The sequence below is a fragment of the Cygnus atratus genome, chromosome 17 (assembly GCF_013377495.2).
Source record: "Cygnus atratus isolate AKBS03 ecotype Queensland, Australia chromosome 17, CAtr_DNAZoo_HiC_assembly, whole genome shotgun sequence".
NCBI lineage: Eukaryota > Metazoa > Chordata > Aves > Anseriformes > Anatidae > Cygnus > Cygnus atratus.
Window position 1 is genome coordinate 13,672,711 of NC_066378.1, and position 276,604 is coordinate 13,949,314.

Consider the following 276,604-nt stretch of genomic DNA (forward strand, 5'->3'; position numbering starts at 1 on the left):
AAAAAAAAAAAAAGAAAAAAGAAAAACGAAAGTCTTCGAGAGCTATTTTTTTGCGAGTGCTATTTTAAACCGCGGCCTCTGAGCTTTCCCACACGCCCACCGACCCGGCTGCGCTCGGCTCGCCCGCCGGGCCTGACCAAATTCTCGTTTGGCCGCCCTGCGCATGCTGCAGAACCCCACAGGGTTGCGCTTCTCCAGCCACTTCCCTCACCGCAGCCCCACGCAGGACCGAGCCATGCAGGGCACGCACCGTGCATCCCAGCGGGAGAGCTGGAATTGAAGACAGGAGCTGTGGGATGGCGCCCCGGGCTTTACACCACGCCAGAGCGGGGTGCTGGCCCCACGGGACGGGGGGCGCGGCTCCCCCCTGAGCCCCCAGCCTTGGCTGCAGGGAGGGAGGCAGCGCCGGCGGGGTGTTTGCAAGGGCAGAGCTCGCAGCCCGGGTGCTGGGGAGATAAAAATAGCGAGCGCAGCTCCGCAGCCCGCTGCGTGGAGCCGAGGCAGCGCTCGCCAGGCTGGTTTCCTATGGAAACGCCGCCGCCGTCCCTGCCTGCGCCTGCCTGGGGCAGCTTCGGATGCTCCCTCGCACATGGATGCTCCCGCAGGCAGCAAGGAGGGAGCTGAGGCCGCAGTTTCCCTCTGCGGGGACGTCGCCAGGATCCGGCCCTCTCCCCGCTGCCGCTCGCCTGGAGCTCGAGGCCTCCTCGCCGCCGGCTCGGAGACCTCGTGGGGTGCCCTGCGCGCCCCGAGCCCCTCGCGTGGGGTCCACCAGCGGGACGAATCCCCTCCTCGGCCCCCGTACCCCTGCGCGAGACAAAGGCACTTCGCAGAAGAAGGGGCCGTGTCGCCGAGGGTCCCTGCCCGAGCGGCGCTGAGGCACAGGTACGTGCTCCGGATCCTTCTTTCGTCGCGTCCTGGCTCCGAGGGGTGCCCGGGGAGGGTTGGAGCAGCGGGGGCCGGAGGCAGTCCCCGGGGCTTCCAGCTGCCTGCACCCCAAAAACTCCCCTGCACCCCAAAAACTCCCCTGCACCGGCAGGGCTGGAAGTTGCTGAGAGAAGCGGGGGCAAAAATCCCCTCTTGTATCTGATGCCCGGAATTCTTCCTGCTCAAGGGAACTTTCCCATTTTATCATTTCATCCTTTTGTTTTTATTTCTGTTTTTTTTTTTTTTTTTAATTTTTAATTTTTTGTTGCTCTGGCCCCCAGTAAAAGAGTAAATACCTCCCCCCCCCCCTCCCCCCACCCCCCCCCCACCCCCAGAGCTGTGGCTGACCCCGGCGGGGCGGGGGGGGGGGGAACCTGGGGGGCGCAGCGCTGCGCTCGGAGCCTCGGCACCACCCGGGGGGGGGGGGGGGGGGGGGGGGGGGGGCGCCCCCGGCCGGGGCCTCCCGTAGCCACGGGGACCCCCCCCTCTCGCCACCCCCCCCCGCTGCTCCGGGAGCCGCGGGGGGGGGTGGGGGGGGGACCGGGCGCGGAGGGGAAGGAGTTAAGCGGCAGGGCCCCGGCGGAACCGGGCAGCGCCGTTAAAATCCCGGCGGCGGGGAGCGGCTGCGGGCAGAGCGCGGCGGCTGCCGCCGGGCCGCATCCCGCATCCCTCCCGCATCCCTCCCGCATCCCTCCCGCATCCTCCATCCCGGCCCCGAGCGCTGCCCGGCGCTGGGCATGGCGTGGCCCCGGGGGGCCGAGCCGCAGCCGGTGCCCGGCGTCCCCCCCCCCTCCCCTCCCGGCCCCGCGGGCGGCGAGCGCATGGAGCGGGGGCGGCAGCGGGCGGGGAGGCTGCTGCGAGCAGGTAGGGGCGGGCTGCGGCTGGGGGGGGTGGGGGGCGAGGAGGAAAAGGTGTGGGGGGGGGAGGTTTGGGGGGTCCGGGGTTTGGGGTCGGGGGTTTGGGGGGGGTCGGGGGTTTGGGGTCGGGATTTTGCGCTGCGGGGCTGGGAGGAAGGGGTTAACCCCCCCCCCCCCCCAATTTAAAAAAAAAAAAATCGTCAAAAAAGCATAAAGCGCAACAAATGAACTCGGGGAGGGGGGGGCGCTGTGCTCTCCCCCCCCCCCGGTGCTGGTGGGAACATCCCCCCCGCAGCGACCTCCTGGGGTCCCCGGGGAGATGCGCTCTGCGGGTGCGTGGAAGTTGTGGGGGGCTCGGGGGGGGTCCCCGCGGGCCCCAGGCGCTCTGCAGGAGCTGGGGGCGCTTCTCGCCTGGGCAGGGGGCGTCCTGCTGCTGGGGCGAGGGGCTCCTGGCCCCCCAAGACGCGGGGGGCGGGCGGGGAGATGCTCTCCTCCTCCCCAGACTTTGTGCAGAAGCGTCCTCGGCAGGGGAAGCTGGCAGATGGTGATCCTTTCCAACCAGCCTCCCCTGTTCGTTTTCTTCCTCCGGCATCCGCGCTGGCAACTTATTGGAATATTTTAATATAAAGTTAGAAAAAAAAATAACAACAACAACAAAAAAAAAAGAAACCAAAAACGTGCGTGCATGGAAAAGCAGGAGGCAATTGGAAAGCGCGTGAAGGTTACCTTGAGCTGAGAGTTACAGGCGCCCGTCCCTGCCTCCCAGAAAAGCAGAATTAAATAAAGTTTCTCAGCAATTTGGAGCTGGGGAGCACGCTCCGGTAATGGGGTCCGGCCCTGGGGTGCCCCCCTGGACCCCCCCATTCGCACCCTGCCATGCCGTGACCTCCTGGGGCAGGGCGTGCTGGGTTACCCCTGCTGCTGGAGAGGTGGTGGGCACGGGGCTGGCCCTTTTGTGTCCAGCACCAAAAAGCATTTTTCTTGTCCCAGAAACAAAAACCTCGTCCTTAGCAGAGCCCCCCCTTGGCAGAGACTCTAACCCCAGCCCAGGCAGGATGGGGAGCAGGGGGGAGCAGGGGCTGACCCTCTCCATCATGGTCCCGGGCATTTTGGGGGGACCTAGGGGGCTAGGAATTGAAGCCACGGAGTAACTCGGTGTAGCGGGAGCTGCTGGATATATGCACAGGAGCAGAGAGCGCGGCGTAATTTGGCCAAGTGCAGCCGAACGAAGGCAGCCCCAGATGCAGTGCAACGTTTTGGCACCGCACGCTGGTGTTCGCTTAATTTTTAAATATATTCCCTCCTGCCTTGCTGCTTTGCCGTTCTGGGCTGTGCTGCTGGTGCGTTGCAGAGCAGCAGGAGGGATTTTTCTTCCCGTTTCTGTCCTTGATGTTCTCCCCAGCGCTGTGGGCTGCAGAGATGGTGGCTCTGCCGTGAGGGGGTTTCTAAGGCGAGCTGAAATATGTGGGGTCTGCAGCGGCGGTGGGAGCTGGGGGGAGCCAGCAGCCGTGCAACGCCTCCACCCCGCGGGGACAAGTCACTGTCCCCTGACCTGCCACCCGCTCCCAGCCCCGTCCCCTCTGCCGGGCTCCCGGAGCCTGCAGCGTTCAGGGAAAATGCAGATTTCTTCCCAAACTGTGCCTCCAGCCCCCACGCAGCGGGATGTGAGAGTGATGGGTGTGCAGAAAAAGAAATAACTCAGCCCCTCGGGAGTGGAGGCTTTTGAAACGAGGGCTGCAAGAGCTAATCTTTCTCGCTGTATTAATTCGAGCAGGCTGCAGAAGGCATTGTCTGCTGCCTGAGGAGCTGGTTTTCTTAATTGCCCCAGTGATGTGAATAATCCCAGATTACCGAGGGCTGAGCAAAGGCCCCGCAGCAGAGACCTGGAGGAGCAAAGCGTGGGCTTCACGGGCAAATTGGGTCTGTCTCCCCTCCGCAGGGGATGCTGGCGGGGATTAACCAGGGACCAGCCACGCGGGGCCCTCCGGCAGCACCCACGGGCGGTGTTTTGGGGCTGAGGCACCTCTGGGTGGGACGCACACCTGCCAGCCCTGCACGGTGACCCCATGGACCTGGCCGTGAGCTTGGTGGGATTTAGGCTGGTCTATGCACCACGAGGGGTGGTCCTGGTGGTGCTGCTAGCAGGGGGCACCTGGGTCACCGTCTGAGGTTTTTCCTGGGGGGTCTGGCTTTGTCACCTGGTGTCGTCATCTCATCATCGCCCCTAAACCTCAGCACAAAGGTCTGGCTGCAGGACCCCTTCCTGATCACCAAGCACAAGCGAGAAAACCCCCAGTGCTGCAGCTCCCTGGGGGGTGATGAGCCCGGGGTCTGTGGGCATCGGTGGCGATGGCTCGGGGCCGCTCTGCTGCTGCAGCACTGCACCGAGGCCGGCCCCTGTACCCCAAATCCCATCCCCCGGGGCGAGCAGCGTGGCTAGGGGTGGAGGTGGCCCTGGGGATGCTTCGCTGCCCGGGATGCAGCCGGTCTCACGAGGGCAGAGGCACCAGCAAAGGCGGCCACTGCCGAGCGCTCGTCCCCTCCGGTGCGTGTCTTGGCTCACCAAGGCTCGTTGAAAACCGTAACTGGATTTTGCAGGCTGGGCATAAAAGACCTAGCACATAATGCGTATTAAAACTCATTAGGTTAAGCCAATTTCCAAATGCAGTGCCATTTGAATGAAGTTAAATCACCTTTTTTTCACAGGGCTTAAGTGTCGAAAGGGTGCCAGGGGCGAGGATGGCTTTTTTTTTTTTTCTTTTTTTTTTTTTTTTTTGTGGTTTTGGGGACTGAAAGAAGGGGGAGGGAGGGAGCACAGACCGAGAGCAGCGATTCACGTGGCCGAGATGGAGGCGACCTCTCCAAAACGCTGGTGGGTGCTGTGGGCAGCACCAGCCCGGCCCTGTCTGCATCCAGGAAAACTGTAAGAAAAATGTGCAGATCAGCGAGGTGGTTGCAGGCCACTGAGGCACGGAGATCCCGTTCTGGCCTCGCAAGGGAAAAACATGGCAATAATGGCAAAACTGAGGTTTGGCAGCTTTGCACGGGGGTGATGCTGATGCTGGGCCCAGGGTGCTCAGGGAGGGATGCTCCTTCCCCGAACCCACTCGGGTGCTGTGAAAGGAAACCCAAGAGCTCATTTGGAGCATCCCACCCCACAGTCCCACATCCCAGTCCCCACATCCTCACCCTGCCCGGAGCTCTGGCACGCACGGCTGTTCTCCCACTCCGCCTTCGGCATCGTGGCGTGTGCTTTTTAAATGATTCACGGCTTAAAACATTTGTCTTTACGAGGCGCTTTCCCACTTGCAAGGGGAATTCATCGTACAGGAGGACGCAACGGGCTTTGATGTAATTGCGTGCGGAGGAGCGGAGCCAGGCAAAAACCCAACCTTGGCTGCTCCGCTCGGGCCATGGCAAAGCAAACGAGCAGGGAAGCAAAGGAACCTCCGAGCCGCTCGGTGTGGGGCTGTTTTGAGTCCCTGCCTGTGCCCTGCCCCACAGAAAACCCTGCCAGCCCCTGGGGACCGGCATCCCCTGCATGGGGCTCGGGGCGTTCGGGGGAATTTGCAACCCCAGCTGGAAACGAGGCTGGCGCACGGCGGGGTTTCAGCGCAGGGAGCCGGTAGGAGGCTGTGCAATTAGCACGGCACTGTTTCGGGGATCTCGAGGCCTTTTGCAAATGTTAATCAAGCCGTTCTGGGCACGGTGTGCCTGCGGAGGAGAGGAGCTGCAATATGGGTTGCCTCCCAAGCTTGGGGCTTCGTGCCCAGCCGGGCTTGTGGCACAATTTCCCCTCGCCTCAGTCAAGTGCTGAGGTGGTCAGTAAATCTCCTCCGGAGCAGTTAGAAACCGGTTCCTGCCCGTGAGCAATACAGTCAGCTGCCCAATTTCAGCTCTAAACCTCCATCGATTCCCAGCCAGGAGGAAGATTTGCAAACCTTCAAATGTGTTTGGAAATCCTGCAAAAAAAAATAATAAAATAAGTCTATCAGCAGACGGCCAAATCCTGCTCTGGATTTACAAATCAGGGCGATACATCCCAGATAGCTTTTCCCTTTGCATATTTCGGGGTCTTGGCCCACAGAAGGGGCTGCAGAGCCCACTCGGGCTGACCCCAAGCCCCATGTTGTGCTCATGGGGCAGAGCCACCGACCACGGCAGCGCTCCGTGGCTGCACCGTGCACACACAGAAACCTTCCCTGCGCCCCGCTCCTGGCAGGGGCCTGTGCAGGCACATTTCTCAGCAGGATTAAGGCAGGGAGCAGCTGAATTCATCAGGTTTGCTTCGGTCTGAAGGCAGCCGCCTGCTCGGTGCGCCCAGCTTGCCCCCAGCAGAGGCAGTTTTGGGTGCTGGGTGCCGCAGGAAGAAGCACCCACGGGTGCTGCGACCCATCGGTGTGGCCGCAGCAGGGCTGCAGGAACCTTGGCTGTTACCAGCCCCGTTCCGCTCAGCTTCCTTCCCAGCAGCAACGTTATTTAAATTCAGCCGAACACATCTCATTTTCTGCTCCTGGTTTGCAGAGCAGGACGAGCGTACGCCGCACGGGGAGCGCGGGCGGTGGCGGATTCCCCGGGGAGCTCGCGTTGCCCCACTCCTGCCGGGGCACCGAGGGGCACGACGTCCCCCCACCCAGCTGGGGGCTTCTGAGGGACACCAGCTCCAGGGACCTGCTCTGGGTCCTGCTCCCCATGTGGGACCGTGCCGCGTGGGTGTGTTGGTGCCTGCGCCACCGGGCACGTCGCCCTGTCCTGCCTGCCAGCCTCATCCCTCGCTATTTTAAAGCCCTATTCTTTCCCCGTCCCGCTGATAAGAAATGCTAATGACGTGATGAAATTGGATAGTTCAATCGCCTGCTCCTCCTAATGGAACTCTTGTGTTCGTTAATTTGCTGTTTTTAATGGGCTGATTGTTCTCCGGTGCTGGGGGAGCCACGTGAGCACTCGAGCGCGTTTTGCAGTGGTCAGATGTGAGGTGGTGCTTGAAGGCAACTGAACCTTGGTGCTCAATAATTGCAGAGCAATTTGGAGATAAGGCCCAGATGTATAATTTATCGGCGCTCCGTCCACCCCGGTCACGAGCAGCCACGGAGCACTGCGGGGCCCCGTGCCTCCCCTCCAGGCACCGGCTGCGCGTGGGGAAGGAGCTGTGGGACCGGGGGGATCCCTGCAGCGGGACGGGAGCAGGGCACGGGGTGCTGCCAAGCCAGGATCCATGCTCCCAAGACTTCCCGAAGGTTTCAGCTCTGGCAGGAGCACAAGGGTGGAGGTAGGTGAGGATCCAGCCCCCCCCCCCCCGCTGCTGCTCCCCAGGCTGGATCCGTCCCCTGGCACCCCGGAGCAGCAGGGGCTGGGGGCTGCTGGGCGCTGCGGAAAACAAATTGGTGAGGGCTGGGGGATAAATAGCCCGTGGTGGTGCTGCTGCCTGTCCCCAGCCCAGGGTGGGCGTAAGAACGGGCTTGTTACGGGCTGCTGGCCCCCAGCCGTGTCCCAAGCCCCCGCCGAGGCAGGATGCGGCCCCGTTGCTGGCTCCGTTGGCCGCGCTCGCTGTTTGTAAAGCCCGGCCAGCAAGGGAGCAGTGAGAGGAGCGCATTATCTCCTCCAGACAATTAGTGGAGGCATTAATGGAATATATGCAAATGTGCAGTAATTGACCTGCGACTCCGCAGTTCATGATGGAGAAGGATGAGCTCCAGATGGCTTAATGAGAGCGACTGAAGCCCCTTCTCTCTGCGTGGTGCTGCCTCGCCATCGCCCAGCACAGCCGAGACAGGGCTGGGGGAGGCAGGCGGCAACGGGGACAGGGATGGGGACATAGGGACCAGGACAGGGACAGGGACGGAGGTGCCTGCTGATGCAGAAGCCTGATAGCAAGTAGTCTCCTTGCTCAGCTGCTACTCCGAGTTTACTCAGCCTTTACTTACTGGGGCTGGGGAGGGGTTGGTCTGTGGGGGCACCTCCAGGGGGCACCCCCCAGAAAGCGGGTTGTTTGGGGGCTGCACAAAATTCACCCAAGAGGTGATTGAATAACTGCTCCGGGAGCCCAAATTAAAATATTTATGTATAATTCATGCCATATGTTCCGCCAATATTTTTTATTTAATCAACTGAAGACAGATGGCAGGAACATAGAGGCCATTAAACTAATGGCACTTTGTCTTCCCATTTATTTTTGTCTCCTTTCCGAAAATAAGACGAGCAAGTGACAGGCAGCAGGGCTGTGGGATGGCGGCCACAGGTCGCAGGAACGCTGGCGGTGACATTTCCCGTGGTGACATTCCCCATGGTGACACCAGGCTTGGCTCTCCCCTGGCCTCTCCATGGCACGGTGGCTTGGGGTGGGCACAGCAGGAGGATGCTACGGGTGCCCCTGTCCCCAGGGAAGCTGCAGCATCGCTGGTGTAGCCATGGGAAGGGGGCAAAATCACAACCCCACGTGCCCTGAGCCTTCCTGCAGCTCTCCCCTAGCACCCACTCTGTGACTAACCCCAGCACTGCTGTCCCCAGCCCTGGATGCTGGTGGCTGTCACCAATGTCACCGCGCTGCCAGCTCCCTCATGCCCCCGGCGTCCCTGCAGGAGAGGGTGGCTGGAGCTGCGCCTCTCCGCTGGGCAACTCCGGTATCAGGATCCGGCCCCGGCGATGGGGAGGTGGGTTTCCACAGGGTCCTCTAACAAGTGCCTTTCTCTTTGGCTTGCAGGTGGAGCTTTCTTGCCCTGGGACCGAAATGAACGGGGCTGAGCTAGGCAAAGGGCCCCAGCTGGCATCGTGGGGCCGGAGACGCGCCCGGGGGCTTCTCACTCCTCGCCCGGAGAGCCGACAGCGCCGCTGCCCCTAGAGATGCTGCCCCCAGCCGCCGAGCAGGGCTGCACCCACTGATCGCTCCCAAACCAGCCCCGACACCCCATGATCCCCCCCGCTGCCACGGCCTGGGGGGCTCGGCCGGGAGGGGAATAAAGCGGAGCCCCCCCCCAGCACGCCCCTTTGGGATCCCGCAGCGGAGGAGAGCAGCTCCCTGGCTCCCGCCCCGGGGAGGGATGAAGACGCCATGGCCAAATTCCTGGTGAAATTCCAGCGGTATTTTCGGCGGAGACCCGTGCGCTTCTTCACGCTGCTGGCCCTCTACCTGGCGGCCGGCAGCCTGGTTTTCCTGCACGCCGGCTTCACGGGGGAGCCCCGGGTGGCGGGCAGCCCGCGCGGCCCCGCGGCGGGCGAGGGGCAGGAGCTGCCCTACCTGGGGGTGATGCAACTGAGCCGCGGCTTCCCGGGGGCAGCGGGGGGCCGGCGGCGAGGGCCCTGGTTCAAAAGCACCGCCAAGGAGCTGGCCGAGAGGAGCAAAGCGGGCGACTACGGCGCGGCGCGGAGCCGCGTGCTCAAGGGCAGGAGCGGCCGCGAGAAGGACGAGGACAGAGGTAAGGGCTGGCGGCGGGCGTGAGGCAAGCCTCGAGCTCCAGCGCCTTGGTCCCCGAGGTGTTTCGGGCGTGCATCCCCTTGGTGAGATGATTCTGAGTGCACGCTGCCAATAGACGTGTCGGTACGTGCTTATAAGCTGTGTGCATGGCATGATGAAATGTTTTCTGCCCACATCCTGGGGTCTTGCGCACCCCAGGGTGCGCGCACACTGTTTTGGAGACCCCCGGTGCAGAGGATGATGCTCTCCCTCTCTCCCCACCCCCCAAATACCAGTTGTCCGCCTCCATTTTTCCATTTCCTCCCACCTGCACACCGTCACCCTCCGGGGCCGTGCCTCGCTGTGACGGTGACACGCACTTTCGGGGCTGCCAGATGGGGAGATGCTGCTGGCAAGGACGGCTCTGGCCGCTCAGCCCCCAGCAGCCGGCTTCCTTTGGAAGCTCAGCAGCAGTCCCCTCGGCCCCAGGGGACATCCGAGCCCGGAGGTGTGCGGGCTGCGTGCGCCCTGCTCTGCATGCGGGCAGGGCTCGGCCTCTTGGGCCAGGAGCTCCCTGCCCGCGGTGGGAGTGGGAGCGTTATTAATGAACACGGATAAGCGAATGCAGTAGTTCGCATTGATTTTTAAAATATCATCTATTTATCCTGAAGGCAGCTCTGTGCAGAGCTCACCGAGAATCTGCATGGCCCTAAGCTGTCTGCGGGGGCTTTTCCAAGGCAGCCCGGCTCGTGCACCAGGCACCCGGTGCTGTCCCAGCCGCTGTCCCAATGCTCCTGCAGCTGGCACCCACGGGTGGCAGAGCGAGCACCCTGCAAACCCCACCAAAATGCAGGGTAAAGCCTTCACCATGCCTCTGTGCTAGGGGTTTGGCAGGCAGCAGCCCCCAGGGTGCTCACAGCCCCCGAGCCCCCTCTCCGGCAGCTCCGTGCCCCCACGGCGAAGCAGTAACTCGCCTCCTCAGCCGAGCGCGAGAGCTGCTGCGATGTGCTGTCGGTAATAATGTGGGCTGGGGAGAAGCAGCAACACAGCCTGCTCCAGCACGGTGCACCCGTGACAGCGGCGTAATGGATTGCCTCAGTATTTAGGGCGATTATCCATGGCAGGGAGCACCGAGCGAAGGCAGGAACGGAGCGGTGACTACCGGAGAGGTGCCCACGTGCCACCGGGCTCTCCTCTGCCCTGCTGGTGCTGGCATCCTGCCCTGAGCCCCACGGGAGGTGCTGTGGGTGCTGCAGAGCATGAGAGTGCTGGTGGCTGTGATGCACGTGCCCGGGATGCCCTGGTGCTCCACGTGTTCCTGCTGCCCATGGTGTCCCCATGTCCCTGCCATCCTGCTTGTCCTGTTTGCTCGAGCACTTTCATGTTTCTGGCTGCCCACATGGGAGCCAGGCAAGGCTGCCGTGAGTGTCCGGGTCTTGGGGCTTTTAACGGGGAGGAATATTCACTTCAGGCACTTTCTGGTGCTAAAATGAGACAAGGAGGGGTTCCCCGTGGATGACATTTCCACCCTGGTGCTCCCATCCCATTGTGCACGGAGGGGCCGTGGGAGCCCATCTCCGTGACATGTGTGGCCGCTCTGCCCCATTGATGTGAAGTGACACTTGGCGAGGCTTCACCAGCTGGTGAAAGGAGCAGAAAGGAGCCGTCAGAGACCCTAAAAAAAAAAAAAAAAAGGCAGTGCTCCTGTCCCTGGCCATACGCACCCTGTCCTCCACCACCAGCCTCTGTCCAAGCAATCCCATGCTGGCCACGGGGGTCGGGGCAGCTGCGGAGCAGGAAGGAGCAGAGGAATTGGGCAGCTCCAGATGTCCCCAAACCCCCACCTCACCTCCTTGTCCTGCCCCGAGGCACCCTTCCTGCAACCACTGCCATCGCTGCCCGCCTTCTGCCATGTTCACATCTGCCAGGCTGCAGGACGAGGAGCTCTGGGCTCGTCTCGGTGTACCTGGGTGGGTCCTCACCCGTCGCCTGAGCTTTCCCGACGGCAGGCACCACCTGTACTGGTGCCGTGCGAGTGGTTTGGGGGAAAACATCTGCAAACGAGCTTCGCGGCGCTGGGGAACGGCTCAGCGCTTTGATCAGCCAGCTGGAAAATCAAGGGCAGGTATTTGTTTCGAGCGTTCCCCTGCAGCACGGCCCCGAGAAAACGCCTCGGTTCTGCCTTTAACGGGCTAAATGGCACGGGGGGCTAAACGGGCAGGGGAGGAGAGAAGACAGACAGACAGACAGAGGTGCTGCCTCCAGACAGACACACGGCGCCTGCCAAACTGTGTCCCTGGCTGTGTGCTCCGTGTGCTGCAGGCTGGATTTGGCCTCGTGCATCCCCTGGGAACGTGTCCGGGACCGCCGGGGTCTGCGCGCACCCAGCGGGCTCCAAGGCTCCGCGGGGTCCCAGGGGAGCTGCGTGCTGGAGCAGGTCGGCCTCACAGCTGGCTCCTCGTCCCCGTAGTGTCCTCGCCTCTCCCTAATTATTCCAGTTGCCTTCCTAATAAGTTGCAGCACGCATATGTCAAGAGCGATGGCTTGGACGTAATGCACATCAGTCGGCGGCTCGGCGGAAATTGCTGGAGTAATCCCGCACCGGTTAGATCTGTCACGGGCAAAAGTAGCTGACCTGCCGAAACCTGCTCAGCGCCGCGGAAATGCCAAGTTACGCCGAGGGTAATGGGGAGCAGTGAGGGATGGCTGCCTGGTGGCGGCAGTTATCGGGCACGGCGCTCTCCGTCCTCCTCCACCTGAAGGGCAGGCTGGTGGGGAGCCGCAGGGGGGGTACGGGGCAGGGGGGGGGTTGGTGCAGAGCCCCCCAGCAGGTGCAGAATGCGAGCAGGAGGTGGGAAGTGTTATCCCACGGGGTGTTTCGGTAGTGAGGTGCCCGGTGTGGAGGTGCAGAGGTGGAAGAAGTGGTGCTTGGTGGGGCGGCACAGCTGGATGGGTGCTCTGCGTTGGGATCTGGTGGCTTCTCCTTTCAACACCCACACAACCATCGCCTCGTTGCGATGCATCTGCCCCACGGAAAATCAGAGCAGGGTGCTAACGGGGGCACCTGATGAAGAAGCCTCATGGGGATGGGGACGCACTGGCGGTGCCGTCCCGTCCCTAATATGAGCCCACCAAGGCAAAGAGGAGCGGCAGGGGGAAGGACTGCAGCCGAGGACGTGGCTGTGCGCTCTCAGGTTATTGGCAAAGGGTGCATTTGTCAAATACAGGATTTCCTTGGAACTATTTGTTCAGCTCTGTTCCCTGTCCACCGGCATCTCCGTTTGCTCCCAGCGCAGGCATCCATCAGCCTTTGCTTTGCCGAGCGTTGGCACTGGGCAAACACCGTCTGCAGCGGGGTCTGGGGCAGGGAATGAGCTCCTGGCCGGAGAAAATTTGGTTTATTTTTCCATCCCAGCTCCCGCTGTGTGCCTGGTGGGGCAGAGTTAAGGGCATCTTTTATTTTACCACTTCTCACCCTGTGATTCTTGTCTCATTTTGGAGCCGCTTTGCTGAGTTTGAAGCAGGAGGGCAGGAGGAGGACCACAGAGGAGAGGACCGAGGCCAGGGCTGCTGGTGGTGGAAAGGCTTCGGTTTTGGGGTTTCTGCAGGGAAAAGAGAGAAAATCCTCGGTGCACAGCCACAGCACCTTTTCTACCCATATCAGTTGTGTCTCGGCTTTCAGCACCTGTACTGGACGGCTCGCGGTGTTTGCAGGGGGCACTGTGCCCACCACAAGGGAGGGTCTCATGCAAAAAAGCAGTGGGCTCAGCTCAGCAGCCCAATTTAGGACAAAATTAGGCAGGTGCAGGGTGGGAGGGCGGCCTGCTCCCAGTGCTCGGTGCCTCTCTGTCATCCTGTTGGCCTGTCCATGTCCACACCATCCTGGGGACTCCCCTGGTTCCTCCCTGTCCCCCTCCTGCCCCGAGATGCTGGGGCGCTGCAGCCCGTCCTCATCAGAGGCATGGATAATAATAATAACGATAATGATAATGGTAATGATAATGATAATAATAATAATAAATAATAGATAAACATAAAAAATAAAATTAAAAAATAAAAATAAAAAATAAAGATAAAAATAATTAGCCACAGGCTCTGGGCTGGGCCCCGGTGGGCTCTGACCCCCATTTCTCACCCCCCAGCGAAATACATCGGCTGCTACGTGGACAGCACGCGGCGGCGGACGCTGCGCGGCGTGTCCTTCTTGGACTACAAGAAGATGACAGTCTTCCGTTGCCAGGACAACTGCGCCGAGCGGTAGGGTGGTGGGCGAGCACCGCGCCTCCTCCAGCAGCCCCACACATCGGGGTTGTTCTGCTCCCATGGCTCCCTGCCCCTCTCCTCTTCCTCCCCCCTTTCTTTTCTGCTGATGTGTGTAATTTTGCTTTATTTTTATTTTTATTTTTATTTTATTTTTATTTTATTTTTATTTTATTTTATTTTATTATTTTTATTTTTATTTCTATTTTTATTTTTATTTATTTTTATTTTATTTTATTTCATTTCATTCTAATTTATTCTATTTTATTTTTTTATTTATTCTACTCTACTCTACTCTATTCTATTCTATTTTTATTTGAGAAACCCCACCTATCTCCCCAGGAAAAAGGGGCAGGGGGCTCCCCTCCGTGCCATTCTCCCACGGGGCAGGGGGTGCAGGGCACGGATTTGGCACCTGTGGCCGTGCGGGGGGGGTGGCCCAAACTCCATCCTCACCAAACACCAGCCCCAGAGCTCTCCAAGCACATCCGTGGGCAGCAGACCCACGCTGATTTCCCCCCCCCCTACCCCCCCAAGGGAATTTCCTGCAGCTTCCCCCATTCCCCAGCGTCACAGAGGGGATGTCCCGGTGGGATCTGCCTCCCGTGAGGACCCCCCCACCCAGGCTACAAAGGGCCACCACCGGTGGCCGTGTCCCCATCCCCGGGCTCACCCCCCCGGTGCCATCTCCTGCCCCGTGTCCCCGCGTGGTGCTGAGCCCCTCTCTTCCCCCCACCCCCCCCCCCCCACCCCCCCCACCCACCCAGGGGCTACCTCTACGCGGGGCTGGAGTTCGGCGCCGAGTGCTACTGCGGCCACAAGGTGCAGGCGCCCAACGCCAGCGAGCCCGAGTGCAACATGCCGTGCAAGGGCGAGCGCAGCAGCACCTGCGGCGGGGCCAACCGCCTCTCCATCTACCGCCTGGAGCTGGCCCAGGAGTCCGCCCGCCGCTGTGAGTCCGCGGTCCCCGAAAATGGGGACACGGCCCCTCGGGACCTCGCTGACCCCACCAGCAGGGTCGTGGCACCGCTGGAGCAGTGATGCCGTTGGGGGTCGTAAGGATTTGGGAGCACAGTTAGATATTAATAGATGAGGGTTTGATCTCTGGCGTTTGTGGATCTCCCCCCCCCCCCCAAATCTACATTCCTCTTCCCTTCGCCTCTCAGCCTGCTGTTGGGTGGATGGGGGGGGCTCATTAGCAGGTGTTTAATTGTCAAAGGGCTGCAGCGGCTGCCCACTAGGCGACCTCAGGGAAGATCCATCTAGGGCCAGGCCGTTCTGGTTGTTTTTCCTCTCCAAACATCGCCCAGAGGCAAGCTAGCAAAAAAAACAATTAGAAAAACGCTAACGAACTGTACCCAAACCATCTCACACACCACCACCACCCCCCCCCCCCCCCCCCCGGCAGATGGCAGCGCGGTGTTTCGGGGCTGCTTCCGCCGGCCGGACAACGTCTCCATCGCCCTGCCCGCCAGCCAGCCCATGCCCAACATGTCCGTGGACAAGTGCGTGGACTTCTGCACCGAGAAGGTACCGGGTTTGGGGGGGGGGGGGGGGGGGGGGCTGCGCCCGCATCCAGCACATTTGGGGCTGATTTAGTATAATTGGGATGCGTACGGATTGGATTTACTGCCCCGCTCCCGGGGCTCACCAAAGGCAGCGGGAAGGAGGTTTCCCTCCCACCCTAATGCTTCGCCTGAGACCAGCAGGGATGCGGGAGGGGAAGGCTGGTCCCCGTTTCGCACCAAATCTGCCCAAAGTGACAGTCTCAGCGCGGAGCAGCTCATCCAGCGTGGGCACCGCACTGCCGAGGCACGCAGTGGGATGTCCGGCCCTGCCAGGCTGGGAGTGGGCATGGCTGAATTTAATTTATCCATTAAAAATTAGGTGAATTATCCAGGCAGAGGATGAGAAAGCCCCACAGGGGAGGACCTCCCTTTGCAGCAGGGAAATAAACTGTCCCTGCTTAAATCGCCGCGAGCGGCACCGTGGAATGGGGACAAATCCGGATACTTTTGGTGCATGCAACCAGCTGTGGGTGCCAACACCCAGGGAGCACCCAAAGCACCCCGGTGCTGTGCACGGGGCGGGGGGGGGGAGGAAGGCGGCAGGGGCGGCTCTGCCCGTGTGTCCATCCCCGCAGGAGTACCCGCTGTCGGCGCTGGCCGGCACCGCCTGCCTCTGCGGCTTCCCCACCACGCTCTTCACCCTGCACGAGCGCGAGGACGAGCAGCTCTGCGCCCAGAGGTGCCCTGGCGAGGAGTTTGAGAGCTGCGGCACCGCCGAGTTCCTGCTGGTCTACCAGACCCAGGTGCAAGGTGAGGGTTCGGGCGGTTTCGGGGGGCTCGGGGCAGCCCCTGCTTCCCGGCCCCTCCGCGCGGGCACCCGGCTCCTGCCGCCCCGCGGGCAGCCTGCGTCGCTCTTCTTCCATTAAAAACCACCGTTTATTTTGATTTCCCGGGAAATAAATCCTCCCCTGAACAAACAGCTTTAATTACTGCTTAACTCCGACGCAGGAGACAGCAGTTTGCCATCTGCCTCCAGCAGGATCCCTCCTTGCTCGTGCTTTTTTCTCCTTGGCACCGGCGGCAGCCCGCGAGCTGCGGCGTGCGGCCGGCAGGTGAACCCGCCGGGGCTTCACAGCCACAAGGGGTGGGGAAAAAAAGGGGAAAAAAGCCACAAGCAGGCAGAGAGCCCCCCGGGAGGGCTCCTGTCCCGTGCATCTCACAGCTGGTGGGGCACGGGATGGAAATGGAAGCGTGATGTTGGCTGGCACGGGGAGGGAGATGCTTGGGGAGGGCTCTCGTGGGGCTTTTTTCTGGCTGCCCAGAGGGCTTCTTTATCAGAGATAAAATTAACAAGGTCCAAAACTCGGCTCGTTTTGTCTCAGGATGGCTTGTTCTCATTCCTGACATGGTTACTGTTTTTGTGGCCATGCTGGAAACACTTTTGCGGTCACTGACATCAAAAGCAGCAGCGCTGCGTGGATAACACGCCCTCATTACCCACTCTCCTAATTAATAGGCATGCAGCTGGTGATGGCACGGCACCCCCTTCCCTCGTCTGAGGTCTCTTTGGGCTGCTCCTGTGTGCCCTGGGCAGGGTACAAGGGTACTTTTCCCCGTCATCACCACCTCACACCCTGCCCTAGCATTTCCTGGGGATACCTGCAATGATCCGAGACATCCCCATGGCACAAGCAAGCAGCCCCTGCCCGAAATCCTCAAGCGGCCCGGTGCTGTGACCCATTAGGCCTGCCAAAACAAGCCCTGCCCCCCAGCATCACTCTCCCCCGCCCCGTTTTCTCCTTGCAGACAACCGCTGCATGGACAGGAGGTTCCTGCCCACCCGCTCCAAGCAGCTCGTGGCCCTGGCCAGCTTCCCCGGGGCCGGCAACACGTGGGCACGGCACCTGATCGAGCTCGCCACCGGCTTCTACACTGGCAGCTACTACTTCGACGGGTCGCTCTACAACAAGGGTGAGCTGAGCGAGGGGCCGGGTACCTCTGGTGCTGCCCCGTGCCTGTCCTGGGGAGCGGTGGTTTGGGCAGACATAGCCTCCTGTGCTGTGTTTTAGCCTTTGCAAAGAGAGCAGTCTGGGGCAGAACTGATATTTCTGCCTTGTGTCAGGGGTTTTCAACCCGTGGTGGGTGCTGAAATTTTTTAGAGGAGGAATCAAAGTGGCTCTGACCGTGGCAAAAGAGGCAAGGCATTTTTTACCACGAAAAAGGCTGGGTTCTGAGCAGTTTTTCCTGGGAAATGCTAGGGAAAACTGTTCTGGTCTTAGCTACAAAGTCCCCTTCTTCCAAACCCCCTGCCCCATTCCCACCTTAGAGAAAACCCAGGAATAAACCAGCACGCAGAGGCAGCCTGAGGAGGAAGGAGCCGTGGCATCCGTCCGTCCCTGCTGGGCCCCGGGCAGGGAGGAAAGCCCCGGGAGCTGCCCTGCTGCCGCTGCCCAGCGGAGCCACCCCGAAGCGCCTGGGAGCACGAGCTGGGAACCAAAGCAATGCCACGGCTGTCCCCAAGCACTTCCCTGTAGCTGCCTGGGGGTGGCTCTGCGTGGCTCCGGCCATCCCGGCTGGCAGCTAAAAATAGTGATGTGCCAGGGTGCTCAGGAACACCGACATCCATATTCACGGGTGTCAGCGGTGCAGAAAGTGCTGAGGAGCTCAGGGGTGGACGGAGGAGGGAGCTGGTCTCAGCTGCAGCATTGTTCACACGTGGCGGGTTGATGCACGTACCCCTTAGATCTGCATCTGGCCCGGGAAAAGGCCAGGAAAGGAGTCGGTCTGAAAACAAATGGTCTTGGTTCCCCTAATCCCACGCGAGTGCTGCGGCTCGGGGTGGGCGCAGCGAGCAGGAGGTGCTCGGTCGGGCACCAGCACCCTGAGCTCCCTCCTTGGGCACGAGGGTTGGGTGGGATTCATCCTCTGCCCCCGTGGCATCTCCTAGGGACGCTTCTGCTCCCATCGCTGCACCCACGATGGGGCCCAGCCCCGAGGATAAATTTCAAAAGAAAAAAAATCCCAAGGTAGGCACGAAGCTGTTTCAGGCAGAGGCCAGCTCCTCCTGATAACCCACACTGTTACAATGGGGGGGAGGAGGGAGAAACACCAGTTCCCTCATTTTATAGTTTTATCCATATATTTGCCAGCGTGAGCGCACACATGAAGAGCCTCTGTTGCCTTGTGGGGTGGCTTCTTAATTCCCTTAATTCCCTTCTTAATTTACTGGGAGAGCTCAAAGGCTGTGGCCAGGGCGAGGATATAACACCACGCTATTCCTTCTTGCGTGTCTCCTCCATCCCGGCAGGGTTCAAGGGCGAGCGGGACCACTGGCGCAGCGGGAGGACCATCTGCATCAAAACCCACGAGAGCGGCCAGAAGGAGATCGAGTCCTTCGACTCGGCCATCCTGCTCATCCGCAACCCCTACAAGGCGCTGATGGCCGAGTTCAACCGCAAGTACGGGGGGCACATCGGCTTCGCCGCTCACGCCCACTGGAAGGGCAAAGGTAGGGGATGAGCACCAGCAGGACCACAGCGGGTCCTGGCATGGAAAACCCGAGCGGTGCCACCGCCTGGGGTCCAGGTCTGGGCATCTGCAGGGCGAAATTAAACCCGTAACTCGTTAAGGCAAAATTATGGGGGCACCGGGTGCTGCGCGGCGCTCACCTGCCGCCGTCCCCCGGCGCCTTCCCTTCGGCCGAGCCCGGCTGCTCGGGGGAAGGCACCTTCCCCATGCACAGACAGCTTGTGGAGGCTTGTTAATTATAGCAATTTACAAATTGCTGTTGTGGAATTGACTTCATTGGAAAGAGTTAAAATATTTAGCTTGATTGAACATCTGCTACCCTTAATTCAGAGTTTATTTAAGGGGATCTTTTTTTCCGTTGTTGCGGTTATGTGCTTGGATTTCGTTATTGCCATGTGCTCGCTGCTGGCAAAGGCGTTTTCGGCTGCGGGCTGAGCCCCCTCAGCAGCTCAGCACCCAAAGACCCTGCACCCATCCCCACCCAGGAGCTGCCACCCGCTCCTGCCTCCCGCTGTCACTTCTCCCGTCGGGGCCGGCTTTGCCCCTGCCGCAGTGGGGTTCAGGGACTGCTGCTGGCTCTTACCCAAACCAAAGGGGATGCACGTTTTAATGTGCAATTAGCCACCGGGTTAATTGCCAGGTTAATTAACCATCGGAACGATTTGCCTGGAAAGATGGAGATTTGCCATCAGTTGGGGTCCTTTATGGGGTTGGGGTTCGCTGGGAAATGTGCGTGCCACCAGCGTGGGGCCGGAGACCTCACTGCCCCCAGCACGGAAAAAAAGCCTGCATGTGGACATTCCACTTGAGCCAGGCTTGAAGTTAGTGCTTGGTTATTTTGTTAAATAAATCATCCCAAGGACGAAAGAACAACAAAAAAAGCCTGGGTGATTAAAGGTGGGGTCTGTCACAACATGCAGGGTGCCAGCTCCATGGCCACGATTGCTCCCATCACCGGTCCACGAGCCTAAAGCCCCTGCAGGAGCATCCAGCCTCAGCCCCGCGGGATCCCAGCTCGTTTCCCTCCCTAATTTTGGAGCGATTCAATGATGGAAAATGCTGCGCCTCCCTCCTGCCTCGCCGGGTGCAGGACGCGGGCAGGTTTTGCCTCCCCCCGGCTGCGGCTGTGCCGCGAGCAGGCAGAGGCTGGAGGCTCGGCGAACCCCGCGTTTTGTTCCGTGCCATTAATTTTACGGTGTCCCTGGAGCCGTTCCAAAGCAAAGTTTTATGTGATATGATTACACAAGGTGAATTGTCCTGTATCTGTTTAATGAAACAGATACCGGGTTTAATGATTCTCCAGGGAGTTAAATACAGTTAAGCTATTAATCAGGCATCGGTTTCTTGGGGAGGACAAGACGGAGAGGCAGGTACCCGGAGCTTTTACGCATCGTAAGCACGCTGCCAGGAGAGTCGCTGCCTCTTGTCGATGTTTCATTTTCCTTTTTATCCCCCTATTTTTGCGCGAGGATCAATTAGCCAGGGACCCGGGGGTAACGGTGATTTCGCAGCCGTCGATGCCCACACCTGCCTCCCCCGTCCCCGGGGATGACAACAGCTTGTGATGTCCCCAGAGGCTGAGCCATCGGAGAGGGGCTCTGCAAAGCCCCTCCAGCGGCCATGCAAGGAGGTGGCTGCTGTGACAGGGGGCACGGGGGACACCCCCTGACTGTCCCCGTGCTCCTTTTGCAGAGTGGCCGGAGTTCGTGGCCAACTACGCGCCGTGGTGGGCCACCCACACCCTGGACTGGCTGCGCTACGGCAGGAAGGTGCTGGTGGTGCACTTTGAGGACCTCAAGCGCGACCTCTTCGCCCAGCTGAAGCGCATGGTGGGGCTGCTGGGCATCGCCGCCTGCGAGGACCGGCTGCTCTGCGTCGAGGGCCAGAAGGACGGCAACTTCAAGCGCTCGGGCCTGAGGAAGCTGGAGTACGACCCCTACACGCCCGAGATGAGGAAGATGATCAGCGGCTACATCAAAACGGTGGACGCGGCTCTGAAGCTCCGGAACCTGTCGGGGGTCCCGGAGGACTACTACCCGAGGTGATGGCGCCGACCGGGGGGGGACCTGTCCCTGCCTGGAGAGGAAAGGCTCCTTTTCCTCTGCCTGCTTCCACCCAGTGGGTGGCTTTCTTTTAATTCTCCATCTGCTACTATTAGCTGTTAATCAACCCCCTGCATGAGAAACGAACGCTCCCCAGCCATCGCTGAGCTTGCTTGGCCGACGCCTCCACGGAGCTGGGCACCAAGGGGCTGCACGGTGCCCTCCCCACCACAACTTGTCCCCGTCCCCGCCATGCAGGTGTCCTGCACTTGTCCCCTGCCATGCCAGACATTGGTCAGGACACTGAGGAGTGGGAAACGTGGCCAGCGTGGGGCTGAGCAGATCCGTCCTGCTCCCACGTCAGCTGCTGCAGCACCCTTAGCAATGCAACCGGTTCTTTGCGCATGTCCCGGGGGAAGGGGGTCGCCGCGTGGATCCTGCACTGCTTGCGCCGTGCCCAAAGTGTCCCTGCGGTTTGTGCTGGCTCTGGGGGCTGTCCCCATGTTCCCTGGCCACCCCTGCAAGGCTCCTGCTGGTGGGGATGGAGCCGATCCCAAATGAGGAGGAACGTCCTGATGGCAGGGGACTTGGCACCGTGGGGTGCAGCAGGGCGAGGTGCCCGTGTCCCCTGCTGGGCACCATCCCTGGGCTTGCAGGGACCCTCCTGGTGCCCCCTGACTGCGGGCACACGTCTGTGGTGCTGGAGATGGGGACGCTGACCCAGGACAGAGGAGCTTGTGAGGCCCTACACATGCACCTTTTCCTCATTCCAGAAGCTCCCAAGGCAGAAGAGCCCCCAGGAAGGTGTCTGGGGGATGGTGAGCGGATGGGTGCGGGGGGGGAACATGTTGTGCTGGGGGGTCTGGGTGCGACCTGGAGCAGGTCCAAGCTGTGACCATGGGCACAATGGAGACCAAGGTGAGCGGGTGGCACAGAGCTGGGCGCGGGGCAAGCGCAGCCTCTGCTCCTGCCCCAGCTGGGCACGGTGTGAGCCCTCCTGTCCTTGGGAAGGGAGGAAACCAAAGGAGCTCCGTGCACACCCGGAAGATGCCATTTGCAAGTCTGGCTCCATGCAGGGCTGCATGCGGCCCCGGACCCTGCCCCTGCCCAGGCTTCGCCCCACACAGGCGCCCTCATCCCAGCCCCGAGTCCCTCCGGGCGTAGGTGCAAAAGCCATATCTTGTGCGCAGCCTTTTGTACAGTTAGGTCCTTAAGGATTGGCTTGGAACTCTTGATCTTGATAGAAACACATGCACAGGCCGAAATCTATAGACACCTATCAATCTATATTCAAAGAGAGAGAAGAAAACTCCGCTGGCAAAAGGAGAATTTCAATAAATTATATTTTTCTAACGCGCGTCCGGAGCTGACGCCGCCTAAGGGGGCAGGACGGGGTGCCAGGGCTGCGGGGACCCCCCCCGCCGGCTCCACATTTTTGGGTCTCTGGGCAAAGGGAGCCGCTCGCCCACGAATGTATTTTGTAAGGAGCGTGCTGGTTTTACCTCGTCCTTTGCTGGAGGTCTCCAGGAGCCCGGGCGCGCCCGTCCCGGCAGCGGGCACCATCCGGACCTCGCGCTCCTTGGTCCGCGGTGGCCGCGGGGCTGCCTACCTCTGTCCAAACAAATCCTCAGGTCAACCCGGCTATTAAAGGAGTTTTGTTGCTATCCCGCCTCCCCGTGTCTTTGTGGGGCCCCCCGGGGGTGATGCCTGGTCCCAGCCCCACTCTCGTCAGCATTAATTGCGTTAATGAAGTTCCCTCATCCGAACCACTGACAGGCGCCCGGGGCGGCCCCTTCCTGGCAGTTTTATTGCCCCTACAGCATCCTTAAAGGAAGGTTTATTCAGGAGTGTAGTGAGAGCTGATAGATTTACTGCAAACTTTATTTCCATCGCTTCTTATCCTTCCTGGGGCTCTATAACAAGAACGGGCTTGGTGGGATTTATTCCTTTTCTCTTGGCCAGCCGCCCTTGTGGCTGGAGTTTCTGAAATACCTTTAGTTTTAGTAGCAGCGACGAAAGCGTGTGTGGGACCTCGCTTGCTCTGATGGGCATCGTGTGCAAAGAGGACAACTCTCCCATAACCCCACGGAAATAATTAACCCCCCCCCCCCAAGCAATTAATCTATGAGGCAGAACCATTCAGAGGCTCCGTCTCATGCAGCAAGCGCTCACTGCTCCTGCTCCCTGGGACTGGCATGCGATAGCAAAGTTTGCATTGCTGCTGGAAAGAGGAGCCAGCTCCTTCCTGCAGCATCTGCACACACAAAGCTCTCGACATTTTCTAACCACCCTGCTCAGCCATGCCTGTGTTCCCAGGATGGTTTTTAAAAGCAGCAAATAAATCATCCCAGCCTCGGCGAGCATCCTGCTGCAGGACTGGAGGCTGCCGAGGGGTGTCCCTGGCCCCCTTGCATCCATCCTGCATTAAAAGCCCCTTTTTTAATGGTATCTTCAGGCTCCATCACCCCCGATGCTCTGCATCCCCTGCGCCGCGCCAGCTGGGCTGGATGGGTTACTCAGCAGTTGCCCTGGCAACGGCGTCTGCACCAAAACCTCCCGCATTTCCCCCAATTCTGCGTGGGTTTGGCACTCAGCAGGCTGCTCGTGGGCGGTGGGAGGGGATGGGGATGTGATGAGATAGGGATGAGGATGGGGATGAGGATGGGGATGTGATGAGATAGGGATGAGATGGGGATGAGGATGAGGATGTGATGAGGATGTGATGAGGATGAGGATGAGGATGAGGATGGGGATGGGGATGGGGAGCAGCTCAATTCCCAGCCACACCAGTGACATCTTCTGGTGATGAACTGGGGGCCCCAAGCCAGGCTCCTCTTCCTCCCAAGCGAAATTGCACATGAAGCTCATGCTGGTGTTTAAATGAAAGGGGGCGGAAAAAAGAACAACCACACACCTTAGCAGCACAATACAGAAGCTGCGACAGCACTTTTACAAAAGCTATAAAATGTATGGGAGATGAGCGTTATAAATCTGAGCAGCAGTAATATTCATCCGCTACAAAAGAAGCATGTTTATTTATCGTTTTTACTATTTTCTGTAAAATTTACAGTTGACAATCTGCCTGAATGCAGCAGAGATAATTTAAACATGGCTCCAGCCCGCCTGGCACTGAGGGGAGGGAAATGATAGCATGTTTATTCTTTTTTTTCCTTAAATCCAATCCCAAATAAAGGGTGTGATTTATCGGAGGAGTAAAGCACAGCTTTATTTCAGGGCTGTGACAGCTAATTGAAAAAGAACAGTCATTAAGGACGGTAATGTGTTCCGCAGAAATGATTTCAGTGTATTCTGGAGTAATTTCCCAAACACTTGTGCAAAATGAGCCCCAGCCCCGCAGTTACGGGGCACTGGCAAAAGGCAGGAATTTGGGGGGGGGGGTGGGGGGGGGTGGCAGGTTTGGCACGCCGGGAGGGTGCTCGGTGCAGCGGCACCGGGCTGGGGGTGCTGAGCCCCACAGAGCATGGGACACCCATGGGTGGGGAGAGCTGGGATGGCTGCGGGTGGAAAACGGGGTCCTGGGGTGGGGATGGGGGTCCTGGGGAGGGGTGAGGGGGTCTGGGAATGGAGCTGGGGGTCCCAGCTCCTAGACCTGCCGCTCTTCTCTCCCAGCCAGCCCTGCATTACCCTAAAACCTTGACCCCAAACACAACCTAAACTGCAGGACAGTGTGGGGTTGTTGGTGGCTCTGGGTCCCAATCCCACCACCATTCCCAGGTGCTATACCCAGGGCACCCCAGTCCCATGTCACCAATTCCACCAGGTCCTACCCAAAAAGGGGTTGCAGCCCCCGGCTGGCTTTTGCACATTGACCCAGCTGCATTTCAACAGAGGCTCCTGCAATATTCAGAAAATATCGGGGCACTATTCAACTGCAATATTTAGGCAATATCAGGGCAATATTTAGCTGCATTTCTTTGTAACTCTGACAAAAGGGGAGAAAAAAATGGGGTTTGGAAGTGCCTGCACAGAGTGGTTCTGCTGCTGAACTGGTTCTGAAGCCAGGCAGGAATACATGCTAGGAAGCACCTGAAAAGCTCTGGGATCCGTCTCCTTCATGCTCCAAGCTTCAGCGTGTGTTGGGGGTATTTGTATGTAAAACAGGCTTTGTATTAAGTAGGCAAACAACCAGGAAGGCGAGCTCAAATATTAGGTTTCCAAAGCTGTCATTATAACGGTGGTTTAACCCAAGGTTATGTACCGAGTCACCACTTTTTGGGAAGCTATTTGCTGTAATAACAGATGGGATGGGCTCACAAAATCCAGCCGCAAAGATCTGCAAGGAGCATCCCTGTTTGGGGCAGGAGCTGTGCCCGTGGGGACGGGGACGGGGACGGGGACGGGGACGGGGACGGGGATGGGGAGGGGCTGCGTCCCTCTGTCCTGCACGCACTGACCACGCTGTCTGTCCTGTCTGGCTGCCGTGTGCTGTGCTAGCTGAAGGACAAATCCTCTGCTACAAACACCTCCTGCCCTCGATACGTGAAGTTTTCACCCCATCCCATAACCCAAAACCTGGCTGCCTCTGTGAGCGCACAGAGCATCCCCACAGCTCCGTGCTGCGGCTCCGTGCTTGGGCTTCACGAATTGTTTTTTGTCTGCTCCTGGTTTGGTCTTTTTCCTTTAGATTTTTAAAGAAAAAAAAAATTAATCCCCCAGCCTTTGTGTGCCCCTGTGAGCAGACTTGCAATGGCCACAGTGGGTGATGCGTGGGGAAGCTCCTGGGGGCACCGCGAGGGTTGGGACCCCCAGGGGCACCCAAAATGTCCCCGGTGCCACGGGGGAGTGCCCAAAGCTGGCTCCCCCCACCCCCCCCCGTCACCTACACAGTGGGGACGTGGTCCTTCCTCATCCTCCCAGGAGTTACAGGCAATGGGGGTGACATGGAGAAATCAACCCATAAATAAGAGTGACACTGGTGTCACCCGTTTGTCACCGTCAAGAAGCCCAGACCATGAATTATCTCCCAAATTAACTGTGCATGAAATTGGATTGAGGTGCTGCTCGGCCATCCTTTACCGGGGCACTCTGCAAGGACCCACCAGGACTCACAGACCCAGCATCCAAGTGTGCAAAAGGCACAGGGCTCTGAGGCAAAGGGTCTTTTTTTCAAAGAAAACTTCAAATGATTTTTTTTCCCCTTATTTTCTCCCATTTGGTGACCCTGTGCACGAGCCAATCCCCCACCCTGGTAGGTGGCCCCTGGCCAAAAAGCCATGCTGGTTGCCTGGCTCCTCTGGTTAGGGAGAGCCAAACCCTCTTAGGGAGGCACATCCCAGGGCCCTGTGGGATGTACGCCCTCCCGGACCCTGCACCACTTCCAGCCCCATCCCATTAACCCAGTGGCACTGCTGTGCTGGGCAGACTGGGGCATGGACAGACCTTCCTCACCAGGGCTGTGCGGGTGTCCCACAACACTCAGTGGGCACTGTGTTTATTCTGGTGCCTCTGCCGGGTACAGAGTGCTCACATCACAGTTAAAAACAAGTTGTGCTAGTACCAATACACCGTAAAACATTAAAATAAGGAGCTATATGCATACACGGGGCATGGGAAGAGTGCCACCGGTTGTCTGCAGTGTGCCCACCCAGCCACCCCTCCGGGCAGCCGGGCAGTCCTCAGACACGTCCCCCGCCAAGGAATCCAGCTATTTTCCCCTTTTTGCTTTTTTTTTCCCCTTTGTCACGAGCCTGACCAGCACGTGGGCTCCTCAAAGAGCACCCATAACTCAGCCCTCAGCATCTCGGGCCCAAGCGTCACGCGTGGCCTCCGGTCTGGGCACCAGCACAGCCCAGTGCTGACGTCTCCTCTGAGTTGAAAATGTCTCTGAAAATGGAGCGGTGCCCTGTTCCGGGGGTCACAGGCCACACGGTGACACGATAGATAAAAATGTCCTGCAGTGTTTTTTTAAATAGCTGGTACAGTTCGGGGCAATCGGGCAGCACAAAGCAGGGGTCCCCAGTGCCTGGCATCCGCCCGGCAGCAGGACCAGTCAACGAATGTGTTGTAGGACAACACCAGACCGTGCTCATCCCACACCAGTGGCTGCTGCAAGGGTGGTCACCATCCTCGTGGTGGGCATGGGCAAGGCTGGAGGACTGCGGCCCTCCCCCAAGCACCCTAGAGGACTGTCGTCTCCTTCTCCGTCATCGAAGACATCTTGGAGAAGCTCCTGTGGACGATGCTGGAGTGGCCCGTCTCCTCGCTGAGGGCGTTCACCAGTCTGGAAAGGATGGTCACCTTAAACTTCTTGAAGTCCTGGCCCATGAAGACGTAGAGGACGGGGTTCATGCAGCTGTTGGAGGCCGCCAGCGCCGTGGTTATGGGGATGCCGATCTCGAACACGGAGCGCGAGACCATGTCAGGCTCTGTCTCCAGGAGGTTCAGCAGGTGGTAGGGACTCCAGCAGAGGAAGAAGGTGACTATAATGGTGACGATGATCTTGAAGGGCTTTTTGGACTTGGCAAGGCGGTTTCGCCGCAGGTTGAAGACGATGGCGACGTAGCAGAAGGTGATGATGGTGATGGGAAGGATGTACCCTGCAAGGAACCTGGTGATGTTCACCGTCCGGTGCCTCATTAGTGCCAGGGCTTGGTAAGACTTGTTCCTGGACAGGGAAAAGTTGCTAAAACAAATCACAGAGTTGCGGGCTTGTGCCGTGTCTCGGAAGACAAGAGACGGGCAGCTCATAATGATGCCGACGGTCCAGATGATGAGGCAGACCAAATAGGCCAGGTTGGTTGATCGATGGTTTTGGGACCAGACGGGAAAAACCACCGACACGTAGCGATCGAAGCTGATGGTGGTGAGCAGGAGGACGCTGGTGTACATGTTGAGGATGAGGAGGAAAGAGTTCAGCTTGCACATGACTGTCCCAAAGATCCAGTTGTACCGCATGGCCGTGTAGGCGATGTTTATGGGCAGGAAGATGTTGAAGAGGAAGTCGGCGACGGCCAGGTTGAGGAACCAGATGGCGTTGACCGACCTCTTCATCTTCAGGGTTATGATGGCAATGACGAGGCCGTTCCCCAGGATGCCCAGCACGCAGGACACGCTGTAGATGACAACGGAGAGGATCCTGGCGATGTCCTTTGGGTCGTGGGATGGGCTGGTCCACACGCTGCTCGACTCATCGTAGGTGTAATCCAGGTAGTCGTTGTAGTTATCAAGGTCGTCGGAGTAATCGGACAGATTGGAGAGCGCCATTATCGGTGCACAGATCGCTGCCAGGTCAGTGCCAGCCTCTTGGGGTGGTTCCTGCTGAGCAAACACATGGGGTTAGATCAAATGGCATGGCCAGGGGAGCCCCGAGGTGGCCCTGCTGCTGTCCCTGTGCAGACCTCTCCTGCCGGGAACAGCGGGGTGCTCGGGGAGCCAGGACCAGCAGCTCCCTCCTCACCTGCACCTGGTTCTGTTCGGAGCTGCAATATCACGGCTTGGATCAGACAAAATCTGTTCGCCCTTGGGCGGATGAGGCTGGGGAGGAAGCAGAATTAAAGAATTAAATCCATGAACATGCATGAGGTGGCTGGACTCAAATAGAGTTATTTCTCTCATTAAACCAGTGCCCTGGGTGTTTTAAAACACTGATTGTGAGCACACAGAGCACCTTTTGCCATAATCAAAAGCTGGGCTCCTGCAGTGGGTTAAAGCCAAGCTGGCGAGGGGGGCGAGCGCAGGGCAAGTCCCAGCCCCAGACATCATACCTGAGCTCGTCCTTTTGGGCAGAAGAGAGCTCTGTGTCGAAACTGGCTGCATGCTGCTGCTTTCAGGGAGTTTCAGCTCAAAGTCCCCCCCGCACTGAGCATCATCCTCCCTGACGGCACGGCTCTGAAGCCCACGGTGTGTTTGTACGATAAGCTATTGTTTCTCCCTGGGCTTTTCCTGAGGTTCCTTCCCGTGCGGCCCCGCTGCTCTCTGCCCCTTCCTTCCCTCGCTGCCACTCCCATCGGGGACACGGTGGTTTGGGGAGCAGGGCCTCGAGCCCAGGAGCCCTGGGTGAGCCGAGGGCAGGAGCAGTTTTCGGAGGTCCCATCCACCCCGCCCCCCCCCATGGATTTTGAGGCCAGGAGGATGCTAAAACCCTTCCAGGAGTGATGCAGCTCAACCCCTTTGCTTCGCCCTGTGCCCAGCTCACCGGAGAGGTGGCCAGGGGACAATTCCCTGAGTGGTGCAGAGCCCATGGGTGCACACCCTGAAGGGCATCACTTGTCCTGCATCCAACGCGGGTTCAGTGACCAGGGAAGTGGCTCTGGGGCCGTGCCTGGGCTGGAACTGCTGCTGGGGCTGCTCCCAGCAACAATTAATGCGGTTCTAGTGCAAAACTCGCCCTTGAGCTTGAGCTGGAAAAGCCTTGCCCCAGCAAACCCTTGATGGTCAAAAGGAGGAATTAAAGCTGATGACCCAGGGGAAGTAACAGGATCAGCAGAACCGGCGGCCGTGCCGCTGACTGGTAGTGCTCCCGGGTAATGAGCCGTGCCAGCCGCCACCTTCACGGCCCAGCGGCTCCCACAGCAGCGCTGTCCCAAAGGCGGGTGGCACGTGTCCCCGACTGGTGGCACAGCTCTGCCCTCAGCAGCAGGGATCCGCTGGACCCCAATTCCCCTGCTGCTCCCAGCCATGACCCCGCTCCTCCCCCTGGGGGGACCCGGGCAGTGCAGGCCCCCCGGTTGTGCCCACACATCCATTTTTAATGTAAAAGCTGCTCTTCGCTGTTATTTTATAGTCCCTGAGCCCAGCGAGTGCAATGACATTCAGCTTGACATTTCAGAGCTGTGTTTAATGGATTATTTATTTGAATTGTCTGTTTATTTTGACCCTCCCCACCCTCTTTCCCTTTTACTGGGTTTTAACATTTCTAAGGCAGAGGTACGAGGCCGATGATGGGAAGGAAGCCCCCCAGCCCCCCCCAGGTGCAGCAGTGAGAGCCCTGGCATGGAAACGTGCCCTGAATACAGTCCCCGTGGCAGCGGGTGCATGGCAAGCATCCTGCCCGTGCCAGGTCAGCGAGGGTCACCCAGTCCCACTCCTGCCAGCCTGGCCTCCGAGGCATCAAAGCTCCATTTTGCACAAATCCTGCTTCCTCCCACACTCGTCATCCCCTGCCCTCTCGACGTCAGCGTTACCCGGTGCCCCAGTGCGCCGGGGGTGGGAGCTGGAGACCAACACAGCCGGAAAAGTCAGCCAGCAAATTCCTACCTGCCCTCCCGCCCCGAAAAGGCAGAGCCCGAGGGGTGGCCGTGTGAACTGTCCTCGTGCCTCACTGCAAGAAAACCCGCAGACTCTGTCTGAGCAAAAACCCCCACGCAACCATGAGAGTGTTTCAATGTTCCTTCTGGGCTGCAAATACCTCGCTTGAGCCAAAACCATGTAACTCCCTGTTCCCTATTCATCTCTGTCCTCCTACCTCACCAGAAACCAGCACAGGATCTACCCGAAATAGCCCGCCAGCACGCAGCCGCCCTCCCCGTGATCCACACAGCTGCGCTGCTCCGGGGACCCCGGGGGCTGAGCTCAGCACCGGGCTGGGATCCCCAGGGGCCGCCGGCGTCCCCGGGCGCACGGCGAGGATGAGGTCAGGGCTGTTGTTCTTGGGACGGCAACAGGAAGCGGAGGGAACAGCAGAAATGTTCAAATCCAGCTTTTCTGGGCGAAAGCGTTTCCGCGGCCGGCTCGGGCGCGCGGAGGACGGATGTGACTGGGGAAGGGGGAGCGCGGCCGGATCCCGCCGCGGGGCTGCCTCTCGCCGCGGGATGCTCACAAATGATTTTCAGCTGCTGGATGCAGGCTGAAAACCAGCCTGGAATCAGCCTTTCCCCCCGCTGCCCTCGCTCCCCATCCCAAGGCAGCCGCGCGGTGACCGGTGCTGAGCTGCAAGGGACGTCCCCGCGTCCCCTGGGAGCCGGACCCAACGTGGGTCGGTGGTGAAGAAGCAGCTCCAACATCGCCCTGCACCTGCCCCACAGCGGTCCCCCCGAGCCCTGCATTTCCTCCCGGCAGCTCCCAGACCCGTGCAGGGCACTGCCAGTGCCCAGGGGAGCGAGGAATGAGGGAAGGAACGGGAAAGCATCTCTGGGTGCCCAGCTCCAATTCACGCTTCTTTTAGCTGGCAATTGCCATGGCAACAGCTCTGGCACAGAGAGGGATTGTATGACATCCCAGTGCAATACTCCCAGAGGATGCCCCGGGAAGGATTCCTCATCCTGGGTGCAAGTTGGACGCCGACAAAATGCTCAGAAATAGAGAGCTCAGACCATGCCACTGCTAAACCCCCAGAGGGAGGTGACACAGGAGCCGGCCAGGAACCACAAGCTCAAACCCTATTTTTAGATTAGGTGCATGCAGAAAAGCTTCCTGGCGTCTCAGCGGGGTACCCTCAGCCCCACAAAATCCCCGCAGCATCATCTCCCGTCCCCATAGCATCACCATGGGTCCTTGGGGGAGACCCCTGTGCTGCAGCGCCCCCCGAGCACCCCAGCCCCAGCACGGCACAGCCATCCCCGGCTGCTGGGCATCAGCAGGAGCAGCAGCCCCTGAGGCCAAGGAAGGGGACACAGGGAGTTCCCAGAGGGGAAGCTGAGGCACCGAGCCCTGCCCGAGCCCTACCTGCATCCACGGTGCTCGGGTGCATCCCTGCTTCGAGCACCCTTGCCCCGCTCCACCGGGACCCCCGGCCCCTGCCTGCACAGGGCCCCGTGCCGAGGCTCCCTCCCCGGCCGTACGAGCAGGGGAAAAAAAAAAAAAAGGAATAACTGGAAAAGGCAGCCTTAAAAAGCCGGCTGTGCCCAGGGTGGGACAGAATAACAGCATGAGTCAGTGTTTATCTGGGCAGAGCTGCGCAGGCTGGGTCGGGACAGGACGGGTCAGGTCTCTGTGAGCTGCCCCCGGCTGTGGCACGGGCACCCGGGCAGCGTGCGGGGTCACCCTGACAGCAAGGGCACCCCGCTCCGGCCAGAAATGGGTGCCTGGCCGCCCAACACGATGCTCACCCCGGGGTGAAGGTGCTGCAGGAGCCGGGCGAGGAGAGGCAGCCTGCCCTGCACAAAGCGCTGCGGACGCTGCGAGGTGCCCCGGGGGGGCACGGCCCTGGCCCATCGCTCCCCCCTCCCGCTGTTCTCATGAAGGGCTCAGTGTTACAGAGAGAAACCAGAAAGCTTGCAATGGCACTGGCAAAGATTTGCTTTAAAAAGGGCAGTTTATGCTCCTGCCTCCGAGATAATAAAAGCTCTCTCCTCTCCCATTCATTCTTTTATCTATATATTTTTATATATGCAGGCTGCTATTAATTCTAGGCCCTCCTGGCATTTAGCAGGCAGTAAAAAGGCCAATAAAAATCCCTTTTTCTGCAGGCAGAGCACCAGCACCACGGGGACCCCGGCTCCCTCCAGCCCCGCGGGACGCAGCAGCACCCGGCCTTGGGTGTGGGACAGAGGGCGAGGGCTGCAAGCTGGGCGATGTGAGAGGCACCCATCCCTCGGGGCACGTCTCCCCATTCCCTGCAGCTCCCATCCCTCGGGGCACATCTCCCCATTCCCCGCACGTCGCAGCTCCCCGGCTCCCCGGCACGGTGCCAGCAGCCCAGCTGCACGGCACAGCCGTGGCGGTGGCCGCGGTTCCGCGTCCCCAGGGTCCCAGCATCAGCCCACGCGGGGGCAATAGGGCGTGAAATGGTGTAAAGGCGGGGGATTTGCATCCCACATGAGGGCTGCAGGGCTTGCCCAGGGTGCCCCGTGCATCACCAGGGCTGTTTGGGGACAAAGCCAGCATGAACTTGGGGACACCCTGCCGAGGCTCGCACGGCACCTGCGGAGCTGCCCCAGCTGCTCGCGCCCCTGCTTCCAGCCGCTCGGGATTTCAAGGGCGCACAGAGGAAGGAAACCAAGAAAAGGAAACGGTCTGTCCCTCCTGCTGCCAGACAGACAGACGTGGCCATGCTGGGCTGGGGGGGCTTTCAGGGTCAGGCAGAGCGCAGCTCCCTTACCCTGCTTGCTCCCCGGAGCAGGAGGGGGGCACCCCGAAAGCCCCCGACGCACAGGAGCACCTCCCCAATGCACAGCAGCAAAGCGAAGCACCCCGTTCTCCTTGTCCCCCCCAAGGGGACGCTTTAAGATCCCCCCTCCCCCAAATTACATCCATCAGCCCCTTGCTTGAGCCCCTCCACGCAGCTTTCCCACATGCTACGCTCCTTGCTGACGCGCAGGGTGCAGATTTCTTTTCTAAAAAACTTTTTTTTTTTTTAATGTTTTTGTTTTTAATGGAAAAGCACAAAAAATGAGGGTGGCAGTGACCTCCAGGACCCCAACACACGGCACGCATTGGGACCCCGGAGGTCACCGCCACCCTCTGCCAAGCCAAACCCCAAACCCACTTGATAATAACAGGGAGGAGAAAAGCCTCGGCTGGCTGTGTTGCCCTTGAGAAAGGAAAGATTTTCTGCTGGCTCCAGCAAAACCCTCCCCACACCCCGAATATTGCTCCGCTCCCAGCATGGGCACCACCTGATGAATATAAAAACCCGGAGGTATTTACCTGAAGCTCCCAGCTCGCTAAGTCCCCGGGGTTTTGCACACGCAGAGGCTGGATTACATCTCCCTGCTACAGCCCCGTTAGGATCCTGCCAGCAGCCCTGGGCTTTTGTCACTTCACCGCGAGCGGCCGGGGCCGTGGATATTGCTGAGCTTTCTCATCCCGAGGAGGACACGCACGTCTTGCCGACGGGAGAATGAGCAAAACCTCAGCCTGTGGCACAACAGAACAGACGTTGCCTTGGCACGGAGCTGGCCCGTGCCTGGGAAGGAGGAAGCGATGCTCCGCGGCAGGATGTGGGGACGCAGACCCTTATTTAGAGGCTCTCGTGCGCAGCCCAGCTCCCCCCGTGCCGTGCCCACCCCCGGGTGCTGCTGCCCCTCGTGGGACCCCTCGGGCAGGATTTGGGCATCCCTTGGTGGCTCACAGCCGCGGGCTTGGTGCTCGTGGCAAGCAGCACCAAAGGGTCCCCCTGGGCTGGGCTGGGGCATCCGCACCCAGGCTGTCTGCTGAGCCGCTCCCCTTCGCCGCCAGAGCAGTGGGCAGGGAGGAGAGGGACAGCCCAAAAATGTTACTCAGGGTGGACGGGGGACACGCCGCCAGCAAGGAAGCCGAAGGGCTCCCGCTGCAGCCAGCAGAACCCCCTGGGCTCCGCGCAGAGCAACATCCGAGGCCAGCACTGCCCCGAGGACACGCAGCAGAGCCGCGGCGCGGCACGTGAGCGCGCGCACCCCAGGGCGCTGCAGCCACGGGGCCAGCCCGAGCCAGGCACGTGTTGGCCCCCGACGCCCCCGGGGTGCGTGGCGGAAGGGGAACTCGTCCCCCCCGCTGCTCCGCGCCGCCCCCAGCGCCGCGCTGGCCAGGTCCTGGCTGTCCCCAGCTGCTCGTCCAGCTGTGACCCACGCACCGGGGGGGGGGGGGGGGGGGGGGCCGGATCCGGCGGCGCGCTCCCGGGAGCGGATCAGCCCGTCCCGAATTGCTCCGGGATGAGCGGAGGTGCGAGGAGGCGGAGGGGGGGGGGGGGTGCCGTGCCTGGGAAAAATGGGGCTTCCCCATTGCCGGCCCCCCCGGCAGCTCCACGGCTTTGGGGGGGGTCACTGGGGCTCGTGAAACCATCCCGAAACGGGTGCAGAACTGCAAAGCCATCGCAAGTGTGTGATCTGGGACAGCAGGCGGTGCCCAACGAGAAGTGACACCTCTGGGGGCAGTCAGGGCCCCGCGATGTCCCACGCAGGTGGCGATTTACTCCCCCCCCCCAGACCCCAAGTGGCCCGGGACGGGGTCGCACGGCAGGGGCTAAAAAGAGGAATTGGGGCCCTGCTGCGATCCCGGCTTTGCACAACGCCGGGTTACAAAACCGCCCCGCAGCTGAATCAGGAGGAAAATTGCTGATGCGCCCGGATCGGCGGCGCCCGGCCGGAGAAAGGAGAAGAGAGGCGAGGCCCCTGCAAAGTGCCTGGGCAGGGGGGGATCCGGCAACGTGGGCGGCTTGTGGCCATCATGCTGGTGCTGCACTGGAACCGTCCCCGGCCGGGGGCTGGCAGGACCCTTGGGGTGACAGTGGCGAGGCAGAGCCCAGTGGAGCACAGCCCCTTGGCCACCCCAAGGTGCTTGGGCAGCACAGTGCCCAGAGCAGCAGCAAGCAAAATTCGCACCCAGAAGTAGTGAAAATAAATAACTAAAGTGAAACTTGGTCCTGGTGCGGGGGGGGGGACGCACGGGCTGGTGCTGTCCCGGTCCCCACCGCAGCCCCATTTCCATGCCAGCAGGACCTGTCCTAACCTCTCCCATGGCCAAAGACCCCAATTCCCCACCGCAGCCCTCCTCCAGCGACCCCTCCACCACCCCACGGTGCCGGCACTCGCGCCGCAGGGGGACACCAGCTCGGCCACCGCCTGCCCGTGGGGACAGCACCAGGAGGCTTGGTTGGGAAGGAGCCCCCCGGCCCCGAGGGGTCCGCAGGAGACGGGGCAGGGGGGGCTCAGCGTGGGCTGCTCCTCTCTTCCCCCTCTTCCCAATACCTGGAGCGGCGCCGCGCTCTCCCTCTGCTGCGGGCCGGGGAGGACGAAGGCAGCGGGTGGGAGCGAGGAAGAGGAGGTCAGAGGATGCTGGCGGTGCCGGGCCACGGGTGTCGCGGGGCACGGTACCGCTCCCAGCCCGGTTTTAAGGGGAAGGGGAGGGGGAAGCAGCCGCAGCAGCATCCTCGGGGTGTTTCTGGCAGCACTTTGCTCCGCGAGCAACAGCTGGGAGAGGGTGGGAAAGCTGGCGGGGATCCTGCGGTAAGCCAGCGCTCGGAAGCAACGCGCTGCTTCCCGTGGGGACCCCTTTCCTGGCCCGCCCCCCCCGGCCGAGCCCTCGTGGTCCTAACGAAGCTCGGGGGCTGCGGGGAGATGCTGGGCGGGACCGGGGGGGCCCCGGCGGGGCCAGGAGGCTGCCAGCTGCCCCCTCCCCACCCCAGGTCCCCCCACCCTCCCCGCCGCCCCCAACTCCTTCCAAGACGTTGAGTCACTTCCCCTGGCGAAATCTGGCTCCCAAACGCCGCCGCTGCTGCTGGGGCTGGTTCATCCCAGGGCTTTTATTACCCCCGGGGCTCAGCAGCTGCTTCCAAGCAGCCCCTCGGTGGCGGCCTTTGGGTGCCTTTCCTGGGGGGGGGCACACTGCATAGCGAGGCGAAGGGGGTGTGGGGGGTTCACCTGCGAGCCTGGCCCCGCTGCCAGCCGGGCGGAGGCTGCGCGGTTTTCCGGGGCTGTCCCTGCCTCGGCGAGGCTGAGCCTCGCAGCACGCCCCCGCGGCACAGGAGGTTCCAATAACCCCGCTCTTGATGTGGCACCGAGCAGATCCCCCCTTCCTCCCCGCGGCCCCCGCACCGCTCCGGAGGGCTCGGCGCCCCGCGCTTCGCGTGCCAGGGATGGCCCCATGCTTACAAAAATGGCCACTCTGGGACAAATCAGTGGTGTCACCTCCTGCCCTGAGCCCTCCGGGCAGGGACACGCCTGCGGATGCTCTCCTCGTGCCCCCCGGCAGCTCTCGCGTCTCCGAATTAGCCACTGGTGGGTTCCTTCATCAAGCAGCCATACCCCCCCCCCCCCCCCCAAAAAAAAAAATGGGATTTATCATCAGATTGAACTTGAGGGGTGTCCTGGGAGCAGGCAGGATGAAGGCTGCCTCTGTGGGTGCACAGAAGGTGATGGGCAGCACCCCGGGGTGCACACCTTCCCCCTGGGATAGGACCCCAGCGATGCGCCCCCCCCCCCCGCCAGGACCAGCACATCCCCCTGCCTCCGGGTCCTTTCCCAGGCATCTGCAATTCCCACGGGCAGGGCGGAGGCAGGATGGGATCCCGCTCACACGCAGTTGTCCCTGTGCTTAGCAGGACCGCGAAGGTAAAAACCACGCTGACACGGGGCAAAGTCACGCTGACACGGGGTAAAGTAGAGGCCCCCGGTGCTTGCTCTGCGGTTTGGGGCTTCCCTGCGGGCAGCACCCGCAGCGCTGCTGAGCGCCGCTTGCTCAGCGAAACGCAGCCGGCGAGGGGCTGGGGAAGGACAGGCAACCCTGCGGAAACGCCGCGGTGTTACGGGAGCTGCCACGACTTACAGCCTCGCGGAACCCTCCCGGCTGCCCGGACGGTGGGGAACCGGCCTGAGTCACCTCCGAGCTGCTGTCACCGACGTGGGAGAGCAGCAGGAGGCTTCCCCTGCCCCCGGGGGCTTTCTGCATGATCCAGCAGCACTGTCCCTCGCCCTGGGCAGAAAAGCAGCACAGAGCCCCCCACACCAGGGCTGGTTTTAGGTGGGGGGGGGGCACCACGCAGAGCTCCCCCTCTGATTTCCCATTTTTTTCCCATTTGGCCCTGACGATGCTCTCAGCTCCAAGCCGGGGCCAAACTTTGCCCTCAGCCCCCTCATCCCTGCTTGTGGTGGGTGCCTGGACCAGGAGAGGTGGGAAACAGCCACAGCACGCACCCAGGGCTGAGCTGCTCCAAGCGCCGTGAGCAATCAGCCTCTTATCCCTCCTGCAGCCTTCTTCGGAGCCAGCAAGGCTCAGCCGGTGCCTCTGCAACTGCACGCCGACCCCCAGCAGCTCGGCAGCCCCCCGACATCCCTGCGGGGATCCCCAAAACCTCTCCCCACACTTCCCACGCGTAACTGCGAGGAGCTCGCCCCGGGACCTGCGGCGGTGACGCGCCACGCTTCCCATCCCCGCCGCGTCCACGTGGAAGCGAAAACTCATTGCAAAAATAAAAAAGCCCGCATACAGGATGCCGGAGAGACTGCTCGCTTTCCCCGTTTCGCTGATTTGCTACAACCATGGAAAAAAAAACCAGTCCCAGGCTTGTGCAACGCGCGGCTTATAAATAGCAAGGCAGCAGGGAAGCCCAGCAGGGCTCCAGGCGGACCCTGCCCGGCGCTGGAGTCGTGCTCAGGGCGAGGAGGATCACAGGCACAAGCAGAGCCCCTGGGAGGCCAAATCCCCGTGGATTTACCCACGGCTCAATTATCTGGGGGTGCCGTGGGATGGCAGCTCCCCTGGATGGCATGGTGGTGATGGATGTGCCCGTGCTGGGTGATTTATCGGCGGTCCTGCTTTGTGCGGGGGCTGTCAGGTGCCATTTACAGCTCCTGGCACGGGGATGAGGGATTGCCGGGCACGGGGACTTTGTTCTGGCTTCAAGCCCCAGCACAGGACATCCATTTCTGCATTATCCTCGTTCCTCACCCCGGAGCCCCTCTGGCAGGTGACGGACAGGACATCACCCACTGGGGATTTATGGACAGAGGCAGCTCTCTGCATCAGCCCCTCGTTAGAGGCTCGGGGTGCTCATTAAGCCCCCGTGGGAATTACGGGGTGGTTCAACCAAGACACGAAGCAGATAGAGCACCCCGAGCCCCGGTGCTCAGCTCCGTGCCTCTGTTCCAGATGTACACTGCCCCAGCCCTCCGTTAGCTGACATTTAATGAAGTCTTCTACCCACCCTGCTCTGCTTTTGCCCCTTCCCCGCTCTGTTTCAGCTTCCCAGGGGAACGTTCAGGGGGTCTCTCCTCCAGGTTGGGGTTTCAGCACGCCCGGGCTGCCTCCAGCACAGCCGCTGCGAGCCCGCATTCTTCAAAGTCCCCATTTATCTTACAGCCTGAGCAAAATTAAAAGAATGCATGATTAAAACTGCTTGCAGCAGAAAGCGAGCGCCTGTGCCAGGGGCCGAGGTCAGTTCTGGTTGGATTTTTGTTAATTAAAGGGAAAATAGGCTTGGTTCTTTTTGCACCAAGGGGTTGGAGGGGGACGGGCAGACGCTGGCAGCTCCCTGCGAGCTGGGGCGGCCGTCGCAGCGGGACGTTTCGGGAAGCACCAGCCATGGACACGGGCACTGGGGGAGGACTGGGAAGCACTGGGAAAGCAAGGCTTGGGAAATGGTTTGAATGGTTTTTTGGGGACTGAATTCCACCTTTAGCCCCCGTTGCTGATGCCACATCCAGGCCGCTGCCGACTGCGGCGTCCCTCCGAGGGTTACTGGTGAGCTCCCAATGCCTCAACCAATTCACCCGAATTTCCCCTGGGACCCTCCCCACATGTTTCTTTGTACAAGATTAATGGGGACGATAAAATTACTTTTTCTCCTCGGAACATCACTACAAATCTGGGATAAAACCCACCTGGCAGTTTCCCATACACGGGGACCGAAGGTGTTACCAGGCCCCTCACTGAGGGGCTGTACGGTCCCAAAACAGTTTTCCCCAGGCAGTTTTCCCATGTGCATCCCAGAAAACAAACAAACAAACAAATAAATAACAAAAAACATGCAAGACCTGGGTTTATAGAATGAGGGGATTCAGGCAGGTATAGATGTGTTTTGGTCATCTCACAGCAAAGCGAGGAGCAGTGATGTGACGCAGCTGATACCCTAAGACCCTCGGGAAGAACCCAATTATTAAGCCGCCAGCTGGATTTATCTGAATAACACCAAAGGGCTCTGAACTTTACAAATAATGTTAATAATACCTTCTCCTTTAGGAATTTTATTTTTTTAAATCCAGTTTTCCTTGCAATAATTTCTGGGCAACCGCTTTCTGTTGTGGGCTCGCTGCAAGGCGAAGGGGGGAGCGCCACCGAGGGCTCCCCCAAGCAGGGCTCTGCAGACAGGGGCATTTCGGAGCTCGTCCAGCACCAGCAGGTCCCCATCACATTCCCCATCTCCAGCTGCCGGGAAGAGACACGGATGCTGTTTGGTTTCGGGAAGCCTCGGCCCCACTGCCAGCTCCCAGCGGCGGTGCCATTTTCGGGCTCATTTCTTCCCGAGCCCTGGGCACGGGTTGGCCCCAGGCTGGGTGATAAAAATAAAAATAAAAAAATAATAAAAATGTTCCTGCTGGGGCTGTGCCAGCCACGGGGCTATTTCTGGAGTGCCGTGCCCGGGGTGCCCGCACCCGTCGCCGGGCTTCCCACCGCTCTGCTCCCCGGTGCCCGTGGGGCTCCCTGCTCCTGCTGTGTCCTGCAGGGCCCCAGGGGATCCCGCAGCACCTCCCAGCCCTGCTGAGCCACCATGGGCAGCTTTTCCTGGTCTCCTGTGGGCATTTCACCAGCTCCATCCGTCATCCTGTCCACCAGGATCACAGCAAGGGACAAGAGGGCCGACAGCCTGAATTCCACCCATACAGTGCAGGCGCCGGGAATTATTCCTCTGCTAGGTCCAAGCGCGGTCCTGGCCACCCAAATCCACTCCTTGGCCATGGTGGGAACACGGGGTGCAATCCTGCCCTGGACAGCTGCCCCGGCTTCCTAGATCCATGCATTATCTGAAAATTATTTAAAAAACAATAATAAATGTTGGAGTATCTAGAAGGGGATTAATTAGTGCTGTTGATGGAAGCCAGATCTAGAATTTGCCTTGGAAAGAAAACAAATCAGAGCCCAAAAGGGAGCACAGGGAGCAAAAGCTGCGCCGGAGAGCCGCATGCAAATGTTCCGTGTCACATTATACAGAATTAATGCCTCGGTTTGTCTGCGCAGATGAAAAGGCTTTAACCTAAAGAATCAATTAAGTTTTCTCGCAGACAGCCTAATCTAACCCATGGGGGACTTTGGAGGGAGCGCAGCCCCTCGCCTTCCTTGATGGCAGCCGTAAATCTCCGCCTGATTGCGGCACCGAGCCGCGGAGCGGGGCGAGATGTTTGCTGCGGGGCGAGCAGGGTGTAGGACAGGCAGCACCCAGGTGCACAGTGCGGCTCCGGCACAAAGCACAACGCCTGTGCCGCCGAGGAGAGGAGATGTGCGCCCACCTTGGCTTTTTGCATGGGTACCAGTGGCAAATGGAGGTGGCTGGAGTGGAGCATCCCGGTGCCAGCTTGGCCTGAGGCTCTAGGATCACCTGTCTGGACTGCTCTGAGCCTGCTCTAACATCCAACAGCTTTTTGCTCCTATTTTCTGTTCTTGTTTCCCCGCTACGAGCCTTGCAGCTCAGGTGCCCTCTGCCAGGTGGGAAACCACGGCGTCCACTCGATGGCGACGAATTCCTGGGAAATGCACTCCCAGCAGCACAGAAAACCTCCCTGCCTCTTCTTGTGATGGCAGCTGGGACCTGCCGGCAGTGCCACCCCGTTAATCGGGGGCAAGAGGGACCACGCTGATGGAGCACGGTGTTAATCAGGCCCTGAGCTCCTCCTGCTAGGGAACAAACGAGGTTTGTGCATCGCAGCCCCTGTTGCAAAATGCAGCTCAGGAGAGAGAGCAGCGCGGGTCCCAGCTGCAGGAGGAATCAAGGTCTGCTCTCGTGGCCTGCAGGACAGAAACATCTCGGCGCACGGCCCGGCTGTCAGGCCCTTTGGAGGTCTCCAGGGACCAGAGGGCGAAAAAGCATCAGGGGAGCGCGGGAGGGAAATGGGGGGGGAAGATGGAGGAGGGGGGAGAGAAGTGGAGACGCTCGGCCCATCGCCCGGGGAGGGGTGGGACGAGGCAGGATGAGGGTGCTGGGCACCCAGATGAGGCCTGCCGGCCTTGGCAGCGTGCCGGGGGGGGGGCCAATCAAGTGGTGCGGATTTGCATATTAATGGGATCTCATAAATAACGCATACCCCGCCAAACTGAGCTGGTGATAGCTGCCAGAGCACAAACTGCCTATTTACATTACTTCCATTTGCTCTTTTTCTTTTTTTTTTTAACCTTGGAAGAAAGGGCCCTAACCTCAGCCCTCGGGATAATAGGTGTCAAATCCTGCTGGTGAATAATAAATACATGAGCCACAGCCACTGTTCCCATCGTCGGCTGGGGCAGAAAAGGGAAGCCCCCTGTATAAATTTACGGCTGGGGCTCACGGCTGCCTGGAAGCGTGGCGGAAAGGCCCCCCCCCCGCCAGCCGACAGTGCTCAGCACCTCCACGTCCCCCTGTGGGGCTTTCCCCATGCACAGCAGCCACCGAGCACCCAGGACCAGCTAACGGGCAGCGGTTTTGGGGCTGTAGCCAGCAGTGAGCAGCTCCGTGCCACGGCCACGCTGCGGCTCTTCATCTCCTTCTGCCGTCGGTGCTCTTCTTGCCGCTGGAGTTTCCATGCTCGTGGGTGACGACGGCTCAGCACAGGGAAGTTTTCCCTCCCAGCCTCTCCAAATCCTGCAGGAAACTCACGGCAAATTGCATTTTAGAAACGGATCGCATCAAAGGTGTCTCGAAATAAGCGGCCCCGTGCAGGGACGCAGGCAGCAGCGGTGCCGCAGGGCAGGAGCCGGAGCGGGGACAGCGCTGGGGCCACCGCTGCCTGGACCGTCCCTCGTGCTCCCAGGGGACTGGGGAGACCAGCTCTGCTGGGCCTGCATGAACAGAAATATCTGCAGCCGGGTGCCTTTGGGGACCTCGCTTTAAATAGCACCGAAACCCTCCCGGCCTCATGGAGGCACCGCTTGCCTCCACGCTGACGTCTTCCCTATTAATTATGGACCTTAAAAACAACTGGCGTGAGTGAATTCATTCCCATTCTTCTGTCCAGGCAATTTCATAGCAAAACAACAAGCACGCCACCCCATTGCTGTATCACCGGCTTTTAGTGCCCAACCCCAGCTCCCCCGGCACCCAGCACCACCCGCTTTGCCAAAATCCTGCTGTCGTACCCCTGCGTCGAGCCCATTTCAAACATTTCCTCTGGGCGAGTGGATCTCAGGTGAGCTGCGCCTGAGCTGTGTTTCTGATGGAAGGAGGTCAGAGCTGAGCAATTCAGATCATCCCCATCCCCACCAGGCTGTGCTGGAGGGGCCGGCAGTTTAATTGGTGCTAATTTAATTAGGCTCGCCTCTGCTTTATGTCCCGTGACACGGAGACATAATGAAATTATAAATTGTGATAATTTTACACCAAAAGATTATTAATATTCCGGCACTCGCTAGCAACAGAAAACAAAATGATCAGGCGGGAGCTGCCTCTCATTTGGGTGGATTTCAGAGACTTATGGGCTCCTGGAGCTGCTGGCATGGAAGAGGTTTCCACCCTGTGAGCTGCAGGAGTGGGACGAGGGGGACGGGGGGACAGGGGCAGCCCCCGGGGGCTGGGATCCAGCGGTGGGGGCAGCCCTGGCCTCAGCCTTTCTCACGTCGTTCCTTAATCTCCAGCTCCCTCGGAAACCGCCCGACCACGCTCGCGCAATAAAAGAAGAGAAGGAAATTTGATAAGATTTCAAATTGCCTGCTCCCGAATTCAAATTGCTCCATATATTACGCTCCTGAGAACCCCCGCGCTTCCTATTCTCCTCCAGTGCTTTGAGAAAAAAATTATAATAATAAAAAAAACCTGGTGAAGCTGGAGAGAGTGGGGCTGCCAGCTGCTGGCCCCAGCTGCGCAGGGAGACCTCGTCCTGCCGCAGCCCTGCACTGAATTTGCCCCAACCCTTTTAATTCTCGCTAATTATCAGCGAGCTCTGGCCTACAAAGAGGTGCATTTAGAGCTGGATTTTTCTCCTTTTGGCCCTTTGAGGGTTTCACGTTGGGCTTTCTGATTGTTTGCTGACTTAAAAAAATGTATGCACAGCTTTTGGGGGTGTATGGAAATAGCTGGGGCGGGCAGGTAACGCTCAGAGCCAGGGCTGGTGCCACCCAGACCTGTCCCGGTGGAGGCTTTGCCACAACACCTCGCCCCAGCTACCATCAGGCTGGCAACTCTCAGCTCACTGCGGTCTCCCAACCTTAATTAATCCAGCCCCGAGCTCCCCGGGCGCAGATGCAGGGGGAAATTGAAGGCTTGCCCCCCCAGCAGGAGTGGTGCTGAGGGGCCGGGGCAGAGCAGGGCACCCCGGGAATCCCCCCCCTCGGGGACGTGGAGGGCTGGCGCCCAGCGCGCTCGTTTGGGAAAGTTTCGGAAGCAGCCCTTTAAATGAGTCGCTTATCAATTAAACGTCCGATTTTGCCGGGCAAATTAAAACCCGTGCTCTTGTTTAATTAATAGGGCAGCTTTGTATTTGACAAATTAGGGACACTCTTGATGAGCTAATTTGTTAATTAATGGCAGCCTTGAGGCTCTTGTTTCATTAGACGTTGGCGCAGCCTTTAATGTGCGGAGCTGCTCAGGACCCCCCTCTCCTGCATGCCCAGGGGGTGCCTCCTGCCTGTCCCTGGCTGTGTCTGAACCCCACTGGGCTCAAACTGTGCCCAAAACAGCCCCAGCACCACCGCTCGCCTTCCTCACACCCCGATTTACCACCAGCTGCTCAGCACCAGTTTATTTCTCCTTCCCCCTCTTCCAGGAGGATTTAAGGCTGCTGTCAGGGCAGAGCGTGACATGTCCGAGGTGCTGCCCACCATGGGAAGAGGTGACCCTGGGGGCGTCCCTGTGGTGCCAGTGCCCGTGTCCTGCTCCCAGTTTGGACCAGTAAGACGGTGTGCTGCTGGGTGAACATCACTGGCCTGGAAAGGGTGCTCCAAGCACAGCCATGGCAAGGGAGGCACCGAGCCGGGACCCAAACCAACGTGGTGGGACCAAAACCTCACCGCCAGCAGGACCAGCAACACCAGTAAGAGCCCCGGCAGGACACGTGGGGAAACCCACGGTGTGCCGCCAGCTAGGTACCTCGCTACGGCTGCTCTTTATACAGCACGGCCCTGCAAATTGCACTTTACATTAACAAAAAAGGAGCCTGATTTAGCGAGACTGCAGGATGTACCATTTTCCCCCAAACCTGATTAACAGAGAGCCCGAAGGAGCAGCTCCCTTTTTTATTTTTAGATGTCGGTGCCTGCTGCACCAGCCATCACGTTATCAAGTAAGTATGGGAAGCCAGGCGGCTGCCAGCAGAGAGGCACCCAGAGCCGCTGTTATCTTTGGTTTTAATGGGCTGTCAGTTCTGGGATGTATTTGCTTTCAGCCTTTCAGAGGAACACTAGTTTCTCTTTATGCTGCGCAAGTTTGCCAAGTTTCCAGCTTTCACAAACTTCTTTTGCTGTATCAGGCCCGCGGTAACCAGAGAGCACCTCGAGGGAGGGCACAGCCTGTTCGGGCGGAGAAAGCAAGGATAAAAAAATCACAAAATCACATTAAATGGCAACCGCCTGTTACAGTTTCCACTAATATTTGGCAAAAAAAAATAACGTCCAAGTTCAAGCCAACCCTGCTCGCATGCCTTTTGGTGGTTTGCTCTCTGTTGCTCAGCCAACACTTGCTTCTGCGTGCTGGCTAGCTCCTGTGGTCAACAAGGAAGGGAAAGCTGGAGCTCGAGCTGGGCAGAAGCACGTTCCCAGAGCTCTTCTCAGCCACACGCTAATTGTGGCTGGAAGGGACCTTGGGGACCTACTCGCCCCAGCTCAACGCAGGGCCAAAGCGTGCCGGATCTGCCCTGCGAGCCCCCCCCAGAAGCTCAACCCCAGGGAACGTTGGCTCCTGGTGGGGCCAGGGCAGGGAAGCCCCCTGGGGGCTCTCTGGACTCCGTGAAGCCCCCGTGGTGCTGATCCCCCCCCCGTGCCATCCCACGCAGCACGGTGAGCACCTCGAATCCACGCAAGTCACCGCTCGACCGCCTCTAATAGGGTCGCGTGTTTGGGCACGGAGCGCCGCCGGTTGTTTTTCCCCTCTATTTTCTAACACTCCAGCCTCAGATCAATAAATTAATTCAAAATCATCTAACGAGCACTCAGCCTGTAATTTATTTTTCATAAGTGTTAATCCAATTCCTTCCGAACGTTGTGCCTTTGGGACCCTCACAAATTAGGAAGCCATTCAAGACGCTTCCCCGGCATTACTTAGGCAGAAAACAACATCAGGCTGAAAATAATAATAATGCTGAGCTCTTGCTAAAGATGGTTTTCAGAGCCCCCAAACATGCTTCATTTTATTTGATCCTCTGCCTTCTCCATTTACTGATGCGCCCGGGGGCCCGTCCCCAAGCAGCTCACTTCAGCCTTTAATAACCGCTATAAAACGAGTCCTGCCAAAAGCCCCGATCTGATGCGGCTTTTATTGTGAGCCAGGATAATACTTATCGGGGGAACAACTCCTGCATTAGCTGTCGCAGGACCATAAAGCACACGCCGGCTTCAATCTAGGGCTTGCGAAGGCTTCTAATTCCTGCTCGCATTGTTGTGGCTCTCGCTTAGGTTTGGAAAGCCAAGCAGACTGCAGGAAACACGAAGGGCCGATTCCAGGCTATTTTAAGCTGAAAAACAAGAAATAGCACAGCTTCTCCGAGGTCTCCAGGAGCCAAGAGCTGCCCAACCTCAGGGCCTCGTTGGGAAAATCAAAACTGGAATGGGAAGGGAGCTTCTGCTGGGTGAGGAGCTAAATCCCCCCCGGCCAGCCAGCCCCACGGCCACGGGAGGACTCCTGAGCCCTCCTCGAGCCGCCTGCACCGTGCTGGTGGCCGTGTGAGCTCAGCACCTCTGCCCTGCGCCAGCTCTGGCCATGCAAACACCAGGAGGGCGCTCAGCTAAGAGCTGAGGGAGCTGAAGCAGAATCGGTGCCATCCTGCCTCCTCGCTGGAGCTGATGCCCGCGATGCGCCTCGCCTTCTGCTTGCTAACGCGGCGTGCTCGGTCTACAAAAGGAAAAAAAAAAACAAACCTGCAGTAATATTTACAAGGTGATTAGGCACAGGACTGACTTGAACTTTGCTGGAATAGCGGAAAAAAGCCAGTTGGGCTGGGAGGGCTTTTCCTGATTTTCCATGGAAATTACAATCGCAACAGGCTGCTGCTGGGCATGCGGGGGGGCTGGGGCCGTCCCTGGGGCTCTCAGAGCCCTGCTTGTGCCCACCCTGAGCCCCCACCCGATCTCCCACCCCGATCTATCTCCCACCATGAGCCCCCACCCCAACCTCTCGCATCCAAGCTGCCAGTGCTGGTTCTATGCCCATTAACGATGCCAGCGAGCGCCCTCCGGGCTTGGGGAGGTTGGCACCGCTGTGCCAGGAGGGACTGCAAATAAAGGCAGCTGCTGCAGAGGGAATTTAGGGAGCACAATCTAATTCCCCAGGCCCCGAGCCCGAGTCCCTGCCCGCCATTAGCAAGCTCACTGGAACCGCTCAGCTTATCTCTAATTCTATAAAATGACTGCTGGGAGAGGCAGGGCAAGCAGCATCTTCTTTCCCCACAAAAGAAAGGGATTTGAATTTCTGTGCCAAGGGATTAGGGAAAAATTAAAGCTATGCTTGAAAGAAAGGAAGCACAATTGCCTTTTATTTATATTTAGCAGCGCTCCTTGTACAAACCCCAGCCAAAATGCAATTTACAACAACACAACCAATTTTACAGTACATAACACCGTGCGCCACGGCGGGTGGAAACGCGGCAAGGAACCTGCTCCTTGCCCGCGCTGCTCCAAGCACCACGCCTTGGGTCCCACAAGGGGTGCTGGGGCTCGGCAGGATGTGTCCCTCCGTCCACAGCGTGGGGAGGTCTTTCCCTCCCCGCTGGGCTGATTTATGGTGTGCCGGGCGGAGGGAGCGCTCCATGCCAGCAGATCGCTGGCCCCGCCATCACCCTGGTTATCCATCAGCCAGCAGCTCGCTGCTCCCCTGTCACTCCGGAGTTATAGAGCTACCCAGCCAAGTCGCGGGAAAATAATTGTTTGTTTGCTGCTCGGCCCTCAGAAATCCAAGGAGAAAATGAGATTTTGCTTGCTTGCTTTAGAACATGGGGTTTTTCTTCCTTGCTGTGCTGATTTCCACGTCCCCACGCCTCCCGTTTGGCAGCTGCGAGCAGTGTTGCAGCGGGCAGCCCTCGGCCAGGGGCTCCACACCAGGAGGGCTTTGATGAGCCCAAGGGGGAAATTTCAGCCCCACTGCGGACCAAAAGCGAGCGATGCTGCCCACGGAGATGCAGATTTGCAAAGCCTCACGGCTTCAAACCTGGATTTAAATAGCGCCTGGACGAGAAGCACACTCCAGACAAATGGAGATGTTCCGCTGGATACGTTTAATCTCATTAACCCAGGAGCTGTTTGTGTGCTGCTGTTCAATCATCGCAGAGCGGGGAACCCACACCCAGCAGCAGTCAGAGGCAGGAGCCAGCGGGGAAGCTGCATTCAGGCACAGCTGAGATCAACCTGTCTGCTTTTACCTCCCCCCGAGCAGCAAAAATGCTGCAAAATAAATTACCCTTAGCAAATTAGTGTTTCTTTGTAACGACGCGAGGAGCTCTCAGGAGTGCCAGGTCCTGGGGCAGGCGATGCTCGGTGCTGTCCCAAAAAGGGATCTGCACAGCCTGGGCTAGGGGGGTGGCTGGGGCTTGTGGTGCCGGGCTGGAGCTCACAGTGGCCCCACGCAGAACAAAATGAGATCCGAGGGGCTCTCCCGCAGAAGACGGCTGCTCTGACATCCTCCTCCCCTCCTGGAGGAGACCAGATGCGAGGACAGCAGAAGGGGCTGGGAAAGGGGTTTGATTTCGGAGAAGGGGAAGGCAGCAAGTGCAGGGCTGGCTCCAAGAAAGCAGGATTTACAGCCTGCTGCTGAAGCCTTCCGCACCCGTACCGCGTCTCTGCCCAAGCCTTTTTAATTGAATTGATTTCTTGAGACGAGCAGCTGCCCAAGCCAGGAGACGTATTTATGGCTGGGTCTTGCAGGTGGCAGCTCTAGTAAAGGCCAGTGAGGAGGAGGAGTGTGGGATCCCACCGGAGCCTTGCAGGGATGAAGGCACAGCCCACCGCTGCTACAACTCGCTCTTCTTCCCCAGACATGACTTAGCACCCTCTGTGCCCCCCCAGGCCCTTGCCAACAGCACCTTCCAGCACCCCAGGTCCAAGGATGAGCCTGCCCAGCACTACGGGGCCTTCAGATCCTCTCTTGGCCACGGTCGGTGGCAGGAGAGCCTCTGGGAGCCGCAGCAGCGCTGTGTGAGCTGCAGGCCCGCTGCTCTTCATGCCCCCGCCTGATTCCTTATCCAGTCTCTGCATGGCTTGCCACTTTAAAGAAAAAAAAAATTTAAAAAGCCAACCCCAATCTCTGTTCCAGATGGTCTGGAGGAAAACTCACATCATCTGCCAGCAGCCAGAAAGCTAGGATTTTGCTTTCTCAGTCCTGAATTTCAAGCTCGGAAAGGTCAGACCTCCCATGGAGGCAACTGCAGCGCGCCCTACGCTTTTCTCATCGCTAGGCTCACAAGGTCTGCGATTCCAGCGCGTTGCACGGAGCCAAGGCTGCCACGCTTGTCGGATCCACTCCTGGCTGCTGGCTCCTGCCGCTCTCCAAGCGGAGGCCACGCACGTGGAGGGACGGGGCCATGGCAGCCGGGCATGCAGGGCCAGCAGTTCTCTGCCCTGTCAGACGCCTTCCTTGCTTCTCGAGATGTGAAGCATTTCTCATGTCTCTCCCTGCTGCAGACATCGGAGCACTTCCTTTCCAGTGCTACGTCTGCGTCGGGGATTATCCAAACCACCTGTGTGTTCCCCTGCTACCACCCGCTCTGGGCACGGGCGGCTTCCATCTCAACGCCTTGCACGGGAGGTGAAGAGAGGACCGAAATAAAAAAATGAGTATGAACAATGCAGCACAGTTCTGGAGCTGGCTTTGTGGCCTGAGGACAGAAGGCCCAGAAGCAACCCATGCCGCTGGTGCCATGCTGCTGCTCAGGGCCTGGCACCATGGTGCGCTGCAGGGCCCTGCGGGCCCCAGGGATCCTGGGCTCTGGTGTCAAAGAGCTTGCAAAAGATTGCAAAGATCTGCTCTAATTGCTCATCGTGGTGAAATACGGGGAAAATAAACTTTTAGGAATCAAAGGCTAACGCATGGAGCAGATGTGCCAGCGACGATAAGGCGAAGCAGTGCCTTTAGAAACCAAATTTGTGCTTTGCACAGATTAGACATTAAAATGAACTCGCTTAATTTCATGCCATATGCAAATCTTTGCCAGCTGTCAGCTCTGTAATCACTGGAGACTAGATGTAATAACTAAGCAAGAACAAAAATGCAAAGACTGGGTCCTGCAGAAGCCCCTTTATTAGCAGCTCGTGCTCTGGGAAGCCAGGAGCTTGCCTGGCCTGCGGCTGGCGGTCACGTAACCCAAATGTCAGCAGGAGCCTCAATAAATGTCTGCAAGGAAAGTAACTGAAAAAGATGAGGCTACTACTTACTCCTGACATTCACGGGTTCCCAGACGAGCTACAATTACAGCTTTCTGCGTGATCCGACTCTTACTAATCCGGTGGCTGGGCTGAACGAGTGACCCAGACCTCCGGAGGAGAGGCCAGGCTGTCAGCAGGCACCTCCCTGGCCCACATCCGTCGCTTGGATGTAGGACACGGACATGCCATCAGCCAAGAGCCCACGAAGGCAGAACAAGGAGAAATGTTCCTGTTTCCCTCTGGATAGAAAAGCCCGGAGCGCTGATCCCCACCCAAGCAGAGAGCATCATCCTGCCTTCCTCCCGGCGCCGAGCCCGGAGGAGCCGCACTGAGTCATGGCCCAGCCCCGGACGTTTACTGCGACACTCGGCCAGCATCAGCTCGACTGGAGCGCTCCCACAGAGCTCCTAGCTCTTGCCTGAAACCATTTGTTGTACCCAGGAGAAATGGCAACCTTAGAAGTGCTTCCAGAATGGGCAGACCTCTGAGCAAAGCTCCTAGCTGCAAGGAGCTCGGGTGAGAGCTACGGAGCCTGGAGGAGGCAAAAGGCAGGCAGTGGAGATTTAACATCCCATCTCCCGAGTAATTAAATCCAGCCACATAAAGCGAAATGTTTAACAACTCCCGACTTTTGTAGAGTGCTGGAGGAACCTGATAAAGACGGAGTTATGCTGCTGGTAATAAACCGGAGCTGCTCTCTGCACCATCACTGGCAGGGGGAGAGGAAAGCTGGGGTTTTAATTTGGAAGAATTTCAGAGGACACATTTTACGAAAGCCGCCAAAGGCCATGAACTACACGTGCTCTGAGCTGTGCCCCACATGCCGGTGGCACAAAGGAGGCTCCAGCCCTTATCCAGCCTCCGCCAGGGGAGGCAGGAGCCTCCTCGAACACACAGGAGGCTGTGTAATAGTCAAGGATCCCTCCCCGGCATCCCTGCGCCCGCTGCAGTTGCCACGGAGACCGAGCATCTCTGCAGGCATCTCTAAGGAAAAACGTCCCCTGCTTGCAGCCACCACCTCGTAGCACACAGCCACCCCCAGGCCTGCTGCTCGTGGCTTCTGCCTCTCCCCCGGCCAAGGCTTCCCAGGGTGGGCCTCATCCTGGCCCCAGGGCTCTGGCAGGCAGCAGGAGGTCCTGATCCCCCAGGCTGAAGGATGGGGACAGCTACCTCCGAGGGAGAGCCTCCAGCCAGACGATGCTGCTGGCCTCCTCCTCCAGCTGCCAAAAGCCTCCTCCAACTGAAATAAATAAATAAATAAATAAATGCAAAACAAATGAGAGACCTTATTTCATTTTATTTATTTATTTTGAAGTCAAGTCCAGGAGCCGGGGGGCATCCAAACCTGGAGGAGCACCCCCGAGAAGAGGCTGCTGGTGGCTTCCGCTGCCTCCAGCTACGGCCGATGGTGAAAGCCTCTCCCTGGGCACACGCGGGGCTGCCACCCACCTTGTCCTCCCTGCTGTCACGATAGCAAGGAGAAGTGCCACCTCTGAGCCTAGCAAGCCGCTGCCTTGCCCTCCCAGCCTCTGCGGGGCCTCCTGCTGAGCTCTGACAGCTGTCAGCACCTTCGCAGGGGGGCGAGCTGAGAGCCTCGCACGGGAAAACAGTTCCTTTTGTGATCAGCTCCCACGAAACACCTACCTCTTGCCTGTTTTAGACCTCCTTGTCCTAGATTGCGAGCCTGGGAGGCAGTGAGCATGCCGGAGCCGTGGCTGCTGACTGAGGCGAGTCCCCCAGGAGCAGAGGGCTCCATAGCACGGCTCTCCCCCCTGCTCCACCACGGCGCCTGGAGAGGAGCAGGAGGCTGGTTTCACCCCGTCTGGCTGTCGGGCAGCCACATGTCAGTGCGCCATGTCCTATGTGGGTTCCCTCACCCCCGGCACTTTGAGGCTGATGGAGGGAGTGGGAGCAGAAGCCTGCAAGGGTTTTGAAGCTAAATCCTTCTCAAGAAGCAGCACCTCTGCGCGTTTTTAGCCAAACACCCCCATCGCTCAGAGAAGTGGGGAAGTAAAGGCGAGATTAGCTGAGATCTCACCCCAGAAGGCCTCGTTATCCCAGGAGGGCTCGGCTGGCTCCTGGGACAACTAAACGGATGGAGCTGGGGATACCTGGCACTTGGCAGGATAAAAGCCCAGAGGGGAGACTGTGGGAGGCAATTTCCCCTCTGTTATTGACATGCAAATCATCCCCGCAGTAGCTCACGGGTTTAATATATTTCCAGATTGCCTGGCGTGGAGTCACATTAGTCAAGTATATGTGGCAGTCAGTCCAAAGTGACTCTTATTATGGAGTCAGCACTTCCACATCAGCTTCAAGGACAGGCTGGAGACGAGCGTGCAGCCACTAGCCTGTGCCTCTGCTCAGCCCCCCCGGGGCAGGGCTCCCACGGATTTTGGGGGCTGCAGGAGCCCCTGGTGAGGGGTGGTGGCAGAAATGGACTGGGGGGCCCAAGGGACGTCCTCAGCCTTGGGAACACGTACGACTGCGGCTTTCCACGCCCGCTGACTCCTGCAAACCTGATGTTTCTCACTCAAAGGTGGGGTGGCTACTGTGATCAGGCACCGCCGTGAGAAACAGCACTCTTCTCTCCCACAAAACATGTAGGGTTTTTTTCCGAGATTGCTCAGCTCTGCTCCCAGTGCTCCATGGCTCCCAGGACCAGAGGATCTCCGTGGGTAGGACACTGAGGGAGGTGTGCCAGGCGCTCGGCCCAGCAGTGCTCAGCTGCTCGGAGAACTGTGCTGACCACAAGTGCAATAACATAAAGCTCTTCCTCCACGCAGCTGGGACTCCTTATTCCCCTCCTCCCCCTAAAATTTCGTTTCTCATTAGAACCAGACGTTCTGCGTGGGCTTGCTTGGGACCGGCCGGTGGAACCAAGCACGCTGCTCTGATGGTAACACAGCTCCACAAGGCTCCGGCCCGGCCTAGCCGAAATAACCCAGCTCAGCTGCAGTATCGCTTTGAAAGTTTCCCTTTTGTCCATTTATTCCCAGTGCTGCAAACCAATCTGTCTGAGAACCTCGTTCCTCATTATTTGTCAAGAGAGCCAACAAAGCCCTCTGTTTCTGCACCCTCTCGGAGCTTTGTTTGCGGCTGCCTATTCAGTGCTGCGTTTGTGTTCCCTCAGTGCTCACGCTAAGAGCTTTAAACTGTTCACTTAGCTTTGAACCCCCTCGCTCAGTGTCTTTAGTTGCAGCTAGAAGTAATCAGACAATGCAATCTTGCTCTTGCTTTTTGCTTACCCTTCCATCTTCTCTTTAATTAAAAATCCCTTTGGTCTTTGCACTGCTCGCTAGCACTTGGGTCCGGGATATGGTTTCCATTTGCCTTGCAAGCGCTGCAGCTGAGAATGTCAAAACCGTTTTTCACAAACAACCTTGCTTTGACCCGGGTGACAGCTTTACCACCAGGCATTTGATCTCTTACTTGCCCATCTGTTCATTGATTAAAATCCCACACTCCGATATGCAGCTCTGCCTCCGCAGCCAGCGGCTTCTCCCCACAGCACAGCCCTCAAGCAGACAACGCGCCTGTCCCAGGGATGCTCTCGGAGCAGATCATGATGTCCTCAGTGCCTTGGTTTAACCCCACAACCTGGGGGAACCGGCTGCTGGCCAGGCTCTGCCACACTGCCCAGGAGCAGGGGAACCAAGGAGGGAGAAGGGCAGGCCGAGGGGGAACGAGACCCCGCCAGCCATGGCCCTTGAGCATGCCACAGCCGCATGCTCCCGGCTGGAAAAGAAGGCCTCCATCACACAAGCTTTCTCCTTTTAATGTGTTGCCCACACCAGTACTGCTGCCTGTAACGTGAAGGCACTGGGGAGGCGCAGGGACAGCAGGGATCAGCAGCATGGTCCCCACAGACACAGTGCTGAGCGCTTCAGGGACATGAGATCCGTGCCGTCAGCAGCAGTGCCACCAGCGACAGATCCCCCAAACCTCCCCAAACCACAGCACGGCAATTTTACCCCAGGGCGAGCAGTGCCAAAAGGAAGCTAGAGCCTTACTCAGCCTTAAAAATATCTTTTGTGTGATCACTGCCTCTAAAAGCTGAAGGTATCGCAGTCCAGGAGAGAGGCTGCAATGCTGGGAGGCTTCTGCTGAGCAGCGAAATGAGTCGCTGCCACCTACCGGCTCCAGGGATCCCTCTCCTTCCACGTTCACCCAATTCGGCCTCAAAGTTTTAGTAACAACCGGCCACTTATGTGGCTTCTCCTGTGACACAAGGACATCCCAGCGCCCCTCTGCAATGCATAACCCATGGCACCTTCGGAAGAGGCCCAGGGTGCCAGCCAAACCCACCTGGCAGCTGCCAGCCTGCCCCAGGGCCCCAGCTGCATCCTTTCAAAGCCCTTACTCTTTCCTACAATCTACTTTGGGATCTCCCTTTGCTCTCCCTGACAAAATCATACATAATTGCAATGCACGATGTGCTGGAACAGCAGCCCTCAAGCTGGCCCAGATTGGTGCGGCGGAGATGCCCAGCAGCCGCAAAGAAGGAGCGCTCCCAGCTGCCGAAAGCCGGGACGAGGTGCCAGGCATTTTTTGTCTATCAGGGTCGTTCTCCCCTGATATATCAGGTTTAATTGGTTGTCAGATTCTAAACGGGCTTTGCACCATTTTGAGAAGGAAAGTACCTCATCACTCTGTAATTCTGAAGTTAGGCTTCATTGGCACTGAAGAAAACACACACTTCTGTTGCAGCTTCCTCTCGGAGGGCAGGTGTATTTGCTCATCCTTCAAATGCTAATTATCCCCCAAACTTATCCTCCAGCGTTAATGGGCTTTGTCAGGCTCCAAATGGCTGGAGGACATGGTAACTGTGCTGCAGGAATCGCCTTGGGCTCCATTTGCTGCTGAGTGGTCTCAGAGCCGAGGTGCTGTCAGTGTCTTTTTAGGGATGCTGGTTGAACCAAGTTCATCAAGCTGCTTTTGTCAATCCTGGTAACATCAATAAATGTCTGAAAGAGCTCTGGCACTGAGAGAGTGGTTTCTACCTTCCCCACCGCTGAAAACAAGCAAGAAAAGGAAGACTCTCTGGCCACCTTCGTGTAACACAGCAGCAGCTTCTGTTCCGAGTTGTTTGCTCGGCACAGGAGCAGCACGAAGCTAACGTGGACCAGGCTGCTGTGCCCCATCCTGTGCTCTTACTTCAGCACCAGCAGCATGTTCCTTGGCTGCTGGGAACTAAGGCGGCATGCCTTCACCCCTGGAAGTCACCGAGCAAACAGAAGCCACAGACAGAGGCATCAGGGACAGCGTAGTTGTACTGTCCCCAGTAGGGTTTGTTAATTAGTGTTGTGAAAAATGTCCAGTTCCTACTGTTCCAGTGTTTAATATCCCTTAGCCACTCTTACAATTATTCTCCCTTTGTACAAGTTACAGCCACCCCATCTCTCTTCTTTTCCATAAAAAGACAGTACTTGCTTCAAGCTTTCCTCCCAAACTGTGTTTTGTGGCTCTCCTGGCCCTGTGGCTATTTCCTACACTTCCTCCTGCCCAGCTCCGTGCCCACGGCTGGACCCAGCTCTCCTGCAGCACCAAGCACCACACCGACCTTACGCCGCACTCACCCACAGCCCCGAGCAAGGTTTGCTCCTGGCACTGCAGCATTAACACATGCTCAGTTCCCGAGTGCTTATAGCCCCAGATACCACCCTGCACGATTTGTCACCCTCCCGCAATTCCTTTATATTTATTTTAGGCCCAGTATCATCTTCTTCTGTGCAAGTCACGCAGGGGAGCGCCAAAACCTCCCGACTCCTGAAAGCTGCATTTACTGTAACCTTTTTTTTTTTTTTTTTTTTTTTGCTAAAATCAACCACACAGAGAAAAAACAGCTTAAATTGCCACAGTTTATTTATGAGGAAATGTCGTGTGAGTATCTGGGGAAAAAGACACCATCTATTGTCCTGCTAGGGACTGAAATCAGGGTGAGTTCCCTGCAGCCCCCTGGGATGTCCCCTTTTCCTTCAGCTTTTGGCCAACCTCCCTCCGCTCCTGCCCATTTGTGCAGAGGAGCCGTGCAGCCCTGTGTTCCTTACAGGACCCCCAAGACCCCCCCCAGGACCCCCCCCAGGACCCCCAGGACCCCCCAGGACTCCCCCAGGAGATCTCCCCAGGAGCCCCCCAGGACCCCCAGGACTCCTCCAGGATCTCCCCAAGACCCCCCCAGGATCCCTCCAGGATCTTCTCAGGATCTTCCCAGGACCCCCCAGGACACCCCCGGGACCCCCCCCCCAGGGCCGAAGGCGCGGCGCGGCCTCCACAGGCCCAGGCCTAGGCCCAGGCCGCAGCCGTCGCCTAGCAACAGAGAGCGGCCTCCTCACGCCCGCCCCCTCCCAAACCTCCCTTCTCATTGGGTACTCCTCCCAAGATTGACGTTCCCCCTGACCAATTGCCGCCCTCCACGAGCCTCTCCCGTGCCGGCGGGCGCGGCGCTACCCGGAACCCACCGCAGGAAGCGGAGCGCGGAGAAGGGGCGGGACACACCCCAGCGAGCACCAATAGGGAGGGAGAACCGGCGCTGCTCAACCAATGACAGAGCTGAAACCGAGGGGGGGGCGGGGCTTGGGGGGGGGCGGGCTGCCGCCGGGTACGCGCGGACGCCGCGCAGGGTCCTAGCGCCCGCCTCCTTCCCCCCCCCCCCCCCCCACTCCCCCGGGATGTGCCGGGCCGCGGCCCGGCGGCGGGCGGCCCCGTTGGGCCCGGCGGGGCGGGCGGCGCTGCTGGCGGCGCTGCTGGGCGGCCTGGCCGTGCTGGCCGCGCTGCCCTTCGTGCGGCGGGGCTGCTCCGGCCTCAGCGTGGCCCCCCGGGGGCTGAGGCTGCTGCCGCTCAGGGCCGAGGCGTCCCCCGGTAAGCGCGGCCCGCTGGGGACCGGTACGGGCGGGGTGCAGCCGCGGGGAGCGGGGGGGGGGGGTGGGCTGGGGTACACTGAGGTACCTGGGCTGTCAGCAGCTGGGGATTTGGGGGAAAGCGTTGGGTATTTCAGTGAGACACCTCCGCTGTCAGCAGGTTGGGATTTGGGGGAAGATGTTGGGTATTGCACTGAGACACCTCCGCTATCAGCAGGTTGGGATTTGGGGGAAGATGTTGGGTATTGCACTGAAACACCTCTGATATCAGCAGCTCGGGATTTGGGGGAAGATGTTGGGTATTGCACTGAAACACCTCCGCTATCAGCAGCTCGGGATTTGGGGGAAGATGTTGGGTATTGCACTGAAACACCTCCGCTATCAGCAGGTTGGGATTTGGGGGAAGATGTTGGGTATTGCACTGAGACACCTCCGCTATCAGCAGGTTGGGATTTGGGGGAAGATGTTGGGTATTGCACTGAAACACCTCCGCTATCAGCAGCTTGGGATTTGGGGGAAGATGTTGGGTATTGCACTGAAACACCTCCACTATCAGCAGGTTGGGATTTGGGGGAAGATGTTGGGTATTGCACTGAAACACCTCCGCTATCAGCAGCTTGGGATTTGGGGGAAGATGTTGGGTATTGCACTGAGACACCTCCGCTATCAGCAGCTTGGGATTTGGGGGAAGATGTTGGGTATTGCACTGAAACACCTCCGATATCAGCAGCTCGGGATTTGGGGGAAGATGTTGGGTTTGCACTGAAACACCTCCGCTATCAGCAGCTCGGGATTTGGGGGAAGATGTTGGGTATTGCACTGAAACACCTCCGCTGTCAGCAGCTTGGGATTTGGGGGAAGATGTTGGGTATTGCACTGAGACACCTCCGCTATCAGCAGGTTGGGATTTGGGGGAAGATGTTGGGTATTGCACTGAGACACCTCCGCTATCAGCAGGTTGGGATTTGGGGGAAGATGTTGGGTATTGCACTGAGACACCTCTGATATCAGCAGGTTGGGATTTGGGGGAAGATGTTGGGTATTTTACTGAAACACCTCCGCTATCAGCAGCTTGGGATTTGGGGGAAGATGTTGGGTATTGCACTGAAACACCTCCACTATCAGCAGGTTGGGATTTGGGGGAAGATGTTGGGTATTGCACTGAGACACCCGTGCTATCAGCAGCTCGGGATTTGGGGGAAGATGCTGGGTGTTCCGCGGAAACACTGGTACTATCAACAGCTTGGGATTGTGGGGAAGAGGCTGCGTGTTCCACTGAAACACCTCTGCCGCTGGGAGCTTGGGATTTGGGGGAGAGGTTGGGTATTTCACTGAGACACCGGTGCTATCAGCAGCTCAGGGATTTTTGGGGAACGCGTTTGGTATTTCACTGAAACGCCTGTGCTGTCAGCGCCTTGGGATCTGGGGGGAAGAGGTTGGGTATTTCACTGAGACACCGGTGCTATTAGCAGCTCGGGATTTGGGGGAAAATATTGGGTGTTCCACTGAAACACCGGTGCTATCAGCAGCTTGGGAATTCGGGGAAGACGTTGGGTGTTGCACTGAAACGCCTGTGCCGTTAGCAGCTGTAACGTGGGCGCTGCTTACAGCGAGGGAAGTGGCACGGTCACCAGCAGAACGTATCCGCAGCTCTGTGCCCTCCCACACGGCACAGCCCGGTCACCACAGCGAGCCCTGCCAGGACGACGGCCCGGTCTGTGTGGGCAGCCTGGTCACAGGCCCTGCCTCGCCACCGTCCTGCCAGGAACGGCTCCGTGGCCACGCTCGGACTCTAAACGTGGCCTAAAGCTCTCGTGTCTGTGGCCGGAACGCACGTTCTCTGCTGCGCTTCCTGCAGACCGGCTTTATTTAATTTTTGTATCAGCAAACACTGGTAGTCTCCAGGCTTTCGGCTTAACTCCCTGCCCTGTTATCTAACCACTCCCCCTGTTGTGTTTCAGAAGTGAAGTTCGAAGCCAAAGCGGCTTTGAAGCAAGCCCTGGAAATGAAGCGCCAAGGAAAGCGAGAGAAAGCTCACAAACTCTTTGTATACGCCCTCAAAATGGACCCCGATTACGTGGACGCCCTGAATGAATTTGGTATCTTTTCTGAAGAGGAAAAAGACATTCTTCGAGCCGACTACCTGTACTCCAAGGCACTCACCATTTCCCCCTGCGACGAGAAGGCTTTGATCAACAGGGACCGGACGCTGCCTTTAGTAGAAGAAATAGACCAGAGGTATTTCAGCATTATTGACAGCAAGGTTAAAAAAGTGATGGCGATCCCGAAAGGCAACTCCGCCCTGCGCCGGGTGATGGAGGAGTCCTACTACCACCACATCTACCACACCGTTGCTATCGAAGGGAACACTCTGACGCTGTCGGAGATACGACACATCATCGAGACCAGGTACGCCGTTCCTGGGAAAAGCTTGGTGGAGCAGAACGAGGTGATCGGCATGCACGCGGCTTTGAAATACGTGAACACCACGCTGGTGTCGCGGATAGGCTCCGTGACCATCAGCGACATCCTGGAGATCCACCGCAGGGTGCTGGGCTACGCCGACCCCGTGGAGGCAGGGCGGTTCAGGACTACGCAGGTGTTCGTCGGGCACCACATACCGCCCCATCCCCAGGACGTGGGGAAGCAGATGCAGGAGTTCGTGCAGTGGATGAACTCCGAGGACGCCATGGGTCTGCACCCCGTGGAATTTGCTGCCTTAGCCCACTACAAGCTGGTTTACATCCATCCCTTTGTGGATGGCAACGGGAGGACCTCCCGGCTGCTGATGAACCTCATCCTGATGCAGGCGGGCTACCCCCCCATCACCATCCGCAAGGAGCAGCGGGCGGAGTATTACCACGTCCTGGAAGTCGCCAACGAGGGCGACGTGAGGCCTTTCATACGCTTCATCGCTCAGTGTACCGAGACCACGCTGGACATGCTGATCATCGCCACCACGGAATACTCCGTGGGCTTACCCGAAGCGGACGGCAGCACTGCGGGATGCAAACAAACCATCCCTGTCAAGACTTGAGTGCTGTGGGCACACAGGAGCCAGGGAACGTGGGGGAGAACAGAAAGCCGTGCCGCACAGTATTCTTGCTGGGAAGGAACTTGACAGGAGGTGTCGCTCTTTAGCATTTCATTTATTTAAAGTCTCTTCTGTTTGATTAAATTAATATAATTTATTTATGTACGTTATGCCAAGCTGAAATGTGAACTGTTGATGTTGACCGTATGCTATAACCTGTGTGCTACAGTAAGAAGGTGGGGAGAGGTATCACGGGCTCAACAAACTGAAGTAGAAATAATTTATTTCTCCTTAAAATTAAGCTTTGAGGAGCTGCTTCCATCACAGCCCTTCACCTAATCACTCAACAGCCCTGCCTTACCTGGGCGAGGAGCTGCTAGGCCAGCCAAAGCCTTAACTGAGTTGCTGCTCTCACATTACCCCTTCCCCGTTGTTCAAAAAACCACCGCCAAACCCTTGCAGTAACAGCACACTCCCAGCAATGCCAGTCAGATTCTCCCCTTCACTCCTACAGTTTTGCCCTCCTCTTGCTTCAGCCAGAACAGATGAGGAAGGAGGCTTGCTGCAGTTCAGCGACGGCGTTTCTGCCCTCCTATTTCTGTTCCCAGCAGCACTTGGCATATTAATTCCAGTTGCCTTTCCTAGGGTGAGCTGCGTGCGACAAGCGGCAAGTGTTTCGTCTGTGATTACAGAGCAGGTGAGCGGAAAGAGACAAGAAACGCCGACTTACTTCGCTGAGCTGCGAGGTGCTTTTGCTGGGCTTTCAACAGAAGTACTAGTTCGTGCCCGGAGGCCCTGCCTCAGATCCCCCGTCACCAAGCAGGTTCCCTGGGAAACTGCAGCTGTCTTCGTGTGTTTCCGTTCAGGGTTGGGGAAGAGCTTGCTCCTGCAAAGCTGCGGGCAGAAAAGGTTGTTACGCAGAACCAGAAGGCTGCCTTTATCAGTTGTGCCATTTTGGTAAGAATTCATTTAGCACCTTTGCCAAGAGCTTGAGTTTCCTTAATCTACCCAGAGGGCTTCTCACTATAGCTTTATTAATTACCAGGTCGTGTTATTGCTGTGATACATGTGTAAAGAATCACAAAGCCTCTTCATACTGCAGTGGCAGTATTTTGTACCCGGAATTGCCATCCAGTTCAAAGTGTACCTTATCTTCTGCAGCTTAACAGATGGGAGGAGCTGCCTACACCCTGCTGCCAGTTGCACAGCAGCCAAATTCCCTGTGTCTTAGATCCCAACACCTCCAAGTTCAGAAAACGTGGATCAGAAAACGTGGAAGCAATCCCGATGAGTACTGTAAAGCCTAATCCCTTTGCAAAACAGTATGGGTTGTTGTACTGTCCCAGGCCCATTTATATTTCATCCCTCTAACTCTCTCTTACCTGCAACGTAGTTACGATGTTTTATACAAAAAACAGACAATAGAACAAGATTGGGAGGTACCTATGTGGTGTAGCACCTGCCTGTGCTTATGTACTGATTACTGCTGCCAGGAAAAGCAAACAGTAAGGGAGGAAGGTTGTTCTGTTTTTACAAAACACGCTTATTTTTGTAGCGCAAAGTGAGTATAAAGATATTCTGCACTTTAGAGCTCTGGAAAAAAAAATGTTATTTTAGTAACAGATTAATAAAGTATTTTAATATTAAAGTCTGGTTGGACTAGGCTGTTGTCACAACGCTCCGCTGCTGGCAGCAAAATAAGCAGCGCTCACAGCTCAGTTCCTGGAGTGGCAAGTTACAGGAGCTGTTAGGCAGCGCCCATCCTGGCTCCCCCAGCAGCATGCAGATGCACTGCGGGACTGGAGGACTCCGAAGCAGCAAGTCCAGCCCTAACAGCCAAAAAAAAACTTCATTCATCACTCATACATTGTGCCTGCCTGATGTCAGGGCGAGGTAAGCATCCCTCCCCACCCCCTAATTAAAGCTTCTTCGTCTTAAAATGGCATTAGAGTGACTAAGCAGACGGAGCTACGCTGTTGTTGCATCATTACAGTGCTGAAGGGTTAGCCCACACTTGTTGCAGAGCGGATGCGTGCTGTATTGTGCACAGGCTCCACAACGGGAATTTGGGCCCTTGCTGTATTACCCCCAAAGCCGCTGATTTCAGAGCTATGAAGCAGACAAAGTAAAGCTAAAGTAGAGCCAAGTCAAAGGAGCACAGAAGGTAAGCACTGAAAATAGTGTTTATTTGCAGCAGTGCTTGTGTTGTACAAGTGAACTCAGTCCTGCTGCCCCCCCCCCCCATCCCAACCCCAGGTGCTGACTTCCAGGTAGGAGCAGTTTTAGGTAAGCAGTAATATTTCTATCCACAATCGTTACCAGATTATTCTCGAGTCCGAGGCGATTACTGAAGTGGTTCAAGATACTGACCCTAAATGGAATGAACTACTTACAGGTACATGATGATGACGACACGATCTCAGTGCACCTGAGAGCTGAGGTACATCAGTATTACCTAGCTGCCATAGGGTAAGTGCAATTCCAACACCCACGTTTCAACAAAAGCAACAGTATTTATAGAAAACCTTTGAGAACTTGAGTTTAATAAACCAGGGAACTTCAGCTTGCACTTCACATTTGTACAAAACCATACAGAAACCACCTGCCAAAGACGTATGAGCTAGCTAGCAAAAAAACAAACAAAAATGGTCCTCAGCAAGAGCATGTACAGCTTTCATGGGGAAAAACCAAACAGAGCTAGTATTATCCATGACACTTAAAAATAATTCCAATGTCTTTTACAAATACACAATATAAAAAACAGGTCAACTCGAACAGAACATCAACTGAATACATATATATGTATATTTGTGTATATACATATACACACAAATGTATAGAAACTCTCCCAATACTAAAATAGGCCATTGTGGTGAAGTTACTAGCATTTGCCATTTAACTCTTAATGGAAGGAGATGGATGTCCGTGCGTGTGAGAGTGTTTTGGTGGAACATGGGTTTGTCGTCAGAGAGAATGACTGCAATCACAATCTGAACTTCTGACCAGTGGAGCTCGACCAGGTTATCGCTAGGCTTTCACATTGCATCTCGTTCGTTAATGAAAGAGAAATATTTGTAAAGTGTTCGGGAAAAAATGACGTGGCATCCAACCTGTACAGGAATTATTTCCCCCCTCATTACCCTCAATATGAGGAATCACATAATGCCATTTTACCAGAACATAGTATAACTCTTTGCTCTTAAAAAGAGAGGAAAACGGATTTGTACCATCCTACACTGATCTTAATGAATGCAGTAGTCCAGAACAGTATTTACATGTGATTGTGACTGGCGTTCTCTCCTTGCTAGCATAAGGACACAACATGGCTTCCATAAAGGCATTTCACATTTTACCAGACCAGCTGATTGCAGACTTCTCGCTCACTTGTTCAGTAGCATCTTGGCAAAATCAGCATTGGACATCTTTTTCGGCTCCTCAGCAGGTTCAGATGAAGTTGCTGGTGAATTCTGGACCATCCCGTTCTCAGCCTTAGCCACAGGATTACTCTGGCGCTGCAACGCACGAGGCATCATTGACAGCTGCGTCCTTCCCTTCCCTCGCCTGGAGAGGGCAGAGTGACATTTATGAGTATCCCAATGCTCTTTGAACATACTGTTCTAGCTTAGGAAAAGAAAAAGGGCTTTGTTCACTAAAAGGAACACCCCTTTAAATATTATTCTTGTCATTTGTTTCAGTAGTAAGTAGTGCGAAGCTTTCAACAGACGACCTTTGAAACAGCATACCTAGGTCCCGACAGAAAACAACCGCCCAGCAGTCCCCAGAAACTGAAGCTCTGTGTTTTTATCTACAGAGCACGTACAATGCAACGCCAACTGTAAGCAGCAGGAGCACTTGGAAGGAAAAAAGAACAGCTTCAGTCCAACACCACTGTATATACTCAGTCACTACCAACCTGTTCCTATCGGTAATGTACAGAGAAATCTGCTTTTCCTCAGCAATCCATCAAATTTTTTTTGATTCAGTACCTTTCAGATCTTCCCTCATCTTCTGGATGATGCTCCCTACATCGTAGCCTACAAACAATCCCAGTGTTTGCTTTTTAAGCAGCGGGAAGCTCTTGCTAATACTTACGCTCCATAAACCTGTCGTGGTGCTGCAAACTGTGAGGCTCTGCCTGCCTCAGGCTTGTCTGGCAGCTTTCGGAGGGGTGGGTTACTGATCGCCACCTTGATGACGTGATCCTTAATTGTCAGGCCATCCATTTTCAGCACAGCCTGCGAGGCCTGAGCTTCGTTTTCATATTCCACATAGGCCAGGCCCTAAATAAGGGAAGAGGTAACCTAGTTTTAGTCATTCTTTCTTTGCGTGACAGTCTCTTATTTAAGAAGCACCCATTTATTGCAAAATGGAAGTAACAAACCCTGTCAGAGAGGTGTCTCATTTCTCACTGGCAAATCCATTACTGCAGCACAATAGCATGAAGAAACTGAAGATAAAGGAGGATGGGGATCAGTTATACCAGGTGAACCCCAGCCAGTCAGCTATTTTAGAAACAAGCGTTCTTTGCAGACTTACTGATGCCTCTCTTTACTATACTGAAAATGCTGCAGATATCTTTTCCTCCATCCTTTTTATATCACGTTTTTCTTATGTAATTTAATAAGTATTTCAGAAAAAAATTCTTTCCCCTCCTATTTCTTATTTGTTGGCACAAAGACACACCAGGTTACATAAATCCATGCATTTCTACAAGTTTTAATGCAAAGCCAGTTTGGACACAATAATCAAGTCATTTGCTTTAAGTTACAAAACCTACTTTTTATATCCAAATCTCACGAAGAGTTTCCTTCTGAAGGATTTCATTGAAATTAACAGTGCATTAAGGACGCCTACCTTGGGTTTTCCTGCTCGGTTGGTGACCAGCCGTATGTCTTTCACGTTCCCATGTGCTTTACACACATCTTCCAGCTCTTCCTTAGTGCAGGAAAACGGCAAGCCGGATATAAACAGTTTGTGTTTCTCCAGTGTGGTGCTATACCTGAACACCTGAACAAATAAAAAAGGCTGTTAGTTCTCAAGCCAGTCAGAAACAAAGAGGATTTCAACCTATTATAAAGTACTCAACCTTCTGAGTGAAAAGGTGAGATTAACAAAAAAAACAGCCACACCATAAAAAAGCCATCAGTAGTTATCTTGAAAGATATTTGCATATAAACAGTCATCCACCAAGGATGTGCGAGGAATTCTTAGAACTGAAGTTTTTAAACATTATCTCTGTTTTACAATGAAAAGAACCATTGATATATCCGTCTTCTTGCTCAAGCGTCACTATTTGAATACGGAGTTTTTCTGCATATAACCCAATACAGTAGAAAAGCACAGATTACAGAACTTGTGTCAGGTACAGACCATTAACTATGCCAAACTAATACAACATGAATTTGTTAGATGCAGGAACTCAGGAAGCAACACGTCCTGCTAGCTTTCCAATGCAGTCCCACTGTTCAACCCGCTTCGTGAGTGAATAAGAGTTTACCTTAAAGTCTGGATTCTTGTTCTTGTCAACACAAGGAGAAACGAACATCGGTCTTCCCTCCACAACTTTACGATCCAACCCAAGAGCTTGGAGAGCAGATTTCTCATCCTTGAATTCTACGTAGCAGTAGCCCCGGAATGTCCCCTTGTTACTGAATACCGGACGGATCTGCTCTACCTCCCCGCAGCTCTCAAAAAGCTCTTTCAGTTTCGCTTCGGGTTCTGCCATGTTATAGGAAAGGTTGCTGACAAAGACGGTAACGTTATCTTTACTGCTGTCGTGCAAAACTTTGGGGATGTCTTTTCGACTGGTAGATGCCTTTTGCTTTTGGTTTGCTGGACGATCTGGCTTTTCAGGTCCACTTCTTCCAAAGAGCCCAGTTTCTAACTCCATGTCTTCTTCTAGAAGTAAACCATCACCGTCTCCCTTATGTCTCTTGCTGGGCTGCTCTGCTGAGTAATGAAATTGAAAGCCTTACTGGAAGAGTTACACCATTTCATTTACGACTCAAATTAGACTGCTCTTCATTACCACCATGGAATCATGAAATAGCAAACACGAATGAAAAGAAAAACACAATGACAGCTTAAAGGCAATAAAAACCTCCCCCAGGTTCTTAATAAGAAGAAACAGATTACTCGATCAAGACAGCAAGGATTAAAATGGAAGCACTGACAATATTTGGTTTTGTCAGTTACAACTACTGACTCATGCTCTCTTTGTCTAATAGGATCTTTATTAAAAAGATAAAAAAACCTAAAAGCTCCCCATACTCCCAGTGGCAACAATCTTAAAATCTTCTGGTACCACCTTCCAAGAGACTACTATAATACTGAATAACCAAATTTAGATTCCTCATGCTTCAGCATCATTTGATGAGTCAGGAAAATTAATTGAAAAGAAAAAAAAATCACAATATTTCTCTGAAATAAGAGAAATCTACAAAAAAACCTCTAGAAGTTCCTTTAGGCATGTACTTCTGCTAGCAAAAAAACCACTTCATCTTGCTTTCATTTTGCAAATACAATGAAGGCCTCTTGGGAGAAAAAGGCCCTGAAAAAAACCAGCAGCTCTGAAGACAGGGAGGGCACTTCTTCATCTGCCTCTAACTGCAGGCAAGCACCCGGTAACCCCTGGTGCCAGAGGACTGACAATTTTTTTTTTTTTTTTACCTTCTTCTTCTCGTCCCCATTCACCTTCATCATCATCATCTGCTTTGCGTTTGTCTCCAATTCTATTTTTTTTAGCCTTTTTGGAAGCTTTCTTTTCTGCCCGAGCCTGCTTTCGTTGCTCAGCTTTCTCCTCCTCCTGCTTTGCCAGAGCAGCTTCTTTCTCAGCAACCTAAGAATACGAGATTCTTATTTAAGTGACTGCATGCTGCAGAGCATTCTCATGCACTGTTTCTACAGTACTGAACCTGGAGGGTTTTCTCCTAAGCTATATAAACACAAAGCTAATGGAATCACCATTTAAAGCCCACGTCAATTATTTGCTCTTATAGCTTTCCTAGAGCACTCCTGTTACTCCTGTATCATCCAAGTGTCAAAAGGTGAAACAAAAAAGCATTAAAGAAATTAAATTATACTTTTAAACTAAAATCAATAGTTCCGAAGCTTTAAGACAATTTAGGCTTATCTGTACAAACCAGCATTAGAAATTTGACATTCGAGGTTGATCTTAAAATAGGTATTTCCTATAAACTGCTTATAGTTCACGAAGTTCTGACCCTTTGCTCTTTGTTCATTAACTCGTGCTAATCTGTTTTCTGTTTTTTGCACAGCTGCATCCCAGTCTTCTAATGTTCCTAGAGGATTAAGAAATAAAAGCCTTGTATTTAGCCTTCCCATAGTTTGGAAATACAATTCTAGGAAAAAAAAAAGACTCAGTGAAGTCATAGACCTTACTCTTAGTATTAGCCATTATACACGAACATTTAATATAAATTAAATGAATGGCCTTCAAAGAAAACAAAATCCAAGCAGAACAAAAACCTCTCTTTATCATACAATGCCCCCAAAAGGCATGGAAAAAACAAATTTCAGCAGGCTCTAAACCAGGCCTGAAAAGGTGAAGAAAAGAAAATAAAGATCTGCTTGCATATGCTACGGTAGTCAAAAGAAAGTGAGCCTTCACCAGAAGACAAAAATACTGGATCAAAGCTCACTCTGTATTATCGACAGTGAAATGAAACTAGACTGTAAAACGAAACGACTTGCAGTTTGCTACCTTCTATCCTCTCCAGCGTGAGCAGCACCTCGCAGACATGCTCTGGATAGTCACTTGTGCACTGCACGGCTCGATGCAAGGCCTTCCTGCAGTGCTGAGTATCACCATGGGCTCTACAGCAGGGAAAACACAACAGTAAGAAGCCAATCCTCCGCATCACGATTACAAAGCAGTACGATTAACACTAATCTAGGCAAACATTTTCCTCTCTCCCTAGCTGGCTCCCACCATGCTTGGTTGCTGTAATATTTCTGAAATATTACACAGACCTGCGCTAAGAACATCAAAAGCAGCTTATGAACTCCTAAGGAGCATACCAACACCGAGCATACCAGCCTTGTGTCACACAGATGAGGACACTTAAATTAACTCTCTCACCCAGCCAAGCTCTTACCTTTCCAGGTTGTAATACTCCAGCCACATGTTCGCGTATTTGGCATTCCCTTTAGTCATGATGTTGTCCCAGAGCTCTCTGGCCTTCTGCATGTTGTTACACAAGCGGGCCTGCAGAGCAGCACTCGGCACACTCAGTATCGTTCAGGATTATTTGTTCCAACACCACAATCCCCGGGCATCCCCGCCGCTTCTTCCCTCCCCCACACAACTCCAAAGCTTATGCATGCAAACCCAGAGGATAGAAGCGAACACCTAATGTACTCCTACCACTGAGTAACACCTCCCATGCCCACCCGTTGCATCAATCTTGGTTTCTAGCTCCCACAGACGCTTCATTTTGGTCATTATAAGGCATTTGAGACAACTGCTTTTGAACTTTTCCTTCTGTCATTATTCATTATTGTACCTAACGTGGCAGTTCAACACACAGTTCTCAACCTAAAACAATTACTTCATTTCTGTTACTAAATGGTAGAGGGTGGAGAAGGGGGAAAGTGGATTAAGAACCTGAGGGAAGTTCACCTGATCTCACTGCAGAGAGGTCCGTGGGTACACGAGACAGCTGACTTACTAAAACTGCTCTAGCATAAGCTGAATCACACCTGAAGCGCCTACTTCTCCCTCCAGGAGCACACAGAAAGTGAAAAATAATTAATTCAAATTCAGGGCCAACTTTGGTCAGAGTAATTACAAGATTCGAGACTTTGGCAAGCCATCCCATGCATCATACCCAGAGAAGTTAGAGCACAAAAGTAATCTTATCCAGGTTCGTACGAGCCTGGGGCAAAGGAAGGTTGAGAAAACATCATGGCACCAGCACGCTGATACCTGTACTAGTTTAAAACTAGTCGGTATAGGCAGCACTGAATTAGGTAGAATTCACAGCAATTTAGAGGCATAAGCACTCAGTTCCATGTCACTGTGGCCAGCCAGCTGACCAAGTTACTCCCACGTCTGTACCACACTGCAGTCACAGCAGTATAGACATGCTAACAGTCCTCACAACTTTCCCTAAGAGAATGCTGTCTCTCCTAAGATGTTTTGCTTCAAGCCTGAAGCTATGCCATGTGCTTGACCAGCCCAGACACAGAAGAAGAAAGATTTACTCCTTGAAGTTACAGACAAAATGCCAAAGCACAAGAGCACTGCCTCCTGTGCGGTTGGAATGTCTAAAGAGACATTTCCTCTACTCTAGCAATTAAAATACAACAGATAGAAACATCACCTCAACTCTTGCCCAGTTCTGCATGATGGTGCAGGACGGATCTCCACTTTCACTAAAGCCTGGGAATAAAAATAAGTACTATTTGTGAATGGCTCTTGGAAATAGGGCGTTTATTAAACAAGTTTCAGATCACAGGTGAAGCACTCATCTTTTTCTAAAATGTCTGAGACTCCTGAAGTTAAACATTATATGGAAAACTACTCTTGTGAAAAAGTTACTCTGAACAAGACAAAGCAATGCACAGGACGATTTAACTTACGCTCTTCGACTTCTTGTTTCAAATACTCCACAGCACGTGCGAATGCAGATCGCAGCTCTTCTAATTCTTTACTTGAGTCTTTAAAAAAGAGAAAGGAAGTGAAAATTATTATTTCAAGGTGGTCCTATCTACTAAAGCTTCTTTACTCACACCCCCAATGTTTTTATGTTGGGGGGAAATAAAGCTTGCTACTTCAGTAAAACTCACTACATGCATACCAAAAACAAAAACCACCACCACCACCAAGTACCTAAAATAAAAAACAGGTCATTTTTGACAGCACAATCTATTTTTTTCAGCAAAGAGCTAGTCTAAAACAAGTACGTTCTTTTATTTTATACACACCGACAGGCAAGAAAGCAAAGAAGAATAAAAAGTAAAGAAGAATTGTGAAGAATATGAAACTAGTGTTGATTGTATTTTATTTTTTAATTAAAGTAACACTGCTGTTTCAGACATACACACAAAATTTACATATTTATTCAAACATGTCATATGTACCTTGTGTAAAATCCACTCTTCTTCTTAGGTAATCAAGATATGCCTGCCAGATTTCTACGTAGTCTGTTGCCTGAATAAAGCCTGCATTCAGAGCCTTTTCAAACATTTCTGAAAGAAACAGGAGTGGGTAAAAACCCATAGAAATATGTATTTGCTTTTCAGTTACTGACAAAATTAGCAAGTTACAGCATACAGGACAAAGACGACACAAGAAGCCCTAAATATAGTAAATTGGTTAAGGAATTCAATGCAAAAGCCCGTTTAATTCAGCAACATTCAAGCAAAGTTGAAATAAAGAGCTTGCTCAAAAGTGAAGCTGCTCAACCCTAACAGCTGTGCCCTAGAAGCACGCTACTGTAAAATTTCATCGGCTTTAAGACTGTTGTAGAAGGGTTACACCAAATCCTGCAGAGGTCACCACTTGTCACACATCATCCATAGCGCCACAAGAAGCGGTTCTGTACTGTAAAGAAGTTTTGCTGAGATAGTATTTCTTTACCAGAAATAACGCAGTGGTCAACTCCGTGCCTCTCCATTGCCAGAAGATAGCGAATCCAGAGCCCAACTGTCCAGGGGCAGTTCCTAACAGCGCGGTCGTGAGCAGACAAGACCAGTTCTTTCACTCTCAGCTGCCGGTCCTGAAATAATCATACCAAGTTTTAAGTACCTTGGAGCCAGAGAGCCCAAGACAAGTTCTGCAGAGAAAATACACAGCTGGGGGAAAAACTGAGCGAACGCTCGCTTGATCAATAAATACACCACTGAAAACAGGACAAAACGAAAGGTGAAGCAGAAATCAGCTTCCGGAGAATTTAAAGACAGGACTGAGAGAACACTTACCGGTTATTTATCAACCGCTAAGATATTAAAACAAAAAGACAAGCAACAACAAAAACGGAAAATAGACCCCCAAAAGCTTTTCTGTTTGCCTTACCAAATATTGATTGTAGCGTGCCCAAAGATCTGGTACAAGGCAGTTCTCAGCCAAAGCCCTCTCATAGATCAACTGAATGCGAGCTGGATCACCTGCTTTCATTTCAAAATCGATGTAAGCTTGGTACTCTGCTAGCTTTGGAGTCTCAGCACCCAGCTATAAAACAAATAGGAACAGGAAAAATAAAAGGCTGCTCAACAAAGCATGATTCAGACAGCCCAACTGTCACTCCGGGTAGGTCTCAGGCAAAATTTCAAACACGAGCTTGGCCTCTAAATATCAACAGCTTCAAAAGTTTCCAGTACATCTGATTATGAAGTGCCTTGCGTATTGCTCATAGCTGCCGGTCAGCTAACCGGTCATGCTCAAGGGAGCTCCCTTATCTCAGAGGCTAGAGGAAAAAAAAAAAATCACCACGAACCAAATAATTCTTATTTTTACAGTAAGATGAAAGTAACAGCATTACCAGTGCCTCTTCATATGGTTTACACTTCTCCAATTGCTGTAGAGCTTTTTTGTAGTTCTTAATTATTGTTTCTGGTATAGGCTCTTCTGACCATTCCTCGTATTCAGCATATGAGGCCTCCATATCTATTAAAACAGACACAGTAACGCACTCAATGGACTAAATAATAAGTATGCAGCTTATGTTTGATTTTAATACAGGCATTTCTGTTTGTGTTTATATCTTAACTGTTATACTACTACACCTTTAAAGCGTTCGGATGCTTTATCTTATATAGTGTAATCTGAACACAAACTCAGGACAAGTTATTTTAAAGCTAATGATTTCGCTTTAGAAAAACAAGAGTCCCAAGATCTTCCCAAGTCTTTAAAGCAGAAACCAACCCAGACTCTTTCAATACGTAAATGAGGAAGTCAAAGAACTGTGCCTAGCTTTCTCCTATAAGGAGACAATGAAGCAAGAAAAGGGACTCAAGGAGTTTAAAGCATGAACCTGATACGGCAGGACTAGCAACCCAGCTGTCAGCATGTATTATTTACCTACCAACCAAGCCTCTTGTACAGGGAGCTTCACAGCTGAATTCCTAGCTCCTGATGGTCATGTTTCATGCTAATTATCTGTACTTTAAATGGCCTAAACGATCTCAAATTATGCACTGAGGAAACAGATAAACCAAGTTTCAATTAATATTTCTGAATAAAAGGGAAACGCTCATCATTCAAGGGACCCCAAAGACAGGCAAATGTAACCGAGTAAGGAACGTTCAAATATCCCAGCTGCAATTTGTGGGGCTCTACCAGAGGAATAATCACAACTAAGGCCATGCCGTAACACGGTTTATTCATGCCATCTCCCCAAGTGCAAAGGCTCTCACCTAACAGCGGGATCCCCAGCTGGCGCCTGAACAGCGTGTGGATCCTCTCAAGCTGGCTGCAGAGCATCTGCTGCTGCTCGGGCGACGGAACGCTGCCAGGAGCTGGCTACAAACAAAAGGATTGAAATTTAATCAGTTCCCTCAAGCCTGAGCTGAGGAACACGAGGGGGTATTGTTTATGGGCTGGGGATCTGGGCTCCAAATGACTACACGAGCCTTGAAGAACAGACGTAGCCAACTTGCATTTCAGGTGGCTGCTGTGAAAGCTAAAACTTGGAAACTGCTGGGCTTTGAAGTTGGTTGAATGGAAAAAACGCTCCTCAGTGAAAGCTGACACAAACATTGGGAAATCAAAACCTGGAGAGAAACAAACAGCGTGTGACCATGCCATTTCACAAGCCCACTGGGCTGCCAGAGAGGTTTTCAATAAATCCCTGCTGCTCGCACAGATGATTTAAAACTTCCAGATTCCTTTCTGTTTATTACTGGAAGGGTGTTCTCCCGTTACTCCCATGTTAAGGCACTTCACTACTGATTAACTTCCATGTCCTATGTAGTAAGCTGGGAGGAAATGGAAACGTTCACGTTCCGGACATCTTGTAAAGGTATCTTTCGCATACATCAAGCCTGCATGTTCCAGGGGTAATACAATAGAATCCATAAGTTGCAAAAAGGGTGAAACAATGAATGAGCTCAATGCTGAAGCGGAAGACAGCCTGGATATGTAAACACGATCGATTATGGGCAAAAGTATTCACTGGAAAGAATAATAATGCTAATAATGAAGCTGCTTAATAGTAAAACTAGTTGGTTTAACATTATTCTTGTCAGTTCAAGCTAAACCATAGAAATTTTGCTTCCAGATAACGAGATTTTATGATCTTATTTAAGCCCAGACTCATTATTACACCAACACATGCAGAGAACGTCTTTCCCAGACCACAGGGCCAGTTTCTACAGGTGAGAAGTAACAGCTGAGTGACACCACAGCCTCTTCCTTCAGCGGCTGATGAAGGGGCAGCACGAGGTGACTTCAGAAGCAACACCACAGCTTTTTACTTGCAGTAGCCCGGGGGACTGGCCTTACCTGTGCTGTTTCCAGGATGGCATTCTCAAACTCGCGGTACGCTTCCCACAGAGCCGTTCCTTTTGTCACGTGCAGCCCAACCGCGGTTAACGCTCTCTCAAATATTGAGCGAACCTTCTCGATTCCTCCTTCCTGCCCGATGCCGCCGATTGAGTACTGAGCATACTCTAGCCAAATTTCAGGACCTAAACAAAGTGAGGAGAAACAGATGAGCTAACGACCTTTAAAAACAAAAAGGAGTCTCTCTGCTTCCCAAACACCTAACATTCGCAGCATTAAGTAAAACAAAACAGTTTTCTTTACCACTCGATAAAATTAAAGAAAAAAATTATTTTATTCTATGCTCTTGGTTCGATACCAACAGCTACAGTTTGTCTTCTGAAAGAAGTCACTCCCGTGGTCCTTACTGACAGCAGATCCAGAGGGCACCTCCTCTCAGTTCTTCACCTTCCTACCCCTCCTTCCTGAACCAACAGCCGGCAGTGCCAGCTATGCTAGGGCTGGGACATTTTACATGAATTTTCTGGAATAGATTCTCCTCTGATGATACCAGTCCTTCTCTGTTCTTTCCAACGTCATGTTTCCAGCACCTTGCCACAACACCCAAGGAGCACGCGGTGACCCAGTGCTCTGAGTTGCCCTACGGCTGCAGGCAGCTCCTGACAAACAGAGACAAGCCACCACGGGCTTCCCTCGCTTTAACAAGGGCGATCGGAGCTTGCTACTGCAGCACGGCGAGGTTCTGCCACGTCAAAGCATTTCAGGAATGCTACCTCCAAGACAGCAACTACGAGCTGTTTTAAGAGCTGTCACATAACGGAAATGACAACAAAGACAGCGCTAACCAACACAGGAGGTAAGAGCAGAAGCGAGCATCTCCACAGCGTTCTTCCTCCTCAAAGAAGAGCTGAAGAACGTATCGTGGGTAACACAGAAAGCATTCCTTAACCAAGCACAATACTTGCTGCTTATAGATACTAGAAAAGCGCAAAAAACGCATTTAAATTGTTTTATAATGTTAACTTCGACTATCTCAGACCGCAGTGGTACTTAAAGCATTGCCTTTAAGCAGCCTATAACTCTAACACTCGGAACAAAGTACGGATCACTCCACACTAACATTTTTGATGCAATTCCGGCATTAGAACGAAAGATATTTTCCCAGAAAAAGAAAGCCATAATCTGAACAATACATTTTACAGCACATACTAAGAACTTACAGATGTAGTCTTTCACGGCTCTCTCAAACAGCTCATAAACTTTCTCTCGCTCCGAGTTTTCAGAAGCCATTTTTATCTCATCCTTCAACCAGTCCAGCCAAATTTCTGAAACCAACGAGTTTAGAACCCATCACTACGAGCTCAAAAAATGATTTGAAATGTTTGGCCAAGTTTTTGGAGTTTCTAGTAGCAGACTTAAAAACACAGAGAGGGACGATGGGGGAAAAGAAAGCAACTTTAGCCACCACAATTAATTTGAATGAAAAGTTTGGCACAGACCTCTCCAACTGGGTACTAAACAAGCACATTTCTATTTAAAGAAAGCTGAAGTTGCAAGCAGCAATTTGTTGGTAGCTTGCACGGAGGACCGGTGTGCACCAGTAACCAAAGAGCCATCAAGTGGCACACCTTCCCTCCCATTTTACAGGGAACAGTAAAGGCTCTAGAGGCTGCAAGTTTCCACACGCATAAAAGGAAACTTTCCCTTGCCAAGGCTAAAAGTACCCTGGCGGAACAGCCTCTGTGGTATTTACATTGCCTCTGGGCTTATTATGAATAAAGAGGAATACATGCTTTAAGGGCTACCCACAACTTCTGCCAACACAGTATTTTTTGCTGCTTGCCTGTAAAATTTAATTTTTGGCAGCAGTTTGCCTGGGCTCTGAGTCACGCTCACTGACTAAACGACTGGAGCCATTTCTGCGCTGCCACCCCCCAGCTGCACGTTACCAGCCCTACACCAAAGGGCTGCACAGGCAAACCTGTCTGCCCCGAGCTACGGCAAGTCCCGTTCTGGACTGGAGCACCAGGGCACATAAAACATCCCCTCCCACCAGTTCCACCCTACAGCAGCAGCCTCTGGCAGAGGGCAGGACAGCTGCAAGCACCAAAAACTCCAGTTCCTGCACGACTTACTGCTCCACACCTCCCAGAGACAAAGTTCAATGCTGGCTATTAACACCAGCTGTGTGCAGAGCTTAGATCTGTTCTTCTAGACCTCAGACCGCAGTTTGAAAGCTAGCACAAACATGTTTTACTACTGAAACAAGGGCATTTCGCACTGGTGATCCCTGACCAGCACCAGCTGCAAGCCGAGAAGATGCTCCATACCTTCAGTCAGTGGAAAGAGCTCACTCATCTTCTGACGAGCTCTTCGCAGCTTCACCAGCTCTCCCTCCTGCCGGAGCAGCTTTATCAGGTCCAAGTGGCAGTTATAGTCAAACGCATTGATAGACAACTTTAAAGAAAATAAAAAGGGATTTTTTTAAGGCATGATAAAGCAATAGACATACAAAAATCAGAGAATATTTGGCAGAACACCAAAGGCTCTTTCGCGGCACGTGAATCTGATGAGGACATCAATTCATTCAACCAGTCCAACACCCTCCTCCCCGCACACAGTTGCCCTAGGCTCCAGCGCTGCCCACAGGTTGCTTTCAGGCCACGGGCGTTTATAAAAAACGCTTCAAACTTAACTGAGCTTTAAAGCTCTGATGGAAAGCTGACTTAGCGAGCTCTAAAGCCTGCTCAGCAGCGCGGGTGCTGTAAGCTGGAGCGCGGAAGAAAGGCAGAAAATTACTCGGGCGTTGTAAGTTAGTAAGGATCATCCCCCGTCATGAACCTGAGGTGCTTCGGGTGTCCCAAAATCAACGAAAAACAAACGGACCGGTCCCAAAACCTCCTCAGCGAGCGCCGCCTGCCCGCTGGGGCTCTCCCCGCGACTCTCTGAGGAAAAAGCGCTCCGCGTCCCCCCCCAGCCCCGCACCACACCGGGGACCCCCGAAACCCCCCCGGGACCCGCCGGGAGAGCGCGGCTGAGGCCGGGGACGCCCCGAAGGAGCCCACAGCAACCGGGCGGGGGTCTCTCGGGTCCCTGTGGCCGGGGTCCCCTCACCTCACGGCCGGCCCCGGGCCGCCCCCGCCTCACCTGCTCCTCCAGCCGCTGGATCTCGGCCTCGTTCTCCTTCTCCTCATCCTCGCCGTCCCCCGACGAGTCCGAGTCGCCCTCATCCTCCGAGTCGCCGCCCGACTCCGGGTCCGTCCCCGGCGGCGGCAGCCGCCGCTTCGCCGCCTCCTCCTCCTCAGCCGCTGCCGCCGCCGCCTCGGCTCCCGCCGCCGCCATCTTATGCAGCTCCCTCGCCGCCCGCCGCGCTCCGCCACCCGCCGGGACTGACCGCGCCGCGCCTGCCTCAGAGCAGAGCACAGCCGCCGCTCAGCCGCCGTGAGGAGAAAGCCTTGCAGCCTCCCGCACCGCTCCCGGCTTCTCACCGCTCCGCGGCCGCCGTGCGTTGAGCGGCGCCGGGTTCTGCCCCTCGGCGGCTCGACCGGGGAGCAGGCGGCGCCGCGGGCAGCTCGGGGCCTCGCAGCAAAGGGGTCCTGCGAGGCGGGCTGGGCCCGGCGCCGCCAGACGCAAGATGGCGGCGCTGGGGAGGGCGGGGGCGGCGCTGCTGCGGACTGGGCGCGGGGCGGCGGGGCCGGCGCTGGGCTACCACAAAAACGTGAGGGGCCGGGGAGGGTCGGGGGAGGGCTTTGTGCCTCGAGTGCTGTGTTTAGTTGTGGGCCTGTTACTACCAGAAGGATATCGAGGCCCTGGAGCGTGTCCAGAGTAGGGCTGGTGCAGGGCCTGGAGCACAAGTCCTGTGAGGAGCGGCTGAGGGAGCTGGGGGTGTTTGGTCTGGGGAAAAGGAGGCTCAGGGCAGAGCTTATTGCATTTTACAGCTACCTGAAAGGAAGGTGTGGGGAGCTGGGGGTCATCCTCTTCTCACAGGTAACTAGTGATGGGACTGGAGGGTACGGCCTCAAGTTGTGCCAGGGGAGGTTCAGGTTGGAAACGAGGAGACATTTCTTCTCAGAAAGAGCAGTCAGGCATTGGGACGGGTTGCCCAGGGAGGTGGTGGAGTCACTGTCCCTGGGGGTGTTCAAGGAGAGGTTGGACGTGGTGCTTGGGGACATGGTTCAGTGGGGGACATTGGGGGTAGGTGGACAGTTGGACCAGGTAGGTGGTCCTGGAGGTTTCTTCCAACCTTTGTGATTCTGTGCCGGTGGTGGCTGTTGATGACGCGCTGCTCTGCTCTGCCCCGCCAGGTGGTGGACCACTACGAGAATCCCCGCAACGTCGGCTCCCTCGACCGCAACTCCAAGAACGTGGGCACCGGCCTGGTGGGCGCCCCGGCCTGCGGCGACGTCATGAAGCTGCAGGTGAGGGGACCTCGGGGCTCCTGCTGGTACGGGGGGAGCGTGGGGACGCCGCGAGGCCCACGCCTGCTGCCGTCTCCCTCCCCTCATCTGGGGCAGTGACGCAGCTTGCCCCCTGTCAGCACGTTCTGATCTTAAAATGTCCCCTGGAGCCTGGGCAGGGCTTGTCCCTGCTGTACTGGGCTCTGCCTCGTGGAGCTGAGCCCTCCCCTGCAGCACCTCCCATATTCTTCCAGGTCGAAGTGGACGAGAACGGCAGGATTGTCGAAGCCCGCTTCAAGACTTTCGGCTGCGGATCAGCGATTGCTTCCAGTTCGCTGGCAACGGAGTGGGTTAAAGGGAAGACGGTAAGGGTCTCGGCCGGGGTTGGAAGTGGCACAGTGGAAAGTATTTAAATATTTAAGCTGACTGTTGGGACCGTGGAGGAAACAGCCCGTGCAGTGACACTGGCACGCTTTGGTTCGTTACCACCGCTGCTCTGTCTGAGACAGTCGTTAAATTTGTTACTTGTTAGGCACAGAAGAAAACAGGTAACGTTGAGAGGTTTTTCTCAGGTTAGCGTGCTGTCAGCATCTTTTACTGCCCCTGGCAGTTTGAGGTATTTTTCCGTGTCAATTCAGTTGGCTCTGGAGCTTTAAAGCACGCTTGTGGTGAGCGCCTTTGTGGCGTGTGTGCTTGCGTGAGGTGACTGCTGACCACACGTTAACTGCGTTTCAGGTTGACGAAGCATTAAAAATCAAGAACACGGATATTGCGAAAGAACTTTGCCTTCCTCCGGTCAAACTGCACTGCTCGAGTAAGTAAAGGGCTGACCTGTGAAAGTTCAAACATTTATACTTGAGAGCGAGGCTCCTGGAAGTAGTGCAGAGGCTTCTGCGTGTTCTCCAAATAAAGTTTCTGCATGTGGAGCAGCTAAGATTGGCCTGCAAGAGAACCTTGCTTACGTTCAGACTTTGGTTAAGAATTTTCACATCAATTCCATCTTTTGGTGTCTACTTAGGTCAGAAAACTAGGAATGAGAAGGTTTGTATTCTGACATTGTAAGACACCACGCTCCCAAACTCTGCTGCTAACTGCAGTGGTGGTTACTGCTGGCTGCTCCTGCTTTTAATGTCACTTCTGTTGTAAAGGGCATGTTCTTCTTGAAGTATTTGTAAAAAATAAAAAAATAATCTGTGTTTTTTTTTCTAGTGCTGGCTGAGGATGCAATCAAGGCTGCCTTGGCCGACTACAAGTTGAAGCAGCACCCAAAGAAAGAAGAGTCAGAGCAGAAAGCCAACTGATTCCTGCAGGGACTGCGGAGGTTGTCCTCGTTCCAGTTAAACTTGCAGTGCAATTACTCTAGCTATTAGTAGAATCCCGCGCACTACTAACGAAGCTGTAAGATACGCACAACTCTACGCACAGCCCGTCACTGTTCTTGTGTGTACAGCCTCTCGTAGTGCTGGAAGGACTGGAGTTGGGTATTTCAGCAGCCTGTGTCCTGTCCTAACTGGTCTGAAGTGTTACGAGGGAAGGACTCTTCAGCTGCGGGGAGCTCCGCTGGCTTCTCCGAGAAGAGCAAATCCTGCTGTTGAGGACTGGAAGGGCTGCACTTTGGGGGAAGGTGGATAGTTTTGCCTAATGTTTTTCAGAGTTTAGTGGGAAACGTTGCCTCGGTCTTCATGTTTCTGTAAGAACCGCAGCAGGGTTTGCGTATCGGTGCAGTATACAAATTTTGGGTGGTTTGTCTGCGGACTGCAGCTGTGTCGGGAGTTTTCTTTCGCAACCCGTGACCTCTCGCACGCTGTCCCCTGCTTCGGGCTGCTCTCTGGGAGGCGCTGGGGTGCCTCAGCGGGCGCTAGAGGGCACTGACTGCGAGGGCGCGGGAGGGGAGCGCAGAGCTCCAGGAAGCGCCGACCCGGCCCTCGCAGGGCTTCTTCCTGCTCGCGCCCTCCCGGCAGAGGAGCGGGGTTAATTTTGGGAGCATCCGTTAAAAGCGTTCAGCCCTCGGATTCGCCAAATGCTCCCTTAAGGGAGATTAAACGCGCCCTGAGGGTCTGAACGCAGGACGCGAACAGCGGAGCCGTTTGCCGAAGCCCCAGGGGGGAGCTCCCCAGCAGACTGGGGCTCAGTCTGTGCCCCCCGCGTCTCCCCCTCTGCCCCACACTTCGCAGCCGGCAGCAGTGTTCTTGGCACCAAGTCGAGGGAGGAAGGGGATCCTTCGGATGCGCTACAAGAGGTGGTTTGGGGGGTGATTTCTTGGCAGTTAATTGCCTGCTGAGGTGGCAGGGCTCGCTGCCCTTCAGTCGTGGAAGGAAACTCAAACCCGCAGCCTGGCAGGCGTCTCCCGAGCACCTCGCTGTGCACTCAGCCAGGCTGCTCAGATGGCTTTGCTGGAGGTTGCAGGGAGAGCGTGGGTGATGCTCACCTCAGGGATTTGCACGCCAAGCACCCGAGCTGGCTCCCTGGAAGCTTGGGGCGCGCCAGCGTGCGAAAATTAAACGTTTTGTGGTGGCGCAGCGCGGGTTACCCTGCCCTCCAGGCCGCCATGCTCCGCCGTGCCTTCTGCTGATTGCTATTTTTTCACGGGAGCGTCGCTGTGGATTTTCCAAAACCAAAAGAAAACGCGTCTGAAAGCTCTGCCTGCTCTGGTAGATTCTCGTCACCCTCTCCCTGCACCCCACCTGGCTTTCCTGTGTCTGGACGTGGAAAGTTGCGCAGCTGCGTTAAAAGCAACGCCTTTGGAAGTGGGCGCCTCGTTCTGGTCTCTGTCCGCAACTTAATTAGCGCCCTAAATGCGGAGCAGGGCCTGAGTTCTTGCCGCCGTGGGCTGCTGCTGGCGAAAGCCGCAGCTTCCGTGGCACCTCGGCTCAGCACCGCCCGCTCTTCCACGCGCCGCGGGGCTGCGTGCGGGGCTTCCTTCCCCGGCCTCGCGGCGTTGCTGCCGGGAGAAAGCAGCCGGGGAGCGGGGCGGGAGGCGCAGCGAACTGCCGCCGGCGTCCCTGTTTCGGGGAGCCCCCGGGTTCCCCGCAACTGAGCGGTTGCAGGGACACCGAGGTGCAGGGATTGGGGGGCTGCGGATGTGGGGGGGTGCACAGCTGGGGGTTACAGGGATACGGGGACGTGGCGGGTAACGGGGACACGTCGTCTTCCTCTCGCCCTCGTGCCTGCCTCCACCTTGCGGGGCCGCCGCGAGGGACAGGGGCGCCCCAGCTGCGGCGGGGGCGGCATCACCGCGCTCTGCCTGTCCCGCTGCGGGTCAGGACGCGCGGCACGGCTGCGGCACGCGAGCGTGCCTCAGAGCAAGGCGCTGCGACGCCAGGACACGAGCCCGCGTGCGTCCTCCCCGCGGGCAGGAGCTGCTGCGGGCCGCGAGATAACGGGTTCCGAGAAGGCCGCGCGCCGACGAGCAGATTTCGCCGGCGATAACCGCGTCCCCTGGCCGCTGGGGTGTCACCAACGGGGCGCAGGCGCCTGCAGGGGCTGAGGCTCCGGGAGGGGTTCCTCTGTAGGGTGCTGAGCAAAACGCTTTGCCGTCCGCTCCGGCGCGGGGGGCTCCCCGTGGAGCAGGCGCCTCCCCGCCCGTCCCAGCCCGGGGACCGGGTCCTGCCGTCCCAGCCAGTCCCCGAGCGGGGAAGGATGGCACCGAGCCCGCGGCTCGCCCGCTCCGCCAGCCTCAGAAACACACGGGAGAGGAAACGTGCGTAGGAAATGTCTTTATTAATAGCCGAGGGGGTTAAGAAAGTAAGGCAAAACTCCAGCTCCACTCCGAGCTCCGTTCCCTGTGCTTTGCAAGGGGGCCGTGACATTCAGGGCATAAAAACAAGGACGGGGTCATTGTCACCAAATCCTCCTCCCTCCTGCTGGCCAGGCAACTGTTGGCTTAGGCTTTCCTTCTCCTTTTTCTTGGTGGAGACCTCACCAAAACGCCTCCGGGGGGCACGGCACCCCTCCAATTACCACCAGGCACCGCAGGTGGTGGGCGAAGCCGGCTGGGAGCGGTGTGTGTCCCCCGTCCCGAGGGCTGGGACGGCCCCAAACCCCTGCAGAAGTTCCCAGCGACCAGCAAACCCTTCACCGGGTGCCTGGGGTCGTGGCTCATCCTGGCGGGTGCAGGCACGGGCCGGCGGGCCCCGAGGGAGAGGAGGGAGCGGGGCTTCATCGGGGCTTCGGCGAGCCTCCACGTACGGGTGGCGAGCGGGAGCGGGCAGGAGCCCGGCTCTGAGTCCATGGCGAGCGAGCCGGCGGCGCGGGCACGGCTCCTCCGGCGCCAGCTCCCTGCGTTGGCCCCATTAGATGCTGGGGGGGCCGTCCTGGGGCACCCCGGGGGCCTCCTCCGTGCCCCCCGCACCCGGCGCCGCTCCTGCGGCATCTTGATTTTGGGGAGGGGGCTCGGCGGGATGCTCGCCGCCTGCCGGCTCGCTTCCTTCCTCCTCCTTCTCTTCCTCCTCCTCCTCCTCGTGCTCCCCCCGGGCGCTGGCCCCGTTGGCCAGGGGCGTTTTGGGGGGGGATTTGAGGCTCTGGGCGGCGGCGAGGATGTCAGCCTGCAGCTGCCGGCTGCAGTCCAGGGGCTCCTCGGCGCCGGGGTCCGGAGCCTTCTCGGGCACCTCGCTGAAAGCCCGGGTCCCCCCCGCCTTGTCCCGCTGGTCCACGTACTTCTTTTTGGGGAAGGACGAGGGGTAGTAGGCGGAGGCCTTGTGCTTCTGCCTCACGATGACGGCGGCGCAGATGATGAAGAGCAGGACGAAGGCCAGCGAGCCCACCACCACCACCAGCAGCATGTACTCCTTGAAGAAGTCCACCAGCCCGTCCAGGACGTTGCCCGGCGCCGAGCTGTTGGTGACGGCTGTCCCCGCCGCGTCCCCCACCGTGGGGCCGGGCCCTGGCGTCACGGGGCGGGCGGGCGGCGCGGCCGAGACCTCGTCGCCGTCCCCGCTGCCGCCGGCGTCGGGCAGCACCGTGGCGTGCCGGGGCGCCGCTGCGTGCGCCGGGGCCACCGCCAGCAGCAGCAGGAGCTGCCACGCCGCCATCGCCCCGGGACTCGTGCTGCAGAAAGCAGGGGGAGAACGGCAAAAATTAGAGCCTGACGGAGGAAAAAAAAAAAAAAAAAAATCCCAAATTCTGCCCCGAGCAAAGCCCCCGATGCGCCCACCCTGAGCTGGGCACCCGGCACCGTCCACAGCGCAGAGGGCCAAGCGTGTGCCTTGCTGCTCCCACACACGGTTTATTCACCCGGGTAAAATTCTTTAAGAAAAGCAAAAATCAGCGTTGGTTTCCTCGCCCTGCTGACGGCGAGGCCGAGCAGGGGTTTGTGTTTGTTTTGCAACGCCGCGCTGTAAAAATAGCTGGAAACCGGCTGGCTGGGATTGCTCAAGTCCTGGGGACGCTGCGAGCGTGGCGAGGTGACCGGGGCAAGAGCCAAGAGCAGGCTTCCAGCAACGGTCGCTTGGCCGATTCGAAAATTCCTGAAAATTGAGGTTTCCAGTGGAAACTCTGACACAAGACGGAGCTGCAGAGGGGCCGGCCCCCGGCGCGAGCGGCGTTTCCCAACGCTCGCCCCGGCTGCAAACCGTTCCCAGCTGGAGCTGGCTATAAATAGGCTGGCGGCTGGAGCCCGCCACGGGGCCACCACGAGTGCCGGGACACGGAGCATCCCCACGGGCACCCCTGGACCTTCCCCCCTCTCCTTACACCCCCGAATCCCAACCAGCCCCCAGTTTTCCCCCCCCCAAAAAAGCCAGCGGCGCCGCAGCCGCAGGACTTGGCTGGCGGACGCGCTCCCGCTGCAGAAATCTGGTTTGCATTAGGGCAGAGCGAGCGCGGGGTGCGAGGCGGCCCCCGGCCCCGGCTGAGCAGCCTGGCCACCCCCCCCCCCCGGCCCCCGGTGGGGATTTGGGGGACATGGTTTGGGGTCTGGGGCTTGCTCCTTCGTCCCTCTGCTGCCTTCGCCCCGTGGAAGGGCCCCTGGGGGAAGGCGGCGGCGTTGAGGCGCCGTTAGTGAGCGGAGCCGATGCGCAGCCGCTGCCCCGGCCGTGGTGGCAACGAGCAAAGCCCAAATGGATGCCGAGGCCATCCCCACGGCCATCCCCACGGCCATCCCCAGCCCCCCGTCCCCCCCGTCCCCATCCCTGCCATGTGGCCCCATTCCTGGCTTAGCCTGGCCAAGCAAACCCAGCTCCGCTTTCCTCCACGCAGGAAATTCCAGGTTTGATGTTGTGCAGGCGCGGCATCCTCCGAAGCGTGCACGCACGCGTGTGGCTGCATCCCCGTCCCGCCGAGCCCTCACCGCGGCACCCGAGCCACCCCAAAAAGTCAGGGTTTGAGCAGAAAAAGGGGGGGGGAAAGAGCCATGGAGTGCACGAAAGCGGGAGTTTTGGGGAGAGCGGGCCCCACGCCACGTGCCCGGAGCGAAGAGTGGGGCTTGGGGAGCTCACCTCGCCGGGAGGGTGACAGCAGGACGGGTCTGTCCCACGCACCTCGCCTCTCGCCCCTTTCTGCTGCCTGCCTGGATGGAGCCCTCGTCCCTCTCCCTCCTCCTCCTCCTCCTCCTTTCTCTCCTCCTCCTCCTCCTCCTCCTCCTCCTCCTGCGCCACAGCCCGGAGCTCACTGGCTGCGAGCGCCGCGGACCAGCTTGTTCTCATTAGGGCCGCTTTGGGGAGGGAGCAGGGGAGGCCGGCGAGGGGCAGGCGGCCCCCAGACCCATCACGGCCCCCTCCAAGGGGGGACAGCCCACAGCTGGGGGCCTCTCAGCATTATGGGGTGCCCCTCTGCATCCCTGCATCCCCACACCCCTTTTTGGGGTGCAGGAGCAGAAAGAGGGGGCAAGGGGAGGGCTTTGTTGCGAGGGCTGGAGGTAAAAGCGTGGCTCCTGCAGAGCCGTGTGTAGCCCCACAATGCAAGGCCCAGCCCCAGCTCCTGGGCCCCAGCACCCCAGCCTGGGGCCAGATCCTGTCCCTGTGCCCAGCTCTGCAAACCCAAACCCTGCCGCAGTGCGGGCTGGTGGGGCACAGCCACCCCGTCCTGCAAGGCAGGGTCACGCATCTGTCCCGGGAGCAAAAGGGACCCAAAACCCACGTGGGGGCTCTGCCCATATGCCCCATCGATCCATTATTGATCCATTGATCCATCGATTGATAGATCCATCCATCCATCCATCCGTCATCCATCCATCCATTTCCCCATCCACCCACCCACCCCAGAGCCCTAGAGGTAGGGACAGGGATGAGGATGGGGACAGGGACAGGGATGAGGTCAGGGATGGGGAGGGTTTGGGGCTTGGTTCCCCAGCACTTTAAGGGCTCACGATGTGGCATGGGGGCAAACAGGGCTTGGGACCAACCCCCTTGGTTTTAGGAGCCCGTTTTCCTACACCCACGGGCTGGAAAAGCTCCTGCACAAGGAACTCATTCTTGGGGTGCAGGCAGCGGTGGGGAAAATCACCCATGTGGGTCCCCATATGGGGGCACGGGCTCAGGGAGGGGGGGGGGCATCACCCCGTCCCCCAGCCCTGGCTGCGCTCCCCCCGCCGCCCGCGCTGTCTGGGCTGAAATTGCTCAAGACGCTGGCGGCCGCAGTGACCTCATCCCCTTGCTATTCGGCTCCGCGCCTCCCCGGGGACCCTGCCAGAATCCCCCCTAAAAAGCCAGGGCTTGGGGAGAGCGGGCTGGGGGTGAGGGCGGGCGTCCGTGTCCCCATCCCCATCCCCGTCCCCGTTTCGTGTTTCACCCGGCGTCACCCAGCGCAGCCAGACCCCTCGCTCCCAGAAATAACGCGTCCGTCCGTCTGTCTGCAGCCGGCCAGCTGCTTGCAGCTGCCGGGATGGCTTTTCCTGGCCTTAAATTATCTTAAAAGCTTAGAGGAAAGCGGGGAGAGGAGCGGGGGGAACGGAGCCGGGGCCCCTCCGAGCAGCTTGGAGGAGCGCCAGCGGCATCCAGCCCGGCCTCGCCACCATGACAGGGGGGGTAACGGTGCCCGGGGGGGGGAGTAACAATTTTTTGGGGGGTAACGGCACCCATGGAGCACCAAAACACCTTCCCCAGCTGTGGGAGACCCTCCAGGGACGGGTGGCAGGGCCACTGCCCCTCGTGTGATGTCTTGATGCTGGGGATATGTGGCCCTTATGGTCCTGGTCCCCTCAGCTCCTTGTCTGGGTCCGGGTCTGTGTCTAGGTCTGGGTCCGGGTCCCCGTTCCTGTCCCTGTTCCTGTCCCTGTCCCTGTCCCTGCCCAGCAGCGGGTGCCAGCGCCCACCAGCCATTACGGAGCCGTTTTTGCCGCCGGGGAGGGACGCCTCAGCCCCTCGGCGCTGGGCAGGGCCGCGCCGCCCGGGCCCCGCTTTGTAATTTAGGGCAGATGAAAGGGGCGGGGGGGGCCCACAGGGCTCGGCTCTGCGGGGCGCGTGGCACAGCCAGCCTCCAACCCAAACCGGCAATTTGGGAAATTTCGGCCGCGCTCTGCCTGTAATTTGCTTTGCTGGGGCAGCAAAATGCCGGGGTTTGGGGGGAGGAGGGCCTTATCCTGCAGGGCTGCACCTCAGCGTGCTCAGCGTCGTGTGTGGCACAGCACGGCCCCATTCCCCACACGGCCCCGTACCCTGCAGGGCCCTGTCCCCACGCACGGCCCCGTACCCCACAGGGCCCCGTTCCCCACCTGCCACCCTCTTGGGGCAGCCCAGAGCGAGCAGGGCCGCGCGTGCCGGCTTCCTGCAGATTCCTGGGCCGTGAGCTGGGCCGTGGCAGCCCGACAGGCCCTGCTGCCGACGCCAAATAGGGCGATCCCCGGCTGCTGGCAGCCGGTCCCGATCCCAATCCCAATCCTAATCCCACTCGAGAGGAAAGGCTCCTCGCCCAGAGCGAGGCACGCAGAGGAGCTCACTGAGGGGGCATCAGGGCCCCGCAGGACCCCCGCACCGCCCTCCTCTTCTGGGAGAGGGCTGGGGTGACAGGTCCTCACGGTCCCCACATGTGTCCTTGCTGTCTCGGGGACACACAAACCTCTGTGCAAGCAGGAGAGCTGTCCCAGCCGGGACGTGACCTCCTGTGATGGGTTTTGGCACGGGGGGGATTTCGGCTCTGTGGAGGTGTGGGGGGGGTGGCAGGGGCGATGCCCACCCTGCGGTGCCACCCTGGTGTAAAGGACCGCACAGGTGACAGTCACCAGTCCCCAAGCGTGGATCAAAATGTGACACCGAGTCCTGCGGGGTGTCACTAGCACAGGACACGAGCAGTGTCCCCCCAGCATGGCGGGGTCCCTCTGAGCGGCTGCGGGGCCGGCCGCACGGGTTCGCCGTAAACATTTACATTCACCGGGGGCCCGGGCCCGGATGGAAAATATTTGAAGCGGAGCGTAAATGTAAACACGCGGGGCCGGGGACACGGCCAGGGCTGCTCTCGAGGCACGGGCGCTGTGATGCGCCACAGTGCAGCTCGGGGACAGCACCGTGGGGCCACCAGCACGTGCCGAAACGCTTCGGTGCCCGAGTGTGGGTTGTGAACCACAAGGGTGGTGTAAGCAGGATGGTGGGGCGGGGTGGGGACGTGGGGACATGGGGACAGCTGGGATGGGGTGGGGACACAGGGACAGCGAGCCTGGGGGGACAGGGATGGGGACATGGGCAGAGCTGGCAGGGCAGGGACAGCCCTGGGCCGTTCCTGCTCCCCGGGGCAGGTCCTGGTGCATCCCCTCACCCCTCTGTGTGAGACTGCGATCAGGACAATTACACCACGAACGTGCCCACCCCAGCCCCACCGGTGTTTCTGCCACGGCCCCACCACCCTTTCCACTCCTGCCATGAGGCTGGGGACCCAAAGCCACCGCCCCCAGCTGCTCAGCACCCAGGGAAGGGGGGGTTTCGTTTCTGCTGCCGCCAGAAGAGGATGGAGAACTGAAATTTCGGGAGGGGGATGTGGGCAGGAGCCAAGAGACCACCACGTCCGGGTAGGAGAGGCACTTTAATGGGGTGGCTGAGTCCGTTCCAGGTGGTTCTGCTGTGTGGGGTCACGAAGCCCACGGCTCAGGAGTGCTCCGGCAGGAAGCTGCTGAGCGTCAGGTTGTCGCCATCGGCTTCGGAGCTGCCATCGGCCAGCAGCTTGCGGTGCCGGTGGGGGCCCAGCCGGGGGCCGTTGGCGGCAGCAGGCTCGCCGTCGGGCAGCAGGGAGGAGATGCAAACCATTTCGGTGGGGGTGAACTGGTGGCGAGCCGTGCGCGCCCGCCGGCAGAGCAGGGCGGCCAGCACCCCCGTGCACACCATGAAGGCGGCGGCCACCAGCGCCAGCAGCAGGATGGCCAGCAGGCACTTGTTCATCAGTGCGCTGTCGTCCCAGGGGATGGCGGGGGCCTCTTCCACCGTGTTCCCTCCGGGTTTTGAGTCCGAAGGAGCCGTGGTCACCTCTCCCGGGTGATTCAGCACCGGGGGGTCCCCGGCCTTTTTGTAAATGATGTTGGTGGGAGCAGTGGTGGTGGGGAGAGCTGAATGTGGCTCCGTGGAGGAGATGTCATCCATGCCACCAGCCACGCTCCCTGTAGGGATGTCATCCATGCTGCTGGCCGTGGTCCCCGTGGAGGAGACGTCATCCGTGCCACCAGCCACGGTCCCCTCCGTGCCAGGCCCCGCGGATGACATGGGCCAGCCGGGGATGGCGGTGCTGTTATTTTGGGGTGCTGCCTCTGTGCTGGGCGCAGAGCTCAGCAGCAAGTCGGGCTCGGGGGAGTCGGTCTCATCCTGCGGATCCGCGGTGGTCAGCACCATCTCCCGGTGCAGGCTGGCGTTGGTGCCCGCTTCCAGCGGCGGCTCCGTGCCCGGCAGCAGCGAGTTGGGCTTGGGGGAATCGGTCTCACCCAGGTCCGTGTGCAGTGTGGTGAGCTCCTGGGGCAGGCTGCTGTTGGTGCTGAGCCCCGGTGGCAGCGTGGAGCCCAGCAGCAAGTCGGGCTCGAGGGATTCGGTCTCGTTGCTGTCGGGCATCGCGGTGGTGGCGTGGCCGTGCCCCAGCATCGCGGCGGTGCCGGGGGGGGGCTGCCCGTTGTCGGCCCTTCGCCTGCGGGAGGGCAGCAGGGGCTCGGCTGGAGCCTGCTCTGCCGCCCCCCAGACCCACTGCAGGCCCTTCTGCTCCGGGGGCCGGGCCCCGCATGCCCGCAGGGTGCTCAGCACCAGCACCACCAGCACGGCCCAGCCCGGCGCCATGGGACCTGGGGGGGGGGGGAGAAAGACAGAGGGTAGGTGAAATGGGGGCCCCTCCACCTGCAGGAGGCTCTGCCCGCGCGGTTCCGCTTTGAAAAGCAAATTTGCAAAAGGAAGTTTAGAGCCTGGAAATGGGAAACGAGCCGTGATGGAGACGGCTGCTGCGAGACGGGCGGTTGCAGGATGACGCCCCGCGTGGAAATGAAAGCGCGGGGATGTCGCGCACGCTTCGGCTCGACCCCACCCCGGGGTGCCCGTCCTCCCCTCCACGGGTGGCAGCGGGCCACCAGGCTGCCAGCGGATGCCCCAAAAGCTGGGCCATTTGCTCAGAGCAGAGGCGAAGCCGCCCCAAACCTCCCCACGGGCTGCCTGTCGCTCGTACGCAGCCCCGGCAGTTGGAGGCCAGGGAGGGCCCCGCACCCAGCCCCAAAAACCGACCGATGCCACCCAGCACGGGGGCTCCCACACCCACCATCCTAACCCCACCCCCCCCGGGGACCAGCACAGAGCAGAGAGTGGCACCCCCTGGGGACCCGTGCGCACCCAACGCACCCCCGAACATCCCCTCGGCACCCACTCCAACCCCGGGGCCGAGCCCCAGGGGTGCCGGGACCCAGATCTGGCACCCCCCCCCCCCCCCCGGCCGGGGCTCACCTCTGCCAGGGCACGCTGTGGGACCCCGAGCTGCAGCACCGGTGGCCGTCACCGCCGAGGGCCCGGCAGCCCCGGTACCGGGCGAAACCGGAGGGGCGTCGCGGGCTGCGCCCCGCCTGCACCTCCCCGCCGGGGCGGGCAGGAAACACGGCTGCGGTTTCAGAGAGCCCTGCGGGGGAAGGATGTCACGCTGCCAGCGGGGGCAGCTGAGGGCTGGGGGCTTCATGCACCCGTTGGGGTGCACCCCTAACTCCTATCCCCCCCTGGGGTGACGGTGGGGGGGGTGTCCCCTGGGTGCCCCTGTCCTGCTCCTCCAGGTCTGTGTGCCGGGGCTGACGCTACCCCGAAAGCAGAAGTGGAGGCAAAGGCGGCCCCGGGGGTGGCAGCAACCTTGGCACAGCATGGGCATGGCCGAACGGGGGCAAGACACAGCCCCCCCAAAAGAGGTGACCCCGTAGGAGGACCCCAACATGGGAAGCAGCCTTCGCCTGTGGCGAGGAAGAAGAGTAGGAGCGCGAGGGCTTGGCTCGAGGCGTTTGCAGGGCCCTTGTGCCCAGGCGCGTCTCCTGGCCCCCCATGGAGCAGCTGTGGGGCACTGCGGCAGCTGGGGCACGGGGCCGCGGGCGTTCCCTGGGCACCCAGGGGTGCAGCAGCTCGGAAGGAACCCGCCCTGACCGCAGGCACCGGCGCAGCAGCAGGCAGGAGCTGCAGCCGCAGGAAGGGTGCTGCAAGATCACATCCGCAGCGAGCGCTCTGCGGCTGCCGCCCGGGGCCGTAAACAACCCCACTGCATCCCTCTGCCCCCGGCACAGCCCTGAGCACCGCGGGGATGTTCGGCTGCGTTCGGCCCCTCTGGAATCCCCCCAGAGCCCAGGGGACTGGGGGCTGGAGGATGGTCCTGGTCCCCCGCAGATCACTCGGGGGAAAAAAAATCACGCACGGAAAAATCCCGTTGGGCTGCGGATGAGCCTCGCTGGGACAGGTCCAGGGCGTGCACGAGTAGCAAGGGAGCAGCTCCTCAAGAGCGTCCCCGTCCTGTCCCTACCTTGGCTTCCTCAGGGACCCCCACCACACCTGGACAAGCCCGGGGTTCACTCGCTGGGAAACCTCCAACCTGCTGGGCCGGAGGAGCAGAAGGGAGTTGCCGCGGGGGCTGTGCTGCTCGGCCACAGTCTGACACGCTCGGGTTCCCATCGCCGCGCTTACTGGTGTCATTTATGACACTGGCTGGCCATGAAACCTAAATTGCGGGCGCTAACAAGGCTCACCTACCCCACACAGAGCCCAGAGCAATGACGGGTGTCCTGGGCAGCCAGGGCACAGCTTGTCCCGTCCCTGTCCCCGTCCCCGTCCCCGTGCCCGGCCGCAGGGCTCGCAGTGGAGCGGAGCAGCATCAACCCCCGTGGCCCCTCCATCTGCCCGGGCCGGGCTCCAGGAGGGGACCTGGGCGCACGTTCAGGCCGTGACGTGTCCCCACTCCTACGCCTTCCTGAGCAGCTGCTGCCGCAGCTCCCGGCCCCGAGAAGGGGCGAGCAGCAGCCGTGCCCCCCGCCAGCCGCCCCGGGCAGCGCCGACCGGAGCCAAAGAACAAGCAAACAGAGGAAGTTTGTAATCAATGACTTTTATCTCTTGAAAATGGAAGCAAATATTTGGACAGATACTATGGCCGCTCTATAAGAGCGCATCTTTCAGGACGTCGCTGGTTCTCTTCTGGGATATCACGGCTACAAAAAGCTTCAGGCACTGACTCGGGCTGAGCCTGGCTAGGCATCATCAGTTCATTTAAATAAAATACAAGCTATAAACTCCAAACCACGGCGGCGCTTCCTCCGCCCTCCTCAAACCGTCCACCACACCAATCTCATCTGGGCATCTCGATCCAGCAGTTCAGAAACTTTGTTCCCTCCAATTAGAAGATTAAAAAAAAAAAAAAACCCGCAAGGTCCCCAGGCACACAACCCTGAAGTCACACGTACAAAATCAACACAGAGATCACCGTTTTGGGGGAGCAGTACGCTTGGTTTTGTTTTCCAAAAATAAAAAATAAAAATTAATACAGATAATCTCAGCCATTTACTGCAATACAAAACCAGCACCAAACATTCAAACAACCCGCGGCTGGGCTGGGAACCCAGCACCAGCGCTCATCTCCCCCCCCACCAGCACCCAGGCGGGGAAAACGTGCCCCGTCTGCGATGCTCACCACTTAAAAGAAGAAAACCCACTTTTGGGAAGCTTTCATGCTATGAACTGTAACACCTTCTCTGTCCTTCGCACCCCCTCCTCGTGCCTCTCCAGCTACTTTGCCCAGCTGCGCGGCCGCACGCCCAGCAGCACCGACAGCCCTCCAGGGCAGACGATCCTCGACCTGTAAGTTGTGAACATGCAAACACTGAAGAATAAAGAAAAAAAAAACAAAAAAAAAACAGGGAATTTGCGGACTTGTAGCCAGCCTAACGGAGAAACGATGGCTTCGGGCGGGACGAAGGGACGCACCCTGCCCTGCGTGTCGGCTCCAAGCACACACACGTGCACGCACACCACGGTTGCAGGGAGCTGGGCCAAGGACCAGAGCCCAGCTGGGAAGGGTATTTGGGGCTCAGCAGCTGCCAGCTAACTCCTGGACATCGTTCGGACCCCCCCCCCGATAGTTTTATCCACATCTGGATTTAACAAGGGGTGCCGGCACCTCCCGGGCGCTGCTGGCGGGGCTGTCCTGGTGCACGCAGCGAATGAGTAAAGCCCGAGCTTGCTTTGCAGCCCAGGTCCCATCGCACCTATGTTCACACGCAGGGCCAGCAGGGAATGCTCCTGCCCCAGCCCCAGCACCCGCTTTGGCAGCGCAGACCCCACACGAGCAGAGGTGGAGAGGAAGAGATCCCGAGATGAGCTCTGTGAGTCCCACACACCCCCAGGGGCTCTGGGGTGAGGACCTTGAAGGACCAGGGGAGAGCAGCACCTCCCCGAGCGGGGGGCAGAACCTGCCCCAGCCCCTTCCCCTCCCAAGGGCTGGGACTGCAGGGGGCGAGGGTCACCGAGCTCACCTGGGAACAAACCCTTTCCTGCGAAGTTTTAAGGCAAGGTGGGGTGATGAGGCAGGGAGGTAAAAATAAAAATAATCGGAAACATTTTGTTTCTGGAGATCCCTGATGCTAGTCCCCTAGCTACTTCTAAGGGTGCTTTGGAAGCAGAGTCGAAATTTCTAACATCAGTTCTAAAGTCAAAGGCCAAAGAAGTGCAAGCTCAAAGGATTTTAAAAGCTTCTGAAAGCAAATAAGCCCCAGAGGCTGATGGCGGCTGTGGTGCAGCCCCAAGTATGTACAGCGATGCATACAGCCGCAACGGACACGAGGGAGCACCTGGTCAGAGGGGAGCAGCCCCCTGCTCGCAGCCTCGTGCGTGCCTTTTGCACACCTCGAACTTTACGCTCCAGGGATAAATGTAACTCAGTTCCTGCAGGGAATAACTTCTGCCTTAAAACCAAAACCAGCAACTGAAACGTGCCCACTCGGACAGGGCTGGAGTAATCCAAAACACGGCGTTATTTTAAGAGGGGGAGGTGATGCTCATTTAAAAGTTCTGCAGGGAGTAAGAAGGAGAAGAGGCAGTCTGTGGCATGAATCACTTCATTCAGCACTATATATATATATATTTTTTAAAACCGTTAGACAGCGGTCATCAGAACACATCAGGAAGGCAGGAAAGTCAGCTCGTACGGAACCTCTGAGGGAGCTCAGCAGCAGCCTCGGCCACACTGCAGGGGGAACCGATCTGATTGTTCAAAATTGGAGATTTATACAAAATAGCTTCAGTTTTGATCTCTAAACAGTATAAACACCCACCACACGCACACACGCGCGCACACACACACAGTGCTGTCCCTTTAAATTTAAAACACAAATACTGCAAAGTGGCAAATAAGAAAAATAAAAAGCAACTTTTTTTTGTTTCGTTTTTTTGGCAACTTTAAAAAATGGTTAAGAACAATGTGGCATTGGTCCCTAAATCTAGAAAAAGGTATTTGGGCACAACAATTGAAAGTCATAATGGGTTTGTTTTCAAGAATTCATAACATCTGGAGGAGAAAAAAAAAAAAAAAAAGACTGTCAAAGTAGCACTTATTCTTTTTGAATTGTTTGACACAGTCACATGAATTCATTAAAACATCAGAAAAAAATATTTCACTAAAAAGCTTGGCTTTTAATCATCGGCTCTCGTTGACGTGAATTTGGGAGAAGAGGAAAGCTCGTACTGGAATGCTGCACGCTGCTGCTTGCCGAACCGGGGAACTGGAATGTGTCTGGGCTGGCAGCGCCCGCCAGCGCCCGCTCGCCCCGCTCAGTCTGCGATCTTCGCCATCTGCTGCTCCAGCTTGGAAATGCGCTCGTCTTGGTTGGTGATCGTGTCTTTTATGGATTTCAGCTCTTTCAAAATCTCATCCAATTTGGCTTCGTTTTGCTGGAACGGAAGACAAGAGGTGTGTTGGTTACGAGAGCTGTCGGCATCGGTTCTGCAGAGGGGAGTTTTCAAAGCAAGGCAGCTCTCCGGGGGGGACTCCCCAAAGCCATACGGTGCTGGGGCGCACGGGGCAGCGGGGTGAGCGTGCTGAGGGTGCCTGGCACACACACCGGGACGAATCCTGCTCTTTAGAAGCATTTCATCACTTGCCCGAGCTGCCCTCTCCCTGTCTCCACACATCACTATGCCATGCATTAGCTGTCCCCTCAGTCGGGATTCTCTTCAACCTCCTTCTGGACCTGCATAGTCTGAGGTTAATTTGTCCCACTGGGTTTTGCACACACACAAGAAGGCGCCCAATTCAGGGTCTTACGTTTCTCTGTAACACATGGCTTTTGCTAACCCCCTGCAGGACGTGGCGCACACAGCCCGCAGAGATGAGCAGCGAGCCGGCTGTTTATACGAGGTGTCTCACGCCCAAACGACCCAGCGTTGTGCAAACCCTTGTTCACAGGAAGCCTCAGGCTGAACAAACACAAGCAGGCGTGTGCCCGGGCCGACATGCCAGGCTTTCCTTTGCACCACAGCTCTCGGCCACCCTCCGCAGGTAGAGAAACTTGCCCTGCACCTGTAGCACCTCGGCTCCAGGTCACCCACCTGCACCTGGTCCCAGGGTGCTCAAATCGTGCACACTTGAGCTTTGTTACAGCTGTTTCTGAAGATACGGCACCCTGACGATCAAAGTCTCAGGCCACCGTCCCCAAAACCTCACAGATTTTACTCACAGTGTCTGAGGCATCAGCTGCTTTCTTTGGAGCATTTATGAGATCACTTTTCTTGTTTGCGGCAGGCTTGTTGTCCAGTATATTCTTCTTGACCACCTTGAGATCCCTGTTCTTGCCAGGAATGTACCCATGTTTCAAGGAAATGAGCAGGGGATCGGCGTTCTTCCCCTCAAACCACTCCTCTGCCTCCAGAGCTGCCTCTGGGCCAGCTGTATCAGGGTACAGGTCATCCTGGAAGAGGTCCGACTGCAAGAAGAAACGAACTGGTCAGGTGCTGCGGGGCTGGAAGGCGCGAGCTGGCTTCAAACCACGCAAGCAGCAGGCTGTGCTCACCTTTCGAGGGACCGTCATGATGATGGGCTCACATTTTCTCTCATGAAGCTTGAAGAACCTTTCCAAAAAAAGAAAAAAAGAAAAGAAGTGTGACTCAGGAGCAAGGACAGGCACCACGCCATGCAAAGGAAGCCTCGGTTCTGCTGCTCATGCACAGCAGCGTACTGCGAGACAGAGGCAGTGGAAAGTGAGCAATCCTAAGGAGTCACAGCTGGGCTGCGCTAGGACTTGCAGAGCCCTTGTAAGGGCTGGAGAAAACTACCTGTGTGCGTGCAGAGCTCCCTCTTAGGTACTGGGTGACTTCAGAGAGTCGCACTTTGGCCAGAAGGGGCTGTCAGAAAGGCACAGCCCGCTGCTCGGACTGTCGAGACAAGCACCACACAAGTAATGTTCAGGTAACATCCTAGCCAGCCTGCTGCTCGCGACACACCTCACACCTCAGCTCCACGCTCTCGTCACCCCTTCCAGCCTTCACCTGCACAGTGCCACAAACTCCACAGCCCTCGGCTCGGCCACCAGGCGCTGCGGCTGAAAAATTCACGTGCTGCAGGCAGGTGTGAGCCGTACGCCCTTTCTCAGGGGCTCCTGCTCTCGTTAATAACAGAAGGAGCAGCAGAGGGCTTCAGGGCAACAGCCAGCACATTCCCCACCACCAACGTGCCAGGAACCGCCGCAGCGATGGAAGCTGTTCCCCGCGGTGGCTTCTCCTGCTGTGCTTGGTGATTCTGACCTACGCCTGCGCTCCGGGTTCTGCACTGCCGCTGTGATTACTGAATTCCTGCCACAGCTTCATCTCCGCTTGCCGTGCACAAGCTGGAGATGGGCACCGGACTTCAGCCCAGAAGTTTGTCAGCACTCCCGCTGACAGTGTGCTGCAACGAACCCGGTGCTCAGCATTCTGCAGAGGGTTTATTCCGCTGGCTACCACTGTCCTTTACAACAGACTCGGCCTAAACCCCACCACGTTTTCAGGCGGTATCACGTCATGCCCAGCAGAAGTGTCCCCCAACAAGCACTACAGAAGTACTGGTGGAGCAGAGGTCTCTCAAGCAGGGTCCCCGTGCCCAGCAGCTCCTGGTTTGCCAGCAGGGAGCACACACAAGTTTTGCGGAGGGCTCCCAGCCCCTTTGCCACGTGAGGTGCTGAGGGCAGCAGCAGGCCTTCACACTCCTGCATGGCTGCACTCAGGAGGAGGCGGGCTGCTAAAATGAGAGCACACATGGGGCATTTACAGCCTCTGTCCTTACCTGGCAATCTCACACTTGTTCACGTCAAGGCCCCTCTTTGGCATGAACCCCATCCCTCTCTGCGGCTCCTTGCTGCTGAAGGTGTTGAGGTAGTGAACGTAGGGGGATTCATCCGTGATCTCGAAGTAGCGAATGCTGCTGTCGCCCTGCAAGACACGAACAAGGACCCCTCTGGAGGCTGTGGGGACAGCATCCTGTGCGCCCACGCACCCATGCCCTCCTGGGCTGGGCAGGTATCGGTCTCACCTGATCCCCTCTCCTTCCAGGAATGCCGCCACAGGGCAGTGCAGTTTATATACAGCTTTCTTGTTCCCTAAGCTAAAGCTTCTGCTGCTTACCAGCCTAATGTCTCACCTGCAGCTGCTTGCAGCACACTGCTGTCTTCTCAAACATCCGTACGGCACTAGCAGGACTGCCATAAAGCAGATCCCTGCTGTTGTCCAAGTACATTACCAGAACAGCTTCTCAGTGATAGGTATTTTTCTTACGCACACTGCGGTACAACAGTCTGAGCTCGCGCTTCAAGGCTGGGGATGTCAACTTCCACATTTCCTCTTGTGAAAAAGCTAAACTTGCTGCCTCAGTTTCCCCAAAGTAAGGAGAAGATTCCTGCTTTTCAGCAAAGTCAATAAGAGCTTTTTTCTTTTTTTTTTTCCTTTTTTAAATTAGTTTTAAAACATTTCGAAAAGGAAAAATAAACATATTGGTGCTGAGTGCAATTCAGCAACGTGACAGGTGATCATGCACAGAAAATAATTTTTAAAATGGTGCACAAGCAGGAGATTTATAACACTCAGCACTGACAAGGACAGGAAGTTATCTGCACACCCAGTTAGAACTAGAGTCAGGCAGAAAGGCTATAAAACCAAGTCCTCTGTTTGACTCCAGAGGATCCTACTACGTTACCATCTCTGCAACAGCAGAAGAGGTAGCAGAGATACAGAACAAGTATTTCTCATTACAAAGACAGGGTTGTTGAGTTTTCTTTTATGGATCCTCTTTTTTTTTTTTTTTTTAATTACTTGTTCATCTTGTCTTGTCTTTAGCTCCTGGCTGTACTAAGTCCAAAGCCATGGCACTTAGAAGTGGGCACTTCAGAGCACTTAATGCCTACAAATTGCTTTTACAAAGGAGCACGTGATTCCAGTTTTTTTATTTAACCCCACAAAATTCGAGTGAGTGTTGCTACATGCTCCATCATCTTCAAGAGCAAGAATAACATCCTCTGAAATGCACCTTCCTCCCACATTAATGCACAACCCTTCAGGTCAACGACAATAAAAGATGTTTTAATGACAGTATGTGACTTGCTGCATTAAGAGCAGCTTTACCCGAGTAAATCCATCTCAGAGAAACATCAATTACATACCAGACCTTCACGTCTCTGCATAGTGCTGCAGAGTGAGGATCAAACTGATTTCAGAGCAGCCTGGATTTTTTCAGATTTGTCCACAACCCTAGCCATCACTGCGGCACTAAATTTCTAGTCCTGCCACTTTCAATGAGACACTTGGTGAACACATCCTCGGCATTGTTCACTCAATCAGACTACCTTTAAACAAGCCTAGTTATCCTAAAAGGTTCCCCTTACCTTGCCACACAAGTAAATAATGTTGGTATCCGGGTCGTAGAAGGGCAGGAGGACCCCATTGCTGGTGTCCATCTCATGGAGGGCTATTGGTTCCTCCATGTTTTTCTGGAAATGAAAAAAAATGAATCTGTTGTTAATGAAGAAGAGAAAAACTCGTGTTAACATGATCTGTATTATTGACAGCTCTTTGGAGCTAGTGGAACACTCAGCAGTGGCTTCCCCACCCTGAAGGCTCTATATGTTAGAATAACAAATGCTGTAGATGTTTCACCAGCTCATTCACTCCCCAAGGATGTTTTCATCACAACACACGTTGAAAACAGGACCCCAGATAATTCACGAAGTCAAGAGAAAGACATGACACAGCCACGCTAGTGAGTGCCTTGTGCCCGTGTGATGAGCTTGCTGCTCTCTTGCTCCATACGTAAAACATTTAGAGAGGAAGAAGTGACCTTCACACAGAATTTCCTTTACTGAGTGAACATCAAGCCCAAATAACAGCAAGATGTTGTGGCACAGGAAGTCTGTGCAGGATCAGACGTAGACAGAAGAGGGAATACCCTCAAGTGTACGAACTGGGAGTGCAGCAGGTGACGGCAGGCCCTGGTTAGCAGCTCAGTGGGCGCTACAACAGGTAGTAGCAGGGCAGGAACCTACCGGATTCCACAGGGCGAGCTGCCGTTCGCTCATGCGGCTGAAGCCGGTTGTGAAGATGTTTCCATCGGCGAGGAAAATGGCTCGCATGGGCCGGGCTCCCTCGTGGGTCTTCTCTTTCTCCTGAAACAGATTTACAAATGAGCCTCTAGCAAGGCACACAAAGCCCAGGTGGTGGCAACTGCTCTTCTGGCTGCACTGAGTCCCTGGCACATGCCGCTCCTCCACGGAGGATGCTGACTACATGGAACAACATCCAACTATTTTTGCCTGATGCTCGAGGGAAGAAACCAATTATTAAACTACAAAAGTAGTCACAGCTGTTTCATTACAGCTTTACCTGATTCTTACAAGGTTGAAGGAAGACTTCTTTGCAAGCTACAACACATATGCGGGCTGCTAAATCTCCGTTTTGCATACACAACTTTGAAAGCGTAATTATGCAAAAGGATTAGATGTGGAATTACACTCCTGCAGGTTTTAAAACCGAGCCCTAAAATCCTAGTTCAAACACTAATTCCAATAAACCCAGACAAATCCTTCAACTGCTGCTATCCTTCTTGTAACTTCTTCCTCACTTTGAACAACGTGACTAAATACGGCACGCACTGGGCTAAAAGGCTCGTTCTTCATTCGCTCTTGCTAACTCTGCTGTAGGGAAATTACTATGCACACTTACGGCAACGATTTCTTGTTTCCTGGGGTCAATAATTCGAACTTTTTTGTCTTTGGAAGCTGTACAGATTAGGCTGCCGTTGCGATTCCAGCTCACGTTGTAAATCACATCCACGTGCATGTCATCCAGGTTTATGAGGGCTTCGCCTGTCCCCACGTTCCAGATGATGATTGCGTTATCGCAACCTGGAAGAGAAAACAGCAGTTCAAAATCACAACCGTGGTGTAAAGAGAGAAAAGCCAGCAGCAGAGAACGAGGCCTAAAACCTGCTGCAGCTCCAATGCCTCAGGCACAGTCTCTTAAACACGCAGTCATGTATGCAGAGCCCCAGGCAGGGCTTCCTTGCTCAAATGCAGGCTCAGAGCGGGGACAAAGCACCCAGAGAGGCACAAAACTCCTTCCTTGAAAGAGTGGAGCACCTCTCAGCGGTGCTGTAGCTGTCCCAAACTAAGGCAGCTTTTGAGGGAGTATCTGTGCGCTGCTCCCACTGATGCAGCACCACCCCAGCCATCCTGCTGCCTGCTGCCCCCCCGGCTGGGCCAGCGACAGCCCAGGGCTCCCTGCGGGGACCACAACGCTGCAGAGACGCCTGCGGAGCCTGCACGGAGAGGAGATGCAGGTGGGGTCCACACGCAGGTGGCCCAGGGCTGGCAGTGCAGGGGAGGGCTGAAAACATCACAGCAAGAGCAGTGCAGCAACTTGAGAAGGCTCTGGGGCAGCGTGAGAGGTCCCCAGCGGAGAAGAAGCTGAAGGTAAGGCAGGAGAGGCGGCGATGCAGCTGAAGGAGGTCTGTGAAAGCGTGCCCAGGACACCCCTGCTGCCGTCCTCGTGCGTTTTGTGCAGGAGCTCTCAGGTCTCAGCTCAACTGCAGGACCGCAGAGTAAGAAAGCCGAGGGCAAAGAGGCAATGTTCTTACACCTCTGCACATCGAGTACTGGCTGACAGTCACTGTCTTCTCGGGTTATAGAGATTTGTAGCAGAAAGAGTAAGAGTGGCTTTAATGGAAAATTAGGGAAGCGACAGCATCAGTAGGGGAAACGGCAGAACAAAGGTATAAGAAGAATGGCAGACATCAAAAGCCGAGGTCAGCAGATTCACAAGGACTGCAACCATCAGGCAGGCGGTTCTGTTCAAGGACCAAACAGCAAAGAGACAAAGAATAAAGCCTCAAACAAGACGACAGCAAAATAAAAGAGAGGACTGGAGCCAGAAGTTCACCAGGTAAGGGAACAAAGCCCAGTGCCGAGTTATCCAGCTTCCCTAATGCTCAAGGAGGGGTGAAAACACGCTGAGGCAAAGATAATGATCACCGTGCACTCCCAAACAGCCTAAGGGACATCCAACATCAGTTTGTCGCCACCAAGAGGAACCCTGGGGACCACAACGACCTGATGGCACCTCTCTCCTCCGGCAGTCCCGGCCAGGCTGCCTGGACACACACATCCTGCTGCTTGCGAGTACAGCAGTCTGAAAAAGCTACCTAGGAAAAACAAGCTTCTCCTCTTGTATACTCTCACACTGAGTTTCATTAATTTCACTGCCACAAGGTCTGCAATCAAAGCATTTTTGGGGAAACCAGATCAAAAGCCAACCAGTACCTCAGGGGGCATTTACATCCCCCAAAACCCCACAGAGCTCAGCTGACAGTCCAGCCAGAACGATTTGCTTCTTTTATTAGGCTCCAACCTAAAGGTCATGCTATGAAAGCCTCGGAGTGAGCTAATGGATAATGACTTTTCCATTTTATTTCCATAATGATTTGACTGTTTTTCAGTGGTCAAAAGAATCTCGCTGCATAGACCGTACCGGTCAAGGAGACAATTTGGAAAATGCTGAAAGCTTGGGGATGAACCACCAGGACACCTTGCAGAGACCAGCGAAAAGGAGAAACACTTGGGCCTTTTATAAATAAAATGAAAACATGAAAACAGGGATGAGGGGAGCGCATATGTGAACAGCTATCAGCTGACGAAGCTTGCAGATCAAATAGAGTCTGGGACAATTTCCCTACAGTAATTCATGCCTTCAATTTCCTGGTTCTCATCCCTGTAAAACCGAGGACGATAAAAGGCCGGGACACGGAGCGGGCTGCGAGCCACGTGTCCCAGCCTTCCGAGGAACTCTCACGGGTTTGTGATTCACTGGCCCCAAGCCGCCGGGAGAGGAAAAGAGGAGCCAGGCTCCAAACCTCTGCTCCAAAACACGGCGCAAGTGAAATGAGGCGAAGGTGGCTGGGAGCACACGGCGCTGACGCCCCGTACCTGCGCTGAGCAGCACGTTGCGCGCGGTCGGGTGCCAAGCCACGATGCCGACTCGCTTCGAATGGCCTTCTAGAACCACCACCGGCTCTGTCAAGGACAGGGTGAGTCCGTTCTCGGGAATCTGCCACACCTGGAAAGGGGAAAAAGGAAAGACGGTTAGCCAAAGGGCATCCCCTCTGCAGAGCACGTTACTCATTTACTTCGCACCCTGTGCCAAAGCAGAGCAGAAGGCCAGCTTGTCCCTCCTCGATATAAACAGGAAAACGGGAGCAGGGAGGGAACTGCTGCACGGCACCAGTAAGCGTTGGGCTGGTCTGTGCGTAACGTCCTGCCCCGCTCACGGCGTCAGCACCGACACGGGCCAGGCACGCTGCAAATCCCCCACTATCTCCGTGTCCAGGGAGCCATTCATGTCACATACTGCTTGTGAAGGATTCGGGAAAAAACTGCCCCGCTGCTCACGTTCCGGCTGGCCGAGCTGCTGTCCTGCTGCCGAGCTGCTGTCCTTTCACATCGTGCCCGTCCCTCGCAGGGAAGAAGCTGCAGCTGCGCTGGGGCCGACTTTTCACTTGGTTAGCAATGCTGGCAGTTAGCTTTCCCGCTGTGTTTGCGGTCTCCCTTCTGATCCCAGCTAACGGGAAGAGCACTTTGGTCCTGGCAGAGGTCAGGGCAGCCCGGGTCAGCCCCGCAGGACCTGCCTGCAGCGAGCAGGCTGCCTGCTTGGTGCGCAACCCTGCTGCTGCACGGGTGCCCCTGCGGCCAGGGAAGAGCCGTCAGGAGGAGGAATGACCCCGAGGACCTCCAGTTATGCCTTCGCCATGTCATCTGCAGAGCCTGGCATTTACCAGCCCCAGGAGGCAGCTTCTGCAAGCAGCAGAGACCAGGGACGGGAGGGAGGAAAAATCCCCACGCCCCAGGGCAGGAGCGGCCCTCCCAGAACTATTCCTGCAATTCAGCATCGGACAAGCGCCTCTGAACTGAGCCTGACCTACATACGGCGTATTAAAAACTGAAATAAAGCCCATCGCCGAGCAGTTAGAGCTACCCACGGGTAGGTGGCAGCATCAGAGCACGTTTCCCTCGCCTCCTATTGTTTGCTTTTCCTGGAGGAGCAGAGCAGGGGCCGCCAGCCCTGCCCGCAGCACCCAGGCAAGGGGTCAGGGCAGGGGCTGCGGCCCAGGCGGGTTTTGGGAGCGAGGCACACAGACACGCGTGGATTTTCACACTCATCCCTGGTTCTCTCTCCTCCCAGGGACGGCTGCTGCTGCTCAGATAAAAACCTCTGAGATGTGAGAATCCCCGGGTGTCCCGGCTCACCTCTAACCAACCCTGATGGGATTCCAGCCGCCGGTGCCATGCTCTGGGCGCTGGCCCTCCCTGCATCCTTCAGGCCCGGCCACGGCCCCCCCGGCCTCCGCAGAGGATTCCTGCTCCAGGCTTTCAAATCCCTTCTCCTCCTCCTGGCCGATGGGACCGTGCTAGTGACGAGGTGACACATGCCGTGGCTTTTTCCAGCGGTCGGGTTTTTAAAAGCAGAGCTGGGCGCTCTGAAGAGGAGGACATCGCCCCGCTCGCTCCGGCTGCGGCCACCGCCTGCCGTCGGAGGATTGGGTTCAAACCCGACGCCCCTTGCACATCGCAGCGAGGCACTTCACCCGCCCGCTGCAAGGTAAAACCGGGTTACAAAGCCGTCAGTTTTTACAGAGGCAGCTTTGTTCACGCCAGCCAGGGGAATAAAAACCTGACAGCGGCAACAGCTCGAAGCACGGCTGCTGACAGGAGCGGAGAACTTGAAAATCGGCCTGCTAAAAGCGGCGCCCGCGCTTAATGTAATTATTGTACGTAGGTCTCACAGGAACCACCTCCAAACCCTTCACAGCTCTGAGCACTAAGGCAATGCTGCAGAAAATAGGTATTACCTAAACCGGGGAGACGGCTGGCAGAGGAGGGGGGCCGGGAGACGGAGCCGAAGGGACCCGCGGGGGTGACGTGGGTGCCCCCAGGGGACGGATCCAGCGGCCTGGGAGCAGGCGCTGGGCACAACTGAGATGGGTCCAGAAACAAAACCCACCCAAACCACTTCTGCTCTAGACGAAAAGCCCCTGGGAGTTAGGGCTGATGCAGGCAAGCTGACGTTACACCAAGGATTAAGCAGGGAGCCAGACATCTCCTTACCCCAGGGTCCCGAGGAGCCCTTAGAAACAGCAAAGCCTTGGTGAGCGCAGCATCTTTTTCCCCTCGGGGAAACAAAGCTTTTCTTCTGCCAAGCGGCCTGCCCCGATTCACCCAGTCTCACCCCAAGGGCAAGGCTTTGTGGGGGGCAGCTTTGAAAATTGGATTTATTCACGGAAAGCCAGGAGCAGCACCAGCTCCTGCCCGAGCAGAAGCTGGCACAAAGGGGCAGCAAAGCCAGAGCAGCTTTTAAACCCATGGCTCTCTGTGCCGAGGCAGCAGCAGCACAGACTGCAGCTTCAGCTGTTGGGAGGAGCTGGGTCCCCTTCCCAGACATCCCCCATTTTATTTTTTGGGGTCTGAGCTGGGGAGTGGGCCTTCGGCGCGAGAGCAGCTCCGCTGCCAAGCCCTCCTCGTGCCGGAGAGCTCCAGGACTGGGTTCAAACGTGAGCCAGCGAGCGCAGGGGGTGGGAGAGGAAAGGGAGGAATTACAGACAGAATACCAATGGAAAGGATTTTTTTTAAAGAGCCTCTGGAGGACAGAGAGTTTTTTTTTTTTTTTCTTCAAGGGAAAGAGGGAAAGCCCCTATAGTTTACAGCAGCTGCAGAGCAGTGTAATCCTCTGCAGATTACAGAAACTATTGACCTAATAATCCTGCTTGGTATTGCAAAAAAAACCGAGGAGTGTAAAAGGTCAGGGGACGCTCCCAAGCGACCTGGCCCCCTCATTCCTGCCCGGGGTGGGGTGCCTCTTCTCAGCGTGGGATGCAATTGGACTCACGGGGCGAAGCGAGGAGCTTTGCGTTGGGACGCAGGACCCAGCCCGCTGGAGGTGAGGGCTCAGGACGAGGGCACAAAGGAAACCTTACTGCCCCGCAAGATGAACTGGGCACCAGTGACAGTTTATCACCTCTCCCACTCGGCGGTTTTGAAGTTAACGTCTGCTCTGTTTGCGATAGAGGAAGCGAAGGCGCACGTGGTGGTGCCCGGAGGTTCGGCTCTCAGAGGAGCTGCGGGAGGGGAAAAGGTTGTGCACAAACAGCATGCAGAAAGGAAAATAAGGCCAACTTGTTTAGCACCGCTTTTTCCTACCCTTTAAAGAGAATCAAAACCCGTCTCTTCTACCAGCCCTGCATAAAACCGCAGCGTATACTGAGCCGATTTCTAGAAATGCTCTCAATTCCTGCATCCACGTTACAGGAGGGAGTGAACGAGCCCTGGGGTTTGTCTACAGCCCTGCTCTCCCGTCGCTGCAGGAACAGGCACTTCGTGCATCCCTTCTTAGCCCAGCGTGATGCCCGGCCACCCAGCACGGTGCCCGAGCAATTCACCCCCCCGCGGGACTGCCTGGTGCCAGGCTGCTGTCTCAGGTCGCTGCGAGGGCTTTGGTTTAACCTTAAAACAATTTGCTCAATCAAATGAACTCCTCTCTGGCCATTACAATCAAGCTCGTTAGTATTCACCTGCTGACAGAGCACATCTTCCATACCTGAGAAAGGCCAGCTGATACCGTCTACGCGTCTTCATACAGTCATTTTCCAGCTGAATTAAAAAAGCTGCAGTACATTACAGTCATTCAGCGGAGCACCAAGCATGAATATTTAAATAATTCCTTATTTGTAGGCACAAGAGAATCTTTCCCCAAAGGGAACACCAGAAGGAGGCCGCAGAAGGTATCTGCACGCCACAGCGTTCTCAAGGAACTCCTTCTGAGAGCAGTTTAGAGCAGAGGAGATGGGGACGGCCCGTCCCACTCCTCTGCAGCAGAGCAGTAAGGAGCCACGAGGCTGTTTTGGTGTCCTACGTATTGCCACCCACCGTCTTCTCTCCCCCCAAATAATTTCTGAATGCATCAGGTGTGGCAGCCAAAGCACTGAACTTCACCTGAAAGTGCCACATCACACCCAGCAAGTGCCCCTCACCAGCGAAATCTCAGTGCATCCTGCAAGTAGTCTGCAAAGCTCTAAAGCTGCCCAAGCTACAAAACCCAGCGGTAGCAAAAAAAGATGCCTGCCTTCCCCTGTTTTACCCCATTTCAATCCCTTGTCTAACGAACTCAATGCCATACCTGTTCACATGCAGCTCACAGGGTACTTCCACCTTCTACAGGTCTGAGTTTTTATTTATATGAAAATGCTTCTAGCTTTTGAATGCACCACGTTAACCTTCTCTGAGCAACAAGAGCCCTGCAGAGAGCTCAAAGGCACGGCTGCAGGGAAGGGGCTCGCTTCACCTCGGACACACGGCTGAAGCCCAACAGAACTGCATTTGGTGGGGATTTTATCCGAGGGACAAGCCCACGAGTGCAGGAAGTGCTAGCACTGCAGGCAAGGAAATGTGGCCAGAAAACCAGAGGAGAGAAGTGAGGGGGGAAAAACAAACAGGCAGGCAGAAAAGATGGAAAACCTGGAGGAGCACAGGGCAGAAACAGCGTCAATGAACTGCTGGCCTTGGAAAACATAAGTTACTTTTTGAAAGCAGCTGCCACTTCTGCAGAAAGCCACACGATTTTCCTCCCTCACATCAGTACTTTTGCATTTCTTGTGGCTAATGAGGAGGTCAGAGCTGAAGACCAACTACAAATCCTTTAAACTAAGTCAGACGAGTTTATTCGGTGACAGGCTGTTCAGGAAACAGGTCTCCAAAACCTTTACTGAAGAACAGCAAAGCAAACAGGATGCCAAATTACTTGTGCCGAGAGAGAAAAGCAATTAAAGCTGGGAGGGCTCACCAGCTCGTCCAGTTCCTCTCCCGGATAGTCCAGGCATGTTCTTTACATGCAGCCTCCGGCTCTGTCCAGCCCAGCTAACACGTGTCCCAAGTGACTTGGGATGCATCGCTTCCCATCACCAACTACGTGATACCCAACGAGAGACTCCACTCACTCCTGCGACCCGTGCCCGCGGAGCAGCAGCCTCGGTTCTTGGGTTCAGTTTGTGCCTGCGTCGGGAGCACGGGACAACTTGAACACTGTTGGGTTTTCTACATAACTCAGTCCCTCGGGAGCCTCGCAACATACTTGTCATTGCACTTGGATTAGAGACTTATTTTGCCTCCAGAAAGGCAGCCATGGACCTCGGCCTCGTCTGCTGCTGCTGCTACTCGTGTTTCACTCTGACTCACGGGCTTTCTGGATTCTGCTTTCTAGAGGAACATTAAGGCATCCTTCAAAGCTCAGCTCTAGCCCAGTAGCGACTGCTACAAACACAGAAGCTTGTTGTTTTGTTTAATATTAAATATAGCACATTTTGTTAACATGCTTCAGCTTCCAAGACTGGGAGATCACGGGCAAGAGCTGTCCCAGGATAAGCCTCTTGGGATGAATCCCCTCCCAAACATTTTAACGATGAGCAGAAGCAAAGGAATTTATCTGACATGATCTATAATAAGATTTCAATATAACATTCAGCCTACAGCATTTCTAAATATGGCCAAAGATCACTCAAGTTATTTGGCATTATTTCATCTTACAAGGATTTTCTTTCACTTATTCTGCTGCGTTTGCATGCACAGGATTCCACGTCCATCACCGAGCAAGGTCGTCTATTGTTCAGAGGGCCCTGGCAGAGGTGAAATAGGACTCAGGACCAAGGTCGGCAGGTGCAGAATTTGGATCACTGTCACCATATATTTTAAACGCCTGATATCTAGTCACAATCTGTAGATAGATGAAGAATGGAAGTAGCACCCTTAAATCAAGGGCTGAAGCAATTCTGAAAGCAGATGCGCTCGTTCCCCTCTAATCCCCACCTCCTTCCAACACACACCATCAAATCTGCTAGGACATCTGAGGTAAGGAACCACCTCTGCCTTCCCTAAAGCACTGCAGATCAAAACAAGTCACCGCTGACTGGCACACCTCCTCCTCTTCTCAAACAGCAGACAAATCCCCAGAGGAAGGAAAAATGGAAGAGTAACTCGAGAGAAAACCAGAAAGCTGCAGGCCAAGCCAATTCTACCAAGCGTGACCTCAGTGCTGGAGATTCTCCTCTCCAGAAGGAAGAACCGTTTGTGAGGGTCCAAGTTCTGTTACACAGGTACCAGAGCTGGCTTAGCTCCAGTATCCAGCTGGCTCCTGCAGGCAAGACACCATCAGTTCTTAGGCAGAGCCAAAATGTGATACAGAGAACGCCCGTGACTTCTTACACCAGGAAGGACTTTGCGCTCGGCGTCGGGACATCAGATGCCCATTTGCCTTCCGAAACACAAACACTTGCAGCACCCCTCTTGGGCGAAGCAAGCCCCGCTCGGCGAGGGAATCCCGGGCCACTTACCATCACGGTGCAGTCCTCGGAGCCGCTGGCGATGACCTGGTCGTTGTGGGGACACCAGTCTATGTCCAGCACCGGTCCTGTGTGCCCGCACACTGTTGGATAGGACTTGTCAATCCGGCCCGTCTGAAGGGAAAAACAAGGAAGAGAGCTGTAATACCCCAACGACCCAGAGCACAGGAAGATGCCTCCTAACACTCCCAAGGCGTTTGACATCCACGGCATGAGCATCTCGTGCACCAGCAGAGGAAACAAACCTCTCCCCGGCACTGGTGGGGCCGCGCCAGAGCCTTCCCCGGCACACGAGGGCTCCATCCTCTGCGAGGCACGGATATATCCTGCCCCTGTCCTGCTGGTGGAGGCAGGGCTGAGCCGCCGGCCCTTCGGCCAGCCACATTTCGGGAGGAGGGCAGGCAGCGCGAACGCCGTGCCCACACGAGGAAGCTCTGGTTTTCTCTGCGCTTTACGACGGCGGCCAGCAGCAGCTAAAGATAACCAAGCTAGCTTTCTAATTGAAGGGTGTTGCTGCTCGTTGAGTTTCCCCAGTCTGCTTGCTTTCATCATGAAAGTATTTCGCTCGGGCGGACAGCTTTTAAGACGTGGTTATGCAGAGCAAATGCTATTTTCAGAAATAAATGCTGCCGACGCACAGACGGCGACAGCAGCCCCCTCCCTGACCCCTACACCTGCCTCTGCGGGCTTCCCAAGAGACCAGGCTCAGGAGATGTTCCCACCTGAACCGTCCTGGAGGGACCTAGCGATGCCAGCGCAGCTCTTGCACTGTCCCTGCTGGCAGGACCCACGGGTTACCAGCAGCACCCCTTTAGCATCCCGAGGCTCCCGACCCAAATCTCAAAATATTGCTCAAGAGGAAGCAAAAATCACTCCCTGGCTTACCACCATTCTCCCTCTTGGTCAAGTCTCGACGCACACCAGGGAAACGGCGTCTAAAGCAATGAAAAAATGGGAGAACAGAACCAGAGCGAGCGGGAGAAGCCCGCGCCGCAGGGCCAGGGACCGCTGGGACCCTGAAGGGTCCGGCGGCCTTTTTACAGGACCAGCAAACCACGGGCGATGGGAGGAGAGGCAGGGAGGGCAAGTTCTGGGACAGATTCTTCATCTTGGGTCTTTAAAGGCGCGTTTCAGTTCTGCCATTTGGTGATACGTTCCCCAACCACTCCGAGGCTGGGGATTACGTCTCTTAAAATATGCCTCCTGACCTATGCCTCCTGCTGATCGCCACGCAGAGGGCTGTTCCTTTTCCTATTCCTACTCAAAGCTGCCCTGCGTACAAAGGATCAGAATAATGCTGGACGTGGGCTTTTGGGGACCGCTGACCTCGAGACCTCTACCGCGAGGAAACAAGATACAGATTTACATTACAGAAGTGGAGTTATAATAGATACAGAGTTACATTACAGAAACAACACCACGGCCATCTCCTAGTGGGTCGAATTATGTTTAAAAAAAAAAAAAAGATCAATGCATCGTCTCGGTGACTCAAACGGTCTTGGAATTATTAAAAGTGAAAACGTTGTCGGTGAAAAGCTACAAACCAGACATTCAAAAAGTGAAGTCTGTGCGACTCCTCCTGCGTGCCATAATGTGCCATTGGATTCTACAAGCTAATACGCCTGATACATATAGCCCACCCAATTTAATTTATCTAATTAAAGAAGAATCACGCAGAGCGTATGCACATGAACAGACCATGAGGATATTTCAGAAGTCACGTTACAGGCCAAATACAAATACAGAGCTCAACCCAAAGGGAAAAAGAAAACTAACGCTGCAACGTGCCGGTGACTACCTGCTCCTGCTCCTAGGCAGGGCTTAGAGTAATCCTCTGCGAGGAGCCCACGGTAATTATCTGCAGGCTGCACAAGTGCCTGTCAGCTCAGCTTAGAGTTTTTACAGTAATTTATTACTGGAAGGAGGTGGAAAAAAAAAAATCAATTTGAACAAACGAAACCACAAACTTCACCTTTCGGTTTTGATCACGACGAACCTGGGCAGCACGAGCGCAGGGAGCCGAGCGAGTGTGACAGCCGGCTGGCCGCGGGGAGCAGGCGTGCTTTTGATGGCCTCACACGGAGCTCGTTTTTGAAACTAGCTATCTTTAATATCTTTAAACTCGCCACCTTGTGCTCCCATCAGCTCCCCAAGCGGCGCTGCTCCGGGGGCAGCCGGGAGGAGGAGAGGCGGAGGCTCCACCACCACCACCAGCGCCTGGAGGACCGGCCCTGGCAGCATCTCCCAGCCCTGAAGCCTCCTCGCTCCTGCAACAAAAAACAGCCCAAAAGCAGAGCCGGGGAGGCAGCCCAGTGCTTGCAGAGGAGCAGGTCGCTTCCCCCGGCCACCCAGGGAAGCGGGACAGCGAGAGAGCACGGAGCTCAGCCTTGCCACCGAGCTGAGGAACTTGAGATCTACCCGGCGCGGCTATTTTTGACCAGAAGAGCAGGCGTTTCTCAGGCCAGCGGCATCTGGAGTGTGAAGAAAGAGCAGATGCACAAAGGAGAAGTTAAACTAAGTGGAGCAGAAATAGCTTGGCGCCCTGCGACAGGTGAGCAGCAGCTTGTACCTGCCACTTGTAACGTGCACCCCTGTCCTGCCTGGGTGCGGGGAGTGACATTTGTAAAAAAAAGATCCTGAAAAAGGAAATAAGAGTAGGGAAGGGGAGAACGAGACGTTATTTAGAAGCAGCGTGGGAGATGCAGCAACCTGAAGCACGTTTATTCACAAAATCCAAGCACAAAGAAGGGCAGGCGACGTCCCACTGGTCTGGTGGAGCAGGATGCTGCCGGGGAAGAGGCAGCGCGAGCAGCGTGGCGCCAACGGGTGCATCGGGCACCGCTGGTGCTGTGGCCCCCCCACATTAGGTGGCCAACTCAGAGGTGGGGTGTAAAGCCAAACCATGGGCAGCACGGCCGTCCAGGCAGCTGCAGCGCCGCTCAGGGAAGGAGGAAGTCTCCCCGCTGTCGCAGAAGGTGCCGACTCGTGGTCAGAAACAAGAAACGGTTTGTACAGGGCAGGAGAAACCACAGCGCTCTCCTAAACACCCCCAGCAGAAAGCAGGAGCTCTCCTTCTGACTTTCTGAAGGCATTTCATCTTTTTTCCACTTCTTTTTCTTCCTTTGAAAGAATTCCCCTTCCAACGGGACCGCCACAGGACCGGAGCGGGCGTCCCTGCACGGCACCAACCCCGCAGAGTTTGTCCGGGGGGCTCTGCCCAAAGGGACTTCTCACACTAAAACGCCGACATAATCCTCCCAGGTTTGCTTGTATTTTTTTTTTTTAAGGTAATCTTTTAATTAGTTAAGGAGTTAAAACAAATCTCAAGTGTTGATACACAGCTTAAAATTAACTCGGTATGACTTCCAGAAATTAAATCCTTCTCATAATCCACGGCTGCTCCGGCTGAGCAGCGTAGCGCAGCAGCAGCTTTTGATACTGTAAGAGCTGTAGTTGTAAAAAAAAAAAAAAAAGTTATAAAAGCCAAAAAAGGTGAATTTGAGGATTAGTTTTAACACGCTGGGTGATGTTGACTGGAAGCGCACTCAATGTTCAGGTCCTTCAACAGGTGGGAGGCTGACCTCACCACGGGAATTCATTTAGAAAAACCAACAGGTGAGGAAAAAAAAAAAAAAGCTCCGTTCTTAAACCCAGAAGGGTCAGACAAGCAGCACAGGAAAACCGTTCCCCAAAGCAGTAGTTTTATGAATCAATATGATTGCCTTACAACTGCTTCTTTGCCAGAAAAGGGCAATTGGTTGCAGGAAACAGCTCCTGGCTTATGGTAAAAATATCGCGGGGAACAGCTGCTTCCCCCAGCTCGCCGCGCACAAGGGGGAAGTGGCATCGAATTGCACAAGCCAAGGCGATTTCACCACCCTCGCTTTGCAGAAGTTTGCAGGAGGAAATCGGGTTGCGACTGCTAAGTGTGAAATCCAAGCTGACCGCTACCTTTTCTCCTTAGAGGGTGCTCCTTCTCCCTCAGCTGAACCGTCCGCGCGTTTCCCCTCCGACAAGCTCAAGTTCTGCAGGCTCCAACGGAGAGAAGTTCGACGTGCTCTGCCCACCGAACCTCCACCTCCGGCTGCACCAGCTGGCCACACGGGAGGCAGTTGGGAGAAAATAATACGGGCGGGTGTAATGAAAGTGCTCTGCTCTCCCGTGACCGTGACAAACAGACGTTAGTCACCCAGTACGCCAACCGAGGCATCCATAGCTAATTCGGAAGATTAGGAAGAGCGCTGCTCCCAAAAGGTCTACTGTAACGCCGCGCAAGAAGAGGTTTGAGGCATGCAAAGCCACGTAGCTCTTCCTCCTACGAAGGCCTCTTGCAGCCCCCGAGCCCCCCAGCGCTGCGATCACCCCGGCAGCTGCACGGCGCGAGCCGCAGCCGCCGTCTGCCGCGGCACCCAGACAGCGGTCCTTGTTCGGGGGTGCCCAGACGTGAAGGAGACACAAAGAGGAGGGAGGTAAAAAGACAGTGACAGGCAGGAGTCTTTCACACAGCCAGCCCGGCCCGAGCAGCACCAGCCTGCAAGGGATGCGGGGTTTGGGAACGGCCCCGCAGAGCCGGCACCGCTGCTCGGGGCGCACGTGGGGGCTTCAGTGTCCGTGCCACGCGCTTCCAGCTGACCGGAGCCAGCTGCAGGGGTTTCCAGGCGTGCTTTACACCGGAAGGGTGAATGCTCATCTGCAGAATCCTCCGCAAAATCAAAGGCAAAAGTCAGCTACTTGCTGGCTTTAAGCAAAAAAAATAAACAGCAAAACCCGTAACACACAGACGCCCAACCCCTGGCTGCTAGTGCCCTGGGCTCCACGGCTCCTGCATTTCAGCTGATGCCCTTCCCAGCTTCCAGCAGAAAGCTCTGAACGAGCTTCAGAACGTAACCTCCAGCCTCAGCTACCTTCCAAGCTGAGGAAGTCCTTTGGGTAGGAGATTCAAAACAAGAGACCTGTTGCCCAGAAATTACATTACGATTAACAAGATACAGATCCACTCCTTCCTTCTGTCCCCTAAGTGTGATTTCACCAGCAGTTAACTCCCCTGCTAGTGAAGCGGGGAATTAATCCATCCTGTCTGACTGAAGAACTCACCGGGGCCGTACATGTCTCAGCTCTTGGATGAGATGCTCGAGGGAAGTTGCAACTGTCTCTTGTTAGAACTGATTTTGTCCCTGGACTTCAGATTTCAGTTTAGCTGCAAGTTTTAAATGGCTAGCTCAGGATTTTACCCTCCTTTTCAGGTCCACCTGCAGCCCTGCTCCACGTGTGCTTATGTACACGACTCGCACCTACGTAAACTGGTGACATGACGCCATGGTGACAACTCAAATTCGCGCTGCTGGCGGAGCAGCACCGCCGCTCACCTGCCTGTTGGACACCTACACGACTTACCAGGACTCTCACTGCCACGTCTGAGCCACGGCACACGCGGCACGGGGATGGAGAACGCTGCGTGCGATCCACAAACACCTCCGTCCCCTTTGTACCTGCTCGCAGGCAAGGCTATCGGGCACGGCGTTGCACAGGGCCTGAAAAACTGCAGCAACCTCGCCTTCACCTCGGACAAGCCGTCGGCGGAGCGTAGGGCAGGGAACAGAGTTTGTTCCTTGGTTTCCTACGGAAGTGAGACGTGTGTAGCCACAGCGCCTGCCCTCTTGCTTCATACACCAACAACCTGATGATCCACTGCCATCGAGCTGACAGCGACAAATAAAAAAAACACCGACGACTTGCTTGTTTACCCAGTTGTCGCCTTGAGTTCTCACCTCTTCCACCTAACGTACAGAACTACTTGGAGAGTCAGGCCATAATCTAGGGAAGAACCTCCCAGCGTGGTCTTTAACCTCGCACAAGTTTCTGTCGCAGGGACGCTGCTGTGAGGACGATGGACAGCGCTAGGGCTGGCAGGGGCTCCTCGGCAGCCTAAAAGTCAGGGAAGCGGCAGCTCGTGGCCATTCAGACCCTTCCATCCAGGCTCCAGCTGAACTGCTGGAAGGGCTCGCGAGTGGCTCCCCATTTTATTTTCCACGCAGCCCAGCGTGGTTCTCCCGGTCCTTCCTGGAGGCTGCGCCGCCAGCTAATTAACAGCTTGCACCGGGGCTGAGCACGGAGGCACGTCACTTGCAGAACAACATAGTACTTCAAGGAGATCACTCCGTAGGTGTGCACGCACCCACCCAGCCGCTAATTGCCTCCCGGGGCACCCGGCTGATGGAAATGCAGAGAGGGTGCAAGGAGGCGGGCACACAAAGGGAAAAACCGAGCGGCGTGTCTGAAGGGGGCTGCGCGAGCACAGGGCAGCGCTTCCCCTTCTGCGGGCCTTACGTAAGGCGGCTTTGGGCTGCAGGCTTCCATCTCGGCAGAGACCCACGGCCACAACAAAGGGCTCCTCGTGACAGCGTCGTCTTCCGGAGCGAGCTGCGGAGGGGAAAACCCCGTCCCCATTGCCCCAGCCCCGTGCTGGGGCGAAAAAAAAAAAAAAAAAAAAAAAAAATTCAGCTCAAAAAAAAAAAAAAAACCACCACCAAATTTTCTGCTCTGGCCAAAGAGGGACGGCTCATGGAGCTGGGTGAAAGCATCCCTCCAGACTGCCTGCTCGGGGTCCAGGAGCTCCCTGGGCATCGCCCGGCTCCCCAGGGGGCTCCCTGCGGCCCCCGGGTGCTGCAGAGCGGGGCGCCCCCACCAGCACCCATGGGTGCGGGTCACCCAAATGCCCCATCCGAGGGCTCCTCCGGCTGGGACCAGCTCCGGGACCAGCTCCCAGAGCCCGCAGGCTCCTGCCCTGCCCTGCCCAGCCCCGGCCACCCGCAGCCCCCTGGGGCCGCCCCGAGGTGCCGCAGCCCCCGGGCAGGGCGGGGCAGGGCAGTTCCCCGCCATAAGCGGCTCCGCCCCGGCAACGCAAGGGTTAACCGGCGCGCACTTGCCGCGCCGCGGCTCCGCCCCCGCCAATCAGCGCGGCGCCTGCCGGCGGCCCCGAGCGCTGCCGTGACCATATATGGTAAAAAAGCCGCGGCCGCCGCAGTGCCGCTGCGGCGGGCGCGGGAACGCGCGCGCGCGGCTCGGGGAGGGGCGGGGGAGCGGGGACGAGACACGCGGGGGCGGCCCGGAGGGGAGGGGAGGGGAGGGGGGGGGGGGCACGGAGGGGTAAGGGGATAAATGCTAAAAAAAAAATACCCAAAGCCACCCAAAAGGCACAGAAGCAGCCAGAGGATGCTCCGAGGCGGAGTGCTGGGGGCATGGCCGGGTTAATGGGATAAATGCCCAAAAAGCCCCAAACCCACCCAAAAGGCCCAGAAGCACAGAGGATGTTCCGAGGCGGAGTGCTGGGGCACAGCTGGGTTATAGGGATAAATGCCCCAAAAAACCCAAACCCACCCAAAAGGAACAGAAGCACCCAGAGGATGCTTGAATGCAGAGCACAGGGGCACAGCTGGGTTTAGCGGGATAAACGCCCCAAAACCCCCAAACCCACCCAAAACGAGTAGAAGCACCCAGACGATGCTCCAAGGCAGAGCGCTGGGGTCATGGCTGGCTTAACAGGACAAACGTCCCAAAACCCCAAACGCACCCAGAACGAGTAGAAGCACCCAGACGATGCTCCAAGGCAGAGCGCTGGGGGCACGGACAGATTAATGGGATAAAAGCCCCAAAAACCCCAAACCCACCCATCATTTCTAGGGATAAACGGCGCACAGCTGCACGTGGGGCTGGGAAAAAGGGCAGGGCTGGTAAGGAACCGAGGACATTTTCTGGGGTTGAGGGAGGCTTGAGGGTCGCAGACACACAAAATGCTACGGAGAAAGAGTCTCAGGAGAAGGAGCGTCAGCCTTTCCTTTCTCCTTACTCACACAGGAGCAAAATACTGGTTCGAACAAAAAAAGGAAGGTTTTAAAGGAATGAGGAAACACCACGAGGCTCCTGCGCCACGCCGCAGAACTCGCTTCCTCGTCTTGTGCTCCTCTGCTGGGAAGAACCATTTTGTTCAAAGCGCTGCGACTCACAGCACAACCCAATCGCTTACTGCTTCTGTAAGGCGGCACCACGGGAACGCTTTCCCCGGGCTCTAAGTCTGAATTAGAATCCGTTTGCGTTGGACTACTGATTTTATCCAAATGGGAATAATTTACACTAACCGTGTACGTGGAGCTAGACGTGATTTTAGAGGCACCAAACACGCAGAATTGAGGAGAGCAAGATACATGCTTAACACGATCCCCTGTCACTCCTAAGGACATTTCCCAAGCGCTCTGCCTTACTAATTGTAAAGTTTCAGAGGAGAAAAAAAATCCCGTGGAAAGAAGTTACTAAAAGGAAACCACGTGTCTAGGGTTATTTCTCGTTTTTGTTTTGAACTCCGAACCCACAAAGGGATCGGGCTGGCCGAGCACCTGCCAAAGGCTTCCCAGTCAGCATTAGGGGCTTGTGAACGGGCTGCAATGAAAGTGCAGCAGAAAGGGAGACGGGAACGCTGCCCTCCAACAGAGGTGAAAGGAAGGATGCTCTGCGGCTTTTCCCTGCAATACCTGGGGGCAGAAGGAATTCGTTGCAGCCCGAGACACCGCTCCTGCTCGTTCGTATGCTTTGGTACCACAGAATTGTAAGAGACTGCCAGGGAGGTTTCTGCGCCCATCTTTGGCTGCGTCAAGTATCTGGAAGAGGCTGAGTTCTCATAGCTGGTGGGCAGGGACCTAACCTTACAAAATGTAGCCTTACAAAGCACATCCCTGGGGTTCTGCAACATTCAAAGCATATGGGAGAGACTTAGCCTACATACGGCCCCGCTGCAAGACTATTTCTTGGAGACGTGGCAGCATTTTGCACAGTACAGAACATAAGGGATGTCTTCCTTGTACAGGCTCAGCTGGAGCACCGCTCCTCTCCGTGCCAGGTGCTAAGTGCTAACGAGACCTGGCTGTGTATAATAAAGCCCAGACACAGCCACACACCCCGGGAGAGCTGCGGAGGTCCTGGAGGAGCCGTTTCCCTACCAAGGTTGTTCTCGTTGCACACCACGTAATGGAAGCGTTACCGACAGGACGAGCAGCAGCCTAGACCAGTTCCGAGCCCGTGGCCACGGGGGCTATGCAGATGCACCTCTTGGAAGCAGCACCCAGCGGTGCCACGCACCTGATCCCGGGCTGCACGGAGCAATTTGGGGGCGGGTGTGTTCCTGAACGAAGCGATCCTCGCCGAAACCAAGTCCCTGACGGCCGAAAAGCCCGACCGCAGCTATCGCGAGAGGCTTCGCAGGGAGCAGGAGTTCTACTGAGAAATTTCTGACGGGAGGAACTGCTTTAGATTAGTCGAGCAAACCGCTTGTTTACCGCGTGTAACGTACAGGAAGCATTATTCTGATGAGAGACACATAACACGGCTTCTTACACGGCACCACCGAGCTGCGTTTGTCACAGCACAGCGGAGACTTCACAGGCGTGATGTTCACAAACAAGTGCTGAAGTGACAGCAGAAAGCTGAGCGCGTAGCAGCGAGGAACTCCCCAAAGCACTCACCTTGTGCAAAGGCAGCACCAGGAACGCTCCGCCGCCGCTCGCGTCCACGATTATTGCAACGAACCTGGGGTTCACGGCACAGAAGGAGCTGTCCCAGGTGACGCGGGAGACGCGGATGTCGTCGTAGCACTGGTCATTTTTCACCGCCTGGCCGAACACGTGCCGAAATTTGCTCTGTCGTACCACTCGCCTCATCGTGTCTGCGGGGAGGAATTTCAAAGGGTGGTGGTCAGCAGCGCCCCGTCACCTCGCCGTCGCCCAGCTCCCACCACCACAAAACCCAGTTTCAAACAATACTCCTGGGAACTTCCTCTAGACCTGTGAAGTTCTCAGTTTTACCTTTATTTAAAAAAAAAAAAAAAAAGTCTCAGACCGTCTCGTACCAAACACGACCCAACTGCACTTCCAAGGGTGTGCTACAGAAGGAGGTCGCTGGCTAAGCGGCGGCGCTGCTCTTGTAGATGCGTTCTCTTTTAGCAGAGAAGGAAGTTCCTAATCCTAAAAGCAGTTTTTAGACAAGTCTCCACATATTTTCAGGGATAAATCTGGGCTCGGATTGAACTTGTTTACTTTCAAGTCAGACGGGGTCCAGAGGATGTAAATAAAAATGCGAGCTCTCAAAATCCGGTGTTCCTGTGAAGTGGTTCCACATGTTAGCTAGCTTCCACTTCTTTCTTCTAACTCCAAAATCTCACTAAAAAAATAATAAAATTAGTCTCCTAGGCAGAAAAGAGTAATGGAAATAACCTAATGACTCAAATTAACTTAGTGTGTCCGTAGCACTTCTCTTGAGAAAAGGATTTTCAAGAAGGCTTGAGTTAAAATAGAGGGAAACCGACCGGCGCGGAAAATTCCAGCGCTCGAGTCCTAGAAGACGACGGGTACGGGACCTTGCGCGGGTCCCGGCCCTGGGAGCGAGCGGTATTTGGGTCTTATGACCACAATATTGGTATCGTGGCCTTACGGAGTGTGCACGCCTGGGGCGGTGAAGTTTGCCTGGCCCACAAGGCTTTCTCCCTCCAACTCTGCAGGAAAAGGAGGAGCCTCCACCGAGCATCTTGCTTTGTACGTTTGAGAAAAACGCTTCTGCCCCAGACTCTAGGGAAAGCAAAGAACAGAAAATATCAGCGTCCACCTCCTGCCTTGCCTCCCAAGAGGTCCCCGAGCACAGGCAGAGGCTGGGAAGAGCCGCGCTGCCTGGCGGAGCTGCTCGTGGCAGACCCAATGCTCGAGCGAGAGGCTTTGAGCAGGGCTCGAGGGCATCGCCCCTAGCACGGCCTGCCTGCGAGCCGGAGGGATAAAAGGCCGCGTGGCCGTCTAACGGCAGCTCCCCTGCACGAGGGCGTAGCCAAAGGGGCTTCGGAAGGAGCGCTGCTGTCACCTCTGAGCATTGGCAGCACCTCTCCCACCGGGCTGCTCGCACTCGGAGCCCTGTGAGCTCCCTTGAGGACGCAGGTAACGGCGTCCTGCCCCTATCCCCTGCAGGTGAGGAGCAGGGCAGGGCCCCGAGCGAGCTCCCCTGCTCCAGCACAGCTGAACGTGGCACACGAGGCCCTGCCAAAGCATACGCTGCACGGACAAGGGCCGTTTCCGACCGTCCTTTAAGTCTCCTGAATGAACCCGGTCACTTTGAAGCTACAGAAGAGCTGCAAGCGCCATTTGGTTACAAACTTGTGCAGTTTTAGCAAAACCAGCCGTCGTTTCTAAATGCAAAACGCCGTGAACGACCGGGGTGCTCAAGAGGTCCAGAGGAAAAAAGCTCCGTACAACCCATCAGCGATTGCCGTCGCATTACAGGTGAGCTCAGCCTTCCCCCGTACTCACTGGAATGGCGTCACACACGTTCTGCCAAACGTTTCGTACGCGAAAACGCGGGGCCCGTCCCAGCTGGACGCACCCAGTGGCACCGGAGGGAAGCGGCGGAGCAGTCGCTGCCCGTCAGCGCCAGGCGCCGATAAGAGCAAGCCCCGGCCCGCGGGGCTGCGGCACAAACCGCCGTGCCACCGTCTCGTGCCGACGTGTGCCCGTCCACGGGGTGAAATACTGCTGCTGCTCCGCCAGCAGCGCTTCTGCTCCGTTTGTGGATGGAGGAAGGGGCCGAGGCACGGCAGGGATGGGAGAGGCCGGGCGAGCGGGCGGCGCAGCACGGAGGGACCGAGGAGCAGCTCTGCTGGCCCCGGGGGACGCATCCTGCACCCCCGTCCCATCCAGAGGGGCCTCGGCCTCACCAAAACGCGTGCGGAGCCTGAAGAGGTGAAGTTCAGCCCTGCGAGAAATGAAACGCCACCCCACCGAGCTGCCCGAGGCCTGACTAGGACGCACCATGAAAAAAAAAGGCAGTTCCACGCCCAGCGTACTGCGTGGCCTCACCGACGGACCCGGCAGACACCGACAGAGCTGGGAGCGTCTCCTCCCGGCGATACCTCCGTGACTCCGTACCTCCAGCCCTGCCCTCGGCTCTCAGCTCCCAGCCCAAGGCAGGGCTGTCCCCGGCCCCCAGCCCGGCCACCCCGGTTCCTTTGCTGGTCACACCGGTAGGGCTGGGCTGGCGGCAGCGCTTTGGGGCCACGTCCCCCCTCAGCAGCAGCCCCCGCGGACGCTGCCCGGCGCGCTGGGAAGCCTGAGGCCAGCTCAGCCCTTTCCCTCTCGAGAAGAAAAAACCCCCGCAGATCTCTCGCAGCCAAATCCTACTCACTCAGCTACCTGGGGTCCATAAGGGTAAGGTAACCCGCCCCGTGCACCGGCCAGTCAATTTCCAGCACCGTTCCCAGCCCGCTGTGCACCAGGATTAAAATCCGATGTTTTAGAAGGAGGTAAAGCCAGGGCTTCCCCCTGCCTCGCGGAGCTAACGCGCAGCAAATTGCCCAGCGCCAACGTCTCGTGTACACGGGGGCTTTGCAATTTGTCTGCTTTAACGCCGGGAACACGGACCTGGTGGTTAATAGGAAGGATTATTTGTGGAGCTTGGGTAATTATGCCTTTCCTTCGCTCGCTCAATACCGGAGCGCCACAAAGAGAACGCTCCCTGCAAACGTCAGATACAGGCGGCCTGCTGCTCCCGTGGAAGGGAAACGTTTTTATCCAACGGTGATATTCCACCACCTTATTTCCCATTTGATAGATACGGTATTTTTTTTTTTTTTGTTATTTACTACAAATGACTCTTAAAAATGCCGAGAGTCAGAGTACCCCAAAATACCCCCCCTCTTGTTCCAAGGCGGATTGTCCGGGCGCTCCTTCGCTGCCGTCTCCCCCTCTCCAGCTCATCCCTGCGAGCAGGAGCTCTCCACGCGAACACATGGCGAGCAGCCTCCACTCCTCATTTCCATAGCAAAGGGAGTGATTCTTGGCTTTGGATCACAGCCATTTTGATCTGGCTGCTCTCCAAAGAGAAGGGGGGGGGAGAAAAAAATATGCGTGGGCTCCAGCTAGGCAGAGGGGCGAGCGCGGATCTTTCGGCACAGCACAGAAAGCGAGCAGGTGGAAAACAACGCAGGGCTGGTTTGATCCCCAGCACCTCCAGGAGTCATCCCCTGCCTCTTGCTAGAAGGGAAGAGCGTTTAGCATCCCGATTTGTTCTCAGTACTGAAGCCCAAAGGATTCCCTCCTCTGCCGTCCTCAAATCCAGCAGAATTTGGGAGCAGGCTGCAGGCGAGCAGCGGCCGGCCCTGCTCACCTCCAGGATTTTGAGGAGAAGTGATGACACCCACCACGATTTGCCGTCCAGAAGAGTGGTTTGGCCTCGGCACAGCAGCACGGGCTGGCGATGGGACACCGCGATGGGGCTCAGCCCTCGGTGGCCAGGCTGCAGGGCGACGTTTCGGAGCGTGAGGCTTTAAAACAGGACGGCTCATTACATCATTGTCTCTGCTGCTACGTCTGAGACGAGGAGCTGGAACGATCTTCGTACACTTGCTAGACAGGAAATGCTTTTTTTTTTTTTTGGGGGGGGTAAAGCACAAGTTTGGAGGATTTAAAGCCTCGCTGCTGGGAGCCGAAAGGAGTTTAAGTTTTGCCAGAGCTCCAGCCCTCGGCACAATTAAAACAGGAGCGTCCGCCACCCTGCAAAGGCGGCTACGACAGGAGTGCTGACAGCTCCGCGCCGGCGCTGATCTCCTGGACCTGCTGCGTGGCACCGGCACCTTGCCTGTCCTGCACGGGGGCGCAGCAAAGAGCCTTCTGTTCATTTTCATTAATTTTTCCCCCCTCAAATGTCAAGTGACTTCCAGCTGAATTGCACCGCCCGTTCCGTTCCGTCTCCCACTGCCTGTGCCCGCCATATGGCTCAGGCTCTGGCCTCTGTGTCAGCATTTAAAAGGATCTCGGATGCCATCAGCCAGGCTCGCACAGTGCTACTTTTCATTCCGTCCCTTTCTGATCTCCCATCACGATGTGTCACAAGAGTTACCATGAGTTTGCCCATTTTCCTGTTTATAAAGGATTTATCTGTCTAGAGAGGCCAACAGATGTATTTCTGTGGCTTCGGAGGGTTTTCAGTCTGCTTATGCAAGAGGAAACGCATCCTGCTAGGGAACACTTACAGGAAAACCCCCCACTAATGGCAAAATCCTGCTCAGCCCATGTGACTGGGAGCCCTTCTGGAAAGGGCGACGTTTGAAATAAAAGGCTGGTTTAAGTCCCAGCCAGCCGGAGGCTACTGCTCGGGGGGGAGGGAGAGCCAGTCCACCAGACTGGGAGAACCGTGCTTCCTTCTGACACGCTGGTATTTGGGGCTGGAAAGGAGTAGGGCTTCTCCTCAGATGGAAAACCCAAAGAAAAGCGAGTTGCAATGGTTATGGTAAGCCCCCAAACTCCATTCAGCATCGGCCTTACTGAAGAAGCTCCATGAGCTCCAGTGGCAGCGCCGAAATAAATTTGGTCTCAGATAACGATCAACAGATGAGAAGCAGACAAGGAGAAAAACCAAGGCACCACAGGTGATGCCACCGGGGTGGGTTACCACCAATGCCTGCTATAAGGGGACATCTGCCTCGCACGAAGGGTTGGACGGGGCGGGCAGCCTGGCTGGTGACGTGGCCGAAGGGTTCCTGGGCCGCGGAGGGGGAAGCCTGCATCCCTCGAGCATCAGCCACACAGTCCAAGGTCATCCTAAAGTCACCTGGGGTGAGGCTCCTGGGCCTAATCTGCAAAAGCAATGAGAGCTCCGAGCTGAAACCTTTTCAAAAAAATATATCAGAAGGGACGGTGTAGTCCTAAACCCATAACCAGGCCCCAGGGGTTTCAACCAGAGGCACAAGTCCTGCGCACGGGGCAGAGGAAGCGCCCTCGGTGCGGTGCTCAGCCACGTGCACGAAGGAGCTGGCCACCACCAAGAAGCCCATGAGGAATCCAGCGAGTCGCTCTTCAGATCGTTTTGAGCATCGCGCAGCAGATAAGGCCCAGAGCCACGCGCGGAAGGGAGGATGCGAGCACTGGGAGGCCTCAAGGAGACCCCAGCCCGCTGCTCCTCCTGTGCGCGCGGAGCCCTGCCCGCCGCCGGCACCGCCACCAAGGGGCTGGGGGACGTGGGACTCCCCAGACAGCCTCATCCCAACGCACGTGAGAAGGGGAAGAGCTGAGCGCTACCCAGGTATTTCCTCATCGCTTCATGCTCGCGTTTCTTAATCTCGCAGCGCTCGGTTGTGCAACCTCAGCACGTTCCCTGCAGCCCACGCGCGCGCATCGCGCACCAGCAGCGGCACGCACGGCTGCCTGCAGCCATACCCTGCCTTATGCTCAGCTCAATCCCACACACATATCCCTTAAAATGCTTAAATGTTCACAGCCTTCCCGTACTAACCACGGCAGCACCTTAGAAGAAACGTTCATCTAGAAGAAGAGCTCGCCAGCTCGTTTTAAGGACAGCATTTGAGGACACTTTGAGCAAGGAAAGTGAGGAACACCCAAAGGAAGCAAGCAGGCAAGCATTTGCTGGCACCCACCGTCGAGGCACGCTGATAGCAAGGGTGGCAAAGGCAATCTGCTCTTTGGAAGCAAATGGGCATGGGTCGAGAAGCCCCAGAGCGGCCTGCAGGGGACTTCGGGGTGAGGACGTGTTCTGCAGGCGAGGCCAGGGCTGGGACCAGCCTCCACACGCAGATTCACAGCGGCTCTCGGGGCGGAGAACCAGCGTGGCACCAGCAGGGCTGCGGGAGGACTTCGTCTCCCTCTCCCAGTACCAAGGGAATCGGCGGACTCAGTCTCACCATATCAAGTCCTGCGATATTTGGGCAGGGAGGAAGCGAAGGGGGGAAAAAAATAAATCGCGCGGCCACAAAAATGCAGCTCACCCCAGCACTTCGCATGAAACCTCTGGTAGAAAAGGGAACCACCACGAATACCTTGACTCAGTGCTATGCTCTTAAACATAAAGCTATTCCCCCTATGGAGTACCATTTCAAATCCATTCACGTTGAGTCCGTTGCTGACAGAACTTTTGTTTTCAGATGTTCAGAGTTATTTAAACCACGGGCGAACACTACTACAGATGGTCACAATTCCAAAATACATCATATTTGTGCACAGATTATTTTCAGTCTTTGGTTACTTTAGCCTAGGTTGAGCAAGACCCTGCCATCTGATTTCACTTCATTTTAAAGACAAAAAGCTGGAATCTGAACTTAATACTGAAATTTCCAGCTGCTATACCACTGGCAAGATTCTATTTTGGGATGGGAACCTAAACCACAAACTACCAGGGAATTCGATTATATCTCAACTGGGGAGCACAGCACATTCAAAACCGTAACACAACCCAAACTTAAAATAAGCTGAAATAGCTGTTTGAGACGAAGCGCAAGGTGTTGGTTCTAACTTGTGAAATACTCGATACGACTGTTTTTCAGAGCTGCACCCCAAAACAACCACGCTGTGACTGATAGTAACACGAAGAGCTCCGAATCAGAAGTGCCTGTAATGCCTAGAGCTCCCAGGCATCAAGAAGCATGGATTATTTCGGAAGAGGCTGCCCCGCACGTGCTCCTCTCACCCGCATATCCCCCACGCTGGGGCTCCTTTCAAGCACACGCAGGGATGCAGTGGATATCTTCGCTTGAAGACCTCTGGGTACGCAATTCACCTCCTTAGGTACGCAGTCTCATTGCTCGCACCGTTTTGTAGCTTTTACCTTATCAGCTGCCATTACATCACTTACCGTAAGTTACGGTGACAGAAGGACACCGCAGTTAGAACTCATTACCCAGAAGAGAGAGCGTTGCCTGGCTTCACTTAATCTGTGTCGTCTGCCATAAAGCCATAGCAACGAACGCACACAAAAATCATTACACAAAACAATTTATCAGGAGGCTGCAGTGGGACGGGTAGCTGGTAAGGAGACACTAGAGCAGTGGCACAAACACAGACCCGACACAGTGAAGCACCTGGTTGGAGGGGCTCAAAGGAGCCAAGTGGGTGCTCTCCTGCTGCCCCCACACAGCGTCCACCCCCAGCAAATCTCCCTCCTGGGGTCTGCATCTCTGGTGGTACCCTTGGCCAACCCCACAGGCAGCGATGGGCAATAATCCCCCAAACTTGGGATATTTGGATGATGGCAGTTTCGCACAGATTGGGCGCAAACGGTTAGTAAAGACGAAAACAGTGTAATAACCAAAGATGGAAGGGAGAGCTAAGCAGAGCAGAAAGCACTAAAACCCAGGACCAAAGCTCACAAGGGCACACAACGCACACAGCACACGCAGGAGAGCACGGGGATGGCTACCTGTGAATGAAGCATCCCAGATGCCCGAGTCCATCCCTACGTTTCAGCTTCTACTTTTGCTGCCACCAGAGACAGTAACTCAGCCGCGAGCACCAGCCAGGCAAGGGGAACCCTGCCCTGGAGCAGGCAAACTCTCACCTCCCGGCACCGCCATGCCAGCGGCTGGCCACAGAAGGCCTCGCTCTGCCTTCCACGTGCTCCCCTGCAAGAGCCTTCGTTCTCCTCCACTTTCTCCACCGGAATAAACACCAGAGATGCCTCTTCACACACTGTACGCTCATCTACTGCCAAGAGACAGAGCAATATCCTTCCAACGCTGAGCAACAGCCCTATGAACTCCAGCCCAGAGACATTACACCAGCACGATGGAAGATGCTACTTACAGCCCTGGGGACCGACTGCATCACCCCTACAGTAAAAGCAGCACAAGGCACAAAAGGGAGAGCCACAGGGCTCCAGACCACACTTTGACCCCAAGGAAAACACGAGATAGAGAGCACACCCCCCTGTGCAGAGCTGCAAATCAGCAAGCCTGTTACGACGGCCAAGCTGCAGGATTCCTGTTAAGAGAAGTATGCAGATAAAACGCTTGCTCCATACAGCTGACCTAGTTCTCTTATCAGCATAGCCGAGCTAACGAGGAAGTATCAATCTGTTCAGAGCTGCTACCCCAATTTGTGGGATTCTGCTCTCTTGAAGGCTGCACGCAAGCTTCTTCTGAGATCATATTCCTGAGTGACATGTCATAAGCTTTTTTTTTTTTTTTCCCCCTTTCTCCTTTTAATCTGGGAAATGAGCTTGGGGTGAAAGCCCAGTACCAGCTAAGGATGGTGGTTATGAATGCAGGAAGAGCTCCTTTCCACCAGAGCTTCGTTAGGTTCTTCCCAAATCACCGTCTCAAACGCAGCTGGAGCCCACCACGTCCCACCGTTCCCGAGCAACTACCTAAGGCACAGGCACTTCTTTTGAACACGACCGAGTCCTAGCAGCAGGAAAGGACTGTATTTTCCCCTACAACTTGAAGCAATCCAACATGCCCAAATGAAGTAAATGGCAAATGTAGTCTGTGTCTGAAGCAGCTCCTGGTCCAGGGTGCAGTCCGTGCCCACCAGCGATGAGCCCAAGCTGGAGGCCAAGCGGTACCTGGGTGCTGGGAGCCCAACACAAAAGCACAAAGAATAACACGTGCAGGATTTCCCCTTCTGCACCAGTCAAGAAGAGGTGCAGACATGAAGATAATTCGGTTAACACGGTATTTTCTAAGGTAAGCACACTTCCTGCTGAACTCCAGCGGCTTTAAGATATTCCTGGAAACATCACGCTGCTTCTCCTTGCTGACAGTTAAGTGAATCACGCCTTAAAAAAAAACGGCAAGAAGATTTATCAAAAGGAGAAATCTCCAAAGGCTTTGATAAACTGTTTTCTATTCCTCCCGAATCACAACATGCCGTGGCATCCACAGGAAGAAGCTATAAATGCTGCGGATGTTTTGAGGAGAAGCCGTCTCACAGCGTTGGGTACCGGCCCTGAGGCACCGTGGCCTGAGCCCCCCCAGGAAACCCAGGCCTGCAGAGAGCGCGCCGCTACGAACACGGAGCCAGCAGGGCCGCGAATTCCTCCCAGCTTCGAAATAAAGCAGAAACAACGGCTCAGCACAACCCAGGCTCGCCAGCAGAGCCGCCAAGTGTGACTCAGACTGACCAGGCGGGGATGCCGAGCTCTCCAGATGGCCCTGCCTGACCGCAGGCCCTCTGCCGGGCGGCAGCGGGGCCCGGCCCGCGGGCAGGCCACGAGGACGACGGCTCTGCCTCAGGGCCAGGCCCCACAGCAGGGCCTCTCGGGCTCACGTTGTGGCCGCACACGGTTATGGTGTCCAGAGTCTGCTTCTGGCCCCATGACAGCAAAGACGATGACCCTGACGCGAGCGGTGTCAGGCTGCAGCCCCAAAACAGACCGGCACAGCCGGCCGTGCCCTCACACCGCACTTTGGGATGGAGACACTACCCCAAGAAGTAATAACAGACTTAGTCAGCGCTCTGAAACACCTTGACCCGCATCCTATCTACGCCGGAGCCCCATCTAGTGACTCTCACTGCTTGCTAACACCCACCCAACAGGCGAGGTACCCAAGCGTGGAGCTGCTTTTGCGGTTCTCCAAGTAAAAACGGCGACCACTTGTCAAAGGCAAGGCAACGTCCTTGACAAAGAAGATGCAGAAGGTTCAGGCTGGACGGCGTGAACACATTTCAGATTTTAATGCTGTACAAATAAGCTGCGAAATGGATCTCAATTCTCACAGTTGGAACTGGCACGTACTTCTCCAGATTTCCATTTGCTGTCCTGCCAGCTCTTCTGGCCAAGCAGCCTATAATTCAAAGAGCACCATTGTCATTCTGTCCCATTTCCGTAACGTGCAATTTGAAATCAGGGTTGGGGGGGGAGGGAGGGAGGGGCTGGAGGAGGCTACAACTCAAACCCAGATAGTTCGATCTGCTAACTCGACTTCAAATCCCTATCTCGTGGTACCAATTACGGCCCCTTGAACATCCGCTTCAACAAAGGGCTCCGAGTTCAAACGCATTTCCTCTGTCCTACAGCTGCTTTTCGGCGCAGATCCATCCGGGACCAGAGCTGCCGCCCTGCGCCTCGGCACAAACCCCAGACCACACTTCTGGGCAGAACCCGGCATCGGGAAGGGGATCGAGGGATTGCAGCCTGCATCTGGTGACCTTTAAGCTTTACTTACCTGTTGCCTCGACAGGCATGGTGCTGCGCACACAGCCTCAGCTTTCACCCCTTTGACAGGGCTCCTGTGGCATTTACAGCACCGCTGGAGGAGAGCAGCCAAAACAGCAGGCGGTATTACACCCAGATAAGCCCCAGCTGGTTTTTATGTGATCTTTCGTAGCGCTTCAGAACTCCCCTAGTAGACCAGAAGATCAATGTAGCAAGCGCTACATAAAAAGAACAAAAAGATAACCTCTGCCCCCAGAGAAACATCAGGAAGCAAAGCGAAGAGCGTAGAGATAACACACATACGTCCAAAGTGCGGTGAAACAGGAGGCCAAACCTGGGCAGCCTACCCCTCCAACCACATCTTGAGAGGCCTCACAGAACTAACAAATCGTTCCAGAATGCGGCAGCAGCCAGGAAAAAGATGCTGGGAAGCACAACACCCAGCTAGGAGCGTTTTGTGCAAGGACAGCTATGCCTACACGTCACGCTGTGCGAAAGCAGAAGTACGTCTGGCAACTTGCGTTCGTCTGAGCTGGCTCTGAAGTTTTTCCTGCCTTGCAAACCCATCTCAGCAGATCCAAAAATGAATACGAACCAAAAAAAAAATCATCTCATCCTCCTCCTGTTCTGAACAGGACAGCTTTGTGGCTGTTCATTCTCCAAGACGCTGATACTTACGCCAATCACACTGCAAGGAACTAACCAGCAAACCCCCACACCTCGATGCGTGCTGGTGCAAACACGTGAGCCGCCTGTGTAACGCACATGCTTACTCTTCCCAGCGAGAAGTACTCCCAACCTAGTACCTGAAGAGCCGAGCAAAATGCTTGACCTCGCATTTCCCACTTGGAAAGAAGAATACCAGTCTGCTTCACCCAGACAACTGCAAGAAATGGTTGCGACACTGCCTCGGTAGGATGAAAAATACCAACCCAACGCCATGCGTACACCCCAAGCCATCGCATGCTTAGGATTCCAGCGTGAGATAACACACGGTGAAGTTTCTGAGCATTTAAAGTGAGGGGAAAAATTTTTAAAAAAGCGGCTCTGAGACCTAACGCGGCGCTGCGGCTGCTGGCGGGGCTGCGCTGATGCCTATCTCCGTATCGAGTGATCATCTGCCCAGACCCGCCAGCCTGCCCGGCTCCCCGGGGACAGAGTGCTTACTACGGCTTGAATTTGTTATTGCCTGCTAATCCCTGGTGGTGCTAATTATCCCCATTATCAGCCTGTCTGATGGTGCCTGACCCACGTCCAATATCCGAATTCACAGTACCGGAGGATGTCGAGTCCCTGCCAGGTTTGCACGGAAGAGAGCCCTTCGAGACGCAGTATTTCGAGACAGCACTTTTATACGTTTACGTGAGATAAACAATGGGTTTTCAAGGACCGAAGAACACAGTCACTATGGCAACTATATGCAGAACCAGGGGGCGGAGGGGGAGGGAAGGAAGTTGCCACATTTCAGAAGGCTGGGACCAGGGTGAGCTGAAATGCAGTACCCAGGCTGCTGGCGCTGGGAGCTGCAGGTGAAACGCAGGGCCCGGGTTCATGGATGGATGCAAAGAGGGCTTACTTTGGGGCAGGCCACCCCCTCTGGTTTTATGACGTCTGGAGCAGACGCTCTTGACAGCGCTGCAGAAATGGTCGCCTTAATATTCGGCTACGGAGGACGTACATTGAGTGAATATATGCAGAGATTCCATGGCCAGACAAGATTTGCTGAAAACTTGCACCTCCTTTGGAGAGCCACAGGAAGGCCAGGAACCTTCCGAACGGGAACACAGATCTACAGAGCTTCAGAGGAAAGCTGCTAGCTCATCTCAGTGCGTCTGACCCCATCAGGCTGAACCTTAATCACTTTAAGTCAGACCCCACCACTACCCTAATGTTATTTCCACTGCTTTTCCAAATTCAATTATTAAAAGGGAAAACAAGAGAAACCTAATTATGAAGGACTGAGAGGCCCAGCTCAGTGTCGAGCAGCATCACGATAACTGATCCAACCACATCCAGCTTCCCCCCACTGACAGCCAGACCTCAACAGAGACATTACACGCTGCTAGCAGGAGACGTATTAGCTATCACTTGTTATCATCAACAGAATTCGTGCAAGACCCAGCAAACAGCGTTCAAGAAGCAAAGTGATAACGTTGAGGAAATGCACCTCTAAACCAAGGAGACCTCTTCTTTTGATGGGCACCAGCAGGCCGGCAGGCTTTGACAGAACTGTTGTTTTTTCCCCTTAAGGAAGGGATGCCATTTTCAATATTTCTGTCAAGTTCCTTGCTAGCTCCTGACCTGCAGAGCAGGATTTTAAAGCTTCTGTGGTATTCCATCACACAAGTCTCCTCCATTTCAGGAGCACTTTGTGACCTTCTACAAAGATGACAGCTGTTAAGAGATTACAGCTGTCTCAGTAGCATGAAGAATTTTATGGGAGAAAGGTAAAAAAAAATAAAATAATAAAAAATTATCTATTTGAGCAAGCGCGCAACAGTGCCTGAACAGACACCTTCCATTTTATGCTAAATCATTGCCTCCACTCACATCCTGCCATTAATTGTGACCATTTTCGCATTCACTACACAAACCTACGAGGCACGTAGAATGCTAATTTACAACGGAATGAAAGCAACGATGCTGTCAACAGGAAGAATTTTACACCGCTTATAATTGAGGAGCAGCCTTCGGTGCAGAGACCTGGGCGTCTTAAAGGACGGCACCTGCTGGCTCGCTGGCACACGCTGGTGGCTTTGCTCCTCCGAGGGGCATCGGCGCGGGACGCAGCACCCGTCCCCACTGCTGCACCCAGAGGCTGGGCGCCTCCTGCGTCACCCAGCACGCTACGTGCTGATGCTATCGGCTTAAAGCACATGCAAAATCACCTACCGAGCAATTATAACCTCGGAAAGAAACTAATAATCCATTTGAGCATAATCATTCACACGGGAAAAACAGACCAAGACAATCCTACTCACAAATAAAGCGCCCAGTAACCGATCCCTACCCATACTGGTGGAATTATTCCAACACAGCTGGAATAAGCAGCTTCCAGCCCTAGCTTTCCTGAGTCACATCAGTCAACCTAAGCATTTCTGCCTTAGTTTTGACGTGACATTCACCCCGGTAATGTCAGCATCACCTGCGTTTGTGCATGTTGTGACAGAAAATAACAGCTCATCTCCTATCAGCATACAGCCACCAGCGATCTGACTTTTCAGATAGGTCCACATAACCAATGCAACCGTAAACTGAAGCTGTAAGCAGTTTTTAATCAGACAAATTTCAGCGTTAACAGCCAGAATTTAAACACACCAACAGCATTAGGTGGGGGAGGCTACAGGGAAAATACTAAAGGAGAACACAGGCATGTAGTTCTTGCTCATGTGCCCTGTAAATGCTTAAACTGGGGCACTCGAAATCCTCAGTGAGTTGCTGTTCCAACGCATCCGCATGGAAGGCCTGCGATTATCACGAGAGCCTTGGTAAAACACCATCAAAACAAACAAAACCAGACTTTAAAAGTCAAGCGAAATGTGCCTGCGAGTTTGCATGAAAGGACATTCCTAGCCCTGGGAGTGGTGCAGCGATGACCTCACCGAGTCGAAAACTCAGGCCAGGAAGTGTTTTGCTCATGTCTTCAAAATAGGAAGTTGGCATCCGAGCTAAGTATATTCCGAGCAATCAATAATCAAATTAAGAACAATGACATAAATCCTCCTCTAATCAAAATGCAACTTCGTGCTTTAATGAGCCATTTTATGAGACAGTCGTTAAAGTCTCTAATATTAAATTCGACATGATGCCTGTAACAGTTACCGAGAGCAGATCTCTCATAGCCCTTTGCTGTATCAGTCAAGAAAGCCGATATTTTACCCTTCTGTGCATTCCATCTCATTGCCATTACACTGAATCCCTGCCTTTTGCTTGGAGTGAATCCCAGAAGTGACAGATGCAATAAGCATGAAGATTTAACTTGAAAAATCCAATGATGTTTGAAAAGGCAGCTCACTAGAAGATAGAGCAATGCCAGCAGAGAACATAAAGAGACACACAAATGCTGATTAAAGCAATCCGTAGGAAAGCCTACAAGTGACCATTGAAAAATTACTGCCGTGAAGCGCTACACGAAAACAAATGCTCCCTGAAATACACCTGAGCGTGTCAGGTTTTACCGTGCTCCGGAAAATAATAAAACAACACAAAACAAACAGGCACTGACTTTACCACAACAGTATCTGATCTCCTACCTTTGTGTACACAGTCTCTAGCATACGTGAACGTTAGCTGTCGTGCGCTCACCAAGACGTTTTATTGCGATCTGCCTTTCCCCTTGAGCAGAGCGGATGATTCAACGCCTGCTATTCAAGGGAAAGCCGAGCGCCTCCTGCCCTGCCCCACGCGGGGGACGAGCTGCCCCCTGCTCCGGCCGTGCGTGCTGCCCGTGGGGCGCAGGGTGCCGCTTCGCTCCGCTCTCCTGCGGCGGGCACGGGGCTGAAGGAGAGGATAACGCCCGGCAGCGTGGCTGCAGCCCGGCCTGCGATTAAACCGGAGCCGGTAGCAGCGAGCCGAACGCCACGCAGTGCTGCAGTGGAAGTGTCGCTCGTCCACGTCGCCGACGTCCCCGGTCGCCGACACCGCTCCCCGCACGCAGCTGCAGCAGGGTGCCGGACGCGCTCAGAGCCCCACGGGCAGGCTGCACCCACAGCTGTTAGCGCAGAAACCCCGCGCCCAGGGGCACCCCTCCGCGACAGACCCACGTCCATCGCTCTCACTGCCGTCCCCAGACCGCTCCCGGTCCTCTGCTGCGCCCCGGGGCGGTCACAGTACGCGGGGGCACCGGGGGGTCGCCGTACCGGAGCCCATCGGGAGCAGCCCGAGGCAGTACCGGGCCCGAGGCCACCCCTCGGGGGGCAGCGCGGCAGGACCCGGCCCCAGCGGCCCCCAGCAGCCCCCGGAGCCCCGGTTCCTTTTGTCCGCCCTCCGCAGCGCCCCGGGAGGCGGCGGCGGCCCCGGGGGCTCCGCGCTGCCAGCGAGCGGGGCCCGGCCGCGGGACAAAGGGCGGGCGGCACCGGGCACGGGGCAACACCGGGAGGCACCGGGAGGCACCGGGGGCACCGGGCGGCGGCACCGGGGCGCTGCCGGCAGCCGTCCGGGGGGAGCCGCGGCCCGGCCCCGCTCCGCCAGCGGCCGCCACCTCCGCCGGATGCCGGAACCCGCGGCGGGGCCGCGCCGCTCCGCTACCTAATAAGGAGGCGAGCGCGGAGGAACCGCGGTCCGCAGCCGCCCCCGCTGCCCCCACGGGCCCGGGAGCGCTGACAGCCGCTGCCCCGCCACGGGCCGGGCGCTAACGGGCGGCCCCGCCCGGCCACCGGAGGCTCCCGGCTCCCAGCACCCGCTCGGCCCCCGCCACCCTCCCGCCCGCCCCGCCGTCCCACCGGGAGCCCCCCCCCCCGCAGCCCTCCCGGCCCCCCGCGGCCGCCGCGCACCGCGATCCTGAGCTGCAGCCCCGCGTCCGCTCCTCAGCCCGGCGGAGCCGCCCCCTCCGCTGCCGCCGCCGCCGCCGCCGCCGCCCGACTGACCGCGGCGCTCGGGGGCGGGACCCGCCCCTGCCTGGCCCCGCCCACCCGGCCGGCAGGCCCCGCCCCGCCCCGCCGGTACTGGCCCCGCCTCGCTCGGTGCTCCGATGAGTGCCAGGGCGCTGAGCCAATGGCGAGGCGGCGCTCGCCTCCACGCGCGGTCGCGCGCTCTGTCTGCCCCGCCCCTCTGGTGGGGGCGCCTATAAAAGCCGTGCCGTGAGGGAGGGGGCTGGTGGCTGTCCTGAGGGGGTGCTGGGGGGGGACGTGGTCCCTTCACGGCCCCGGCGGGATGGGCGCAGCCACGCTCCCCTCAGCCACCTCACCCCAGTACCTCCACAAATATTTAGCCCCTCACTGAGTCCATGCCCACAGTGGTCCCTGCTGCCCCTCAGAGCCTCTTCCCTCACAGCACGGCCATGGCCAGCAGCAGCTCCCTCATGTTCAGCCCCTCGCTGTGCTCACAGCCAGCCCCAGGCTGTGCTTTTATCTACAGGGTGCACACAGATGGGGACACGGAGGTGCTGAGCGCAGGATGGGGTGGGCTGGGGACACTCCGAGCACAGCCAGGGTTGCTGGTTCCTCATGAGCCCCCAGACCAGTTTCTCAGCAAAAGCACCAGGAAAAAAAACAAAAGTTCTGCAGTAAAAGCAAGCGTTGCCTCGTCTGTCATGGTGGTTAGCTGGTGGGAAACAGCACAACCAACAAGACGGTGACAGAGCAGGAGCTTGAGCCTCTTCCCCAAACCACACTTCAGGGGGGAGCACAGCAGCTGCCTTGAAACCAGAGGCTTGCACGGTTGCACCAGAAGTAAAGCAAGTTTTGGGGAAATCAGCTCGTATTTGCAAAGAGGGTTGTCTTCCTCGCCGCCATCCCACGGCAGAGGCCAATTTTCACTAACAAAGAGCAGCCGAGGTAGCGCAGCGAGCACCTCAAGGCGCCGCGCTTCAGTTCCTCCAGGAGCACAGCGGGGCTGGTGACACCAGGCCTGCGCCCGCGCTGCGCGGTATTTACCATACATGGCCAAAACCCAAAGCTAGTCCGACTTCCTTACACGTTTTGGCCAATATTCTTGAGTGCATTTGCATGTGGTTAGGTGCTGAAGGGGCCCAGGTTTTTTTCAGGGGAGAGGCACGCCCGTGACTTCCTTTGCAATAGTGCAGAGTTTGGTGAAATTGTCGTGGTGAGCTAAGAGCCTCCTCTTCCCCCGTGAAACTGCAGCAGGAGCGCAAACCACACCGCGTTAGGTGGTAGCTGGGTGTAAAAGCATGCAGAAGGCCTCTGAGAGGTGCATTTGTCGTGGTTTTGCTGGTCTGACTGGATGGCAGCTGATGGAAACGCCAGATGCCACAGTAGCTACAAATTAAACAAACAAATGCTATTTAACGTTTGCTGAACCTTTACACAAGTTTAACCACTGCTTCAATAAGCAGGAAAGTCTCCCTTATGTACCGAGCAACACCTTGATAAAAAATGATACACCCAAAGATTAGAGCGGCAAGGCTGCATCCCCGCCAGGATCCGCCCTCAGCACCAATTACCACGAGCTTAATGTCTGCCTTCTGAAAGCCAGCCCAGCACGCTCACACTCTGCCCTCATCCCTCAGACAACCTCTTTGCAGCTAAAAAAGAAGAAAAAAGGCAGTTTGGCAGCCTCGGAGCAGACCTGTAGATAATCTGTAGTTTAGTCGGTTTGGATTGTGATTCATATTTTCCATACAGGTACGTGACTTGCTGAAGGTCACATAATGAGTCAGTGACAGAGCTGATGTCTCGATTGCTGGTCCCTCTGCTGTCAATTTGATATGTTTTGAACCTGTGCATCTGGGTTAAAGTGTTATTAAAATTGTTCATGCAAACATATACAATAGCCCTTGTAATGCTACGGTACTGCATGTGTATAGCTTTTAGCTCAAAACAGTGGGCAAGCTTGAAATGATGTTGTAATCACGTACCAGGCGATGTTTTCCTTGGGTCTGAAATACAACAGCAAAGGTAGAAGTACCCAGCCCTACCCAACAGCTTAGAAATAAAAACAAGTGATATTTCGGCATCCATTTAAAATGGGAGTGATTAAAATGAGAGGAAATGATACCTGTTGAATTTTCACTAATGCTTCATTGAATGTTTGGGTAGAAATGTTCCAAACATCACTCAGATCCTGACCTGGATTAACGAGCCGTGTAAATCCCAACAGATCACCATACAAGGCGATGAAGAAATGACAAATATTTCGGGCTGAAGTCTCTACAACAGAAATAATGGCTGAGGATTTACACATGCTCTGTGGTTCCTCTGTAAACAGTAATCTTCATCACTTCAGCTGAATGAAATAATTCTAACAAACAGTACTTAAATTATAGCCAGTGTGATGCAAGCCCAACAGCTTGTCAAAATATGTCACAAATTCTAATTTTTGTAGAGGAAAATATCCTATTACCAAATTCTTGCAGCTACAAGGAATCCGACAACAGATTTTGTCCTTCTATTTTATCGGCACGAGCACGCCTGATGATTAAATTTTGCAGAAAAGGCTGAGAATTTGTTCAAAAGTACATCTGACTGGTTTAAGCCATCGCGCATCTTAGCCTGCGCTACACTGATGCATGATTGCTGCAAACAGCCCGTCTCGCAGCCTTTATAGGGAAACAGCACCGTGTCTGCAGACTCCACCTCTGAAACTTATGTCAGCAGCTAAAATTAGCTTGCTTGCAAATATGCATCTATTCCATCCATGCCATAAATTACTAAGACGATCTTGACATGCCTTATAAGTAACGCATTCGGTATGCCCGCAGCCTTCTTTGCCAGCCCAATATCATCAGCTCTGGTTTAGAAAAGGTGAAGGAAGAAGCACCAGAAGGTACAAGGGCTATTTTCAAAGGAGTGGAGCACAGCTCCTCGTCACCTGCCCGAGACGGACTCCCAGCACAGCACAGGGCAAATCCTTAGCAGAATCTGAAACAAACCTCAAGAGTTTGTGTCCGTGCGAGTCCCCTCCCCTGATGCTGGCTGGGCACCATGCTAACAGAAGAAGCATTTTAAGACAACTAAATAAGACATTCAAGCATACCCTTCATGGAAAGTAGTGACTGTCTGCAGGGGTGGATCTCATTAGGGCCTGAGCAGCTCCCCGGGACAGGTGCTGAGTGCGGCACCTCTCCGAGGAGAAATGCTTGGGCTTGGCTGGCGTTGCGAAGCGTGGCCCGGGGTGGCTCAGCAAGCCTGGATGGACAGCAACCCAGGCAGCCTGCCCCAGGAAAGTCACTTGCGGGATGACTTTATCTCAAACATTTCAATTTGCTTAAATCCTCATGGCTAAATATATTGTGAACGAAGGAAAACGGCTTGCAGAGGGTTTAGAGAGATCAGCAATTTAAAGTCTGGTTGTTTTGCAGCTTAACTGCTAAGTCATACAAACCATGCCAGACATGACAGTTTATCTTTCAGATTTCGGGACTACAAGCATCCAAGTTATGCAACCTTTCCAGAACATTTGTGTCCGCTATCTTTCTATTTATTTCATGAAGCCTTTGGATTTATTACTCTTAAAGAAAACAATCAGAGGGAGCAGAGCACCAGGCTGTCCTACCTGAAGGCTGTGTTTTTATATTTCTTCCCACAGGCTCTCTTGGTGGAGTTGCACCAGGCCAGATTGAGCAGCGCTGAGAGGAGCTGCTCCCTTTGGTGTGGTGCTGTTTCACTTAACCTTACTGGGTGTGCTTATTTATTTATTTTTTATTATTTTTGTTTTATGTAGAGCAATCTGAGCTGACTGCAATGAAAAAACCCAATGCTTTCTATGCAAGGCATGGCATTCGATCTGCTCTTCCCGCCTTGCTTCCTCACCGGCCATTAGGCTCACACTGAAAGGCGAGGGTGGCTTTACCACGCTGCTCACCAGCCTCATATTTCAGGGGTATGTCAAGGATCATCGAACGCCGAGAGCTGCTGAGGTCCGGTGGCTCGAAGAGGTGCCAGCGGCCAGCTCGCGGCGGTGGCCTCGCAGCGCTCGGCTCCTGGGCCCAGCACCCGGCTGGGAGAGCGCGAGCAAAGCCCGCTCGGCTGGGCCTTATTCAGTCCTCGGCCAGAAAGGGGAGCTGTGGAATTAGGAAATGAAGATGACGAGAGCAATACGCTCAGCTGGGTTTTTAAAACAACAGCTGGGAAGGGCGAAGTGTGAGGGCACGTCGGAGACGTGGACGGGGAGGAAAGATGAACGTGTGAATTAAGGCAGAGGGCGAGGAGTCAGAGCCTTGGTTTTAGCCCCAGATCTGCCCCCCCCTTGTGCCCCACCGAGGCCCAGCACCGCTTCCCGGCACAGCAAAGGGGGTCGCAGCTCCAGCCCCTTCCCCGCAGCGCGGCCAGGGACCCCCGGGGGCGGCAAGCAGTAAGGAGGCAGCATTAGGCCGGGGCGGTTATCAATCATTTATGCTGCTGTTATAAATGATTTAACACACATTTCATAAAGCGCATCTCACTACATATGCACACCCTCCTGCGTGCTATGTGCAGTAATACAGACGTCAGACACATCCATTCCAAGTGCTCTGTAGGAAAGGCACAGAAATGCCTGCTGCCCACTGGCTTTACACTGAAAGGAAATCTTGAAATTAAATTCTAGCTAGTCTTTTTCCTCTCCGTCCCCATGTATTTTTCTTCCCCACCATTGCCCATGATCATGAAATAAATCTTCCTTTTTTTTTTTTCCCCATTTTTGCACTAAAGGGGAGGTGGTCCCAAAACCTCATTAAGATGTCGGGACACCAAATAAAAACGAAGCAATTAGTTGCAACAGATGGGATTGTCTTTGTCGCCGTCTCCGCTATACCAGCTGATTAACTAGGAGGAGAGAGACAAGAAAGCAGAACACAAAAAAAAGGATGAAAAAAGCAAGCTGTATTTTATTTACAACGTGAATTTCCCGGGGTTGACACTTCCTATCGTTCTGAATAGCAGGAAAAAAATCGGCCAGGCACCACACAGTGAGCAGGGGCTTTGAGCGTGGCCAGTGAGGTGAGGCTGGGCGCTGTGGTTCCTGCGGCACTCCATGTTACACTTATCACATATCCTAGTCTCGTCCTCATTATTCAATCAGTTTTGAAGCCTTTTGTCATCTTGCTCTGTTTCTCTCCCTGCTGTCTAGGACCAAGTTGGACTCAAGGTGCTGGAAAAATCAGAGGTATAAGAAAGGAATCACACAGAGGTAAATACAAGCAGGATGTTCTTGTGCAGTCAGGCGGCACGAGGCGTGGGAAGATGCACGGTTAGAAGCAGATACGTTTTAAACGGACCACATCACAGCGAGAGCAGAGTGAGAAGCTGTCCCTACCGTTCTCTATCGCAGCATCTCCACAGCTCAGCACCCAAGAGATTGCCATCACTTCCCAGTCCTATTTCTTTACAGCGTGAGAAGGCTAACGTGTCTCCAGAGGCTTCCTAAGAGGCTAAGATCCGTTTTTCCTGGCTGTGGGCTGTTTGTTACCGCTGACACAAGCACAAACCCCACGTCAGTGTTCTTATTCTGCCTGGTGCTGTGGCTGCTTTCAACGCGAGTCATTGACAACACAATGTACCCAGCCTGGTGGGATAATCACACCTATTTCTTAAGTAAATGTGTTATTCAACCCAAAACCAGCATAGATTTCCTGTGCCCGAGCATGTGTATTTTCCCTTATAAGGAGCTCCGCCACCGCAGAGTGTCAATAAGCAGGAGGTGCAGGTTAAGCACGGGTCTGACCCCCCCCTGCAGGACCCGAGCGTTCAGTTCTCACCTCTCCCCATCCCTGCACCACGCTGCTGTTTCCCCAGCACGACTCCGACAAAGTTCAGTTATTTTTTTTTTGCGGCGAAATGGCTTCCAAGTTGGTGCCGTTCCCTGAACGCCTTGTTCAGCTAAGTCACAGTGCGGGAGGGAAAGAACCCAAGGAAAATAATGCCTCCTCGCTGTGCCGTAATTACACAGAGATAGATGACACTGGGTCGCCCAGCGGCTGGCTAGACAGAGGCAAATAAGCACACGTGAAAGTGGGAGAAGGTACAGCGCAGGCGCTTCGGCACTGGATCTGTTCATGACAAGCAGCACAGCTGGATATTGCACATCCTTGTGTCCAGGAGAGCCTTTGCCCAGCAAAGCCCCTTCCCGCAGAACAGATTCACCGCCAGAAGTGTTTTCTCGACGCTGCCAAACTCGAACCAACGCCTGCTTTTCCTCCTACCTCGACAGGACCGTAGCTCGACCCAGCCGTGCCCCGAGTGGCTCCCAGCTGCTCCGGGCTCCTTCCAGCACCGGCTTTCTGCGAAGCTCCGCGACCGCACCGCGCCACCTCTGCCCCCACCCCGCGCTGCTCCAAGCCCCCCCCCAGCCTCCCGCGGCCCCTGCCTCACCTTTCCTGGCGCTGCTGGCCGCCGCCTTCCCCTCCGCTGCCTTTGCCTTTTCGAAGGTTTTCTTGGCGTCGGCGACTTTGAGCACTTTCTCATCCTCCTCCTGGCTCTTCCTCCCCTTCCGCTCCTGCTCCTCGGGGCCCCCTCCTCCCGGCGCCCTCCCTCCCGCCGGCTGCTCCGCGCCGCACTCGCCCACGGCCGCCCTCTGCTCCTTGGCAGGCTTTGCCAGGGAGCTGCACGGCTCCAGCAGCGCCTCGGTCAGCGCCACCGTCTTGCTCATGCTCAAAGCCAAGCTCTCTTTGCTGTGCGACCTGACCGGAGGGGCCGGAGGGGTTTTTTTCATGCTGTACGAATCCAGCATCTCCAAATCTATTTCTTCGAGCCATTCCCTGCTCTCCAGGAGCTGGCCGCTGTTCTGCCTTGAAAGCTTCCCAGCGTCTCTAGCCGCTGCCGCCGCCGAGACCATCCTCTCCAGGCTCTTCGCCACCTGCCAGTCCACCTCGGGCTTCCTGACCGCGTCCTCCTCGCCGTTCTGGCAAGGGTCCGGCGTGCCGCCGGGCGGCGGGGCGAAGCCCAGCGCCTGCCTGAAGCCTTCGGCCGCCTTGCCGCCGTCCCTGGGGACGTGGGAAACGGCTGCCGCTGCCTCCTGCTTGCTTTGCAGGATGTAATCCATGAGCAAGGCGTTGCGCTCGAAGCTGTCCGACCTGATGGGGACGCTGGGTTTGTTCCCCTCCGAGGGGCAGCTCGGCGCGGCTCTGGTCACCTGCCGGTTCTCCAGGCTGCTCTCCGAGTCCGAGCGGCTCAGCTGCCCGCGCAGGGCTCCCTGCAAAGCGTTGATCCTCTTGAGGCTCGGGCTCGCCACCTTCCCGTTCCCCGGGTAGCCCTCCTGGAGCACAGGTACCTCGTGCTCCGCTTCCCATTCCTCGTCAGGCTCTGCTTCTGCCTCCTGCAGCAGCCGCCGGTACTCGCTCTCCTCCAGCCGGTACACCACGGGCTTCACCGTCCGGCTGGAGCCCGGCCACCTGTGCCCAACCTGCATCTCGTACACCTTCGGAGGGGCTTCTCCTTCCTCCCCTCTCCCGCGCGCTGCCCGTGCGGCGCCTTCATCCGAGCTGCCGCTCATCGGGGCCCCGGCAGGGACGTGCGCCTCGGCCGCGGGCTGGGGAAGGTGCCCCAGGCCCTCCTGGCCGCGCGGACTCTGCTGCAGCAGGGCGTAATCCTGGCATGCCACTGCGGAGGCTGCCCGGGACGTGGCGCAGTCTCTGCCTCGTGCCTGACTTGTGTCATCCCGTAAATATCCGCAGGACTGCCAGGTGGATGCTTCCATGGCTGCCAGCTCGGTCCCCGTGATCCCCGGTCCACCCGCCCCGCAGCCGGCCGGGCTCCCTTCCCACCTTGGGTCTCGGCAGACCGTCGGCACCGCCTTCTCCTTCCTCCGGCCGCCGGGAGAGACACGGGGGCAGCTTGGAAGCCTCCGAGCCTGGGTCATGTGAACCGGCGGCGTGCAGCCTCACGGCCGGCCGGGGTGGGAAATGCACGTTGGCACGGTGGAGCCCGCGGCCGGCGGCGGGGCAGGGGGCTCCCTCCTGGCACAGAGCTGCTCCCTGCCCAGGCAGAGCCCACCCCAACGGCTGCAGAAGCTTCTTCGGCCGCTGGCCCGTAGCCCCTCACAGGCAGGACTCGCTGCGCATCTTTCTCCGGGGGCTCTCCCCCTTCCCCCTGCCCGCTGCAGCGACAACTCCCCGAGGTCCCGCGCAGCGACAAACCCCCGGCTCCCCTCCGCTCTCGCTGCTTCCACGGGTTTGCTGCCAGGCCAAACGCTGCAGCTGCTGCGGGCAGGGTCGCCCCCCTCGGCTCCGCCACGGATTTTGGGCAGCGCCTGGCACCCCCCCCGGTGCCCCCAAGCCCTCTCCTTGCTGGGAAGCGGCGCGGTGCTGGCATGGGGCCCCCGGGGCCGGGGCCGGATACGCTCCGTGTAAAGCTTGTGGAGACACGGACCGGCTGCACTTATCGGCAGGAATACGTTATTGCTCAGGGAATTGCTGGGGCATGAGGAGTACGCCCGAGATAAACACAGAAACCCAACAGCAGCCTCAGAAACAAGCCCCCCTTGGGAGCCTGCAAACCGTAACTTATCAAAAATCCCCGCTAACGTGCCGGGTGTTTCTCCGAACGAGCCTCCGAGCAGAAAGGGCCTCCCTTCGGATGCTGCTGCCGCTGCCAAGCAGGCTCCTGTAAATCCTCCGGCGGCTGCGGGGGGGGGGGGGGAGCGGGGGGCTGCAAGGCTCGGGCCCTGGCCGCGCAGCCGTGGATGCCTGGCATGGCAGCGGCCGCGCCGGCTGCATCGCCAGCGGCTCCCCAGCGCTTTGCCTTTTATGGTGCAAGCGCTGCCGGCCGCCCTGCCCGGCCCTGGGGAAGAATCCCGAGCCGGGATGCAGAAAAACACCTAAATTGTCCCAAAGGGCACGCAAGCGGGTGCCGCTTCCCGCGTTACCCCCCCCACCCAGGTCGGCATCGCCTCCCTGCCCTGCCAGCCTGCGCGGGAGGACGCGAGGGACGACTCCTGTCCCGCTCCTTATCAGCCCGCCCGGCCCCTCGCGGGGAGATTTCTCGGTGCACGCCGTGGAGCCGCTCCGCAGCGAGACAAAACACCATTTGTTACCGCTGGAAGGGCTCGGTCCCTGCCCAGGCTGCCCAAAACAAACCCTCCAGGGTCACCAGACACTTGACCGATAATTCCTTTTTTTTTTTTTTTTTTTTTTTTTTTTTTTCCTCTTTGAGGCAATGCCCTGGCTGCCCATACCAAAACCAATTTAATTTCTCTTTCTCACAAATTACGAGACGTTATCTTGATTTTGGGGCTGGCAGGTGCACAGCAGGGCTGGTACAGCCTGAGTTTGTCACCCCCAGCCTGCCAGGAGAGGCTCAGCGAAACCAAGCCGGCGGCACAAAGCTTCTCCCCAGCTCCGCGGGCAAAGCACGGAGGGGAAAAGGCCCTGAGCCCATGGCCGAGCCCAGGAGCAGCCACCAGGGACCGGGGCCGCCCTGCTTTCCCCTGGGAGCTGCTTATCGAACTCCACGGAAAGCCCGACGGGGGAGCAGCGCCGTGCCTGCTCCCAGGCTGTCTGCATAAAAGGAAATGGCAATCACGGCCGCGCCGCTGCCGCCCGTCCCTCGAGCCGGAGAGGAGGACGCTTTTAGGGCAGTCGCGGTGCCAGGGCTGGGGCCGAGGCTGGCATGAACGCGGCGAGCTCAGCCGCAGCTCCCCGGAGCATCCTCGGCTGCTGCCACCGGGACAAAAACGTGGGCGCCTGCAGGCTGAGCCCCGCCGCCCCTTCCCACCTCTGCTGCGGAAGCCGTCGCGCTGCTCCTGGGCAGTGCCACCTCCCAGCTTCTGCTCTGGAAAACATTCCCGTTTCTACTTCTTTGGACAGTCAGAGCAAGGTCCGACCGTGACCCAGCGCGAACAGCCCCAGAGGCACCGTGCTGGGGCTGCGGGCAGCCCGCGAGGGGCAGCAGCGTCTCCTGGTCGCGGCGGGGGGCTCGGCCTTGCCTTGCTTCTCTCTTCGCATTGCCTCGGCCACTGAAACCACCCTCGCCCGCCTGCCAAGCCCCCGTTCTCCCCCCAGCAGCACGACGCCTGCTCTCCACCGCTGCAGTCACCCAAATGTGCAGCCGGGACGGGCTGGGGGGGGGAACCACGGTCCCGCGGGAGCCCGGCTGCGCCCCAGCCACGAGCTGCCCACGGGGGCTCCGCGCCGGCTCTGCTATAAATAACGCCCTGACGGCCCTCGGAGAGAACGCTGCTGCTCCAGATGTTGCCCGGGTTTGCCATAGCAACATCACAACAGGGATGTGACATTCGGCCGTAACGAGCGCGGCGCCGCAGAGGGCCGCTGCTCCAACACCACAACAAAAAACCAGAACTCGGTGTCCCGGGTTGGGGGGGGGGGGGGGGGGGGGGGGCTCTGCGCAGCTCCCCGCCAGGGCTGGGGCAGGGCTCCGTGCCCACCGAGATGCTCTCAGGGCCGAGCAGACCAAAACCTCCCCGAGCCCACCCCAAGGAGCCCAAGGCTCGCTCCTCCATCACCTGCAGCCGATTTGCCCGGCTGGGGAGCTGCTGCCCTCGTGCCCACAGCGCTGCGAGCGCAGCCCGGAGTCGTGCCTCCCGTGACATGCACCCGGCCCTGCTGGGGCTGCGGGGGGGTGGGGGGGGGGAAGCTAAATCATTTAATTCATCCCCATGACTCTGCGGACTCCCTGCTCCTCACCCTGTGCACGTGAGGAGCGGGGACGTTAGCACCAGCGAGGCGTAAAGCCAGCAGCAACCGTCGGCTCCTTCCCTGCTCCAGCTGCCAGAGCCAGGGGGGTCAGATCCTGCGCCTCGCCCCGCGCTGCCCCTGGTGCCACTGGGGTGAGGAGGGCAGGCAGGACTTGGGGCTCGGCTGCCCTCGGCAGGTGGGCGATGGACGCCGCCTGCCCAAAGCCAAAGCAGAAAAACCCTGAAAAGCAAATTATTTCTGGTGGGGGGGGTTAACAACTCGTTGAGGCAATCAGCAAAGGGTGCCAAGAGCGGAGAGCATCCCCAGCCTGCGCCTTGCTCCTCTGCCAAGGTAAACACTGACATGTTCCTCCCTGAAGCGGCTCCGAGAGCGAGAACAATCCCGGGCAGTAACAAGACTCCTCGCAGGGCTGCGAGGCCGATGCTCGCTGTTTGCCTTTAAAGGCAAAATTTGGTGGATGCCCAGGAAGGGCTGGGCTCGCGCCGGGTGGATCGGGGGGCGGCAGCAGGCTCGGCTCGGGGCAGAAGATTCAGCTCCCCGGCTTCCACGCTGGGTTTTGCTTTTCGGAGGAGAGCGTCGGGCAGGTCGGTGGGGATTGCAGAGCCCCCGGCGCTGCCGGAGCACCGAGTCCCCTCTCCAAATAAGTCCTTTCCCCGCGCTGCGCGGGGCCGGCTCGGCACGGAGCAGGCGTCGCTGTTGTGTGACTGCTCTGCTGCCAGCGTTCGCTCCCTGGGGGTCCTCAGAGCCAGCCTGGGGCTCTGAAACGAGGCTGGACGGGGAAATACTGATTTCTGTTCTGCTTCTGTCTCCGGGATTTAAGCCTATTTCTATTTTGTTCCCTTTTCCCCTGAAAAAACCTGCAAGGTGAGCCCATGCCACAACCCGGGCGCGCTTCTGTGCTGCTCGCCGTCCCAGCAGGGCAGCTAAAACACGTCCAGCACGGCAAGGACACAACCAAGAGGGACAAAGGCATCTCCCAATCGGGCCTTCGGGGTGGAAGAAGAGAGCCAGGACCCAAAGGAAGCAGCCGGGAGCACAGCTGGGAAGAGATTTCACAGGGCAGGGGAGATGGGAGCCAGGGGGCGGCTGCTGCTCGGACATTTTGCACTGGTCGCATCCTTCTCTTTCCACCCCACCGTTCCCCATGGTCGGGCTGATCCTTCCCCACCCCCAAAACCACTGCAAACCACATTTGTAAAAGGAAAAAAAAAAAGTTTATTTTTCTCACGAGAAGCACATAAAATATACAGTACATTTTTACAAACCAAAGTAAAAAAAAAAAGTGCATTATGCATCCCCTACCGCGAACGTACAGTACAAAAGATACTGCGTATTTAAATATAAAACCAGAATTAAGAAATACGATGAAATAAAAGGAACACTGTTATCATAGAGTACAGCAATGCACTGGGACAGCTCCACGTTACTCACCCACCCCTCTCCTGCCTGCGGCCGCTGCCGGGCCAACCCCGTGGGACGGGCAGGATGCCTACGGGCATCACACGGACCGACAACGCCCGGACTGGAAATAAGGTGCCAGTTTTGTGCATTTGGGGTTTTCTGTCGGGATGGGGCCGGATTGGGGCCATGCCCGGCAATTGGCTGAGCACCCCCGGACCCCCCCATTTCTGCGCTTCGATAAACAATGCATAGATAAACGGGGGCACCGCGCACGGCGCTGCCTTGTCGTGGCTCTGAGCCAGGCGGAAGGGAAGCATCGAGCAGCGCCGAGCCCTGCGGGCTGGGAGGTCGACGTGAGGAAGTGGTAACGGTCTCACTGCCACCGGATACACCAAAAGCACCAAAAAAAATGAACAGCAAACAGCAGAGTTTAACAGCTCAGCATAAATACACAGTATTTGTAAACTATTCTTAAGGCACTCAATTGTAAAAGAACAATTACGATACATGGAAGAGGAACAAAAGACATCTACCTTCTCATGCAACAAATCTAACGTAGTCTGCGAGCGTCAGGTTTGGCTACAACCCCCCCCCCCCCCCCCGAAATGGCACACGAGTGCTTCTGGCGCACGTTGGCCACGAGCACAGCTCGTCCTGAGCTACGCCCCTGCCCGACGGCGTCGTGCCGCACAAAGGCTGCGCGGGGGCATCGGTGGCACCGCCGGGCTCCAGCGGCAGCAGCGGTCCGTGCTGCACCGCGCCGCGGTTTGTGCGCAGCGGGGCTTGGCAGGCACTCGGGAAAACAGGAAGGAAACGAACGTGTTCGCTTGCATCAGCTAAGGGCGTCTTTCCGAGCTTCTTCAAAGCCGAGCCCCTGCTTCTTTCCTGGCCGGGCAGCAATGGGGAGCGCAGGAAGGTGTCCGCAGGGCTGGGAAAGGAGCTGGCAAAAACGCGCGGTGTCGAACACGAGCGACCACGCGAGCGGCCTCTGCAAGCCTCAAGGCCGCCGGGTGTGCTGGGACCGGAGCCGAGCACAGCACCGAAACGGGCCCTGGGTGGCTGCACGGAGCCTGCAGGCGTCAGGCAGAGCCCTGGCCCCCCCGCTGCCCGTCCTCTGCCACCCAGCAGGCATCAGAGTCCGGTATAGACACGGACAGCAACACCGATACGACTGCCAGCCCCCAGGGCCAGGCCACCTCGGGCAGACACTGAGCACGGGGGAAGGTCAGGCTCCAAAAATGAGCCCCCGTTTTCCCACCCTAAACAAGGCAAGGACTCGCGCATCTCCTCCAGGGCTCCCTCCCGTCGGGCTTCCACTTCCAAGCACCTTTCACGGGACAATAGGAAACGTGCCTTTTAAAACGTCCATGAAATTTAAGACTCCTTACAGAGGGACGCTTATTTACTGATTCCCAGTCCCCGTAATTCCTTACACTGTTAATATAAAAGAGTGGGGTCTTCTACTTGAGGAAAAAGAAGTTAGTTCTGGGTTTTAGGGCAGTAAGACACGGCTCCCTTTCTCAAGGCATTGTTTCTGATTAACACAGGCTCAGAATGACGGCTTGCAGTCCTGCTTCCTCTCTCACCTCAACGAGGGGATTTTTAAGAACGGCTTCGACAGCGCTTGTACAGGTTTGGAGCTCACGCTCCCAGCCTGCGCGTTCACGAGCAGACACATCGGATTGCCAGCCCCGACCCCTGAGGTCTGTTTTGACCCCCAGGCCTGCTTCAAGCTACGGCCCTGAAGGAGCGGGCAGCTGTCACGGTTCTGGGGGGGACGTGGGGAGCCCCGGCACTGGGAGCACATCCCCTGTGTGCTTCCCGAGCTCTTCCCTCACCTTCACTGCTCCGGTCTCTCCGCAGTGAGCCCGTTTTTCTGCTTGATGTTCAAGGCCTGAAGCCCGAGGCTCGTGCCCAGGTCTGCAGGGCCCTCCCGGGGACGCAGCCTTTGAGTCAGCCTCGCAGGTCGCGCTGGCAGCGGGTCCGGGGCGATGGAGGAGGCAGCACGGTCTCTGAGCCAGGACTTGCCCTCCAGTGGCCAAATCCCACCTGAGCGAAGCCGTAATTTTGGCAGCCTCACCCGACGGGCAGCTGCAGAGTACCGCGGGGAGGAACCCAATGTTCTTTAACCACCCTGCACAGCTCTGGCTGCTCGGGGAGGTGGAACCAGCACCCTGCTGTGCCGCTGCCCTGTGCTGGGCCCCCAAACCCTGCGTGTCCCACGGGCTGTGCGCCCCCAGGGAAGAGCAGGATTCACCCCCTGGCAGCACCGTGGGAGTTTCCCCACTGCCACAGCCTGCTGGGAAAGCGAGGGCACAGGAACTGATCCTCATCCGAGGACAACAGCACTCATTGCAGAAGACGCACGCTCACCTATTGCCTGCTGGGGTTTCAGTGCACAGGGCACCGGGAGAGCCACCGCTCCTCCCCAGGCATCGCGTGCCACCGACAGCCTGACCAAAGGGTCCCCACCGCCGACACAGCACCACACAAAGCTTCACTAAGGTCCACAGTCACTTACTGGCCAGGCTCGTCATTATTACTGGGACATCACAAACCACGACGACAGCAAGAACACCCAAAGAACAAGACACCTCTCCACGCGAGCACAAGCCTCCGACAGCAACACAGTCCGGATGCCATTCCGTCACCGACATGAGACAACGACAATTCACCTGGTCACGCAGCAAGGGACTAACGCCAGCAGGTCACACCGTCGATACGAACACAGCTTTACACTCCTTCACATGACGAGAGCACTCAGTGCAGTAAAGCCCGTCTCCACTCCTCCGGGACTTTACAGTTAACAGTAAGGGAATACCTTCGGTCAATGGTAAGCACTGTGGGAAAAGCCTCAAAAAAAAAAAAAACAAAAAAAAACAAAAACAAACCAAGACTAAAAGAACAGAGGTAGTGTTCATGTCACCATTTTAAGGATTTTTCCACAAGCGCTTGCTTTAGTAGAGACTTGTGTTTGTTCTGTAAAAAAAAAAAAAAGTCATGACTAATTATTTTGCTGAGACTTTGAAACGGAGCATTTCAGCATTTTATATATATAGATAGATGAAGAGATGTAAGTATCTATCTATATATAGACACACGCACAACACCACATTATTATACTTGGCAAACAGTACTAGAAATAGCATCCTGCAGGACAACAGGCAATTCACACACAGTCCTCTTCTAAGCCATGCAATACATTTTATTTTCCCTTGTGCCATTCATCATGACCCATCACGTTTCTTTTTCTCCCCACGGAAGAGTACACGGAGGGGAAGAAGAGGCGGCATCAGATGAACTACTGCAAGTCAGATGATAAAACTGCATCGGTGCAATGAATAAACGCCTTAAAAAAAAAACCAACAGAAACCAGAAATCCAGCCTCCCTCTTACTCCCCCCACAGAAGGCATCAACTTTTGCCCATCCAAAGCGTATTCTTCAAGTTTCCGACAGCTGGCTTCGCTGCCAGCTTGGAGCTGGCATCCGCACTCCTCGGAGTGGGCTGTGGCTCACAGAGCACGGAAGACTCGCTGGAAACGGCCTCTTTCGAGTCCGTTATGGTTGACACGTCCATGTCGCTGGACAAGTCCTCAGAGGACAAGTTAAGACACCCCAGCTTGGCGAGGGAATTGGACCTTTTCAGAGGAGACGAAACAGTCAAACCAGCCAGCCGCAGCCGGGTCTCGATCTCCTGAGTTCGCTGCTTCACCAGGCCGGGCTTGCCCCGCACGCTGTGGATGCTGTCGCTGCTGGAGCTGCGCGTCAGGTTGGAGCTCCGGGAGGACGAGGGGGTGTAGCAGATGGTCTTCAGGAAGTCCTTGGTGAAGCTGCTCGTGTGCTCCAACCTGCACACGACCGGCGTGGAGGTTTTCTGAGAAATCCCCTCCAGCAAGCGCTTGACCTCTAACTTCACTTCGTTTTCGGCATCTTCAGGTATCAACGGTGTTGGTCTCAGAAGAGGGACGAGGCCGTGATGTGAAATCAGGGCTTCGCTTTCCTCCACGATGCTGGGCTCAGCCCTGCTCAGGGAGCCCTCTCTGAGCAGGGACGAGGCATCTGAGGGCAGGCTTTTCAACCGCTCTAGTTCTTTGGTATGTTTCCTGACCAAGCCCGCTTTCTGCAGCTGAATGAGAGACTCCTGATGCTGCATTAAGTAACTGTTTGCAGTCGGCTTTTCCAAGTCTTTACTGAACAGCATGTACTTCAGATCCTTGGTGGGTTTGCTGTCTTTTCTGGCTAGAGACTCTTCTTTCACCAGTTCTGCACTAAGGAGGCTCTTGTCACAGTGTGAGTTTCTCCTGGGCTGCAGGGTTTTGACCGGGGTTTTTGGTGCATCCTTTCCTTTCTCTGAAACGCTGCACTGCTGATCAGCCACTGATTTACAAGTACCAGCTTCCAAAGTGCCAGTTCCCGCTGACAGAGGAAGCGGAGCCTCGTTATTTTTAGTTCTGATTACCTCCTCTGCGCGCGCCTTGCTGGGCAGGTGGTCTGCCAAGCCGGAGGGGATGTGGGAGAGGAGGGCTGGCTGCGTGCAGATGGTGGAGCTGTGACGCGCAGAGCCGGGGTTCAGCTTCTCGCACTGCTCCCCGAAGGAGTCGGGAGACAAACTGGCCGAGGGGTACATGCAGTCAGCACAAGACTGATAGGGAGGTTTGACTTTACTGAGGATCCCAAATACGGCATCGTGCTGCAAGAAAGAAAACGGGTACAGGTAAATGTGAGCAGAAAGCACATCGGCAGAGCGAGAGGCACAGATCGTAACACACATTTACAGCTAGGCAGCTTTGAAAGGAAGCCCATTTCACTTCTCTTCAGGCCCTGCAGCAGGAACAAAAGCCACGTACTTTCCCAGCAGACAACATTTTCAGTGGAAGAATACCTACCGTTTCGAGCGATGGTCATGCAAGCAAGTTGCCCAAAGCAGTTTACAGTGCACTCACACCTGTGTGCTCTCTCTCTGGCATCTAAATCCATAGCTTGGGCAAGCAAAGCCATGTTCAGAAGCACTTCGAAAAGGAAGCAGCTCATCATGGAATGAAAGGCTTTATCCAAGTCAAATGAAACTGTGCTATGAAGATGAGAAGAGCAATTTCACTTGCAGTAGAGTCAGCCATGCTAATCACCTACGTTTCAACTCCATACGCACCTCAAAATCCTCTGGGCAACTCCTTTTGCTGTTGTTGTTATTCAAGTTCTCTCTATTAAGCCTGCTCTCCTCCTTGTGCATGGACAAACGACGCTTCCACTTCTCCATTGGGTTTTCCTCCCTGATACCATCCTCCCCTGGCTCCCCGGGGCCCAGCACCAGCCTTGCCTTCCGGGGGCTGAAGTCCAGTTTCTTCTTCACCTCCTGGAAACCGCTCAGCTCCGACAGCGCCTCCACTGTCTCCAGGCCCTTCGCCACCTCCGGCCTCCCCTCCGAAGGCACGGACGGAGGCTGCCTCACCAGCGAGGTGGCGCGCTCCGCAAGCGCGTCCCGCTCCAGCTCCTCCACGTGGAAGAAGCTCTCCCTCTCACCGGGCACCTTGTTCTCCAGCAGCGTGTCCGAGAGGCGGCGGAAGCAGTAATTATACCCCACAGGCACTTCTGGGCCGGCTCGGTTGTCCAGGTACACCGACTGCGAAGGGGTGTCCAGGTCAGCCAGGCGGTTTTCGAGGTCGACGTCTAAGCTCTCGAGTAAGAAGTCTCCTGAGCCCGTGCTGCCGTCTGTGTTCTGAGGGAGGTTGCTCTCTGCCTGCTGCTTCCACAGCTTATTGTGGCGCTGCTTGCTGGGGGAAAGGACAGAGAGACGAGTGAGAACAGTTAAGCTGCTGTTGACAGCCACGGCAGAAGCTGAAGGCTGCTCGGCTGCAGGAGCATCCCTCCCTCTCTCCTCATGGAGAAGATTCACAACCCCGAACAGCCAGGCTGGTTGGCAAATGCAGCCCTGCATTCCCATCCACGCAAAGCCATCTCTAGCATCAGGACTTTGCCCATCACGCCTGCCTACTCCACCATCTCTTTGGCTCAGACGACTCCTGGCAGGGCCCTGCACCACACACACGACGGGAACAGAGACGTCTGCCAGCGCAAAATGCCCTGAACCAACACCTCTCCACATCTCACGGCACAGTTTCTGCTGAACCAGAGTGAAAATTTGCCTCCTCTTTCCCCACTAGAGCAGAGGCCAAGTCGAGCATGCAGAAACCCTTATTAGAGACTGCAGCGCTTGCAGTGACAAAGCCTCATGATTGGCATGGTCACCCAGAACTGCGAACGATGTGCCTCCAACACTGCCTGAGCTCAGTTCTGCCTCATAAAACAAGAACAATGTTTTGCTGAACAGTGTTGGCTGCTGAGAAGTACAAACACGCTTCCCAAGCACAGAGAAACCCTCGATGAATTAAACCAGAGCAGATCTCCCTAGAAGACAGCTAATTTCCATCCGCGGAGGCCTGGCACAGAAAAGGTTTAGAAAAGCACAATTAGCCCAGGCTTCTGCATCTGCCCTTCAAAGGGGAACCCTCTGGACGGTGGTCTGCCTTCAGACTGCTCCACCATGCACGCTCTGTCACCGTCTTTGTATTGCAACACATGTTGTGCTCAGTGGCAGAGGAACCTACTGCCTGAACAGAAATCCATGGAACTCCACTAATATTCTGTGATATACTGAAACACCAGAGGCGCTGCCTACAACCAGGTCCTTTTATTTCCTGCAAGCCACCTCTCCATTCATTGTCACCTTACCTTGCATCTAAAATGCCTTCGTATTCCAAAAGCTGTCTCATGAAGCCTGCATTTGGTCTTGCAATGCTGCGTTTCTGCTTCACGTAATTGTAAGCCTTTTCCAGTGACCAGCCAAATTCCTTCATTGCATAAGCTATAACAGTAGATGCCGACCGGCTCACGCCCATTTTGCAGTGCACCAGGCACTTGGAGTGATTCTTCCTGCAGGACAAAAAGGACAGTGTCTCATCTTTGTGGTTATTTTGTCTGTTGTTAGCATTTAAATGGCAGAGGGGCGGTACTTCATCCTCCTGACCACCCTAACGCCTTAGCTAAGTAGGTGAGAAACGTTTTGGACTAAGGTGGCCAGGAGAAGAACCCTGCTCCAGAAAAATAAAGAGGTAGAGAAGGGCAGCTTCAGCCGTGCCACCATTTCAGAGACCACCACGAAGCCCCCTGCCTGCCTGCTCAAGTCTTTGGGCGCAGGAATAAGCAGGAACAACCCGAGTATAAAGGCCCAGCAGTGTTTCATGGGCTTTGTCACCATCTCTTGGGCTAGTCCAACACGGACACGTGTTGGAATATTTCCAGAACACCTCAAGCAGAGGAAATGTCCTCGTTTCCTTTTGGAAGCAAGACAAAATAATAGTAATAAATAAAAACCGTAGGCTAGGAGCGGGTTAATGCCTGCGCCGGAAGAGACAAAGAACACGGAAGCTCCAGGGACACAGAAAACCCCTGGGAAAAGATGTGACACAAAAGCCCAGTTGCCACCTTCAGCTGTGGTGTGGCTTCAGGAGGGTCCAGCACGCAGGGCACGGTGTCACTCTCGTCACCCAGACCTGAAGCAGTTTCTGCTGGGGCTCGGCTGTGCTCTCACACTAAGCCACGTCTCCCAGCCCACTTACTTGGCCTTGTTGATGAAGTGATACGCCTCGTTCCAGTGAGCCAGGAGGTCTGTGGTCTCCTCGTCGTACACCCGGATGTTGTGATAGGCGAACAAACCAGGAAAAAAGTTATCTATTTCCCTGGTCACATTCAAAATGTAGTCAATGCTGTGGAGAACGAAAATTAGAGATGAACCACCATGGTCACGAAACGGGAACCAATACACATGAAGTCCATGAAACCTGACAAAACGTGAGCTGTAAGATTTTATCTACAGCCTTAATCCTGATCTCCCGGGACAGATTATGACAAATCGCACACATGACATGCAGGGCCTGTCCAGTCACTCGTCTCTCACTACCAGCATATCCCATTCAACAAAGCAAGACCGGGAGCACGAGAGGGAGAAGTTTGTTTTAGCCCATCTGCCAAGGCTTTGTAACCTACTCAAACTCCCCGCTGTTTGCTGCACACTTTCTACTTCAGCATCCCAGAAGTGCAACTGCACTTGGGCAAAAGCTGGGAAGAGAACCCAGGAATCACAATGTTCAACTGCAGGCTTTAACTATGAAACCAACCTTTTCTCTTCTTTCTGATCAAAAATATGAAATAATAGTCACATGGTATCCCCTGATTCCTGCCAAATATTACAGCAAGGTTTACGATGTACCCTGGGAGAATGAGTGCCCATATTGATTTATTACTTTACACCATTCAGACAAATCAAGGGCACAGGATGTTTCTTTCAGAATTCGTCCAGCTTTGACTTTTGGACACTGCACGTCACGATACCCTCACCACAGAGCAGAAGTATTAACATGCTGGTCGATTTCCTTGCTTAAAGATGTTCAGACATCTGTTCCCAAGGACTCCGAACTAAAACATTTTTAGTCATGCTCTTGAGCAATAGTTTTCAGTTTCTCATGTCAGGGTTGGTGCATGCCTTGGGCAAGCAGCAGATATTTATACGCTGTGAAACTCTCACTCGTCCAAAAAGCGTGAAAGTAAGTCATGCCAAGAAGCGGCGCGGTGATGAGAGCGTGGTGAAAGACAGCCCTGCAGCTGCCTGTCTGGGCAGGTGAGACGGAGCTTGCTCATCCCCAGGAAGTTCTGCTCCATTTCGATAGAGTTTTTCCTAAACGCAGCGCTGTAATTGCTCTTCCACAGCCTGCAGGAGCTCACATCTGACACAACAGTACGTGCGTCCGTTACACACTTGGCTGCTACACGCTGGGGACTGTGTGTTTGTGTGTGCGTGTGTGTGTGCCAGACATCCTGATACACTTCAAAAATGAAAAGTTTTGTTATTTCCACTCCCCCTGTGATGGAAATGAGTTAGGAAAGACTTCCTAATCAAGGTCCCGATGATCAGTTACCCACATTGCTAGGAATGGACCCAAAGGACTGGAGGATTCAGAGCCCGAAAGGAGCGGTACTCACCCCGAGCCCTGCAGCTCCTCCAGGTTAGAGGCGTTCCACTCTGACCCCTGCAACAGCCACAGGTAAGTCACGTTTCAAAGGAGCCCGAGACCCTCCCCATTTTCTAAGATTTTGCAGTGCCCCAGCCTCAGCAATATTCATTCCTTAGCTGTCAACTGAAATACTGCTAGTAGCCTCTGGGCACAGTTAGCACACCAGTTTCGGGAAGCTGTGGGGAATGCAGGATGCTGCCTGGATTACTTTAGCAGCCCACCCAGGCTCATCCTCAAATGCAGCACGAGGACAGTTCCCAGTCCCTCTGAAATCAGAAGAATTAAGGACAACAAGGCACAGGGGCTGTGCAGGAAAAAATCCTGCATGACACGAGAGTCAGAGACAGTTTATCCCATGTCGTTGTGGCCCGGACACTCTGGATTTTTAACCACAGAGATAAATAGTGCAGAGAAAGACAAGTAACAAGTAATTACACGTGGCATGACTGTGATCACAGGTATCTGAGAAGCGAGGCAAATCTTGAAAGTTCTGGGGGTGGTCACTCACCTTGGATCTCACCCTATCCACAAAATGAAAAGCTAGAAAGGGTTTAAAAAAGCAGGTTTTTGCCCCCAAACATCAACATTTCCTCTGACTCTCTCCAGGAAAAACAAACTAGAAGTGACCCAAACATAATGGGCACAAATGTGCTCATCTCAAGCAAGTCTTTGTTCCAGATGGCAGCGCCTGGTTTTGCTTGCAGTACCATCTAGTGGCAAGAGATTACGCACAACGCACACCTTTTGCATAAAACTCGAAGAGCACATCACCCACATCACCTTCAGCCTTGTTCTTTTTGTAGTTTTGGCCACGCATACACAACTTGATAGGCTCTGTTGAGAAAACCAATGTAGTGACCCTCCCCAGAGTCAAAAAGCGAACAATTGTCACACAGGGCAGCACTCACAGCTAGATCCCTTCGTTCGTTTCAAATTATCTCCATTGATAAAAATATAATATAATCATTGGTTTTACAAGCAACATGACTCCTCGAGTATTCCGCATGGAGGGCTGGATAGCAGGCTGTAATCTTTTGCTCACACTGCACAATTCAGCCTTGACGCCAAATCCAGATCCCCCTGAGCCCCCGACTTGTCAGCTCACTCCCACTGAGTCTCCAGCTCATCTGGAGCTCCTATTACAGCAACTTACCAGATACAAATGATCAAAAATCAGAGACGGTTTGTCCATCTGACCCAGGATAAGCAGCATTTCATTGTCTATAAATTCCTTGAATTCTTTCAAGTTGCAATTCATGTGTTTCTCCAGCTCATTTCGTATCTGCAGAGCAGAAAACAAAGGATGCCACCTAGAATCACGTCTGTTCAATGGAAACATTTATTGGCACTCCTCTACAAAATACTTTTTCTGTACTTCATTAAAGACAGCAGCAGGGATTTGACCTTTTGGAGACAAGGAATCCCACTACATGGCATCTCTCTCCAAGCATGTTAGGCCCACAAATTTAAGATCTGTGAAGAAAGCTTCAGATAACATCCAGGTACAAAACAATTTTTGACGTACCTGCTTCTTAAAAAAAAACTTGAAATAAAAAAACAAGACCCTGGAGAACAACTAAGAAACAAATAAGAAGCCCATTAGGCGCAAGAAGTGAACACTGGCAATACTGGTGAAGAGAAAGCTTTCTAAAAGCCTCCCCTTTTCAAAATGTCCTGAGACAGACGTACAGTCCTTTCACTGCACCTCAGCTTCAAGAAGGCGTCACGCAAAGCAACACAGCTTTGTTGAACCCACCTTAGAAAATGGTGGAAAAAAAAATCATACCATCCTGACTGCACCAAGAGTTAAGAATACATAGACAGACAGACGAGTTCTCAGCTTACGCCTACAGCTTGTAATGCTGCTGTTACACAAGAATGCATCCAAACCCTTCAGTGCTAAGCTCTAGGAAGGAAAGCCCTGCAGTTTAACAGCCTTCCTTGCAAAACAAACAAAAATTGAACCCAAAAAGAACTATTACCATTTGCTTTGAGAATGCCTGCACTGCGGATGCAGCCATTTGCATCACCCTGTGGGACAGATCCAAACTAGTTTTAGCCTTGACTTGTGATTCTTCATCCAGAGACACACGAGCAAAGTTTTGCCTGTATGCCTCTCTGACATTGTTCAGGAACAAAGAAAATAAAACCTTAAGATGAAGCCAACAAAGATAAAGACGCTGTTTTTAGCGCACCATTTGCTCTGTGCTGTCCCTGAGCAAGTGAAGTCCAGGATACTCATCTAAAACAGCCGTGTATACTCACACTGGTGAGGGCTGAACCCACCAACTGCATCTTTTGAGAGTGCTACCTTGGCTTGTGTAATTCACAAGGATGTACTGAGGAGTAAGGGACTGCAAATTCATTCCTTGGACATGCCTGGCATCAGCTACAAGCAGCTGTAATGCAAGGATCAACTCGGATGCCACTCTGTTGGCAAAGATCAGACACCTTACACTTTGAGAGTCACATACTTGTTACCAAGGTCTTGAAAAATACACTCTGATACTGGTATTACCCTGTTTTACCTGCTAGAGAAACAGAGGTACAGCAAAGAGTAAAATCTGCAAGGGTCAATTGGAAATACAGCCTCTAAAGCCAGTGGCACCCAGTCATCTGGTGTCTCTGTCAGTACAGCACTCTTTGGAAAAGGAGCCTAGCAGGAAGAATTAGGTAGCAGGAATTTTTATATTTACCTCCTTTGAAGTCACATTTTCCAGGTCTTTGCTCATCATGATGCTCCGGAGTTTGGCTTTAATGAGCCGTTCTGCTCGTTCCCTTTCAGTTGGCCTGGAAGGTAAGCAGAGAGGAGGTCTCCTTCCTGAGCTGTAAACATGCTCTCCAGAGACGACGCAACTTGTACAGGACAGAGGGATGGTGGGAAGGACTTGCATTAAAAGCAACTTGACCAGAATAATGGAAGAAAAACATTTGAAGATATTTATGAATAGAAAGGAAATGAACTGCCAGGGGAACAAAAGGGAGAAGGTGAGATTTCTTTTCTGAGCTAAGCCAACTTTGTCTAGCAAAACTGAGAACTGACTTGTCAACAAACAGAGCTGGAGAGTCGGGGCGGGTGGACTCCAGGTCCTGCATTGCATTCCACTCGTTGATGCAGCTCTGGTCGGAGCTGATGCAGCTTTCGTAGTACGTGGCCCAGACCAAGGCCATCCCACCTGGGAAGTAGTTGTACCTTCTTGCAACTTCGCAGGCTTTATGGAGGATCTGTAAAGCAGACCTGCAAGTTTGGAGAACAAATTTGTGCAGACGTGAGCAACAAACATAGAGAGGGCAGGATCTCAACTGATTTTCACTGAGGGAAAAGATTTTCACCACTGCTTGTTGCAGTTTGCTTTCTGAGAGCAGCAACTTTATTGTATCAGAGTTCAGAGAAGGCACCTTGGAGGCCTTCTAAGAGCTGAGCTGAGGCAGAGGCTGACATTTTCTCCTGATTAACAGGCAAGCACAAGGCACAAGCCACTCTGGGATCTAATCATTAGCTAACTTGTAAAGCCAGACCCAAGAAAAATAAAGAATACGGACAATTTTCAAACCACCTTCAGCAAGGAGTCAAATGCATATTTACCAGCATTCTTGGCCCCTGACACGCTCCAGGGACAGGGCCAAATCAGGTCATTTGTTTTTGTAAATTCTACCGTTACTTTTTCCTTCATTCCCTCCTTTTTTCCTTTTTTTTTTTTTTTTTTTTTTTAAAAGTCTCTGCTCTGAAGATGTACTTGTAGTGAAGCCATTAACCACATCTAAGGTTGCCAACAGGAGGGGCTGAGCTCAAAAACGACAGGAACAAGAGTTTCACCTGTTTCTGTACCAAATCATCCCTAGCACGTCACCCTTCTCTACATCTGTATCTTTTTCCTATCACATGCCCCAAGGAGTAGGATCTCATGAGGCTCTGACAGGAGCCAGCACATTGCCCAGGCCAAGAGCCATGTTCTGTTTGGGGCAGGGTAGCAGCCTCTTCAAGAAGGCATTTGCTGGCACAGCCGCTGCTGATTCAGCCCTCTCTGCTTCAGTGTTTTGGAATCCCTGCACATGGGAGGGGTGACAGGAGCTGAAAGGTGAGTGCGATCGCAGAGTGGCACGGAAAGTTTCCACGCGGCAGGAGCCCCAGCAACGAGGCAGAGAACTGGAAATGCCATCAGATTGGCAATGGTTGTGAGACTCCTTCAGACAGCTAGAAAAGTATGCACAGGGAGGAAAGACTGGGTTTGCAGCCTGATGAATTCAAGTTGGGCTTTTGTGTTTATACATTTCATTAGTGCCATTTCCCATCACCCTTGTGTTAAAGAGCATGCAGCTGCTCCAAACAGAAGCAGGAGAAGATGCTGTTTTCACATCTACTCCCAGAGTCCCTTTACAGTATTGCTACCAGCTGACACAGGGAAGCAGCAACTCTGCTTCAGCTCACTGAATTCCAGTTATGGAGAATGCTAAAATGCAGTTTGTTTATTTGTTTTTAATTTATTCACAGAAATGAGAGTCTCTTTTTCAATAAAGCTAATTAGCATCCATACCACATGGCTTGCACCGACACTGGCTTGAAGATGTGCATTCTCCCTGCAGTGCTCACGCTGAAGCCACTGAAAGAGAGGGGAAAAAAAAGAGTCACAAACTGCTCTTCTCTGCATCTCAAGCTGTGCTCTACAAACAGCTAATGCAAGACAGCTACAAGAGCACTCAAAAAAAAAAAAAAATCAAGGATGAGAATTTCTATCACTGATTTTCCAGCATCTTCCCTCCCAAAAATGGCAAGCGGACACCTTTCCCTGCTGTACGCTGCCAGGAATGGGAGCTCCACCCTTTGAGCAGGATTTCAGAAAACATTTTCTGGGTATTACAGGTTCCACTGAGCAGTCTGAGGGCAAAAAAACCTCAGTGTCTGAATAAAAAACCTGCAGATATGAATTCAAAATTGGAACTTCATTTGCACAGTGATAGAGAATCTCTCCTAAAGCAGCCCCCAGAAGGGAAAGACATTCACATCTATCCTTTTAATGTGGTTTCTTACCCATCACCATCAAGATGGATTTTAGTATCACTCCACAGACGAAGAACCATTCCTATAGTGCAGCTTTTACTGGAAGAGAAATGTTAAGGATGTTAAATATAGGCCACAATGCGGTCATGTCAATATCCTCAATTATTAATACTCGTTAATTTTTAAAATCCTCAAGCCTTGCTCTAGTAATTCCTCGTAATATCGTAGGCCATCAAATGCACAACACACAAGGAGACCGGCAACTGAAGTCTAAAGGTCTACTCTGACGTTAGCATGCTGATTGCTCCGCTGAGCTGGAGAACCAGGAATAAGAATCCCCAGCTCTTCTCTTCCCCCACACAGCCTGCCAGAAAGCACTGCAGTATTTCCCCATCACCTTTCCTGCTCGTAAGCTCATCACGTCCTTAAGCTCGGTGCAAGGAAGCTCCCTAGCAGGATATAAAAGCAGATCCCAGCGATCTGGCTGCAGAGATTCAGGTTGCAGCGAGGCAGAAAGCAAGCCTTGGTAGGTGGCAGAGCAGCCGCCTGCCCTCTCCAAAGAGGACCCCAGGGGCCTTTCAAAGGCTTGTGTGTTCAGTTTGCACTTCATCGCTTTGGCTGGTAGAAGAGACAAAAAGGATTTTATGAGTATACCTAACCCAAAAGAACACTCTTATTTCAGAGATGCAATCTGGCAAGAAAGCTGTACTACAATGGGGGGAAGTAACTTTCAACTGCTAAATAATTAAGCTGCTGAGATATTAAAGTTTTAAAGGAAATCAAGATGCACACAACAGATAGTTAGCAAAGAGTACAGGTTTGTTTTATTCTTTCCATTTTTTTTTTTAAGCCTTCAGCCACTTTCTGCAGCAGATCAAAGGCTTTGACAGGCCAGTTTGAACACACATGTGGACAATGTGCACTCTAGAGCTCTGCGAGGAAAAGTGTTTTCTATTAAACACATGTAAAAGGAATAAAACCCACAAAAGCGCCTGACTAGTCAAACTGTCAGCAGTCAGAACACTTACAGCTGAGCAGTGACATTTCATCCCCAACATGGAGCCACGGAGTCCCTCAATAAAAGTCGCTAATGCCAACAGACTTCTTTATGCATGAAACTTTTCCTTAATTTACAAAACCTCCAGCTTTCAGGGGAAACTAACTGAAAAAGCAGCTAACTTTACATTTGGTCATAACTTTTGCATCTTTCCTCTTGTCTCCCACCACTCACCACCAGGAGCAAACTACTGGCAGGTCACCTCGGACTTGGAGAGGACATGGCCAACACTCCCTGCAGTTGCACGCTAAGTGTGCCATACGGGAACGCTACGTTAGAATTTCCTCCCTAACGCCAACAGCAGTAATCAACAGCAGACACAGAAGCAGCATCAAAGCCAGTGACAATAATCTTCTTCGGAAGGCACTGCTAGGAGTTTACCAACAGGACTCACTGCAGCGCAGAAGCTTCCCCCTTCCACTTAAATCCTCTGAGGTTTCCCAGAAAGAAAACAAAAGTCCCACCTTAGCACAACATGGCAGCGTGCTAAATCACCGGAGAACAGAAACAACAGTCTGGAAGCTCTGACTTCTAACTCCAGCTCTGCCAAAGCAGCCCCACCTCTCCGAGCCAAGAACTTCTCTGCCTTGGTTTACTCACCTATAACTGGAACGATGTGAGAGGGTCTGCAGTAACAAAATATTTTATTTGCCTTTCAAAATATTCTGAGCTTTTATCAGTTAGACAAAGGGAACAGCTCATTACTGACACATTTGTTTGTTGTTTTTGGAGGTGCTTTTGCAGGATTGCTGTTGAGGCTATTTGGCAACTAACCTTCCCGAAACAGTTCCATTGCATCATGCCATCACCAGACGTGAAGTCCAATGGATCAAATAAGTTCCAGTTTTGCAAACGTGTCTGCAGAAGTGTTTTGTAGCGAGGAGACAGCAAACTACCACAGATGAGGTAAATACCACAGCCCTACAGATGGATTACAAGTAAATGCTTTGCCCACAACTGCGGAGAGAGCCCAGAGGTTCTAAGGAGACTGAAAGCTTTCTGGAACAATGAGTACCCTCTCACCCTCACGACGGTCAGAAAAAATAACAATTGTGTCTCTTTTCTTCATAGAGTATGCAGATACATGAAAATTAAGTGCTCAGGACAGTTTGTTGTTGACAAGCTTTCCAAAGAACCCAGCCTGCCCGATTTCCAAGCCAAGCCTTGCCTTAGACATACCTCTCCTTGCTGGAGAAATCCACGCCCAGCAAAATATTCTCTTCTGTGTCCTGCCGCCCGTTGCTGTATACAACCACCATGTACCGCACTCTGTCTGTCCACACACTTTCCAAACGGACAGCCTAGGAAAAAAAATAGTCAAGCTCTGCAAACCAGCTTTTGGATAATTATTACTTCCGTTGCCGACCAATAATTTTTAGGTGTAATTGTGCCCAAAAGTTGGTGAATGCACCGAACAAGAAAGAGAGACAAGCTCAGAGGCTTCCTGAAACGTCAGATGTTAGCCGTGCTAGAGGGGCTAATTAACATAGACTTCTCTGCAGTGACTTTTACAGCCTCTGCACATTTCTTTAAAAGAAAGCTAAAGCCCACTTGGATGTAATTTCAAGACTGACTTAAGCCAAGGACTGACTTAAGAACAGTCTAAGTGCAAAGCATCCACTACCATCACCAAGCTCCTATCTCATCCCCTGTATTAGTATTTGTCGGCTGACTGGAAAATTAAACTTAACACATTTCAGAACACTTTCCTGATCCAACTCACAACCTGGATGTAGGGACCAGCCCAAGAGGAGCAGCCAGGAAAATCTGGTGGGGCTGGCAACCAGCATGGCAGACTTCAACTGTGAAACCTAAGATTTGCCAACGCTTTTTGTCACCCTATAGAGGTTTGTTCCCAACGCCTCCAATTGAAAGAAGGGCAGAAAAATGCATCTGTTCTTACCAGTTTGATTCTATCCTCACAGCGAAGGAGGTTGATCATCACCTGGAGGTGCTGGGGCAAATCACCTGCAGAGAAATCATCAAGGGTCTCTAACTTGTTGTGCTAAGAATAGGCATAGTCTGGACTTTTAATGAAATCGGACATTTCTTTAAGTGAAAAGAAACAACCAAAAAACATTTAAGGCAGGCCGATTAACTTTGGTTAGAATTCTCTGGGACAGCAAAGTGAGCTGCTTGGAAGAGTGTTACCTGGCTGTGGTATTTGGGGGCTACCAAATACATCGAGACCACCTGTGAAGGGCATAAATGATGACACACTTCCATTTACAGCATCATACAGAAGGCACAAAGTTATGTGCCCCGAGGACAGGGGAGGAAGAGGCAGGAGGAACAATTCTTATTAAAAAAGGAACAAAGGAGACAAGGCCTTATGGAGGGCATAGCTGAACAGGGGAAACTTCTGAGGAGGAAGGGCTGCAGGAGGGGCCCGATTCGGGTGATCCCTTCTGTCTCAAATAAAGGACTGTTCATGCCACACGTCACTTAGACTCTAAGGCAGTGGGTACATTTCTGTTCGGTGAAAGCAAGCAAAGGGAACAAAGGCTCTACAAGAAAACAAAACAAGTTCACATCTAATAACTCGGTAAGGCACTCATAACTTTCCATACAAGATAAAATGCCGTCCGTAGGATGTTTGCTGGGTATATGAAATTGCTGACAATCAAAGACACCCAAAGCCAAGCTTGGCATTCAAACAGCTTCTTTGTGCTTGGAGTGTTTACTAAGCAGCAGACACACAGTACCACACTGTGCCTTTCCCACATGCTCCTGCACTCAAAATGCCCCGATGATTTTATTTCTTCTTTCTTAGTAATCTCTTATTCCAAACCCATCAACAGTAGAAGGCATAAAAATACAGGGCGAGCAGAATCCACCTTTCTTAACCCCTTATCTGCTTACTGATCTTTACGTGCGTTCACCATCCAACTTTCTTCCCACCATTTTGGGACACCGGAGGGGCGTGCGAAGGAAGGACAGGCTGCTCTCAAGCCACGATAAATGCTTACAGGCCAGATTTAGATCAGTTAACTGAAAGGGGGTTTTCTGAGACCAAAAAAGGGGATGTAAGGAGCTACGAAACGAGTCTCTGGACAGACACCTAAATCCTATTTAAAACGTGCCTCACTTTAAAAAGCAGCATTGAACAAAACCAGCAACAGGTAGTTTAATAAATAAATAAATACATAAGTAAATGCTGTCATCTGTCATATAAAGTCCCAAGCTTCAGATTACTGGAGGCTGGGAGAGCACTCGGGAGAAATATCACTGCCATGCTGAATCCGGACCTCAGTAACCACAGAAGAGGTGCTAGAGCCTCGTGACAGCCCATTGCGTTTGCCTCCCCATGGACCAAAGGAGAAGGCAAAGATCAACCCACCAAAGCAGAAGCAAGTGACATTTCGTTGTCTGAGGCTGCAGAAGACAGGGATACATACTCAGCACAGACTCCCTGGCTCAGAAGGCTTCCCTGGCTACAGAACGCCATGCTGAATGCCATGATGTCTGCAGAGAATACATTTCTACTCCAGTTATCTTTCCGAGGCAATGACAAAAGTTTAAACAAACACACAATAATCATACGTTCCCATTCAAATCAAGTGGGCTGAAAACCTGGTTTTCCTCAGCAGGTTGTACAAGGCCCCCGGTGACAGTCAGAGGAGTCATCCACCCTCCCACGCCTGCTATTAGCCTGTCAGCGTGGACGAGATGAGCAGGAAAGCAAGAGGGAGCAGAAATTCGGTACGCGATTTCAGCCACTACCTGCATGTTTGTGAGGATGCTGGAGGCTTCGCTGGCCCTGGGAACTGTTTCCTTGCTGTAAGAAAAGGGCTGCTCCTTTCACCATGAAAAAGCTCTCGCTTAGGCTGGAAAACAAACGACAGAGGAAGTCAACGGAAAGGAAGTATCAGCAAAGTGTGTGCTCGAGTCTGTACACCTGGGGAAGGAAGGGCTTCTCTTCCTTAAAACACAGTAGGATTTTGCCACGAGAAGCTGTTCCCAAAGGCTGATCCTGCCACTTGCAAGGCATGGCTCCAGGATTATTCATGAAGCGTTGTGTCATTTTCCACCAACATTTTATTACTTGGCCATCGCAGGAGATACTTGCCTGAGCTGTCACGGACTGGAAATGACTTTATCACTTGATAATCAAATTCTGCAACTTAAAAACAGTAGCGGGAAAGGCTTTTTACAGGCTTAGACCTGCGAAATGACTTAAGATCAGGTTCCGAGTCAACCAGTGCCTACTAATTTCAGTTCTCAAAATTTCTCTGGAATGCAAGGACAAGAACATGCAACTATCAATTGTCTGTAGATTTACAGGGGAAGGGAGGGGAGGTGAAACCTGTGCAGCTCAAGAGAAAGAGCTGCACTGAAACTTCAGGGGAAAAAGCAACCGACACAATAGCGAAGGCTTTGCTCTGCTCTGGCTAGATACAACCAGCTGGAGAAACGCTGCTGATAAGAAGGGAGGTCACAATATGTGCACATACAAACTGTATTTCCAGAGTCATCTGAAACACAGGCCCGAGAACACAGCTAACGAGAAGGCTGAACAAAACCAGCAGTTACAGTAAGACCCGGCACAAGCCTAATTACACGGTACCATAACGCCCTCCGAGCGTTTTAGAAATAGACTTGGACATAAGTGGTAAAGTTAGCATTTCCCACAAGGCTGAAAATCAACATCTACTAAGCTACCTTTTAGTTGCCACAGTAACTGCTTACACGGCATTTCCTACCCCACTCAAAACATCAGGCAATGACCATCACAAGAGGCATTCCTTGTTACAAAGCCGAATTTTCTGCTGTCGTGCACTTCCAAACATAGATCGCCGTTAATTACTGTCTGCTATCAACTAAATATAAATGCCCCATTACGAGCCTGTGCTGCCCGGGAGTTATTTATGCTACAGAAAACGATCCCGATCCCACAGGAGGTTCTGCTCCCAGCACTCGTCTGTTCTGTGCTTTATCTGGGGTCTTTGCCTCTGGGTAGGAGTGAGCACTAACGCTCCAAGCTACTCCAGTGTTTTTGGGAGACAGACATCAATTTCATGTCTCTTCACCTTCTGCTGCAAGTTCAGCTCCTCTCTCCTTGGAGAACAGAGCCAAGGTTCCCAGACAAAGTTTCTACATTTTTCAACCGAACCTTCAAGCCGGATCAGGTTTAGATTTGAGATTTCCGTCAATCTTAAAAAGCAACCTAAAATTTTAGCCTAAGTTCCAGGCTCCCTAAGTCATATATCGGATCAATAAAGTGCCAGCAGGATAATCGCACTAGTTAAAACCAGCTCTCCTCCACTTACACTCCCGCAGCATCCTGGCACTCACCGCTCGGCTCACCAGCGAGCTGTGTCTCAACGCCAGCCCCGAGCCTGCTCGCGATCCCAAACCCCAGCTCTGATCTGCCCGGCACACACTAACGGCAAGAACTGCTGCAGACAAATCCAGTTCACTCCGTAAGTGAGCCAGGAAGAGTCTTGTTGCCTCCTGCCCTCAGATCTAACAGGAAAGCGTTAAAAAAAAAAAGGCTGGGAGTTGCATACCAGCAGTGACACCACCACAATGTATAGGATATTCAGTCAGATAGCAGCCTCACGCGCACTCAGCTGGTTTTTCAGCAGGAGGAAAGGAGCGGTCAGATAACGCACAAGGAAATCATTCACAGCATTTCTGTCTCAAGAATTTTAGGAAATACTTTGCTGGGAAAATGGAAAAATATCCCCAAGGCTGTTCTTTGATCCCTAGGGAATACTGACTGAGGCTGCTACAGCAGGACAAAACGCGGTCGAGACAGGACTCTTTCCCCAAGGCATCGGTAACGCCTGCTCCAGCAGTTCATCTGGCCTGACATTCGCCTTCATTGCAGGCAGGAAATCTTCTGCAGTGAGGCAGATTATTCCCAGTTGTAGGCAAGTGAGAAAGCTGTGCTGCAGGAGCAGAAGAAGCAGGAAAAAGACAATCCACGCGGCAATTTTTTTTTGCCACCATGTATGTATCTGCATGGAAATGAGCTGGAAAGCAGAACTAAAGAAACAATTGAGAACAAGATTCCTAATTTAAATGTTGTTTCCTAAAACACACGCAAACCTTACAAAATGCAGCTTTCCTTAGGTCAGACTGCTCGGACTTCCCCAGCCCCACTTGTGCTCCCCGATTTGCTCCTGTTTGGAGGGGACCAGCGCAGGGCTGTAGGGAGAGGCAGCTCACCCCAGTGCCTCGGTGCCAAGGCTGGGGTTTTCGTTACCCAACACTGTCCCTTATCTCCGCTCCAGGAACACTTTACCACCCTCAGTTGCTTCATAGAACTGCTCTAAAAGACAGCTGGCAAAATAAAAGTGAGAAAAAGGCAAGACACGATATTCCAGCCCGGTTTAAAAACAAAAAAACAAGAACACTTTTAAATCCTGCAGTCCCAGTAAACATCTAAACTCCATTTCTTAAAAAAATCTCCCAAAGAACAGAAAAAATACTACCATTAGAGAACACCCCCCGCGTTTGACCCCCAGCAGCAGTGATAAATGCCCAAGTAAGCAGCGTTTGTTAGCAGCATAAAAACGAGTGGTTTATACATACTAATTTGGACTGGTTTTCTTTGAACAGCAGAAGCATTGTGCTGGCCCAAGAGTCAGACAGAAGTCAGTAAATTCGAAAAGATTCATAACTAGCCGTAAAGCTCACATCCTTTCGCTTCTAAACCCATTTAAAAAAAAAAACTGAAAAAGAAAAGAAAAGGTTGATCGTATATTCTGTGCGGAGCAGAGAAGTCGCGTCTGTTAATGCTACCCAGGAACTGGATGACTTTTACGGAACACTGTGTCTTCCACTGATATCCTGGCTTGAGAAAGCACTTGTCCTAACATATCCTGATGGAAAGAAGGCCATTCAGGAGGGGAAAAAAACAGCTGAAGCTCATCTAATCACTTCCCTCCTACAGGCTGGTGTTGTTTGTTTGTTTCCTCTCGCATGCTCTGAGCGCGACGCAGCGTGTATCAGAAACGCGCAGCACACCAGCTGGGCGCTCTGGAAGGTCCGCGTTCACTTGGACAGGATGGGATGAAAAGCATCATATTGACTGCTGCCTGATTGTGGTTTACAATTAAAACCCTGCGTGCCAGTGCTGTAATGTATGTGTGACAAAGGCAGTAGCTGCCAAATTAAAATACTTCCTCACTTACGGTGCAGCCGCCGCATCTCGGTGTGCCGCGTCGCGGTGACTCAGGCGGTACCGAGCTCCTACCCAACAAGAAACTCTTTCAGGTGGCTCGGTATTTATCTGTTAGCGGCTGGCTATCACCGAATTCGCTGAAGACTTGTTTCTTACAGACCCCTGACTAATTCCTTCTCCAGGTACAAACCACGATGACACGCTGGCGCTCCCCAAGCACCACCAGCCTCGACGGAGGAAGAAGCAGCTCTCTGTTCCACCTTTACCCTGCCTCATTGGCATGCACAACAAAAACCACTGATTCCCTGGATGCCCTTCCAGGAATCCCAACCAGTGCAGTATCTCAAGAGCCCCTTTCAGCTCTCAAATAAATGCCAAGCCCAGGGGTTTCATCATGGCCTGGGACATGGTGCTATCTCAGCTGGACCACACCAGCCCCTAATGGGGGGTAAAATCTTACTCTTACAGGCACCTGGGAGAGCCACATGTGAGCAGGAGGGTACTAACAGCTACATTTCTTTGCTGTCCATAAAGTAGAAGCCCTTCTGCACCTGGAGCTGGGCAAGGAGAGGCCACAGCATTGCCAAGACACGGTCCAGCACCTCCTGACTTCACTGTCCCTCGCCCCATCCGCTGGCTCTGCGCTGCTCGGCTTTAAAAGGAAATATTTCTTCCCCTTTGGGAAAACTCCAGAAGAACGTGGCTGCAACACACATCAGTCACATTTCAAGTTGCCTAAGAACACAATAGGCAGTGCCTTTTAATCATTTCAAAATGCCGCTCCCTGGGTCTGCAAAGGCAAACAAGCAGTCTGGTAAAAAAACACTGGGATTCGGAACAAGAGGCAGAGCTGCTCGAGTTACCAGACGGACAGACCAAGCTGGAAGCCAGTTGCCAGTTATGGAACGATTTTCCCTAAGCAGCTTGCTTTGCTGTTGTGGCTTAGGCTGTGGTATGTCCCAGGAATAAAACTTGTATGCCTTGGGTATTTGAGTTCCCTGCTTCAATGGGAAATCTCACATAATACGTAATCATCATCACGCATTGCAGGATACAAGAAAGCACTCCGTTGGTGTTTCTTATAGCTACTTAACTCATTTCATCCCAAAATAAACATCCGTACACAGACGTTAGTACAGAGAACATCACTTTCAGTGGGAAGACTCAGCCAAGCCTAGAGCTGATTCAGCAGCCTCTTACTAGTCTGAGAATTAAAATATTTAACTAAGGCAGAACACAGAAACAATGTGCTGCCCAGGCACCCTGCTGCTCCCCAAACTGCCCTGTGTGCATGATGTAGCCCGTATCATCATCACACCTGCAATGACCCTTCCTATTTCTGGAGCTGTAATGAACTCGTTACCTTTGTGTTTGCTGCTCATCACAACCGCTGTTGGGATCTGCTCGTGCCCCACCAGGGGAGCGAGGCACCTACCCAGGGGCTTGCTTCAGCTACTGCCTGGAGCACTCCTCTAGCTGGATGCTACCTGTAAGCTAAATCGCCCTCTCTCAGACACTATTCCAGATGCCCTTTCAAAGAACCTGCTCACACGGGAAGCTCTCTCTGCTTCTGTTTAACCTTCCATCTCCAGCAGTCCCTCTCCGTTGACCTGTGCTGTGCTTGCACAGTTTGGGTGCCGTGCTCTGTTGCAGCAAAGCTCTGTAACGGAGCCTTGCCTAGGCACAGGGCCACGCCATGCTCTCCTGCCACTAAATCTTTGTCAAATTAAGTTCCTTAATTTCCCCCTCATTAATGGAACAAAATGTACATGTGGTGTGGGGGCAGAGGAGGTCATCCATCAGGGCTGAGCAGGAGCTCTCTGGGGACAGAGATTGCCTCTGGGCTCCTCTAACAGCAGGCTCCCCGAGCAGCAGCGTTAGGGCAGGAACACCCTCCTGCCCCAGCACAATTACTTTCGGCATCCATCAATGCAACGGGTAGCAGCAGCCATGCCCTTCACGCGCTTCCTACACGTTACACAGCAGGTCTCTCAAGCGCCATCAAATTAAGAACACATCCCTTTGCCCCAGCTTTTTGGGTAAGGGGGAGGAGAACAAATCCCCCCGCCAACATTTTCTGCTCAGTCTGGAGAAAGCCCAGCCGGCTCCAAGCAGTCGTGCAGGAACACGAAGCAGCCCTGAAGGCCCCGAGCACAGAACTGGGCCCGGCCCCAGGCCGCTCCCACAGCGCAGGCCCAGTGTGGTGTTAGGACAGGCTGTAAACACTGAGGGCAGTCATGGAGCCGCACCGAAATAGCGACATAAACTGAACTGGAGAGCAGCACATCAGATGGAAGGGAAGATTTGGGGCGACACAGAGCAGGAAGACAAAGCAGCAGCTGCACGCCCCTGCTTCCCAAGGCAGGACAACAACCGGAGCACGCTGGCTGCTTGCTTTGGCTTGACAGGAGACGCAGCAGATAGCGCTTCCTGACCGAAAGGGGCCTTCGGAAGGGGTCTGAGCAACACCAAACAGCGCCAGGGAAAAATTAACTTCAAAGCTGCTTGCTGAGGCGCTACTGTAAAACCTGAGAAACAGAACGGGAGCCCTCCGAGACAGCAGCAGGTCATTTCTCACGCTTCTAATAAAAGTACTTTGTGTCTTTCCAAATGGCCTTTGCTCTGTGTCACACAGCAGTCACGGAGAACCCAGGGCCACAGCGAGATGAGACAAAACACCACAGTTACTGTTACCAACATGGCCGATGGCACCGCCATGCTCGCTCCACACACCCCCGGCCAAGCAGATCGCTCCCCGTACAGCGGGGCAGGGAAAGACCCAGCCTGAGCGCACCAAACGTGGTGTTAAAACAAGGCATTACTGTAAATGTGAGGAGGTTTTGTGATGTGCTCACAAACCACCCTGTGGTACGAACCACAGGTGCCCAGCACACCTTGGGCATCGGCGTGTGCTGCCAGCATTGCTGCCTTGCGGTGCTCAACCTCTGCTGAGATCTCCCCGATGCACCCCAAGTCGAGGCAGCTGCCTTCAAGGGAACTTTTGGAAATGTTTGTCTTCTGAAGTACTATTTTATTACAAAAAATGTGAGGCAGGAAAGCTCCTTCCATACTTGTGGCCACGTCAGGGTGCGGCTCTGATGGGCTATGGAGTCCCTGCTCTCGGCCTTCCCGAGCTGAAGACAAGTCACTCCAAGAAGAAACCCAAACCATAGGCTGTGAACCACAGCAAGGTCCAAAACTCCTTCGGACACATGGGGAACATCTCCCCATCCCGGGGGGCAGCTGGGGCACCAACAGGTCACCAGGGGGCCAAGGCAGCAGCCCCCAGAGCTGGGGCAAGCATCTCCCCATCCATCTCAGGGACAGTCGGGCTGGCAGGAAGACCCAGCGGGCTTCCCCCTCATGTTTCTAGCGCTGCAGCAACAAAAGGAGAGTCTAAGCATGTATTGTTTGGCTGCAAGGCGTGGGCCACATTCACAGTGCAAGAATGCTGAGAAGGGTTTGAGACACTGCAGGCCATTCACAGCGCCAGATACAAACTCTCCTCCGGCACAAAGAGGAAAAAGAAAAATGAAATCAATCATGAAGCCCACAAAAGCTAATTTCCTAACATAAATAGACTGCTAATGATGTGCCTCCAGCCGCTGCTGCCCACCCCACGCATGCAGGGCGCTCCGGCTGCCTTCGCCCCAGCCCTGCGCAGATGCAAGGCGGGCAGACAGTGGCTGTGACACTCTGCAGGGTACAGAAAGGGCCGTGGACACCCCGGCTGCATCCCCACCCCAGCTCCATCCCAGCACATCAAGTGGCTGCGGCACAGAGCGTGACCCGGATAAATTGCTGGAGCCCTGTCCAAGAGAGAAGGCAGGAAGAGGAAAGCAAACACATTAGCAGGCTTGCTCCCCGTTCCAGCAGAGACCTGCACAAAATAAGCGAGCAGAACAACTCCCAAACGGCCAGGAAAGAGAAAAGTCTAGGAATCCCTAGTACTTGATGGTGAAAGGCCAAATAAAATAAGAGATTGTTTCACAAGGAAAAAAATAAATCCTTTTTGCTCATCCCATTAATCGCAGAGTTCAAAAAGGCACAAGGCTGATCACAGCATCATCCAGCTATGCGATGGACTTGGAGCTAACGTTTCAGATTGCAGTGAGCATTTCTGAGATTCCCACTGCAAAATGATGTCATTTCTGTGATAGCCACGGCCTCACAAGGCAAGGGCCAGATCTTCTACGAACCTCAGCTGGCACGACTGCCTGTCCAATGGCAATAAAGAAATCTTTCTTTCACTCCTGGGAAAGGGCTTTTTGCTGGGACCCATGGGTGGCTGTGATTGCCCCCATGCGATACTAGGGGAGATGGCAGCTGGTGCAGGGATGTGAGAGGAGCACCCAAATGTCCCAGCTGCTGCGGCCACACATCTGAGGCAGAGCCTCCAGCTCCTCAGGGAGGAGCTGATCCTGCCCCCATCCGTCCTCATCCCCAGCTGAGCTGTCGACACGTCCACCGATCCTCCTGCATTCCTCCTGTCAGCTCATTGTTTTAATCCTTTAAACTATTTTATTAAGTCACCCTACTTCACCCACTCAGCAGTGTCGCCCGGAGACGGGCGAGAGAAACAAGTGGAAGCTCTCCAACGGCACCACTGGAAAAGAAAAGGAAGGTGAATAATAGATCCAAGGATGAAGAACGCAGCTTCCAAACGGAGCGAGAGGAGGTCAGCCAGGACACAGGCAACAGGATGGGAGGCAGGGCTGAAAACTCTACAGACAACAGTGGCGCAGCAACCCAAAAAATAGTTTAGCCGCTGGGTTTCAGAATGACTCCAAAAAAGGCAGCACAGACCAGGGAGTACTTGACACATTGGTAATGCGTAAAAATAAAATAAAATAAATCTCAGTGGATCACACAGGGTAAAAGCAGGTCAAGAAGTTCTAGCTCAATCCAGACACCCCCTCTAGTGTTTAGCTAGAGGCAGCCAGCCTCCCCAGCTCCCCTGAGCACGTGCAGCCAGCACCCCATGGTCAGGAGCACCCCAGAAAGCAAGGAGGCTGCCAGCCAGGGGCAAAGCTAGCTCTAGAAGAAAAAGGCTTGGTAAAACCTTAGGAGCATTCGTCTTTTCCCCCTCCCCTCCAAACCTGGCCACCTTTTAAAATCGGTGTTGCACGGAGAAACAGACAGCCACAGCCCCAGAAGTTCTGCAGATGCCCACACACAGGCACTGCGAGCAGCCCCACAGGCAGCCATCTCCATGTGGATGTGAGCGTTGGAAGCGATGGCAGACAGGCAAACAAGCAACCTGGCAGCTTTCCGGAAAAGCTGAAGGGAGATTTTGTGCCATTCCCTGCCTTTCTGGATGCCTTGGCCCCCGATGCTAAGCTCCAGAGGTGTTCTACCCGGCTGTCAGCAGCACGTCACCATGAATCCCCTTGCAGCTGCCTTCATCTCCGATTCTTGCAGCGTGGATTTCCTCAAGAAACATAGGTGAGCTGGTGTGGTTTTGGCAGGTTTGTAATCTTGGCAGTGACTGCCAAACAAACAAAAAGGGTGCATGGGAGGCTCAGCTGTGCCACCTGGAGCCCCTCAATCCTTCCATCTGCTCTCTTAATGCGGCAGGGGGAAGCTTGCGAGGTTTATAAAAACTTACCGGTGCTGCAAGGTTTATTTAAGATCTTCCTACTGCTACCTCCTTAGCTCTGTAAAAATTGCTTTTAAAACACAATCAAATAAGAGCTGGCTTTGTGCAATCAAAGTTAATTCACTCGTGCTGAGCCCCCAGGCATTCCCCTCACTGCGGGAGGATGATCACATCTCTGCCAGCCAGCTGCACGGGGTCTCTGTACCACTGAGATGGGTGGTGGGTACAGACTTGGGGCCCTACAGCAAGCCTTAGGTCTGTCCTAGGATGATGGGAAGAGCCTGGTGCAATGGGAAATACCTCGGAGGTGCGGACGTACCGGTGGCTGGGACAGGCTGGTGTCCTGTGCACTTCACATCCTCCAAAAACATCTTACGAGCACTTGTCAGGCTGGCCACAGCTCTGATTTGTATGAGAAATCCTTGACTCACAGATCTTGGCAACTGATTATCAAAGATTAAGGTATTTAAAAATCAAGAGGCATGTGGAACCAAAATATTTTTCTGACCCGTCTCTTTAATGCCTAAATAAACAGAAACCATACTGGCCTTTTCCAGGAGAAAAAAAAAAAAAAAAACAAAAAAAACATTCAGCACAAAGCCAGTCCTTTGATAACAGGGCCAGTGGTACTTTTTCCCCTCAAACTGCTGAGGCTTTAGAAAAAAAAAAAAAAAGGAAAAAGATTTATATACAATTCCTAAATGGTCTGATCACCACATCTGCAAGCTGGCAGGCCTCCTGCTGTTACCCTACCTACAGCCAAGTAAACTCATCGCATTGCTCAACTTCAAGTCAGCAACAGTTTCCTGGAAAGGCCAGGCCTTCAATAAGTGTCAAATAAGTGCACGCTTCCTCAGCTCCCCGCTCTTTGAACGTCCCCACACAACCCACCGCAAGATGTAAAGGCCTAATTATATCTCCAGCGGCTTCCACGGCCACACCTACCGGCCAGCAAGCAGCCGAGGGTCACGAGCCTGTGAATTTGCCTCCCCATTGTATGGAGCACGCTAAGGCAGGATGCTGCAGCCTTGCCAGGATGTGATTCAGCGTCCTGTTTTGAACAGTTAATAAAGTCAGCAGCTTCTGCCCCGCCATCTCCCGCCAAGGAGCTGTGAGACAAGAAAAGCAGCAGGGAGCAGGACCCGCCGGGTCCAAAACGAACCGTCCCCACAAATAAATCCTGCAGACAGCCGCCCCAGCCCTGTGTACCTCCCCGGTACCAAAACACGGCCACAAGCCGTTTGCTCAGTGCCGCCACCAGCGAAACGCGCACAAAAATCCCTAAAAAACGCTAAAGACCGAGGTAGTAAGAAGTGTTTTTGTGCATTGCGATATAAGAGTGCAAATAACCAGCTGCAGCGGGACCTCGGTGCAGCGCAGGGCTGGCAGCTCGGGCAGAGCTGGGCCAGGTCCGTGTTCCTGTCCTGCAGCTGGGAGAGGTGCACAGCAAGCAAGGCGAGGAGCCCGAGCAGCGTTGCTGGATGCGCACAGCTCCGAGTTTCCACAGCGCCAGCCACAAGTCACCTTTATTACAGAGATTTGAACCAAACGGGCTCCGTGTAACGCGGCCCTTCGCGTGTGCCGGCCGGGCCGATGCTCTCGAAGGAGCCTGTCCGCAGCCGTTCCTCCTCCTGCTGGTGACAGAGCTGTGAAGGGAGCTCCCGTAAACCTGAAGGCTCCCCCTAACTCCTGCAGCAAACGCAGAAACACCTGGTACGGGTCCACGACCTTCAAAGGAGAAAATCACTTCATTAAGCTACAACAAAAAAGCAGTAAGAAAAGGAACTGTACCGTTATCAAACCGCTGCGGCGGCGACCTGGCAGACACGCAGAACACTTTTCCACCTGGTGAGCGAGGTGGGAAGCAGGGGGACGCGGGGCCGTCCCCCCTTCCATCACATTTCGAAAGCAGCAGCAGGCCCCACGGAGCTGAAAACCCTTGCCTCTTACCACCGAAAGGTTTCAACACTGAACAAAACTACACAGACGCAACACCGACTCGGAGCGTTTCAGAACAGGAGGAAATAATGTCAGCTGCAGGCAGCAGACGGGAACTGGAGCAGAAAGGGGCTCGGGAACATGAAGTGACTTGGCGAGACGCAGAGGATGGCACTGGGAAGGAGAGGAAGACCCTGGTCTGTCTTTCACCCCCTGGCAGCACGCCGGTGCTCCAGGCAGCTCCCTCCACGTGGAAACCACTAAAATTTGGCATTTTGGAATGACAGAAACCATAAGGAAACTTAGACCAAAGAGGACTAAAATGCGCGGCCGGTTCTAAAACTTGGAAGAAGTGGTTTGCGTCCCAGTGCTTCAGAGAGAAAAAAATAAAAATAAAAATCGATAGTTCACGTAACCAGATCCAACTACGCAGTCCAGAATGAAAACCCTGGAATTTTTTTTAGAGTGAATGAAAATCATCTGTTCAGCAAGTGGATGAAGGAGCTATGCCGTAAGTGTGTAGTAGCACACACATCCCGTACCAATGAAATGCAGTTTGAGCTGGCAGCAAGCTGGGCTCTGGTTTCCAACAACCCTTTCTCTAACTATTGGGACCACTGAGGTCTACAAAGCCAGGCCCCGGTCCGCTGACCCCCTGCACCCAGGGCACATGTGCCAAAGCACAGCTGTCACCTAACTCTCCAGCAAGGCTAGTCCAGGGTCTAAAGACTGGCAAATAACATCACAGCCTGCTCCTGGGTTTATTTCCGAGGAGACAACCTGAACCCTCAGCTGCTGCAGAAGCAGCACGATGAAGTTGAGCAATCCTGCCACCCCATGGGCACCGCGTAAAGTCTCCGGGAAGTGGCCCCGAGCAGCTCAGCAGGAAGGGGAGGTGGGATCCATCCAGCCCCCTGCGCAAAGGAGCTGCATTTTACCATCCAAGCTGGGTCTGCATCTGTGCCACAAGTCTTCTTCAGTCCTCGGCAGCGTTTCCCCGAGTACAGCAAAGGGTCAGCACAAAAGCCACCCTATTCTCTAGGCGTATCCAGCGATTTAATTACCAGATTCTTATCTGGAAAATCGTCCATGGAAAAGAATCCTCAAGGGGCTCCTGGGACTTCAGTACCTAGTGTTGGTGTAGCAGCACTTCTCAGCGGCCAAAAGAAAAGCGTCAGATTTTAAGCCCAGTCTCAATGTGCCCATCCCCCGTGACCACTCTGGTCAGCAACACAAAAACACCCAACATCCATCCATCCACCCACTGCTCACAACTGCAAGGTAACCCCGACCCCAACCCGAATCTGCTCTGTCCTCGTCTCAGCAACCGATCCACCAGGCTGAAGAGAAAGCTGCCGCCAGCATCTCGTTCGCGTAGCTCCGCAACGATACGGCTCAAAGCATACAACGGGGTGGAAATAGCAAGAACAAACCCCGCGCAGCAGCGTTAAGTGGCTTCGCTCTTATCTGAAACAGGATAATTGAAGTAGGAAGTAGCAACAAGAAGGGAACTAGCCTGCTGAAGCTCTGCTGTGATTTTTTTTTTTATACTTTATCTCCCGAATTGTGGTTTACAGGTTAGAGGGTAAGCGCTGTCCGCAGCCGCTGGATTTAGAGTGGACAACCCACATAATTACTCGGCCCCATTAGGCGGGTGTCCCACCAGACCAGCTTTATCGCTGCTGCTTCTCGTGTCTGCACAGCGTCAGCGAGGGCAGCCTTTCCCTTCTCCAGCAGGGCATCCCAGCCTTCTCCTCCCCCTGTATGAACAAAGCAGCCCTATAGGATCCCAGCAGCAAGGAAGCAGAATTCCTATACAGGACGGCTGTATAGCCAGGAGGGAGCAGAGCTCTCGTCCCTTCCCACCCCAGGAGCACACCCCCCTTCCCTGCAATTTTCTGGTTTCTTCACACCAGAAAAATAAGAAAAAAAAACAAACCACCAAACCCTCTTTTATGCTTTAAACACTGGTCCCAAACTTAAACCGATAAGGGAAAGGCTGTCCCCAGAGCTCAGCTCCTGCAGGGCTGGCCCCGCAATCCCCACCCCCAGGGGGGCGTGCGTGCTCGGGCCAGAGCCCTGCGTGGGATCAGGGCTGAGATGCGTGGCAGACAATTAACAGCAGTGGAAACATGCTTAGAGCCAAACAGCTCCGCTTACCTCACGTTTAATTTACGCTCTTCATCGCTGCCAGCCTCCAGCTGAGGGGAGAAAAGAGGGATACAGAGAAAGTTACACGCCGGTAGTTTCCACAGGATGAGGTAAAAAAAAAAAAAAACAAACCAAAAACCAACAAACACGTGCTTTTTAAACCCATCGCAGCAGTGACAGGCTCGGGGTGGCCGTCCCCGGGCCATGCGTGCAGGCAGCACCCGCTGCCGGGTGACAGAGGGGCTCACGGGGCTCGTAAGGCTATTAGGGCCTAATCCTGCAGCCGGTCCCGGAGCACAGATCGGTTTGAAGATCGCCGACCTGGACGTCACGCGCGGGCAGCGCCTGGCCCGAGCGGGGGGCTGCCGACGGGAGCCGGGCACACCGGGGCCGCTTCGGGGGTGTGCAGGGACAGCACTAGTGCCCTCCAGATGCAGCCGCGAGGGCCCAGCTGGGACCGTCGCAGGCACCAGTTGCAAGCGCCCCGGGAGCTGGTTGATCTGGGACAGGCCCTCCAACTTCTTGTTCTTTCCTTAAAATAGGGGCGTGCGGGCTGACCTGAGCTCACTCGGAAAGAAAAGCACTTTCACGTAACCTTGCTTTCCAGCCACCTCCTTCAACTTCTCCGCTAGCTTTTGGACTAAATTCCCTAACAAAGAGAAACAGAATTGTGGCTAATTGCGTCCAGAGCTGACGGGAAGAACAAGGCTCAAAGGCGGTTCCCCTCTTTTGTCCCTGCGTAACCAGAGAGGGCCAGGAGCATCCCTCAAAGGGCCAGGTTGCGCTGGGGACCCAGGACCTTAAGGATTGCTCTGAAAAGGGAAAAACCTTCGCGGAAACTTGCAGCTCGCTGGACACCAGAGCCTCGTTAGCTTGGAGACACAGACTTCAGGAAGGCGTGCTCCATTAGGACTCAGAGAACATTTTGTTATTTACTGCAACATTGCTTAAAACCCACATCAAACAGGGCCACACTAAGGGTTACTTCTTTCCAGGTGGTTTTGCAGAACTCAAAAATAAGCAAACAGTTTCACGCAAAACATTCAAGCTTAGAGTTTTCAGTGAGCGAGTGTGTGTGCGTGTGTGTGCGTGCAGGGGCTGGGTTGTTCCGCAGCCCCCTGAAATTAAGGCTTGGGAGTTCGCAGGAGCAGCCCCGTTTGCGATCTGCCGGAACCAGCGGTGCCCAGAAAAAACCCCAAGGCAACCACACGGCCTGGATATTAGACGTACAGCCACTCGGGGGGAAGAGAGAGAGAGACACAAATCCCATCTAAAACCGCCGCAGCTGACGGAGATCTGGAGGGAAACATACCGGCCCTATTTTTAGTTTGTTTACACCGCGCGGCCGCAGCCAGAGCAGCCCGGGCAGCGCCCCGCAGCATCCCCAGCCCCCCGCCCGTGGTCCCTCAGCCCCGGCGGGCGTACGGCCCGGGGTAGGTCCCCGGCCTGTTTGTTTGGGTCCGTCACACAGCAACGGGCCGGAGAGCCACTTTTTTTTTTTTTTTTTTTAAACAAACGCGGCCGTGAAATCACAGCCACCGTCAGCTGAGATTCCGCAGCTGGGCCGGCCCCGACGCCGCTTCGGGTTCATCACCCCGACTCGGGCGCGAGCCCGCTGCCCCTCTCCTCGCCGCTCAACGGCTGCCGAAAGGCCAAGACAGAATTGCTCGGCACCACCGGCGGCATCAAGCACTGCCCTTCGGGCCGAGCATCCCTCTCTGCCGCCAGGTTTCACGTCTGCTGCCAGCTCGGGTGGTGCGGCACGGAGAGGGCAGCCCGGCCAGCAGCACCCATCGGGGCTCACCAACGCGCATGACCCATGCTCTCCGCAGATAAAACACCCCGAAGAATTTACGGCCTGCCACGTTAACACGACAGCAAGCCCCTTGCAGGCAGCAGCATCCATTTTATAAATTCCCTCAGCTTATGAGTGAGGGGAGGCTGCAGCAGCTTACTCACAGCAGGAACATTTGGTCATCGCTTTCCATTAAAAAAAAATAAATCTTCTGGTAATTATCACGTAGGCTAACAACCCCGAAGAGCCTGTAAACCCATCCTTGTGAGAAAGATCACAGAAGGCGAGGGGGAGCTGGCACTTTTTGGTGGCACTTTGCTGTGAAATCAACTACATAAAAAAAAAAACATGCTGACTTTTAAAAAGGATGGTTGAAAGCCATATGGGATTTCCTGCCAGAAGGGACCACTCACACAGGACAGGGGACGATGGCTTCCTTTAGGAGCCACCGAAGCACACTGGAGACACGGAGGCCCACGGGCAGCAGTGTCCCACCAAAAGTCTGGGGCAACGCCACCCGGGGAGGACCGCGTGGTCACCCTTCCAAAATCTGCTTCATCAGCCCCTGCACAACACAGTGCCTACCGCAGGTACGCACGGAAAGGTAAGGGACAGCTCGGACTCCTGTCCCACCTGCACCAGTAAAATCCAGTCTCACTGCACTGGCTGCAACTGGGTCGCAGCCCACTTGTGTCTGCGGGGATCGGGTGGCCGCTAGCTCGCGTCCCCTTCAACGCAACGCCAGGTTCCTCGGGGAATGCAGCCCAGCTCGGTCCCTGCAGCTTCAGGAACCCGAAGCAGCACCGCAGCTGTGGGAAGGGCTGAGGATGAGGATGGGAAGGGCTGAGGACGAGCCACTGCCTGCCAGCACACCGCCAAGCAGCCCGCAGGCACCTCAGCCCTCAACCCCACGGCTTATCGGGGGGTCACCGCGACCTGGCGGGGCACAAATAGGATTGTTTACCTGGCGGGGAACGGAGGCTACGAGCGCCCAAGGAAATAGCAGGGAGAGGGATGATGTGCGGGAAGGATACGGAGAGAAACACCGGGCCTGTCTTTGGGGGTCACCAAAGAGTCGGGTTAGGAAGGCAGAAAGGAAGCGTGGGGAAGATGAAAACAGAGCGGGACGTGTCTGGGCGGCACGTGGGAGCTGCGGGGAGGGACGGCGGCTACGAAGGCTGGGGCAGGGAGAGCGGGGCCGCAGGAGGAGCTGTGGGGGTACCGGGATGCTGGAGGAACGCAGCAGAGCTGGGATGGATGGATGGGGACCTGCAGGGCGCGGGCATGATGCGGCCCATGGTGCAAACGCGGTGTGGGGATGGGGCGCAGCGGGGATGGGAGCTGCTCTGGGGCACAGCAGGGACGGGGCGCAGCGGGGATGGGAGCTGCTCTGGGGCACAGCAGGGACGGGGCGCAGCGGGGCGCAGCCGGTGCCAGCCCTACCGCAGCGTGGGGCCGGGGGGCGACGCCGTGGGTGCCCTGTGGCTGCTCCACGAGCACGGGCCCAGCCGGTGGGGACCCACGGCCGAGGTTGGGGCAGCCCCATGGGGCTCGGAGGCCCCGTCCCCGGCTGCCGCGGGGCCCTGCGGGAGCCCGAGCCCGGGACGCGGGGCCCACCCCGGGCGGCTGCGGGAGCCCCGGTCCGCCCCGCTCCCGGCCCCCGGAGCCCTGCCCAGCCCCAGCCCGGCCCGGCCCGGCTCTGCCCGGCTCACCTCGCTGGTGCTGGCCGAAGAGGCTGCGCTGGGGGTCGGCGAGCGCTGCAGCGTGACCAGCGCCATGGCTGCGGCGGCGGGGCCCGGTTACAGCGGCGGCTGCGGGGCTCCGGCCGCCTCCATCCGGCCCCGGCGGCTGCGCAGCCCCGGCCCCGGCGGCGGCCGCCGCGCTGCGGGGAGGAGCCGGGAGGAGCCGAGCCGGGCCCAGCTCGGCCGGGGAGGGGACGGGACGGGAGGGCCGTGGGCAGGGCCGCTGTTAAATATCGCCCGGTGCGGGCCGCCGGGGCTGGTGCACGGGTAAAGGAGCCGCGGGAGGGTCAGCGCGGGGGCTCTGCGGCCCTCGGTACCGGGGGGTGGCTGGAGGAGAGGAAGAGGAGAGGAGAGGAAGGGAAGGGAAGAGGAAGAGGAAGAGGAGAAGGGAAGAGAAGAGAAGAGAAGAGAAGAGAAGAGAAGGGAAGAAGGCCTTGGGAGCTCATCATTATGGGGTGTAGCGACAGGCAAGGGGGAAAGGCTTTAAACTGAAAGAGGGAAGACTTTAGGTTAGACATAAGGGAGAAATTCGTCTCTCAGAGGGTGGTGAGGCCCTGCTGCGGGCTGCCCAGAGGAGCTGGGGGTGCTGGATGGGGCTGGGGGCTGTAAGCAAGCGGTCCGTAAGGTCCCGTCCAGCCCACACCACTCCATGCTGGTGGGGACCTGCTGGTGGGTCGGGGTTGGGGTCCCCCCAGCCTGCTGCCCTAGCTTGAAGCAGTCCAGCCACCCCGCCTGGTGAGCAGCGCTGCTGATGCGCCCTGCACAGCACGCATACAATCATAGAATATCTTCTCGTGGTCCTGGCCACCCCAAGGACGTGCCGTAGGGGTGAGACAACACTGGTGAAGCACCAGCAGGGCCTCAGCTGCAAGGTACAGCAGAAAGGAACCATTTGATAACCGGGCTGAAGAAAGTGTGAGGGGTCAGCGGTGCCAAAAGCAAGAGGCAGACAAGTAATAGGGCAATTAGTGTAAGAGGCTTTGCTGATTGTATGTAAAGCCCTTAATAATTTAGGCCTTTGAATAACTGCCTTTTCCCCTCTGCCTCTGCAACGCAGCAGGGAAAAATGAGGAGGTGCGAAGATGGCCTGGAGCCCGCAGGGGTGGGCATCTCAATGAGGAGCCAGCTCTTTTCTCAGCCCCCTTCCTGGTGGCACTTTGGGGAGGAGGTGATGGTGGGGCAGAGCAGGCGGCACCCAAGCTTCTCCCATCGGAGTGGGACCCCTGGGTGGTGTCTTCACTCATGGTGACCCTTGGGAGCTCAGGGAGTTCAGGCGGCAGGGATGGAGGCATCACGTCGCTCACCCCATGGCAAGAGGGAGGGTGGGAGCCCCCAAAACGCTGCTCAGGGTCAGAAACGTGTGCGAGCACTGCCCTGCTAACAAAAGCATTAAAGGTACCAGGTGCTTAAGCCGTGTGAGCCTGTGGACTTAACGCTCCTCACCATCCCGCTGACCTCAGGGTGAAACATCCTTCTGCTCAGGCCAGCTCCTGTCTGCCCGTGTCTCTCCCCTGCCTTCTGTGGGACCCAGTTCCTGCTGCCTGGGCCAGGCCGTGCTGCACGGCTGAAATCCTGGGCCCAGATACACGTTTCCAGCCTGACTGCAGAAGATCTGTTCCCGTCTCTTGTATCCTCACCACCTCTTTTGTAAAAGCTTTAGGCAGTTCTCTGCCCAAGCACCGCCTGCGCTCCCAGGGCTGCCTCTGCTGATGCTAATTGTATCTGCATGGAAAAAAGCTTGTCTTTTCAGCCCAGAAAATGGGAGGTGAAGCCGTCTGACTTGGGCAGCACAGCCCCTGGGGTCTGTCTAGAGGGATGCAATGCTGTTTTCTCTCTTGCGACACAAAAATTGAGACTGAAGCGTCCACTTCTCACAGATCCCATGATATCCTGTGGCTGGGGCGTCCCGCCCCCCATGTCCCCATCCGCCAGGCTCCCATTTTTTCCCGTCCAAGCCAGCAGTCACCATGGTGACAAGTGGCAATGACGGCACTTTGCCATGGACCACAGTGACCCCGTGGGCTTTTCAGAGGAGGGGCTGCGGGGCTGGCTTCCAGCCGCGTGCGGGGCACGGGGGCCTCCACCTCCCGGGGTCCTGAGCAAAGACTTTGGCCCCATTGCCCAGCTCAGGGGGCGGCTGCGAGCCCTTGGCACTTGGACCTTGGACCGCGGGCGGCTCACTGGGCTGTAAACAAGCCGCAGCGAGGAGGTGGCTCTGCTGAAGCCTTTGAAAACTGCAGGGGCTGCCCGGAGGTGCTCGGCAGGTAAGTTGGTGAAAAATGGGTGTCTCTGTTGTTTAGTGACCAGCTGGAGACCCTTGGCTTGTGCTGTGGGGCTCGCTGCTGCCACATTTAGAAGAGGCAGCCCCGATTCCTGCTGGCTGCAAGCTGCAGAGCCACGGCAGATGGCAGGCATCCTGGCCCCGTCCTGCTGCCCTCAGTGCTCCCCGTCCCCGGGACTCATCCCAGCCCAGGCCCATGCTAGGCCCACCGTGCCACAGAGGTGCCGTGCTTCCACAAATAAAACCACGGTCCAGAATTTATTAATCCTGCCCCAAACCAGGTCTGGTGTGGTGCTGGCTTCCTTCCCCTGCCTGCTCGAGTGACCTGCCCCGTTCCACCCCCACTCCCTCCTTGCACCAGGCCTTGGCCATTTTCTTTGACCGTGGGACTCTCTCCGAGCTGCAGGGCAGGGAAGCTCCCACGAGGAGCGGCCGTGAGGGGACTGAGGGAGGCTGCAGAGCCAGGATCACATCGGGGCCTGCAGGAGCCAGCACCAGGAGGCCCCAGCCCAACTGCACAGCTCCCCGGCCCCGAAACTGCCTTTCAGGCATTTTCCCCCTGCATCTCGCCACGCAGGGGCCGCAGCCATGCGCGTCGCCGTCATCGGGGCCGGGGTGATCGGCCTCTCCACCGCCTTGTGCATCCACGAGCGCTTCCACCCCCTGGTGCCCTGCCTGCAGCTGGAGGTCTACGCGGACCGCTTCACGCCGCACACCACCAGCGACGGGGCGGCGGGCCTGTGGCAGCCCTACCTGAGCGACCACGGCGAGCTGCAGGAGACGTGAGTCAGTTCACACAACCCTCATCGTCCCCGCTGCTCCTCCGAGGCCGTCCCCACCTCGTGCCGTTTCTCTCCGCCGCGGCTCGGTGGCAGCCCGGAGCGGGGCGAAGCGGCCGTCCCTGCCCGCCGGCTCGGTGGGCAGGGTGCTGGTGGAGCCGGTGCCGCCGTGTTTTCCCCGCAGGCTGTGGAACAAGGAGACCTTCGATCACCTGCTGGGGTACCTCGGCTCGCCGGACGCGAAGGAGATGGGGCTTTTCCCGATTTCTGGCTACAACCTGTTTACACGGCCCGTCCCGGTAAGGAGCAGGGCACAGGCGGTGAGGAGCCTCCCACCCCAAGGCTGCCCGGCGGTGGGCAGGTTTGTGTTTCTTCCCCAACAATGCTCTAACCGCTTCCAAATCGCTCCAGCGGTCTGTTCTTGTGACAGTTCGCCTGGAACTCGGTGTTTTCTGGCTCCCTCAATGCAATATTTGTCCAAAGGACGGGCTGAGCCCTCTGAGGGTGGAAGCTGGCAGAGCCTCGCTGCCCACAGCAGCGCTCAGGATGCCCTGGGATGGGGCTGGGCAGCAGGGACACCCCCCCAGCCACTTCTGTCCCCTGCTGTGGTGGCACTGCCAGCTGGTTCAAGTTCCCTAATGACACGGGGCCTTCTCCCCTTCCGCAGGACCCGTCATGGAAGAACATTGTCCTGGGATTCAGGAACCTGACACCGAAAGAGCTCGAACTCTTCCCTGGTTATAGGTATTTTCAGTCCCTTTTCCGGAGGGTCAGTGATGGGCTTTCCTCTGCCGGCCCATAGGGGAAATGAGCTGGGCTTCATTGCAGCTGCTTCCCTTAAAACAGGGGGGAGTCACTGCAAAGAAAACAACAACGATGCATGGAAACCATGTCAGATATTGTTGAGCTGGGGGAAGAAAATCAGCAGGAGGTGCTAATGCTGTAAACTGGGGAAAAAATAGCACCTCATTGGTACCCTGGGGATTCGAGTCCCGGAGCGGAGCTGTAGCAGCCACGGAAGCGCTGCTGCACAGGGCAGGGGGTGGCTGCCCTTGGGAAGCTGCTGCGGGCCCTTACCACTTTCTGTCCTTGTTGCTTGCAGCTACGGCTGGTTCAACACAGCGCTGATGTTGGAGTGCAGGAGCTACCTGCCCTGGCTCACCAACAGGTGAGTATGGAGTCGGTGCTGCTGCTCTTCCCTGGCAATCTGCAGTCTGCTGGAGGGAGTAGCAGGGCTGGCCGAGCCAGCAGCAGCTCTGGGCCGGTAGGGAAACGAGCTAATAATAATTGGAGACCATCTAGGAACCACTGAGAAGACCATGGATGCTTATTACAAGGAGCAACAAGCCGTACCTATTCTGGGCATCAATTACAGGCACTAATTTGGATGGTACATTTGCTTTTATTTGCTGGCAACAGATGAACTTGCTCTTCCAGGCTAGCGCAGAGAGGAGTGAAGTTTTTCCACAAGAAGGTCGGCTCCTTCCAGGAGGTGAGCTGGGGATGGGGGCCGTGGCAGAGCGGAAGGAGTGCGGGGTGCGATGCTGGGAGGCGTGGGGCAGGGATTTCTGCCCTGACCCGGCGCTGCAGCACAGCAAGCATCTGGCTGGTGCACAGCGAGGAGCCATCAGGCATGGGCAGTACGGCTTTGCCTTAAACTGCAAATACTTTCCTCGCCCATGCCCGTGGGGTCTCAGCGGGAGCTGTGCCGGGGAAGCTGTGCCCTGGATCTGCCCCTTGCGTTGGATTCACCACCAGAGCCCCGCACCGACCGCTGGGCGCGGCCTTGGTGCAGGAACCTGGTGCCCCCTGGGGCAGCGCCCTCGGAAAGCATCGCTGCCTGGGCGCTGCTCACCGCGCCGTGTCTGTCTTTTGGCAGATGTTTGCCCAGGGCATGGATGTGGTCATCAACTGCACCGGGGTTCGTGCCGGGGAGCTGCAGCCAGACCCGGCGTTGCAGCCCGCCCGCGGGCAGGTCCTAAAGGTGAGGCTGTGCCTGCGCCGCGCGTCCCCCCGGCCGGGCACCCCGCTCCCCCTCACCTCCTGCCTTCCTCCCCCAGGTCCAGGCCCCGTGGGTGAAGCACTTCATCATCACTCACGACATGGACTCCGGGATCTACAACTCGCCGTACGTCATACCGGGGTGGGTAGCAGCGGCACGGTGTTAGCAGCAGTACTCGGTACTCACAGAGCACCGACACCAGTGTGGCTCCCTGCCGGCACCTGCCCCGCAGAGCCATTCTTACAGCAGCCCTCCAAGATGACTTTAGCCATATAAACCCAGCCTGGATTCGTACCTGGCCTGATGCTGCTTTTATTTGCTGTGTGGGAAGAGAGCAGGAGGATGAGGGCACACAAGCAAGGCTCAGGCTGCCTGCAGGGAGCCTGCTCCAGCCCAGGGCATGAGGGAGCCCGGCTGCTCGGAGCAGGCAGATCCCCAGAGCCCTGCTTTGCCCAGCCCTGTCCCCTACCAAGGAGCAAACCCATCCCAAACCTCCGTGAGTGGCAGTGCCCAGGCAGAGCCCAGCTCCCAGCACTTACCTTGCGCTGCCCGCCTGCCTCCCACCGGGGCTTTCTTAGGGGAGCAGGGATCTACGTGAGATGGCAGCATACGCTCAGAGAGCTAAACTGCAGGCTGAATAAATACATGTCTGCTGCCCATCCTGCCTGCTGCCCCCTGAGAGTGGCTGTCTACCCTGCTTTGGCAGCAGAGAGGGGTTTTGAAGCTGTAATTCGAATGCTGCATTTCTGGTACTTCCTATTGTGCTAACATGTCAGGGTTAGGCAATAAGCCATTAGGTAAATAGGGACTTTGAATGCTCGCAGCTCCCAAGCAAAGTATTCCAAGCTGATTGCTTATCGCAGCCCCAGCTACACAGCAATTCCTCTCCCTGTGCGCATTTTGCTGGCGCTGGCACGGCCGGGCACCGGGCTGGCACCCAAAGGAAGCCGCCAGCTCCAGCGTGCAGGCATGGGGATAGCGACAGGGCAAGGGGAACGGTTATAAACTAAAAGCGGGGAGATTTAGATTAGATATAAGGAAGAAATTCTTCCCTCGGGGGGCGGCGAGGCCCTGGCGCAGGCTGCCACTTGTTCTGCCCAGGCATGGGCCCGTTGGGTGCTGATAGTGCTTAATGAACGACTTGGGCTAATTACCTGTGGCAGGAGAGCAGACACGCAGGCACCGCTCTCTTGCCTGCTTGGCACGAGGGTCTCTCAGGCAGGAGCACGCTGCAGGCTCGGGGCATGGCAGGACCCCAAAATCACACCCGCACCGAGTCCCTGTCTGCTGACCCCACAAGGAACCCCTGGGGACCGTTCATTGCCTTGTGCTCTTGGTGCAGGAGTGAGCTCACCGTCTTGGGTGGGATATTCCAGCAAGGCAACTGGAACGAAGAGAACAGCGCCCAGGACCACAAAACCATCTGGGAGAAGTGCTGCAAGCTGCTGCCCACGCTCCAGGTGGGTGCCCCCAACCCAGCGCCGTGGCACCGGGCACGGGCGTTGAGGACTGCCCCCAAAATCTGGATCTGCAGCAGTGCACGCCTGCCTTCAGCAAGCCAGGAGAGCTGACGGGGTTTCTGTAACCCCGTCGTGCCTCCAGCTGCCTAACGTGGAGGACTGCTGGGCAGGGGCTGACGGGCTTTTGGTTTCAGAAAGCAAAGATCGTGGAGGAGTGGAGCGGCCTGAGACCGGCGCGCCCCAGAGTCCGCCTGGAGAGGGAGACCCTCCGCCACGGGCACTCGCAGGCAGAGGTACCGTGCACAGCCCCCCCAGTGCTGAACATCGTTAACCATGGTGCTAATTATGTGCCGGTCACAGCACGACATCAGCACCCAGCCACAGATAATTAGTCCCAGCAAACGCTGCTGCTCAGCCGCGCTGCCCCGCTGTCAGTCCTCGTGCCATCTCCCCCTTGAACGGGGAAATCCTTGGGCTGCTTTCAGCCCTTTTTTTTTTTTTAAATATATTTATTTATTTATTTATTTTTTAATGGATTTTGTGGGGAGAGTGGGCAGGGAGTGCTCCTGCCAAAGAAAAAGCTGCAGCTGGAGCTTAGTCCTTCACAGACACACACACACACACTAAAAAAGAGAAAAATGTGGAGGCACCAAGCCCCCTGGCCCTGCTGCTCCCAGAACCACGAGGCACACGTGAACCGTGCAGTGGTGGCGGTATTTGTAGTGGTGCGATTTTCTGCTGGGAGCCTCTGCATGCAGCACTTGTGCCTGGGAACACCACGTCTCCTTTAACAAAGGGCAGCACAAAGGGGATCGTGGTGAAGGCAGAGAGACACCAGTGGGGCTGTGTGGGACTGATAAATTCATCTCAGCACAGGTAAAGCCAGGTGTCTGCTTCAGACACAAAGGCGATGCGCTGCTAGTATCTCTTTTAAGAGAAAGGAGACTGGGAATGGCACAAGTTCAGTGTGCCACCTGTCCCTGCGCCCTCAGCTCAGCGCCTGCTGGTGTAGGACCGCATCGCTCCTTGGCGCTTTTGTCTGAGAGCCCAGCAGCAGACCTGCAGAGGGAATCCGTGATTTGATTGCCTGCATATGTCTCTCTACAGCTTTGAAGAAGAGATTAAAGCTCCAAAGGGGGTGGTGACTGCAAAATGTAATTAAATGTAGTGAAAATATATTCAATTTTTAGCTGGAGAGGCTTGGAAAGAACTCAGTGTATTTAGGCAAAGCCCAGAGCATGGTTCAAAGCAATGCCATGCTTAAATTAATTTACGGATCGCTCCGTTCCTGTATCAGCACGTCATATCTACACTGCCTTGGCGCAGGAGAGGTGTAGCTATCGATCCCAGCAGCGAGACGGGCTCCAGCTGAAGCAAAGTCATTTCCCTTGGCAGGAGCAGGCGCTGCGCAGGCACCAGCACCTCGTGCTCCGAGCACCACGGCGGCGAGCAGCGCCGCTGTGTTCGGGGGGCAGCAGCTTCGGGAGGGAGGGAGCGAGCAGAGGGTGGCGGAGCCGTGCTGCAGGGCCGAGGCAGCCCTGGGGAAGGTGTGGGCATCTGCAGGCTGGGGGCAGGCACTGGGACAGCGAGGAGGTCAGGGTTTGGGTGGACGAGCAGCAGGAGAGCTTCCCTTGGCACCCCACGGGGGTCAGCCTAAAGCCAGTAGGGATATTTCTGGGCACCACGGCGGCTCCTTGCTGCCTCTAACCCCAGGGGCTCCAGCACGGCTTTCCCAGCACTGATGCCTTCTCCTCTCCCCAGGTGATACACAACTACGGGCACGGCGGCTTCGGGATCACCATCCACTGGGGCTGCGCCATGGCAGCGGCCAGGCTGTTGGGGAGCATCCTGCAGGAGAAGCAGCTGGCCAGGCCGCCCCGGTCCCACCTGTGAGTTGCTGCCTGCTCAGCCGGGATTATCGTGACAGCAGTAGCTTAGAAATCACAGCAGAAAGATGCAAATAAGGTGGTGATGCACACGTGGGCTGCTCGACCCTCCTGCCAGCTTCGCCGCTGCTTCCCGGTGTCTCGTTTTCGGGCTGCTGCCAGTTCTGTCGCTGCCATTAGCCAGATGGCTGAATTTCCTCCGCCGTGGCCTCGCACAACCTACCTAAAGGAAGTGCTTTAAAACACGGACTAATTATCTGTGGCAAAGTGCACTTCTGTCCCGGGGATCAGTCTGAAGGGCAGGCAGGGTTCGGCTGAAATCCCAGCAGTCCTGCCGTTCGTCTGCGCGACGGGACGGGATCTGAAACCGAGCCGGTGCCACCCGAGGTCTTCACCGACTGCCCAGACACCCAGCGCCTAATTAGATTTGCAGGCTCCCCCCGGGAGGCAAAAGCTCCTTAGTAGGAAGAAGCTCTGGAGCTCCCAGGGAAGTGACAACTGCTCTAAAGGCATGTGCTCCGGCCACAACAGCTTTCCTTACGCTCATGCCAGGACCGAGCACGGGTCTACGGCACCTGGTTAGTGTAGCTGGCAATAGACAAGCAGCAGTTACCTAAAATGGGCTTTCCAGATGATGTTTTTAGTAACAAAAGCAACATGTTCTAGCCCCGTGTGCTTGCCAGGTTCTATATATAGCAGAGAGCATACGCAAAATAGCCGTTCTTGTCCCTAAAACTCCCACGGGCCCTTCGGTTCCTCGTCTGCTTCGGCCGTGAGACGGGGCTGGAGCAGCAGCGCTGCGGCCGGGGGGGGCTGGCGCTGGGGGCACCTCTCCGAAGGTTCGGCCCCGCCAGTTTTCCCGTGCCGTGTGCCTTTCCTGCTCTGAAGACTTCCCAAAGAGAAAGGGTCGAGCAGCATTAGTCTCAAACCCAAAGGCAGGCGGTGGCCCCACACCCAGCACGCGGTGCCTGCCTCGCTCTCCTCTGCAGCCCAGCCGGCTCCTTTCTGCTGCAGCTCCTCTCCCCCTGGATGCCAGAAATAGCCTGGCTGGGGATGTACGAGGCAGCTGCTGCTAGTGAATGAGAGAGGCGGCCGTGCAGCCGGGCTCGCCTCGCCTCCTGGGGCCCTGGATTTGAAGCAGCCCGTGGGAAGGGCACGCTTTGTGGCCGCAGCCCGGGCACAGCTGCGCCCTGCCGAAGGACCCGACTCCCGATGAGCTGCTTCAGGTTCCCGGAGGAGAAGAGCGGTGATGAGCACTCCGTGCTGCTGGGGTGGAACGCACGCAAGAGATCTGCTGCCCCGTGGGCACAGTCGGGACTTGTCTCGTCTTCCACTGCGCCACGGAGGTTACTGTGCCAGCAGCCGCGGCCCTGGGAGACCTTCCAGTGGCACAATTTTCCACCGAGCACCGTGTGACTGTCCGTGTAGTGCACTTCGCAAGTCAGAACGCCCTGAAAAGCTTTGCTGAGGGCATCAGCTAACTGCCTGCCCTTTTACCAATGCTGGTAGCTGATGCACCTCTGCAGCCTGTTAAAAAAAACAAGACAGGCACAGGAAAAAACAGGAGCCCCTGTCGCATCCAGCCTGTCTGCCAGGAGGGGTTCCCACTTCACCTGGCAGCTCACCTGATATATCACAGCCACGTTCAGAGGGTGATAGTCCAGAAAAGGACAGTGAAAAGATGACAATAGATGGAGAAAATTTACCGTTGATTAGTGCGAAACTTAATGGTCTGTGGTGCCTCTCCAGTAAAAGCCATTCAGTGCAATAGCATCCGCTCAGTTTCATTCATTCCAAACGTGAGATGTTAAGGACCGTATTCTCCTCCCATTTGCACTGCCGTAAAGCCCAAACCCCTTGGCTGATTTCAGAAGAGTTACACTCGGGAGGCAGGGGGGTAGCAGGAAGCAATAAGCAAGCTTGCAATAAGCTTTTGATTCCTCTGATCTTAGAGCCGTTAGGAGCAGCTGTCCTGCGTGGGCCAGGAGACAAATGCAATCTTGCACAGCCTCTCGGAAAACAAACAGAAGTGATTAGGTGTTTAATTTTATTTGCAGTCTAATTTTGCTTATTTTCTAAAAGGTCAAATTTAATATGTGTGCACAATAAAGGTCATACTCAAGCACCTCGTGTGTGATGCTTTCTCTTACTAATGATAGCACGGATAGGGCCTCAAATGCTAATTTAATAGAAACACTTCAGCAGATCATCATTCCGTCTCCCCGGTGTTTAACTGCACATTTTCCTGAACGTTTCATCTTGTGGAAGGAAAAGCCATCATTTCACTTTCTGAGTAGACATTTGAACCTGAAATATCTCAGTGTGAAGTGATGTGGTTGCCTGCACGTTGCTGCTGATAGCCCCCGGCCCGCTACGAACTCCCAGACCTGGACAGAAATGTTTGGGACACTCCCACTTGGCTCAGCTGATCGCTCTGTTTGGAGGCCAGAGCCACAGGAAAGGTATTTTACGCTGCTGGAAGCCACAAATGAAACACCGTGGGGTAGAAGTCATGGAGATTTAAGTCCGTTTTTGTGGCAACGGAAAGGTAGGAGAGAAGCAGTGGGAAGCCTGGACAGCTACTGCAAAAACTTCCCTGATAAGCAAAAAATGCCATCTCCAGAGGCCAGCATCAGCACATTTTACGAACTCACAGTTCCCAACAGCGATTGCCTGTGACACAAAACAAAGCTGGAAATACATCAAGTATCAGTAAAGTTATCCTCTGTAAGCAAACAGCAGCTCTGGCATTTTGGAAAGCAGAAAGAGCTTCAGAAATGGCTGAGAGTGCCAAAAAAAATCACAGCAAACACAGAAGAATGAACATTCTCCCCAAGCATCGCTTCCACGACGCAATCGCTTCCGCAGTTACCGACTGTTTCCATTCCCAGAAATGAGACTTTTCATCCCAGCGGACTGTCAGCAGCTGCGCAAGCTGTGAGAGGGAAGATTGCTGCACGCCGGGACGGGAGCACGCCGAATTAGCATCCAAAGTATGTGCGGCTCGTTCGTCTTTTTGACTCAGACATGAGCAACCTTATGTTTGTAAATTACTGGACTTCAAAACAAGAAGACCATTTAAAGGGTCGGGGAACACAGGGCTATGCACTTAATTATATTTTATAAAAACGAGATAGGTAAAAGTTTACATTAAAAAGTTAATAAGCAGAAAGAACCCTCCCTGCCCCAAAGTCCAGACATGCGAAGCCACCTCCTCGCTCCCAGCGTGCCCGTGTTATATACAGCCATGTGCTGCAGCATTAAAGGCAGTGCTAGAACAGCCCACAGGCAAGGAGCAAAGCTGACTGGCTTTTATTGTCCAAATTAAATGAAATCCAAGAGGTAACTAAAGATTGTAAGATAATTTGGAAATTATTTAGCTGTAGTAATCTGCGAGGTTACGTATAAGGCAGACGTGACTCCTGTGACTTTTCTCCAGGTCCAAAGGCACAGAACACACACACGTAGCCAGGTCTGCAGAGCTCTGAGCCCTTGGGCATCCAGCTGAGTCCCCAGAGCTGCACATCTCAAAGAGCCGAACGCCAAGACCAAACAGCCCAGCGAAGTTACTTACCCTTTGTAAGAAGATACAACATCAATTTTACTGAAAAAACTATTTATTTGTTTAACATAAAATATCGAGTGTGGAATTAAACTATCCAATGTTGCATCGGTAACATAGGAACAAAAGGAGTATTTTACAACAAGCCTGATATACACAAAGTTTTTAAACATTAAAATGTATCCAGCTTAGAAACTGTACATTCAAACACAAGAAAACATTCAATGTTCTTTCGGCAAGCATTTAGGAATACTAAATCATTCCATCAAAGCACACTTGGAGAATTATTTTCCCACAACAGCTTTGCACATAAATATATTGGACAGTTAGCAAAACTCCGAATCCCCACAATTCCGTTTGCTCTCAATTGTAATCCAAAATTATCTCACTTTATTTTTTTAAACGAACTAGCTCTATTAATTCCTCCATCAGTGAAAAATACTCGACGGTGTGTAAAACAATCTTTGGAAGCTTATTATATACATCAATGGTGCTGCCATATTAACAAAATATGACTTGTGATCATTTATAGGCTATTGTGTATCAAGCCAAATGTTCTTCCATTTTTCAGCGAACTACCTAAAATGTCCCCCCATTATTAATAATATTCAAGCACCTGCAAAACCTGAACCTCGGCTTCCTACGTGCGCAATAGGCTCCTACTGATGTCAGCTGTGGCGGGCTCCTGCCTGTGCTCTCTGCTCAGCTCGCCCAAAGCCCGTGAACGCCCGCGGGAGGCTCTCGCAGACTTCACCGAGCTTTGGAGCATGCTTGAGGCATCTCTGTCTTTAAATCAAAGACCCAGAACATGAAGCTGTCCCAGCAGGACCAGTCTTGGCATTCGTACCATTATATACATTCTCTATGCAGAATTCATAAAAAGTGAAAAGCAAAAATGCCTTCAATTTTTTTTTTTGTTTTAATACTGTAAATGTCACAGGTTAAAAGTGAGCTACTCAACAGCATCAAAAGGCTTTGCATTACCTATAAATCTTTACCTGGGAAAAATGTTATTTGAGTAAACACATGTGCAAGTTTATTAGATAGGTATACTTCCCTAAAACTCTCTGACTGCACATTTTGAAGGCCATTGCAATGCAGCCTTTTAAAGCTGTTGAATATTGACTCAGAAAAAATGAAGTGCTATGTGAACATTAACACTGGAAAAGCAGAATCTTAACTCCAAGGCTTTCAATAACAGACAGATGTAGCAGCAGGGCTGGAAGGCGGCATTCCTTCAGGCCACGGATTGCATGCACTTCGTATCCATCCTGACCTCTAACGGGAGCTCACGCCCAGCTGAATTCCCCCAGAGGCCCTCCAGTTTTGGGGGTACACCACGCTGTAAACACCACTAACGGCACAAACGCGTGGCGAGAAGAGACACGAGCCTCTGGGTGTGCCCCCAGGCAGGGGTGGGCTGGCACGCTCCGAGTGGGCAACCAGTCGGGGTGTCCCTGCTCGGAGGCAGCGCTGAGCTGCCCCAGTTTTACATGGGGAAAATTTCCAGCTACAGCCTGACAGAAGGAGGTGAAAACAAATTCTTTGCACTGGTTGTCAGCTCCGTGAGAGCCCGGTCTGTTTACTGAGGACTGACTGGAACTTGAGGTTGCTGGAGACTGAGCACACGGGACACAGACGCAGCAGAGACAAAGCGAACCAAACCAACACAGAGCAACGGCCGCAGGGACGGACAGCGTGGTTCTACGCCCTCAGCCACAGCGACAGCGGGATCCCCGCGAGCTGAACTGCATTTTCACAGCTGTGAGAAGGAAAGTTTGCCCACTCACACCAACTGCTACTGGAGTCTCTCACTGCAGTCACCAGCATCAAGTGGTAAACGAGTGGACAGACACTCTGGTGCCTTCTCAAACTTTAACTTTTCTCAGCAGAAGATACGCAAACACAGACTATCAACAATCTCTTTGGCCTTTTTTTTAATTAGTCTGAGTTTCCCCAGTTTCTTTAAGGAATTATCCACTTCTAATTTTCCTTCAGTGCTAAAAATAAACAGCCTAACATGTCTTAGAGCATTATACCACACTACAGTGCTGCAAATCCCTAAGTGAAAGGTGAACCCCAACTGTGTTCATTTGTATTGCACCCAAACACGGACTCAGTGACCTGTTGTTGCCCCAGAGAAAAGGGGCCTGGTTCCCAGAATATTTAAAATAGCCTATTGTGCAAAATTTGTTGCACACTTACCTACGCTTATGTGAGACGACTGACCACACGTATTACAAAAATGTATTGCTTTCCCACAGCCTAGTGATTAGCATCTAGTCCATCTCACATTTGGTTGTGTGTTCCACAGTCCGGAATCCGTAAAATAAACTGAGACACGGCTAGGACAGGTCTCAGTTTCCTTAGGTATTTCCTCGCTGCATGTCCACAGACTCTGAAACCTAACTCCCTGCATAGTGACAGATTTCAGATAAACAAGACAAACTTATCCCCGCCTGAACTTTTACATTCTCCAGGGTCATTGACCTCCGCAGGCTAGCTACATCTGAAGGAGTGCAGTTCCTCTTCCAAGGAAGATTGTGGTTTGGCTCTTCCCAGGATTTTTCTATGTTTATGACATGATGCCAGATACATTCCTTTGTCACCAGCTTGACGTTGCAGTCGATGTACAATCTGCAGCTATCGAAAAGTTCAGTCCAGCTGTCAGGAGACCAGCTTCTGTTGGGAGACGCTTGAAAGCGGCTCCATCCAAACTGCTACACGCAGCTGTTCCGACTGAGGCATCTTGACCAAAGGTTCTGGCTACACCACTGCGGGAACATACTTAGGCAAATTGAGCAGAAACAGACCTGGACCCATGCAGAAAAACACAGCGTGCATCTCCACACACAAAGAGACACCAGTACAGCCGAAGCAGTCTTCACCAGGCGACAAACAGAGTGCTCAGTGTTTCTGGCAATGTTAGAAAAGTCAATTTCTGCTCCAAACCATCAAGATTTACATTTTCATATGAGGTTCTGTCTCTGCAACAAATACCACTCCTCACCAACCAAAACTACCTGCCTCGGGAGGCAGAAACATTCAGGAAATAGATTCCAAGCAGTCTCACTTACAGTGCCTGTCAGTTCTCAAGGAGCAGAACCCATAAGCAAGGGAACTAGAGAGCATTGGTTGGTTTGCTGTTACCTCATTTTGTTGTTGTTGTTGATGGCTAAAAAGTGCAAGGCAGGCATCTAATTCATAAAACCTATCCTGTAGTGTATGGAATCCACCGTGTGTGCTATGCCAGGTACACAATAAATATAAATCTTTTGATTTTAGGCATCAAGAGTACATTATTTTAATTACAGCTTATACTGAGTGGCATTCAGTTAGCTATTTGCTTGACACGGGACATTTTAAGCTGAATAGCTGACCATGCAAGCACAAGAAACTTAAGAAAAACCCTTCCTGCTAAATTTCAAATGATATCTGGATCAAATGCCTCTCAATACGGAAGCAAAGTTTTTATGAGTGTGAGCAAGGAGCAGTAGAGATGCAATTTGCTTAGGCTCAACCCAAAAGTTCCTGCAGTTTGACACATGACATTGGCAGTGACAGTATGGTCTGCTTTCTATGCTTCAGGCTTGGACTTTTGTGAAACATATCTTGATCATATCATCCATTCTTTCCTCAGGATTTCATGTCCCATCATTCCTGTGATCCAGAGTTTGACCTGGTGACTCCCGGGGAATGAGATCCTCTCCCAACCATCTCCTGTCCCCATTCTCTGTGGCTGGACTCCTGCAGTCCACGGCCTTTTGTTTCAATGGGCAAGAAGCACGAAGCCACAGCGGCCAGCAGGCAACATCCACTGTACACCACCAGTGTTAAATAGACTGAAGATTCCAACATCACCTGCAGAAAAAAGGCAGAAAATACGAAATAGTACCCCTGAGCCTCATCACAGAAAGAAGTGCAAATACGAATGTAGTAGGATGAATTTTAGTGCCTTGGAAATTTAATCCATTATAGTGCTCTCCAGCACAGGGAATATGGTTGGAAGGGAGACTGCAGCAAGAGCTCTCTCGATTTGGTCTGTGCTCTTCCCTCTGCCTAAGACCTCATTCTCCCTTAGCTAACTATCTTTTACAATGTTTTTCACAAACCTCCCTTACAGCAGCCATGCAGGCAGCCTGCTCCTTGGTTATTTATTCCCCATCATATGACCTCTGGAGTAAGAGAGAAATTCAGAGGTGAGCCTGAACTCTCCTCAGGAAATGGGCAACAACAACCCTCCTTCAACACATCATGCAGAGATTGCCCTTGGTATGGCCCTTGCAGCAGCGAGACAGGTCCTCCATCACCTTCCCGTGCCATCAGCCTCGGGAGGAGGGAATTTACCTGTGCAATGAACGGGGTTATGAGGGCTCCCACTCTGGCCATTCCACTGCACGTTCCCAGCCCCAAAGCACGCGTGGCTGTTGGATAAACCTGTGAACAAAGCATTAGGCCGTTAATCCAAGTGGGCAGCTCTCTGCTCTTCCTTCCATCTCCTTAATCAATGGAAATTAATAAGTGGCACTAGAGCACATTCTGTTAGACAACGACAACAAGATCATGAACTCATATCTGGGGTTAGGTCCATTGTGAAGAGGTCATAAAAATGACTTTCCCACCATGTTCTCACTCCCCTTAAATATTCTCAGTACAAAATCAACCTCCTTACCTCAGGAGTGTAAACATAAGCAGCCTGAAATCCTCCTGAAATAAAAGCTCTTGCAATGAAGAGCAGCACAGTAAGAACATTTCTGCGAGAATAAAAAGGAGAGCAGTGTTTGGGATTGTTCTGTACAATCTGTTTGTTTAACTTGGAGGCAAGTGCAATAAAAAATGCTAAATTTGTTAGAGCAATTCCTTTTGTTTTCTAATGAACCCTTTTTATTTTTTCTGGACCTTTAATATAATAATGATGCCAAACAATGTGCATTCCCACAATCACATCAGTTTTCTAAAGTGTATTCATTCTAAATAACAGCTGCGGACTATTGAAATAAACAGCCAGTGCCTAAGCTTATCTAAATAAGAAAAATATATTCCATGTTGTGAATGGTGCTAAGAAAAAAATGGCACAGACGAGAAGGAAATCAGACTGCAGCTTTCCTGTTTAAAATACATGAACCTACATACCAACTGAATATTTGCAGCTTTGTAAGGTTTCTCATTACACATTTTCTGTACTGTGAGGTTTCTTACAGTGCCTGAAAAGGTTTAAATTCAGACAGCTCTCCACCAGCTATTTTGTTGTTTCCTTGTTCTTCAGCCCCGAGAAACAGACATTGTTGCATGCGTGTGGCACTGAGGCTAGATGCAATCAAAGGCAGACTCTCAGTGCTCAGCCAGAAATTTGGCTGAACAATAAGAAAACGTGAAACCAAGTTATTTTGAAGTCAGGCCCCCCATATCTGCAATGACAACATCAAGCTCCACTCCCCCATGCCGTATGCAACTTTTGGTTGTGCCAGTCTCTGCCTATTGCTTCTCACATAATTGTGCTGTAGCACTCAGACCACTGAGAGCCCACGAAAACAAGTGAAGAGGTCAGAGCCTCTGAATGGGAGGCAGAGACTGGGCTCGGTTGTGAAGCGCTACCCTGGTAATTATTATACAGTCAGTCTGGGGAAAACCTGAGTAATGAATGGCACTGGGAGAAGTACACGAACCAGCTACCGAGGCTCATGACATCAGATCTGACTTTAACATTGTCCAATGGCTACCTCCTACTCAGACATGATGTCTTAATTTCCCCTTTGGATTGTTCTGTCTGCAAAATTATAGTAAAGTATTTCTCATCTCCCACTTCTTTTAGTTTTCAATCAAACCCTGGTGAGAAAACCTAAGCTCATCCTTAATTTTCTCCAGTTGAGCACGACCAGTTCACAGCTTTTCAAACCACCACTTCCACTTCTGCTACAATCTAGAGAGAACGTGGATGAATCAGTACCACTTTTTCATTGTGTTTTACTTACCTTCCAACACAGAGGAACAGCAAAAGACTGCAAAACGAGAAGACAAAAAAGGACAGGGCCATGGTTTTCTTGCGGCCTATCCGATCAATAATCCACAGTGTTACTAACACACCTGTAGAAGGAGACAAGTTGACTGTTGGGAACAGAGCTCAGGTGGAAGTTGCATCAGCTAGCTATTAACATCGGCTGTTACTGAGGTTTGAAGAGTTGTTCTCTTTTTATAATACTTTGCTGTCAGAGGCATCAGGCAGGGGAATAGAATAGACTGGCCCAGTCACTGGTACTACATGACAAACAGAAGCTCCCTGTCTCAGATGGTTTTGTGCCATGTTCACAGCCCCAGTGGTCCAAGCACCCACATGCCTGCACATTCAGGGGACACAACCCGATGTAGGAGCAAGCAATCAACTGTGACATCTGCTAAATACTGGTTATTGCAGTGGTTACCAACCTGAGCACTGAAAATGCCTGTCTTATGTCTAACTGGAATATATTTCATTCAACTTCCAACCACTGTCCCCTACTAATCTTTCTACTGCTAGATTTAAGGCTCTTTAGAACCTAGTATTTTCTTTCCATTAAGTTATTTACATACTGCCATCAAATTACTTCTCACCTGCTCTTTAATAAAAGAAATGGATCAAGCTCTGTAAGTCTCCCAATCTTAAATATTCTCTTCTGCAACTTTTCCAGATCTTTTTCAAAGCAGAGGTACAGCAAGTGTGAGGATTATGTGTTGCCTGTGTCATTCAGAGATAGCCGGTTATTATTTCTTACTCCTACTTTATTACGTCTCAGGATCAAATCAGCCTGGTCAGCTACAGCATCAGTCCAAGAGTACATACTGTATTCTGTCCACTGTACACTTACATCCTTCTCAGAATGACTCTTATACAGGACAGCCTTCCCTCTAGGTAGGGACTGTGCGTATTTGCCAGTCACAGACTTACAACTTTTCACCTATTAAATGGCTTCTCTTTGAGTCCCTGAAACTACAACATAGAGCGCTGAAAATATCCTGACCACTGCCTCACAGTATTATTTCAAACAGATTAATACTGAGAGATCTTCTACATGTGAAGAAACAGTGGCTATCACATACTATCTTGCTTGTCCTGTGTCAAGCTGTTCATTGAAATTCCCTTAAAACTGACTAAAAATCGCGACTAATGCTGGACACAGAGCTTTAGGAAGCAAGTCCTCCATTGATTCACTGTACCCACGATCCCTTTAAAATAGTTCTGGATAGTCATTTATGGATAGAAGTTCAAGCAATCCTGCCCCTTTGATTTAATTGTTACTCTTCCTCTGAATGCCTAATATGTTGCTTGGATAGAATCCACAAGGAGACAGGCCACTCTAGCTTCGCAAAGCAATTACTAGTGATTTTATCTGTAGAGATCACACGGACAGTGAAGAGAGCTACAGCTACTGTGTGTAATGCATATATCAAACCGTCCAAGCCGGAAATTGGACGGTTTTCAATTGAAAACACATTGACATTAGGCCAGACAGAAGAGCCCATTTCATTGCTGTACCAGAGTCCATTCCGATCACGTTGGCAGTGAAGAACTGGTGCTTCTTATTGCCACTTACCAGGGAATTCTGACAGAGTTGTCCAGAGCAGATCAGTGTAGTCTTCCTCTGTCAGATACTCACAGCTCAGGCTGCACTTTGCTTTAACTTCTTTCCTTCTACTGGAAACTGTGGGAGAAAAAAAAAATGAACATAATTTAAGTAATTTCTTCTCCACTCATCTTCCTTTACTCACAATTCTTACTGCTGAAACTGATAGAAGAGATGTATGGAAGAAACCCTGCTGAACAGCAGGTATATTCTGCCCAGAAGATACAGCTGGAACTGAACTGTTTTGATGCCTTAAAATTCAGATTAGCATCCACAGTCCTTTTCAAACTAACAGCAGAAAGTGATCCAATAAAAGATATTCCATTACCTAATAGGGCATATTTAAAAAGAAGAGATGGACTAGTACTCACTGCTGCACACGTCTCCTGCTTGGAAGAACTCTGTAGTTAATAAAACTAACCCATAATATGAAAAAGCATTGGAAAACCTGCAAGGAAGAAAATAAGAAAGGAAGTCTCAGCTGACCAAACCTATAGTAAACAACACAAATCAAAACTGAACTCACTGTGTGAGGACTTCTGCTAAGTGCTACCTCAAAGCTATTTCCTATCAGCATTTAGAAAATGAAAGGGCAATTAGATCTAGAATGCTAGTGACTGGGTGGTTTAATAAATTACAAATCAATACTTTTATTTATTTATTTATTTATTTTGAGGAGGAGGAAGTTGCTGTATTTTAGTGATACTACAAAATACCTCCATCAAAAGCCATTTAGAATTGTGCTGGCACCGAGCCATTTATATTTTCTCTTACCATATAAACCAGAGTAACAACGTGGTCCATCTAAAATGTGGTGTAAAAAGGTCCCTCATTTTTCCTCGGTCTTCCTGTTGAAAACAAATGGAAGTCAGACAATCATGGTACTCACTGCTCCTAGACTGGAGGATGTACGGTAGCAAGGGATAACATAACACAAAGTATGATGTACTATAGCTCAGGACAAGTGTTCAGTTTCAACTTGGGGCTCTTCAGGTTGGAGGAGCCACACTGAAGTTGGAATCTTCTAAGTGGAATTCTCTGGGAACATAATATTATCAAAACAGTTCGTGCATGGGGCATGCTACTGCTCCACAAGGGAGGTGAGAATCTATCTGAACAAGGAGAGGCTGGAAAGAGGTAGAGCAGAACTTTGCCAATCCACAGCTGACATATGACTCATGTGGCCCACAGTCAGGTCTGGTAAATTAGCACAGCCCATCAGGGCTTCTGATCTAGGGTGAGGTCCCACAGAACTATAAGCAGCCCTCTGGCAAGCAGACCCCTTTTAAACTGAGTGTTTCTTAGACAGACAGACTGGCAGGCTCAGCACATAAACTTGTGGTTAAGGAAAAGTGCTTTCCCACCCCACCCTGAAAACAGAATCTTCCAAAACTTGCAGACCATTCCTGCACAGCCCATGAAAATTACCCTAACTGAACCAAGCATTTGTGAAAGGCACAGGATCTCCAGTCATCACTGATCCAGACCACAGCAAATCAAACCTGTATTTCCAATTAGCAAGATCATTACCAAGAGGCTCCTGCCTCGTTCTGCAATTTTGCTGTTGTTCAGACCTACAGGTCTCCCTCTGCTGTCCCTGATTGCTGGCTAACTTTCTTTTCTTGTAACTTTTCTTGTAACTTTCTTTTGCTATAAAAGTCTGCTCTTCATTCTGTAAATGCAGAGCCACTTTGTATATTGACAGGGGTGCTGAAAAGTTGGCCATATAAAACTAAAGAGAAAAGAAATCCAGTGCAATTCACGCAGTAATATAATACAGTGCAGAAGTAACAACTTGAATTACTCCATGCATTAGGACTGAATAGGAGCTTGTAGCTTTCCAGCTCCACAAAACCAGGATTAGATTCAAAATGAGATACAGCTAAAGGATCCAATTCCACCTTGCCTCATGAGTTTAGATCTGGGAATTTTGATCTGAGCTCTTCTACAGCCACGAGATCTGATTTTCTTTAACAGAAAGGTCTTAAAGAGAGGCAAAATAACATTAATGCGCATTTTGAAGGTCCTTTTGACTTTCGGGATTTTCATGTAAATAAAAATGAGAAACTAATTCTTCCTCACCGTGGAATAGGCATACGTGATCATCTCTCATATTTAATTCGTGGTTGAGACATTAAAATTAAATTTAACATTGATTATCTGCTTATAAAAATACACATGACTGTAGTACATATCCCACATTATTAAGGTGTCTGTTACCTGTACCTACCTGTCTGGAAATAATTAATTTTCCCAAGGGCATTGGAGCTCCATTTTCTGTTGCTATCCGCTTTAAAGTGGCAATTGCTTTTTCTTGATTTCCAGATAATACATCATACCTGGCACTTTCTGGCAGCCACTAGCAGAGCAAAGCACATCACATGCACAAAGACGTCAAAAACACAGCAGTAAACAAACTGGGGACTTTCTCTGTGGGTTTACAGTGGGAAATCTCCATGACTCTAGCAGACTACTAACATAAGAAAGGATCACAGAACCAATCTTTAACAAATCAGGAAAACATCTTTGTGTCAAATGTCAGGTTCCTTATTAGGCTTTAAGAAACCGCAAAACAGCACTTTCACCATAAAGTCAGAACTCTAGCCTAAATCTTTCCCTTCTGTTGCCTCATTTTCACTCTTGAGAAATATTAGACATTTTTGCAGGATCTTGGCATTATATTTTCTCAGTGGGAAAGGCAGAGCATCCAGGGCAGATAACATGATGCTCTAGGCATTACAAAATTTGCATTTTTAAGCTCCTTTTAAAAACAAGCACGTTAGCACTTGTATAACTGTTTGGAGGTATTCCTGAAAAACAATGACAGCGACTGAGGAATAATAAGAGCTGCTAAACAACCTGACAAGGACATATGTGTTTGAGAAGACCGAATGAATGGTAGACGTATTACCAAATAGCACACTGAAGCTCAGGTTTAACTTACATACATCCTTATTTAAGAACCTGACCCCCACGACGCAGATTTTACCCCTGGATTGGGTCTTTTTTTTTCTTTTTGAATGGACATTAATTACAGAAGTAATGATTTTTGGTAAAATAATTTAAGAATCTAAAGAGCAGTCAGGGAAACAGCAACAGATTTTAATAAAATGTTGATTCCATTGAAATGACTTGAAACAAAGTCATTAAATTGGAAAGAGATTGCCAGGCCTGATTTGGCTTCATAAATTCCAGCCCACCATTGTCCTCTAGCAATTACAGTCACATAAACACAGTTCCCACTGCAGTGTTGTTACTAGTACTCTGCTGAAACAATGGAATTTTTGTCATTATTTCAGATGTTTCACAAATACACCAACTCAAAGCTCAAAAGCTGTCACAATACCCTTCAACCGGGTTACACATCTTTAGAAGAATACTTACAAAACACAGGACAGCGAAGAGCAAAAGAGGAAGGGCAGAAAGAATGAGAAGCCACCGCCATCCAAGAGTGGGCATCACCAACACTGCTAGGAGGACTTCAAACACGGTCCCAATAGCCCAGAAGACCTGCCAAAGGGAAAAGAAACAGTCACAAATGAGAATGAGAATGCTATTAAGGCATTCTTTGTAGCATTCGAAAATGTGCTCTCAAGGGACAGCTGGAGAGAGAAATGCCAGAGACATTTCAAATATGCACCACTGTATTCAACAGAAATCCGGACATTTTAAGGAGATTTGTTTATGTGTTGCAGAAGCTCAGCTCTGAATACCTAGCATCAACTTTCTTTAGACACTCATGTTTAACTGTAGGTAGCTTCTCATAATGAAAAGACTCATCACCTTGTGCTTCTTAAGCAAAATAACTATTAACATTTGTCTATGGGTATTATTCCCACCTACCACCATGAGATTTATGGTATTTGTTTTCCTTTACAAAACCAAGCTACCAAAGCCACAGAGTTTGTCCTGCAAATGAAAGACGGAATTGATAGCTTCCTGGCAAATAACGGAGCTGGCATCCTCTTGCATATCTTAGCCATGCACGATTATTCTCCTTTGGATTATGAATCTGCACAAGGACTAGTTTCCTTTACCTGGTAGCTCACTATTTAATGCTCAGAATGTATTTCTAACCCAGGGTTGCTCTGAGGTAGCCAAACTGTGACAGAACAAAAGTGACACAGAAAAGCGTCATTTATCTACTGAACTCTGTTTCCAAAAGATTAATCAACTGAAAGTAGGACTAGCCAGCAGTTATCTTAGAAAATTGATTTTGTATTTGAGAAACTGTTTGGATTCAGTATTTTTCATGAGGATACTCCTTCCAAATGGACTGATGCAGACCAGTAATAGTACTGTTCTCTGCTCAGCACTGGCACCCTTCAACCATCCATGCAAGGGCTGCAAATACTGCCTTAAAGTATTTATAAGGCAAAATTCTGTTCTCTGTGACTTTGATATATTTGGAGTGAGTCTGGAGAGCTGAATTTAGCTCTCAATTTACTGAACAGTCAGTTCCCCGTTATCCAGTAGTGAGCTGTAGATTAATTTCACCATGGCATTAGGTCACACCCAAAGGGCTCCTTGCGTGCTGCCCTCGGAAGTGCTGGGTGCTTGGCACTGGTTCTGGGACCACTAGCCTTAGTGCTGGAGAGCACGATGCAGGCTTGTCTTAGCTCACTCCATGTGAGTATTCATCTCAAAATGTGGGAAAAGGAGATTTCAGGCACAAATCCTAGTGATATTGAGGAATACAAATGTAAACCCTCCTGATCTGGATCTTCACGAGCCAGCTCACATTAGGCCAATAACTTATGCAGCACTGGATGCATGTTAATTTGCAAAAAGGCAGACCAGCAACAAGTGCAAACCCTCACAAAAATGCAGTATGCTGCTTTCAGACCTGACCTAGATCTAGTGTATGAAGTTAACCTCAGTTCCACACTAACTGGATGGATGTAACCAACTGCAGAATTTGTCCCCCTATAGACCAGTACACATAGCTACACTGCTCACCTCTATTAACAAAATGCATTTTGCTCTGGCTTTCATTGGAAGGAATTCAGCATATAAGGTTACCCTGCAAAGAGTGAACATTGAGAAAAATGTTACGTTAGCACATTGAGAACTGTTCAGACAACACACTTGTCTTTTATTAAAATCGCCAAACCCACAATGGTGACAGAAACCCCTTCCTGGTCTTCAGAGCAAGCAAGACTGTGGACGGTGTTCAGGCTCCACTTGCTACAACAAAACAATCTCTTTTAGTTCATCATTGCAAGAAAGGAAGGATTTGCTCTGTTCATGTGACTTTGTGATGCTATAGTTGTTGGCTAAATGTAGCAGTTCTTGGAGCGTATGTTTTCCTAACATTGCTTTGGGCTGGGACAGGCATTGTGCCTGTATTTTCAATGTGGTCCATCAGCAGTCGACACAAACGCTTGCTACGTAAAGTATTTCTTCAGGGCTTTACAACTGGCTCAGTGAATTTTACATTGGCCTACTCTGCCAGGTTTCAATTTTCTAAGAGGTAAATACTTTCTAGATCTGATTGTGCTTCTGGTATCCAATACCTTAATAATAATACTTAATATATAACACTGGTAAATAATTTGCATTCTTTTATTGTGGAAATTCAAAAAGAAATCGTCTAACTTTGCAGAGTTGTTTCATGACTGTGCCAAGGAGTAATGGTACAGCTTCTGTATGAGTATTTCCTGAGGATGGAACCCCAGGGCCAGCAGCCAGCTGAGGCTCTCTTGTCCTCTTCAGTCTGGTAAGACTTGTAGTTCTTTGCTCCTACTCTATTTGCATTCCACTGACTCATCTTGTTTCTGCCTGTAAACTCCTTAGGCTTTCTTTAACGCTTGTGGCAAAATTCCTTCTGACTTGAGAAATGGTGGATTGATCTCTAACTTCCCAGAACTTGGTTCATCAAAGTATGATATTAAATCAGTAATTAAGAGGAAAAGGAAGAAGAATCACATGTCATGAAATGTAGAGCAGTTCCCTATATATCACAGCAGGAAGCAGAGGGAAATTAATGCTGTAAAGAGCCATTCTCTTTAGAGAATACAACATATCTCTGCAAGACTGGATTCTGGAAAAGTGAATGAATAGTCATACTCAGGGTTACATAATATCTCACAGAAGATTCCAAGAGGAGGCCTCAGGTGCAGGTCCTACATACATAAAGATAAATCTGCTATTAGTTTATTAATTTATTACTGCTGGATGCATTCTTTTTAATAGCACCTTTCATAAAAATTCTCTCCCATATCCATTACAGAATACAATAATACCATGATAAGGATGCCTACGTCATTCCACTGAAATTCAGCTACTCATATCCAAAGTTATACAGCCTACTTAATATTAGAAAGGAGCTATTTCTCCTGTTACTTACATATTTATTCTTTTTGTCAAAGGTATCACTATTATAGTAAGAGCAAGAAAAAGGCTCAGCAGCAATGGAATCCACTCTGAGTTCTGCAACCATCTCTTCTTTGTCTCTCATTAAGTCATGTTGCTTTTGTGTTTTATCTATCCCTCTGTAAAATGGCATTAGCTGAGCTGCAGCCGTTCCACTGAGGCTCTGTGGAACAACACTAATATGTGTTTGCAGTACAAGGCATTATTAACTCTGACGCTTTGTCTTTGTTGTTCTCCTGCTTCATTCCAGTTGTGCTCAGTTGGAACTGCATGGCAGAAACTGCCTCACTGTTGGTTGATACAGGGCAGGCTGAGGACTTTCCTATTTTACACACCCGTTATGCTTTCGTGCAGCTTCTAAAAGGGGTCAGGTGAGCAGAAAAGGGAAATTAATAATACTATGATGCTCCAACTCAGCTCTGAATCTTTTATCTGGGAATGGCAATAGAAAAGACAGGATATTGACCTGCCTTATGAAGAAGTCTATGAGCCATCAATCAAACTTAGGCTCTGACTACTCCGAAATAGCACCTCCATGGGGCAAAATATCAATTATTAATAAGGATAAAAGACTACACAGAGAGAGAATGGATATACTCGTCCCTTTCCATTTATAATTAAAAGCCAAGAGCAGATTTATTTATTCAAGGTGGAAAATTTAGAGATCCTCCTCTTCAGTGAACGGAATGATAGAGTAATAGAGAAATATCCTGGTGCTACTTTCTTGTTAGAAATGTGTCCGAGCCATTAAAATACCTCAACTGCTCCAGGTTTGCGTGATGTGATTTTGGAATTCCAATTCAGGTTCAGAACCGAAAGATCAGGCTATGATTAAACAATAATCTGGAGTTTTTCTAAAAAACCAGCAGCAGTCAGGGCTTCGTTCTACCCCTTCGTTCTAACTGTTAGTGTATTGCAACAAGTCCACATCATCCTTAATGACTTCCCCAATACAATCTGGCAATGCAGTGTTTGGGCACAGCTACCAAACACTGTCTGTTGGGCTTTATCCACTTCTAGGAGGCCTACCTGGGCCTCTCATTTTCACCACGGTTTACCTGAGGGAATGAGAGAAGCTTAACAGATCTCAGGGCACACAACATATTACTTTTAAGTACCCAGCTTGTTCACATGGAAGTCTTTGTAAATCTGATTCACTTCAGTGATGTATTAGATATCTTCAAAGCCTTCTCAGAGTTAAATATATTAGTTGCAAATACTAAAAGAAAAATGAGCTTGGGACAGTGAAACCAAGGAATGTCTTCAATTTGATACAAGCATTTTTAAAAACATAAAACAAAGAAGATAGAAAAGAGAAATTTGGGCTCGTGAATATTTACTTACGACTGAGGCACTCCTCCAATGCCAAAGCCCACCAGGCCCCTCAGCACCAAGATCCAGCTGTACACCGGTGCAAAACCACTGAGGATCCCATAATAGAGCGTCCATAACACACTGATCTTTAGCCCCTGTATTTAACAAAAAAGCAAGAGGAAAATAAAGTCTCTGCTGTAACACAAATTAACAAAATGTAAACTAGAGCTTCAAACCCAGAAAGTGCCGATGCTATTTCTGTAAGCCCAATAGCTAAAGGTTTCCTAATGACTGGAGAAAGGTGGCATGGCTGGTACTACAAGTTACCTGGAACCCAGTTACAAAGAATCCATTTAAGTGATTTGCTGTATTGCACCCAGAATTTCATAGAGGCTTTCACAACAACAAAAAAAACAAACTTCAGTTTGTAACACAGTCAGGCTGTTACATCAGTCTTTATTTTTCTCACTTCTCATTTTCTGCTTTCCTCTCCAAACTTCTGTCCTTTTATTTCATGGGAGGTCACTTCTGGCTCTGCTTAATTGTGCTTAATTCTTCGTATATGTGGGCTATGACATTTGTGAACATCACGCACTAGAACACTCACGCTGCAGCAATACTTGAATATATTTCAGTGAGAGCTGAAGACTTACTGTTTTCCTTCCATACTGATCTGAAATGTTTCCCCAGAGGGTGGAACTGGACATCATTCCCACAAACACCACCTACAAAAAAAACAGAAAAAAATCTTCCCCTTAACAGCAAGACAAGTGAAAATTTCTGTATGGCAGCAAAGAAAACACAGCTTCACAATTAAACTAGAAAACTTCATCACTAACAATAAAGCAAAATGTCCAGGTATTCTGTGTCTAGTTCCTCTGCAGCAGAGACTATTAAAGGTAATTATTAGGTAGTAAAGTAGTAGGATTTTTCAAAAGCCACTCAGCATTAGCCCACCTTCACTTCTACTGACTTGAGAGGGCGTTTGCTATTGCCCAGGATTGGGGATGAGTTTCAGCAGACTAAATCGCTGCCAAGCTACTTGCCATCATCGCACCCTTACCTTCCCTGTTAATCTGGGAACTGCTGAATTAGACTAGTGCTGAATATTTCTGAGCTTTTGATAAGTGGAAAGAAATTGAATTATGAGAAATGACCCGAGAGCACAATTTGCTACTAAATGGAAATCATTGTCTTGGTTTTGATGTTTGCCTTTTCTTTTTTGCTGAAGGGTCTTCTTAACCCACAAAAAAATCTTTCATCTGCTTCACAGCAAGGCCCCACATGATCTTAACTTATTTAAATTTACTGAGTATTTTGACCAATTTACACAAAACCGCAAATAGTATCAAATCTACAGGAAAAAGAAATGTTGCAGGAGTTAAAGGGCATGCAACACAACAGAGGTATATGCTGAGAGAAGGTTCCCCAAACCAGTTTTCTTATCTCCAAAGGCATTACATGTTTCCAACATCATAGCCCCATTCTTGGAGGTGGTATTATAAGAGCTTTGCTTGCAAAGATCACTGGGTGATCCACCTTGAAAAGTGATTGCTTGCTCTTTCCCTTATGGCTCCCAGTCTGGCCATGTACAAGGGAGACTACATACGGTGAAAAGGATTTTCAAGAAAGATGGCCAAAATTTACCTTTTTTTTTTTAATTAAATGGTTTGAATTTTAGGGTAAATCGGAGTCAATTAATATATTTTCCTAGAAATCACATGAAACTTTGAACCTGAAACTTGCGAATTTTCCTCAGTTCTCACTGAGTTTCTTCTTTAAGCTCTGGCTTTTAAAAGAAATTCCTATTTCTTTTAAGCCAAACACAATTTGCAAAGGCAATGAACAGAGATAACTTTGGAATCTAAAGCATAATATCTGAACAATGAGTGGAAAAACCTTACAGAATACAGGAGCTGTCAGTTATTTTTCCTACCGATGTGAGCAATGCAACCTGCCAGCTTGGTAATCGCCACTCACAATGAAGCTGAGGAGCTAGGATACTTAAAATCATCATTTCCATAGCATCTGCCATCTAGAAAGGTAAAAATGAAATAAGAACAAATAACTGACTGAAAATTCGATTGACATAGCAGTTCTTAATCCATCGTCTTGAAATTAACTTTGGTTCTGCTCATGCGATTTCCACTCTGTAGGTGAAATAAAACAGTTACGTTTGCAAGGTAAAGTGGATGTACAAATTCCACTACTGGCTTAGGTTCTGAACTATAACAGACTGTAATCGTACATGTAGACGATAGCTAGTAAATACAGGCTCAAGGTATTACTACCCTAAATATACCACAGTAAATGTAACAAATACCACTTCAGAAATAGCAGACAAGTGAAAACAAAGCCTGTCTTCCTGTTCTTGATACCAAAGTTAAAACTACGAGTACTGGATCGCTGTTCACCTGAAACAGAGATTACAAGAACAATAATGTTGACTAATACAGGAAACAGAGAATGTAGCTAATGGGATGAAATGTGGTAAAATCACTGACTGAAGACTGAGATCTGTCTCTGCAGGAATAGCCTACTGCACTTTCCATTTGAAATGAGTATTTGAAGGAGAGAACCAAAATGATTTTTTAAACCCTGACTTATAACAACTTCAGCAACAGAGAAACCAACCAGCCACTCGTTACCTCTACATAACAAGTGTGAGTCCAGCTGTGATTTTAGAATTTCAGGTAACATTCTTTGTTGCACAACTATCTGTTTAGAGATCTTTTTGTCTACAGAGAATGGCTACATAATTTGAAATCACTTAGATTCTCTAACTGGTGATCATGCAATTGATCTGGATAAAAAGTACTTGCCCATGCTAATCCAGTAATAACAGAGAGCTTCCACTGGAACTTTCCAAATCCAATGGCTTCCACCGCATCTTCCACCATGAAAGTATCTAGAAAGAAAACAATTCTAGTGCAGAAGTGTATTCCTTTCCTAGTAAGACGCATCCCTTGAGACAGCACTTTCTGTCAATGCAATTACTTATTAATTGGGTAATCTGCTTAGATTTAAAATAAATAGCAGAGCTACCTAGCTTTTACGCAAAGCTTACCCAGGAAAATCTCAATGGTTTTCAGGAATTGTGCAAAAGCCAAGACAATCTTAAATATTCATAAAATATTTTATTCACGTAGAAGTAAATCAGTGTAGGACCAATGACTTCGGTGTATTTTCAGCTGACTACTACCAGGAGTGACTCCACCAGCCACTCACTTGCAACTTCCTCTGCTGAGAAGTATATATAACAGTACATAGCAATACTATACAAGAGATGGAAAGTGCAGAAGAGTATTTTGTTGAATTGAGAGTCAAATTGTAATTATTTGAATGAAGAATTTTCCCAAGGCATCTAAATCTTAAAACAGTTTTGTTAAAAATGCTGATGGTTGTTTCCCACACGTTGTCATGACCTCATTATTTTGTGCTATCTGAAGAGGCTAAGATATATCAAATTCCTCTGCTCAAATGCAAAATGAAAAATACAACCAAATTTTGATCTTCAAGTTGTTTTAATCAGTTTAAGTTTCAAGGATTTAACGCTTACAGCAGCTAATAAAGTACATTTGCCACAGGAAAGCTTTATCTAGCTAAGAGTCGGACATCCTCACAAAACGAAAGACCAAACACAAACCAAAAGGAAATCAAACATAATCCAACCAATAAGGCAGAGATGTCACAGGACCCGAGTCTGTGACTGCAACCCAGGCGTTTGATGTGTTGGCACTGAAGCTCATCGTACTGGCAGGCTGCATCGCACTTCTTTGGGTGATGTGCCAACTGAAATTCTACATATATCTGCAGGCTTGCATTGATGCACTGAGTCTTTCAAGAAACTCATCCAACTCACTCCACGCTACTCTGGCTTCCTATTGCATCAATATGTTAATCAATATGTCTCTGGGAAAATAGCCATCCTAGAAAATTTGAGTACGCCTTGTGCTAAGACAAAACCAGCACTTCTCATACCATCTGAAGTGGTGTTACCTTCAGGGCAGTCAGCACTTTTCTCCCAGGCCCAAAGAAGAGGCTGGGATGCAAATTTATTCTGTCCCTCTTGTCCTCTAGGCAAGTGGGAGACAGGAACATCACAGAGGTTTCACACTCAGTTGAGCCACGTGTAACTGCTCCAGTAAACTTGGCAATGATTTCGGAGTACTGATCAATTTTAAAGGAAACTTTAGCAAGCTGCCTATCTGAAATCGGTGGTGACAACTCCTTAAAATACAAAACTCCATACAACTCCTTGAAAGGGTCTAGTACTGGTAATATAAAATCAAACACATAAAAGAACCCTCAGAGGACAATGTTACTAAATCATCATTTTCAGGTACAACCTAATTTGCCCGTTATTGTTTTCTTTTATGATCTGTGGATCCTTATCTTCTCTAAACCCAGTGTATTCATCCTGGAAGATATGAAGAGGCCACACTTTTTTTCTGTGAAGGGAAACAAGAAACCTGCTCACCATCAGTTGGGTTGGCAAATTCTTTTGGCACTGCAGCTCCATCCTCTAGCTCGACAGCCTCTAGCTCTGTCCGAACACCCTCAATCTGAATTTCATGTTCTCCTGAAATGGCATCCTCTTCTGACCTTGAACTTTCCCCAGTGCGGCGAAACTTGACCACCCTGAGAATACAGAAATGAGGATAAACACTTTGCTGGGTCTTTTCCAGGTTGAAGCTGTGTTTGGTTTGTCTTGAAGGACTATTTGGTCAAATAGCTGGCAGGTTTCCCACCACCCTCCTGTCTCCATTTCACGTTCACAGAGAACGCTGTGACTTTCATTTGTATCTGCTCTTAAATATGGTAACCTGCTGGTTGCTACTATCTTTGGAAAAACTGCAGAGGCACACTGCTATGGGATATAGTCATCATTTTTGTACAAATAGGATGTCACCATGCTAATATATAAAGTTATAACAATATACAGGTTGTAAACATACACTGAAATCCATGGTGATGATTCTGTGACTATAAATATGATTGCTTTCATCTCTTGTCTTGAACTTAAGTCTTCAATATCATGTAATTAATGAAATACCTGTATTTTAAGAAACTATTTGATTTCCAATACTTGGTTCATCTGTGCACTTTTTGAATCTGTAACGAGGTGGGACAGAATAAGAAAGTAATCAAAGGATGCTTCTTCTTTCACTAAGACCAAATCAAGACTGAAGCATGTACCAGCCTGACAGTTAAAGCTGTGACATATGACATATTTATTGTCATGTGAGTGCCATGGTCACAACTGCCTGTATTTTATATCATTTCTGGCACCAGGTGAGTGGGAATTGGCTAATCTCTGCAGTGAGACCATGGAGAGAAGAAGACATGAAAAAAGAACTTTGCTCAATTGACACAACTTTCATTTTTTGATTGAGTGATTTTGGGCAATGGTTCACATAATGTGGAGTAGGAGCATTCTCCATCATGTAGCTTTTGTGAGATGAAACAAAGATTTTGAATCAGATCTACTATATCTGGTGTAACACACTCCTCAATTCTCCTTCACTCTACCTGCAACATCAGTGTAATTTTTTCACCCTGGCAAAGAGCAATTTCTTGGACTTTATCGAAGCATTTTTCTGGAAATGGATTAAGGTAGTCTTGCTACTACCTCTCCTGACTTCCAACACCTCAGCATTTCAATTCTACGATAAGGATTAGCAAAGAGCCTCTTGAATTTCAGTTTAATCCCTTGGCTTAAAGGTTGCCAAAACTAAACTATCAGCATCTTTGCCAGCTGCAGCTGCAGCAAGCTGACATGCATGTATGACATTTCTAAAGGTGATCTGAAAGGCTTTGTATATTTGGCAATCTTATTTTCTCTTACAAGTGTTGATGACACAGTCAATACTAACATAAGGGCAAAATGATGGGCAATCTACAAAACTCCAGTATATTGATTTTGGTCCAATGGTGACTACGAGGATGGAGGAATGAATATCTCAGTCACCCATGGGGTCTACAAATAAAGGAGTCCTGGCCACAACCAGCCCTTCAGTCCTGTTCTCTGTTGTAGAACCATATACTGGAGGGATCCAGAACATATATATTTTTTTCAAAGTCCTGGCACCTCATTTCCCTGACCACATCCCATCTGGGGAATTGCACATGCTCACTAATGATATTCTGGCAACCACCTGGAGACAGAAGCCCAGCGATCATTTTGTGAGGTTATCACTCACAAACATTTGATTTGCAGACTGTTGAGATGTTTTCAGATTGTTTTGTTGGCCAAGTACACAGGGCATCCCAAGATATGTACGGGGTAAATAGTCATTGTACTACTTCAGTAATGTTCTCAACTGCAGCAGGACACAAAAAGCTTTTCTCTGGCCTTTGTTTCTTGGCAGACAAACAACAGATTGACAAATTTTGTTTCCCAGGGTAACATTTGAAGGTCTTAAACATAAGTACACGGAACAAAACTCTAGGCCTCTGCAAAATGAACAAGAAAACTACACTGACTAAGGTGAAACTAGGAATTCTCTCAATTTGGGGGCATTCTTCACTCAGTTATAAGACAAGACAAACAGAATCATGAAACTCCTCCAAGTTCAAGTTCTTAGTTCCATTCAGAAACTTGATATTAAATTCGCTCCATCTGTTTTTTTTTGTTTTTTGTTTTAAACTCACTACAACTATAGAATGATCTGGGTTGGAAGGGACCTCAAAGATCACCTGGTTCCAACAGTCTTGTTCTGAAATCTAGTCCAACAATCTAGTTCCAACTACCTTGTTTTGAATTTTCTCTTGTTGACCCTATAGGACAAACACAAGTAATTATTACTTGCTTTAAAATTGTCACTGAAGACATAATCCTCATATGATCTAAAAAATACATAGCAAACAACCTAAACAAACTGAAATTATTATGCCTGTGAGATGACATTTCATTACAAAGGGCAATTAATATGAAAACACCATTGATATCTTACCTGTAAAAGCTGAACAAGCATCTGGTTTAACTAAAAGAAAGCAAATTTCTTTATTTGCCTTTTTTTTTTTTATAAGAACTATTACTACAATTTTGGCAGTCCCAAAGCCTGATGCAAAGCCCACTGAAGTCTATGGACACGTTCTCTCCAGATTTCAGGAGGTCTGAAGTGCCATTACTCCACGGGATTGTGACTGAATCTCATTCATACAATCTATACTGGCAACTATTCAGTGTTCTAGCAAGCCACAAGCAAAACTTTTTACACTAATAAAACCCTTTCTGACCATAAAGTGCCTGATCACAAAACCACAAAACCCCTGTGTTACTCTTTCATATTGTGTAATATTTGTTCACGCAGACTTTCAGAACTGACCATTTTGGAGACGATGGTTCCAGATGCTGTACAAAGGTACAGCGACTGATCTAAAAATCGTAAATACTTCAATGGCAAACTGAGTAGAGAGCTCCCTGGCCACATTCCTCATCACAGCAAATAAAAGAAAATGTTTTTCACTTAAGAAGCTATGAAGCAAACTGACACAAATGAAGAAAAACACACAGAGACATTCACTGTTCCGTACTTGCTAAATTCTTCACAGCTGAGACATCTCAGTGAGATGCATTTGTTTGCAAGATCTTCCAGTCTTGAATAAATCTATTTATACCTACACTGAAAAGTACTTTAGAACATTTTTCTGAGCTTTGTTTAAAAAGAAAAAAAAAAAAAAAGAAGACAGGGAAAGATGGCCTAATGAAATCATGTCTCATTCTTTTTACTTACAAGCTGAATGCAACTGAACTAAGTATTTGAAAATACCAGGATTTCAAGTCCATTTTCCCAACTTATTAGAAATGTTATGGGACAGTTTGTTCTGTCATTGACATGAGCTCATTAATATTTAAAATCAACTTTAAACATTAATTCCCTGCCGTGCAGAGTCAATGGTTTACAAACAGGAATGTGTTTCAAACCACACGATAATGGGGCATTAGGAGAAATGCACTTATTTTTAAAGAAAACATTTTGAACTCATGAAAAGGAAAGGAAATCCTGCTGTTAAAAGGCAGCAGCGCTTTTATCGCCTTCTTGCACAGATCTAACAACCACATCCCAACAGCAAGGAGTTTGTCATAAACAACAGCGTTTTCCCTGTGCAGCAGCGTTTGCTTCCCTGAAACACACAGTTAGCAAATATTAATGATACTCACTGCACACACACCTTTGCAAAAAAAAAGGTTGCAATCTGCAATCAGTTCACAGCACGAAGCAGGAAGCCGAGGAAGATGCCTTCCCTAGCACAATGTTATTTACAGCTGCAATCCACCTTGCAAATGCAATAGCAATGTTTCCTCTCAGAAAATCTTTTGGCACTTCCAGGGTTTTATTTCACCCCTCCTTATTTCTACCAGCCAGCAAGTTCACGCACAGATTAAAATGGAGTGAATTTATATAACAAACGAACCCCTGCATGCATGCCCCAGGATGCTGAACCCAGGCAGCTACACAAGGAAAATGGCCTGCTTCCCGGGGCCTAAGACACTTCCCCGAAATAATTCCCTTCAGAACCCCCAGGATGCACAACATCCCCGCAGCCCGTTGAGCAGAAACCCTGCGCATCCCTGCTCCCCTACCGGTGCTACTTACGGCAGCTGTCTCAGCTGGAATAAATCATCCTCCATTGCCGGGCTGCGTCTGGAGGAGCTGCTCTCATCGCTCTCGCATGGCGGGGATGGCTGGAGCTGCGGGCAGGCAGGCGCGAGCGGCTGGACAGCTCCGGCAGCCTGCACCGAGCGGCCGGCCACGGCACGGCACAGCTCGGAACAGCACGGCGTGGCACGGCGTGGCACGGCTCAGAACAGCACAGCACGGCGTGGCACGGCTTGGAACGGCACGGCACGGTGGGTAGAGGCGGCAGGCAGCAGCGACTCCCTCCCCGTGCAGTGCCGTGCTGCTGCGGGCAATGCTCGCCCCGTGGCCCCGGCTGCAAATGAGGTGGGCACCACAGAGGAGGCTTCTCCGTGGGCTGCTGCTCCCGGAGGGCTGCAAAGGGTCTTCCCCGAGCTCCCGGCACAGGCAGGTGGGCTGCAGAACTGTCCCGTCGGTGAGGGGCCCGGCAGAGAAGCCCCAACACGGTCACTGAGCCTGCTGGAGATGCTCAGGGACAGGTCCCATACGGGGCCTCTGGTAGCAACTGAACTGGGGTTCCCAGTGTGCGCTCCTCAGGCTCAGAATGAGATCAGTATGTAAAAAATCACACTTACCTACCTGGAAAATAATGTCACTCTGGCATATTCATCCCTGTAGACCTTATCCTTTAATCGAAAGAGACAATTGACTTGTGCTTAGGCCTGCACTTACAGAAGAATCCTTTCTAGAGAAAGGCCTGCAGGAGAAAATTAAGAGGAAAGATATGCTAGGAAGAGGACTGGAAGGCTTCTGGCATGGTTAAAATGTAAAATACATTTGGGAAATTAGAGAAATGGCCTGAAATCAACACAATAAGGTCAAAAGAAGACAGGTGAAAAGCACTATAGTGAGAAAGAAAGTGCAAAAATTCCAGTCAAGGAACACCCGATGATGCCAGAAGCTTGGCCAGGCTATGACAAACCAAGCACGCTTCAGTTTGTAAATAAGAGCTGTTCAACTGTCACACAGATTTAGTTTGTGACACTAAATATTGAAAATGTTAGGAGCATGTAGCATTTACAGGAAAGGACTCACAATTGATCTAGCTAGGGTTTCAGCTTCCTTAAAAATAGCAAGAGTAATTGTTTAATGAAGTATTTGTGCCTAGCCCTGGAATTCTGGTTCCTACACAAGGGTCTTGGTTCCACTGCAGGTAACTGCGCATCTCCTGTGGCCTCCTCTGTGAATTCTGCCTAGGTCCGGACTCTCCATTCTCTGTCACCTCCCTTGCCATTTTCTGCTTGTCCTTCCCAGACGCACAAATTTGCACAAATGACATGACTCTTCAGTTGTGCACCCTTTTACCTGTCTTCGATTTGGGTGCTGACATGACTGGGGTGAGGAACGGCATCGTTCCAGCCGTTTGTTACCCCAGAGGAGCTCAGCAGCTTATTTGGAATGAAAGGCAACCAGGCCCATAACAATTAAAAAATGAAAGGCTTTGGTAGATAAAACTGGTCTACCAACACATTCCTGATTTTCAAGATTTGAGTTTCCTCTTCGGAAAATACATGTTAAAGGAACCATAGTTCAATGCTTTATATGATCTAAGAAGCCTGTTCTATTTCACTGGGTAAAATACTGTAGATAAGGTCTAGAATGTGAGGAGTTATTGGGCTGAAGCTCTAGAGGGAAGCAGTCATTGCAGGCCTTGTTCAGAACAGCCTCAGCACAGCAGCCTGACAGTGTTCCAGGCCCAGATTTATCCACAAAGCTGCCCGTGAATGTGTGTTCACTGAAACTCTTGGTTGCTTCTCCCAAAAGCTTGGTAGAAAATAGCATTTTTTTGAATAGAGAGAAATGCATTGGATAGAAGCACTAACTTTGTTTTTAGCATACAGCAACTATATTATTTTTTTACTACATAAGGTCCGCTCTTCCAGTAAGTTAAGGGTGTGAGATTTGGTCCTGTCAATTTTATTTGTCCTTCTGTCAATTTTATTTGTCCTTCTGTCACGGCACAGGTCACACGTGGAGCAACGCCAGGCACCCGAGGAGCACCAGGCAGGCCCTTGGCTACCCGAGGCCGGCAGGATTAACTTGGAGGGTGAGCAGCAGCAGCCCCACAGCCGCGCTCAGCAGCTGCCACCTCGAGGTGAGATCCCTCAAGAGCTGCCTGTGGCTGCCAGCGCTGCCCGGACGCCAACACACCCCTTGCTAACAGACCCCCGAAACCCCCCAGCTGCAAGCACAAGGCGGCAGCGCTGCGGGCCGAGCTGCGGGGCCCAGCTCCGGCTGCGGGCCGGGGCCGGACCGGGCCGGGCTGGGCCAGGCCGAGCAGGCCCTGCCGCGGCCTTAGCAACCGTTGCTAGGGGCGGTCCGTTCGCTAAGCGGGCCCCCCGCTCCACTTCCGGCGCACCGCTCTCGCCGTCCGCCCCCCCCCCCCCCCCCCAGCCCGCGGGGACGGGTTCCGCGGCGGGGCGGGGGGCGCTGAGGTGGGGGGGGGGCTGCGGGCCTGGGGCGGCTCCGCCAGGTCAGGACCGGGGCTGCGGGGATGGGACCGGCACCGGCACCAGCACCGGGCCCGGGGGCGGGGGGAGCCGAACCCTCCGCGGTAGGCACGGCTCGCCCCGCCTCGCCCCGCGGAGCCGCTCCCTGACGGCGGCGTCGTCGTCGTCGTCCCGCTGCAGGTGCGGCGATGAGGAGCTGGGGCGTGCTCGGGGGGCTGGCGGCTGCCCTGGCCGCCGGTGTCTACGTGCTGTGGGGGCCCATCGCCCAGAGGAAGAGGCGCCGGAGAGGTGCGGCCCCGCTCCCGGCGTCGGGAACGCGCTCGGTTCTGCTTTCGGCTTCCTAATTCCTTGCTCCTGGCTGGGGAGACGGTTGTGGCCCTTCTCCTTATGTTTAGAAACGTGACGCCTTAGGAAACCGGGGTTGAACTGTTGACTTCTGTTGCTGTCGTAAAGTATTCCCTATATAAACTGTGGGTTTTTTTTTTAAATTAAGACTTATTAGACGTATGTTTATATCGCTTTTGTGATAAGCTCGTTACCGAGCTGCTGCAGGTAAAGGCTTTGATTTTATTTTGTGCTTTGGGGTGCAAAATACCTTCTCATTGACATCGGTACAAGGTAAGTGAAAGCCTCTCGCTAAGCGGAGTTGTACAGACATGCCCTGTGCTAGCCCTTGGCGAGGTTTTGGCACGGTGTGGTGATCCCGGCCTCCCCAGGCCCCGCCGAGGCACAGCGGTGACCCCGGGGCTCCCAGCACTCTGTCTGTTGGGAACCAAACGTTTACAGTTTTAAATTCCTGCTTGTACAGTAATTTGCAGATAATCCTGAAACTTACTGTTGTTGATATAAATCTATCCCTATCAGGAAAGTGAGTATTTTTCAAACAAAAATGTAGAAAGACTTGTGGACTGGTGGAACTCTCAGAGACCACCATGTACATAGCTATGGTATGCTGTCATGCGTATGGGAGTCTTCTAATTTTCAGCAGGTGCAGGCACTAAATAGATTGAAATAATTTAATTTTAACATAATTTTAATACCTAGTGGAATACCTGCAGGTGAAAATAGTAAAGTTTTCCTAGGCTTCATCGTGTAAACGCTTACATATGTATTTGTAGGGCTCGTACCTGGCCTCCTGAACTTAGGAAACACCTGTTTCATGAACTCTTTGCTGCAAGGCTTATCTTCATGTCCGTCTTTCATCAAGTGGCTGGAGGAATTTACAGCACAATACAAGACAGAGCAGAACCAATCCACCGAGCATCAATACTTGTCACTCACTTTGCTGCATCTCCTCAGAGGTACTTTAACCTTCTCATGTTGTGATAAGCTAAGAAAATACTTAGCATAGGTACTCTTTGTAAGCTTTATTTCCTAAAGGAAGGAAGGTCAGGTGGTCTCTCATTCCTCTCTTTTTTTAAATTTCTACCTATTAACTTTGAACTCATTGACCAAATTCAACCAACTTTCACATACAGGTAGAGATCTAAAAGGTATTTTTGTACCAAGCCCGAGTAATATAAGGCCCAACTGCATGTGTCCCTGAAGCTGTTTGTTTCCCTGGCCAACAGCTGAAAGTTTCAGGTCTTGCTTGACTCGCCTGGCAATCAAGAAGCAGCGGCTAGTCAAGCATCCTGCACCCTGTTTGGAAGAAGCCATTTGCCTGCAGGTCGAACAAACTGAGGTAGAGGGCAGCAGGGGTGCTGAAAACATGGTTATGGGACCCATTGCCACAGGCATTTGTTGTTCACAGAATATTAATGGTGAAAACAATATAAAAATGGTTTCAGTTAAGTAGGAAAATACTATCACAATTAGATGGGCACTCAGAAATCTATACACAAGAACATTAATGTATTATAATACAGTTTAAGCATTTTTTCTAAGCCTACTATTTTGTCAAAAATACAGACTATTAAATGAAATACATTTTATGTTGGATAAAATTTATCTTTTCATACAGTGTTAATATTATTTATTCTCTCTGTATCAGTTAGTTGAGAAACCTTTTATTTTGCATATGTATTAGATGAGGAAAACATGCAGTCTGTTACACTGTCAGGTGAGAATGCTAATTAATACATTCTAGTTTGATTGTCATCATTTATCTGTCTTAATCAAGAATAACTTTGTGGTAATCAGTTACGCCTAAGTACCATAAATCCCAAAATAGAGAGATCTGTGTTCTAACCATTCTTTGTGGCACTTTCTAACATTTTAAAATGTAATGTCTTTAGCTTTATCCTGTCAAGAGGTAACGGAAGATGATGTCCTGGATGCCAGCTGCTTATTAGAAGTTTTAAGAATTTACAGGTGGCAGATCTCATCATTTGAAGAGCAGGTGATTACAAAATTCAAGCTAAACCGCCTGGTACACAGCTTAGATAAGGAATAAAAGAAAACTGAAGCTATAGTACTAATAACACTGGGTGTGAAATCTTTGCTGTAGCAAAAAGTTTGCTTTAAATAGTGAAGGAGAACAACCATGGGATTAATGAGTGGTGCTTTCAGTTTGCGTATATATTTGTCATGGAAACCCCGTCTGCTTCAAAACTCATACTTAATTACACCAGATTTGGTAAAACGGAGCCAGTAATATTAAAACAGAAGGCATACAGCCCTAGCTTTGCTGTATCTTAAGGGTCTATGCTACAGTACCACCCTGCTGGCAGGGATGAGCTCTACTTCACTAACATTCCCAAATTCAGTCACATGTAACATACAAGATTTCTAAGCCTTGTTCTCAGTATTTTCAGCCGCTAAGTGAATCCAGCTGGCCCACGAACCGAATCAATTATCTCATTCACAAAATGCGGTTGTATCCTTCTTTTATGTTTCAGAGCCAAAACAAATAGCACAGATTTCAATGATGCTTTTATTGAAGCTCAGGGAAGCTGGCACTTGTACATCCATTCTTTTTCCTCCAAGGATTTGAGTACCTTTTGAATTTATCCAAAGCAGACTATTGTTAATAATGTGTGCTGTTGTGAAGTTCAGCTTCATGTAAAACACTTTTTGCCAAAATTGCAGTGGATGCGCAAATGATTGCTGTTAAGGTGTAAGGTGTGCTCTAAGCAGTAATTTTTCCTTTAATTGCCTAGTGCAGTGATGTAGTCGTGTGAGCATCAGTATTCCAGGTGTATGTTTGGATTTCTTTTGGTGTTGCTTTCTCTAACTCTTATGCCTCTACTTAATAGGATGCTCATGAACTATTTCACGTACTTACCTCTTCGTTGGAAGATGAACGGGATCATCAGCCACGTGTCACGCATCTGTTTGATGTGCATTCACTGGAGGTGACTCCTTTACTGATGTTATTTCATTGTCAGGAGAAGTTCCTATATCTCCTTGGCAGTCTGCCTAGATTCCTAAGCATGTCAAGTATAAGGTGTCTGTTTAGAAACTGAAGTCATTTTCATTACGTTTACAAAGCTCTTTACTGCTCTGATAGGAATGAATTATTAGGTCAGGCAAACAAAGGAATAAAAAAAAGTTGAAAGCAAATGTATTTGAGTTTATAGCAATCCCACTTCCACGTGGGTTTTTGCGTGCCTAAATCCACTGAATGTAGGGATTGAAGTGCTGGCACGGAACAGCAGTCCATCTAACCAATTTTCCTTATCTGTGAGACCTGACAGATGAAAGAGGTTTGAAAACTGCAGAATGGACTCTTATGGAATAATACATTTGGAGGTGAAGTTGTAGCTTATCTTGCAATATTACTGGTCAGCTTAATGCTGATAGAAGATTTGTATCTCTTTTTATCTAAAATATATACAAGGAGTCTATCAGATCTGTTAGGCTTTTATTTCAGTGCTCTCAGGCAGAGAATTCCATGGGTTAACTGTTCCTTTTATTAGAAGTGTTCTTTTTTGCCACTTAGAAGTTTATTGTTGTGCCAGGTTTTTTGGTCTTTCTCAAATATGATGACACTGAAATTCATACAATTGTTATAACATATAAAAGGCATATCAGGCATGAAATAAGAACATATTTAATACTTAAGGTTTTCTGAGTTAATCTTTTATCTTCCCCTGTAGCAGCCAGAAATAACCCAAAAGCAAATAAGCTGCAGAACAAGAGGTAGGTATTTTTTCCATCCTGAAGTATAAATATTAATTCATAGCGTATTCACTTTGCTTATTAAGGGGATAAGATTAATTGATCTTTGTCTTTATTGGACTGAAGAACATCTCCCCTTCAGCTGTAAAATACCAGTAGTTATTTGTCAGTGGGACAGAATGTGTTTTAGAGCAGTTACTTTTGTTGCTGTAGGTCAAGAAGGGGGAATTACAGTGATAAACATTAATGTTTTGAAAATAAAAGTGCAATATCAATTTTGTGTTTCAGGGTCTCTTCCTCCTGTGTCAAATCGCTGGAAGTCTCAGCATCCTTTTCATGGAAGGCTGACTAGCAACATGGTTTGCAAACACTGTGAACACCAGGTATAACAAAGTGTGTCTGGTAATATCTATACGTGAAAAAGGATGCCTGAGACTCAGAGTGCATTCTGAGGCGAAATCATCATCCCTTGTTTCCAGCGTAGCTGGTTTAAGCTCAAAGGTTTGCAGGACTGACAGCTTCAGCTGTTACTTTTCCAGGTACTTATGGCATTGGTGATGAACAAGAACGTATCACTAAACATACTGAAGAAAATGAAGTGTGATTCACTTTCTGGGGATAACAGCTGTCTTATCAGAAAATAAGTGTCTTACTACGTTTATTATCCGATATCACAGTATCATACCCGAAAATCCACTCACGTGGATTAGGACTAGCTATTCATTCAGCATGCAGTATTGAGACTGTACATGCAAAGGCAAATTAAGTTGCGGTCTAGTTTTCCAGAGTAAGGAGGTGAAGAAAATCTAGGTTAAAAAAAAATTACAGAAAATAAATCTCATTCGTAGATCAAACTATGAGAGTACATTTAGTACTTTCACTTTTCAGAAATGTGCAAACGAATTTAAGTGAGCAGGGGCAGCTTCAGTAGAAACAGGCAGAGTAGCACCTTGTGCACTGCACCGGGTATTTCCTAGCACTGCAGTGGGGAACGTGGGTATTCTTGACCCTATTCCACCAGATACACGTGGACAGCAGAAGGTATACATTTGTCTTGTGTGACAGTGTTTTGTGGTTGGTTGGTTTTGTGGGTTTTTTTTTTGGTCTGTTGTAGTCTTTTGCTCGCTGGATGTGAAATATTCTCTTGCAGAGTCCTGTGAGGTATGATACCTTTGACAGTCTCTCACTGAGTATTCCAGCAGCTGTGTGGGTATGTATCTGTTTCTGATGCGTGATTCAGCTGGTCCGTCTACTGCCTTGTCATCATAGCTTTATCTTCACTGGTGTCTTTTTAAGGTGCTACAGCCTGCGTAAATGAGCAGCTAGAGTTTATTTTACTGTCCTTATAAATGATCCTGTTGTGCTAACACAGTACCTTACCACGAATGTGTTATGCCAAATTACCAGTTAGTACAAGCCTGACTTTGACACCAGTAGTTTTCTGTTTCTGCTGGTGAAGTGTTTGGTCTTCTCGTCGTAATTTGAACAGACCAGATTGTACCCTAAGGGCCGTGTGTTTTTGGCAGCCTCAGAAGGTGACCTTCAAGTGCTCTGTCTCTGCAGTGATAGCACGCTATTACCCAATACAGTCTTTTAGATCAAGTGATTTCAACTAGAAATTGTTTTTGTTTCCCTTGGGCTTTGTGAAAAAACTTTAAATGACAAAACACTGTAGATTTCTGGGGCAAAATGTGCAGGACCTTTGTGCTGTAGCAGTTTGTTACCTAACGTCTGCTAGAGATTTATCTTTACAGACAAGAAACAACTACTTTCACTCATGGAAACTGACTTCTATCTCCAGAATATGCTCCTGGATAGCTAGAGGATTCGGATTCTGATACATCTTCTGCTATTTGTGTTTTATTTTATACCATCATTGAAGATAATGCCATTCACACTGGCAGCATGTAGTACATCGTACAAGGAAGCACAGGAAGCAGTGCCTAAACTCAATGAAATGCAGTATTTCTCCTGTGTAGAGGGACAAAGTGCAAAAAGTGACCCAAGAGGTGCTGGAACTTTGGAGGAAAAATAGCAACAGGCCCAGGAATTTGTGATTTTAAAATGCCACAAAAGGAGGCACGCAGGGAGTCAGAGCTACTGTTTATATCTACTGGCTGCAATGTTTTCCATGTGGAATCCAGCGTAAGGAAGAATCCCCACAGTTACTTGTATTATATGCTTTCTATACTCAGCCAGTTAGTCAGTTTTCTCCAGAAGCAAATCTGCAATTTTATGGTTCCTATGGCAGAGATTATGAAAATACTGTCACAGAATTAAATGGTACGTACCCTAAAACTACTGCAAATAATTTTTGGTGTTGGTTTTGTTCTAAGGGTCGTCCACTGACGCTGGATCACTGCCTCCATCATTTCATCTCCTCTGAATCTGTGAAGGATGTTGTGTGTGACAACTGCACAAAAGTATGTAGTTTTAATTTATATAACATTCTAGCTCAATTTCAAGCCTTCTGACTGAGAATTATGGCTTTGGTTTTCTACTTCTTATTTCATGACTAAAGCCTTCAGCCTGCCTGGGATTTCTTATGATAAAAAGGGAGTTACTATCTCACTTTTTTTTTTACGCTTTATTTATTACTAGTATAACAATTTACAAATGCTTTATTTGGATCTAGATAATACTTGAGATATTTTTTTGTTCTGGTATTTTTAAACAGTACTTTACAGGTGACTGCAGTTTGATAATAGAGATCCAAAATGGTTTGTTTGAAAACTAACAGAAGAGGCAGAGAACTACACATAAACCTGCAGACTGGGTTTGTTTTCTAAATGCTCATTTCTGCTTAATTTTGTGTTAGAACTGTGATCCATTAGGATAGACCAACAACTCTTGAAAACGTTCATGGAAAATTGTATATGCAATTAGTGAACTGGGCATAGCTCTTGACAGAAAGTTACTTTTGTCTACAGTATTATGATGTGTAATTAGGTACAACAAGTAATCAAATGGCTATTTTTCCCTTTGATTGCAGATTCAGGCAGAAGGGACTCTGAATGGACAGAGCATAGAAAACCAGAGAACAACATTTGTTAAGCAATTGAAGTTAGGGAAGGTGAGGCAAACTAACCCCCAAATCTGTTTTGCAGTCTTATTAAACAGTATTTTCTTTCTTTCATCTGTTTGCTTCATGTCTACTTCTTGGTATTGCACTTTAATGTATTAAACTTAAAAAAAAAAAAAAAAAAAAAAAGTTCACTTGTCAAATATTTGTAGTCATTGAGACCTTGCTTCAGCAAAGCATCAACTCTGTAGCTTAAAGAATGTGAATATTATTTTATTCAGCAAAGTGTTTAAACATGAGTTTGGCTTAATTGCAGTTCGTATGTCTTGCGTTAATTCTTTATTTTCTTGGTAAGTAAAGTGATTCATATATAAAATTTATTTGTATGGTATTTTGCAAATGTACATTTCAAAGAATTCAAAATGTTCTAAATACTGATGGTTTAAACAATAGAATACGGTGCTAAACAGCAGGTACAATTTATATTAGAAGCTCTTGTTTCTTCTTGCTTTGTGATCATATAATGCAGAGGACAATAGGGCACTGGTCTGTAATTACGAGCCTTAGGTGTCGTTAATAATATGTACTTATTGACAAAGGTTAGCCCTGGCATGACATCGAGTGTCAGATATTTGTAACTAATTGACTTTTTTTCACCATGTACTCTTACTGTGCAAAGCTATTACTTATGTGTTAGCAAATGTCTTGCCACAACTCACTGCAACAAATTCCAATCCTCGTTTCTGCCTCACAGATCAACAAGCTAAATGATATGAGCTTTTTAGGAACAAGAACATATCTTTGATTTACTTTTTTCTTCTGCCGTTTGGAGAAAATGATTAACCTGAGCTGTCCTACTGCCTAGTGAACAGCAATGGCATCATTAGAAATCTCAAAATTTGTGAGTTTTTATTGTGACTCACAGATACTACTGCAATAAGTTTAATGCAGATAGAGTAGATGAATGCATAAAGAGACAACACTTCATTGATTTTTTTTTTTTTCCTTATCCATTAGACTTACCCATTCCATAAGTGTGCTTTTAACTTTTAAGAGCTGTTTCTCTTCATTTAAAACGTATTTCGGCTTTCCTTTTGTATGGAACTTGGCTGAAGCTCCCTCAGTGTTTATGTATCCATCTGCAAAGACTGAGCTGGTCAAACCAAGGCGCACCCCTGAAACGTCATGAACATGTACAGTTCAGTGAGTTCCTGATCATGGACATCTACAAGTATCACGTTCCTGTTCATAAATCAAGCCAGAGTGATCTGAATCAGAAAAACTCTGAAGAGACAAAGCCTGGAACAAAGGGTGGGATAGCAGTAAAACCTTCAGGTATTTATTTTGAAAGTAAAATAAGTCAGGTATTTCTCCATTTCAGTGATAAAACATCATCTGATGTGCAGAATGTCATTCTAAGAGCAGTATCTTTACTTAAACTGTGTGAAGAGGATGGGTAAAAATCCCTTTCCCAGCAAGTAATAAGATATCCTGTTCCAGGCTTACAGTTAAGTTTTAATTATTTAATTTGATTCTACTGGATATTAAAAAACATAGAAACAAACAAAAGCCACATAGTGAAGAACTTACATGTTTTAGATCCAAAGGACTGATGAACGTTGCGCTCAGGAAGTCCTAGTGATTAGCTTGTTAGTGATCTCTTCTGAGGCTTCAGAACAGGCACAGAAAGAATGCTTCGAATGGTGATTTCTTAGAAAGCAACTTGAAAATCTAGCTGTAGTAAGTCTATGACTTAGGCAACTCGGGGTTTTTTACTTATTTGGGATTTTGTACACATGGCCATTTTCACGTGTCATATCCAAAGACAGTGGTAATTGTTTTTATATTATACTCCTCTCATTGCTAAGGGATTGTGCTAATGTAGCGAGTCGAGCAAAATACTTTCACAATACTTTTTAGATACAGTAGAAACAGAAGCAGTTATGAGCAATCTTAAGTTAAATTACTGAATGTCTCCTCTTTTTTGCAGATGCAGAACAGACACATGGTACTAAATCGCTCATTATGAACGGTGCCTGCTCCACTTCATTTTTAATGTCCTCGGGAGCTTTTCCACTCGCTGCATTCCCTGAATGCAGGTAAGTGAGAAATGTGTACCCTGTTTGTATTTCTGTCTGTTCAAATTACGTATTTCTTTATTCTGTCTTTAGCAGAAGGCTGTGTAGTCATAGCATTTAACATCTGCCCTAGCTCCTGTGCAGAAATTTTTTGCTCTTCTCTTGGCCGATTTTTTGTGGTTGTCTTTTGGCTCCATTTCTCTGCTCCTAGAAAACGGAGTATAGCATATTACAAGCAAAATTCAATCTCCTTTCTATGATTCATGATGCAGCAGTCATTCTTCTGAATACCCGTATTCTTATTCTTATTGTTTTTCTACTACCGCTTCCTTTTACTTCTTCCTCTTACTTTTTTATAATTACTACAAGAAATTCTTAGAAGTCTTACAAATTTTTCTTTACAATTATTTTTAACAAGCTCAATTTAAGTTGCAGCTGCAATGATTCTACTTTGTAAATCCAGTCTTGATGCCTCTGCTGATAATCGCTTTTCTTGGCCTTTGAGAAAATTCACTTGTTTTCATGTCTGCAACCAATGACAGTTAGTTCTATAATACTTCTTCTGTCTCCCATTGCTTATTATTTCCATGGGGAACGCACTTCCTGCAGTCTCTGTAGGAAGAGGAGCCTGGAAGCGTTTTGTGCCAAATATTTGTTCTGAAGACAGTTGTAGAGCAAGTCCTTGCAAGTACACCCATTGTCGTCTGTGGATTACCTGACACAACTTTACCTCTTTTCAGTTAAAAACAACATCTTTCTAGAATAACTCTCCTGTTCAGTCAGTGCTGTAAGAACTAAACAGTGGCATGTTGGTACGTCTGATGGAAAACATTGCTGAAAAATTCAATCTGTTACATTGTGCAAAACGTAGTAGCCCTCTGGTGCATTAAACTTTTAAAATGAATGGTTTGGTTTTCTCAGCAGAATAAGGCAGCACTGCAGCGAAGACTTAGTATACTGAGAAGTAATTGCAAAGCAGCATGTCTCTGGCAGAGACATCTATTTGCTCCAAAAAGAAATTGCAACTGACGAGAAAACACGAGAGAGCCTCTTTAGGTACATGTGTGATCCACGAGGTCTGGTGACCCTTTCCTTTTTCTCATTTTTCCTTCAGTTCCCCGGTATACCTTTACCGTCTGATGGCAGTCGTAGTTCATCACGGAGACATGCATTCTGGACACTTTGTGACTTACCGCCGCTCTCCACCTTCTTCAAAGAACCCACTGTCTGTCAGCAATCAGTGGTTATGGATTTCAGATGACACAGTTCGCAAAGCTAGTTTGCAGGAAGTCCTTTCTTCTAGTGCGTACTTGCTTTTCTATGAGCGTGTTCACTCGAAGGTACAGCACCAACGTTTGGAGCTGAGGGCTGAAGAATGATTGAGAGCTGAAGGAGGACAAAAACTGCCAAAATTCCTCTGAGATCCTCATTGCACCTCTTGTCTGTTATGCAAATAATCCACCACAGGCCCTTTAACTTTCCCCTCCCTCTGTGGCAACGGCTGGCTCCTGTGGGAGTTGTTTTGTACCAAAATTACGCTACCCAAAGTCGGTCTGCTAATGTTGTGCAGTCCAAAACGTATTTGTATTACAGAAGCATTTATTCTGTTAGGTGGTAATTTTGTCAACATCACAGCTCTAAAACACATTTCAAACAGACTTCCCAGGGCCATATTCCCTATTCTGACATGTAAATTTTCAAAGGGAGATGCTTTTAATCCTATACATTTCACTGCAGACATTTCTGAACGAGGGAGCCCCAGAAGCAGCGGATGGGAAGCTACCGTTATCAAAGGCAATGACTTGAGAAACAAAGTGCCTTGAGCTTATTTGAATAGTTAGGTTACCATTGTCTGAGTCCACTGCATGTCAGTTGTGTTCTGATAAATGTCTCAAGATGATGGGATGAATTACGAACAAACAAGATTTCTTCTGATATCACAGCTAATGAATAAAACAAGGCATCTCTACGTAATAGGCACAATCCAAAAATCTATTTCCCTCTTCACTGTTTTCCTAAGATTTCAGTTCTTTATACATCACAAAAATACTTTTACTGATTCAAACTGCAGTTTCCTTTTTCCAGGAGAAAAGATCAAATTCTTTTATCAATGAGGAGCTGACGCCCTGATTTGTTGCCCTGTATCTTTGCTCTATAGGTGAAATTAAGAGACGGAAACTTTTGTTAGCAATCAGTATTGTAATTTCCTTGGTCACTATGAAACTGTGAATCCTGTTGCTTGTAGTATGGACTACAACTTTTAATGCCGTTACTTCAAGGCTACTGTAATTGGTGTTCTAGATGCGCCCTTCCTATTTTAATGTTGCAAACCATCATTTTCCATCAACCCTTCACATATACGTTGTCAGGCTTACAGCTGAGCATTAGGGCTTATACTGGTTGTGACTGTGAGCTAAGATATATAACAGCCCAAGCATCCTCGTTAGAGTATCTGCAAATGAATCAGGACTGATGGGCGCTTGTCTGGTAAAGTAGTCTGGAAAGACTGTCACTGCGTTAGATATGCAGCTCTCCACACAGAGAGAGACCTGCAAAGTACATGGAAGTTGTACTTTGCTGCTCTAGATTGATGTGTTTAAAAAAAATAATCCCAAACAAAGCAGGAAAGGAGAAGCAAAAACTACTTTTGACTTTGTAAATTATCGGGAATAAAGTATGTAGACTGTTTTTAGCTCTCTTCTATCCTTGTAGCTTGGAAGAAAAAGACTGATTTCTCAGACTAGATGTTTCAGTGTATAGCAGCAACTACGTTTTCAAATGGTAACAACTGTCTCAGTAGTTTTTAAAGGCAACTTTCTACTTCCTATATTGGCATCACTAGGTGAAGCTCACAGGCGTTCAAGTTCCTTAATGGGAAGCTCAAAACCAGCTAAAATAGGAGTGGTAATAGATGTACATGAACAAAGATTTACTACAGTCACGTTGTTCCAGAGTATGGATCGCAACTCCTTCTCCAGGTAATGTTCACAGTATATAAAATGCTCTAAGTCTACAAACATACTAATTAGAAGAAGCCTCCCTGTCTAGGCTAGGGCACCAGCAGTAGCATGGTTTTAACTTTTCTTTTTTAAATTAAGGAAAAATAACAAGGGGGAAAAAAGCAAACAAACAAACCAAAACAACAGGATGCAAAATGCCAAAAATGACGTGAACTAAGATCTAACAGGCTTGGGGAAGCTAAGAGGGGAGAGACTCCTCTGTTCTGGGCAGCACGGGTGTGTGGTAGGAATTCTGTAAAGCAGTGCTGGGGGTCACCTAAGAGAAAACATCCTGCAAAGCAGCTAGCTCCAGCAGGTCTACAATTTGTACCTCAAACGTTTCCGCTGCCAGTAGCATATATTCTGCAATACCTGTTCTCAGTAGGGTCTGTTTAGGGCTTTTAAACTCTGAATTTTAAGTTCATTCGAACAGGTCATTTTGTTTAGAAAGCAGCAATGCTGGAGGAGTCAGAACATGCGCGCACAATGGACTAACAGTCTTAAACTCATCAGCGTGACATAAAGAACAGTGACAGAACAGTGACATAAAGCCACGCACTACTGCAAACTTGCACCTTTAATTATTATTATTTATTTTTTTTTTTTGCGAAGAGCTGCTTTCTAGCAGGGACTAGTTTGAGTATGGAAGCATAGTTGCTGCGTGACATAATAAACTGCTCGCTTTCACTCGGCTGCAGACTTGCTCTGAAAGCTTCCTTGAGGGCTATAGAGATGAGGGTTGAATAGTCAGCATTTATTCTGGTTTTCATTGTTGGGAAGGAGTAGGCAGCCTTGGCTTAGCGCTCTGAGGAAGCTGGCAAGTGTCGGCGCCTCAGTCCTGGTCCTGTGCTGTGCTGGATACTCTCAGCCTACTGGGAGCATCGAAGACCTTTGCAGATGTTTGCCACCCGGCCTTCACTTTTTGAAGTCACTGGGCTCTGTGCAGGCACCTGAGGATCATCCAGTATTGTTCCTTGTTACTCACAAGCTTTCATGGTGGAAAAGGAGGAAATGTAGGTTACAAAACACCAGATAAGGCCCTCCCGGTGACATCTCTGCATTTGGATTCTTCTTGTTTTATTTTGTGTATTATTTAAAAATGTATGATATTAGAGTCAAACCACTGCACTGCTGTTTGAAGTTGCGTTTTCACTTCAGGGTATTTTTGTAACTGTACAGTAGCAATAAACGAACAAACTTAATAGAAAAAGTAGCTGTCCGCATGTGGTAATTTCTTGAAACAAAGACCAAACTCTAAGCCAGACCACATACAGTGTATGTGACAGAAGCAGCACTTCACATTCTCTGGGTAAAATGCATTCCCACAGCTTTCCACGCTAAATATCCCACTTCCTGGTAGTGGCAGAGGGTGGGGATTATCCATTCCAGACTGTCTGATGTGTTAATTCCATAGCCCTGCCAGACCTACTGCTGAAGGCTGCAGCCCAGCGCTATTCACACGTTTACAGCCTGGTTACGCAGGGACCAGTTCCCGTTCTGGCTCAGGACCTCGTGCATCCTCCTGTCCTGTCCCACCACGCTGCTGACCACAAGAACCTGGTCTTCCATGCAAGCAGACGAGGTAAAGCAACGGAGGAATCGATGCAGACAGGTCATCGTGACTGTACAGCATATTGTGCTCACTGTGTTTGTATCTTAGCAATCCTCCTTTCATGTTGGTCTCATTTGTATTTTATTTTTAAAAACAAGCAAAGTGTAACTCATTGACAGAACATATTAGAAAGTGTCAGGCAGTGCATACTGTCAGCTTACAGGCTCACTCTGAATGATCACACCTTGCACTTTATAGAATTTACAAACTTTCACCACTATCTCAACGATACAGAGTATTTCGATCTTTCTGAGCAAGCGGCCAGATTAAGATCAGATGAGAACAAACTTCCTCCTGACCAAAACAAGGGTATTACTCATTAAAAATACGTGTGTCAGCAGGACTACAGCAGCAGCGTACTGACAAAGTATTCTTGGTACTGCAGATCAATAGTTGCACTATTTATTAGCGAATTACCAGGTATACTATCAACTTTTCTGGCTTAATGCTTTGGATTGTCAAAGACTGTTTGAGGCAGAAACTGGCAGCCACACTGGGGAAGAAAACCTTCATTTTCAGAGTCTAAAGACCGGGTGCTTGGTCGCCGAGTATCTCACTTCTTGTCTATAGCTATCACTTTCCGAAACGTCAGGTTGATTCTCGGACTAAGCACCCTCTTGCGGACGGGCAGGCTGTGATACCAGTACACGTTGGTGGGGTACTTCATCATCAGCAGGCTGCCGTGGGCTAGCTGCAGCGTGACGGGCTCGATGCGGCGCCTTGCGTTTTTCCCTCGGGAATCACAGTGCCTAAAAACAAAGTCCCTGCAGGCTCCGAAGGACACAGACGCGATGGGGCTGCGTGGGACCAGTTCTCTCTCGTCATCTCGGTGTTCACCTATGTGGTCCAGACCGTCTTTGTACCTGTAAGCGGAATAATTAGTTCTTCTCCCAGTTCCATAAAATGAACGTCAAGCAATTTTTCAGTGATCTATTGACACTCAAGCGAGCCATTTTTCATTTGAACGACAAGCTGCTCGATGCAGTTGGACACCTGACGTACCTGTTAATGAGGACAAAATTAAAGTTGTGTCCCGTGACCGAGGCAACGCGGTCCCTGATGTATTCGAGAACTGGGATCCAGGGCTCGGGAGAAAAGGTGACCCCCGAGTACGTGTACGTTAGCTCGGGGTCTCCGTAGACTGCCTGCCTCCTGGGAATGCTGTGCCATTTGCCGAAGACGTGCAGCTTGGTCTGGTCGTCTGCTCAAACGAGAGGCAAAGGGGTCGGGGTTAGCTCCGCGCCCCGGTTACCGGGGGATGCCACCACCCCGGGATGTCACCCCCAGGGGATGTCACCCCCCCCGAGTTCCCGGGTCCCGCAGGAGGCAGCTGACAGCCGCCCACCTCTCTTTCTCCCCGCGGTGCCGCCGCCGTTCCCTCCCCGCTCGGCGGCGGCTCCCGGGCGCTCACCCGGCAGGTACCGCACGTCGCTCTCCAGCCGCCGCAGGACGCCGTCCGCCTCGGCGGGGCCGAACAGCAGCCGGTACTCGCAGCTCAGGCCCTGCCCGCGGATCTGGCGGCAGGGGGGCGGCGGAGGCGGCGGCACGGGCACGGACACGGGCACGGGCACGGGCACGGGCACGGGCACGGGCACGGCCCCCCCGTCCTCCCCCTCCCCCTCCGCCTCCTCCTCCTCCTCCGGCCGCGGCCTCTTCCCGCACCTCCCCGCCATCAGCGCCGGGTCCCCCGGTGCCACGAGCCGCGGATGCGCGCGCGGAGCCCCGCCCCCTCGCCCCGCCCCGCCCCCTCGCCCGGTTTTGGCGCCAATTCGCCTCCCCAGCCTACGCGGGTCCTGCTGCTGCCGCTCGCTGCCCGCAGCCCGGAGGCGCCGCCGCAGCTATGATCGGGCAGCGCACGCTGCTCTCCTTCTTCGGCCCCGCGCCCGCCAGGAAGCGCAGCCGCTCCCCGGAGCCCGGCGGCGATGCGGAGGTGATGGGGAGAGGGATGCGGGGAGCCGCTGCTGGGGGAGCACGGGGCGCTGGGGGAGGGGGGGTCGTGGGGTACCGGTGCCCCGGGGGGGGATGCGGGGGGGATGCGGGGCTCCGGCCCCGTCCCAACGCCGCGGTGCTGCCCCGCCAAAGGAGCCCGCGCTCCGCCGGTGCCCCATGGGCTTGGCGGGCATCCTCGCGGCCCGGTTGCTAGGTAGACTGGCCCCGCGCCGCTGCGGCTGGCCAATAGGGAGGAGCGGACCGTCTGCCCGCGGCCAATAGGAAATTCAGAGCGCGCGGGGGCCGGGGCTCGGCGCCGTTTTGCCGCGAAAAAGCCGCGTGGGGCGCGGACATCGCGGGACCGCCCTGAGCGGGGCGGAGCGGGGCACGGAACGGCTCGGAATGGCGCCCGGGCCCCTCCGGCTGCTCGGCCCGAGGCTGGGCCCGCTCTGCAGCCGCCTGCTCGTTCGCCGTTTCCAGGCCGGTGGTGCCGCCGCCGCCAAGAAGGCGAAGGCTGCGGGGAGCGAGGCGGGCGGGGCCTCGCCGCTGAGCCCGGAGCAGCAGGAGCGGATCCGCAGGAACAAGGAGGCGGCGCTGCAGCGGCTGGCCGAGCGCAACGTGCCGCCGGGCTTCGGGGAGAGCTGGCGGCGGCAGCTGGCCAAGGAGTTCTCCAAGCCCTATTTCCTGGAGGTGAGCGCCGGGCCGGGGTGGGGGGGGGGTCCCGGTCCCGGTCCCGGTCCCGGTCCCGGTCCCGGTCCCGGTCCCGGTCCCGGTCCCGGTCCCGGTCCCGGTCCCTGCTGATCCGCCTGCTCTGCCCGCAGCTGATGGCCTTTGTGGCGGAGGAGAGGAAGCGGCACACCGTGTACCCGCCCCCGGAGCAGGTCTTCAGCTGGACGCAGATGTGCGACATCAGGGATGTGAGTGGGGCTGGGGGGTGGCAGTCTCTGGGCGGGGGCACGGACACGGGCACGGCTGTGGGGTCCTGCGGGTTGTCCCGGTGTGGGCGCTGCTGGCTCACAGCACCTGCGGGTCCCGCTCTGTCGATCTCCTCCCACACCCAAGTTCAGTTTTGATGTTTTATTGCCGCCCGTGGGCTTTCCCTTAAAACTTCAGTGGGGCTCTTGACCTTATTTTTAGCGTTACCAGCATAACATAGTGCCTGGTTTTGCATCTTGTACAACTTGCCTTTTTCCACTATATTAATGAACCGTAATTAAAAAAATATATGTGACTGTCTTAGGTAATCCCCTTGGCAATAAGCTGTGTTTGTAATCGTGGATATCGCTGTGAATGTGTCGTAAAATTCAAATCTAAGGAAAATTCCTTGGAAAATACCCTCGTAGTGTTGTGGATTTTTGGAAGTTTTGGTTGTTTGTACTCAAAGTACTTCCATAATCTTGGCAGAAAAACTGCAGTGAGTTTAGACTTAGGTAGGAGCTGTGTTCCTTAACTTGTTTGGAGTGAGGTATGTCAGTTCTTTGGGTTTTTGTCTGCGTGTTTGTTTTAGGATAGAACTTGCTTGTAAGCTTTTTTTCCCTCTTTTGGCAGTAATGCTGATTGCAACTCAGTAATAATAAAGTTCTGCTTTCAGGTGAAGGTTGTAATCTTGGGACAAGATCCGTATCATGGACCTAATCAAGCTCATGGGCTCTGTTTCAGTGTCCAGAAGCCCGTTCCACCTCCACCCAGGTATGGCAGTGCTTAATTTGCAAAAGTACTGTTATTTACAAACTACTTATTCTGTTACTCATGGCTGCAAGTCAGATCGTTGACAGGGGATATGTCACAGCTGCTGAAACTTGAGTTGTGCATTGCCTAGAGGAAAGATCATTTTGAAGATGTGCATAATTCTCTGGAGATAGTATTCTGAAGAGCATGCTTAGACTTAAATTTACACTTGTGGTGCTGAGGCCTTCTCCTAAAGCGTCTAGCTAGGCACACAAAGAGGCCTTGTTGCCCAGCTGCTACAAACGGCTGCGTTATCTTAAATGATTAAATTAAAATCAATAATCTCTTTGTTTAGTGTAAGAGCAGTAAGTGGCGCTGTCTGCTCTTATCTTTAAACGTGCACTTCTAAGAGCACAGGTGTGTCTTAGTTGTTGGCAGTCAATTTATGACACTTGGATGCTGCTGGAAGTGCTTGCAAGGTTAGGACTTGCATGATAACTGGTAGGAAAGGCAAAGCTCTAATTTTCCCAGGAGGAGTAATAGTAACTTAAGTAGAAATTGAATAAAGATTCTGAGATACCTAATCATATAAGTTTTGCTGAATATCTAAATACCAGATCATTAGTTTGCTTCAGAAGCATAATTTTAAATCTCATTTTTCCTTCCCTTCCTGCCCCCAGTTTAGAAAATATTTACAAAGAACTGTCTACTGATATTGAAGATTTCACTCACCCTGGTCATGGAGACCTAACAGGGTTGGGCCAAGCAAGGTAAGTTAACTGAGATCCTAGGAACACCTCCAGTTATTCACCACTTCTCAGGGGAAGCAGGAAAAGGCAGTTAACGTGGCTTTGTTTGTGTGCTAGGCGTGCTCCTGCTCAATGCTGTCCTCACGGTGCGAGCTCACCAGGCCACCTCCCACAAGGAGAAGGGCTGGGAGCAGTTCACAGATGTGGTGGTGTCCTGGCTGAACAAGAACTTGGATGGTGTTGTCTTCATGCTCTGGGGAGCCTACGCGCAGAAGAAAGGCAGCTCTATTGACAGGGTACAGATTATTTCTCTTTTTTCTTCAGACTTGCTTTTTTTTTTTTTTTGTCAGTTGAATGGTGGACACTAGAGGGCAGTTTCCTTACTGAGTTGAGTTTTTCTCCCTGCTTGAACTCTGCTGTCAAACTTGTCTTTTTGTTCTAGCTTGGTCTTTGCCAGAATTAGGCAACAAAAGTGGAGCAAGTGTAACCTCTTGCTCTCAGAAGAGCAATCCAGTTGATGACCCAGACAGAGTATTTCTAGGAAGGGTCTTGTGAATAAGGGTAAAATTTGTTAGGATTACAGCAACTGAAAAAAGGGCTGGGTGTTGTTGTTTCTGTGCACAGCCCCTCCTGCCTCTGCTCAGTGGAACAAAAGTCTTTGCCTTCATGGCTGGGTTTTTGGGACTTCCTTTCTCAGTCTGATGACCGAGGAAATGTGGAGAGGAAATTACATCTGCTTGCTAGGAAGTGGAGCAGCCAGCCTCGTCCAGGGAGATAAAACCATGCAGATCTAACGAGTTTTTTTTTCCTTTTACCTTTCACAGAAGCGCCACCACGTCCTGCAGACGGTTCATCCTTCGCCTCTCTCTGTGAACAGGGGATTTTTTGGCTGTCGGCATTTCTCTAAGACAAACGAATTGCTGAAGAAATCCGGCAAGAAGCCCATTGACTGGAGAGCGCTCTGAGCTGCGAGCATGAGCTGTGGGGTCTGGTGGTCAGAAACAGCCCCTGTTTCGAGGGTTGTCTCATTTCTGCAGAACTTCTGCTGACCTGAGATTATTCTCCTGATGTTGTTCAAGGAACAAAAGACCTAGCTCTCAGATTTTCTTTTGTTTTAAGAGCAAATTTGAATGTTATGTGGACTGTTTGACTACTTTTTGAACAGATTTCAGCCTGGTTTGAAGCAAAGGAAAACAGTTCCATGTTAATTTGTGTTTGTTATGGTGGGAAAATGTTTGCTTGTGAAGGGATGTGAATTGTTACAGGTTAAGCTGTTCAGCTTTTGTAAATAACGCCTTGCCTTACCTCTTCCTCCTTAGCGTTTTGCTATGCAAATCTGGATTTCTTTTTTGGGGGAGTGAAACTAGAGCTGCTCTGATTCCCCTTGTGGGAGAAGACTTTTTTTTCGCCCCCCCTTTTGCTACAGATGCAAGATTTATTAGAAACACAAGTTCTTGGGGCTGTTAATACACTGTCATACGCTTTACTCACTGTGTCTGTTCTCAGGGTTTCAGGGGTAACCTGCCCAGCAGCCAAGGGCAGCCTGTGACCAACACTCCAGTCATGTTCTGAGCTTTTTGTTCCCAAAGGAAACATGCCCTTTAAAGGGGGAACTAAGGGTTTTTTTTAGACTGTGTGCTGTGTTAATCACTTGGTTGACAGGTAAGCTGTGATGACGATGAACCCTGGGGTGATCCTGCATGGAGTATACCACTGGAGCTGGATCACTGGATGTTCTGTAAAATCAGAACATAAGATATGAAAGCGGTCTCACAAAAAAAGCTCCTGTACTGAGTGGGGATTTTCCTGCAGATCTCACTGACAAATAACTGCTGATTTCAACAGAAGTTTTGTCCATCGAGATTTGCCAGTTGATGGGCTGAAGGTTTCAGATCAGATCTTTTAAGATTGTAATACAGAGATAGTTTTGTGCTTTGCCCTCATAGAAGTAAAAAGAGGGTTCTAGCCACTGTAGAAAATAACTCATTGTCACTCCAGGCAGAAGATGAGGACTTGTTGCTTCTGGGTTTCCAGTCCAGCTTTGACTTCATACTTTCTTTTAATGAAAGTGCCTTGTTCTGTACTCAAGTTTTTATAGAATACCCTTGTAAGCCTTTCTTTTGTATTTACTCTGAAAGGTAACACTAGTCAAGTTTTCAAATGTGTTGAGGTTTGTTTGTTTTCCAGATTGTTTTTTTTATTTTTTTTTTAAATAAAAACTTCTCGGTTTATGTTGTGCTGTGATCTGATGTGGTTAGAAAGAAGCTGTGGGGGGCTTGGGTGAGACCTGGCTGGGGGCTGCTGGCCAAGGGCTGGCCGGGAGCTTCTCCTTGTCACCCTACGCAGGCCCGGCACCTTTGTCCCACAAGGATCGGGTGTCGCCGCCTCTGCTTTCCACTCTCTCCTCCAGCAGAAGTTTTCCAGGCGTGCTAACAGGGAAATATTTCAGCTTGACGTTAGCGTCACGTGCGAGCGAGGAAAACCTAACGCAGGCTGTGGGGGCCTGAAATGTGAAACCCCGTGGGCGGTCAGGCGATGCCCCCAGCCTGCAGGCCCCGGGGGGGCTGGGACACGCGCTCCCCCCCGGCACACAGCGGTCACCCAGCCTGGCGAGGGGACCAAGTGCCACCAGCCCTGATAAACGTGGCCAGGGCGGCGTGGCGGGGCCTGGCCCGGAGCTGAGGCCCCTCAGGTGGCCAAGTCTGGGTTTGGGCTCGTCCCGGGACGCCAGGGGCTCGGAGCGATGGTGAGTGACCCCCATTGGGTTTTGTGATGCAGGGGGTTACATACAGCTGCTGCTGGGGATTTCGGGGGGGTGGTGGCATTGGGGACCCCCTCCATGGGTACATGCTGAGCTGTGAACATGCTGAGCTGTGAAGTGGGGGGGGCTGCCTTGGGGACATGAGGGGTGCACGGAGGAGCCCTGCAGCCCCTAGGATGGGCTCTTTCTTAATAATAAACCAACAAAATGAGCATTAGTGCTGAGTGTTTGTTGAGATGGAGAGGGGGAGGTCACACCTCACAGGAAGGAAGCACGGTGGTTCCCCCCTTCCCCCCCCCCCCCCCACATCAACAGTTCACAGACCTGATTTTTTTTCGGTTTAACAGCCACCCTGCCCTGAGGACCCAGCGTGGCTGGGGTCACCCGTCGCCACAGGGCTGTTGCTACCCTTGGGTGACAGTGGCTGGGGGGGCCGGGGCCACCCCCTCACTGCAAGGCGCCCATTTTAGCCCCCTGGGCGGCAGCCTTCAGCTGCGGGGTGGCTTTTCCCATCCCGACAGAAGAGCAGCGCCGCTGCTGCCAAGGTGCTGGTTTTGGAAGTGAAAAAGCAGCTCTGAGTGCTGGCGGCTGAGGTGGGGAGGGGTGGGCTGGGTGCTGTGGGGAGCACGGGGAGGGTACGGGGGGGCTCCCGTCCCCTGGCTGTGATGGTTGGCGGTGTCGGAGTTGCCGCTGGCTCCGGCAGCTCGGAGCTGGGCGGAAAGGATCCCCTGATGGTCGAGCTCAGCCCGTGATGCAGCAAAACTGCTCAGGGAGCATCTCCGGCTTCTCCCCAGGGCAACTGAATGGTGCTGGTGGCCGTGCTCCTGCTGATCCTCACGCTGCTGATCTGCCTCAAGATGTCCAGCTCTAGCCCCAGGAAGGAGGAGACGCCCGAGCAGAGCCCAGCCCCGCTGCCCCCCTCAGGGCCAGCAGCACCCCTGGCTCAGCCAAGCCCCCCGGCACAGCCAAGCCCCCCGGCCCCAAGCCTCCCGCTGCAGCTCGGCAGGGCTGCCGCGGGGGAGCAGGAGCAGATCGCAGTGTACAACCCCGCCGCTCTCCGCCGGCCGGCCTTGGCCAAATTTGTGCTGGGCTCCTTTGATGAAAACCCCTCCGACGATGAGGTGGTGGCTGCAGCCTTCAGGGTGGGCGGCCGGCGCAGCAGCCTGGCCGGCGCAGGGGGATCCGGTGCTGAGGCCCCCGCCGTGACCGCCTCGTTGGAGCCCACCGTTGGCATGAGGTACGATGTGAGGGGTCGGGAGCAAAAAGGAGCGGTTTCAGGCCAGGCAGATGCTTTTTGGGTGGTGCATTTCTCCAACCTCGGGGCCCTTGTTGCTAAAAAAAAACACCTGCAGGTGCTTAGCAGATCACCACACTGATGTCCCAGTCCTGCCCCCTGTGCCTTTGGTGCTGCACAAAAAAACCTGATAATAAGGCTAACAGCAGCATCCTGGAAAGAGGGGTGGATGTGTCTGAGAGGCCGTGAGTGACAGCAGTGTCATGCACCTGGGTCTCCAGCAAGGATGTCTGGAACGGGGTTGCTTTTTACAGTGATTTTGGATGTCAAGAAATGGGTTGGAAACCGCTTTTTGTGTGTGTGATGTTCCTTTAAGTGCAAACCCCAGCACTGAAGCCAACGTACCAAATTTCTGCTGTTTTCTCTTCCTCTTTTGTTTTCCTGTTTCTCTCTGTCCCTGCACCACCTCCCCCGTGCATTGGCCACAGCTGTGCTTGGTGCAGGACGGGGGGGGCACTGGGACATGGGGGGGTTCTTGCATAACCAGACGAAATTGGTGTTGGTCTTGGTGCTGAGCCTGGGGGACAAGCAGCGGGTGCCGCTGGCATTTGCCCTGCAGCCTGGGTGCCTGTTTTGTGCACGAGCATCACTGGCTGCATTTGGGGGGGGGGGGTAGGTCTGCAAATTAAGCTGAGTCCTGTGATGGGGCACTTGCATGTGCACTTACCCATGAACTTGCACGTGCAGTTGCACTTGCACATGTATTTGTACACGCACGTGTTGCCCTGCGCCCTTGGGGCCAGGTCCCACGGGGGCCGGGTCCCGCTGCCAGCCCAGCTGCTGCAAGCACTTTCCTTCTTCTATCAGGGGGTTACACTGATGTGCCCCCAGGGGTTCGTGGGGTGCTGCTGTGCCCCCATGCAGCCTGGCAGGCTCGCTGCGGCTGTCCCCGGGGCTGCCCCAGAGCAGCTGGAGGTGCGGGGCACTTGCTGGTGGTTTTGCTGCGGTGTTTGGGAAGGCAGCGAAGCCCTCCTGCCCATCCTCTGCCCTTGCAGCCATTCCAGATAAATTATTAAAGGAAAAAAAGTAACACTTTGGTGGTTTTACTGTGTGATGAGTTGATGAAAAGCAGGTGAGCCTTATTCTGTGGGTAGTGCCCCACTTATTCTGGCTGAGTTACAAAACCAAACTTTTTTTTTTTTTTTTTTTTAACCGGAAGATGCAGGAATGGGGGAGCTTTTTTCTCTTGTCAGTACCGAGTTTTCCAAAACATCTCTTGGCTTCTCAAACCTCAGTTTGAGTAAGAGCCTAGACTGACACAAGCCCGCAGGAGCAATGCTCCGTGCCATTTGTGCAAGGGGACAGGAGCCGCTGCCTGCTGGCAGCACACAACAGCTTCCCAGGCAAACCCAGCTGACGACAATTATAAATAACTGGAAACAAAGCATTGCTGCCCGGCTCCTCCGCTCCCACCACAGTTAAAAATAAAAGACCTTTGCGGGAACGCATTATGAAAACCGACAGCCCTGCCGCCGAGCTCAGCCAAACGGTGTCTTCTTGTTGAGCTGGGAGTTTGGAAGGTGTCAGGCACCGCCTTGCTAGTGGGCCCCGCTGGTTTTCATCTGCGCTTTAACATGGGAGGAATTTTCTTCCGTCAGCACCTGAGGCACGCTGGGGAGGCGGTTGATGCGGTTTGCAGGATGGCACGGGTGCGTTGGCGCTGGTTTGCAGGGGGCTCGGGGCTGCGGGGGGGAAGCCGAGCTGCTGAGCAGCAGGGGGGATGCCCTGGGAAGCGATAAATTGATAACTTTGTAAAATTGTGGCTATTCGTAAAATATCCTGAGTGTATGAAGGGAATGGGACGTTTCCTGACCTCCCAGGGGGTGTCGGCATATTTCTCCTTAAAATAAACGTGCTGCTAGTGTGAAATCTGGTCATTTGGGGGTGCTTGTCCTTCCCCCTTCACTTCTTTGTAGCTCGCTCTTGGAATTCTAATCAAAGGTCCAACGTCATTAGGCCTGGCTGGGTGATGAGGGGAGAATGTGGATCTGGTAATTAAAAGAGACAGTTGCTTAAAACTTCTGGATGGCAGCAGGGAAGTGTATGGCAGTGCCGTATGGCTGTGGGGGCACGAGGGTCGTCCCACTGCTGAGCCCTTGGGGCTGGCCCGGCCACCAGCACGGCCCCCCGGCTGCCCCCTGGGGCTGTGGGCTGGGGTGGGAGACCAGGAACGGCCCCGGTGCTTGTGGAGATGCCTTCAGGGGAAAACTGTGCTAGGGGTGAGTCCTGCTGGTGGTGTGGTGCGCCTGGGGAGTTATTTCGGGGATTTCAGGGCCACGGAGCGGGCAGGATGGGGTCTGACCCAGTACTGACCCGGGGGTGCTGTCGTTGCAGACTGTGCAAGAGCAAATCCCCAGAAGAGCTTTTGGGGAAGGAACACCACGCTCCTTCCAAGCCTTGCTCGCAGAGCGCTGCCTGCTCTTCGCCCTCCCTCAGTAACCCCAGGGCAGGCTCAGGGTGGGCTCAGGGGCACCCCCAGCTTCATTCCTGGTGCTCACACCGGGGCTGCTCGCCTCCAGCTCGCACAAATGGCCATGTTTCAGCTCCACGGGGGTCCCAGTTCCCCAGCCACAGGGCAGAGCGTGGCGTGTTTCCAGCTGCGGCCGGGCCGCGAGCTGCTATCGGCGCAGAGGCTCGGCCGTGCTGCGGTGGGCGCAGGGCTCTGTCTGCAGCTCTGTGCACACCCGCTCCCAGGCACCGGCCAGAAATCCTCAGCAGCTCTTTGCTCCCCGGGCTTCCAAACCTCAGGGTTTTGTCCTCTGTGCCGGGGCCTCAGCCAGCCCCCGGGGCTGCCAAACACGGTGCATAGACATGGACCTGCGGCCGCTCTGTGTCCTTGGAGATCAGCTGCGCTTTTCCCAGGGGTGGGGAGTCGAAATCACAAAATTCTCCGCTCGTCCCAAACTGCTCGTCCTGTTTAGCTCAGCTGGAAGTGGTTTTCACTGCAGTTTTGCGGCAGGTCCTAAACGTCCCTGGAGAGAGCCCACTGGGTGACGGGGAGCTGGTAGCACGGAGAGTGCCTTCTTTGTGTTCCCTGCAGGAGCCAGCAGCTGAGGGCTGGCTTTTTGCTTTCATCAGAGGAAACCGCGGAGGAGACAAAGTCTTATCTGGGTCTTTGCTGGCTCGTGCTAAGCCGCCGGCTGCCCCCAGGACTGACTCCTCCCAGGCAGCCTGGGCGGGCAGGAGCCTTCGCCGTGCTCCTGGCTGGTTTGTGCCCCTCGCTGATGTCTCTCCCATCCCGCTGCAGGCCTAGCATGTCCGGGCTGCACCTGGCGAAGCGCGGCCGCGAGCACAGGAAGATGGACCTGCAGCGGGACTTCACCGTCGCCTCACCCGCCGAGTTCATCACCCGCTTCGGGGGGAACCGTGTCATCGAGAAGGTGGCTTCCCACGCAGCCCTGCCTGTGCCTGGCGGTGGGGTGCTCGCTTTTCGCCGTGTATCCTTGTGCTCCCTGTGCTGCCCACATCCCCCCGTGCCACCCGGAGCAGACGGAGCCCTTGTCCCCTCGGCTTCACCCCCCCCCCCCCCCCTTGGAGAGCAGAGCCCTCTGAATGCTGTTGTGCACTCATGCACTACATGAGTGACACAAATTAAGGCCAAAGTCCTGTTCTTCATTAGCTCCAGGCTGCTGTTAATGAGCCTCACCAGCCTGTCCACCTGTCTGTGGCTTGGCTTTTCTCCTCGCCTTGCTCCCAGCTGGAACTGCCCAACATCTTGCCCCAAATCCTGCTCCTGTGCTGCCATTCCTGGGGCTGCACGCCCACTCCTGCCACTCCACAGCCAGGAGGGTTTCAGCTCCCTCGCCCCCACACTTGCTCCTCTCACCCCCCTGTCTCTGTCCCCGCAGGTCCTGATCGCCAACAACGGCATCGCCGCCGTCAAGTGCATGCGCTCCATCCGCCGGTGGGCCTACGAGATGTTCCGAAACGAGCGTGCCATTCGCTTTGTGGTCATGGTTACCCCCGAAGATCTCAAGGCTAATGCAGGTAATTTCTAAAACCGCTCCAAGGAGTGGTGCCTCCCACCCTGGGGCTGAGCAGGGACAGCCCTCCCCTCCTTCCCCCATTGCTGCCTGGGATGTGGGATTCTCTGCTCAGTCTGCGGTCACCCACTGCCGTTCCATGCATCCAGATCTGGGAGTAAATAACTTTCCCCTCCACGGATGCGGGAGGATGCTCCCACTGCCACCACGTGCTGTCTTTCAGAGTACATCAAAATGGCTGATCACTACGTGCCCGTCCCTGGGGGGGCCAACAACAACAACTACGCCAACGTGGAGCTGATCGTGGACATTTCCAAACGTATCCCGGTCCAGGTAACAACTGCTCGCTGGCCTCCCACTTCTTTGCTGGGCTTGCCCTGATGACTTAGGGGACAATCAGCTTTGTGTGGACGGCAAAGCTGAAGGGAATGGTGTGGAAATTGGCAGAGACATTTCCCTTGGCCCCCATGGTCTGGGGAACAGGGAAAGGCACGAAGATTTGCTGTGATTTAGGACCATTTAAGTGTGATTTGGGACCATGCTGGTGCCAGGATGCCCAGCTCCCATGCCAGCAAGGGCTGTGATTAATTGTTGGGAGCCCCCAAGGGAAACACAGAGAGCGGAAGGGGTGCTCTGAGTGGGGTGATGCCCATCATCAGGCATGATGCCATGGCCGAAGGGAGGTGCTGGTGCAGGAGATAATGGCTTGTGTTTCTCCCTCTCTTGTTCCAGGCTGTATGGGCTGGCTGGGGACATGCCTCGGAAAACCCCAAGCTGCCAGAGCTGCTGCAGAAAAATGGGATAGCTTTCCTAGGTAAGGTCTGACTGCTTTCCATTTGCTGGAGGGAGCAGTGGGCACTGGGAAGCGGGTGCATGCACGCTTGGTCCTCAGTGACACCAGTTTCACGCATCTGTGCGTGCATCTGCCTGTTTCGTGTGTCGTGGATGGGAGCAGACCTCCTGGGCTGCCCCTTGGAGAGGAGTTGAGCTCCATCCCGCACTGGACAATGGGTCTGGGGGGGTATTTCCTGCACCCCTGTCTTCGCAGAGGGGCCATCCCCGTGGCTGATGGTGCCAGCTCAGTGGGGAGCAGCATTTTGCAGTGTCGATCACCTCTGGGCAGTGGGGATGGGCCGGCTGGCCCAGCTCATCCCTTCCCTCCTTGTCCAAAGGTCCCCCCAGCGATGCCATGTGGGCCCTGGGGGACAAAGTCGCCTCCACCATTGTGGCTCAGACAGTCCAGATCCCCACGCTGCCGTGGAGCGGGAGCGGTAAGTGCCTCCATGCAGCCCTACACACCCTCCCCATGCCCGTTTCTCTACTCCGTGCCTCTCCTTCTCTCCCAAAGCAAGTGCCAGGGCTGGGGGTCCCTGGCCCGGCTGGCCACAGGGTGGCTGTGGACACTGGGGACCCCACAGCAGCTGGTTTGGGCAGAGGGTTTTTGGGGACGGGGTACGTGGACCCAGGGGAAGTGGCATGTGTCCCCGTGGGATCCCCAGCTACCCTGGGCATAACCAGCAGGCAGCCCCCATGGTGGCCCTGCCACCCCTTTGGTGACCATGTCCCTGGGTGTGCTCACAGGTCTAGTGGCCCAGTGGTCTGAGGAGGACCAGAAGGGTCAGCAGATGATCAGCATCCCCCTCGAGACGTACGCGCAGGGCTGTGTGAAGGATGTGGAGGAAGGCCTGGAGGTAAAGCTGAGCCCATGGGCAGCCAGTTGTCCCCTGTGCACCACCATTTCTCTTTGGAGCCTGCAGGCTTCAGCCCTTCTCGCTCCCAGCCACACACCAGCAATGCGCGGACATTTTGACAGCAGTGTGTCCCTCTGTGTGGGTGCAGCTCAGGATGATCTGGCTGGGGTCCAGAGCTCTTTGGTCTCCCCAGTCCTTGTTCCCCTCAGGTGGCCAAGAAGATCGGCTACCCGCTGATGGTCAAGGCGGCAGAAGGTGGGGGGGGCAAAGGCATCCGAAAAGTGGAGGCAGCAGAAGAATTTGGTGCCTGCTTCCGACAGGTGAGAGGTGCCTGGAGCCCTTGTCTTGTCCCTCCCTGTCCCCTCAGCCAGGCTGGGACACGCACCAGGGTCCTGCTCCCACCCCAGGCACCTAGTGCTTCCCTCCTGGGCTTGTTGCAGGACCTGGGATTAATTTTGGAGGTTAATTTAAATTTGGATGCTGAAGTGTGACGCTCTCTCTGCCACAGGTGCAGGCAGAGGCACCTGGGTCCCCCATCTTCCTGATGCAGCTGGCTCAGCACGCGCGGCACCTGGAGGTGCAGGTGCTGGCCGATGAGTACGGCAATGCCATCTCCCTCTTCGGCCGTGACTGCTCCATTCAGCGCCGCCACCAGAAGATCATCGAGGAGGCACCCACCACTATCGCAGCTCCTGCTGTCATCGAGGTGATGGAGAAGGTGGGTGGCCCCAGCCTGCAGGTGACAAAGAGAAGATGGCCTGTTCCTTGCTGGGTTTCCCATGGTTTTGGGCACCAGGGGCTCCCCAAAAATGCCTTGCTTGTGTCCCTTGATCCGTGCAGGGACACTGCTGCTGTTTTGCCCGGGACAACCCTGGCTCTGCAGTGGTGAATCGAGGGGCATTTCTCAGCGCTGTGGTTTCACGCTCTCCTGCAGTGTGCGGTCCGCCTGGCACAGATGGTGGGCTACGTGAGCGCGGGCACCGTGGAGTACCTCTACAGTGAGGACGGGAGCTTCCACTTCCTCGAGCTGAACCCGCGCCTGCAGGTCGAGCACCCTTGCACGGAAATGATTGCAGATGTGAACCTCCCCGCTGCCCAGCTCCAGGTACCTGAATGCACGTGGGTGACTTTGCAAGCTGTATAAAACGAAGAAATGTTGCAGTTTAGGGAAAAGCACTAGGTTGGAGGCTTGCAGAGGGAAGCTGACCCATATACCAGTGTGTAGGGTGCAGGCAGAATCACTGCGATGTCCCTCCTTCTGCTCTTGCTCCTTGCCTGGAGGAGCTGTCTGCAGCACAGCTCCTCTTCCCATTGCTCTTCATTCAGACCATCTGGCGGTGTCGCTGAGCTGTAATTTTGACGCTAAAGCCTTGTTCCAGCAGCTGAAGCCCTCTTTCTTGCTCGTGCAGATTGCGATGGGCATCCCCTTGCACAGGATAAAAGACATCCGCGTGCTGTACGGGGAGAGCCCGTGGGGCGATACGCCCATCTGCTTCAACAGCCCCACCAACGCCCCCGTGCCCAGGGGCCACGTCATCGCTGCGCGCATCACCAGCGAGAACCCCGAGGAGGTGAGCCCTGGGGACACGAGGACCCTGCTGCTGGGGGGTGAACCGGGCACGGTCCTCCCCAACAGGACAGAGTTGGAGGGAATTCAACCCATGGGGTGAATTAAACCTTCATAAAAGGCAAAGGGGTTCCCCCTTCCCTATTTATGCCGCGTGAGTTCCAAGCCCGCTTTCTAAAGGCCTTCTGCTCTTTGTTCAGGGTTTCAAGCCCAGCTCAGGGACAGTGCAGGAGCTGAACTTCCGCAGCAGCAAGAACGTCTGGGGGTACTTCAGCGTGGCAGCTGCCGGGGGTCTGCACGAATTTGCCGATTCCCAGTTTGGGCACTGCTTCTCGTGGGGAGAGAACCGGGAGGAGGCCATTTCGTGAGTGTGGCACTCAGGGCTGAGAGCGAGTGTCCTCAGAAAGGCTCACAATAGGTGCCTGAGCCAGGAAGGCCGGCTCTTATCTCAGCCACTGAGCAGCTTATTTGTGTTGCAGAGGCTGTTTGGTCGAAGCCACAGTTTTCAAACCGCAGTGGTGTTATGGCCCCAGTTCATCAACATGGTTCTTAAAGACAGTCATGTTCTTAGTGCCAGTGAGCAGCGGTGTTCATTCAGTAATTAAGCAACATGTAATGGGACTGTCCTTGGGTATTTAAGAGTTTTAAGTCAAAGCTTTATATTACATAGAACAGTAAATTTCTCAACAAACTGGAAAAAATCCTGAAGAGCAAAGAGCTGGAGAGCCATGCTCTTGTCACTGTATCATCCCCTTCCTGCCCTGTGGGAATGTTTTGTCCAGTCGCAAGGGCATCTAGGGCCGGGCACTCCTTGTTCCAATCGCTGTGCTTTCTTCCTGCAGCCTTTGGCTGCTACATAACAGCCCCTTCAGTCCCTTGGTACATTGATGGGCTAACGGCAACTGAGCCCCTCAAACGTGCTGCATGGGGAGCTGGTGAGCACCTGCCCTGAGCAGGGAGCGGAAAACAAGGGAGCTCCTGGTGTCTGAAATGCCTGGGGACAGCTTAGAAGGCAGGGGAAGTGTGTTTGGATGCAGCAGAGCCCTTCTTCGTCGTTAACAGAATGTTTTTTGTTTTTTGTTTTTTGTTTTTTTTTTCTCTCCCTGAAAGGAATATGGTGGTGGCCCTGAAAGAGCTCTCCATCCGCGGGGATTTCCGGACCACGGTGGAGTATCTGGTTAAACTTCTGGAGACAGAGAGCTTCCAGAACAACGAGATCGACACTGGCTGGCTGGACCATCTGATCGCCGAGAAAGTGCAGGTGGAGGAGACTGGACCCTGCAGCCCCCGGGGTCACTTCTCCCTTCCATGAGGAGACCCCAACCCCCTTATTTGCAACCCCTAGGCAGAGAAGCCGGACACGATGCTGGGTGTCGTCTGTGGTGCCCTGAACGTCGCAGATGCTGCCTTCAGGACGTGCATGACTGACTTTCTGCACTCGCTGGAGAGGTGCAGGGGGGGAGCTGCCCCTGCTGGGGCTGTGGGACCCGATGGCCATGGGCACAGGGGACACAGGGAGTGCACCCCTAAAGGGCTGCTCCTGAAATCTGCATGGCTCCTGCAAGCACAGAGACCTGGGTTTTGCTTTCCCTTGGCCATTTTCTTTCTTATTTTTGCTTTGCAAATTTGGAGGCAGTGCCTCTGGGCAATGTAGCAGCACGGGAACACAGGATGTGCTGTGACTCACAGGGCTCTGGCTTCTCAATATTGCTTTATCCAGAGAGAGGAACAATGTTCCGCATGGCTGTGAAAACAGCCTTCAAGGGAAAGCAGCTCAGCTGAATGCAGCTTGTTTTTTGTTTTTGTGCTCAAGCACCAAGGTTATTCCTCTGGCCTTGGAGGACGCACGGAGCTCTCCTCCGTGCCTTTATCTGAACGTGTTTGCCAGTGCCTGGCCTGCCTCCGGATGTGTTTTTAAGAGGCGCTCACGTGGGTTGTGTATAAATGGCTGCCTGTCCCCTCTGGTCACCTTAGTGCCCTCCCCACGCGGCCCGGTGCCAGCAGCACGGCTGACATCTCACACACTTGGCTCCCTGACGGTTTGCACAGGCGAGGAATGAAACGCTTGTGGTGCCTGACCCTGTCATTGTGTTTCAGGGGCCAGGTGCTGCCCGCAGCCTCCTTGCTGAACATCGTTGACGTGGAGCTCATCTATGAGGGTGTGAAGTACGTTCTCCAGGTAAGGGCTGTGCTGTGCTCCTCAGGAGCTGGCTGCAGCACTTGCTGGCACCACAGGCTTCTCCTCAGGACAAGGACGTGTGCTTCTGTCCTGCTGAGAGGAGAGAGATGCAATAAATATGAGGTGTCCTTTAAAAATGTGCAACATAAAAATGAGTTTGGTAACCTCATTTAAACAAGACAGACATAGTCATACATGCCATAGCCCAGATCTTAATAAAGAGCTTCCTTTTCTTGCTTTTAAAGTTGAAGGTCATGAAAAATTCTCCCTAAAAAACAAAGCAGAGGATGAGCCATGAATGTGAGTTAATGCAGCTCTTGGCTGGGTGTTGAACCAGCTCTTCAAACAGAGCCTCCAGCCTCCCGTCCCATGGCAGTTTTTTCTCCCAAGCGCTGGGAGATGCTCACACACACCCCACCAGCCCCTCGAAACCCCATGGCACACATTTCGGAGGTCTGACTGAAGTCTGTCTCTGGCTGCTCCCTGCAGGTTGCCCGCCAGTCCTTGACCACGTACGTCATCATCATGAACCGCACTCACATCGAGATAGACGTGCACCGCCTCAACGACGGGGGGCTGCTTCTCTCCTACAACGGCAACAGCTACACCACCTACATGAAGGAGGAGATCGACAGGTACCTCCTTGCTGTGCCCTTCTCTGTGGCGGCCACAGGACCACGGTGAGACATTTCCCTCTCCCTAAGGTACCGGATCACCATCGGCAACAAAACGTGTGACTTTGAGAAGGAGAAGGACCCGACGGTGCTGCGCTCACCCTCCGCAGGGAAGCTGCTGCAGTACACGGTGGACGACGGCGGGCACCTCGCCGAAGGGAGCGTGTTTGCGGAGATCGAGGTGAGCGCGTTCCCGAAGCTCTGGTGCGTGGCTCAGGATCAAACCCTTTAGCAGCAGAGTGGGTGGTGGGTGCACTTGCATTTTCCCCCTTCTTCGCACAGGTGATGAAGATCATCATGACGCTGACGGTGGAGGAGGCAGGTCGGGTGCACTACATCAAGCGGCCGGGCGCGCTGCTGGAGGCGGGCTGCGTCATAGCCCGCCTCGAGCTGGACGACCCCACCAAAGTGAAGCCTGTGAGTCCGCGGGGTGTCAGGGATGCCTGCTGGGGGACAGAGCTGAGAAGCAGCCCGGGACTGCGGTGTGGGTGGGGATGTGCCCTTGTCCTGGCACAGGGTGGCACTGCACGCCCATGCTATGTCCCCAGCTGGCTGAGCTGGGGCTGGCATGGTGCTGGGTAAGCATCCTGTGCGTGCTTGCTCAGGGTACAGACGTTAACGTGCATGGTTTAGTGTAGCTATAATGCTCTGTCTACATCTGCAGTTTTTCTGCATCTCTTTCATGATGTGGTACTGGCAGAAACACGAAGCTGACCGTTAGGTGCTTCTTCCAACCAAAAGCAGATGCTGGAGGGGTCACGCTGGTTTCTGCTGGGGCAGCTGCAGCTTTTTGGTGCTCAGCCCCGTATTGGCAAGGACCCAGGCCAGCCTGCCTCTCTCCACTTTCTCCAGGCGCAGCCGTTCACAGGGGGGCTCCCGGCCCAGCAGACCCTCCCCATCACCGGCGAGAAGCAGCACCAGGTTCTCCGCAACGTGCTGGACAACCTCACCAACGTGATGAACGGGTACTGCCTGCCCGAGCCCTACTTCAGTGCCAAGGTGGGTGCCGGGGCAAAGAGCATCCTCGGCTCCTGGCAGCCCCGGTGCCCTGCACGACGGGCAGCACCGGGGGTGCGCGCAGTGCCGGGGTGCAGGCAGCACCAGCCCCTGCTCCCTGCAGGTGAAGGAGTGGGTGGCGCAGCTGATGAAAACCCTGCGGGACCCTTCCCTGCCCCTCCTGGAGCTGCAGGAAATCATGACGAGCATTTCAGGAAGAATCCCTCTCTCTGTGGAGAAGTCGATCCGGAAGGTGATGGCACAGTATGCCAGCAACATCACCTCCGTGCTCTGCCGCTTTCCTAGCCAGCAGGTGAGCAGCTGAGCAGCAGGTGAGGCCTCCGCTTCCCTTTTCAGCTAGAGCTAGCTAGGAATTTCTGCCTGAATTTGTCCTGCCAAGAGCTGATTTTTAAAAAAAAAAAAGTTTATATTTTGGTTTATTATTTTTTTATTTGGTTATTTTATTATTTTATTTGGTTTATTTTTTTTTTAGTTTATTATTTGGGGAAAGTTTATATTTTACGTTTATATTTATTTGTCACTTTGCATTTTTCACTTGGGGGTGGGGGAATGACCCTGAAAGTCCCCGTGCGTGGCAGTGCTGTCCTCAGCAGAGCAGGCAGCCCTGAGCAATGCCGAACCCTGTGCCCTTGCAGATCGCCACGGTGCTGGACACCCACGCAGCCACGCTGCAGAGGAAGGCCGAGCGGGAGGTCTTCTTCATGAACACGCAGAGCGTGGTGCAGCTGGTGCAGAGGTGAGCCTGGTGCTCCCTGTGTCCCCCTGTACCCCCCCCCACCCCCTCACAGCACGCCGGGCTCTTTGCTCCCCAGGTACCGCAGTGGCATCCGCGGCTACATGAAGGCAGTGGTGCTGGACCTGCTGCGGCGCTACCTGCAAGTGGAGATGCAGTTCCAGCAAGGTGAGGGCTTGGGGGCTCCGGGGACTGGGGGGGCTCTCGGGGGGGCTTCAGGGCTCACGGTGCTCTGCCCCACAGCTCACTACGACAAGTGCGTCATCAGCCTGCGGGAACAGTACAAACCTGACATGACTCCAGTGCTCGAGAGCATCTTCTCCCATGCCCAGGTGGCGAAGAAGAACCTGCTGGTGACCATGTTAATTGTGAGTGCGGCCCGTGCAGCAGCAAAGGGTTGTGGCAGGGAAAAGCCTGTAAGCTGAGGCGAGCTCCATATCACTGCGGGATGGGAAAAGGCTGCCCCAGTACCCAGCTGCCTGTGGCCATCACAGCCCAGCGCTTTCCCCTTGAAAGTGGGCAGCCACTTGATAAATTTTCTTTCCTCTCTTCTGTTCAATTTATCCACAGGGTCTGGGTTTGCATTCAAGCATCCATTTCTGTTTCATCATGTGGCTGCCATGTTAAGGGGGCCTTCATGTCCCCTCCTTAGCATTACACTGCTACACTTGTTTCAAAGAGCAGAATTTTGCCTATTGTCATCCCTGTTCCCTGCACGGGGTCTTGTCCCTGTTGTCCCCACCGGGCTGGGGACGTGTGGTGGTGCTGCCCGCAGCAAGGAGCCAGCTCGAACTTTGACATCGCGGTGTGTGCATTGCAGGACCAGCTGTGTGGCCGTGACCCCACGCTGACGGACGAGCTGACGGCCATCCTAAACGAGCTGACACAGCTCAGCAAGACTGAACACTCCAAAGTGGCGCTGAGAGCCCGGCAGGTCAGTGAGCACCGCGCTGGGCTGTCCCCATCCCTGTCCCCATCCCTGTCCCCACTCCCAGTCACCTCTCCTCCTGCAGGTGCTCATTGCCTCTCACCTGCCCTCCTACGAGCTGCGGCACAACCAGGTGGAGTCCATATTCCTCTCTGCTATCGACATGTACGGACATGAATTCTGCCCTGAGAACCTGAAGGTTGGGAACCTCGTGTTTCTCTACTGAAGCAATTTTACTTTTGGGTGGCTCTGGTGAGGAGGTCTGCTCTGCAAGTGGCTTAGGCTTAAAAATAGCCCAAAAAGCAATTAAAGCCTTGCTGTGGTGTCAGTGTCTGTCCCACTGTCAGTGCTCCGGTGCAGCCCACACTGGGGGACCCCACTGAGATGTGCCTCCCACTGTCCTGTGATGGGCCAAGGGGGGTCCCACTCCGTCCTTGCCCTAAATTTTGCTTTCTCCCTCCAGAAACTGATCCTCTCAGAAACCACCATTTTCGATGTGCTGCCCATCTTCTTCTACCACACCAACCAGGTTGTGCGCATGGCAGCGCTGGAGGTGAGGGCCGGGGGTGAGCACATGGGGGTGTCTGCGCCTTCCCTGAGGTGTGCAGACGTTCAGAGCAGGAGCAGGGATGCAGCAGCACACGCTGGTAACCCCCATCGTCCCCCTCCCAGGTGTACGTGCGGCGTGGGTACATCGCCTACGAGCTGAACAGCCTGCAGCACCGGCAGCTCTCGGACGGCACCTGCCTGGTGGAGTTCCAGTTCATGCTGCCCTTCTCCCACCCCAACAGGTACCCCCACTTTTTATGCCAGCTCCTCCAGATGAGGTCCTTTTTGCAAAGCTGTTGGATTTATTTCTCCAAAGTGTGGGGACCCTGCCAGGGAGCAGGATGAGCCCTCTCTGGGTCAGGGTCTTGTGCAGGACCTGTGTGGTCCTTGCTGGGACCAAGGAGTGGTGCCTGCCCACGGCTGACAGCTGCCTTGCTGCCCCGTGCAGGATGTCTGTCCCCATCAGCATCTCCAACCCCGACCTGGCCCGGCACAGCACTGAGCTCTTCATGGACAGTGGCTTTTCTCCCCTGAGTCAGCGCATGGGAGCCATGGTGGCCTTTGACAAATTCGAGGACTTCACGAGGTGGGAGGGTCGTGGTGCTGTCCCGTTGGGCTGGGGGGGCAAAGTGTTGGCTTCTCACCCCATCCCTGCTGTCTGGGCAGGAACTTCGATGAAGTGATCTCGTGCTTTGCCGACCCGCCTTTGGAGAGCTCGCTCTTCAGCGAGGCACGAGCCACCGTCTATGAGGAGGAGGACGCCAAGGTGGGCACTGCACTGCTCCTGTCCCCCCTGGGTGGTGCAGGGCTGGTGGCAGCACTGCTGGGCTGAAGCAGCAGGGCTGAGTGGGGGTCTCACTGCCAGAACATCCGCGAGGAGCCAATCCACATCCTCAACATCGCACTGCGCTGCGCAGACCACATGGAGGACGAGAAGCTGGTGCCGATCTTCAGAGCCTTTGCCCAGTCCAAGGTGCACCAAATGGGCCGGACCCTACCGGCTGGGACCCTGTACCCCAGTGGCTGCCCCCTCCACAGGCCGGCCCCTGTGCTCTGACCCTCCCTCCTATTTCCCTGCAGAAAACCATCCTTGTTGACTGCGGTCTCCGGAGAATCACATTTCTCATTGCCCAGCAGGTCGGTGCTGACTGAATGCTAAGAGTGGCTTTGGACACGTTGTGCTTCTGACACTCGAGCACTGAGAGATGGTGTACCACATGTCGGGAGGGAGAGCTGGGAATCAACCAACGGGGGGTTCGATGAATGATTTATCTCCTGTATTATCCTTCATGCTGCTGATGTGTCCCGTAACGTGTGGTTCCTGTGTGGTCCCTCCATACCTTTCAGTTCCCTTTAAAAGGCATTGATTAGGCACAGCTCTTTTCTCTTTTGGGGTGGAGGAAACCTGGTGGTTTTTATTTTTAGTGAATTCTCTGAAAATCAGAAAAAGCCTCTGTGTGCCAGGTTTATTGATGTTTTGTCTTTCCCCTTTTTTCTAGAGAGAATTCCCAAAGTTTTTCACATTCAGAGCCAGGGACGAGGTAGGAGCTGTCCTCCCTCTGGGATGGAGCGGGGTCTGTCCGCGCGGGCTGGCCACTGACTGGCTCGCCCCGTGCCGCCCCAGTTCGCAGAGGACCGCATCTACCGGCACCTGGAGCCGGCGCTGGCCTTCCAGCTGGAGCTGAGCCGCATGCGCAACTTCGACCTGACGGCCATCCCCTGCGCCAACCACAAGATGCACCTCTACCTGGGTGCGGCCAAAGTGCAGGCGGGCACCGAGGCCACTGACTACCGCTTCTTCATCCGCGCCATCGTGCGGCACTCGGACCTCATCACCAAGGCAAGGCGGCCCCGGCCTGTGGGAGGTGGGGGCTGGCTGCTGCGGGAGAGCCCTGGTCCGGGGTGGAGGCTGTGGCACCTTGGGCACAGGGGTTTCTCTGGCCGCCTGAGAGCTGCCTCATGCGCCGCAGGAGGCCTCCTTTGAGTACCTGCAGAACGAGGGTGAGCGGCTGCTCCTGGAGGCGATGGATGAGCTGGAGGTGGCCTTCAACAACACCAGCGTCCGCACCGACTGCAACCACATCTTCCTCAACTTTGTCCCAACTGTCGTCATGGACCCCTCCAAGGTGCGTTTCTGGGTGTCCTGCTTCCTGGTGCTGAGCTGGGGATGGAGACTGCCTCATCCCCGGGCTTGGTTCTGCTGCACGGTTGGGCTGCCACCCTCCGCACCGGCTGCTGGACCCAGTGCACACCCAGCCTCGGATGGGGGATTGATTTGGCAGCCCCAGAGGCTCCTGCAGGTTACTTTTGTGTCTGTGGGCTTGTTCACTGTGGGCTTTTTGATGGAGAGGGGCTGAGATTTCACACCTCGTAATGAGTCAGGGCTTTTTGCATGGGCTTGGACAAGCAGTGATTTGCTGGAGGGTGCAAGGATGAGCGGAGGGCTCTGCCCCCAGGCAGCACATGGCATGAAAGCAGAGGCTGTCTATGTTAAGGGGAATGCAAGGCACCGTCTTTCCCTCTTCCCAGTGGAGAGGCTGGATGGCAGCACTGGCCCCTGGCAGGGAGGAAGGGAGGAAAGGGGCTTGCCCAGAGCAAACCTGAAGTGGCTGTTGAGGTGGAGATGCAATGGGGCTTCTCCAAGCTCAGCATGACACGCTTGAGGACAGTGGTGTCCCTAGGGCTGCAGAGCCACCCACCCACGTGCTGTCCCATACCCAGATCGAGGAGTCGGTACGGTCCATGGTGATGCGCTACGGCAGCCGCCTCTGGAAGCTGCGGGTCCTGCAGGCCGAGGTGAAGATCAACATCCGCCTGACGCCCACCACCGCGGCCATCCCCATCCGCCTCTTCCTGACCAACGAGTCCGGCTACTACCTGGACATCAGCCTCTACAAGGAAGTGAGGGACTCCGGCACCGGCAACGTGAGTTCCCACAGGAGGTGGCAGCAAGCAGGAACTCCACCACGACCACCCCAAACCCCTCCTGAGTCCCCAGGCAGGGTCCTGTCCTCAAGAACAAGCAGCTGCCAGCTGTGGCAAAGCTGTGGGGCTGTTCCTGCAGAAGCCCTGGTGCAGCTGCAGTGTTGGTTTGTCCCAGAGCCCAGCACCATGCAGTGACCTTCTCTGTGTCCCTCCCCTCTGCGCTGCCCCAACGCTCTGCCCTTCTCTCCAGATCATGTTCCAGTCGTACGGGGACAAGCAAGGGCCGCAGCATGGGATGCTCATCAACACCCCCTACGTCACCAAGGACCTGCTTCAGGCCAAGCGCTTCCAGGCACAGTCCTTGGGCACCACCTACGTGTACGACTTCCCGGAGATGATCAGGCAGGTGGGTCTGGTGAAGCAGAGAGGCTCCAAATGATTGAATTTCCTTTTCTTTCCCTCCCTTCCCACGTTTTCCCATCTTGAGTGGAATTCCTTTCCCCTGAGATGGCAAAGACAAAACAGAAAGAGCCCAAACCCCCATGATTTCGGTTATATGAAGCATTTCAAAACTGATTCCTAGCACTTGCAAGTTGCCATAGCTGTATTCACAAAGAATGTGAACAAAGAAAGTCCTGGGGTAAGGAGGACTGCAGCAGGACTCTAACACAAAATTTCTGCTCATGCAAAGTCCCGGTCTGCTGCAGAAGTGCGTGTCCACACTCGGTGATGGCCTTGGAGCAGCCGTGGCCACGTGTTTTCAGCCTGCTCCATGCGCCGTGTCTCTGCAGGCTCTCTTCAAGCTGTGGGGCTCCTCAGACCTGTACCCCAAGGATGTCCTGACGTACACCGAGCTGGTTCTGGACTCCCAGGGACACCTGGTGCAGATGAACAGGCTCCCTGGAGGCAATGAGGTAGCGGGGAATGATCTGGGAGCAGGGTGGTGCGAAGCTGTGCTGTCACCGGTGGGAACAGCTGGTGGCTTCCCTGGTCCAGCTGTGCACAAAGCCCGGGGGATGCTCCCCAAACAGGAGCTTTGTCTGTCGGCTGATGAAGTCTCAGCTCTGACCTCCTTGCTTCGGAGGAGCCAGCCCTGTGACACTGCCGTTTTGGGGCAGGTGGGGATGGTTGCCTTCAAAATGAAGCTGAAGACCCCCGAGTACCCGAAGGGCCGGGACATCGTGCTCATCTGCAACGACATCACGCACAAGATCGGCTCCTTCGGGCCGGAGGAGGACCTGGTCTTCCTGCGGGCCTCGGAGCTGGCCCGGGCTGAAGGCATCCCCCGCGTCTACATCGCCGCCAACAGCGGCGCCCGCATCGGCTTCGCCGAGGAGATAAAACACATGTTCCAAGTGGCCTGGGTGGACCCCGAGGATCCCTACAAGGTGTGTGAGCACCTCACCTTTGGCCATCAGAGAGAGCAGCAGAGGACTTATTTGGGGAAGGACCAGAGATAAACTGGGAGACAAAACGGCAGGATGTGAGTCCCCATCTGCACCCAGTGCCACGGGGACGGTTCCCTCCACCTTCCCTGGTGGGGTAGAGATGAAGGTGCCTGTGCTGGTACAGCTGCTCTGTCCAGCCCTGGTCCTGACCCCACTGTGAGGACAGCTCTGGGATGAGTTTGGAGTGCTCTGTGTCCCCTGTGAGCGTGCACAAACGGGCACTGCAGCTCGTTCTCCCCCTCTTTGCTTTCAGGGGTTCAAGTACCTGTACCTGACTCCCCAGGACTACACGAGGATCAGTGCCATGAACTCGGTGCACTGCGAGCATGTGGAGGAAGGGGGCGAGTCCAGGTGAGCCCTGCTGTCCTGCGGGGACACCCCCCAGCCCTGCCCCGCGTCTCTGCCAATGCAGGTCCCACATCCTGGCTCACCATCCTGCTGGTCCCACCACGCAAGGGAACGCTTCCCCCTGTCCTCCCCATGCCATCCCAGCTCTGCCTTTCCCCCAGGTACGTCCTCCTGGACATCATTGGGAAGGACAATGGATTTGGGGTGGAAAACCTGCAAGCTGCTGGCACCATTGCTGGGGAGTCCTCTCGTGCCTACGATGAAATAGTGACCATCAGCATGGTACAGCCTCAGACCTTCCCCTGCTCCACTCCTCCCCAATCCTCCTTGGTTTTAACATCTCCTGGAGGGAACAACAGGATGTAACAAGCGACCTGATGCATCCCACCTGTGCAGACCCCTGCAGAGCCAGACAGCATCATTGCTGCAGCCTGTTCTCCCCCGTAACTCCGTGTGTCCTTGTGTGTGTGCCCAGGTGACGTGTCGTGCCATCGGGATCGGCGCGTACCTGGTGAGGCTGGGCCAGCGTGTCATCCAGGTGGAGAACTCCCACATCATCCTCACCGGCGTCACAGCTCTCAATAAGGTACCGTGCTCCAGCACACAGCCTCCCCCAGTGCTGTCCCCATCCCGTGGGAAGAGGTGGCATTTCCCTGGCAGTCTGCTTTAACATAAGCCTGCGTAGGCAGAGGTGGAAATTCAAATCCTTCAAACCAGAGGGCATGAACCTAGACAAAGGTTTGACAGCAAATAGAGTAAGGAGAGGCAGCTGCTGTGCTAGCACAGCCCCATCTGTGTTTCTGTTCATAATTCCACCTAGGTGTTGGGGCGTGAAGTTTACACATCCAATAACCAGCTGGGGGGCGTGCAGATCATGCACAACAACGGCGTTTCCCATGTCGTTGTCCCAGATGACTTTGAAGGGGTCTACACCATCCTGCAGTGGCTCTCGTACATGCCCAAGGTAGGAAGGTGCTGCAGGATGGCAGCGCGGGGTGTTAGGGGGTTGCTGGCTGGTGACCTGCCCTCCGGGGCTCTCCCTTACAGGATAACCGGAGCCCAGTGCCCGTTACTGCCATAAGCGACCCCATTGAAAGAGAAATTGATTTTGTCCCTTCCAAAGTCCCCTATGACCCCAGGTGGATGCTGGCAGGGAGGCCTCACCCAAGTAAGTGAGAACAGCCCGAGACCTCTGCAGCAGCGTGCCCAAATGCATCCCGTGGCTGCAAACTCTCCCGTCCTGGTGCAGAAGGTGCTTTTTGCTGCACATCAGTGCACAGAAAACCCTTCAGCACTCTCAGTAGCGTCACTCCTCTTTCCCCTTTGCTCTGCAGCTCTCAAGGGGACATGGCAGAGCGGCTTCTTTGACCAGGGAAGCTTCCAGGAGATCATGAGGCCGTGGGCTCAGACGGTCGTGGTTGGCAGAGCGAGGTACTGCTGGGCGCAGGGGGGGCTTCTGCACCCCTGACCAGCCCTGGGGCGGGGAGGCTGCAAGCGCAGCTGCGTGCAAGTGCTCTGTGCCCGTGGGGCTGGTTATGAGGGGAACATCTCTGGTGGAGCGGGGCTGCAGCATGCAGGGGAACTGGCCCCTGCTGAGGCGCCCTGCCTTGCCGCAGGCTGGGAGGCCTCCCCGTGGGTGTCATCGCTGTCGAGACCCGCTCTGTGGAGGTGACCATACCCGCAGACCCTGCCAACCCCGACTCGGAGGTGAAGGTGCGTGGGGAGACTTTGGTGCCACCAAGTGGCAGGGGAAGAGTGTGCAGCAGGGGGGCTGGAGGGGAAAGAGGGAAAAAAGCTTAGCGTAATCTTTTGGCACGTCCTGATTCTCCTTAAAGACTGGTGAAGTTGAGCATGTTCTCTCTCAGCTTGTTTCCTTCCAGCCCTCACACACCTTGTGCCGCTGACTTGCCGGCACAGTGTGCCTGGAAGTGCTGACACTGGTCTCAGCGACGCTGCTTGCCGTCTCTTCCAGATAATCCAGCAGGCGGGGCAGGTCTGGTTCCCAGACTCTGCCTTTAAAACAGCCCAGGCTATTCGGGACTTCAACCGGGAGCATCTCCCGCTGATGATCTTCGCCAACTGGAGGGGTTTCTCCAGCGGCATGAAAGGTACCAGCGCTTGGGGTGCCCGGATCCCTGTGCTGTGCTTTGCCACCAGCCCCCTGCCACCCACTGGGGTCCCAGGATGACCCGGCATAGCAGGGTCCTGCCTAGCTGCTCCGGGACATGGGGCTGGGCTGGGGAGGTGATGGGGTGCTGCCAGCACCCAGGTTCCAGGGCTTGGTGGCTTCCCACTGGGCTGGTTTTAAGGGCTGGTTCAGCCTCTCTGATGGAGGAAAACGGCTTTGGGCCACTAGACTGGAAAAGGCTGAGAGGAGGTAAAGGGCAGTAGCCCACCCTGTGGCACTTGGGGTGCCCATCCACTGAGTCCCTTTGGCTTGCAGACATGTACGACCAAATGCTGAAGTTCGGCGCCTTCATTGTCGACAGCCTCCGGGATTTCAAGCAGCCCATCCTGGTGTACATCCCGCCGCACGCGGAGCTGCGGGGCGGCTCCTGGGTGGTCATCGACTCCACCATCAACCCCCTGTACGTGGAGCTCTACGCGGACAAGGAGAGCAGGTCAGCCTCAGTGCTCCACCCAAACCATGGGCATCCTTCACAGCCTGACACACGGGGTCTGCAGAGTCAGAGTCCTGCTCACAGACACCTCTGATCACCACAGATTTGTGTTTTTGGCTCTTGAGTTCATCGGAGCCATCAGCTAGAAGTCCCTGGGCTCTTACAGGGCAGTGTGGCAGGTATCTCCTTGGGGAGATCCTCCTGTGTCCAGCAAAAGCTGCAGGGAGTGAAAGCTTTGTTTTGGGGGGCTGGAGGTTTTCTCCAGCCTGAATTAATGTGCGTTGGAGCAAGCTGTAAGGAGTGGGGGAATAGCCAAGGATCCCAGATTGGAAACAAATTTATTTTAGGTTTTCTCTGTCCCTAATTCCTAGAATAGAGAGTTGCCTGAAGCCTGAACTCCACACTGCCACCAACTGTGATGTCTTGTCCCAGGGCTTATTCTCCCCTGCTGACCTGTCCCTGCTTTACCAAATTTTCCTTCCAGGGGTGGCATTTTGGAGCCTGGGGGAACAGTGGAGATCAAGTTCAGGAAGAAAGATTTGGTGAAGACCATGAGAAGGATCGATACGGTTTATGCCAGACTTGTTGAGCAGCTGGGTAAGGGAAGGGCATTTCAGCCTCTGGGCCTTGGTAGTAGTGAATTAAAACACTTGCCTCAGACACCATGGTGGCAAGCACCAGGAAACCCTTTTGTGTTCATCAGTTTGGGAAAATTCCTAATGGTTTGTCTGATGATGGGGCCTGCCGAGCAGCTGCGGTGGTACTTTCAAATCCCCATATCCCCTGGGGGGTCTGTGGAGGGTGCTGGACTTTGCTGCAGCAACTACTCCTGTGCTTTGAGATGAAGAATGGCAATAGCCGTGCTCAATCAGTGCCTAAATTAGATGAAATAATCATTACAGAGCTGCACAGAAGCTTCCTTTAATGAACCAGGTCTCCTTTTGCCCTGCGATTTGCTCCTGCCTGCTGTGCTGGGAGGTTCTTGCCCCCACCCCCCCCCCCCCCCCCCTTGCTTAAACACGGTCCCACAAATTGTCTGTCTTGAGGCAGGCACTGAACGCAGCACGGCCCCTTCACGGGCATAGGGTTCTGTGGCTGGGCTCTGGGCAGGGCTGTAGATGTGCCGAAGCAGAGGGATATCACATTGGGATGGCGGAAATAGGAACAGCGAGCAGAGCCTAGGCCCCTTACTGGGAAATGACAGCCGTCTGCCCCTGCAGGGACGCCTGAGCTGTCCGAGGCTCAGCGCAAGGAGCTGGAGAAGCAGCTCAAGGCCCGGGAGGAGCTTCTGCTGCCCATCTACTACCAGGTGGCCGTGCACTTCGCTGACCTGCACGACACCCCCGGCCGCATGCAGGAGAAAGGCGTCATCACGGTGAGCAAGGGCAGCAGCAGGGCTGGGGAGGGGCCTTGGCGTGGGTTTGGGGTTGGGGACTGCAACAGCAGCATGAAGGTGGGAGCCAAAATTCCCCCCGGGCTCCTGGGCTGCAGCTTTGTGCATTTTCCTGCCCCGGGTGTTGTTCTCTGCTCCAGCCCAGCAGATCTGCCTGCAGGCCTGCCAGCACGAGCTGTGAGCAAGCAGTCGCTGCGCGTCAGCTCCTCTCTCTGGGCTCTGCCCCCTTTCTGCAGGACATCCTGGAGTGGAAGAACGCCCGCTCCTTCCTCTACTGGCGGCTGCGACGGCTGCTGCTGGAGGAAGTGGTGAGGATGGAGATCCTAAACGCCAACAGCGAGCTGAGCCATATCCACATCCAGTCCATGCTGCGGCGCTGGTTCATGGAGACAGAAGGAGCCGAGAAGGTACGCTGAGCCCCGGGGCCCCGTCCTTCCAAGGCTGTCACCTTGCTCTCCTGTCACTGGGCTGTGTCGTCAGTGCCTCCCTGAGCTGAAACCTGCGATGGGAATTGCTGCTCTGCTGCCAGTGCCTGGGTGGCCAAGCCCTGAGAGTGGGGCTGTCCCTTCAGGGTGGGTGATCGCAGTTGTGTGCTGGTGCTCAGCTGTAGCAAGGTGGCCCCCAAACAGATGCTACAGGCCTCTTCATTTCCACCATCCAACAGGGTGGCATTTGGGCAGAAATGAGACTTGGGGTCTTGGCGTTTGAGCTGCATGCAGCAAGTGCCATGACGCACCTCACCAGCTCGGTCCTGTGCTTGCCGAGCTGGGGAATGAAGGCACACAAAGGAAACGTGTTCTCCCTTAACCTTCTGCATTTTTAGTAGTCCATGAAGCTTTCCTGAGTTTTGATTTCCATACTGACCCCTCTCTCCATGACTGTTACATGGGCTGGGGGTGAATACCATGCCATATGTGCAGGACTGAGAAAAATAACCCCATTGTCTGGTTGTGCCACGGGAGAAAAAAGCCCAAGGCTGTAGCAGAAGAGGGGCTCAGCCTGTGTGGGCACTGGGCCCCCCAACACGGTGCTGCTCTCCCCAGGGCTACCTCTGGGACAACAACCAGGTGGTGGTGGAGTGGCTGGAGAAGCACATGCAGGAGGACGACGGCGTCCAGTCAGCCATCCGGGAGAATATCAAGTACCTGAAGCGGGACTACGTGCTCAAGCACATCCGGAGGTGAGTGGCCACGGAGCCGAGGGTGAAGGCCAAAACCATCGCTTGGGCTGGGGCCTGCGGGCGGTAGAGACAAGGCAGTTCTTGCTTCATGCTCTGAGGGAGCTGCGCTCTCCCATCTGCCTTGCAGCCTGGTCCAAGCCAATCCCGAGGTGGCCATGGACTGCATCATCCAGATGGCGCAGCACATCACCCGCACGCAGAAGGCTCAGGTCGCCCGTCTCCTCTCGACGGTGGACAACAACAGCCCCTCCTGAGCCGGAGGCAGGAGGGGCACCGGGACACGCTGCTGCTCAGAGGCCAGACCTCACCTCCCCACCCAGTCCCTCAGCCCTCGAACTGGAGCCTTGGACTCTTACCTTGTGCCTAAATAAATGCCGATGTTTGTATTTTAAGCTATGAAGATATCCTCTCCGCCTGTGCGGAGGGCCCTCTGGCGCTGGGGGTGTTCGTCAGAGGGGCAGCTTGGCAGAAGATAACTTGGCCCGAGCCAAGGCTGGAGCCTGGACCTGGTGCAAACATTGATTCTTTTTAAAAAGAATTAAAAATCTTTTACTGTGTTTTAGTTGCAAGCCTTGGCCTTAATCTTTAAAATGAGCACCAGTGTCAGGTATATCTCACAAGACTGGATGGAGCTGGAAGTACAAACCGAATGGCTGAGGCACCAAGGGGACAAAGGAGGAGGTCCCCATCCAGCTCTGAGGCTGACCATGCACTGACACGAGGAAATGTAAATCCTGCTGAAGAAGCAGTCTCAAACAGACGCTTTAAAATAAACTCAGGAACTGTGAGGAGCAGTCTGTCTCATTCTTCCCTGTGCTGCGGAGCCATCAGTAGGCAGGACTACGAATACCTGGTGGCCCAGAGGAGACATCACCGAGCCGTGCTGGGCCCGGTTGCAGCAGGTTTATCGGCGGAGCTGCCACGGTTTGACCAGGGCGACCGCCCCATCTGCTCCTTTCTCCCGTTTTGCCCTTTCTGGCTCGTGCTGCAGCTCCCACGGAGGCCGGAGAGGAGGGAGGACAACTCCGCGTGCCCCTGCCCCGTTCCCGGCGACCTGGCTCCTCCGCTGAAGGACAGGAGCCGGGCTGAGGTCTCTGTTTGCTTGTACCCGTGCCTTGGTTCCCTGGTGGCCTCTAATCAGATTGATCCACGTGGGGGAAAAGGTGACCGTGTGCTTTGCAGCACCTCTGGCTGCGTGACCTCACGCTGCGGAGGCATCACATCGCCTGCACAGGTTTAGCTTTGGCTCTCAGAGGGGGGAGCGCTCCGGCAGTGGAAGGGGGGACGCTGGCTCAGGGGCGATGCGGCGGTGTTGGACACCCCCTTGGTCATGCTGGGGGCTGCATGGGGAGGTCTCCTTGTCCTTGGTCATGTATAGAAAGGGTGTGAGGAGCTGTCTTCTGGTGTGAAAGGTGTCACTGTGCTTTGTCAGGGGAAGGTGGGGGGGCGTTGCTCGCTGCACGGGAGGTGGGCAGAAACATGCAGCCAAACCAGCGCCAATAAAACGAGCACTGCCCTCAAGGAGGTTTTCCTGAGCTCTTTTATTTTGTCACTGTATAAAAAGGGAGGGACTGAGAAGGGGATGGCGGCTGCTGCTGTACGGTAGCAGGCTCCTTCCCTCGAGCACAGGAACTGTTTTGGTACTGAGCAGCTCTTGGAAGGAGAGTTCATGCAGTAAATACCCGTAACCTCGTCTGGAGGATTTGAGCCCTTAACTTGGACATTGCATTATGTCTGTAAAGACAATGAAGGCCAAAGAAAGGTGTTTTTTTTTTGTTTTTTTTTTTTTTAGAAAAAAGCCCTTCAATTTGCAGGTGAGCGCTACAAATGCTTAGTACGTGGATAATTTTATGTAGCGGTGGCATGGAAACACACGTCTTAGATCCAAGAGCAGGGTCTGCTTCTCAGCACGCTTGGACAAGGTGGCTGGAGTCAAACATTTCTGATCTGTAAGCTGTGTGTAACTGTTTCCTGGCCGGGTTGGTTTTCTGGTAGCAGGTGCCTAGGTTCACTGGTCGGTGCTGAGCTGCAGTGCGCCACTTGGCAGGGGCTTGCTTGACACCGGAGTAATTGTGATGCAGCACATCTAGAAGGACCCGGGCTTAATGCTAAGAAATAATATTTATTTTTTTTTTAAATGAAGACATCATAGATGAAACCAGTCACAGCAAATGATCATTAACCACATTTGTTCTTGAACAATAAATTACGATTTGGACCATTGTGCCCTTTTGGAAGGGGCTGCCATGGCTGTGTGCGCTTAGGAAGACGCAGACACACAATGCTTCCCGGCCCCTGACCCTCACCCACCGCGATTTTCAGCACGAGGAACCCACACCGGGGCTGCCGCAAACGCCCAGCGGGGAGCTGTGAAGCTCTGGCTGCAGTGTTTGGGTCTGTGGTGGGCGTTCAGCACCTGGATGTCGGCTGGAGAGGCTTCTGCCTCGGGCCAGCCCCAGCCACGTGCAGCGTGGGACAGTGGGGCCTGCGGGTACGACACCCGGGGCTGACAGAGCAGGAAACTCCTTTTAACAAACAGGAACAGACAAAACACGAGATATAAATATTATTCATGGTCGCAGAGGTATAAGTAGACTAAATGCTACATTTCAACTTACAGGTTTTTTTTTTTTTTTTTTTTTACTGTTTCATCATTTTTTTTTGCAATGTTTGTTACCAAGTACACAGCAGGGCTTGTAAATCTAAAAATCTAAATTAGAATCAATTTTACTTGGATTAATCAGAACAGGAAGACGATTCTGAATTGGTATGGTACAGTTACAATATTTGGTCTCTGAATTTTTTAAAAAAACATGAGTTTCACAGTATCAAAAGTGCTTATTTAAAAGAAATGTAGTGTAACAAACAGTGATTAAAACTTATGCATTTTTGAACAGGAATAATTTAGTTGATGTAAAACAGGTTACTGCAGCATTTTAAAAAATTGAACAGTGCTCAGTTTACATCATTTCTTTTAATAACAATAAATTATAAATAAATTTACAAATAGTAATACTGCCTAGCACAAGAATAGACAGAAACACAATACACAGTACTACAAAGAAATCTAGTTTTTTTAAAAAATCCTAAAAATAGGCATAATTCCTAAAAAAAAAAAAAAAAAACAAACAAACAAACAAAAAAAAAAACCTTCTAGCCAGTGGTCAGCTCCATAATTCAGTAGTACCAATTCCTTCATGCGTAAGGACTTTGTTTTTAACCCTCGATATAACAGTTGTCTTCTACAGGTTTGCTTTTTCATGTGTTTTTTTTTTTGCTCCTATTTGCTATCTCATAACAATAAATTAGCAACAGTCACGTCAGAATAGCGTCAGAGGTGCAACTGTCTCCAGAAACTGCATGTGATCTTTGTTCGATGGCAATAGTCTTTTGGCAATTGAAGAAAAAAAGATGAACGTGGTACGAGATCAACTCTTCTGGGCTTCACCTTGGTGCTGACCAGATCGTTGGCTTGCGCTGGCTGCCGTGTGTGTGACATCGTCAACGTCCACGTCCAGATCACAGTATCGGGTAGATGCATTTTCCTTAACCGGGCTTGTCTTTAGCTCAGCTGCATTCTAGTAAAAGTTCCTACTGACTGATTCCCTCCAAGTCCTTAAGAGCTCCCCAGTCCTGCAACACAACCGTCCATGCCCCTTCCGCGCTCCTGGCATGGCTGAAAGGAGCTCCACTGCCAACAGTTTGAGTTATTTTGGCATCACATGCTGCCAGTAAGTAGCCAACGCTTTCCAAGCGTCTGTAGGAGGAGCTGTTTTATTGCTTTCGGGTCAGATTTTCAGGGTTGGGAGAAACTGGCCCCTGAGTTAGAGGGCCGTGGAATGGTGCAAAACTTAGAGCAGAGCGATGGGCTTGTTGCCTTGGGGGTTCATGTACTGAGCTGCCGCCGCCACGTTGTCCAGGGCCGTGTAGGTGGTGTAAAGGCCCGTGACCTGCAAGTCTGAGAAGGAGTGGTCGCTGCCGCTGGAGGCCGGGGTGAGGCCGGGAGTGCCTAGGTCACAGTCTGAGAGGTGCAGCGGGGAGTTGCTGAAGGCACCCAGGGTATCAAGGCTGAAGCTGTCGTCTTTCATTTCCTCCCATATGTTACCTTTAAGAGATTAAATTCCAGTCACAGCAACACATCCACCCTGCCCAGGCACTGTGTAGGGGGTCGGTCCTTAACTAAAGGGTTTTCCATGCTGCTTAGAAACAGCACGGCTCGCAGACGGTACCAGCTGTAGTGCAAAGGCACTGAGTCTCTTCCCCCCAAGGCCCTCTGGGCTCCAGCAGCAGGCCGGACCTTTCCGAACAGCATTTATCTACGACGTGCTAACCAGAAACTCGGGTACTGTGCTAAGCATCTCTCTAAGCCGAAGACGTTCTCCTTTTACAAATGGGCAAAGCCAAAGCACGGGTAAAGCTATGGTTTCCCAGGGGCAGAGAGATGTGGTGCCCCAGGTCGTTAGTCAGGCATGCCTGCTTACATCTATCATAGTGCCTGCACTTGAACCACGATGGTAGTTTGCTTTCCCATCTAGCACAGCACAGAAACGCACCGAGGAAAGCCAGGGAAGTCAAGCTGCACAGGCCAGCACCCACCACAAGTTTTTTATCTCAGTTAATCCCACCCCAGTGCAACCGACTGAAACCCCTGCTTCTATACTCAGCAACTCCGTAACTGTATAAATCCTGCCCTCCGCTCCCCCAGATTCCCTCTCCTGTACCTTGCAATGCAAAATCCATAATGCTTGGGTCCAGGGCGTCCACCTCCGTGTTCATGTCCGTGCTCATGGTCAGGAAGTCGGGAGGTGCGCGGCCCATGGGGTGGTGGGGAAGGGGGCTGGGGCTCATGTCGGGCAGAGCATGGAGAGGAGGCGTTTGGGCAGGTGCCGGCGAGTCCGGGGCGATGCGAGCCTGGGTCTGGATCTGGTGATGCAGGGGGATGGACTGCAGCGAGAGCGTCATGATGGGCTGGGGCTGCAGCTGGGAGATGGAGATCCGGCCTTGGGCTGCTGCCATGTGGGTCAGGGTGGAGACCTCAGCCTCTGCCTGTTTACCGGGCCGCCTGCAGTTCTCCGGTCTGTCAGTGATCAGCTTGTCCAGCTCCTCTGTGCATGCAATACCCGTTCCCAGGGAAGAAAAGAGTGAGTTTAACCCCTTTGTTCAAGCAGGGCCCTGTCAAAGCATTTTGCTTGTGAGCACAGCCACACACTTACGCCATAAAGCTGAGAAGGCAAACAGTGTAATTGTGTGAGAAGCAGCACAGAAGGCAATCTTTGTGCAAAGGGCAAAGAAATGCCATCTACTTCCCTACCCTTAACCCTTACCCTAGTCGAATTCCATGGTAACCCCTAACGGAGCTGAAGAAATGATCACGTGAGATTTACACAGAGCAACCGAGCTGCTGCTGATGGCAGCTGACCGGCAGCTGCAGAACTCAGCATCCTCAGGAGGTCTCCTGCTTCCAGGGACACTGAACTCTGTTTGGTTTTGGGTAAGATTCATCTGAGAGCCTCCTGACCGTTTCAGTGGCACTTTTGTTTTTAAGCAAAGGAGAATGCTACTCGTCATTGATTGCATATTACAGATTTTACAGCAAAAAACTCCAATTGATTTTGCCAATATTGAGCTCCTGAAAGCTTCAAAAACATTTGTCTTTATAAGTAAGAATGGGAAAGTTTTACTAAAGAGTTTTGCAGAGTAACAAACAGTTGAAACCTGCCACTATACATACTAACGCTGGAGGCAGCATAACTCCTCAGATGGTCTTGGATGTGCTAGATAGGTTAGCACGGGGGAAAAAGATAACCCGGCCTGAACCTGGGGACCGATTTACGCTGAGCGCCTCCAGCCACAACCGTCAGTTCGGTTACCTCCGGCTGCAGCAGCGTGTTGCCCTGCCACGCAGCCTCGGGGCAGCAGCAGTGATTTGATTCAGTGCAGAGCACAGGGGGTGTTTCTGCTGTGCAGGTTTGAGGAGCAGGCTGGTGTAAGGCTGGGGTTCTGTGCTAGCCAGCTCTGCGCCACAGAACTTATTTCTTAAGACACGTATTCCTGGACAAACAGACTTTTTTAACCCCTCACCTCTCATATAAGTAATTAAAGTGTAATGTAATCCCTACCTGGGTTAGCCATGCTCCTGTGAATGGCAGCTAAGTCCTTCCGCTTCCACTTCTGCATCTCCTCTTCCATCTTGTCAATCTTGGCAGGATTGAGAGCCCACAGGCACCCTTTGCGAGAGGTGCCGCTCATCTTGTTCTCCACCTTCTCAAAACACTTATTCAGGGACAGGTTGTGGCGCACAGAATTCTTCCAGCCATCGGGGGCTGTCTGAAAGATGCAGAGAGGTGTTAGAGAAGTAAGTTGAGAACAATATTTGTGATGTTCTACTCCCCCCTTGCAGGTGTATGCATACCTTGAAGTAGGGAAAGTGCTCCTTCATGAAGCTGTAGATCTCGCTCACGGGGAGGCTGCCTGTTTTGCTGTTCTTCAGCGCCATTGCAATCAAGCAACTAGAGGACAGAGAGACACTTAACAACAGGCTGCATACACGTAGCCATCCCATCACACCTCCTCCTGGTCTAGCAGCCTCAGACACTTGGCTGATCATGAGGTTCCCGTGGTGCTCTGCTTCCCCTGGCACCTATAGCCAGGGAGTTTTCAGAAGTCACCCTGCGATCCTGCAGATTTTACGCCTCTGTGCTATTTTTCTACCTTTACGCTGGTTGTCCAGCTGCTCGTTTGTTCCTGCTACCCGCCAGGGGCGGTTTCCACAGAACTCTTGAGTGGATGATGGGATTTTTGTTCCCTTCAAAAGGAATCAAATATTCTCATGCTATCGTGCTTACGGTATTTAAAATCATCCCGATGAACACTGTAAGCAACGTGCTATGCTGTTACCTACTCACCTATATGAATAGATGGGTTTGGGGTAATGTTTTGGATGAAGTTCCTGGGCAGAGTGAGGAGCCAGGCGTGGCTGAGAATAGTGTGTCTGAGTCCCATAGGACGTGTTGTAGATTGCTGCTGGGTTGCACTATATGCAGAAGGAAAAGAAAGAAAATGTCAGGTGCAGAATGTCCATAGATATGTAGGCTTAGGGATTTTCTTTCTCTTTTGAAAGAGTTCTAGAGATGATCTTGGAAGGTACTTTGAGACAGATCACAAGGAAATAACAGTACCTGTGGTGTGTTCTGGGCTATAGCAAACACTTGCTGTGAATGAGGAGGAGGGAAGAGTTGTTGCTGTGTCTGTAAACCAGGAGATGGCTGCCCACCTACAGGGTACTGGCTCATCTGCTGAGATAAAGACAACAGACATGTCAGTCTTGAAATTACCAACATCTTTCCCTAAGAACTGTTGCAAGGGTTGCTCTTACATTTGTTCCATGTGTTGAAATTGAATTCAAACCCAGGATTCCCTGTGGCAGGCTGGCCTGGACATGAATCATTGCGCCAGGTGCTCCTGAGGAGTGCATATTGCTTGCCACAGGACCTGTTTTGGAGAAAGTAAATGCAATAAATGTTCACATGAAAGTACACTTCAGAAAAGAGAGCTGACATTTACTTTTAATAGATGCAGTTAACACGGCTAAGCTCTGGAGTGGATAATCACACCTCTCTATAGCTTTCCATCCCAAAAGAACCCTGAACATTTCACAAATTGCAAAGATGACTTCAGCTGCTTCTAAAACTTGTTATGCGGGGAATGAAAGATGACAGCTGTTTAACAGTCCACAGCGGTGTTACAGACACAGTATCCTACTAAAGAAAAAAGGGAAAAAAACACAAATTCAGCACTATTTGTACTCCAGATATAGTTCTGCTCTAAAGGAAGCAAGATGATACACTGAGCTCTCTCAGCAGAATGCCTTAGGGAGCAAGTGTGTTTACCTACAGAATGTTCACAACGAAAAGAAAGGCGTTCAGTGAACACATGCTGTAAGTCTGTATGAAGCAAACAGGTATGGGGTAAATAAGATGCTCTTAATTTTATCAATGTTGAAACAAACAAGAAAGGTTAATTACCTAATTTCAAAGCTGTTGAAAACCTCTGAAATGCAAGTCTTAAATACCTTGGCCCGAGTTCACACAAGGCAACAGCAACTACACTGAGCAGAACAGTCAATCGGACCCTGAGACCGCTGTTGTGACTGCTAGGACTCTGCCTCTTCAAATGAAAGAAATATATCAACGATATCCTTATTATCAGGAGACAACAGCCTCCAGTCTTCTGGCAGGAAGTGAAACGTAATGTACCTAAACCAAATCTACTAATAGGAGAGCTGGCATGTGTGGAGGAAAGTAAAAGGGGCAGGAGGCTGTGTCATTTCAAGAGCGGTTGTTTAACCTCCTAACAGTTTACCTGTCTGTTGTAGCAATGCATTCTGAGCGCCAAGGCTAAAATCCATTCTTCCACTGGCCATCTGTTGTAAACGAGGAACATCAACAGATGTCAGCCACGACAAGGACTGCAAGTCACTGGGGAGGTCATCTTCGCTCAGCTGGGAGGGGTCAGAAGCTAAGAGCCTGCAAAATAGCGTGAAAGGTTAGAACAGAGCAGAGATGTCCCTGGTCAGAAAGGAGATGTCTGGGATGCCTAAGCTCATGAAGGTCAGCAGGGAAAACACATCAGGCTGGGATTCTGCTTGCAGAGTTCAGATGCGACTTTTTGTTTCACAGCTAGCTGGTTACCAACGTCCTTAGCCTATAATCATGTGTTGCTTTGTACAATTCGAAACGTTTTAGTTAAGAAAACTTCTCGTGCAGTATTTGGAGGGGAAGAAAGCATGAGAACCTGGAAGAGAAACTGCCTAGAAACAAAACCAAAGCTGATTCATTGTTTTCACATTTGTCAGAAATTTGCACTTGCATGGCCTTGATGTAGAAGAAACCTGTCAGGATTTTTAACCTGGCAAATTCGCATAAACCTTGAAATCCAGTGAGCAGCCAGCCTTGGAAGATGTTTCTGTGCCGAGATCCTCCAGAACCTGCTGCTGGCATTAACACCTGGAGAGAGCTTTCCCCTGCCACTGTACCCGTTGGTGGGGACAGATAGGCAGAGATCTGCTGCATAGACAAAATGAGAGAATGAGCTGTTGATCTCTTCCATTTGGGCATACGAAGTTATTGATACATTACAAGGAACCACGAAGCACGTGAACCAATTCTTTTAGGCAGTTTTCACATCCTAAATGATCGAAATGAAGAGCTACAGACTGAGTACACAAGACCATCCAGTCTGTCTTTAGCTGACAAGACCGAGGCAGAGCTGTGACAGACTGCTTTTGGTTTAAAGCTCTGCTCTGACACATTCTGCATGCTCCTTAACACCTGCCTTTGTTTTGCTTCTGATGGCATGTGTTGTAGAAAACTGAAATGATGGGAGATATTTATAGTACTCACAAGCTCCTGTGTGGTCAAAACTCCAGTTAAAGGCAACAAAAACTATCGCGAATGAAAGGATAAACTATTTTACTTATGTTAAACTGTCTCAGCAGTCACGGGAATCTTGAGGAGTGCAGCAGCACTTGGGACATGTGAGGTATCATTAGAGACCCAGGGCAAACCCAGCAGGATTCCTGTGCAGGAAGACACCTTTCTCGTCCAGAAGAACAGTTTGGTTGGATGTAGTTGATTTTGCTTTTGAAACAAAGCCTTTAAAGAGCTCTCTCGTAGAAGTGTTAAAGCCAGCTGCGTGGCACTAACAGGTGTGTTGCTGCCAAATAACGATGCAGAAGCCTTAAATAAATCTGGTCGCTGGCTGGAGCATCTTTTATGTTTTACATGATTCCAAAGCAGCTTAACAGAGGGAGCCAGAGCTGTAGTGCCTGGCTGCCCAGGAGCTTTCAGCTCCTCTATTCAGGATTTCCAGAAACACGCATCAAACTTCCCCAAACTATTATCTACTAGATCTTTAAAGCAGAATTTAATGTATTTGTTTGTAAAAAGACTGTGAAAAGAAAAAGAAAAAGAAAAGACACCCATGAGCAGGAGCCAAAAGCCCAAATCCTGGCCAAAACATCTTCGAACCTCTCTCCCAGCCTACCCTGGCTTCTTTCTCTTACTGTAGTTATAGTGCAATAATTAGCATTGCCATGGTTACCCCTGTTCAGTTATTTTGTGAGGCCTGGGACTTAAATACATAAAAAGAATGTCAGGTGACCGCTCTGCTGGCCCAGACATTGGCTGGATCGGAAGAAAACAAGGGCATTAAATGATTTGAAAACTGGGCAGGCTCATGTCGTTTGCAACAGTTGGCCCCGTTCATTGTAAGCCGATAACCCATTGTGGAGCAACGACTGTTGCCCAGTGGCACGTGGCCTCGATTGTTTTTGGGATTCTTGCTTAATTGTTGTTTTTTTTTTTTTCCCCCCTCCTCCCTTTTACAAACCCCACATTAATCTGGCCGGATGACAGGCGACACACAGCGCGCACACCCCCGCCATCTGGCACCCCGCTCCCCGCCGGTCCCCGCAGCCCGGGCAGCGAGCGCCGGGGTCAGCTGGGCGGCGCGGGTCAGCACCCACCGCACACGCCGCCTGTCAGCCCGGGGATCAGCCCTGCACGGGCTCAGCAGCAGCAGCAGCCGTCGTCTCTTCGGGGGGAAGAGGTCTCCCCACGTTGTTCTCGCAGTCCTTGCACCGGTGGCTCCGCACGCAGCTCCTCCGGGGCGCTGGGCACCGTCCTGGAGGCTTGTCCCGCTTCGGGCAGCATCGCTCCCTGGCCACGCAGGCCCACGCGCATCCCATCCCATCCCTTCTCTCCCATGACCAGTGCGGACCAGGTGATGACAAGGACAGTGGCTGAATTTTTTAGGTCGATACCACAGTCACCAAGCTCCATTTTAAACACGTACCAAGAGGCAATAACGTATAGTAACAAGGCAAGGTGCACAAGCCAGCTCTTTTTCCAAAACAAAGACATTTTCTTCCCTTCCCCACGCTAGTACGGCACGGCTCTTTGAAATCGAGCTTACAGTTCTTTTACGGTCACCCCTGCTGCTCACGTACACAGAATCACTGCCAGGATAACTGTCTTCATTGATCACGGGACTAAAAGTAAATTTAATCAGAGTAAAATAAATATTTCACATTTAAGGATTATTCTCCTGGTTGTCCTCAAAAATCAATGCTGAAATTTCATACACCTTAAAGAAGGCGAGGCTGCTTACAGCACACCCACTGCTGTCTGACGGAGGTGTTTTAAATGCCCAGCTAAAAGCAGCTTATCTCGGTACGCAGGCTCAGTGTGTGTCCGGCTTTCAGTGAGAAATGCTGAGCTAACTGTCTCTGGAAGGAGAGCTGTGCACAGTGATACCTAACATTTTAATCTCTTAGGGCTCAATCTGTCCGACCTGCAAAATGGGCTGGGCAGGCCAACTGCAGATGGATAAACACGGGCTGTGATTTCGTGCACTCTGATTCTGTTCCCCTCCACCACCCCTTTCATCTCGCATTTGAGGGTAAACTTCAGGAGTCAGAGATCGTGCCTTCAGACGGGCGTTCACAGCCCTGGCACAATGGGGCACTGTAGTAAAAGCAGCCATTTCCTTTCAAGGCATGTAAATGAGATAAATAGTGATACGCTGTAATTAATGCACACTGCCCAAAGTGTCCCCAGCTGCACATTCCCCAGGGCTGCCTGGTACACACGCCGAGCTGCTGCACCCCAACGCAGAAAGGTTCCCGTCGTGCCAAACGTGTTGCAAACATAATATTAGTTTTTAAAGGTGTGGTGAAATTATCAACTCCGTTTTTACCCCTCTCCTTGCAAATCTCTGCAGGAAGACCCCTTCTGTTTCTATGTGTTTCTGTCCTAGAAAGGCCACCGCATCCGTAAGACTCCACACGATGGTGAGGATTTATGCTACGGTACATGATGCCGCAGTGCTCAGTGCTAACATTCGTCTTTGCTGTCTGCTCTGTCACACCTTGCCCAAAATATTTACCTAGTCAGGGAAATAGCCCTTGGCCAGCAGCCAGCCCGCAGAAAGTTTACTTGAAACAGGAAAAGTTGCTGTTAAAATGAAGCAGCTTTCCAGACCTCCTTATGCTGAGCTACAGTTTTCTGCCAGGAATCCCTGAGAAATTGGAGTCCCGCACTGGTCGCACACTTGACCAAGCTCACAAGAGCCTGTCA

At 53.2% G+C, this 276,604-nt stretch overlaps 16 protein-coding genes and 1 long non-coding RNA gene across 28 annotated transcripts in view; 8 read left to right on the top strand and 9 right to left on the bottom strand.

Moving 5' to 3' along the window:
* Nucleotides 1-216: 216 nt before the first annotated feature.
* Nucleotides 217-22,172, top strand: WSCD2 (WSC domain containing 2). Its single transcript, XM_035565736.1, has 9 exons — nt 217-882; nt 8,482-9,193; nt 13,314-13,428; nt 14,199-14,383; nt 14,840-14,961; nt 15,575-15,749; nt 16,746-16,910; nt 18,247-18,447; nt 20,160-22,172. Exons 2-9 carry the CDS (start codon nt 8,830-8,832, stop codon nt 20,510-20,512), a joined length of 1,680 nt encoding a protein of 559 aa, XP_035421629.1. The 5' UTR covers nt 217-882; nt 8,482-8,829; the 3' UTR covers nt 20,513-22,172.
* Nucleotides 22,173-25,931: 3,759 nt separating this feature from the next.
* On the bottom strand, nt 25,932-33,757 carry CMKLR1 (chemerin chemokine-like receptor 1). 7 transcript variants are annotated; one of them, XM_050714173.1, is made up of 4 exons: nt 33,550-33,676; nt 33,056-33,265; nt 27,927-28,003; nt 25,932-27,784 (listed from the first exon to the last, which is right to left on the bottom strand). In XM_050714173.1, the coding sequence occupies exon 4, from the start codon at nt 27,731-27,733 to the stop codon at nt 26,648-26,650; it is 1,086 nt and encodes a 361-aa protein (XP_050570130.1). In that variant the 5' UTR covers nt 27,734-27,784; nt 27,927-28,003; nt 33,056-33,265; nt 33,550-33,676; the 3' UTR covers nt 25,932-26,647. The 7 variants fall into 7 exon arrangements, with proteins under 7 accessions (XP_050570130.1, XP_050570131.1, XP_035421603.1 ...); XM_050714174.1 differs by having other exon boundaries at nt 25,932-27,787; nt 33,550-33,673; XM_035565710.2 differs by having other exon boundaries at nt 33,056-33,757.
* Nucleotides 33,758-56,238: 22,481 nt separating this feature from the next.
* FICD (FIC domain protein adenylyltransferase) lies at nt 56,239-59,628 on the top strand. The gene is made up of 2 exons (XM_035565699.2): nt 56,239-56,428; nt 58,389-59,628. The coding sequence occupies exons 1-2, from the start codon at nt 56,239-56,241 to the stop codon at nt 59,462-59,464; spliced, it is 1,266 nt and encodes a 421-aa protein (XP_035421592.2). The 3' UTR covers nt 59,465-59,628.
* Nucleotides 59,629-61,974: 2,346 nt separating this feature from the next.
* On the bottom strand, nt 61,975-76,301 carry SART3 (spliceosome associated factor 3, U4/U6 recycling protein). Of its 2 annotated transcripts, none has more exons than XM_035565745.2 (19): nt 76,074-76,301; nt 75,257-75,383; nt 74,147-74,251; nt 72,927-73,111; nt 71,840-71,945; nt 70,966-71,090; nt 70,500-70,655; nt 70,065-70,203; nt 69,566-69,673; nt 69,065-69,142; nt 68,806-68,864; nt 67,579-67,688; nt 67,185-67,297; nt 66,685-66,762; nt 66,131-66,298; nt 64,959-65,407; nt 64,316-64,468; nt 63,554-63,741; nt 61,975-63,022 (listed from the first exon to the last, which is right to left on the bottom strand). In XM_035565745.2, exons 1-19 carry the CDS (start codon nt 76,266-76,268, stop codon nt 62,842-62,844), a joined length of 2,823 nt encoding a protein of 940 aa, XP_035421638.1. In that variant the 5' UTR covers nt 76,269-76,301; the 3' UTR covers nt 61,975-62,841. The 2 variants fall into 2 exon arrangements, with proteins under 2 accessions (XP_035421638.1, XP_035421637.1); XM_035565744.2 differs by having other exon boundaries at nt 64,959-65,410.
* Nucleotides 76,302-76,519: 218 nt separating this feature from the next.
* Nucleotides 76,520-79,078, top strand: ISCU (iron-sulfur cluster assembly enzyme). The gene is made up of 5 exons (XM_035565752.2): nt 76,520-76,644; nt 77,231-77,344; nt 77,578-77,688; nt 78,059-78,137; nt 78,533-79,078. The coding sequence occupies exons 1-5, from the start codon at nt 76,561-76,563 to the stop codon at nt 78,622-78,624; spliced, it is 480 nt and encodes a 159-aa protein (XP_035421645.1). The 5' UTR covers nt 76,520-76,560; the 3' UTR covers nt 78,625-79,078.
* A 1,946-nt stretch (nt 79,079-81,024) lies between these two features.
* TMEM119 (transmembrane protein 119) lies at nt 81,025-83,959 on the bottom strand. Its single transcript, XM_035565769.2, has 2 exons — nt 83,758-83,959; nt 81,025-82,369 (listed from the first exon to the last, which is right to left on the bottom strand). Exon 2 carries the CDS (start codon nt 82,351-82,353, stop codon nt 81,616-81,618), a length of 738 nt encoding a protein of 245 aa, XP_035421662.1. The 5' UTR covers nt 82,354-82,369; nt 83,758-83,959; the 3' UTR covers nt 81,025-81,615.
* Nucleotides 83,960-87,333: 3,374 nt separating this feature from the next.
* SELPLG (selectin P ligand) lies at nt 87,334-89,377 on the bottom strand. Its single transcript, XM_050714291.1, is given in 4 exon segments — nt 87,334-88,354; nt 88,419-88,505; nt 89,152-89,315; nt 89,318-89,377. Coding segments are annotated over 4 exon segments (1,332 nt in total).
* Nucleotides 89,378-93,250: 3,873 nt separating this feature from the next.
* On the bottom strand, nt 93,251-133,189 carry CORO1C (coronin 1C). The gene is made up of 11 exons (XM_035565759.2): nt 133,069-133,189; nt 117,124-117,323; nt 107,603-107,725; nt 101,157-101,286; nt 98,899-99,080; nt 98,223-98,342; nt 97,566-97,670; nt 95,975-96,120; nt 94,728-94,785; nt 94,395-94,640; nt 93,251-93,609 (listed from the first exon to the last, which is right to left on the bottom strand). The coding sequence occupies exons 2-11, from the start codon at nt 117,316-117,318 to the stop codon at nt 93,490-93,492; spliced, it is 1,425 nt and encodes a 474-aa protein (XP_035421652.1). The 5' UTR covers nt 117,319-117,323; nt 133,069-133,189; the 3' UTR covers nt 93,251-93,489.
* Nucleotides 133,190-144,290: 11,101 nt separating this feature from the next.
* LOC118257619 (uncharacterized) lies at nt 144,291-145,212 on the top strand. Its single transcript, XR_004781648.2, has 2 exons — nt 144,291-144,406; nt 144,687-145,212. It is a non-coding gene; the product is annotated as an uncharacterized LOC118257619 (long non-coding RNA).
* Nucleotides 145,164-180,848, bottom strand: SSH1 (slingshot protein phosphatase 1). 2 transcript variants are annotated; one of them, XM_035565756.2, is made up of 15 exons: nt 180,676-180,848; nt 177,178-177,218; nt 164,072-164,175; nt 162,252-162,316; nt 161,528-161,649; nt 159,322-159,390; nt 158,828-158,893; nt 157,336-157,530; nt 156,989-157,082; nt 155,446-155,574; nt 154,261-154,307; nt 152,841-152,987; nt 151,954-152,154; nt 150,374-150,995; nt 145,164-149,914 (listed from the first exon to the last, which is right to left on the bottom strand). In XM_035565756.2, exons 1-15 carry the CDS (start codon nt 180,739-180,741, stop codon nt 148,637-148,639), a joined length of 3,246 nt encoding a protein of 1,081 aa, XP_035421649.1. In that variant the 5' UTR covers nt 180,742-180,848; the 3' UTR covers nt 145,164-148,636. The 2 variants fall into 2 exon arrangements, with proteins under 2 accessions (XP_035421649.1, XP_050570250.1); XM_050714293.1 differs by lacking the exons at nt 177,178-177,218; nt 180,676-180,848 and adding an exon at nt 166,889-167,285.
* A 2,726-nt stretch (nt 180,849-183,574) lies between these two features.
* DAO (D-amino acid oxidase) lies at nt 183,575-189,120 on the top strand. Its single transcript, XM_035565767.1, has 10 exons — nt 183,575-183,768; nt 183,950-184,064; nt 184,433-184,509; nt 184,868-184,933; nt 185,203-185,257; nt 185,645-185,749; nt 185,826-185,908; nt 187,110-187,227; nt 187,422-187,520; nt 188,989-189,120. Exons 1-10 carry the CDS (start codon nt 183,575-183,577, stop codon nt 189,118-189,120), a joined length of 1,044 nt encoding a protein of 347 aa, XP_035421660.1.
* A 7,028-nt stretch (nt 189,121-196,148) lies between these two features.
* Nucleotides 196,149-216,600, bottom strand: SVOP (SV2 related protein). Its single transcript, XM_035565766.2, has 16 exons — nt 216,566-216,600; nt 212,443-212,603; nt 210,785-210,870; nt 209,899-209,997; nt 208,616-208,687; nt 207,993-208,117; nt 205,233-205,296; nt 203,658-203,783; nt 202,504-202,632; nt 201,048-201,121; nt 200,645-200,721; nt 200,244-200,351; nt 198,648-198,759; nt 197,348-197,429; nt 197,023-197,112; nt 196,149-196,536 (listed from the first exon to the last, which is right to left on the bottom strand). Exons 1-16 carry the CDS (start codon nt 216,598-216,600, stop codon nt 196,330-196,332), a joined length of 1,647 nt encoding a protein of 548 aa, XP_035421659.1. The 3' UTR covers nt 196,149-196,329.
* Nucleotides 216,601-219,069: 2,469 nt separating this feature from the next.
* On the top strand, nt 219,070-230,906 carry USP30 (ubiquitin specific peptidase 30). Of its 2 annotated transcripts, none has more exons than XM_035565764.2 (12): nt 219,070-219,345; nt 220,176-220,358; nt 221,295-221,398; nt 222,255-222,353; nt 223,098-223,140; nt 223,408-223,502; nt 224,270-224,329; nt 225,456-225,542; nt 226,112-226,192; nt 227,257-227,476; nt 228,132-228,240; nt 229,334-230,906. In XM_035565764.2, the coding sequence occupies exons 1-12, from the start codon at nt 219,246-219,248 to the stop codon at nt 229,596-229,598; spliced, it is 1,446 nt and encodes a 481-aa protein (XP_035421657.1). In that variant the 5' UTR covers nt 219,070-219,245; the 3' UTR covers nt 229,599-230,906. The 2 variants fall into 2 exon arrangements, with proteins under 2 accessions (XP_035421657.1, XP_035421658.1); XM_035565765.2 differs by having other exon boundaries at nt 219,186-219,345; nt 223,101-223,140.
* A 1,981-nt stretch (nt 230,907-232,887) lies between these two features.
* ALKBH2 (alkB homolog 2, alpha-ketoglutarate dependent dioxygenase) lies at nt 232,888-234,410 on the bottom strand (the record flags this gene model as incomplete). The annotated part of the gene is made up of 3 exons (XM_035565701.1): nt 232,888-233,693; nt 233,833-234,031; nt 234,242-234,410. Coding segments are annotated over 3 exons (678 nt in total), but the record flags the coding sequence as incomplete, so codon positions are not given.
* A 230-nt stretch (nt 234,411-234,640) lies between these two features.
* UNG (uracil DNA glycosylase) lies at nt 234,641-239,394 on the top strand. Its single transcript, XM_035565768.2, is given in 8 exon segments — nt 234,641-234,760; nt 235,240-235,449; nt 235,581-235,676; nt 236,351-236,448; nt 237,108-237,180; nt 237,182-237,197; nt 237,294-237,472; nt 238,001-239,394. Coding segments are annotated over 8 exon segments (903 nt in total). The 5' UTR covers nt 234,641-234,670; the 3' UTR covers nt 238,142-239,394.
* A 5,088-nt stretch (nt 239,395-244,482) lies between these two features.
* ACACB (acetyl-CoA carboxylase beta) lies at nt 244,483-265,003 on the top strand. 3 transcript variants are annotated; one of them, XM_035565755.1, is made up of 51 exons: nt 244,483-244,611; nt 245,080-245,218; nt 245,438-245,547; nt 245,947-246,028; nt 246,387-246,485; nt 246,796-246,905; nt 247,115-247,225; nt 247,414-247,623; nt 247,840-248,010; nt 248,315-248,476; nt 248,673-248,836; nt 249,583-249,733; nt 249,818-249,921; nt 250,570-250,651; nt 251,141-251,286; nt 251,356-251,506; nt 251,608-251,742; nt 252,178-252,324; nt 252,446-252,634; nt 252,978-253,078; nt 253,155-253,243; nt 253,319-253,443; nt 253,896-254,009; nt 254,089-254,202; nt 254,467-254,556; nt 254,676-254,794; nt 255,001-255,138; nt 255,219-255,312; nt 255,418-255,525; nt 255,633-255,689; nt 256,052-256,093; nt 256,177-256,392; nt 256,523-256,678; nt 257,274-257,477; nt 257,728-257,883; nt 258,269-258,391; nt 258,596-258,865; nt 259,179-259,276; nt 259,435-259,555; nt 259,749-259,859; nt 260,094-260,237; nt 260,321-260,441; nt 260,608-260,704; nt 260,890-260,986; nt 261,246-261,381; nt 261,717-261,894; nt 262,379-262,491; nt 263,115-263,269; nt 263,524-263,694; nt 264,331-264,467; nt 264,595-265,003. In XM_035565755.1, the coding sequence occupies exons 1-51, from the start codon at nt 244,486-244,488 to the stop codon at nt 264,719-264,721; spliced, it is 6,711 nt and encodes a 2,236-aa protein (XP_035421648.1). In that variant the 5' UTR covers nt 244,483-244,485; the 3' UTR covers nt 264,722-265,003. The 3 variants fall into 3 exon arrangements, with proteins under 3 accessions (XP_035421648.1, XP_035421646.1, XP_035421647.1); XM_035565753.1 differs by having other exon boundaries at nt 244,486-244,611; nt 254,980-255,138; nt 255,219-255,318; XM_035565754.1 differs by having other exon boundaries at nt 244,486-244,611; nt 255,219-255,318.
* A 2,871-nt stretch (nt 265,004-267,874) lies between these two features.
* The window catches only part of FOXN4 (forkhead box N4), a 15,137-nt gene continuing 6,407 nt past the window's right edge, over nt 267,875-276,604 (bottom strand). Inside the window, exons 2-9 of the mRNA XM_035565771.1 lie at nt 272,829-272,992; nt 271,843-271,958; nt 271,646-271,759; nt 271,373-271,500; nt 270,880-270,976; nt 270,587-270,794; nt 269,189-269,572; nt 267,875-268,572 (exon numbers count right to left, since the gene is read on the bottom strand). Of these exons, the coding sequence (XP_035421664.1) occupies nt 268,319-268,572; nt 269,189-269,572; nt 270,587-270,794; nt 270,880-270,976; nt 271,373-271,500; nt 271,646-271,759; nt 271,843-271,958; nt 272,829-272,992 (1,465 nt within the window). The 3' untranslated portion in view covers nt 267,875-268,318. The remainder of the gene's footprint in view (nt 268,573-269,188; nt 269,573-270,586; nt 270,795-270,879; nt 270,977-271,372; nt 271,501-271,645; nt 271,760-271,842; nt 271,959-272,828; nt 272,993-276,604) is intronic.

Coding starts and splice junctions, on each gene's coding strand:
- WSCD2 (XM_035565736.1), top strand. CDS start 8,830: ATGGCCAAATTCCTGGTGAAATTCCAGCGGTATTTTCGGCGGAGACCC. Junction 14,962..15,574: donor TGGACTTCTGCACCGAGAAG/GTACCGGGTTTG, acceptor CCATCCCCGCAG/GAGTACCCGCTGTCGGCGCT. Junction 15,750..16,745: donor CTACCAGACCCAGGTGCAAG/GTGAGGGTTCGG, acceptor TTCTCCTTGCAG/ACAACCGCTGCATGGACAGG.
- CMKLR1 (XM_035565710.2), bottom strand. CDS start 27,733: ATGGCGCTCTCCAATCTGTCCGATTACTCCGACGACCTTGATAACTAC.
- FICD (XM_035565699.2), top strand. CDS start 56,239: ATGTGCCGGGCCGCGGCCCGGCGGCGGGCGGCCCCGTTGGGCCCGGCG. Junction 56,429..58,388: donor CAGGGCCGAGGCGTCCCCCG/GTAAGCGCGGCC, acceptor GTTGTGTTTCAG/AAGTGAAGTTCGAAGCCAAA.
- SART3 (XM_035565744.2), bottom strand. CDS start 76,268: ATGGCGGCGGCGGGAGCCGAGGCGGCGGCGGCAGCGGCTGAGGAGGAG. Junction 71,946..72,926: donor CCATCCTGGAAACAGCACAG/GTAAGGCCAGTC, acceptor TTTTGTTTGTAG/CCAGCTCCTGGCAGCGTTCC. Junction 67,689..68,805: donor AGAACTGGGCAAGAGTTGAG/GTGATGTTTCTA, acceptor GCTGCTCTGCAG/GCCCGCTTGTGTAACAACAT.
- ISCU (XM_035565752.2), top strand. CDS start 76,561: ATGGCGGCGCTGGGGAGGGCGGGGGCGGCGCTGCTGCGGACTGGGCGC. Junction 77,345..77,577: donor GCGACGTCATGAAGCTGCAG/GTGAGGGGACCT, acceptor ATATTCTTCCAG/GTCGAAGTGGACGAGAACGG. Junction 78,138..78,532: donor GGTCAAACTGCACTGCTCGA/GTAAGTAAAGGG, acceptor TTTTTTTTCTAG/TGCTGGCTGAGGATGCAATC.
- TMEM119 (XM_035565769.2), bottom strand. CDS start 82,353: ATGGCGGCGTGGCAGCTCCTGCTGCTGCTGGCGGTGGCCCCGGCGCAC.
- CORO1C (XM_035565759.2), bottom strand. CDS start 117,318: ATGAGGCGAGTGGTACGACAGAGCAAATTTCGGCACGTGTTCGGCCAG. Junction 94,786..95,974: donor AACAAGTGTGAGATTGCCAG/GTAAGGACAGAG, acceptor TTTTTTGGAAAG/GTTCTTCAAGCTTCATGAGA. Junction 94,641..94,727: donor TCATGACGGTCCCTCGAAAG/GTGAGCACAGCC, acceptor TTCTTCTTGCAG/TCGGACCTCTTCCAGGATGA.
- SSH1 (XM_035565756.2), bottom strand. CDS start 180,741: ATGGCGCTGGTCACGCTGCAGCGCTCGCCGACCCCCAGCGCAGCCTCT. Junction 177,219..180,675: donor CTTCGGCCAGCACCAGCGAG/GTGAGCCGGGCA, acceptor TTCTCCCCTCAG/CTGGAGGCTGGCAGCGATGA. Junction 159,391..161,527: donor GATTTCTCCAGCAAGGAGAG/GTATGTCTAAGG, acceptor TTTCTCTTCCAG/TAAAAGCTGCACTATAGGAA.
- DAO (XM_035565767.1), top strand. CDS start 183,575: ATGCGCGTCGCCGTCATCGGGGCCGGGGTGATCGGCCTCTCCACCGCC. Junction 184,934..185,202: donor CTGCCCTGGCTCACCAACAG/GTGAGTATGGAG, acceptor TTGCTCTTCCAG/GCTAGCGCAGAGAGGAGTGA. Junction 187,228..187,421: donor AGCTGCTGCCCACGCTCCAG/GTGGGTGCCCCC, acceptor TTTTGGTTTCAG/AAAGCAAAGATCGTGGAGGA.
- SVOP (XM_035565766.2), bottom strand. CDS start 216,600: ATGGAGGATGATTTATTCCAGCTGAGACAGCTGCC. Junction 208,118..208,615: donor ATCAGTATGGAAGGAAAACA/GTAAGTCTTCAG, acceptor TGTTAAATACAG/GGGCTAAAGATCAGTGTGTT. Junction 203,784..205,232: donor AATGCATTTTGTTAATAGAG/GTGAGCAGTGTA, acceptor TCCCTTTGGCAG/GTCTTCTGGGCTATTGGGAC.
- USP30 (XM_035565764.2), top strand. CDS start 219,246: ATGAGGAGCTGGGGCGTGCTCGGGGGGCTGGCGGCTGCCCTGGCCGCC. Junction 223,503..224,269: donor GCAAACACTGTGAACACCAG/GTATAACAAAGT, acceptor ATTCTCTTGCAG/AGTCCTGTGAGGTATGATAC. Junction 225,543..226,111: donor TGTGTGACAACTGCACAAAA/GTATGTAGTTTT, acceptor CTTTGATTGCAG/ATTCAGGCAGAAGGGACTCT.
- ACACB (XM_035565753.1), top strand. CDS start 244,486: ATGTCCGGGCTGCACCTGGCGAAGCGCGGCCGCGAGCACAGGAAGATG. Junction 246,029..246,386: donor AAATGGGATAGCTTTCCTAG/GTAAGGTCTGAC, acceptor CCTTGTCCAAAG/GTCCCCCCAGCGATGCCATG. Junction 252,635..252,977: donor GCCGCTTTCCTAGCCAGCAG/GTGAGCAGCTGA, acceptor GTGCCCTTGCAG/ATCGCCACGGTGCTGGACAC.